Source organism: Crocodylus siamensis, chromosome 4 (genome assembly GCF_052110815.1).
Source record: "Crocodylus siamensis isolate JL-2025a chromosome 4, ASM5211081v1, whole genome shotgun sequence".
In the NCBI taxonomy this organism is placed as follows: domain Eukaryota; kingdom Metazoa; phylum Chordata; order Crocodylia; family Crocodylidae; genus Crocodylus; species Crocodylus siamensis.
Genome location: NC_143398.1, coordinates 112,319,569 through 112,606,601, shown reverse-complemented (window position 1 = coordinate 112,606,601; position 287,033 = coordinate 112,319,569). Strand labels below are relative to the sequence as shown.

The 287,033-nt window shown below is 45.5% G+C and overlaps 5 protein-coding genes across 15 annotated transcripts in view; 3 read left to right on the top strand and 2 right to left on the bottom strand.

The window, feature by feature from the left end:
* The window catches only part of B4GALNT3 (beta-1,4-N-acetyl-galactosaminyltransferase 3), a 120,843-nt gene extending 115,635 nt beyond the window's left edge, over positions 1-5,208 (bottom strand). For all 5 annotated transcript variants that reach the window (XR_016441861.1, XM_090043398.1, XM_090043399.1 and 2 more), the window contains exon 1: positions 5,018-5,208. Coding sequence is in view for 4 of the 5 variants with exons in the window: in XM_090043398.1 (XP_089899524.1) it covers positions 5,018-5,159 (142 nt within the window). In the remaining variant the exon portion in view is untranslated. The remainder of the gene's footprint in view (positions 1-5,017) is intronic.
* Positions 5,209-18,663: 13,455 nt separating this feature from the next.
* On the bottom strand, positions 18,664-40,575 carry CCDC77 (coiled-coil domain containing 77). The gene is made up of 11 exons (XM_090043402.1): positions 39,895-40,575; positions 35,257-35,473; positions 32,798-32,940; positions 31,669-31,765; positions 30,249-30,321; positions 29,891-29,988; positions 25,677-25,825; positions 24,093-24,336; positions 22,980-23,105; positions 22,676-22,828; positions 18,664-19,305 (listed from the first exon to the last, which is right to left on the bottom strand). Exons 1-11 carry the CDS (start codon positions 40,347-40,349, stop codon positions 19,159-19,161), a joined length of 1,902 nt encoding a protein of 633 aa, XP_089899528.1. The 5' UTR covers positions 40,350-40,575; the 3' UTR covers positions 18,664-19,158.
* A 10,475-nt stretch (positions 40,576-51,050) lies between these two features.
* On the top strand, positions 51,051-130,660 carry KDM5A (lysine demethylase 5A). Of its 3 annotated transcripts, none has more exons than XM_090043396.1 (28): positions 51,051-51,749; positions 53,312-53,389; positions 54,438-54,560; positions 57,046-57,216; positions 57,683-57,817; positions 72,683-72,788; positions 73,364-73,452; positions 82,671-82,829; positions 86,224-86,343; positions 86,589-86,747; positions 91,697-91,878; positions 94,688-94,850; positions 98,029-98,148; positions 99,831-100,025; positions 100,137-100,318; positions 100,572-100,696; positions 100,994-101,144; positions 107,809-107,923; positions 108,414-108,769; positions 109,291-109,429; positions 110,423-110,602; positions 112,269-112,430; positions 114,152-114,703; positions 115,411-115,554; positions 119,190-119,349; positions 119,628-119,848; positions 121,980-122,390; positions 128,767-130,660. In XM_090043396.1, exons 1-28 carry the CDS (start codon positions 51,573-51,575, stop codon positions 128,968-128,970), a joined length of 5,079 nt encoding a protein of 1,692 aa, XP_089899522.1. In that variant the 5' UTR covers positions 51,051-51,572; the 3' UTR covers positions 128,971-130,660. The 3 variants fall into 3 exon arrangements, with proteins under 3 accessions (XP_089899522.1, XP_089899521.1, XP_089899523.1); XM_090043395.1 differs by having other exon boundaries at positions 51,052-51,749; positions 107,806-107,923; XM_090043397.1 differs by lacking the exon at positions 57,683-57,817 and having other exon boundaries at positions 51,053-51,749; positions 107,806-107,923.
* Positions 130,661-157,621: 26,961 nt separating this feature from the next.
* On the top strand, positions 157,622-207,713 carry LOC149866352 (sodium- and chloride-dependent GABA transporter 2). Of its 4 annotated transcripts, none has more exons than XM_090043393.1 (15): positions 157,622-157,670; positions 159,269-159,553; positions 165,837-165,971; positions 170,047-170,187; positions 170,706-170,790; positions 173,503-173,635; positions 181,941-182,075; positions 195,317-195,420; positions 199,402-199,526; positions 200,207-200,319; positions 201,071-201,208; positions 204,271-204,373; positions 204,649-204,749; positions 205,346-205,516; positions 207,252-207,713. In XM_090043393.1, exons 2-15 carry the CDS (start codon positions 159,346-159,348, stop codon positions 207,369-207,371), a joined length of 1,812 nt encoding a protein of 603 aa, XP_089899519.1. In that variant the 5' UTR covers positions 157,622-157,670; positions 159,269-159,345; the 3' UTR covers positions 207,372-207,713. The 4 variants fall into 4 exon arrangements, with proteins under 4 accessions (XP_089899519.1, XP_089899517.1, XP_089899520.1 ...); XM_090043391.1 differs by having other exon boundaries at positions 157,642-157,670; positions 158,727-159,553; XM_090043394.1 differs by having other exon boundaries at positions 157,648-157,670; positions 159,325-159,553.
* An 11,348-nt stretch (positions 207,714-219,061) lies between these two features.
* Positions 219,062-274,048, top strand: LOC149866351 (sodium- and chloride-dependent betaine transporter-like). Of its 2 annotated transcripts, none has more exons than XM_090043388.1 (15): positions 219,062-219,241; positions 233,305-233,501; positions 235,893-236,027; positions 236,589-236,729; positions 239,291-239,378; positions 240,991-241,123; positions 243,017-243,151; positions 248,018-248,121; positions 250,174-250,298; positions 250,776-250,888; positions 251,788-251,925; positions 252,701-252,803; positions 260,803-260,903; positions 262,715-262,885; positions 269,619-274,048. In XM_090043388.1, exons 2-15 carry the CDS (start codon positions 233,309-233,311, stop codon positions 269,778-269,780), a joined length of 1,842 nt encoding a protein of 613 aa, XP_089899514.1. In that variant the 5' UTR covers positions 219,062-219,241; positions 233,305-233,308; the 3' UTR covers positions 269,781-274,048. The 2 variants fall into 2 exon arrangements, with proteins under 2 accessions (XP_089899514.1, XP_089899515.1); XM_090043389.1 differs by having other exon boundaries at positions 219,062-219,250.
* The last annotated feature ends 12,985 nt before the right edge of the window (positions 274,049-287,033 follow it).

Genomic DNA, 287,033 nt, shown 5'->3' with positions numbered 1-287,033 from the left:
ATGCTTAAGATTCCTTGGCTAGGTTTGGCCCATTTTGTATGACAATTGCCCTGTCCCAAGACAAAAGAGCTGCCTGTCTTTACTCAGCCTCCTTCCCTGTGCTGTTTGCAGGTCATATGAGGTCCCTTGTTTTTCCTCCCTTGACTGTCAGTGGGTTTATTTAAGGTTCCTAAAAATGCCCATGAGGCTGCAGACAACATAGGTTTCTTTTAGTACTGCCAGAGGGACTTGCATTCCTAATGGTCAGACTTCTCAGCAATAACATACAGGGGCAAGGCTTGGAATAGGAAACATGATGGCAAACAGTTCAGAAATTAACTTATTAACTGAACTGGAATCTAGTATGTGCCTATGGTGACTGCTGATTTAAGGGTTACTCTCAAAGCGGATGGGTTAAGCCTTTCAAGAATGATGAGCTGTGGTCTCTGATGCATTCCCTTCATCTATAAAAATCCCCATCCGACCCAGAGAAAGGTCAAGATCAGCTTGACCAGCTGTTTAGAAGCCAGATCACACAGCATCCTAGGTCTGAATCCTACTGCTCAGGCTCATCTCTCAGTCTCCAACCTTCTGTCTAAGGCAGGTTTGTCAAAAAATATGGCTTGTGGGCCAGATCTGCCCTGCAGAGCTGTATCATCTGGTCTCCAATGCTGCCCATGGGTCTCAGAGTGATCCACAGTTTCCCACTCTTGCCTGGAAAACTACTGAAAAATGCTCTTCAGGTTTTAGAACAACAAACATGGAGGCAGTTGTATCAGCAGGGCTGATCCTGTAACTGCTGGCTGGTGCCTACTTGTGCTTCACAGCAGAGCTTTCCACTTGGGAAAATAGCAAGGCAGAAGATCTTTGAAAAGAAAAAACTGAAAAGCTTTGAAAACTATTCCTTGTGCTTGTCCCTTGTCTCTGGAAAGAGCCATAGCAATGCATTGAAATACAGCTGCCTCTAACCTGGAAGGGTGATAACTTTACTGAGGGCCACGTGCCACACAGCACCTGCTTCATCTCAGGTCCCAGAGCAGCAGAGCGACTGCCTGGATTGGCTGTAGCAGGACTGGGCCACAGGGGGTCACTCCAGGACATGCACTGGATCTGGAACGTGGGCCCGATGTATGGGTCCGGTCTAGCCCATGGCCTGGTCCTGCACCACTCATCCAGCTAGATGGCGTTTGACACCTATGGTCTAAATTGGACATTTAGCCCCACTTCTCCCCCCAGATCCTAATCTGGTATAAACCAACATAGCTCTACTGAGCCAACAGATGCCGATTTCTACGAGCTGAGGGTCTCCTCATTAAACACACATTTGTGCTTAAGTCCATTGAATTTAGTGGAACTACCTGAGATTTCCACTGATGGAAGTAAAACCTGGATCAGTACCTCAATTCCTACACTTTGGCATGTTGTAGCACACAGGATGCTTGACTACTCTCATGTAAAATGTTGTGGGGGAACAAAGCTGAGAAAGAAAATGGGGTGATGCAAGCTTAATTTAATTCACAACAACTCACAAGTGAATTCTTCTTATGGCTGCAGTAGCAGTAAAGCAGCATGGAGGCAAGCCTGCCTCTGGTAGCTCTAGATTGGCTTGAGTGAGTGAGTTCATCTCTCTGGAAAGTGCTTCATGGTTATAAAGAGAACATTAGCTAGAGCTTCAATGTGCAAAATATTTCATAAGCACGTTGTAGAAGATAGTTGAGTACAGAGTGAAGGTTCATGGGAATGGAAATAATGAGCTACTGCAGGCCCCTTCCCAAGCCTAACAATTCTAGGATTCTCTGCCACTGAAGGAAAGTGTCTAAGTTCTCTTGCCTGGAAAACTACTGAAAAATACCCTTTCTGTTTTAAAACAACACGGAAGTAGTTGCATCAACAAGGCTGATTCTGTAACTGCTGGCTGGTGCCTACTTGTGCCTTGCAGCAGAGTTTTCCACTGGGCGAATGGCGAGGCAGGAGATCTGCAAAAAGAGAAAACTGAATAGCTGCAACAACTATTCCTTGTCCTTCAGGTTTCAGAAGTCTCTGGAAAGAGCCATGCCAATGCACTGAAACACAGCTGCTTCTGCCCTGGGAAGGTGATAACTTTACTGAGCTGCAATAGTCAAAGGAAAACAAACACTATTTGTTTTTCATTCCTACTTTTGATTTTTCAAACAAGACAGGATTTTAAAGGTAGCAAGATAGAAGGGTAGGATGGAAGGCCACAGATTAACCTCTTTCCTGCTGAGAGTTTCCAGGCTTCTCCTGCTACTCTAGGAAAATATAACTCAGACCACAAAAGTGTTAAGGGAGGCTGGACTCCAAGAGCACTGCCCATACATAAAGTTGCTCTGCATCCCCCAGTGCTATCTACTTTTCTGAGAGTTTTATACTGTCACCCATCATTGCAGTGTGTCTCGTACCTTCCACACCAAAATCAGTAAAGTCCTTTGTGGACTTCACAGAATCAGATGCTTTTCAGGGTCAAAAGGGAACTTTATAACCTATAATCCTTTTCTTAATATCCTGTTTTGATTGGTAGAGGTTTAGGGGGCTGTCAGTGTTGCAAATGTTATTCTTAAGATGAAGAGGATCTCAGCCTACAAGCAGACTTTTGCCAGAGTCTAGTCCAATTCAGATCTTGAAGAAAATGGGGGGAAACAGAACATGATTTACAGTAAGATGTATTTGTTTACTGTCCCCCTTATCTTCTCCCCTTGCTTCCTCTGATCCCCTGTCCCTTCTCACCCTCTTAATATAAAAGATGTCTTCCCTGCAGCTACAGATCCACACCCCCATCTTACAGCATTATTCCAAAATATCATCCCCCCCAAAATGCTTGTTTTTTTTCCACCTTCACCCCTCAGCTTCTTCACCTTTTGCTTTTTTGTAACCCCTGAACTACTTTGGTACATGATCTGGTACATAGATGGTGAGACTAGAAGAAAGATTAGTAAAAGTTGAGTTACGCTCTCTTTCAATTATTGTAACAAAAAAACAAACAAACCCCAACATCCCACAACCCCTCCAAAGTGATATCACTAGTTGTAAGAGACAGCTGATAACTCCTAAGTCAATAGGGTTAGAGAAATAACTATCATAACTAAGATTAAACTTGTACCATTGTAAAAAAATACTAGTTCAGCCAAGTAAGCTACCTTCTGTTTAAAACCGGACATGGATAATAGGAGATAGAACAGGTGGGCACAATTTAAGATCTGGATCCTGCAATAAGGACCATCCACCAGAGCTCATGATAGAATTGTGACTTAAATTCTTGGATTAGAAACAAAACCCAACCTACTTATTCCTTGACAGGAGGAGTCAAAAGCTTCAGGATGTACCTTTGTCATACAGGGTGCTTAAAGCATTCAAACTTAAACGCTTAAACTGCATTTGAAGTGACATTGTTAAATCAGCTTTAGCCCCAGACCAACTGCTGTATCTGGGGTCAGAAGGAATGGTCAAATGGATACGAACTGTGGGGGTTTTTGCCTTCCTCTGTAGTGGGAGGTATGGCCCTCTACCTAGGGCAGGGACAAGCAATTATTTTGGGTGGAGGGCTGCTTACAGAGTTTTGGCAAGCCATTGAATGCTGCATGACAGGCAGCCCAGGGCAGATAAATATTCATTTTCTAAATTTTTTTAGGGGCCCCTGTAGACCAGATAGAATAGCCTGGCAGGCTGCACCCAGCCCCAGGGCCGCATTTTGCCCACCCCTGACCTAGGAGCTCCTGAGCACATAGTGACAACATTTCATAGAGGCAGGATGCTGGTTCCCTTGCTTTACCTGTGGCAGGTTAAGTTGTTAGGTCTGTATTGTGCCAGGGCTGACTGTAGCCTTATGCAGAGTGCAGATTATGGATTGTGTGGAATGGTTTGGATAGGGCTGCTCCTGCCTCAGCCAGAGGATTGACTAGATCAGTGGTCTCCAAAGTGGGGTGCGCAAGACGATTCATTGGGGTGCGGGAAGAAAATATTAGAACTTCTATTTATATAAATATACATCTATTGGGGGTGCATGCTCAAAAATTTTTTACTGATACAGGTGCACAATCAAAAAAGTTTGGAGACCACTGGACTAGATCAGCATTTCTCAGCCTGTGGGTTGCAACCCAAAAGTGGGCCACAACAATATATGAAAGGATCGCAAACAAGCTTTAAAAAAAATGGATCAACTGACTTTAAAAATGGATTCTCCTTTAAAGGAGAAAAAGGTGGGAAGCTGCAAATTTTCCCTTGCAGGCTGGCAGAGCTTCATCTTGGGGCTCCGTATGCCTTGCACAACCCTCACCGCATGCACTGGGGCACTGGGGGCAGCAGGTCAGGAGTGGGAGGCACTGGGTCAGGACTGGCCATCGATGTTTAGAAGTGGATCTTGGTCCAAAATAGGTTGAGAATGACTGCACTAGATGTCCTCTGGAGGTTCCTGCTAGTCCTTTAGCATTGTATGATTAAATTGCTGCCCCCTGCCCTCCCTTTTTACAATCAGGGGTGGGCAAAACATGGCCCATCTGGCCCATTCTATCCAGCCCGTGGGGCCCCTAAAAAATTTAGAAAATTAATATTTATCTGGCCGCAGCTGACAGTCACGCGGCCCTCGACGGCTTGCCAAAACTCAATAAGCACCCCTCCGCCTGAAATAACTGCCCACCCTGCTTCAGACCATCCCAAACTACTGATAGACTTTTAGGGGCTGGAAGGGACCTGGGAAGATCATGGGGTCCAGCCCCCTGCACCAAGCAGGAAAGACAACTGGGGGGTCGGGTGACCCCGGCAATCTCATCATTCAACCAACCAACCCGCCCCCAAAACTCAGGGAAATGGTTATTTCAACCCACAAGCCTTTCCCGACCAGGTGAAGGCTGAGCCTCCCTGCAAAGACCCCGGGCAGCCGGCGCCAGCTCTCCAGCCCCGTCCCCGCTCCTCCCGGCGCCGCCGCGGGGCGCAGGACGAGGCAGCAGCGGGGCTCCTCCGGCTCGCAGCTCAGTGCCCCGCACCCAGCACGGGGCCGGGCCGGGCGCCCGGGACCAGCACTCACTGCGGTTCAGGGGGTGTCCGCTGCCCTCCGCCGACGCCACGAGCTCCAGGTAGGCGGCCCAGAGCCCCGCCAGCAGCACCCCGCAAGCCAGCAGTAGCCGCGACCGCCTCTTCAGCAGCCTCCCCAGCGGGCGGCTCCGCATGGTGCGGGCTGCGGGGTCCCGCTCCGCCGGCCGCAGCCCGGCTCATGCAGCCGCCCGCACCCGGGGAGGGGACGGGAGAGGACGGCCCGGCCCGCCGCCTTCTCCGGTTACCGGGCTCCGCCCGCCCCGGCCACACCTGCGCGCCCCCGCGCTCCCAGCCTGAGGCGGCGGGGCGGCCGGCGGCCGGCCCGGGGATGTGCCCCCTTCAGCCCGATTGTCAAAAGTCCTCACTCCCCACTGGGGGGGACCTGCGGAAAGCGGGTCACTGCTAAGGGGCACGAGCGTGTTTATGCTGCCTGTCTCGTGCTTAGGGTGAGCTCCTGGGAACTTCCCAAGCTCCGGCGGCTGGTGCCTGAAGTGCTGCAGAGTCTGCTCTGGTCAGTGAGTCTCCTCCAGGCGTCAGGACGTTTGAGAGGCTGCATCAATGAAGGAAAGGTAACCCAGTCCTAGGTGTAATATGCATGTGCACATGCACACACTTCTTTCTTTCTATGCATTCATATGCACACCCACCCGGGGTTTTAGAACACCTATCTAATCTTGCTAGCTAGCTAGCTGGACATGCATGTGCACACATACACAGAATAAGCACATGGAGGTTTTACAACTTCTGTCAGTCTGTCTACATACACAAGTTTGAAAACTATCCACCTATATGCACAGAGACACATACAGGTTTTAGCTATCTAGGCACACACACACACACATTTTAGAAAACTAGCTAGCTATCTGTACACACACGTGCATGCACATGCACAGACATACAGGTTTTACAACTCCCATCTGTCTACACACACATTTGAGAACTATCTATCCATCTACATGTACACACACATACACATTTTAAAACTCCTAGCTAGCTAGCTATCTGTATGTAGGTGTACACACACACACACAGACACAGGTTCCAAAAGCTCTCAGCAGTCAGATTCAGAGCCATGTGGGGAGTTTGTAGCTCTTCCTAGGGCAGACTGGGAAGAAGGGCAGGCCTAGAGTGAATGCAAAGAGGAAAGGTACAGGACTGAAAGTCAAACCACATAACAAATTTTTAGCAGAATTCATGCTGAAATGGTTTCAGCCTCCCTTGGTTCTATGGTGCTTTGTTCAGTCAGCAAGCAAAAGGCTACTGGCTTCTGAGTAAATCTCAAAAATATTTTTTTCTAGCGTTGGGGAACAAGCTTTTACTTAGCCCACCATGCCTATCAGAGCAGTGTCATTTGTATTTGTTTTCCATCAACATGTAAAGGCTCCAAAGACTGTTTCATTGCAGATATGGAACTGGCTTTAGAAATGTGTTCAACTAATACAAGAGAGGTAGTAAACCTAATATGAGAGAGGTCTGTTGCCTAACTACCAGGTGTTAATCTGAAGTCAGGCATTGGATAAATTAAGCCCCCTGCTTACAAAATTATGCTATGCATCCCTGATTTCACCTACAAGGTACAAATCTACCCTGACTTCTGTTCAACTAATCTGGGCATTTCGAGGATTTATAAGGCTCCTAACTTCCTTTAATGACATTCTGCCTGAGTGGGCAGGAGAAACACAGTTGACCCTGCAGTTCACTGTAAACAGAGCAAAGGGGTACTGAGATCATGAGGGTACCAAATTAGATGGTTAAAATCACAGCAAAGCCTTGCATCTACAGCTGCTCAATAAAACAAAAGAGGTGGCTGCTCCCTCTTGTGGTATTTGGCTGCAATGGCATCAAGAGTGAGAGTGGGAAAGACTATTAACCTAGACTACTTTGAAATGTATTTGTCATGTTTTACCATGTTATTTAAATAATAAAATTATATGAGACCCTCTATCAGTATCAATTTCTGAATACAGCTGATGCATTTCTTGCAAGGTAGTACACAAAAATAACATAGCTTCTGTCCTCAGAGAGCTTGCAACTTAAAAAAAGCAGCCAGAGAGAAAAATCCAGAGGACTTAAAAGTTTGAGAGAACTTAAAAAAACCCACTTCTTAAGTGTCTACCTTCAGAGGGTCTCACAAAAGTCTAAAAGCCATTCCCACTCTTTTCGTTATTGGGGTTATTTTTATTTTATTGTGGGTAAGCCAAGCCAAAATGCAAAGTTTTGTGTTTCATTCTGAAGGTGAAAGAGCTTTGAAATAGTTCTAGTCTTCCACGGAAACAAATTCTACTGATGTGGGCAAATTGTTAACGACACTTTCTTGCTTGTGCATCCATGTTGCGAGGCTGATACTCTAATGTTCTTGTGGTAAGTCATCATTGCAGAGACTAAGTGGCCTCTCATGAATTTGGAGGCAATTTTATAGAGGACTTCAAACACTAGGACTGAATCTTTGAACAAAGTCACCCAGTATTAACTAGGGAGCTCAGGGTGATAAATTCTAGGTGGACTATGTTGCTAGGTAGGCAGGTTGCTGAATTCTCAGCTATCTGAATCTTTTCATGATGAAACATTCCCTGGTATAATTATTTATGCTAGAGGTTACAAGTGTAGGTCACTGTGGTGGAGCCTCTTAGCCACTGCAGATGGAAGTGGAATTTTAACAGCCCTTGTTCGCTGGGTGGCTAAGAGCAATAATTACCATGATCAACAGTTTTGATGTTCTTTATCTTGATAATGCAAAGATAGACATCTTAACCAGAGAGGATACTGATTTTTCCATAGTGCATCCTGTCAATTCTCATATTAACACCATCTCTCTTGAGTTTGTCCTTAGCCAGCTGCTCTTCATTCAGGTGCTGATCTTTCCCAGACACTGAGGCCCTTGTTTATCAGCACGAATGACGACAGTTCTGCTGGTATGAATATCAGCTGGGAAAAAGCACCATCTGAACAGTGGAGAAGCGATAGGAATAGAAGTTGCCAGCTTCTCTGCTAGTCAGCTCAGAAACATGAAGTTAGATGCTGGGACTGGAATTAAAACGGTTAATTGTTTTGAGCAAAAATGTAAATGCTGACCAGTTTTCCAAATGTTTTAGTGTGGGCTGCAGAGTCCTTTCTTGAAAGGAGAAAGCTTTCATTATCTGTCAGTTGAACCAGATGGACATTTTTGGTAACGTCCTGATTGTGAACACAGCGTTTGACTTAAGCAGCTTTTAGTACTGTTGACCACTCTATCCTCCACTGCTGCCTCTGTGGTTACACAGACATATGGCTTTTCTCCTGTTATAGTTCTGCATTTCGCTTTCAGATGACTGCTTCTAAGTTTCATAAATACACATTTAAGTCTGTGACAAGATCCCTCCTCTGTGAAATATCAAAAAGCTTAGTTCTCCACTTTTTTACTTTTTTTCTCCATCTTCCCACCCCCAATTTATCTCTGCTGTTTTTACCTTCAATTTTTAATTACCAGCTCTATATTGATGATACCCAACCACCCATAATTTTCACTGGCTTTGTTGACTTCACTCTGCCTACACTTCTGTAGTCTCAAACACAGCTTGTGATGCACCCCCCCAGCTCCCTTAAATCTGTTTATATCAAAGGCAGGTTTTTTTCCCCTGAAAACACTTCTATCTGAAATGGCAAATCCCTCTTAGTTTCCTTCTTGACTCATCAGAATTAGTCTGAGCTACAGAGACATTACCAGTATCGGCAAATATACCTACTGTAGATGCAGCTTATACCAGCAAAAGGAATTTGGTACTGTATGTGAGAGAGTGCTTATGCTAAGCAAGGCCTAGCATTAAAAAAAATGCACTAAAACTCCCAGAATGCTTCAAGGAGGTTGAGGAGTCAGCGATTGACATTCTGGTAATCACTTTCTGACCCTTAGATGAAAATACTGAACTTCTGACCTTTAAACAATGATAAAAATAGCAGACATGCCGCTTACATTGTTAAGAATAGGAAACTGCATGGCTAAACAGCAATGACGAAAAAACAACCGCATATTATGTCAGTTTTGACATTTTAACCCTGCAAAAACCAGCAAAACATATAGATGAATAATGTATTTAGGTTATAGAAAGTTAGCATAAGAAACATAAAGGCCATTAAGAATTAACATAAGAAGCGTAATGATTATAATACAAAGCGTATCACCTGATATTATAATATAGATAAGTTAACTAAATAACCAATAGAAGTAAGAATTAGAAAATGCATATGTATAAGTGTTATCATATATAACTAATAGTAAAGTTATGTTAGATGCCTCAATTCAACCATGGGGACAGTTTTGTATCTTTTGCCTAAAAGAAGATAAGGGACTCCTTTTAAATGAGTTGTTGACCAGTTCTGAGACTACTGAATCAGGCAGCCGCACCTAGCCTCTGGGTTAGAGAGCAAGGGCTTGATTTGGGAACCTCGTGAACCAACAGACCTCCTTTAGTTTATGACTTTGTGAAACAATAAAAGTTTTAAATTGAACAGGTCTGAGCCTGTGCTTAATTCAGTCCTATATAATTCGGCATCGAGCTCCCACACTGTATAGTGAAATGATTTCCTTGAATGACAGAATAAGTCCTATAGCCAAGACTCTTTTACCCATACAAGTTGCCTCTAAGAGATAGTAGAGAGTGCCAGCGTAACTGTCTCAGAGTATGATTCTTGCTAACATAGTTATGACATCAACATTTTGGAGTACAGACCTAGTCTTAAGAGCATGGACTTCCACTGTCAACGTCAGAATTATCCCTGAGCATTAATTCACCTCCTCTTTGCACAACTTACACCTTTAAAATATGGCTATTACCACCTCTGAGACTTGAATTTGGACCACTCTAAATCCAAGTTTACAACATTGCTCATATGTATCATTGTACCTCAGTATTCCTCTTGGAGAAAGCTTTATTTATGTTTTTATTTCCTCAAGTATTACAGTTCTCTTCTTTAAGGTATCTCAAAATCCCCACTGTCAGGACTCCAGCATGTGAAAAAGGAAGCTACTTACCTTTTTATGGAAGATGCATCAAGAACAATTTTCATACCAGTTCTTCTTAAAAAATGTCTATTGGCTCACTCATACCAAGATCTAGGTGTCAATCATCATCCTTGATTACTAGACTCTTCATTGTCCTACTCCATTTTGGACCTTAACATTGCCTCTCAGCCTATCTACAGCCTATTTTTATATTTTTCCAGTTTTGCTTTTGAAACTCCAAGCATCAGGAATTTATTTATTTATTTATTGTTTCTTCCCCCCTTGTAAATTAAACTTAAGACTTGTAAAAGCACTCCAGATTTTCTTTTTTTTGTACCAGTTAATTGTAATGGAAGCTACAAATCCTGACACCTCTCTCTCTTTAAATCTTATTGAGATTTCTTATTCCTGTTTCTTCATTTTCCCCTCTTTTTATTTGCTTTCTGACTAAACACTTTACATTTTAAATTGCTAAAATTTGTTGCATGTGTTTAGATGCCCATTTTTTCTTGAATATTATCTACTACCTTATTGTTTAATTCTGCAAATTATGTTGCAGTCTTTACTAAAGATGCTATTCAAAAATAAAACTGTATGGTATTTTCCCTGTGAAAATGCTGACCAGACTACAATCTGCACATCTAAAGCGGAAGAGAAATGTGATGTTTTACTGGACAACATGTCAGAACACAATAAGTGTTATAACCATAGCCTAAGATGTTTACAGTAAAAGCAAAAGGACCAGACATCTTAATCAATACAGCAGAATTCAATGTCTTGGATAAATATTGTTGGTCAAAAAAAATCAAAGCTTGCTTTAAATTGCACTCTTTCCAATCAATGCAGCCATTGGCGTGTTAAGTAGCGAGGCAGCCTCTTGCTTTATTCTTGAAGCACAGTTGTGTAACAAGCGCCTGCTTTAATTTCCCATTAATAAAATGATTAAGTTATTAATAAGATTGCAATGTGTCCTCATATTTACAGTATTGTGACTGACACAATGTAGCATTCATAGCAGTACACCAAGAGGCCCTGATTGCTCAGGCAAACTTGGTTTTTCATCTTAACTGAAGAGGCGGCTATATACACTGTTTGTAAAAGCAACTTTTCTTCAGGCAGTATGCCAGTCATTACAGTTAAAAAGAAACCAACAGAAGAACCCCTCAGGATTTTAACTGATCTTACTAAAAATCTTTTCTTCTTATCCATTGCTCAAGTTCTCATCTCTTGAGAGCTTTGTCAGCACTCTATATATGAGGAGCCTCCCATGGTAAGGTCTTAACTTCTAATATAAAATCCACCTAGGAAAAAAAATCTTTCCTTTTTTTGAGTAAGGCCATTTACGCATTGCTTATATAGCATAAAGCAGCACAAAAGAATATAATTCCCATGTGTTTTACCTTTGAAAGAACTTCATATCTGTCCCTATACCATGCCCCAATCTATGAAACAGATTCTGATGCAGAATCACAACTACTTTAACATCTTAAAGACCCTATAATTATGGCAGCCTGGCCTGCAGGTGTGTTTTAGGCAGTACCATTTTTTCTAGAAGAAAGAAAACTAAATTACATTTCAAGGTAACCTGGGAATACTACAGCAAAATATTGAAATGCTGTGAAATTTTTTTGTTAAAAAGCCTTATTTCAATTTAACAAAATTTAACAAAACATTTTCAAGTATCTCTTTCGCCTGTGCAATTTGATATATTGTCCTGGCAAGATTCTGGCTGAGCAGAAAAGTATTTAACTCTACTACAAAAGAGTTAAATATATGTTCCTTTGATATAATAAGAAACTATGTACTCCACAACTTATTATAGACAAAGATCTAATGCTACTGGAAGCCCGCAGTTCAGAAGGGGGCCTTGGTCCCAGTCAATTAAGGACATTAAGAGTTCAAGTTCAATTCCATAATCTGTTGAAGTGTTGCTCATGATTACTGGGCTACACAAACTAGTATATTATGGCTCTTGAATACTGGATTGCATACACAAGATCCATCACCATCAAATTTGCAAAGGTATTTCTAATGAAGCATCAATGTAAATTGCAGAATAGACTGGATGCAAGCATTTCTACCACTTAAGCATAGTAATCTTGCTCTGAGTAGGGTTATTTGACATGGCACAGCAGTTCATGTTATTAATAATCAGTGCAACTGCATGAGTTCTAAAAAATTCTTACAAGCTTTGCAACTATAGAAACTTAGAAAAGTAGGGTTGGAAGGGACTTCAGAACATCTAGTCCAACCCCCTGCTCAAAGCAAGACCATCCCCAACTAGATCATCCCAGCCAAGGATTTGTCTAGCTGAGGCTTAAAATCCTCCAAGATGGAGATTCCACCACCTCTCTGGCTAACCTGTTCCAGTGTTTTACTACCCTCCTAGTGACAAAATTTTTCCTAATATCAAACCTAAACTTCCCTTGCTGCAACTTGAGACCATTGCTCCCTGTTCTGTCACTTGCCACCACTGAGAACAGTCTGGCTCAGCAGTTCCCAATCTGTGGTACATGTACCACCAGTGGTACACAGACAACTTGTCAGTGGTATACAGCAGCAGCAGGCGGGAGTGCTCAGGGCAGTCATGCCTGGTGCAGGCACCCAGTGGGATGCAGCTCGCTCCAGCCAGTGCTGCACATCGCAGCGAGGCACAGCCCCTCCTGGGCCATCAGTATTGCCAGTGATACTTGCACGCATGTGAAGCTGTCGCACTTGCCAGGCGTGGGAAGGAAGCCCCGTGCACTGGAGCCAGCTGCCTGGTGCGGGGCATCCGTGGGGGGCTTTCTTCCCATGCCCAGCAAGTGCAGGGAGTGCTGGCAATACATACTGCCTGGCGGAAGAAACACCCCTTGCTGTGATGTGCAGCTGTGGCTGGAGCTGTGCCCTGCCAAGTGCCTTGAGCACCCGCCGTCTGCTGCTGTGCCACACCCTCCTTCACACCCCACAAACCCCACACACCCACACCCTGCCCCCACAACCTGCCACATATATACAACCTCCCGATCTTATGCTCCCTCACACACACAGCCACACCCCTTCACAACCCTCCCCCCACTCCTTACCAAACACACACACCCATACCCCACCTGGTGGTACCTAAGGTTGTTTCATTTTAAATTGGTGGTGCACAACTGTCAGGGTTTGGGAACCTCTGGTCTAGCTCCATCCTCTTTGTAACTCCCCTTCTGGTAGCTGAAGGCTGCTATTAAATCCCCTCCCAGTCTTCTCTTCTCCAGACTAAATAAGATCAGTTCCCTCAGCCTTTCCTAAGAAGTCAAATGCTTAAGCTCCCGAACCACTTTTGTTGCCCTCCACTGGACTCTCTCCAATTTGTCCACATCCTTTTCGTAGTGGTGGCCCCAAAACTGAACACAGTACTCCAGATGTGGCCTCACCAGTGCCAAATAGAGGGGAATAATCATTTCCCTTGACCTGCTTGCAACACACCTACTGATGCAGCCCAGGATGCCATTAGTCTTCTTTGCAACAACGACATACTGTTGGCTTATTTTTAGGGCCCTGAGAAAATTGCAGACGTCTTGTACAACGTTTGTAGCACATGCATGGGTAAAGAGTCATTTTACATGGAATATTTGCGGAACTACCATTGATCTTGGCAAACGGGTCCTGGTATTTCCATGAATATTCTGTGAAAAATGAGAGACTTTACCCATGCACGTGCCACATGTACCATAAGCAGTGGGGGAAAATATTATCTGGGGGGGGCTGAGCTTGGCCTGACCCCTGCCCCTCCCTCCTGCAGGGCCGGCACACTGAACACCACCATGCACTGCAAGACGGTGGTGCCATGGTGCTGCTGCTGTTGCCAGCGGCGACAAAAAGTTTTGGGAGGCTAAACCCCATTAGCCCCCCCCACCCCAACAGTCCCCAAGCCCTGGCCCTCCAAACCCCTTCCCCCTCCCTGCTCCATATACACTTACTTTCATCCAGCTGCCTGGCTGCATCCTGGCCATGCCCTCAGGAGCCGTTTGCAGGCCGGAAGGCTGCAAAAGCCCAGGTGTCTTCTTGCAGACTGGCATGTTGCCAGTCTGCAAAGGGAAACCTGAGGTTTTGCACATTTTTCTGGCACAGGCTCACAACTCTTAAAAAATTGTGGTTTGGGGCTAATTTCATGGTGACCATGACATCGCAATGTTCTTGGGGCCCCATTCATATTCAGCTTATTGTCCACTGTAACCCCCAGGTCCCTTTCAGCAGAGATTTCTTTTGGCCCTATCCTCCAATCTGTCTAGGTCACTCTGAATCCTAGCCCTACCCTCCAGCATATCTACTACTCTTCGTAGCTTGGTGCCATCTGCAAACTTGCTGAGCATGCACTCTATGCCATCTTCCAGGTCACTGATGAAGAAATTGAACAAAAATGGCCCCAGGACTGACCCTGGGGCACTCCACTTGATACCAGCTGCCAACTGGACATCAAGCCATTGATTACTACCCTCTAAGCCCAGTGCTCCAGCCAATTTTCTAACCACCTTACAATCTATTCATTCAGCCCATACTTCCTTAGCTTGCCTGAGAGAATTTTGTGGGAGACAATATTCAAAAGCCTTGCTAAAATCAAGACCAACCACAACCACAGAGCCAGTCATCTTGTCATATAAGGCAATCAGGTTGGTCAGGCATGACTTACCCTTGGTGACTCCATGTTGACTGTTCTTAATCACCTTTTTCTCCACCCAGTGCTAAGAACTTCATGGAATACGTAAGGCCAGATGGACCGTATTTTCTATATTTCACCCATCCATTAACTCAAATAACATGTCTAAATCAATTAGTCAAATAACTTGTCTGGAATCATCTTTTCCAGAAAGGCGGCCAACTTTGGTCTGAAGCACCAAGAGATGGAGAATCTACCACTTCTATTGAACTTACTGTTAAAAAAAAAATTGTTTTTGTTGGGCTTCAGCCTCTTGCTATTAGTTTCCTGTTATGCCCTTCTGTCAGATTAGAGAGTCCTCTAGTACTCAGTGGGCACATCTACACAATGTTTACTGCAGTTGTCCTAATTAGCTCCACAGTAAACATCTTGACATCAACATGTGCGGCCTGATTCCACCACAGAAAATTAATAAACTCTGCAGCAGGCTAGTACTTGTATTTAGTATTTATTTACAAGTAGTAGCCTGCTGCAGAGCTTTTTCATGCATAATAATGCATGTGTGTATGGTGACCTAGCTGGCTGGGGCACAAGGGTGCCTCATTGTGAGGTCTGCCTTTTGTGCCCCAGCCAGCCCCTCCACAGCACATTGAGCCAGGTTGGAGACTGAGGCTTCTCTGACCCAGCTCAATGTACTGCGGTCCCGGGTGCATGTGTAAATGCAATGCCTGGAAGCAGTAAACTCCCACATTAATATCCATGTGTAGATGTGCCCAGTATGAATTTCTGTCTTGATCTTCTGATAACTAAACAGATCAAGCTCTCAAGTCTCTCACTAAGACATTTTCTTCATCACTGAATCATTCAAACTCTTCTCTGTACCCTCTATGGTATTTCAACATCGTTTCTTAAAAATATGTACTTTCTTTGTCTAACCAAAATTGTTTATAGAAGAAAAAGTCACATTTTTACCACAGCATTGCAATAGGATAAGAGTGGGCAATTATTTGGGGTTGACAGCCATTTAAGGGGTTTTGATGAACTGTTGTGGGTAGGGCTGGGATCATGGGGTGGTGACAGTGCACGGCTGGGGCCCAGAGCCTGGGGCAGAGATACGATCCACTCCTGTAATGTCCCTGTGATGGGCACTGGTTCTGAAGGCAGAGACAGGCAGGGAGTGGATCGCAGCTCTGCTCAAGACCCCAGCCCTGCACTGTCACTGTCCCAGGATCCTGGCCCAAGGCCCATCCCTTCAGCCCAGCCAAGTGTGCCCTGCCTGTGGGGGTCCCAGGCCAGCCTCCATGGAGACCCTGCCCACTCAGTCCAGCACCCCTGGTGGGGCAGACAGACCAGGGTGCCCAGACATCTGGGCCAGGGCCAGTAGCTGTACCTATACAGGCAGCAGCAGCAGCAGCCAGAAAAAAAAAACTACTACTGTGGGCACTGGCATGTAGCTTCATTTTGCCTTTTACTGCTGTGAAGCTGAGTCTGGCTGCTGCGCCAGCCTGCTACATGCCCAGGGTGGTGGGACTGGTCGCAGGCACCACAATGCAGGCTGCCCCTCGTGCCTGGGCTGGGTGGGGCTGAGGAACCCTCTGCAGGCCAGATAGAATTTCTTGGTGGACCGAATCTGGTCTAGGGGCTGTATTTTGCCCAGCACTACAATAGGAGCTCATGTTCAGTTGCTTGTCAGTAATGATCCGTAAAATCCTTTTGCAAATCACAGCTTTCCAGGACAGTCCCTCATTCTTTAGGAATGAAAAAAGACAGGCCATACCTAGGTGTATACATTGAAATTCTGCTCTTTTAGAATGCATTTTATATAAATGCTCCCAGGCTACCAAGAAAAACAGATTACTATCTTATCACCTTCTCCTTACACATACCATTTAGTCAATCTTTGTGCCTGTGATAAATTTTATTGGCAGTGATCTTATATTTATTTCCAGACCACTACTTAAAATATTGAATAGCATACATCATGGAACCAGTTCTGCAAAACCTCTTTAGAAACATCCTCAAGCCAATGACTTCCCCTTGACAGATCTCACAAAAGCAGCTGGCAATGGTACAGCAATTGCTTAGGGTCACTGGTGAACTGTAGGCTCCCACCATTGATCTGTTTTGGCAACAGCATGGAGGCAATACTCAAACAGACACGATCCTATGAACTTGTCCAATGTAGGAAAACGAAGCAGAACTTGTTGTGCCTTCTGCCCTTGGAGGTAACCTCCTAAAGTTTATACTTTATATCCTTTTATTTTGTAAACAAAAATGTAATTTGTGCAGTGGGGTGGACTCATAGCTTACTGACAAACTAAAAATACATAAACCTCAGACAGCACATCAGTTTTGTTGTGCAGATGCAGTATCAGACACATCAACAATATCATGCAACTTGTTTTGTAGTAAGCAACGGGGCATTGGCATGTAGCTTCATTTTGTCTTTTACATGACAGTTGTTATTAAGAGAAACGTTTAAAATAATATGTCTGACCAAAATGTGCAGGGCTGATCCACTTGTACTTTGTAGGTATCAGGTAAGGCAGGGTTGGGCAATTATTTGGGCTAGAGGGCCACATAAGGAGTTTTGGTGAGCTGTTGCAGCCTAGGGCAGCAGCATCCCTCTGCCCCATGCTGGGTCAGCACCCAGCCCCCCTCACCCACCCCACAACAGCTCATCAAAATTCCTTGTATGGTAGATTACTAGGCCCGGGAGTGGATCAGTTCTGCCCATCTCTGGCCCTGCGCTATCACTGCCTGGCAATTCCAGCCCTGGCCCCTGGGTCTCCATGGAAACCAGCCCAGGACCCCCACAGGCAGGGCATACTCAGCTGGGCAGATAGGAGAGGATGGGATGAGGCCACAGGCAGGTGGGTTGTGGTATCTGGGAGCAGGATAAGCAGGTGGGGCGAGGGCCGGGATCGTGGGGCAGCAAAAGCGCAGGGCCAGGGCCAGGGGCAGAGCCACAATCAGTTCCCTGCACGCCCCTGCAACAGGCACTGGGTCTGTAGGAAGGGGCATACGGGGACAAGTACTGGACCCCAGCCCCACACTGTCACTGCCTAACAATCCTGGCTCTGGCCCTGCCTGCCCATCCTACTCCCAGACACTGCTCCCCATTTGTCTGCAGCTCCAATCCATCCACCTAGCCAAGCACACCCTGCCCACAGGTGTTCCAGTCTCCATAGAGACCCTGTCCGCCCACTCCGTCTAGCACCTCTGGCCGTGGGTGTGGGGCAGACAGGTTGGGGTGCCCAGGCAGCAAGGCCAGGCCCAGCAGCAGGCAGGAGCCACTGCTGCTGAGGCTGCCAGGAATTGGTTGTGGCAGGACCAGCTGCACACATCATAGCCTTGGCTGCCTGCTGTGGGCTGGATAAAATCCTTTGGCAGGCTGGATCTGGCCCACAGACCATATTTTGCCCACCCGCTACTTCAGGGAACAATGAGCAATTTCTTAACTTGGAGGGGCTGAAACAGAGACAGAGACAAGGCTCAAAAGGGATGCTTTACTGGCTTCCTAGGAAGAGAGAATTTATGGCAGCTGGGATATGCAACATAAGCACCTAATATGTTATTATGTGAAGAGCTTCAGGAAGAACATTAGAACCTATGGCTAGATTCTGATATCCTGATTCACAATTATGCATATTATTGATAATTATGTGTATTATTCACAATTATTCCTACCACAATTCCTACTGACTTCAGGATACACTTGTGAGAAGTTTAGTCAGAGCATTAGAATGTGGCCACAGGGATATCAGAGAAGGTAATTTACAAGGAGTGCAAGAGGTAAGAGTCTTGTGATAAAGAAAATGCATACCAGATGCCTCTTACATACAGCATCAGCCAGGACACACTCTGGCCACTACCTAACCCTAATGAGGATGGCTATGCTTTCTCCCTGCAACAATTCTTAGGTATTAATGAAGTGCTAGTAGCAGATAAGGTTAGATAGGATGGTTGCAGTGGATGAGAAGAAATGAGGTAGCCATGGTATTCAAATATAGGAAAAAAGGGAACCACTACACATGGAAGCTTTCACTCTTAATTTTAATTTAAAAAAATCTAGAAAACATTACAAACTTGATTCTTTGGCAAATAATAATAACAATAATAAAACTTCAGGAGGCTCTTGCGGCTCAAGTCACATACCTCAGAAAGGCATCAACTTGCTGACATCATGTTTGACAAGACGGTATAAAAAATTACAGCAGAAAATTCCAAGGCACTAAAACAACTTTTCATGCTCAAAGTCATCTGTCCATAAGCATGTGTTTTTTGGGGAAAAGGGATGAACTTAAGATAGAACATGTTTATCAGTGATCTCACATCTAGTAGGGAAGGGACAGAGAGCTGGACATGTTAGGAAACATCTCCTCTACCACACTCCGAAATTCGCAGATTTGCTGCTTCTTGTTTGTCATGGGATGCTGGGAAAGAGGTACATGTAGCCTGTTCTTTAAACTCACCTTTATAATGTAGAATCAGTCATGGTCATAATACTACTATGCTGGCTGATATCTCTATATCAACAGATCCGTAGTTCACTCTCCAAGCCGTAGATTTTTGCCTTCAAGTTTCTTAGTTCTCCTTGAATTTTGCGAGTTCGCCTGTTGCCCTGGCGTACCTCATGCAGAATAGCAAGGTCTTGGTCTGGTCCAATATTCAGGGTCACCTAGAGAGAAGAGCGGGTCGATGGAAATACAGCTAGGAAAATTCTTTCTTGGAGTGTAATCTGGGGAGGATTATAAAGCAAACATTCCAGCCATGGCAAGAAAGCACTCAAACCAGCATAGCTAACTGCACTGATAGAAACAAAAGGAGGTGTACCAGGACAGAGAACTGAGAATAGAAGCATTTCTTTAGCATCAGAGAGCGATACAACACCAACTGAGTGAAAGAAGAGTTCACAGAGTATACCCTGTAATGCATCAGTAAACAGGTGGCTTGTTTAAACAAGCCATAGCCAGGATTTATTTTATTTTATTTCACAGGGACTCAAATACAATGCAACTCATTCAACCACAGTGTGATTCTCACTCGTATATAAAAAAACAGGTTTTTATACTGTGTTTATATCTAAATTATAATTATCAGGACAGATGCTTTACTGCTGGTGCTGGAAAATCATAACTTGAAAACTGCACTAGTATTTTTGATTTTGAATGACAATGGTTCAAGATTATACTAGCTGCATCTCCAACTTGTATTTTAAACTGTATAGTCCAGAGACTAGGACAATACAATGAAGCGTCCACCTACCCAAAACAGTTATAAACCTGCTAATATTACAAAAGCCTAAATCTGTCCCTAATGCTTTATTTGCACTCTGACTGGCTGACAAACAGCTACCTGGCCCAACATGGCCGTGGCAGTGGCTGGGGGAGGGAAGGAGCAGACCTCCTCCTCCCCAGGGCCCACTCCTCCCCCACAGCAGCCTCAAGCCTGCTCCTCCTATCCCCAAGCTGGTCCAACACATGGGGGGAGGAGCAGGAGCACTGTGGTGTCGGTGGTGAGGGTGGGGCCGGGGGGGACTGGGCCTGGGTCTGATGCGGGGTTGGGGAGCAAGCCCAAGCTGGGGGAAAAGCCAGCCTGATGTGGTGGGGTGGGGGAAGTGGGCCCAGCCCAACAAGGCAACTGCAGGGGGAGGGGAGGAGGCTCGCTTCACATCAGGCCCTGGCCCACTCCTCCCTTCCCCCTGCCGCTGCAGCAGGGAGTGGAGAGAGCAGACCCAGACCCCAAGCAGCTGGAGGGAAGGGGAGCATGCCCAGACTGGGGGGGGAAGAGGGGGGAGGGAAGGCGTGGCACCATCCCCACCTGCTCCCCTCACCTCCCCCCATCATTCTTGATAGGCAGTTGGCTAGTTTGAATAATAATCTACTTTTGCAAGTTAACCATTATTTTCCTTGTTTTTAACATTTGAGTCACCTGCATGTGTTAATCCAATGTCAGACTGTCCATTCTGTGGAAGACCACCTATGTTGACTTCTGTATTAAGACCTAACTCAGCGCACCAATAGCCCAAACTTGTTCATACTGAAGTTTTGGCATTTAAGGCTAAAAATAGCAATTAGATAATCTAGTCTGAACTTTTTTTATGTCACAGGCAATTAGTTTTCATCCAACTACCCCTTATCTGGATTAATCAAGTCCAAAGACTTTCATTAATCCAAATCATTCTAGTTCTCAAGGGACTGAACTGCGCACCACAGGACAGAAGCTAAGATATCACTATAGCACCTGATGCTCCTACAATGGCAAGGAATTAAGATACGCTCCAGTGTTACCAGCAGACCAACTATGTCCCATGCTGCAAAAGGAAACAAAAAGAAATCCCAAAACAAATCCTGAAGTGCCTGATAAATCTAATCTTGAGAAAAAAGTCTTTCCGATCTCAAATCTGGTGATCTGCAGAACCCCAAGCAAGTACATCAAGCATCAGACCAACTTCTAGAAAAACTGGTCCATACCACCTTAGAGCACTGATCTATGAAGTCTGATGACCAAGCCCAACTGTGGCCAATCACAGGTATTTCTGGAAGGGAAAACCCCAAAACCCAGAATATGTTTATCTAATCCTGTCTCAGTGAAGAGTGGGGTGGAATTAGTCTTCCTAACTTCTCCTGGTGAAAGGCTGAAGCAAGAGACTGCTCAGATCTCTTGCTTCAGCTTTTCACCAGCAGAGGTTAGGCAATCTGTTTTTTTCTGATAAAAATATCCCAAATGCACTGATAAAAAAGTATGCATTTTTCCATTATTAAAATAAAGCACCTCCGGCCCTGGCCCTGCTATTGTCCCTCACTCCCAACCCAGAGCCCCCTGGCCGCAGCCCCCCATTATGCTAGGAAGGGGATGGGTATATGAGGAATAGGGTGGGTTAAGTCTATCCTCATAGACTTACCTGCAAGGAGCTGCAGAAGCAGTTTACCACCACCCTCCCTGGCTGCCATGTGCATGTACAGATGCATGTGGTACCCCTTGCACCCACTACCCCCCAGCCCTAAGGAGCTCTGACAGGCTGCAAGGGGAAACCCACTGTTTCCTAGGTTTTTCATCCTGTGAAGTAGAACATCTGTGTTTTTCTCCTTTAAAGGAGAAAATCCATGTTTTCCCATAGCAAATGGAAAACATGGATCCCTGGTTATTCCCTTAATATAGAGCTACAAGTGTTATGAGGCATACAGGCTATCCTGTCTTCCTCAAATGCCTTTGAAAAAGGGGATGAAGTAAGGGACTCAGATTCACAAATTCCAAAGCCAGAAGGCACTACCAAAACTAGCCCATCCCACTTAAACAGACAATAAAAGTTCTCTCAGATGTTGGATTTAAACACGTCTTTTAAAAAAAAAAAGCTCTTTCATCTTAACAACTCCAAACAATGATTAATCCATTGACCTCCCTTGTTGAATTGTTCTGATGTATAATTAGTCTCACAGCTGGAAAATTATATCTGAATTTTAGAATAGTAATGAATTTATCTTCAACTTTCAGCCACTGGAGATTTTTAGGCCTTCCTGACCACAGATGAAAAGCCCTCCACTATCAGATATATTTTGCAAGGGTAAGCATCTATACAGTGTAACCCAGTCACCTTTCAACTTTTCTTCAGTTGATGGCTAAGCTTTCATTGAACTGAGTTGGAACAAGATCAGTTCCCAGAACTGTTAGGAAAAAAAAAAAAAATCAAACATTTTTGCCACGTTACACACACAAGGGGTGGCAGCTGATATTCAGCTGCCTAACAGCCATATTAGGAGAATTGGCTTGGAAATATCAGATGGAAAGTGTAAGAGAAACATAACTTGGTGCATTAATTACATCAGCTATATAATCATAAGTCCCTAACAATATGGATGCCTAGTAAAAGAGAGAGTGTGTGTGTGTTACAAATTGTAACACTCCACACCAAAAGATAATGGACATCATAAGTTTCTAAAGACTCAATTTAGGAAAAACAGGAATTCCCAACATACTTAGAAACTCAGCCCACACTAGTGTGGGCTAATTACATCTCAGTCCTCTCCCTAACCACAATCAAAGATTACCTTAAAGAGCTGTTTCTCTACATCCTTCAACCTCTGCCGAAGCTGCTTAATGTCATTCTTGAAGCCTTCTACTTCCATGCTACGCCGTTTTTCCAGGGCCTCATATCGTTGTGTCATCAGTTGCAAACGCTTCCCCATTTTTTCTGAGCGTTCCTGAGGGGGGAAAAAAAAAAAAAAGAGTAGGATTTCTAGGATAAGGCATCATGGAGTCTCTCTAACACACACACATGCTGGGGCTCAAACAGCTACCTACACTGGGCTGCAAGCCCATCATACAATTGGCAACAAGTAACAGAGGAATTACCTTGAAGAGCTCTCGGCCAACATCCCCCTCCTCACGAATCCTAGCCAGCTCACCCTCCAAGGTAACACATTGCTCTCGGTACATGCTTGCCAGTCTCTGCTCCTGTATTAACTGCTCCTGCAATGACTAAATCCCAAAAGCAAGGACTAGAATTAATAAATGGTGGAAGCAGGTAGTCAGTACACATAAAACCTTCCTCCCCAAAGAACAAAAGGTGGGACACAAAGGCTATTCCCATAACAAGTAAATAGGAGTACACTGATAGAGATTTTGGGGGCCAATACCAATGGCCGATTTTTAAGGAGGCATATTGGCTGATACCAATCCAATTTCCAATATAGTTGCATGCAGCTGCTAAGTCTCTTTTGGTGGAAGGGGAGGGAAGGGTGTGGGGGGCAGATGAACACCCCACTGTGGTGAGGGAGAAGTGGGGCAGGGCAGGGCGTGGGACGGAGGCGCAGCTCAGCCGGGGGTCATGGGGAAAGAGCCTCTAGCTGCTGCTTGCACCCCAGGAGGGCATGAGGGGACCAGCATGTGTTCCCAGATCTGCATAGGGTGGATGACTAATGGCTGAAAGCATTTTTACTTTTCTGCTTTGCCTTCTTCTAAATTTGAGTTCAATAAACTTCAATAGCCTGTGACTGACAGAAGTCTGCAGTGTGCTTGTCTGACTTGAGTGGCAGAGTAGGTACTTAGACCCATCCTTTTTTTGTTCCCAGGACCTAAGGGACAAGGCACATGATGCGTTCTGCAGTGGAGTTAGGAGTGAGGACCCAGCTGGTGTTAAAATGATAGCTTTTGCATTGCTCATTCAATAAAAGCAGAATTTTGGGTGGCAGTTGTCATTTGAGTGAAGTCTACTGAAGAATCATTATGAAGAGTCCTAACTGTAGAACATTTCATCTCTTAGTTTTGTAAGCTATACAATCTCCTGGAAATCAAATCCTGTTACAGCAAAGCCAGCACAATCAATATATCCCATGAGAGCCTTTCAGTTTTGAAACACAGAACATTCGTTTCTCAGTAAAGAACCAAGTAAAGATATCATCTTAGATACTCTCAAATCACCATTCAGAAATAAGTAGATCTCATTACAGAGGGAATAGCGATTACCTTGATTTCTCCACTCTGTACTTTCTGAATTTCACGATCTGCATGATGAATCAGCTTGATGTCTCTCTCCTTTCTCTCTCTCTCTGGCTCCCTGCTGATGAAAAGCACGTCCCGGCCTTCATCAAGTTTCCTCAATAAACTATCCTTCTCTGCCATCCACGCTTTCTCACTTGCTCGTGAATCAAACTTCAGCTGGAGAAAGTCCCGTGTGCTCTCATAGAGTAGGTTCTGGGTCTTATGGAGTCTTAAAACAGGAATTAAAAAAGAATAATGCACTCCCTCCACCAATATCCTCCTTTGTTCCCCTGTACTCTCATTAGGAGTCAGAATCATAGAATAACAGAAAATTAGGGTTGCAAGGAATCACGTGGTCATCTAGCTCAACCCCCTGCTCAAAGCAGGAGCATTCCCAACTATCTCATCCCAGCCAAGGCTTTGTTTACCTAGGTCTTATAAACCTCCAAGGATGAAGATTCCAGCACCTCTCTGGGTAACGTGTTTTAGTGCCTGTTCCTGGAACCTCCTTTGTAACCACCCTTCCCGTAATTGAAAGCTGTTATTAAATCCCCCTTCAGTCTTCTCTTCTCTAGACTAAATAAGCCTAGTTCCCTCAGCCTCTCCTCAGAAGTCTGTTCACCAGCCCCCTAACCATTTTTGCTGCCCTCTGCTGGATTCTCTCCAATTTGTCCACATCTTTTCTGGAGTTGGAATCCAAAACTTGACACTACTCCAGATGTGGCCTCACCAGTGCCAAATAGAGGGGAATAATCACTTCCTTTGTTTTGCTGGCAACACTTCTACTAATGTAGCCCAGTATGCTGTTAGCTTTCTTGAAAACAGGGGCACACTGTTAGCTCGTATTCAGCCTACTCTACTGTAACCCCCAGGTCCTTTTCTGCAGAGCTGCTGCTTAGCCAGTTGATCACCAGGTTGTACCAGTGCATGGGATTGTTCTGTCCTAAGTACAGGACTTTGCACTTGTCCTTATTGAACTTCCTGAGATTTTTTTTTGGCCTAATCTTCCAATTTGTCTACATTTCTCTGAATGCTAGCCCTACCCTCCAGCATATCTGCTACTCCACCTAGCTTGGTGTCATCTGCAAACTTGCTGAGAGTGCACTCCATCCCATCATCTTCCAGATTGTTGATGAAGACATTGAACAAAACTGCCCCCATGACCAACCCTTGGGACACTCCACTTGATACTGGCTGCCAACCAGACAGTGAGCCATTGATTACTACCCTTTAAGCGCAACAATCCAGCCAGTTTTTTTATCCACCTTACAGTCCATTCATCCAACTCCTTAGTTTGCTTATGAGAATGTTGTGGAACTGTATCAAATAGTTGGTGCAAGCGTGAGCTGAGAAAGGATAGGAATGGTCTCAGGAGTTCTGAGCCAGTTTTAAGAGCCACTTTATCCAGGGATGATGGGATAGTTTAACCTCTAGATTTCTTAGTCCACCTCCACTTACATACCAAGCAACTGACCGAATACTGTGTTTTCTGCCTGCTATATTAAAATAAGGAAATTATTTTAGACAACTTTACTGCCCCAATTAACAAAGTTGTTCTCTTGTACTCACTTATCTGTCAAGCTTTTGATTTTGTCTTGGTCCCTCTGATGCTGAACCTGGGCTTCTTCCATGTGAATCCTCCTATCTTCTAACAATGCATCAAGCTGTTCCTTGGATAACCGGGTCTGCTCTTCCATTTGAGCCTGCAGAGCCTCTACCTGAATGGGCGTGCAAGAAAGGCATTAAGTAAGCTCCTATACCAGACATGCTGCAATCCTTGTGAACACTGTTTAAATACCAGGTAAATATACAAACAAAGAACACTCTCAAGCCCTTAATACCTCGTTAGATACCTCATCCAAGTTCTCACTTATAATTTGATCTTAAAGAGAAGCCTGCTTTGGAACTCTAGTTATTTCTTTAACATATTTCTATGTATCCTTTGTAAGTGATAGACACTTTACAGTCAGTAGGCCAGATTCTTCCTTGCCTGCTATGAGACCTTGGAAGCACATACACTTCAAAGACTACTATTCTGAATACAGTATATTAAAAAAAAAATACATCTATTGCTATAAGTGTTATGTGTTGTTGTGCTCTGGGCTCACTGGGGGTAATTAACACAAGTCCCAGTGGGACACATGTCTGAGAATCTCAAGTCCTGTGGGAAATGCATCCACTGGTTTGTTCTGGCTCCAAGAGGCCAGACAAACAATGAAGGTGATGGGTATAAATAGTCCCAATGTGGGGACACACTAAGAAAGATACAGACTGGAATAAAGAACTGGTAAGCTTGTGGCTCTGCATACCAGGACTTTACAATGCTGATCGTTAATAACTGCTTACTGTAACATGCATGTAGACTGCTTACTGTTTTATTGCATTTTCTTTGATTTGCTTTTGCCCTCCCCCAAAATAAGCTGAATATGCTGAAAGCTGCATGTGACAGATGGATCCAGTCATTAGCCTCTGAAGAAAACAATACAGCAGCTAGTACTAAACTGGTAGAGACAGGACAGTTACCTTGAAATCTTGGTCTTAGGCTAGGAACAGACACTGGATAACCTGTGTCTGTGTTTGTCCTGGAACAAAAACATCCTGGGATTGGTGTGTACACACATCTCCCTTCTAATCAGGATTTAGCGAGCAACTGAATGCCATGCTGCTTTTCTGCCACCGATTCAATGACATAATCCCAAGATAACTGTTCAGATATACTTTGCAACATCTTGGGATAAACTGTTAGTACCTCTTATTTGGTAACCTTTTTTTTTTTTTAGGATTTCTCTCAGGACAGCAGACATGGATGGTTTATCCAGGATAAATGCACTGTCTGTTTGCAGCCTTAAGGGAAAGAGCTACTAGTCTCCCACCCAAGCAACATGATGATTTGAGGCCTGAGGTCAGATCAGGTTGTCCAGGAAGACAAGGGAAATCAAAGATTTAGGTATTCCAAAGCTTTGATCAATGTTTGGCATAGGAAAGGAGATAGTGGAGGGAGGGAAGGGAGAGATTTCAGTCATCTTTGTGCCTCACTAATTTTAGTCTCTCTTGCAATATAGAGCAGTCTTTAATGCTCTGCCCTCACCTCTTGCCTTGGCAACACTACTATTTCATTCTATTCCATACAGAGGCCCTATATTTTAGGAGGGCAAACTTCAACGAGCTAAGGAGGATAGTTGGAGAAGCGCTGAGGTCCTGGAGGGGAGGGGAGCCAGGTGTCCAAGGAGAGTGGTTGCTCCTTAAGGAGACGATCCTCCAAGCCCGAAGAAAGGTAATCCCAATGAGGATCAAAGGGAGCAGGAGAGCACACAAGCCTCCATGGCTCACCAAAAGCATCCGGGAATGTCTCCTTGCTAAAAAGGAGGCTTACACCCAATGGAAAGAAGGGGTCATCACCAGGGAGGACTATTCTGTAGTTGCTCAGGGATGTAGGGGGGTAGTTAGGAAGGCCAAGGCAGAGATGGAACTGGGACTAGCTTCCCAGATTAAGGACAATAAGAAGTCCTTTTTTAAATACATAGGGGGTAAAAAGAAGGTCCCGGGTAATGTGGGGCCCTTGCAGGACGTGTTGGGAAATTTGGTCGTCACACCGGACGGCAAAGCTAACATGTTTAACAATTTCTTTGCCTCCGTCTTCCTAAGTAGGGACCAGAACAGCCACCTCCCTGCTGGGCCCCCCTCAGGCCCCAGGGGAGGCACACCTGCGCCACGGGTTAGCAAGGATTTAGTTAGGGAGCTTCTGAAGGGGTTGGACATATTCAAGTCAGCCGGTCCGGATGATCTCCACCCTAGACTTCTAAAGGAACTGGCCGAGGTCATTGCAAGTCCCCTGGCACGGCTTTATGAGCACTCGTGGTGCTCTGGTGAGGTACCGGAGGACTGGAAGAGGGCCAACATGGTCCCCATCTTCAAAAAAGGCAGGAAGGAAGACCCGGGAAACTATAGGCCGGTTAGTCTTACCTCGATCCTAGGCAAGCTGTTCGAGAAAATTATGCTGGCACACATCCAGGAGGGACCAGCAGGGGACTGCATGCTTAGGGGCAACCAACACGGGTTCATCAGTGGCAGGGCCTGTCAGACCAACCTGGTGGCCTTTTACGATCAGATCACCAGATCATTAGATGCAGGGGTAGCAGTGGATATAGTCTTCCTGGACTTCTGGAAGGCTTTTGACACTGTCTCTCACCCCGTTCTCATTAAGAAACTGGGGGGCTGTGGTGTAGACACCCACACAGTCAAATGGGTTGCCAACTGGCTGGAGGGCCGCACCCAGAGGGTGGTAGTGGACGGGTCCTTCTCAACCTGGAAGGAAGTGGGCAGTGGGGTTCCACAGGGCTCTGTCCTTGGGCCCGCGCTATTCAACATCTTCATCAGTGATTTGGACGAGGGGGTAAAAAGCACCCTGTTCAAATTTGCTGATGACACTAAGATATAGGAGGACGTGGGCACACTGGAAGGATGCAACAGGCTACAATCAGTCCTAGACAGGTTACAAGGGTGGGCAGATGAGAATAGGATGGGTTTCAACACAGACAAGTGCAAGGTGATGCACCTCGGGAGGAACAACCAGCACCATGCCTACAGGTTAGGGAACTCCCCTCTTGTCAGCACAGAGGTGGAAAAGGATCTTGGGGCCATCATTGACTCCAAGATGAACATGGGCCGGCAGTGTGGGGAGGCAGTTAGGAAGGCCAACCGCACCCTGTCATGCATCCACAGATGCATCTCGAGCAGGTCCAAAGAGGTGATCCTCCCCCTCTATGCGGCACTGGTCAGGCCGCAGTTGGAGTACTGCATCCAGTTCTGGGTGCCACACTTCAAGAGGGATGTTGACAGCATGGAGAGGGTCCAGAGGAGGGCCACTCGTATGATCAGGGGACAGCAGGGCAGGCCCTATGAGGAGAGGCTACGGGACCTGAACCTGTTCAGCCTCCAAAAGAGAAGGCTGAGGGGGGATCTTGTGGCCTGTTATAAACTAGTCGGGGGGGACCAGCAGGCATTGGGGGAGTCACTGTTCCCCCAAGCACCACTAGGAGTGACCAGGAATAACGGTCACAAGCTGGCAGAGGGTAGGTTTAGGTTAGATATCAGGAGGCGCTACTTCACGGTCAGGGCGGCTAAGGGTCTGGAACCAACTTCCAAGAGAGGTGGTGCAGGCTCCTACCCTGGGGGTTTTTAAGAGGAGGTTAGATGAACATTTTGCTGGTGTTGTTTGACCCCAGTATTCTTTCCTGCCATGGCAGGGGGTCGGACTCGATCTGGTCAGGTCCCTTCCAACCCTAGAAACTATGAAACTATGACAAAAGTAAATTTTGACTTCTCTGGCATGTTTCACTATATCATGTGCTGTTTATGCTTCACAAAGAGAAGAAGAAATACAGTTTCATGGATTCACAGAAGTTTAGTTTCCAACCACTTTGTTGCTTGAAGTTCTTAAACAAGTACTTAATCCTGAAGTTCTCTGTAGGCCAGACCCATAGCTGATAAAGCCAGTAATCCACTATATGAATTTACATCAGCTAAGACTATGGCCCTAACATAGGATATACATTAACAACAATAGGAATTTTTTTGGGCAGTTTATTGGATCTACTGCTACGATAGGAAGTGTCACTTTAAATCCACTATACAAAGAAACCACAATAGAGTAGGAGTAAGAGGGAAGCAGTACTAAGCAGCAAACAGCAGGCCAGGTTCTAGGCAGACAGTATGTTCAGAATTCATATAAATCGCCATGTATGGGCAGAAGGGGCATCTGTTAATTAGCAAATGCTCCTTACCTGCAGTAAAAGAGTTTGATTGTCTCTGTGATATTTTTCAGGACTTTCTGGTTTCTCACCTTTTGCTGCTGGCTTTGAGGTGCTCCTTTTAGTGCTCGCTGCAAAAAACAAGATTAATTGAGGAAATTGCCCCACTTCTCTCTCTCAAACTATATACAAGACTTTTCCCAGCAGGGAGCATTGGAGAGAATATAATTTGCTAGCCTGAAGGAAAACTGCAGGAAGAGAACACAGCTGCAGTAACCACAGCTTCTTCCAGCAGACTCACAAGAAATATAGAATCACTGGCTTTGGAGAGCTCATAGCTACCAGTGCGCGCATGTATTTAGCCATCTTGCTAGTGTCATTGGTACATTACCTGTTCTGGAAGTATATGCATCATTTCGTTCATGTTGATCTCTGGATTTGAGTGGCCTTTGAGAAACAGTGACCTATGGGAAAACAATCCATAATCTCTTAGCTGAACAATTCTGCTCTTTGCTCTACAAGCCATTGTCATCAAATGCAAATACTAGGGGGCATGGGGAAAGACTTGGAAGAACAGCCATCAGTGCAGCAGGAGCAGAACAAACATATTTGCAGAAAGAAAGCCAGTGTTCAGTGAAAATACCCCCCACTGTACAGTTGCTTGAACTCTGCAGTTTCCATCTCTTCACCAGTTGTGGTTTTTTAAACTACTGGGGTCTGGTCTTGTTTTTGCAGACTGTAATGGGAACAGGATCTAGCCCTTATCAGAAGATGTAGCTTTTATAGGTGGCAGGAAAAGAGCAGGTGTCCTCTTCTCCACTAGCCCTCCTTCCTGCTATAACCGATTGTTAATACTGGTGAGGAAATAAAAGACAAAAACTATCCACCTGATATAGGTACTGTTTCAAAACCAACTGCTATATTGAGTTCCACTCAATGCAAGAACAGGAGGCCACCAGGAAGTTACAGTTATAGCTAACAATGGTTATAGTTCCCTTCATCATGCATCTGTAACTTTGGTTTTGATGCTAGTTAAGCAGTCCCAAAGACACTGTATGTCAGTGAAAAATTGGTATGTGGTGTGTCCCTTTCCCTTTTTGCTATCCTTGGACCCATTACACTGCCTCTGCAAAAGATGAGCACTAACCCACATCAGCAGAATTTCAAGCCTGCTTTAAAGGGACTTCTGCACAACTTGAAAAGTGCAGAAAGACCAGAAGTCAAAAGGGAATCTGGCTCAATGTTTCAAGTCTCACTCTGCACAGAAGACACTATTTTCTTCCCATATTCAACACACTCTTTATTCCCCAAGTCACTGCTCTGACCTTTCTACCCAATAAGAAAGCATGAATGACAGAGAAGGACAGTTTATTGAGGAAGCTTGATGAAGGCTGGGATGTGTTCCCAACAGCCAGGAAGTAGAGAGAGAGAACTATACAAACTTATATACAAAGCCCAGGCCCACTGCTACTTAATCAGCATGGGTAACCAACAAGGAGACATGATTTGCTTCAGGAGGGAAGTATGTGACAAACTTCCTCTCCAGAACTCCTGTCCAGGGAATAAAACCAGAAGCTGGGACCCTGGGTAGGCCTCACTCTTTATCCAACATGCTAGCATCATTTTACTGTATTATGTATTAGACAAATAGTTAGATGTACTGAAACATCCAATTTTCCAGTAACTTTCTCCAGTCCTTTGTTTTTGATTTTGATTCAGGGCTGTCCCTCAATCTATACAACATCTAGGAGATGAAGCCAGAACACCTCCGTAAAACAGATGATAAATAGGACCTCTGTCCACAGCTTTACCTTGTGTGGAGGCTCCTTGTGAAAATAAGTGATTTCTCCTGTGTCTGTTCCCACAAGAGCTAGGAGATGTTGAATCTTTTTTCTGTCTTCCAGCTCCCTAAAATTCAAAGAAAGGGGATCAGTATGAGATACAGCCTCTCCCTCAAGCTGCAGGGAGTCTTATAATCTTTATAAAAGCAGCTCTAATTCTTCAGCCTTTTGCAGCCCAAAAGGCAACACTGTCTTTTAACTAGGCTACCAGATTCAGTTGACATTTACGTACAATGCATTGGAACAAGTCTCCTTTTACTGTTGTAGAAGTGTGGGGGGGAATGGGTGTCCCTTTTCTGTACAATCTAACACTAGTATATAGTAGGATTGGGAGCTGAAAAACCAGAATTCTCACTCCAGGGTGAAGTCAGAAGTTCCTAACAAACTAGTTAAGATGACCCAAATCCAACAGATTTCCCAATGTAGAACAGACTTTATCATATTAAGATGATAGTTTTCCCATGTATTCCAGTTCAAAATAGACTGTAATAGATGTACAAGGTTTTAAGTATCTCCTTGAAGAAATGCTACAGCACTCCCACAAACCACTTACAGTCCCCACCAAGTGAACCAAAAATCTGAATCACTCAGAACTAGGATTAAGAAGAAACTCAGGGAGCTACTACTGAGAGCTAATTTGGTGAAAGATGAGCAATTCAGGCTCAAAAAATAGAGAGGCACAAATAGGAAGGGGTTAGAAAACAGTGGAGGGAGCTCTTAAAAAAAAAAACCCAAAACACTGTCCATTTTGCATTTGCATTTTAAAATGTGAGTTTCTTGCTTTTAAGACTGCATGGAGGGAATACAACCATGGAGAGAATACAAAACAGTTAAACCAAAACCTCCAAGCTGAAGCTGACAACTTCATTTTAAACCTGAACTTTTTTCTACTTGTGTATCTGCTATGTGGACCTATTCTGGTATCAAAATCCTGTAACCATCCAGGACAGCAGATTGAAGGTCTTGCAGTACAGTCACTTAGTGTTCTTACTAGGCTAGTGCTAATGAACAGACCTATAGAAGAACTATACTTTTAAGATGGAGGCTCTAACATGTAGCTATAAAACCTTTTCTGCACATCTCCATTTACCTGACTCACCTGATTTTCAGCCGGTCATTTTCTGAGTAAAGACGTAACACATGTTCCCTCTCCTGGAAGAGGTAAACTTGCATATCGCTCAAAGCCTTCTGCAGCTCTGCAATTTCCTCTTCCCGTTGACGCATCTCCCACTGTAGTTTGTGCTAGTGAGAAAAGAAGAGAGAGAGAGAAGTATGTGAACAATACTCAGCATCTGGCAACAGGAGCGACTTGTGCCAAGCAGAACCTAATACTGTAACAGCTCCTAGCAGGGCTGAATGGTTTTAAAGCAATACCACCAAACTTTGACCAGCCAAGGGTATTACTGCCAGGAGATCTTTCAGCCAGAAACCAAAGGCCCTGGTGATTCCACCACACTTGGATCATCTAGTGCTCTACCTTGATCCAAGTGACGACACATTAATCAAGCTTGAACACCTGACCTATGCTGGAACTGGGGAGGTTTGCAGCTCCAAGTCAGCGGTCAAGTTCTGACAACACTTGAAAGTTTCCAACTTGAATGAACGCGAGGACCTTCCAACTTTGTGTTATACTTAACAAAAAACCCCACAAAAAAACCCCAAAAACCCAAAACAGCTTACCACAGGGTTTAGGGTAGGATATTATTACAAGCTTATGTAGTAATTGGCTTGTCCAATTATCATTTCCCTCAGAGGTCATGTGTATCATGGTGGACAAGTAATCCATGAGAAGAACATTCCAACAGAAGATCAAGGTCAAAGAAGATCCCAATCCTTGTAGTCCATCACGCTAGCATGATTATGGAGTTGGCAATTTCCACAGCCAAATGATACAAGTGACACGGCTAACATCACATTACATCCGTAGCCCAAATAACTAGGTCCACGTTTACAGCTGGGTTGGCTGTGAATGACTCCTGTGAGACTCATATTACCGACTCTGCTACATACCAGTAAAGGGGGGCAGTAATGAAACTTCTCCTAGCTTTTACCCACATGCTGATCTACAGAATATTTTCTGAAGATCTTCAGGGTAGGCAAGATTTAAATCAGTTTCAGACATGGATGATTCATGAATAGCTATAATATTTTCAGATGTGATCAATCCTCTTCCAAACATTTTAATAAGTAAGGATCCTTTCTACTGTATGCAGCTACCTGGCAGCTTTCTGTTTGCTACAATGATGCATCATAAGATGAGAGAACCCTACCTGTTATAAAACGTCTTGTTTAATAAAGTAGGTTTTACTTAGAACTTGTTTACCTTGTTTTGCCAGTACAAGTTCTGGAAGCAGTTAGCATTTCCCACTGTCAAACCACCAGAACATGCGCACACTCATGTACTTCTGGCAGCTCTCCATGGTTCCCTGTAGTAGCCATAATGGCCAAATGCAAAAAACATTCAGGGAATGAACCAGCTGCAGAACGGATAGCAACATCCAGCAGACGGCACAGGCATAGTTACATATGCCTTCAGCCAGCTGCTGGCAGAGCTTTGTTTCATTCAGGAAATAAGGCATAAACCTGTTGGCAAAAGGGAGGTGGGAGTGGACAGGTGGGGGCACAGACAGGGGGAATGGCTTCTGTTATAGAGAAGCTCTGAGTGTAGTAATACTCAAAGTCTGGCTAACAGAACTGGAGCTGTGCTGGAAGAACACTGTAGCTTGGAATAGGTCTTGGAGTATAAGGTTTAGGTCAAAAACCATCCTTTTCATTCTGCTTATTAAGCATTTAGGCCAGTGGTTCTCATTTTTTTTAAATCCAAGGTACCCCAAGTGTTTAGGCCAGTGGTTCTCAGCATTTTTAGATCCAAGGTACCCCTCACTGAACTCAAGGCACCCCTTGGAAAGTGTCTGGGTTTGAAATCTCTGGGTTTATCTTATGAATCATGTTTGCACACATAACAGTGCTTACATTTCATGACACACTGTGGCACCCCTGAATGGTGCCACAGAACACTTGTTGAAAATCGCTGGGTTAGGCACACTGGAGTCCTGGTCCATTCTGGGGGCTGCTGAAGACCACTGCAGTAGTTTATATCCACTCCAACAAAGCTCTTACTCATTTGGGGCAAATGAGTGTCCACATTTCACCAGACTAATGCATAGTGAAAAGCAAGTGGAAATAGTACTGTACATTAAACTCAGGGTTGACAGCTAACATACATACATATATATCATGAAGGCTTTCCACAAGAGTGCAATATATTAAAATAAGGGTACTTTCCCCTATGCACTATAAGACCTGATGGCTCAAAGTTGCTCATTCCTAGGGCCTCAAGATGTAATGATTCCCCTTCAGCTCAGTCCAGCCACATTCCCCAGCAATCTTCAGTATGAGAAGCGTCAGTAATATTAGCTCTTCAACCTCAATACTCTGATGAGAGTATAACCCTTTTTCTGCCAAAAACTGGATGTGTGAGTGTGTTTAAAGGGTCCATGTGTGATGGACTAAATAAAACAGTTCATCACCAGTATGGCATTCTTTATTTTTTTTTACCTGCTCATCATATGTTTCTTTGTATCTCTCCAGCCTTTTCACCAGGTCTTCATGCTCTTCATCAAATTCAGAAATCTTTTTGCGATAGTATTCCAGCAGCTCCCGGGAGGGGCGGAGAAAGGCCAGGCGCTCATTGATGGAAGGGAGTGGAGTAGAATCCCCACAACCTGGACTTGGAGAATTAGTAAATCTGGAGGTGATTCGGGTGGCTGCCAAGCTGGATAAAATGGAAGAACAAACAAAATAAAAATAGTATTACGTTTTATGAATGAATGATGGTTGGCTCTTTCATCATTAAAGTTCACCAGACCCTGCTATAACTGGCCTAATGCAGTGGTGTTCAACTTTTTGGCCCTGTGGAACAAAGGAGCAGCCTGGGGTCGGTTCCCAAGTCAGAGCAAACCCCATGCACTAGGTTCAGGCGTTGGGGGCCCAGCACTACTCCCTCCTTGCCCCTAGCACTGGGATTGAGGTCCAGGGCCTGGCACGTCTCCCTCCCCCTGGGACCCATACTGAAATGGGTCCTGGGGCCCAGCACTGCCCATGCACGCTAGGACTGGGCACTCAATTCAGCATGCAGGGTGCACGACTCCCCAGAATCTGGAAATTTAGTAAGAGGGGAGCCGCACAAACCAGTTCACATGGCACCACAAGCTGGAACTGTCCTGATGGGATAATTTTTCAAACAATATACAAATAATATTTTACAATAGTCAAAAATACAACACCCATAACATTTTGTTTAAATTTTAGTATCACAGTAAACATAGTTAACAGCTTCTGCACCTCAAATAATCTGACTTTCACATTACCAGCAAAATAAAATTTGCAGCATATAAAAAACACACAAAAAAATTAATATGCAACTGCTGACCTACCCACTAGTGGGTAGAGATTTGCCTGCTTGATGGGGGCTAGGGGTATGCCTCCCAGCCCAGTTAGACAGGGTGCCCTACTTGGCAGTTGTGGGGAGCTCTATGAGGAAGGCATCCACAGGAACGGGCCAACCTTGGTGTGGAAAAAGTGTCAGAGATAAAGACAAAAGGAAAAGGGATACTATATACTCAAGTACAAGGTGGAAAGCAACCGTTGGACAGAGTATAAAGCAAAAAAAGGAATCAGATGTGAAAAATATCACAAGTAAACATATCCAATACAACAGTGAAGTTGAGGTAGAGAGAAACAAGCAAAGGTAGTATTTACCTTGCAGATAGCAGCAGCATGACTTATGGGCAACAAACAGGGTATCAGCCCTGGGTGCAGACTAAAATGGGGCATCCTCCCCCCACCCCGACTCCCCCCAGGATTCTTTGTCCCAGCCATGTAGCAGGACAGCTGTAGTTTCCTGTGGCTTTCTGTTGAGTGTTTTCCCTTTTTGGGCCAATTGGGTGCAGCTATCTCCTTGTGGGTTGGCAGCTTGCCCTCCAACAGGAGTCTGTAAAGTCCCCAGGGGTTCTTGCCTACCACGACTTGATGTTAAGGATCATTCTCATTCTCACGTCCTGCCTCTCCTCATTCCCTCGTCAATCGCTTGTTTAATCTTTGTCTTGGGGCTCTGCCTCCCCTACACCAACCAGAGATGATGTTAGGTCTTGGCCGAGGCTACCTCAAAGTCAATCAGCCACAGCTGGGCCTTAGCCCCTATGTTATCTCACTCCCTATTCAGACAGTATACCGCCCTTATTCAAGCCTCATGTTGGCCTGACTCATCGTTGCATGTACCCTGGGATGTCTTCCTTCAGGGTTCACCCCCTCCCCAGGGTTACTCACGGCTTTTAATATTTTTCCCTCTCTCCGCGGGCTCAGCACTGTCCCAGTCTGTTAGCTTCGTCTGAGATCCACAGCTTCACAAGAGGCATGTATCCTGGCTCCTCCGAGCCAGCCTTAGCTGGGCACCCCAGCTCTTGGGGTTGCCACTGCTCGCCCCTGCCAGGGCAATCGCTTACTCCCCAGTGCTCCAGGCTCTCAGGAAACTTCACTTCCAGTCCTCCCTGGATGCTGTCCGGTGGGGATTTTATCCCACTCTGAGGGACGTCCAGCAAATCGACACCAGCACGCGTCCACAAAGTGTGCCCACGCTGGTGCAGGGGAGTGCGTTTGGGCTTTGTCAGTGTTTTGCAGTGGCCATTCTTCCCGCCACTCCTGCGCTGGAGCTGCTTGTCTTTTGGCAGCAACCTCTCCGCCGTGGCACCTTTGATCTTTGGCAACATTCTGTGGCCACTTTTCCCTTGCTTCGGCACTGGAGGTAAGTTTCTGCTCGTGGTGGCATCCCCGCCACAAGAGCCCTAAACCCAGCGGTGTATCTGGGGGGCATGGGGCAAGCAAAATGGTGCTTCCACACCCCCTCTACCCCCCACCCCAGGAGTCTCACAGTGGGCAATCTTACACCCAACAGCACATCTTTAAGGCAGAGGGAGAAAATGAGGCACCTGCTACCCAAGTTGATGCTGCTGCTGTACAGGGATGCTGCTGCTCAAGCTGATGCTGCTACAACAACAGTGGCAGCTGCTTTCAGTGTGACTTCTCTTTCCCTCACCTTGTCCCCCCTCATCTACAATGGTGGGCATATGCCCTCCAGCCCTGTGAACAGAAGTAGCTTGCTACATGTCAGATAGGATGTCCAAATTCTGAAATGTGTTATTATGACTACCAAAGTTCCATTGGCTTGTCATTGTTGCTGGATATAGAAGCAACTAGAAATTTTAAAGCTGTGTTTCATTAGGGACTATATCTTTTTCTTCCAAATGTACAATAATACAATAGACATGCTCTAACTGTGGCTTTATGTGAGGAACAAGCAGAAGCTTCTTTGTTTCAATAATTACCACCTAGATATTGCATTGAGGAACATAGTAATGTTACTTATATCAGCAGGAAAATATGCATATCCCTGTGCATCTAAATTTTGGTATAAACTTGGCTTCATGAGCCAGCCATGAATTTACCTGTATAAGTACCAAATTTACATACATAAGTGTATACATGCAACTGTTCACTGGCCTCAGGCTTCTCTTTTAAAAACTGGCTCATCATTGTATATGTTGAGAAGACAAAAAACTTTTCATGATGTCATCGCTATAAAAACTAAAAATGATAATGCTTAACTAATTTATGCAATTCTTTACTAAACAAATCCATGTGCCAGAAGTTGACTGAAATTCTCCCTTCCAGATGTCCTGCAACTTTGAAGGTGTTAACAAGAAAGTGGATTAGGGTGATCCCGTTAACACAGTCATACAGCTAGAAGGAGCCTCCAGGTCATCTACTCCAGTGTTTCTCAACCGTGGTCACAAGAACGTATGAGAGGGTTGTGAACAAACTTTAAAAATGGATTCTCCTTTAAAGGAGAAAAATGAAGGGAAACTGTGGCTTTTCCCTAGTATGCTAGCAGAGTTTCAGCCTGCAAGGGGCTGCTTGGGGCCCGCCTGTCCTGCACACCCTGGGGGGCCTGGGCAGGAGGTCAAGACTGAGGGGTGCTGGGTCAGGACTGGCCATTGATGTTTACAGATGGGCCTTGGTACAAAAAAGGTTGAGAACCACTGATTGACTCCAACCCTCTGCCTGACACAGGATTATCCCTATCCAAACCATCCCATACAACCATAATCTAAACTGTACATAAGACTAATATACCTGGGCTTCCAAAAAGCCTTGTACAAAGCCCCATATCAAAGGCTCTTAATAAAATTGAGTTGTCACATTAAATATTGGCTTCAAGATAGAAAGCCTTGAGTAGGTGCAAACGGTTGATTTCCAGAATGGAAAAAAGTAAACAGCCGGGCCTCTGCCCTTTCACTTGTTTGACTCTTTTAGCACAAGGAACTTGGAAAGCCCACAACACGTCAACGCCATGGATCCCTGTTTGACATCTCTGGGTTTTTCTTGCGAATCGTGTTTTCCTGCCTGACAGTGCTGGTGCTCCCTAGCACCCTCCCATACCCTGGCAAGGAGCTCAAGGCACCCCAGGGGACTGCAGCAACCAGGCTGACAGTCACAGGGCTAACATTGAGGCCGTCAAGCAGAGAACTCTGCCCAACACCCGCTGCACCCTGAAGATAGCAGAGCCTGTGGACAGGCCGGATGAACGCTGCAGCCCAGCCCTGGAAGTGATGCCTCAGAAGTCCTTACGTAAATTCACCAGACTTGGCACTGACTGTCACTCACACCAGCCTTGCAGCACATGGCAGAGAGGGAAGCCAACCAGTGTTGCCAGGTGTACAGTAATTATTGTATCTGTAGGATCATTTCAACCCTTGTACAATGTACAATAGATAATACTAAAAGTGTTCAAAATGTACAATAATTTTTTAGACAGTTCACTGATGCAGCAAATGCAAACCCTAGTCACTCTCAGGGAGTCTTAACTGACTTTCTGGTTCCCTGCCACCACTTTCTTATAACCTCTTGCCTGGAAATAAAGAAGTGCATCAACTTTGAAGACCCAGGTCTCACTCATTGCAGGCTTACAGTTAGCAATATAAAGTAAATGAGAACTAAGCTTAATTAGCACTCTTTTTTCAGTTTTTTCAGAAAATACGATCGTTTGAGCTTTTAATACGATGTTTTCATATTTAAGAGTTGGCAACGCTGGGGGGAGGTGGGAGCTTGGCATTGGCGGGGCTGCAGAGCCGCACTCACCTCCTGGCGGTGCGGGGGGATCCCGGGGAGGACTCCGCCGTGCTCATCCCGCCGTACCCGGGCCGCCAGGCTGAGCTGGGGTCTTCGGTGGCACAGGAGGGGCCGCTTCCTACAGGGCCCGCGGGGGACAAACCCCGCGGAAACGCGGAAGGCCTCCCCCACTCCCGAGCGCCTGAAGGTGCACTTCGGGTCGACTCCGACCTGGAACCGCCACGCTCAACTGAAAACCTCAACTCTAGCAACGGAGCAAACCGCCACAGACAGCTCCGCCCAATTGCCGCGAGCCTTACATCGCCGGCGAGTTCTCCTGCCCAATCGGCGCTCGCTGCACAGCGCGCCCCAACGCCGCGCCAGCGTCCCTGGGAAATGTAGTTCTCAGGGCCTGGCCCCGAGGCCGGAGCCGTGCGCGGGGGATGCTGCAGGACGCGGGTCGGCGGGAAGTGAACACCTCCCATCGCCACAGAAACGCGCGTTCACACACCAAGGGGGATCCCCTCTCTACTGTGCAGAAATGTTGCGTTTTTCCCCATGGCTGCCTGACCATCTGCATACAACCCAGGCTGCTGCACGAGCTGGGCTACAATCGCGGACGGGCCCCTCCTTGCTCGTGCGCTTTACACCCTCTTTACCAGGGGCAGGGCTAGCTTTGAGACCCGCTATCACGCACACGCACTTTGAACACCGCCCCCCATCTGTCTCTCACCCACTGACTCAATTTACATCTTCCCTGACCTTAAGCGACACGTGCCCCCGGTGGTTGGAGGGCAATACAGCAGTGGGAGCTCAGTGGCAGTAAGCCGGGCAGCTCCCACAGATGCTGCTGGTGCTGTTGGTGGCAGCCAGCAGGGATCGTGGACGGCCCACGGGCACTGCCAAGTGTAGGGGGTGCCCGGCTAGGCTCGGGGGTGTACATGCACCTACGTGCACCCCCTACGCGTTGCCCCTGTTCCTCACCAGCCTTCTTTACTATCCCTTCCATCCAGGAAGAGCAGAGGCCAACTGCAGATGCTTCCTCAGCCAGACAAAGGGTTTTTAAACCAGGAAGCTTGCTAAGAAAAAAAATTCTCTTTAGTTAGTCTAATAAAAGATATCAGATTTACCCAAAGAACCCTGTCTGCCTATAGTTTACAGTAGACACACACACATGCATGCTGTTTGATCTACACACATAGTTTGATCTACGCACGTGCTGTTTGATCTACACAAATGCGCACTGCTTGATCGACACGCACAAGCGTGCACACTTTGTTTGATCTAGACTGGGGGACTCCTGTGGGCTGGATCCAGACCCAATGGTGGTTTTGGATCCAGTAGCAGCAACACACAGGTTAACGCAGTGCCAGGGAATTTGACAGAAGGCCTCAGTCCAACCCTGTATTCCAGAAGCCCTGTGGGGCAGGTGAAATGTCCCTGCAGGCCCAATCTGGCCCATGGCCATGTATTTTACACTCCTGGTATAAATATACCTGTAATACGCAGTTCTAACCCATTATGTTGTAAGTTCAGCAACACCACTCTGGACACTTCTGTGTTGAACTAGTTATTTATTATTATAATTCTCTGGAATCATATTCAGGGTGGTTCTTAACAATTGCCCTAGTATGTATGCAAAACTTATACTTGCTCTGTCTCTGACCTTGACCTTGACCTGGCCCAGTCCTGATTTCATAGATTTCATAGACATTAGGGCTGGAAGGGACCTTGGAAGATCATTGACTCCAGCCCCCTGCCCAAAGGGCAGGAAGTCAGCTGGGGTCATAGGATCCCAGCAAGATAAGCAACCAATTTGCTCTTGAAGGTGTTCAATGTAGGTGCTTGAACCACCTCCGATGGCAGGCTGTTCCAGACCTTGGGGGCTCGGACTGTAAAGAAATTCTTCCTTATGTCCTGCCTGAAACGGTTTTGTAGTAGTTTATGACCGTTCAACCTCGTCATCCCTTGGGGTGCTCTGTTGAACAAATGTTCCCCCAGTTCCTGGTGGTCACCCCTAATAAACTTATAGGTGGCCATCAGATCACCCCTGAGCCTGCGTTTTTCCAGCCCCATGGCTCTCAGCCTGTCATCGTAAGGTCTGCTTTCCTGACCTGTGATCATGCGTGTGGCTCTTCTCTGGACTTTCTCAAGCTTCTCCACATCCTTTTTGAATTGTGGAGCCCAAAACTGGATGCAGTACTCCAGCTGAGGCCTCACCAAGCCTGAGTACAGGGGGAGAAGGACATCCTTGGATTTGTTTGAGAAGCATCTATGGATGCAAGCCAGTGTTTTGCTCGGTTTACTAGCCGCAGCATCACATTGCAGGCTCATGTTCACAGTTGCAGGCTCATGTTCATAATGATGAGTGAGAGGAACCAAGAATATATCTCCCGGCTCCTCCAGGCAGGGAAAATGGAGTCCCCATCCCCTGTGCTGCAAAACTGCTGCAAAACAAACTGAACCCTGCAGTACTGAGCATGAGGGCTTTGGCCTTAAAGGACAGTGCAAGGAAAACACAATAAGACACAACACCCTTTCCCCCTAGGCAGAATAGTCAGCCAACCATTTGGGAGGGCTCTGCTTCCGCTGTGGTCTTTCCATAGAGCCTGACTCAGTGAGGGGTTCAGCAGATGATGGCCCTGTCAGCCTATCTGGAGAATCAACAGCGATGCTTTCTTCCATGGGCAACTGGTGCCTTCTGGCTCTGGGGGGGGCACCAGTGGCCAATCACTGACCCCCGAAGCACTGGTGACAGTGGTGACACATAAGGGGTGCACCGGGGTGCATGTGTACACCCTAAGAGCACCGATGCATGCCTTGACTGGCCACGCTCACAGCTTAGGCAATGGGCAGGGGGGACAGGCGGGAGTGCCGATGCCCCCGCTATAAGCCCCGACCAATTGCTCCAGCCACTCCCAGAAGTGGCCACAGCCACTCCCAGAAGCGGCTACAGTGATTGACCATCCCAGGATCAGTCACAGGGGTTCCCCCGGGTAGCAAGATTGACCATGGTTAGCAGGACTGGTCATGGGGGAGGGGGGCACATGCCCCCCCTGACTAAGGCGGCACCAGTCACCCAGTGCTGGTGGCAAACTGGAAGTGCTGCTGGAAAAAACAGAAGTGCTGCCGGTGATTCTCAGGGAGGGCCCAACCTGGCACTCCCCACTCCCTGGCCAGTGAGGGCAAATTTGGTGGGGGGGGCACGTGCCCCCTTGTGCCTCTTCTACCCATTGCCTATACTTCCTTCTGATGATGATGGAAAAGGGTTTCAGTTGGTGGAAACAGGTAGTCACTTCTCCAATGACTCCATATCTGTCAGTGGTGGACTGGTGCCTGGAGATTGTTCAGCTGTAGGGTTATCAGTAGGAAAACACCCACGCAGCTGGTCCACGTGACATCTCCAAACTTGTCTTTTGCCAATCTGGACTGTATATGATACGAGTCCTGAGATGCTTACAATTTTAAACTGAACCCACTGTGACCCTGTCCCATAGTTATGAGCAAACACAGTCTCTTGTGAAACAAAAAAACGCAAGGTACCAGATGCCAATGCGGAGTCCAACTCTTTTTCTTTCCTTAACTGCGTGTCTCTCACAAGGTCTGGGTTAACATGGTCAAAGCATGTCTTCAGATGACGGCCCATAAGAAGCTCTGATGGGCTGGACTCTGTTGTAGGGCAGGGAATGACATGCTGAGCAAACAGAACTATCTGGCCAGTCTGGTAGGCCAGTCTCCTACAACAGTCCTTTTCAGTGCATCTTTTGTGGTTTACACGGTTCGCTCAGTTTGCCCATTAGCCTGTGGCCTGCGAGGTGCAATGATAACGGTTTGAATGAAGTTGTGGCTGGCAAAGTCTTGGAACTCTGCTGAAGTGAATGTGCTGCTGTTATCAGAAATGATAGTGTCGAGCACCCCATGGGTTGCAAACAGCTGACACAGCTGTTATAGTGGCAGTTGATGTAACAGTTGAGACGATAATCACTTCAACCACAGTTAAGTTCTTACTTTGGAAAGGGCCAGCAAAATCAATGTGGATGAGTGACCAGGGTTCCTTTGCCATTTCTCACAAGAATACTGGTGCCTTCGGTGAATTATGATGTGTTGCTTGACAAATACTGCACTCCCTTACAACCCTCTCTATGTCATTGTCCATACCTGGCCACCATACATAACTTCTAGCCAGTGCTTCCATCCTCACAATGCCTGGGTGCGCTGCATGCAGTGCTGTCAGTAAGATTTAGTGTCTTGCTTCTGGGATTACAACGATTTCCCCACAAGGAACACCCCTTGTGCGCAAACAGCTTGTGCTACTGTGATGAAAGTAGCCTGAATTTCTCAGCCAATTTGTATGCAGGCCATCCCCTCTACACCCAGTTGAGGACACAGGCAAGGATAGGGTATTTTGCAGTCATCCTTTTGATTCGTGATCAGCCTGAAGAGGGGCTTCTGGCATGGATTCCAGTATGAGGACTTCCGCTGGCAGGGGAGTAGCACAATCAGGTATTTGTAATGGTAGGCAGCTCAACGCATCAACATTTGCAAATGTTTTCCTAGGTTGGTACACGAGTGTATAGTCATGCATTTAGCATGATGCTCCTGCGTTGCATATGGGGAGACAAAATAGGAGGAGTTGGTTTGTCCCTATTAAAAATTCCAAGAAGGGGTTTGTGGTCCATTTGGATTTTGAATTTGCAGCCATAAATATAATTGTGAAATGTTATTATTCCTGCAATGAGTGCCAGCACTTCTTTATCAATCTGTGCATAGTTCCTCTTGGTTGAAGTCATTGTGCTTGAGTAAAAAGCAACGGGTGCATCTGTGCCGTCAGGCAATGTGTGGCTGAGGACAGTGCCAACACCAAACGATGAGGTATTACAAGTAATGGACAGTGGCTTCTGCTCATCATAGCGAACAGGGACAGAGTCTGATGTCAGCAACTTCTTGGTGCCCTAGAAAGCTTCTCTGTGCTGGTAAGTCCACTTCCACTGAGCTCCTTTATCCAATAAATGATGAAGGGGCTCTGCTATGATGGCTTTGTCTTTCAAGAAGATGTGATAAAAATTGCGAAGTCCTAGGAAGGCTTGAAGATCCTGTCTGCATTTTGGTATAGGGGCATCATGTATTGCTTTTACCTTGTCTTCAACTGGTGAATGGCAAAAGCATCAATTAGACATCCCAGAAAGCTGATACTGGAAACTCCTCGTTGACAGTTCTCTTTTTACTGATACCTGCTTTATCAAATCTCTGTAAAACTTCTCTGAGTCTCTCACGTTATGGGATTCTGCTTCAGCTGCCAAGGCTTTTTCTTGTGCAGTAGCCAAGGTCAAATGTGGTTCAGAGAGCAGGTGACGTTGGATTGCTTAATCTTGAACCCCACAGATAAGATGGTTGTGAAGCAGGCCATCCAGATCACCAAAATCACAAAATTATTCAAGGCAACGGAGCTCAGCGAGGTAATTTGCTATGCCTTCATTAGCCTTTTGGTCCCATTTAAAAAAATGAAATCTTTGCAGGGTAACAGATGGCCTTGGACAAAAATGTGCCTTTAGCAGGCCAATTAGTTCAGCATAAGACTGTGTTCGGCAAGGCAGGTGCTATGAGGGAATGCACAATGGTAAATATTTTGGCACCACAGACTGTCAGGAGGATCGCATGCTTTTGTTCTGGGTTTTCCACTTTGCTGGCTTCCAAGTAATAGGATAACCTTTGAGCATAAGAGTCCCAAGAAGCCTGCTGTCTAGCATCACATTCTTCTATATGACACAATGTAGCCATTTTAACTAATATCACTAGTAATAGAGAGAAAAAATAAAGAAAAATAACTTCAATCACAAAACACAGCCTGGTCTCAGAGTGATGTCCTCACAATCTAGGGGTGTCTTTTTAGCAAGCAATCCCATCCCCATTGTCAGAAGCTATGTTGTGAGTTCTGCAACAACACTCTGGACACTCTTGTGTTCAACTAAGAGTTATTTATTATTATAACTCTCTGGAATCGTATCCAGGGTGGAGCTTAACAATTGCCATAGTATGTATGCAAAACTTATACTTAACCCAGCCCAGTCCTGGTGAGTGAGAGGAACCAAGAACATAACCCCTGGCTCCTCGAGACAGTGAAAATGGAGTCCCCGGTGCTGCAAAACTAACACAAAACCAGCTGAACTCTGTAGTGCTGCAAATGAAGGCTTTGGCCTTAAAGGAACAGTACAAGGAAAATATAGTAAGGCACAATGTAATCAAAATATGTACACTCTACTTTTATTCAGCATTATGTATACCCTGGTACTTTTTACATGATGTGTATCACTTCATAAATCCAGCATGCTTGGCACCTAGTGTTTGCTGGAAATCTGAAAATTCCAGATTTTTGAATAAGTGAGGCTGGGGCTAGGGAAGGGGCGGAGGAGGGGCATGGTGCAGCTCAGTGGCTACAGGCAGGTGGCATCAGCAGTGAGCAAAGCAGAGGGAAATGTAAGTGGGTGGGAGGTGTGAAGGGTGCAGCTCTTGCTGCTTTATGTACCCTTGGAGGGCTGCGGGCTGTGCCAGTCTCTTCCTGGGGGAAACATGCCCCCAGATCTGCACACTGGATGAGAGCATGCTGCCACTACAGGCTGGGGCCGGGCTCTTCCCTGTGCTTGGGGCAGGCAGCAGATCTCCACTCTGGTAGATCCAGGGGCACATGCCCCCTGGAAAGAGCCTGGTGCAGCTCCCCAGCCTGCAGCCCTCCCCGGGTGCGCATAGCAGCAAGAACCATGCCCCTGCACCCCACACCCTGCACCCTCCACTTTGCTCCCTGCTGCAGCCCTAGGAACGGCTGATGCCACCTGCTTGCAGTGATGGATTTTTGAGAATCCCCAGACTTGGACAGTTTCGTAAGTTTCTACTGAAAATTTCTAAAATAATACTTTTTTTTTTTCCAGCTGGAGACCCTTGTCCAATATTTATTCCATTTTGCTAGGAGGCTGTTTCTTAGGTTGGGGATGCTGTTATGGCAGAGTATATAAACTCAGCCTAGAAACCAGCAGGGAAAGCATTAACTTGCCATGCTAATAGGAAGAAGAACCACACTGCCTTGGCTGTACTATCTGCATGGTAATAGGTTCAGTCCTCTCTGGGGAGTTGATTAATACAATCACTATGATGGGAACTCCTTAGGTACATAACAGCAGGCAGATGGTGGATCATTTACTGTAACTTCATCAGAAAAACAAAAGGCATATGCAAAGGTTGATGCAGTTATAAAAAGCCCAAGGTACAAGTCCTGCATGAGTCCTTTCATATATCATGAGTTATATAGATGTTACTTTTGCATCCCACAATGAGTGTTTACTGTTATTTTACAGTCTTAGTCTAACCATGTCAGATATTAAAACTTTGACTTTCCTGAATGTGTGGGGAAAAAAGTGCCAGTTACTAAATTGTAGGTTTGCTTCTAAATTATTTTCTTAAATGGTTAAAGGCATTCATATTGCTCCTAATCATCCTAACTTACTGAGGAAGCTGTGAGTTTTATCAAATAAATGTCTCAAAATTCCATATCCCATCACCACCCCCTGCCAAACCAGTAACAAAACAAACCTTGAAAAGAAAAAAAAGGGGGGGAGAGGCGGGGATGAACAGAGTGTTTTTATTTTGGCCCAATATTGACCAGAAAGACTGAATCAGAACTGAAGTGTTTCCATGGGATAGGTTATTCCCTCTCTTTCCAGGAAAAGGAAAAGTACAGACAGCTTCAGAAGAGCAGAGAAAACATGTTTAGGACAGGCTAAAAACCTGAAAAACCATAGTCTAGGTTTCAGTTGGCTGGCCCACTACTTATCTGGAGCAGAATATTGAGGAAAGAAGGGAAAAAAAGACCTACAAAAACTGACAAAATGAGACACTTTCTACTGTGCCTATTCTACTTTACTCGGGGGTTTTAAAGTCCTCAGTCCACAAAGAATTGCTCTGCTGCAGTCTTGTCCAGAGTTCTCTAATTCGTCTTATTAATCCAAATATCTTAAAACCAAAACACCCCTGAACAGTGGCAAAGTCTATCAACAAGAGACCAATTCTCAAAACAACAACTCTTCTATTAGGCTGTTTTTAGCATGGACATGATTTTAGACTTGTTTTTAATGTTCCATGGTAATAGTCCATAGGCATTTAATCTATTACAGTATCCCTCCTGGGCATCAGTCATGGAAGAGAGGGAGGGAGGAGTGAAGGTTGGTTCATCTACACATACACCTGGTTCTCAAGAGGCAAGGCAGCTGGGCAGGATCACCTGTTTCTATCTCCCCTCCCCCGCCCCCACGGAGCAATAGGGAAGTTTCTTGAGATGGGAATTATGTTGTTTCACCTTCTAGGCAGAGAGAACTGGTAACGAGCATCAGTGCCCTTTGTACTCCCCACATTCATTAGGCTATGTGACAGTCCTGGAAAAATAACTCCCTGTAAAAATGGTTTAGTCAGTGCAGGTAGCATTGTCTATAATTAAAGTTGCCTTTTAATTTTAAGATTCTGTTTTCAATTGCTTATAACTTTAGTGTTTGAGTTGAAACCATCTGTTCCCTATCTCTAAAGTGGAAAGAACCACCCCCCCCCATGCTCACAGGGGTGTAGTGAAGATAAATTCATTACCATTTGTGAAGCACTCAGATACTTCTGTGGGTTGAGAATAACAAAATATGGAATTAAGTGAGCACTGCAGAAGGCAGGGTAGATTTGGACTAACTGAAGTGTGCACATAGGTCAGAGACTGCATATGGAGTACTACAGGGTAACTGACCAGATCTCTAAGTTCTTTATTTCTCTCACTGCTGATTGCCTGAGAGCTTTAGGTCTTCTCAATTTGATTTCCCTTTAATCTACATACAAGTAAGGTCTACTGTATAAAGTTCTGCTGGGATAACTTTGAACATACTCATACTCAAGGTCCTTTCAAAACAGCAGAATCACCTCTTCTGTCAACAGAACTGCCCCCCATCTGTTGAGTAGGGAAAGTGTTCTGCTGTTACCCAGCCAGTTGGAAGTATGTGTAGACTCTCCTATACCTTCAGCTAGCTGTGGTGGTCCATTTAGCAGCAGGTGCCTTCTCAGAATTGACTTTGCACTCTGGCAGTACAGCTGTGTTGAGCCAGCAGTAATGTGTATATGCAAGTGCTCTTGTTGCTTGCTGGTGACCACTGCCATTTATGACTACAACTTCTGGCAGTAGAAACACTAATATAGACAGTTTATAAGAGAGTAGATAGGTGGTAGGACCCACAATTGGTTCCCTCTTCCTTCAAAATCTGTCTTTTGTGGGCTGAACCAAATCTGTAAGAGGCTGTGAGGGAGGGAGTGTTCAAAGACCTTGTCTTTGTCACCAAGATCAAATGAAGGCCCAGAAGAAAGTGTGGTGGGGCTGCTGGCAGCTCTCCGGCAGAAAGCAATAGCTCAGCATTTAGGGCTAGATTGACATACCTGCCAACAAAACTCACTACATTGGACTGACTCTTCAGTTAACTGGGATAAAACTCGGGACTGGTCAAACCACAGCAAATCAGGAAAGCTGGCATCTACGATTGCAACAACTATTATTCTTTGCCATAAGAAGGCTCTTCCAGGTCACGTAGATGTGGAGCACTGGTAACCTTGTTGAAACGTGCAGGCACTGTGAGTGGCCAGGGGACCAAGGAGAAGTTGAAACAGCCATAAATAGCTGGTTGTGTTTCTGTCTGTCATGAACTAATGTGGCCTTGGGCAACCTATTTAAGAATGCTTTGCCTTAGTTTTTCATTTATAAAGTGGGGTTTTGAGGATCAGTAGCAGCTTGTACATCACTTTTAACATATAAAACACAACACAAATGCCTTAAGATATAGGCATATATTTGGCACGAGCTGCAAACAGAACACATGGCGCTTTTGTCTCTTTTACTTGCATGTGGTCAACTCAAAAACTTCCAGACTTGTAAGAGCCGAGACTTCCTCTGCAGCCAGTCTCCAATTTGCCTTACACTAGTTTCCTGATCATCATTGGCAGCCATGAGTCATGGGAGACCATGGGGATTGAACCCTTGGCAGGGTACCAGGTACCACCACAGCTTCTTAAGTGGCTGAGGAATCTGATGCGTGACAGGCAGACCCTCTGGCAAGTTGCACATACAAACTTGGTTGAGCTTGCACTAGCATGCTGGGTACGATCTTGTCTTCCCAGTCTCGAACACCTCTTCTCAACCTCACTGTTGACCCTCTCCATCTCAAAGTGATGTAGGCCCTGCTTCAGGACAGCTTTCCACTCGAAGTGGTCCAAAGTGACTGATTCCCAGTGTTGGCCATCGGTGTGCAGCTCACTAAGGTTTTTCTTGCAGACATCAGCAAAACAGAGCTTGGGCTGTCCAAGCTGATATTTGCCAGTGGCCACCACACCCAGAGCATGTGCTTGTATGTTTCCTGATAGAGAAAAAGCCTGTTCCTCTCTTGAGGAGCCATGGAATTGAAGCGAACAATCGCAAGCAAATGAAAATACTGCTTGCTGGGATCAGCTTTATGCTTTTAAAGGAAAAGACCTTTCCTTCAATGGCTCTGAGGAGAGCTGGACAGAGAGGTGAGGGAATTGAATGGCCTGCTGAGTGCACAGGAGGCTGTTTGCTGCCTTTATCCCATGCGAGGCTGCACAGAAGCCACAACGAGGACAGTGACAGGGGTCCAGGTGTTGTGGGAAGCCAGGCGGCTCGGGTTACGCGTGCGGGACCAAGCACTGGGCCCTGAGGAGATCAGGGAGGGGCTCAAGCAGAGGCTTGCAAGGGCAGTCTGCACAGGGGCAGTAAGGAAGAGCTGTCAGGGGGCGTGGCCTGAAGGGGCGGAGCTTGTAGTGGCGAGGCTCTGTAGCTGGGGTCTATGAGGAAGTGCCCTCGAGAGTGTGGCCGGGGGGGCGGGGCTTATGGACTCGAGGCTCTATAGGAGGTGGGGGCCTGCGAGTAAGGGGTCTTGGGGCGTGGCCTATGCAAGCAAGGCTCTGTCGTGGGGTCTGTGAGGAAGGTCCCTACAGAGCGTGGCCTGCAGGGGCGGGGCTTATGGACTCCAGGCTCTCGGGGGGTCTGTGAGGAAGGGCCCATGGGTGTGTGGCCCGGGGGGGGTGGGGCTCCGGGAGCGGTCGGTTCTCTTTGCTATAAGTTCGCACAGACAATGGAGTAAATAGCATCTCAGCACGGGAAGTGAATCCCTTCAAATGCTTCACACATTCCTCCGCGCCGGAAGTAGAAAGGACCGTCCTGCCCTTTCACAGAGGTCGCTCTGAGGCAGGGACAGAGAGGTGGGGCAGCTGGCCTGCACTTTGCCTGAGCCTCTGGCACGTGGGGCGGCGGGGAAGGGCGAGTCTGTGTGCGGTGTTGTGGACAGGAACTCTTTTTTTCGCTGTGGCGGAGGCACACTTCAAATCTACTTCCGACGAAGCACCGCAACTGCCCACGCGTCACTTCCGGAGAAGAGAGAGAGAGGAAAAGAAAAAAAAAAAAAAAAAGTCCCGAAGGGGAAACAAAAACAAACGGGAGGAGCTGCTGCCGGCTCCCCTCGACCCAGCCGCCGCGTTCGGCTTCCCCCGCCCCCGAGCCCCGCCGAGGATGCGGCCCGGCTGCCCCCGGCGCTGAGGCCCCGCGGAGAAAGCGCTGCCGCCCCGAGCCGGGCCCCGCGGAGCTGGTGCCGGGGCCCGCCCCCCCACCTCAGCCCCTCGGCGCCGCCATGTCGGGGGGCGGCGGCGGCGGCAGTGGGTCGCGCTACGCGGCGGAGTTCGTGCCGCCGCCCGAGTGTCCCGTCTTCGAGCCCAGCTGGGAGGAGTTCGGCGACCCCCTCGGCTTCATCGGTCGCATCCGCGGCCTGGCGGAGAAGACCGGCATCTGCAAGATCCGGCCCCCCAAGGTACCGGCGGGCCGGGGCCGGGGCCAGTTGTTCGCCCTCCCCCCGGGACAGCGCTTGGGGCATGCGCCCCTCCCCCACCCTCCAACCGCTGGCGGGGGCCGTTGGGCGATCCGTTGGCCGGTGCCGGCGCCCCTCCTCCTCCCCCCCTCCTCCCCAACTGCCGCTGTGGGGGGGGTGGCGTTGGGCCGTCGATTGGCCGGGAGCCCTGGTGCTGTGTGAGGGGTGGGGGGAGATGTTTCCCTCTCCCCGTGCTGCTTTGGCTCAATGCACTTCTTTTAAAAAGCAAACATTTAAATGGGGGCAATGGATGGGCTGAGGATTGGAGCCACCTGCTCCCACAGGAGGACTGGGGCAGAGGTGGGTGGAAGGCCCTTGGGACCCTTCCCCAGACACCCCCAGGTCTTCAGCCCAGGGTGGGAAATAAGAGTAAATCCGAGGTTTAGGTGGCGGAGGGGAGGGAGGAGCAGCAAGGAGGGGGCATGAAGGTAACCAAGACCCAGCGGCTGAGGAGCCATTTTCGCTTCTGCGCTGTGGGTGGCTGCGATCTGCAGAATGGGTTGGGGGGGGGGCAAACCTGACTTCACCTCCACGAGCTGCACTTCCCAAGTGAAGCAGAGACTGTCACTTGTCTGGTCCTCTGAATTCCAGTAAAAGCAGCTTGTGATCTCCAAGCAGCTTGGCCCTTGCATGTTTACTCATGAGTTGCCTCGCAGGGGTGGACAGCCAGGCTCATTTTAAGATTTACTATTAGAACTGAATTAGGTGCCCAACACTAATCTTACCAATCCCTTATTCTTCTCTTGGCAGGTAGAAAGTAAATATTATACAGTTCTGGTTGGGGCCTTTAAGTGCTGCTGCAGTTCAGATAACTTTTATTTTTCCTTCTCTGCCTGAAATATTTGTGCTTGTTTTATTGTAGGGACTGGCAGGTATGCTGTGTATTCTCCTCAGCTATTGCTTAGAAGTATTCAAACTAAATTAGACTTGCTTGGAAGTTAACACCAAGCTTGAGGGGCAGAGCTGACCCTATCCTTATCCCTGTTATAGTGTATTCCTTATTATGTGCCTAGCATAGCTCGCATCTGTATGTATGTCTTATCTCAAATGCTGCAATTTATTTGAAGTTAGCTATTGGTAAGATTTTTTTTTTTTGGAATATCTGTATCTAGAAAATATGGACCTTTTCTAAAAATCCTACAAGGTGGTAGCCCCAGCCTATGTCTGCCTTTGACAATGTGCTCTACATTGTAATACAGTCAAGGTGGTATAAATCTGAATGTTCACCCTTTATTCAACATCTCCATTTTCATAGGCTGTATGGTCAGGTCAGATGACAAGCTTTTATTTAAGTAAGTATGGGGGAAAGCTTATTTATGAAGTTGTTCTGGTTTTAAAAAACAGAAACTTCTGTTGCAGGTCAGAGTGTTCAAAACCCTCAACTTGCTATTTCTGTGATTCACTCTTTGGTAGTTCTTAAATTTTGGGGAGTTTTTTTTGCATTTGTGGAAGAAGTCAAGATTTCTTTTAAGGTGTCAATAACATGTCTGTCTCTCTCTCTTTAGGACTGGCAGCCTCCATTTGCATGTGAAGTACAGAGTTTTCGTTTCACCCCACGAATCCAGCGCTTGAATGAACTGGAGGTGAGCTTTTTCCACTGTTGACACATGTCTGTATTCGTCCACAAAGCAATAGGTTTCCTTGCTTAGGATTTGCATTTTGGCAGGTTTCTGGATGGGAGGCATTCAAAACCCACTGACTACATCAGTGTTTGTAATTGGCATTGGCAGTGTTTGGATAAAATAACTCTCTAAGGCTTTGAGAAAAATCTGGTTTTTATTTTAGTACCCAGAATAACTACACAAGTTTTTTGCACTCAACTGGAAATACGGAAAATGAATGCCAAGTACCATGTTGTGTAGTAAGAGCAGTCAGTGTCTAGCTCTCAGAACTCCACAGGCACTGAATAAATTTATTTTTCTTAACATACTGAAGATCTTGCCCCAAATTGCCTAATACTTAACTGCCATTATAATGTCCTGTAAAACCTGAAATAAGCTAGTGTTGTTTTTTATGGCTGTAGTCACAATAGGTTAATTTGAGTTTAAAAATAAATCACAAGAGCCTTTTTTAAATTAGTGTAAGTCCTGTGATGTCCATGTTTTTCCAAAGAGCTCGTTTTTTTTCTTCACAGTGGCTCATAGAACCTTACTTTTCCAATATCAAAGCAGCATATGAATTTTGGCTTGTAGATGTGCATTTTTTGTGCAAGAAAGACTGCTGTTGGCTTCAGAGATGCTTAAGGAGACCTTCTTATTTACAGTAGCTTATATTGCAATTCATCTCCTAATTAAAAATATTTTTCAGTTCTTGTCCAAAATGCTTATTTTTAGGAGTTTGCATTTTGCATATTTAGGATTTAAAAAAAGAGAGATTGTTTTGGGTAGGAACTTTGTCTTTTTAAGATCTCAACTATAGAAAGCAAAGAACTCTTTCTTTTTTTTTCCAAATTTATGGCAAATTGTTCCTGTTCACATTTCTGCTTCTTGCTGTCTCACACAGCCGAGGAACAGTAAATTATCATATTATGAATTATGTTATAAGATCCTGAATTGTGTAAAGTTTTGTCTCACTTTTGTCTAGGTTTCTTTTATGTTTTACATGCTTCTTTGCTATTTTTCCCTATTTTAGGCAATGACCAGAGTGAAGCTGGACTTCTTGGATCAATTAGCAAAATTTTGGGAACTTCAGGGATCCAATTTAAAAATACCTGTGGTGGAGAGAAAAATCTTGGATCTGTATGGTTTGAGCAAAGTGAGTAATGGGGCTCCAGGTTTTGATGAGGCAAGGGTTTACCTGTTTTATAAGAGGGTGCTTTCTTACTAGAAAGACGGTAAGCAGTATGTTCATGAAAAACAAGGAGGCAAGACACAATATTTTCAGCCAGTAACTGTGAAGAGAGCAGAAAATTTACAAGTATGGTTAGTTATGATTGATTTAATTGCCCGTCATATATCAGGAAAGTTCTCCAAAATAGATGTTATCTGCCAGCTTATTTCTCTATGACTCCCCTAACCTTGTAAGGCAGAGCTGCAGGACATAGTACTTTGCAAGGCTAAGAGCTTATTTACAGTTGATATTTTCTGAATTGGCAATTCCTGAACACCTTATTTGGTATAAGGTTCTGTGTGGACAATCTTAGTCTGGGCCTTATCCTAAGGCCAGATTTGTGCTAGAGACTTGCACTGATTTGTTTATTTATTTTTTATTTTAAACCTTACGGCGGGTGCAGTGTTTTGGCAAAAAGAATGCTTTCAGTGGTACTGTCTACATAAGGAAGGTTTACGAGTAGGCTTAGAGGCAGACAATTTTTTGGTATATGCAAGGGATACAGAAGTGTGCCTCTGACACTGTTGGAACAAAGGACCAGTTTCCAGTTGTTTACCAACATTTACTTATTTCAGATATGATGAAGGTTTAAGAATGCATTGGCAGTCACAGGTGTTAAAGGTTATGCTTTGAAAGACTTTTTCCTGACCGGCCTTATGTGCACTTTGTAGCATATATTGTTGTTGTTGGCTTAGCTTAGTTGACTTTGAAAAACTTTTGAGATTTATTGTCTAGTCAGCCATAGTTTGTTGTGGACTGATGTAGTATATTCTATTTACTGCTACTAGAAATGTTTTAGCCATGAACATGAAATTAGAGGGGGACCTTAGTTCTGCATGAGATAATATTTAAGATGTTTGACTACTTAAAAACATGACTAATATGCTTTTAGATTGCTAAGGTTTTTTAAGTTTAATCATGCAGTTATGTGCTAGGTGTTCTCTTCTCATGGGTATGCTGTGAACTTAAGCAAAGATTTAACTTTTGCTATATATTGATTTCTGTAACTAAGTTGGAAAATAGCTTGTTGTAGTCATGTCAAAACAATAAGCGAGCAAATAAGAGGAAAATGCAGTGTAATTAAAATGTAATTTAACTTTTGTTAACATCTTGGCAGTACAAAGCCATGAACTTGAACTTTTTTTGCTTAAGCAATTACTATATTTTATTGCATATCTTATGCTCCAGAATATAAAAAAGTTGAAAAATTTTTAAAAAATCTTTCTGTGTAGTAAGTAACTAAGTTGCAGTAGATTGGGAAATGAGCCTGCTCATTGTTTTGTTCCCTGTAGATTGCTGTAGGTTTTCGTTTCGTTTTTACCTGTAAGTGGCAGATTCTGCTCTTATTTTTGTTCTTTTTTCCTTTGCATATTATGTGCATTCCAGTTTTCAGCATCTGTTTTTTGGAGAAAGCATATGTGCCACTGCACTTAAACTAGTCAGTTATGCTTCTGGTTCCATTGCAGTGACATGCTACTTGTTGTGTTTGTGTTTTTTGGTAGTCCTTGGAATGTTAGGTGTACAATTCTTGGCTTTTGTGAGGAGGAAAAAGGAACTATTGTGCAGCCAGTTGTGTAAAAGTACTTTGAATTTTTAAGAACAAATTAAACAAAACCATGGATGATCCTGTATGGAGTTTTAAGCTTTTTGGCAATGATTTTTTTTTTTTTTAAAAGGAGAGTAGGAGAAGAAATTTGGTCAGTGTTTCTGAGGAAGCATCTCCAGTGCCACTTTGACTTTCACTTGGTGACAAATGGTCTGTTATTTTTCAAGTTAAATAAAAACTAGTTGTTTGTAGTCAATGACAGTTTACAGTGTAAACTGAAAGACTAAAACCAAAATGCAGTAGTTTCTTTTCTTGTTATATCAGTTGTGCTGCAGTAACAGTCAGTATTTCCTTTCAACTGTAGTCTTTTTTTTCCATTTTTGGCTTCTCGCAGAATTTCTGTGCTCTGTAGAGTCCAGAACTTCCAAGACTTCACTCTACCTGGGATCTGTTAGAATTGGCTCTGCTCCTGACCAGACTTGTTTTTTTTTCATCGTGCTACAGGTTTGGGGAGAGCTGACTCTTAGTTTATTCTGTTAGTGGGTTTGTACAGTTTCCAGCACATCAGAGGTAGTGCTTGTTGAACTCTTCCTGCCTCGGACAATATATACCTTATATTCATGTCTCAGCACTGGGGTTCTAATAAATGTATTAAGTGACTGAAACAGATGAAAGCTTATTTGTTGAAGCTCTGGCTCTGCAAGAAGAAAAATGCCATAATGACAGGACTCTGAGGTACAGAGAACTGTCAAATGTTTCATCTGTTGACTCAGCTCCTGGTTCATATGCAGTGGCAAGAGAACATTAAAAGTCTTAAATAACTTTCTTTTCTTTTTTTCTTTTTTTTAATTAACTTTGTTTCAGATTGTTGCCAGCAAAGGAGGCTTTGATGTGGTCACTAAAGAAAAGAAGTGGTCCAAAGTGGCTAGTCGGCTGGGATACCTGCCAGGAAAAGGCACTGGATCACTACTAAAGTCTCACTATGAACGGATCTTGTACCCTTATGAGCTCTTCCAATCTGGGGTCAGCCTTATGGTGAGATGCTTCGCTTTCAAAATAGAAAGATGGTACCCAGGCTGCACAGGGAATGTTGTCATTATTGTATTGTAACAGTTTAAGGTTCTGAAAACAGTTTCTTTAAGAAAAACAGTACTTATTTGTCTGTGGCATTATGGAATTAGAAGATGTATTGTGACTGAGTGTATCTACTATTTATAGCTATCTCTTTCTAGGTGTGAGATCAGTCCTACTGGGAGGGGAAAAAAGGGAAAGAATGATGTACTTGTTTAGGAAGATGTCTTTATTTCTCTTGGCTAGGCGGCTGTGGCGATTTTGTTTCCTTTATTTCTCACTGCATGGATTAATTTGCACAAATAGCATGTGCAGTACACTGTGACTTCGCTGATAGTCCCATTCCTCAGCAAACAGGATGATTAGCCGATCAGAGAGTTTGATTCCCTGATCAACTAGCCTGGTATCCTTCTGTGCTCTGATCCCTTAGGGTATCCAAAAGCCAAACTTGGACCTTAAGGAAAAAGTGGAAGCTGAGGACCTCAGCTCTGATGCCCAGGCTTCCCCAAAGCAGGGTACAAGAATGAATGTTGCGCTGAAGAGAACCAGACGCGTCAAGTCCCAGGTACCCATGTTGCTTGGCTGCTATAGACAGAGTGCATTTATTCCTTGCACCAGTGCAGTAGCATTGAAAGTGCAACAGCCTTTGTCTGGCTGTGGGAGCCCACTCAAATGCGCCACAAGAAAGTAGTCCTTCCACCTCCTCCCTCAGTTTTTTCTTCTAAAATTCAGAGGTGTGCGTCTCATCAGCCTGGTCCACATATGGAAGTTTCCCTGGCTGAAATGAAAATTCTTTTAAAACTGATTTTAAACTCTTTGAACTTTCACCAGCCTCATGTTGTCTTGTATCCATGAAGCAATTTAAAGGCCTTTGTCTATTCGTATATCAGTCCACATGAAGCTTTAAATTGGGATTTTTAAGCATATGTTTAGTCAAGAAATGCAAGCTTTTGTGTAGACAAGGTTTTACTTGGTGGGGAAAGTGGGGAATTAGGCCTAGTAATCCCAACATTGAGAATTTTTTTCTGAAAAATTCTCAGGTGGAAAGGCTAATGCTGAGTAATTGCTGGCAGCTTCTTTGCAATTCCCCAGCCTTTTCCCTTGAGAATTCTTCTTTTATGTGCATTAAATGTGTTGTTGCCTCTGGAACGTTTAGTTTTCTAATAGGCAGTTTCAGAATTCTGTAAAAGATGCCTAATAACTTTCCCCTCAAGGAAAACATACCATGTCAAATGCCAGTGTATCAGAAAATGAACTTGCAGTCTTGGCTTGACTTCTGCTCTTTTTCTTTCACTGCAGTCCTTTAAAGCAAGTTTTTTCTGCTTCTGATAAGTGAGATGCTCACTGCAAAGAGAGAATTTCCTAGGGTTTTTGGCCCAGGTCCATGTGGCATATTCCAGTGGCTCCTTGCTGGTCAGTCTGTGGGGCATGAGTGAAAGCTGGGTATTTTAGTTAATTAAAAAAGGCATGAAGAAAATAGTAAAAGCTAACTTAACATTCTGCAGTTCTTTTCCTTCCTAATGCTGTTAAAACTTTTCTGTCTTTCAAAGTCCACATCTCAGGTAATTTCATTTTCTCCCCTTTTTGCTGCTTATAAAGGCTAAGAGCACCTTGGTTCATGCAGTCAGAATTGTCTTCATCATATCACTTCCTGAGGCAGACTTGCTAATTTTGCATTATGTAACTATATGCGATCATATCCACCGATGGTCCTAGGCTGTGAAAATTGAAGTTCATTTAATAGGGGTGCACTGATAGGAATTTTTGGGGGGCTGATACGGACAGCTAATTTTTTAACGAGCCATGTTGGCCAATACTGATCTGATTGCCAATATGCAGCTTGGAGAGCAGTATCCAGCTGGTAAGTCTGTTGTAGTGGAAGAGAGGGTGAGGGAAGGGGCTTGTGGGGGTTAGATCTAGGCCCCTTCAGTGAGGGAGGGAGTGGGGCTAGGGCAGGAGTGGATGCTGCCCAGCTGGGGCAGGGCATGGGAAGGAACCATGAGTGGCTGTTCCAGAGCATGTCCCTGCATCTGTGAATGGGGTGAAGGCAGGGTGCTGCTGTGGGCTGGGCTGGGGCTGCACTTGGGGTGGGCGGCAGCAGCACTGGGAGTAAGGCTACGAGGTGGGGATGGGAGCTGCAGCCAGCCTAAAATTCACCATAGCGTCCCCCTTCTGAGTGCTGCCACTGCCTACCCCAAGTGCAGCCCGGCCCAACCACCAGCTGAGGAGTTCAGCACAGCCCCAGCCTGCAGTAGCAGCTTGTCCTCACCCGGTGCACAGTTCCAGGGGTGCATGTAGTGGTGGGAGCCACCCCTGTCCCCGCACCCCCCGAATGAGCTGCTTGTGGTTCTGTCCTGTTCCCTGCCATGCCCTGGCTGGGCAGTGCCTGCCCCAGCCCCACTCCCATTCCCTCCTTCACTGCAGGGGCCTCAGTCTGTCCCCTCTCCCCCTCCCTATTCCACCACAACAGGCTTAGCAGCTGGACCTGGCAGCTCTCCATGCTGCCGGACTGTGCTCCTAGCCACGTGTGAGCTATGTTGTGGCTGCGCATGTGTGCGGGGCAGTTATTGGCCACATCAACCAAAACGAGCTGATTGCCAGTGCTATCAATTTTCCTTATAGGTTCCGATCTGATGTGGGACCGATGTATCGGTGCACCTCTACTCTTTTAGTGATGTTTAGGGTTTGGTCAGTGTTTGTACTGAAGAGTCTGGAGCATTGCAGGAATGTAGAGTTCTTGATCTACTGTAGTGGGTGTTAAGTTATTGTGCCACTTCACTACATTAAGATCTTGTCATTCTGCACAAGAGTTCCCAATTGTTTCTGTGACAGAGTAAGTCTGTCTGGACATGTGTGGCATTACAGGAAGCAGTCTCAGTGAAGCCAGCAGGAACTTGTGGGTGGCAGAACAGAAACAGGTCAGATGCAAAATGCTTGCAAGGGCAGCAGTAAAAGCAGTTAGCTCTTTACTGTAAATAATTATATATACATAATAATGAGTTGTTTGTGCACCATGAACCTCCTCAAAATACCACATGGTACCAGAAGTGGGATGTACACCATGCTGGAGGACCCAGTGAAAGAGGTAACACAGAAATGGCTGCTACAGAGCTTGTGAGACTGCAAGTAACCCTACCACAGCCCTTGAGACTCCAGGGGAGTGCTAAAAATGCCTGGAAAAGGTTCAAACAGCTATTTGAGGTATATATGAAAGCCATGGGGAACAGATAATTGGAAGAAGAGCAAAATATTGCTCTGCTCTTAAATTGCAGGCAATGAAGTGCTGGATGTTTAATGTCAACTGTACAGAAGGGGAAGAGGGGAAATAAGAAAGGCTTGAAGAAATAATGAAAATGTTTTGAAAGTCATTGTGTTCCTAGAAAAAATATTACTTGTAAGAGAGAATTTTCAGATAAGGGCAGAAAAGGAAAGGAAAACAATGGAAGAGTTTGTCACAGCTGGATGAGTCACTGGGTGGTCTCTGTACATTAGACTGACACCCCCTGGTGCAGCTTGGACCCTGTGTAACTCATAAATCCTTGGGTCCAGCCCATATACCTCATGCCAGCCTGGCATGCTGTCTTGAATCTGGCCCATGTGCCGTATGTTTAACACCCCTGGTTTAAGGTATCTGTGAAAGATTGTAATGGAGGGACCATTCCAGTGCTAAGAGAGTGCACCTTGACTCTTAGATACAAAGGTAAAACAACAGAACAGGACTTCATGGTGGTACACGGAGGAAAGCAATTAGTTTTGGGTTGTACACATGTGAAATACTTGGTCTTATTAAGAGAAGAGGATGCATGTATACCATAGAGAGGCTGAAAGGTGCCGCTAAACCAAACTTCAAGGCACTAATTGCGTCATGTGACGGTGTATTTGCAGGGAATGTGTGTGTCCCAGTGACATACAAAATATGGTTAAGAGAAGATGCAGAACCAGTGATACATGCCACAAGAGAAGTCCCATGTGCCTTAAGAAAAAGACTAGAAGAGCTACACAAAATATGGCAGCAAATGGTACTGTTAGGAGAACAGAAGAAACAAGTCAATTCCCTAGTAACTATAGAAGAGAAAGTAGGGGGACTATGACTGTGTTTTAAACCCAAAGAATTTGAGAAAAAATAAAAAGAGAATGCTTTGACTTACCTAGAAGAAGTAAGCTATTGTTAGAGGTGACAAGAAACAAGTTCTTCTGTAAACTGGATGTGTTGGTAGGATTTTGGCAGATTCCTTTGATCCTTAGTAGTTCCAAGAGCTGCAGCTCTCAGCACTTGGAAGGTACTGCTTCCTACTCTTCATAGCCCTTTTGAAGTATGCTGAGCTCTAGAAGTATTTTATTGCAAAAATGAGTCATGCTAGAAGTTCTAGTAGGTGTAAAGGTCTATGTTGGTCACATCATAATCTGGGACAGCAGTGCCACTGAACATAAGGGGGACAGAGAAGAGTATTAGTTATTGCAAGAATTACCAGTGTTAATTTGAGTAAAAATAGTTGTCAGTTTCAGAGAACAAAAATACTGCATTTGGGTGACCACTGGCCTCAAGAGGAATCTTACCTGATGACTCAAAGGTTCTGGTGATACGGAACATGCCAAAACCTGAAGCTAGAAAAGGATGTCAAAGATTGCTAAGACTATTGCATTATGTAAGCAGCTTTATCCCTAACTGTATAACTCGCACAGCTCGCTTAAAGCAACTTTTCCATAAAGGCATTTAATGGGTCTGGATTCTAGAGCATGAAAGTGAATTTAATGATCTAAAATGCATATTGACATTAGCCCCACTGCTACAATTCTTTAACCCATTAAAAGACATCAGACACAGAAGCTTCATAAAATGTGTTGGAAGCAACAATATTATAGCATCATGAAACTGTTTGCCAGTCTCATGTGCATCTGGGGCTATGACAGCTGCAGAAAAAATATATGCACAGATTGAAAAGGAGACCCTTGGCTTAGTTTATGGATGGACAAGACTCCATAACTTACTGTGTGGTTGGAGATTCACTGCAGAAACAGATCATGAAACACTGATTGAAATATTCAGAGAAGCACTTTGAGATGTGCCCCCAAGGATTCAGTGATTACATCTTAAATTACAAAAGCATGATGTGACCCTGGAGTTCCAACCTTGATGCCACTTAGTGATGGCAGACACTTAAAAAAAAATATTACCCCTTATCAAACAATTCACAATCTGATCATCTGGAGCAAATTATAACCATATGTATGAACATGATTTAAAGCATCATTCAGTCTATAGAATCATAGAAAGACAGAATTGGAAGGGACCCCAGGAAGTCATGTAGTCCAACCCCTCTGCTCAAAGCAGGATCATCTCCAACTAAGTCATCTGAGCCAAAGCTTTGTCTAGCCAGGCTCCTTGTTCTGTCATCTGCAACTACTGCAGACAATCTAGCTCCATCCTCTTTTGAACCCTCCTTCAGGTAGTTGAAGGCTGCTGTTAAATCCACCCCCTCCTCGTCTTCTCTTCTCTAGACTAAATAAGCCCAGTTCCCTCAGTTTTTCCTCATAAGTCATGTCCTCCAGCCCCCTCAACATTTCTGTTGCCCTCCACTGGACTCTCCAAATTGCCCACATAGTTTCAGGGCAGGGCATGACTGAATGCAGTACTCTAGATGTGGCCTCACCGGTACTGAATAAATGGGAATAATCGCTTCCCCTGACCTAATGGCAACATGCTTAACAATGCAGCCCAGTATGCTGTTAGCTTTGATGTTAGCCTATGACTGTTCTCAGTGGTGGCAGTTAACAGAACAAGGAGCAACAGTCTCAGGTTGAAGCAAGGGAAGTTTAGGTTAGATATTAGGAAGTTTTCTTACTCGGAGAGTAGTAAAACATTGGAACAGGTTATCTAGAGTGCTGGTAGAAGCTCCATCCTTAGATGTTTTCACAACCTGGCTAGACAAAGCTTTGGCTCAGATGACTTAATTGGGGATAGTCTTCCACGTTTGCTGTAGTTATAGAATCATAGAAAATTAGGGTTGGAAGGGATCTCAGGAGGTCATCTAATCCAACCCCTTGCTCAAAGCAGGACTATTTCCACAGTTAAAAAGGAATAAATGCAAATGTGGGAAGATGCACAGTGGGCAGTTAAAGCTAAGCTAATCCCGGGGGAGTTCTATGTGTAAAATTGCATGGGTGCGTAATTCCCCGGTGCATAATTTAGGCTTTGCTTGCAGGGACCCTGTGTTAGAAGCTGTGAAACTGGCTTCATCATAGCAGCACACAAGTTAACTAGTAGGAGCTTGCACATGAGGCAGCCTGGCAGTTTGAGGGTTGCTAATCCTTCAGCGCCATGTCCTGAGGGGCATTGCTGGACTTGATGATCTTGTGAAGTCTCTTCCAGCCCTAAACTCCTGTGAATCTGTGAGTCACCTCCATCATATACTGTGATCAGAGATGAAGGCCAAATTGTAAAGGAATTCCAGACATCTGCTCAAAATCCCTGGCAATGAGGATGATATGAGTGAAATAGAACCAGGAACACTGGTTGGAACTAATCGGCAAGTTAACCCAGAATCTGCCTGAGAGAGAGAACTTGAAAGTACAGACAAAGATATTGATAAACAGGGCCTGTGATGCAGTAAAGCTGGAAGATTGCCAAAATGTCCAAAGAGATTTTTTGAGACTCATTAGTTTGAGTGTTTATAATAATTGATTTCTTAATGCAGTTACTCTAGTTTGGAATTTTATAAAAAGGGGAGTATGTGACAGAGTGTCCAGGAAGTGTGGCATTCCAGGATACAGCCTGGGTGAGACTAGCAGGAACTTCTAGGTGGCAAAACAGGAATAGGCCAGGCCTTGCAAGGCCACAAAACCTTTGCAAGGGCAATAGTAAAAACTGTTACCTCGTTATTGTAAATAGTCGTATATAATTTTTTTTGTCTGTAATAGAGTTATTTGCATTCCACGGGCTTAATCAATATACCACAGTTCTAGTAAAATAATATTGTTCTTCTGTACCCCCCAACACTATTTTGTAGCAGTTTCTTCATTCCATTTAAGAGGGGAGAATTTCAATGATGAGTGAGTGATCTGTTGTACAATATGCAGTGCTCTTTATTTTTTTTTCTTTACAAAAAATGACACTTATGAATTCTAGTCCCTGGGGAACAGTCCATTCCCTTAATCAGGAGAAATTCAAGTAAATAGGTTTTGACATACAGCAGAGGGCCTTATTGAACTCATTAGACTAGCTGTGGAACTGGGTTTCAGAGCAGAGGCCTGTCTTTCATTCCCCTAGTGAGAACTTCCCCCCCAATGTCCCAAATCAAAGGATTTTACAGAATGTTGCAGACTTCAAAGAAGCACCACCACAGAAATTGAAGCAGAATAATTTCTATCACAGTCAGGCCTCAAGATATGTAAGTCTTCATAGTGTAAAATGAATATTTAGATTTGTACCAGAAGTCAATCGGATACCCTTCGGAGCACAAGTAATAATGCCTCACATGTGAATGTACAGTAACTAAAAGTTAGGGTGTGTGAAGATTCAGGTGCTGATTCAATTCAGAGGAGATTTGGCTTGATTTGGTGGCCAAATCTCCAAATCCAAATCGAATCAGGGGACCAGTAAAAATGTCCAAATCGATTCAAAGCTCTCTGGATCTTCGGAAAAGATTCGGAGAGCTTCAACAATTCCAACAGTCCCCGCCCACTGCAGCAGAGATCTGGAGCTGGACTCCATGCTGGTAAGTAAGGGGTGGGGAGGGGACCATGGGGGGGACCCCTGCCAGGCCCCATCCCTGCCTGCTTCCCCAGCCACACCTCCGACCACTGCCTGCTCCCCAGGTTCCCCCTTCCCCTCCCCCCCATGGCTGCCTTGGCTGTCCCAGCTCCTGGTGTTTTAAAACTAAGCCCAACTCACCAGGTGCTGCTGGGGGGTGGGGGTGATTCCCTGCTGCTCCATGCTGTGTGGGGGGCTCTGCCATGAGCCCCCCAACCCCTTTCTTCCCCCCCCGCCACTCCTTCAACTCCTCCTCCCCCATGGCTGCATTGCTGGGCCCAGCTCTGGCCCTTTAAGAAAATAAAATGAGAAAAACCTCAGGATTCACTGGCTCCTGCAGTGGCCTCTGGTCTCTGGGGGCTCGTGGCAGAGTCTTCCTTGCGGGTTAGTGGGGATTGCCCCCTGCTGGGCAGGAACTGATGAGTTTGGGGATTTTTCTTTTTTTTTTTCTCTCCTTAAAGGGTCGGGAGCTGGGGCAGACAGGGCAGCCATGGGGGAGGCTGGGATAATGAGGGGGGAGGGTTGGGGGGCTTGTGCAGAACCCTGCATGTGGGGGGCAGCAGGATCTCACCCCCCCCCCCCGGGTCCTAGCAGCACCCAGTGAGTCTGGGCTTTTTTTGTTGTCACAGGGCTGGGCAGGGCAGCCATTGCTGGGGCTGGGAGAGGAGGCAGGGGATGGGCCTGGCTGATTCGGAGATTTGGCAGCATCAGAATTTCCAAATTGGATTCAATTGAATTGATTCAGGACTGTGATTTGACTCGCCGAATCGAATCACTGTCCCCTGAATTGACTGAATCCAAATCTGAAGCAAATATTAGCTGCTTTGCACAGGCCTACTGAAAGTCTCTGTATTCTTTCCTGGCTCATGCTCTCGGTTAGGTCTATGTAGGGTGTACTGCAGTAATCCTAAATGCAGGTAGAAGGTATAACCGATACTGGTGGACTGCATCTAAGCAAAGTTTCTAAATAGGAAACAGTTCTTTTTAAAAAAGTGTCCTGAAATAATAAGCTAGCTACAAATGTGAGATCAATGGAAAAGAGTGTGGATCCAGTGACCAAAAGCCTATGAAGTAAACCTAAGAAACTGCTTATAGAATGCACTAGTACAAGAGTGCCATTTTTCAGGAAGTCCTTTTTTTTTTGAGGTATTGGAGGGAAGTTGCCAGAGAAGAAAGAATTACAGTCCTCTAGTTAAAGAAGGCTTGGAAGGCTTTGGATAGTTTAATTAAATTACAACTGACAACAAGTTCCCTGAAATAAAACAGAAGGACAAGAAGGATGCCCTTTTTTGTGAGCAACTAGTCAGGCTCATTTTTCCCTTTACTACTATTGGATATGGTGGGAAAGACAAGCAATTAACAATTTTCAAGAAAAAGAGGATGGTAATGAAGAAGCAGAATTAATACTAGAAAATAAAAATGGTGTTACATATTTTGTGGGGAGAAAAAAAAAGGTTGAGGGAAGGTGGGTCACTCTGAATGAGAGGGACTAAGTTAATTGAAAAACAGTTTAGGTACATTTTCTGTTCAAACTTTTTGGTAAATTAAGTAATTAGGAAAGACCTACTTTTTTTAAAGATCATTATTAGGGTTGGAAGGGACTTTAGGAGGTCATCTAATCCAAGCTCCTGCTCAAAGCAGGACCATCCTCAACTATATCATCCTAGCCTAGGCTTTGTCCAGCTGGGTCTTATAAACCTCCAAGGATGGAGATTCCATAACCTGTCTGAGTAGCTCGTTCCAGTGCTTTTGTTACCTTCTTAGAGAGAGGTTTTTTTTTTTCTGATATCTAACCTAAAGTTCCCTTGCTGCAACTTGAGACCATTGCTCCTTCTATTATCTGCTGCCACTGAGAACAATCAGCTATGTCGTCTCTGTAACCACCCTTCAGATAGCTGGAGGTTGTTATTAAATCCCCTCTCAGTCTTCTTTTTGCTAGACTAAATAATCCCAGTTCCCTCAGCCTCTCTTTTGAAGCCCTGTTCCCCAGGTCCTATCATTTTCATTGCTGTCTGCTGGGCTGGGGATTTTCTCCAGTTGGCCACATCCTTTCTGTAGTGGGGGGCGGGGGGCAAAACCTGGATACAGTACTCCAGATTTTGCCTCACCAGTGCTGTTTAGAGGGGAATAATTACTTCTCTCAATCTGCTGGCAACACTTCTACTAATGCAGCCTTGTATGCTGTTAACTTTCTTGGCAATAAGGGCACACTGTTGGCTTGTATTCATCTTGCTGTCCATTGTAATCCCCAAGTGTAGATCAGGTAGGCGAATGCTTAAAAAGCCAAAACCATCAGGATGCAGCCTGGGCTCCTCAGTGATTTGGATGATAAATTTACCAATCCACTTTTAAATTCTGAAAAATAATGGTAATGAAAAAATCATGATGACATTAAAAAAAAGATGCTATTGAAGGGACACTAACCTCAAATTCTGGAGAGAATTTTTTTAAACACTTTAAAGCAGACCTGGGTAATACATCTGCCCTGAGTTCCCATACAATTTTTTAAGGGTTTTATGTCATTTTCATATTTTGAAAACCTTCCTCTCCTTTTTGCAGTGTAGAAGATTCTTAGAGTAGAATCTAGCTATACATGGAAACAATGATACCTACTATAAAAAAGTGCAGGTAGTTGCATAAAATAATACTGTCCCAGAGGGACAATGAGAGGGGAGTGGGAGACCCCTCTGTTGGCATGGGTCGCAGTAGAGACAACCTGCCACAATGCCAAGAAGAAAAGCCCTGATAACAGGGCAAACTTACTGCCCACAGGCACAGCTGGGCTGAATGAGTCCCAGAGGGGCAGAGTGTCCGTGCAATTCATCAGCTTCTTTTCCCTGCGACTGGGGCTGATGTGCCCTGATGATGTCATCAAGGAACACCATACGGCAGGGATAAAAGCTGGGAACAGGAAGGCAGCAGGGGGACAGCTGTGGGACCACTAAGCCAAATGAAAACCCCGGACATGGCTAAGGACGGGCTGTAGAGGGACCCAGCCAGAGGGTCCAAGGCCTGATTTTAAAGGGCCACACCACCCTGGACGGTGAGGGAGTCAGTCAGGAGGAGAACGCTGAGAGATAGCAAAGCCGGCAAACGTAGGATGTGTGAATGGGAGTGGGCAGAGGCCCCTCCCTGGAATTTTGGTTCTTTAGTTATATTTTAGTTACCTTGAAACTCCTCCCTGCCCCCTTGGCAGATGCCAAGGGTGAGCAAGCCAGGGCCACTCAGAAGAGCCCAATGCAGATAGGCTAGGCACACCAGTGAGGTCATTGGACCGCCTGGGCAAACCTGGGTGGTGGGAAGAAAGACTTGCCAGCACTGAGGGCCAGAGAGGGAGGGGGGGGTACCACAACAAGGCGGATCAGAATCGACCATCATTCGGCTGCACTGATAGGCTGGTGCATGACTAGTGTGTAGTGGAGGTGGAGCCCCAAGAATGATCTCTAGTGTTGATGTCCAGCACGTTCCCCATGAAGGAAGAAAGGCCTACTACTGAACAGAACACCCAAGACGTGGCAGGCCCCCAAGACCAGGGTATTCCCTATGGAGAACGTGACACCGCGTCGCAACAACTGGAGCCATCTGTGTGACATACCCCTAGGGTGTGCTCCAGGGCCTCATGGGAGAGGCTCCATGAAGTTAGGCGGGCACAAGTACAAATGTAATAATTTTTGCTTATAACCTTGGACACTGCCTGTATCAATAGTTACAAAAATATTGTGTGGGGTTCTTTTTTCCCTCAGCTTTATAAAGGTCACCTTATAAGGATAAGGCACTATTTCTGTAGAACCATAATTTGATCATGTTATACTGTTGCCCCATTGTGATTTCTGGGGCCTTATGGGTGGCACGGCCTGTTGGGGATGTAGCCCCTCCCCTCACGACTTTGATGTTAAGTTATCAAGAGAGGGGGGTTCAGTGGAGATCTTTCTGGGGAGGCTTCCTGACAAGGCACTACTCACGATTCTTTGGCATGATGTTCCATGGGGCTCTGCCTCCCCTACACCCTGTCCACTCGCCAGCTGGATAGGTGGTGGTGTGATGGTGGTTTTGGCTTCGCAGGCTTGCCCTTCTGCCTGCTCCAGGTGGGGGACCCACGTTGGAGGGCTCAGTCAACTCTTGTCCCTCTGGTGTTGAGGCCCCAATCTTCTTGCTCTGACACTTTGTTTTTTTTCCTCTCTACTTTTCCTTTTCCTGTTTTCCCTCAGAAGAAATACTCTCCTGGGGAGGAGGGGGATGGGGAGCTGCCTCCTTTCCCCCTGCCTCCTACCTGGGACTTAAATGCCTCCCCAGCTCTGCCTCCGGCAGGGGGCTGAAGTGCTTCCCCTGCTCTGCCTCTGGCAGGGAGCTTGTGGATTTCCCCTGCCATGCTCTCCAGTGCTGCTCCGGCAGTGTCACTCCTCTTCCCTGCAGGAGCCTCAGCACATCTGGTGTGCTGTCCACCTACTCTCTCTCCCTCTGGCTCCTCCCTTGCCTGGGGTCTGTTGGGGCTTTTGTACTGGCCGCTGCGGTTGGTCCAGCTCTTCCCCACGCAGGGAACAACCGATTAAACAGCTGGCATAATAACGCTGGCTCGTGTGGCTGCGGCCACGGTCCGGCTCCTGCGCTGATGGGCCGGCAGCAGGTAAGTTCTCCCCATGGGGGGTCTGTTTCTGGGTTTTGGGACCCGTGGAGCTCTCCTTTGCCCCTTTGAAAGCCTGTGGGGACGTGTCGCCACCACACCCATATGAAGGAAACCCTTGACCCTTCCTCCCCCTCTTATCTCATTTAACAATTTTGGGAGAGTGGAGGAAATAGAAAAGTCTGTTAAACTTGCTTCATTGTAAGCTCTCAAATGTTCTAGGTAGGGATAAGAAGGTTGTGTGCTGGCATGTGCAAAAACACAAGTGTCACCTGAGTTATTAAAATAGAATCTCTTTCTAAAGGTATACAGTGTGTGACAGTAGTGTGTGTAATATGTTGCAGTTATAGCTGTGGTTACCATTCATTTTTGTGCTAGAGTGCTTATTTGATGAAGGTGTTTAGGCACATCACTTTTTGTTATCTCTTGGAGGTGGAAGCAAAGGCATTATTCACAAAGTATTGGAGGGCATTAGTGGCATAGATTATGTGAAAGTGGTTAACTTTTTTTTAAGTTACGCTCACTTAGAAGTATGGTGGAATCAGAAAAGTAGTATGGGTTTATAAGTCTAGTCATAAGCTTGCTTTGTTACAGAATTGCAAAACTAATGCTTGAAGGTATGTTTGTATTTTAATAAAGTCTATAATATTCAAATTCATTTTTCAAGTAGAATTGAAGATCATTTTGGATTACAATAATGGAAGGGGCAGCGTTGCAGGAAGTATTAATAAACCGTAATGTGAAACAGGATTGTACTGGGTTGGGGAATGTAATCTGACACTAGGAAAATCTTTTAAGTTTCATTGTATTTGTTTGCAGTAATCAACTCAGAGTGAGTAAATTGTGTTTAGAAAACAACTTTCAGGTAAAATTAATATTAGCTTTGATTGTAATATGTCAAAATGTTGTTACTTAAGTAACCTAATACAGCAAAATAATTTTTTTGTGTACTTCATAAATGAGTCTTCTGCATAGTGAATATACACACTTTCCCATTATAATTGATCCATTGACTCCTTGCTTTCCTTTTATGAACAAAGAAGGTGAACTGCAAATCCTTAAATGTAGGCAATAAACTTCAAAAAATCAGGACTTAATATCAGGATGGATTTAATAAAAGTGAACTTTTAAAAAAAAGTTCAAGTTGATTGTATCTCTCTACAATGGGAGGAATTGCTGTCACTAGTTGGGACACCAGTACAGTATAAATTATTCATGCAGATGGGAATACAAACAGAAGACAGTTAAATATTCTGTGCTGAATATCAATATGATGCATAGGTAAACAATCCATAAACAAATAATTAAATAGAAGGGAGACATTTGGACAAGAGTACTATTGAAATGAATGATGGTGGCTAGCAAATGAGGCTTAAGTATTCAGTTTATTTTGGCAGCCAGAAAAGCCAGTGATTGAACTGAATACATGACAGTCCTCTTCATAGTTTCATTGCAGCTGTACACAGATCTGTGGGGAACTCCAAAGACTGGATGACAAAGTGCAGGCAGGCTGGACCTGTCCCACAGGCTAGGGGTTGAGTACCCCTGAGTTAGTACTTAATGAACATAACTGCATGGTGTCATGGATTTTTAAAAGCTTTTTAAATAAGTATTTGTTATCTTAATGGACTGACTTTTTTGAACATTTTGCAGGAGTGATGGGTCTTAAGAGGAAGGTCCTGAATGAAAAAAATTCAGTAACAAGTGCCTGAAAAACTTTGCAACATTAGAGAGGCAGTGTGGAAAGTCACAAGGTGGTTGAGAGACTTGGTAGATAAAAGGGGCACCTAGAATCCTGTCACGGTTTTTAGGGTTTTGGCAATGATGCATAAAATAAGGTTGAGGAAGTAGGAGGGGATCAGTGATGGGTCATCATCAGGAATGAATGGGTAAGACCAAGAGGTGCATTGATACATTGTACCGATATCTGATTGGTACTGATCTAAAGAAAATTTACTATATCAGATATTGGCCCAATGGGGCTGATAGTTTGGCTGATAAATGCTTGTACTGTGTGCAGCTGCAATGCAGTGAGGAGCAGAGCTGGCAGCATGCCGAGCTGCCTCCAGCTGTTTAGTCCAGTGTGGTAGGAGGGAGGGGGAGGGAAGGTGCGTGGGACAAGTTGATCGACGCCCCTTGTGGTGAGGGAGGGTCAGGCGCTCCCCAGGTGGGATGGGCATGTGGGGGAGTTGGCTCCTGCTGCTGCGCATGCCCCCTGGATCTGCGCAAGGTGGGTCAGGGTGGGCTGCAACTGGTGCTGCGCAGGGCTCTTGGGGGGGCGGGGGGGGTGGGGCTGGACTCAGAGCAGGCACTGGCAATGCTGGGAGGATGCTGCATACACCCCAGATTTTGTTGCTGCTTTGCTCTTAGTGCCGCTGCTGCCAGCCTGGCTTTTCCCAGTGTGTGGGTGGAGGCAGGTTGTTGAGCCAGAGCAGCACCGAGCAGCTGGCGATGGTGACGCTGGGAGCAGAGCAGCAGCAAAATTCGGGATGGATGCAGCATCTTCCCAGCGCCTCTGCTGCCTGCTCTGAGTCCAGCCCTGCCAAGAAGAGCCCCGCACAGTGCTGGCTGCAGCCTGCCCCGCACAGCTCTGCGGGGCACACTCCTCCCCTGTGCGCTTGCAGGGTTCAAGGAGCAGCAGGAGCTGCCCCCCCTACCCAGCTGCAGTGCCCCCATGCCCCCCTTGCCTGGGCAGTGCCTGCCCCTACCCCCTCCCTCCCCACAGGGGACATTGATCTTCCCTCATGCCCCTTCCACCACACTGGATTTACTAGCTGGAGGCAGCTGTATCGGAAATTGGATTGGTACTGGCCTCAAAAAACTGTATAGATACCCCCCTAGAAAAGCCTAAACAAGATTCCAAGACATTTCATTGACTGAATCTAACTTGTAGTATGCAGATATGCTTATAGATTTTGTACCTATTGATGGTTCACATTGCTAGGGATATGACTGGGGACACGCAAAGAAGGAAGAAGTTTAGAGGTATAAGTAGACGTTGAAGAGAGGAGACCGGAAAGAAAGCTGTTTATACTGACTTGCTATTTTTTTATTTGCAGACAGAGACGGGGGAAATGAGTAGAAATACTGAACTGAAGAAGCTGCAGATCTTTGGAGCTGGACCCAAGATGATGGGATTGGCATTGGGATCAAAAGATAAGGAAGGTAAGTAAGTCTCTGTTGCTGTTGTAAGATGGGAAGGACTAGTTAGTCTGAAACAGTCCTTTGAAACAAACCTCTGCTGTCTCCAGACACAAGTGGGAAGAGATTAAAGTGGGGCAACTGTAACAGGGCAAAGGAAGTTAAAACTTTTTTTTGTTTTTTGAGAAGGATAATGAAACCCAGGATAACTAACTGGTTTTGTAGGATTGTTCCTATGTCTTGATACTGAGTTAGTTCTTTATATGGTTAAACATGAGCATCAACCAGCTGCTGCACAAATTAATTGCAAATGAACTGAATTAGAAAAGTGGTGCATTAATTTTAAGAGCATTCACTTTTGCTGAGCGTGTGGTTTGAGAGTATTGCAATATGTTTCATGGGGTGACTGGATCACTTGTTAAGATCAGCAAGAGATGTTTTACCCTTCCTCAGTTACACAACTTTGGTGCTAATTATCCAGGTGCAACAACCCATTCTTGTTTTTCTTGGAAGCATTGGATAGTCTTTGCTGCTTAGAGGCAGGATATTACATGATCTGTGTGCTATGTTTAATTACATGACACTGTCTTTGCTCCAAGATGAGGTGACTCGAAGACGCAAAGGCACCAGGTCGGAAGCCTTTGGTATGCAGATGAGGCAACGCAAAGGGACGCTCTCTGTCAACTTCGTAAGTTTAATTCCTTTGCTCTTAAGTAGGCAAGCATAGGAAACTCAGCTATTTTACCTTCATGTGCCTTAAATGACTATAGTTGAACACAGAAGTTGCACTTAAGTGCCATTTTTTACACTTGCACGGTATTTTTTTGGTTCAGTTTCCAGTGACATTACTATATTTGCCCCGTGTTTCCCTTTTGATTATGCTCAGAAGTGTCTAGTATGGCCTTACATGGTCTGTGGCAAAATAGGATTGTGTGGGTAGGTTCATTAACTGTGTTAGTGTGGTTGGAAAAAAACTGTGCCTAGGAACTGTTTAATTCAGGTGGAGGAAAAGGTGGAGGAAACCCTGCCCACTTGGTTTGTTGGTTTGTTTGTTTGTTTGTTAAGCTCAGTAACTCAGACCCACACTTAGATCTATCTTGCTTGGAGTTGGCTTCAAACCTTCATCTTCTGCCTTCCAGCAAAGTGCTTTAACTGCCAGCAGTGGGTTAGGCTGGGGGTGGCTGCCTCTGACAAGAGTGCCGCAACTGGCATGGGCAGCATCTGTGTGTAGCAGATCCGGAAGGGGACAGGAAGCAGAAGGCAGAGCAGGAGATCAGGCAGGGAGTACAGGGCAGGGAACAGAGTAGAAAGCAAAGCAACAGGTCAGGCAGGGGAAGGGGTTTGGAATATCACTTAGGGTGGTTATGGGCCTGTGGCACACCTGCCAAAAAGGTTGGTCCTCCCTGGGCCAGACATTGCTTAGAGGACCCTCTTGAAGCTATCCCATTGAACAGCCAAGAGGGGAAGATGTGAAGCCAGGAAAAGAACAAGCCAGAGGGAAGAGCCTTTCAGTAAGAGGCATACCACCCTGGAGTGTAGGGGCCCTGGTTCTGGCTTCTTCTCCAGCCCCTGCTCCCAGTGGCTTTTGCATCTAATAAGCTCTGCAAAAAATGGATAAGCAGTAGTGGCATAGCTTCTGTCCCAGAGGGTGCCGGGGCCAGAACCTGGGGCCCGGTCCTGTGGCATTATGGGAATATTCAGAGGTGTTCTGATCCTGTGCTAAGTGGGAATGCCATGTAAGTACCAAGATAGTATCAATTACAGAAACCAGAGGATTAACTTTCTCTAAAATTGCCATTTTGAGTTTTAACTTCTTATTTTGTAAGCTGTCCAGATAAAACATAAAGGAAAGCTTTCAAGGAACGATATAAAATCTGTATAGCTTTCTGATACTTGAATATAGGAAAACAGGTATCTAGTTGCTTTTATGTTCTTGGAGAACTCAAGGCCTTGTTTTTAACCTGCTGCACTTGGCTCGTATACTACATTGCTGAATAGGGATTTGTACTTCTAACATATTAGAAAAAATAAGGCTTAGAGACTGTTCAAAGCAGCACGCTGAGTATGTAAAATGCATTATTTTTTTTCTTAGCTTCAGAAAATATTTCCAAAGTGTATTGCGACTAATTGAGACTTTAGTCATCGAGGGCAAAAACTGCCTTTAGCAGAAACGCTAGTAATCTTTTAGATGGTAAAATGCCTCCTGGGATAAATTATAAGAGGCACAAACTGCAAATTTGCAACAATAGATGGATGCTTGAAAGCAGACAACCATGCTAGTATGAATAGGCTTGAGCTTGCCTGAATTAAAAAACTAAAAAAACTTGGGTTTCATTGGTACAGTAAAAGCTCTGTTATCTGGCATCCCCCAGGAATTATCATCTTTTTTTCTTTTTTTTTTTTTTACCCATTTCAGTCCTGAAAATGTCACTTTTTTGGATGGTGCTTTTCATGCAGGGCTTCTGCCATGTCAGGTTTTTTTTGTTTTCGTTTTTGTTTTTAAAGTATGACTGACTTTTATTAAGTAACTTGAAGGAAACAGAACATTTTTCCCCATGTTAAAAATAACATTGTGTGTTTGTGGTGGGGGACCCGTTATACTTTTAGAAATTCTTACAACAGAAACACCATGTGTATTTGAATCCAAGGTGAAGAATTTTTCCTTATTCAACACTGGGGGAAAGGGGTGTGGGGAATAGCCTCATCTAGGATTCAAGTGCTGGGTTGTACAAAGGCTGAAGATGCCATTGCCCCTGCTATCGGGTTGGGGCCAAGATGGTTTGTGCGATGAGGGAGACCATGTGGCATGGTGAGAGAGAGTCAGGATGATGAATGGGGGGGAGACTGCATGGCAGAAGTGGAGCTACTGCGACTCTGCCTCTGGCTTCAACTCAGGCCATGGGCCAGAGGTTCTGTTGGCCCCAGGTCTCCAGTTAGGCTGGAGCTGGAGGCAGAGCCGTTGCATAGGGTAAGCAGCGAAAGAGAGGTAGGGAGGAAAGTGATTAGAGGATGTAGAGACAGGTAGCGGGGGGCAGAGGGGATGCCCTCCAACCACCTGCCCCACCCCTTGGCTACAAGTTGCTTGCTGCCCTCAGTTGCTGCTTTCCCCATTGCAGCAGTTGGGGGTGGGGGGTGAATTTAAGATTTCTGTCCAATAATTAGATTCTATATATGGAAAACTGTAACAAATTTATAATTTCCCATGTAGAAATCTAATTATTGGGGTGGGGGGTTGGTCATTTTAACTTGAAATTGTCTTGGATTTCAGTAAATATGGTAGGTAGTTTGAAACACAGCCTAGACATGGTAATCCATGAGAACCATAGTTTCATAGTTTCTAGGGTCGGAAGGGACCTGAGCAGATCATCTAGTCCGACCCCCTGCCATTGCAGGAAAGAATACTGGGGTCAAACGACCCCAGCAAGGTGTGCATCTGACCTCCTCTTAAACACCCCCAGGGTAGAAGCCTGCACCACTTCTCTTGGAAGTTGGTTCCAGACCCTAGCCGCCCTGACCATGAAGTAGCGCCTCCTGATATCTAACCTAAACCTACCCTCTGCCAGCTTGTGACCGTTATTCCTGGTCACTCCTAGTGGTGCTTGGGGGAACAGTGACTCCCCCAATGCCTGCTGATCCCCCCGACTAGTTTATAACAGGCCACAAGATCCCCCCTCAGCCTCCTCTTTTGGAGGATGAACAGGTTCAGGTCCTGTAGCCTCTCCTCATAGGGCCTGCCCTGTTGTCCCCTGATCATACGAGTGGCCCTTCTCTGGACCCTCTTCATGCTGTCGACATCCCTCTTGGAGTACTGCATCCAGTTCTGGGCGCCACACTTCAACTGCAGCCTGACCAGTGCCGCATAGAGGGGGAGAATCACCTCTTTGGACCTGCTCGAGATGCATCTGTGGATGCATGACAAGGTGCGGTTGGCCTTCCTAACTGCCTCTCCACACTGCCGGTGTTATGACATGCTTTGGAGATTTGTTGGCTCCTTTGGAATTGATCGCTTGACCATTTCAATAGATAATATAGTGTTTTAAGTAAGAATGCAAGGCTGAACTGCTAGGAGAGAGCATACTATACTTAAATAGAATGAGATGCTTCAAGTTTGTGACATATTTGAATTGTGTGGTCTGAAAGTGAAATGAAAAGAACTTAATATGCTGGTGTACTCAGTGACTTTTTTTAAACTAGTGACCTGACTAAAGTTTTTGGCCTGCATAATAGAAAGATCCACAGTTTGGGCTGGGGAACAATGGGAGAACTTGGGGTAAGTAATACGATTCAATGTTAGTTTTAAATGGGCTGTCAGATGTAATAGATGAGTATCATGGGCTAGATATCCTCATTTCAAATGTTATTGAGTAGTTATGTGAAATTTTAGAGTAATGATATGAAAACAACTTGACAGTATTTTTAGGAAGAGTCCTTAGTTTAAATGTTAACTTTAGGGCTGTCCTGTCATATCAGGCCTATAGGAAAAGGAAACTTGTGACTTTGGTTGCTTAGTTAGTCCTTGGTCCCTGAGATGCATCCTGGATGGTGGTTTTCTGCTCCTTGGGAAATGACCTTGGGTTGACAGTAGATCAGGATGTGTTCCAGGGCATGGATTTTGACACTTTTACGCTACTACTTGGAATCTTTGTATTTGTGCATTCGTTGCCTAGATTGGGGCAGGCAATTATTTTAGGCAGAGGGTCACTTACTGAGTTTTGGCAAACTGTTGATGGCTGCTTGGGTAGGCCCTCCCCATGGCAGGTGCCCCGCCCCCTGGTCACCATCTTGGGACTGGTAGTCTCACCCATAACCTCTGACCTTTCCCCTGGAAGTACTCCTTTGGGAAAGAGGGTTTGCCATCTTGTGGGGGGGGGGGATGGGGGACCAAATTCCATACTAAAAATCAAACACCCATAATAATACATTTTAATTTAATTTTAAAAATGTTTTTGTCCTGTTTTTTGGGCGTTTGTGTTTTATATTCAGAAGTGATTGCATATGGAAGGTTGTGGGGGGTGTTTGTGTGTGTGGGGGGGGCGGGGTTTGGGAGCCATGTAGTACAGAGTGGCTGGGCAGGAAAGTGGGGAAAGCAGCGGGGGCGGGGAATGGAAGTGAATGGGAGCATGGGGCCTACACCAGTGTCCCAGGGCCAGCACCAGCGGGGCCTAAAGCAGGACAGTAACGACTTGGACAAGGGGGTGAATAGCACCTTGTTCAAATTTGCAGATGACACTAAGATATGGGGGGAGGTGGGCACATTAGAGGGGAGGGACAAGCTGTAATCAGATCTGGACAGGTTACAGAGGTGGGTGGATGAGAATAGGATGGGTTTCAACACTGACAAGTGTAAGGTACTGCACCAGGGGAGGAAGAACCAGCAGCACATATACAGGCTGGGAAACTCCCCTCTTGCCAGCACAGAGGCAGAAAAGGATCTTGGAGTCATTATTGACTCAAAGATGAACAGGGGCCACCAGTGTGGGGATGCAGTCAGTAAGGCTAACGGTACCTTGTCATGCATCCACAGATGCATCACGAGCAGGTCCAAGGAGGTGATCCTCTCCGTCTGTGCGACTTTGGTTAGACCACAGTTGGAGTATTGTGTCCAGTTCTGGGCGCTGCAATTCGGGAGGGATGGTGGACAACATGGAGAGGGTCCCGAGGAGGGCCACTCGCATGATTGGGGCAGCAGGGCAGGTCCTATGAGGATAGGCTATGGGGTCTGCAGCTGTTGAGCCTCCACAAGAGGAGGCTGAGAGGGGATCTGGTGGCCGTCTATAAACTGACCAAAGGAGACCAGCAGGCAATGGGAGAGTCCCTGTTTCTCCGAGCACTACAGGGAGTAACAAGGAACAACAGCCATAAGCTGACGGAGAGCAGATTCAGGCTGCTTATCAGGAGGCACCACTTCACAGGGTGGCTAGGATCTGGAACCAACTTCCAAGGGAAGTGGTGCTTACTCCTGCCCTGGGGGTCTTTAAGAGGGGACTAGATGGACACCTTGCCCCAGCACTCTTTCCTGCCTGTGGCACAGGGTCAGATTTGATGATCTGCTCAGGTCCCTTCTGACCCTACCAACTATGAAACTAGGAATATGGGGCGTGGGCTGGCAGGGATCTGTTGAGCTGGTCTAGGCTACATCAGCAGGGAGAGGGGGGAACTGGCCCAGCTCCGTAAGAGCCCCTGCTGGCTGGGACCCCATGCTCCTGCCCTGCTCTGGGCCCTGCTGGCGCTGGTCCTGGGACAGCAGCACATGTCCCACACCCACCCAGCTGCTGCTGGCTCCTGTTCACTACCAGTACCCCCGCCCCAGCCCCGCCGTACAAGTGGGAAGCCATGCGCAGTCCTGATCCCACCCTCACCTGTGAGGAATCAGCTGGTGCTCAGCATGGGAGAAAAGTGCCTCCCACCTTTGCAGCTTGAGCAGGGCTGTCCTGCCTCTCCACCACATCACCATTGCCCCGTGGGGCAATGGTGGCAACAGAGAGCAGGCACAAGCAGCCCCACATGGGCTCTGAGCAGCTGCAGCACAGGGTGCCAGCCATGGGGAAGGGGAGTGGCCGCTTTTCCCCTGCAGTGAGCACCAGCTCATTCCCTGCCACTGCTGCTAGCCTGGGCCCTGCTCCAGGCTTATCTGTTGGGACTGAGGTATGACAGCAGCAGCCTAGCATGGTGTGGACTCTGGGTGGGTGGCTGCAGCAAACACTGCCCAGTGGCGGCAAGTGGGAGGGGGCGCTTTCCTCCGTGCCAAGCAGCAGCTTCTGGGGAGCAAGCTGGTGCTCAGCACAGGGGGGTGGGAAAAGTGTCCACCTCCTTTTCCCACGGCTGGTGCCCCATGCTGCAGCCACTTAGAGCCCATGTGGGGCTTCCTGTGCCTTCTCTCTGTTGCCATCTCTGCCCCGTGGGGCGACGGTGATGCGGTGGAGAGGCAAGACAGCTTTATGCGGGCTGCGAGCGGCTGTAGCAGGAAGCACCAACCATGAGGTGGGGAGGCCACTTTTCCCCCACACTGAGCACCAGGTCAGGTCATTCCCCATGGGCAAGCTTGGGATTGGGGCTGTGTGCTGCCTCCTGCCCATACCGTGGGGCTGGGGCAGGGGCATTGGGAGTGAATGGGCGCATGGGAGCCAGTGACAGCTGGGTGGGAGTGCAGGGCGGGGCCCAGAGCAGGGTGGCAGGAGTGCAGGGTCCTGGCCAGCAGGGGCTCTATGGAGCTGAGCCAGCTCCCCGCTCTCCCTGCTGGTGCAGCCCAGCCTGGCTGCAGAGACCACTGCCAGCACATGCCCCATGCTCTACTGTCCTGCTTTGGGCCCTGCTAGCGTTGGCCCCAGAACACTGACACAAGCCACACGCTCCTGCTCACTTCCACTCCGCCCCCCCTCCCCCCCCCACCTTCCCGCCCACCCACTGGCTCCTAGCTGCATGGCCAGACCATGGGTCTCAGCAGGAGCTGGCCCAGCCCTGAGGACTGGGGTGATCCTTGTGGTCCTCCACTGCCTCCCCCTGCCCTGCTTCTTAACTGAATTTCCCATGCTGGCGCAGCCACGAACAGCTCTACAGTCCCAGGCCTGAAGTCTGTGGGTGGAGGGGCGTGGGGCTGGGCAGGCCTTTCTGTTGCAGGAGCCTGCTGGAGCTTTGCCTGGGTCCTACTGTCCCTGGCACCTGTCATCTTTGACAGGACCCAGGGGAAGATAAATATTAATTATCTAAATTTTTTAGGGTCCCCTCAGGCCAGATAGAATGGCCTGGTAGGCTGGATGGGATGTATTTTGCCCACCCCTGGCCTAGATTAGTGAAAGAGAAGAGAGAGAGGTTTGTGTCTGTACATTATGGTTGTGCGAAGCTTCACACCCTGATTCAGTTTGGTGGAGATTTGGCCTGATTTGGTGGCTGAATCTCTGAATCTGAACTGAATCAGAAGACCTTTTAATCTCTCTGAATCGAATGGGAACCCTCTGAATTGATTTGGAGAGATTTGGAAAGATTCAGCCATTCGGACACAGACACACAGGTTTAAATGTTTTTTCTATGTACTTCAAGGTAGCAGGTGACTCGTGAATGCTGCAGTGCTGGGGCAGATGCAGCATTCCACAGGAGTGTGGTGGGCTCCCCAGGGTGCTTGGCAGCAGACCCATAAGTGGACCAGAAGAACTGGTCTGATGGGGAGCGTGCTGGAGAGCCCCACCCCTCACCCTTCCAGCTGGGTGATTGGGTTGGGGGTGGGGTGGGTTGGGGGCACCTGGGGTCCCCCCTGTGGCTGATGGCTGAGCCAGCGGGGTGGGGGGGTGGCACTGAGCTCCTGTGGGATGCTCCATCCTCCCCACCATTGCAGCATTCACAAGCTGTGCCTGGTACCTCCTAGGTATGTAGAAAAATCATTTAAAGCTGTGTCTATGGCTGAATCACTAATTTTCTGAATCAGCATCGTATCTTCAGATTCGGATTCAGTTGAATGGAATTGAGACAGTGATCTGAATCAACAAATCCAATCACTGTTCCCGATTTGGGCCGAATCTGAATCAACTATGGCCCGTTCCGCATACCCCTACTGTACACGTAGCATTCTCAGGTTGAAATTTGCTGTGTTGTTCCTGCTGTGGCTTGTTCTTGTCCCTGATTTTGATAACCAATTCAAATGCAGTCACAGTTTGCACTGCTGCAGTGCCTTCTTCTGAGTTAGTTATGGAGGTTCTCTTGTAGTGTCATTCCCCATAGGAATGTACTTAGAGTTAGCCTTCAGCATATAAAGTGGGTAGATCTAAACCTGATGATGTTTAACACTGTGAACTATAAAGTACTCCATCTGTGGAGAAATGATCCACAGCCTACTTATAGGGTTGGTGGTGCTACACTTGCCAGCACCACAGCCTAGGGGTCATGATTGAGCACAAAATGAACATGAGCCACCAGTGCAATTCTGTAGCCAGCGAAACGAACAGCGCTCTGGCATGCAGCAACTGATGCATTACAAGCAAGATGAAGGATGTCATCCTACCGCTCTACTAAGCCTTGGTGAGGCTGTAGCTGGAGTTCTGCATCCAGTTCTGGGCACCACGCTTCAAGAGAGATGTAGAGAAGCTGGTAAAAGTCCAAAGGAGGGCCACACAAATGTTTAGAGGTCTGGAAAGCAGACCATACGAGGAGAGGCTGAAGGACATGGGACTGTTCAGCCTGGAAAAGAGAAGGCTCAGGAGGGACTTGGTGGTAGCCTTTAAGTATATAAGGAATCAACTTCAGGGGCTAGGAGAACATCTGTTCACCAAGGCATCCCAGGGGAAGGCCAGGAATAATGGTCATAAACTTGATACAAGATCGCTTCAGATTAGACATAAGGAAAAACTGCTTTATGGTTCCTGTGTCCAGAGTCTGGAACATACTCCCCATAGAGGTGGTACAGTCACCTTCACTGGAGATCTTTACAAGACAACTACACGCATACCCTGCTGGGGTCATCTGACCCAGCAGTCTTTCCTGCCTTAGAGTGAGGGGGCTGGACCTGATGATCTTGTGAGGTCCCTTCCAGCCCCTAATTTCTATGAATCATTGGGGCCCAGAGAGGGAAGGTCATCGCCAGAATTTAAAATTGACATAAATTAATTGTTGCTTCAAGTTGGTTTCTGCCCTGGTGGTGCTTTATTGGCGTTCTTTTTCCTTCTAGAGCTAGATTGGCTGGGAGTTTTTTCACTCCCCATCATCTTGTGTGGTTTTAGATCACAGACATATTGGTCCTGGGAAGCAGAAGCCTGATGGTGGTTTGTGCATTCTCAGTGGGGTGTAGAGATTGCATAGTGTCCAAGTATCAGATTTCTTCAGTGTGTACTTTGCTATATATATAGTAAGACTTTAGCATGACAGCTGTTGGATGCTAGAGGCTGGTTTTGACTAGGCTCTTTTTTTTTTTTTCTACAGGTTGATCTATACGTTTGCTTGTTTTGTGGCCGAGGAAACAATGAGGACAGACTGCTACTCTGTGATGGTTGTGATGACAGCTACCACACATTTTGCCTGATTCCCCCTTTGCCTGATGTGCCCAAAGGTGACTGGAGGTGCCCAAAGTGTGTTGCTGAGGTACAGTCCCAGACCTACTCATATTTGCCTCATCCTTGAACGATATTGAAGAGAACAGTATACCGTGATATTTCAGCTTTCTTGCTCTTGCCACTGCAGGAAAACGTTTAGCTTTGTGTATATCTGGAGATATTACCACAGTGTGAACTGAATTTGCTGGGTGCCCTCAGCAGTCTTTTTTTTTCCTAATAAAACAAAGCTGCTGTTTCGTACAAGTGTGTCTGCTCCAGAGCGTGGTGCATTCACATGCATGATATCTAAAACTTTGTGGACACATGACCTTTATGAAACCCTGGCATTGACCTTCAGCTATTATAATAAGAAAAAGGCAGACCTGCCAAGTGCCTGGATGGAGATGAATGGGGAAAAGAACAGGGGTGATGCCATAACATGAGTATAATAGACCACTAAATCAGAAAGAGCTGGTGACAAGGCACTACCCCAGCAACCAACAGAAGAGCATCCAAAAGACAGGATCTGGTCACAACAGGGCCTTTTAACTACATGAATATTCACTGAAAAAGTAATCTGTCCAGAAAGTTCTTGAACTTCTATGTTTGAGTGGTAAAGGAAGTAATTTAGAGGGGACTGTATTTTAGAGTTGATTTTGACTAACAGGAAGGAATACCATATTGGCTTGATTTTAAGACTGTTTCCCCCTATTTAACATGGGGGAGGGAGCAGGGGGATAATCCCTCATCTTAGAATTGTATGTGAATGGGGGGTATGCAGCTGCTGTGGCTTTGGCTTCAGCCCCTACCTGGGGTTGGGGCAGTAGCCACAGCTGCTGCCTTCTCCTGCTCCCACACCTTACCATCTCACCCCGACCCAGCAGCCTTGTTCCCCTGACTGCCCCTCCCCGTACAGCTACACTTGCTTCACACTGGCAAACTTCATGCATGCTGCAGCCTGGAACACTGAGCACAGCCCCATCCCATTCCGTAGTAGCAACATGTAGCCTACACAGCTGCTATGGGGTTTGGCTGGGCTTGGGCCACACTTAGTGCTCCAGGCTAGAACAGGGAGCCTGTTGGTGTGCTGTGAAGATAAGGGGAGGAGGGAAGCAGGGAGCAGAGGCTAGCAGGGAAGGAGGGAGAGAGCAGAGAGGGTATAGGGAGGGGTCAAGCAGAGAGGCTAGGAGGAAGGGGGAGCACAGGTTGGGGGGAAGAAGCAAGAGGAGCAGGCACAAGCAAGAGGCAAGCTGTTTGATCCGTCTGCTGCCTGCTCCTCTGCAGCAGTGTGGGGGGAGAGGATTTAAAAGCAACCCTCCAATAATTGGATTCTATACATGGAAAATATAATTTTTCTATGTATAGAATCTCATTATTGGAGGGTCATCTTAAATTCAGAATTATCTTTCAAGTAAATATGAGAGGTTGAGGATCTGTAGATGGAAGGGAGCTTGGGTAAAAGTGATTGCGAAATAACATAATTCCTGATTTTTGAAAGAAGATGTTGAGAGCAGCAGAATAACAGCGGTGAACTTCACGAAGCCAGACTTTAATAGGCAGGGTCTCGGGGGAAGGAATTCCCAGAGGAGAAGGAATTCAGGAGAGCAGGCAGGTTCAAAGAGATGGTATTAAATGCACAACAGCAGACTGTCCCCATGTGGAGGAAAGAGACAGCAGATGAGACCTGTAGAGGTGCATCCAGGAACCTTTAACAACCGTAAAATCAAAAAGGTTTTCTACAAAGTATGTGTCTTCCAAAAGGGGTGGTTAAGGATGAACTTAGGGGAAAAAAAAAAAGCAATTTTCCGAACTGCATTATCTAGAAAGAATATTAAAACAAATTATTAAAGAACTAAAATGTAAGCTCTTAGAAAATAATATGGTAATGAGAAACAGCCAGCATTGGTTTGATGTGATTTTGTTGCTGACAAGTCTGTTTAAATTCCATTTGACAGGGTAACTAGTGTAGTGAGTGGGAGGGGGGCAAGCAGGAGATGTAATGTTGTTTGACTTTGGTAAGGCTTTTGACACAGTTCTACCACATGGTGGTTTATTTATGGTAGTTTCATAAGTAAACTAAGGAAAACAGTATAGAAGCTACTGCAAGATGAATGTGCAGCTGGTGTAAAAAATTATACCCCAGTGATGTTATTAAAGATTTGCTTTCAAACTAGAGAATGGATCAGATGTGATCAGAAGAGGTTTACCCTGGGTTTGGTGCCATTAAGTATTTCTGTTAATAACATGGATGATGAGTTGCCAGCTGGAGTATTGTGTCAAGTTTTGGGTACTACATTTTAGGAAAGATGTAGACAAATTACAAAGACCAGAGGAGTGCAACAAAGATTAAATGGCCATTGAGGAAACATTAATATAATTTGGTTTGGTGGTTTTCTAGATGTGAGAAGTCTGAGGGAAAACTTAATGCCCTCAAATGTGGAAAAGGTGGTTATAAAGAGAACACTGACTGAGGACAGAAAACGAAGCAATTAAATTACAGGAAAGGAAAATCAGACGAGCTGTTAGGACAAACTTGCTATGTCTTAAAAAATTAGAACAGGTTACTGAGAGAGGTTTTGGAACTCTAGACATTAGGAAGCCTTTTGGAATAGGCTAGACTGACATTTGTCAGTGATGATCTAGCTGTTATACTTGCTTCTGCCTTAAAGCAGGGGCTCCCTGGCTGAAGTCCCTTCCTGCCTTACATTCCATACATCCATAAAAATAGCCAGCCTTCAATTTGTCCAGATGCTTGCCAGTTCAGACCTGTTTCTGTACATGTAAATGTAGGGCTCAAGATGTGCTGGCAGAAGCATCATAGAAATAAGCAGGGTGAAGCAGTGAAGATAAGACAAAGTTTCTTGTTGCCCATCCTTTTGGTGTAATACAAGGAAAGAAGTTCCTCTGAAGCTGTGCATGCTAAGTGAACAGCTCATTATTATCTAGATAATGTAAAACTATTTAAAGGCAATTATCTGGTAAAGCCCTCTTCGTTCTTCTCCCCACATACATTTTTCGTCTTGCAGCCAAAGCAGCTGCTGATTTACTAAGATAAAAGCAGTAGTGGGATCTGTGCCAAGTGGCTCTGCTGTAGATGCTTGTCTTAATGCCAGGACCTTGCATAAAATCCTCATAGCTGAAGTGTGGCCTCCCTATCTTCCTTCTCCTCCTTCTCACCGTGCCTATTGTAGCAGGTGTTGAGGTTCAGCCCTTAGGAGTGCAGTGGATCTGCGTGACATTGTTACTGAACACTTGGTTTGGTTTCCCAGTTGTTAATTGCTCAGTTTCCAGTGTGGCAGGAACCATGTTGTCTGGAGAAACCACTTGAAAGCAATAGTTTGTGTTCATTTGGCAGAGAAACATACATTAGTATATTCCAGTAGGAAAAAGTCTGGTTGGCATGATTCACTGCAGTGAGTGATAACTTACATTGCTTCTCCTAGGAATGTAACAAACCACGTGAGGCCTTTGGATTTGAGCAAGCTGTGAGGGAGTACACTCTCCAGAGTTTTGGTGAAATGGCAGATAATTTCAAGTCTGATTACTTCAATATGCCAGTCCATGTGAGTATATCCCAATTTATTGTGATCTCTTATTGGGGAAGAAGATGTATATCATCTGACTGAGTTTCTTTTGGGAATCTCCTGACTTAATTTAAAGGGACACTGTTAATTTGAAAATGGTTAACAGGTGATTTAGCTCGCTGGCATCTGGACACTTCTATTTCATATTCCCTTTGTTTTGCTGGTAGATTTATAGTAGGCTGGGTGAATTGGTTTGCACTTTAATAATACCTTTGTCTTTTTAGATGGTTCCTACTGAGCTGGTAGAGAAGGAGTTCTGGCGACTGGTGAGCAGCATTGAGGAGGATGTCATTGTGGAATATGGAGCTGATATCTCATCCAAGGACTTTGGGAGTGGTTTTCCTGTAAAGGATGGCAGGCGAAAGCTGATGCCAGAGGAGGAGGTATGAATCACTGTGTAATTGACCCTAGACCTTGCACATTAGTTAAATATTTAGGACTGAAAATTATGTGGAATTTTGCAGTCTTGTAAAGAAAAATGATGACAGCTTTTACATGTTTATAACTACTTCTAATGCAAATGTGACCTAGTGGTTAACACAGGGAATTCCTAAGAATTAAGTTTTTCTCCAGATACTGTTGCTTTGACAAACAAATTACTCCTCTGTGTTCCACTCCATGCCTGTTTTATTTTATTTGGTAAGCTCTCCAGTTGTATGTTAACTTCTAAATTGTCCCTGTTCTCATCAACATGTTGTCTGGTTAGAACCTGTTATGGATAGGTCAACGCAAGCTGGCTGCATTTAGATTCTGTCTTCCTTACCTTTGTTCCCATAACGTGCAGCAGAGATGCTAAGCCTGCAGAGTCATGGCTCTGGTCTGTGGGACTCCCCGTGGGTCGGGAAATTTGACAGCAAGGGAGTGGTTGTAATTAACATCACAACCCCTTCCTTGCTGCCAAATTTCCAAGTCCCATGCAGCTGAGTCTAGGCCTGAACCAAATCTGGCCCATGGAGCAAAAAAGTTGGGCACCACTGGCATACAGAAAGTGTCATCTCATCATGAAGAATTGAGATAGAAAAGATGCATTATATACTGTATTTACTTGAGTATAAGATGACCCTGAATATAAGATGATCCCCCAGTATTTAGATTCTGTATATAGAAAATTTATGAAATTGTTAAAATTTTCCAGGTATAGAATCTAATTCAGGGATGGGCAAAATATGGCCCACGGCCAAATTTGGCCTGCAAGGCCATTCTGTCTGGCCTGCAGGGCCCCGAGAAATTTTTTAAAAATTAATATTTATTTGCCTCTGGCTCCAGTCAAGAGTGACAGGAACCAGGGGCATTAGGATCCAGCGGAAGCCAGGACTCTGGAAGAGCAGGGCCTGCCCCGCTCCAGCCCCCCAGCCCAGGACCATGTGGCTGTTCCCGCCCGTGCTGGAGCGGGAAGCTTAGGTAAGAGCGGGTGAAGGAGGCACGCTGGTCCCCATCTGGCCACGGGGCTGGGAGTGAGGGGGCACACAGGAGCCAGTGCCGGCAGGGCCCAGAGTGGGGCAGCTCCCCTCTCCCTGTTGGGGAGCCTGGCTCCATGGAGCCCAGGCAGCTGCACCCTGGGCTCCTGCCAGCACTGGATTAGGGCACTGCCTGGCTGTCGCTGGCTCCCAACCCCCCTGTCTGGCCCCGGGGGCCACTTGGGACTGCTGGGGAGCAGCATGACCCAGTGGGGATGTGGTACAGGGAGGTGGTGGGGAACTTCCATCCCATGCCTGAGGCCTGGAGAAGCAACAGCCTGGATGCCCCCTGTGGGAGGCTCCAGTGGGTGCTGCTGCCCCAAGGGGAAGTCCTGGACCCCCCGCCTTGCAGGGGCCCAGTGGCAGCTCACTTTCTGGCCCCAGGATGGGTGGGGAGGCTGCGCCAGGGGGGGCGTGGAGCTGCAGCTGCTTTTCTGCTCCAGAAGTTCCTGTGACTGCAAGGAGCCCAGGGACACTGGGGAAGCTCCTAGCCAAGCCCAGGGGTCACCTCCCGAGGCTGCTGGGGGTGGCATGACCTGGCAGGATCCTGGCCCAGGGCGTGTGAAGCTTGGAGAGGCCGCAGGAGCTTTCAGAGGGAAAAGCAGCTGTGGCTCTGATCTGGCTCCTGGCTCGGCCTCCTGCCTGTCCTGGGTCTGGGGGGCAAGCTGCTGCCCCAGGGTGGTGGCAGCCAGGCTGTTGCCATCCCAAGCCTCAGGCACAAGACTCAACTTCTGTGCCTCATTCCTGGACTTCCTGTGTCTTGGGCCAAGTGCCGCCACCTGTGGCCTCAGGTGTCCCCCCCTGCACTGCTCCCAGGGCCAGACAGGAGCTTCCCCAGGGCCCCCAGCCTCCTTGAAGCTGTAGGAGCTTCTATAGCAGAAAAACAGCTGCTGCTCTGCTCTGGCTCCTGGCACAGCCTCCCTGCCTGTCCCAGAGCTGGGGGGCAAGCTGCTGTTAGGCCGCTGGGCTCCTGCAGGGTGTGGGGGGGCTGGGCCATCCCCCTGGGGTGGTGGCAACCCCCAGGCTACCTGTGGGGGTGGGGTAGCCAAGCCTTTGCTACCCCAAGCCTCAGGTGCACGATGCAAGTTCTGCATCACCTCCTTGGGCTTCCCATGTTCCGGGCCATTGACTCGTGCCACTCCCAGAACCCTGCCCTCCCCCCCCCCCCCCCCACTGTCCCCCAAGCCTGACAGGCCCTTCCCTGGTAGCCCCCGGTCTCCTGGTGGCAGCAGAAGCTGCCGGAGCGCAAATGCAGCCATGAGGCTTGGGGCAGCAAGTGCCTGGTTGGCTCCCCCCTTGCAACCCTTCCTGCAAACCCACAGCTACACCCTCTTCAAGATAATCACATGTCCCACAAATACCACACACACATGCACACATCCACAGCTCCCCACAAACCCCATACCCCTCACCACCGCTGCACACCCCATACACTATACAAGAGTAAGACTACATTTTGAGCTATTATGCGATCACTTCTACATATAAAGCACGAACACAAAGGTATGATGACAAAAGTATATTTTTTAATTGAATTAAAATATAATATTATGGGTGTTTGATTTTTAGTACATAATTTGTTTTTGTTTTTTTCCCAGTTCTAAGATAGCAAAAACCCTCTTCTCCGAAGGAGTACTTCCAGGGGCAAGCATCAGAGGTTGAGACAGGACTTCCAGTCCCAAGATGGCAATCAGGGGTGGGGCACCTGTTAAGGGGCGGGGTTACCCATGTGGCCTTCTACAGCTTGGCAAAACTTGCTAGGCAGCCCTTCGCCAAAAATAATTGTCCGCCCCAATCTAATTATTGGAGGTTTGCCTTGAATTTGGCCCCCTGTCACTGCTACAGCTGAGAAAATAAATTTGGAGAGGTCAGGTAGCCCCCTTGCCCTCTGCCCCCATTCGCCTCAAACTTCTTTCTCCCTGCAGTGTCTCCCCTCTCCCCACCCCAGTGTCAGATTCTGCTCTCCTTGAGCATGTGGAAGTGAGGGGCTAATGTGAAAACACAGGCTTTGAAATTATAGTGGGCCCCTGTTGTAGAAAGGATGTGGACAAATTGGTGAGATTCCAGCAGAGGGCAATGAAAATAGATGTGGAAGCTGAAGGAACTGGTTATTTAGTCTGAAGAAGAGAAGACTGAGGGGGGATTTGATAGCAGCCTTCAACTACTTGAAGGGGGTTCCAAAAAGACAGAGCTAGACTGTTCTCAATGATGGCAAATGCTAGAACAGGGAATAATGGTCTCAAGTTGCAGCAAGGGAAGTTTAGGTTAGATATTAGGAAAAATTTTCTCACCAGGAGTGTAATAAAACATTGGAACAGGTTATCTAGAGAGGTGGTGGAATCTCCATCCTTGGAGATTTTTAAGGCCTGGCTTGACAGAGCCCTGACTGGAATGATCTGGTTGGGTATTGTACTGGTTTGAGCAGGGGGTTGGACTAGATGACTTCCTGAGGTCCCTTCCAATCCTAATTTGCTGATTCTATGAAATAAACATGCCTGTAGTAATTTCCATATAGGCAAATTACTGTGGGTGCCCATAGACTTAGTTCATCCAAAATTGATGCAGGTTACCCTTTTTTGAAGCTGCTGCAAGTTTTAGCACCACTTTGGCATCTACTTGTGTATAATACAAACTCTGCATGATATTAGCCCAAAGCCCATGATTTAACATATAGTTAATTGGGCTGTGCCCCAGCAAACTCAACAGCATTTCAAGACACAGTGACCCCATAGCTCAACATTACTCGGTATGTGCGTATGCTTTAGACATGCCCCTCTGGAGGGCAGAGGGGGAACGGTGGGGCCTCATGACAGCAGGGGCATAGGAGACCTCCCACTGCCCTGCTTCCTGTAGGTCACAACAATGGAGCCAATGGAGGAGAGGGGGGTGGGGCCAGTGCTGCTGGCCCTACCCCCGTTTCCTGCAATGTGTGAAAATGGAGGTGGGGGCAAGGCCAGTGCCACTGGTCATGCCTCCCATCCCTGCAGGTGGTGGCAATGGAACAGATGGAGAGGTGTTGGACCTGTGGCCCTGTTCCCCACAGGCGGTGACCATGGAGCAAGAGAAGAAACGGGCCCAGATCCAACGTGGAGGGGGGAATGGTGTCGGAGAAGAAGCGGGGGCAGGGCTGGACATGGGCTTTGTCCCCGCATCCTCCACCATGACACCAGGGACACGGGTGGGAGAGGGCCCAGCCCCTCAGTCCCCACTGTCATTGCAGCGCTGTCCTCGCCACGGAGGTTGGGGTGGGCTGCATGGGGCCGGAGGTGGATCCAGTGGAGGGGGCTGGGGCACTTGGAGCCAGACGAGGTGGGAGGGCCCACGGGGCCAGAGGCAGAGCAGTGGCAGCATGGGGCATTGGGTGGTGCAACCCCCCCCCCCCAATCATTCTTAACTAGCAATTGGCTAGTGAATCGTATTGCAGTGAAATGGGCCTTTAAGCTGAAATCATAGGAGAAGGCATAGTAAAACTTGGGTTTCTTGATTTCATTGAAAGCCATACTTCACTTTAGATTCCTTTGTATATCTGTTAGTGTCATTTTCCAGTCACTTTTTTGTGTCAGTGTATTTTGGATAGAGCACAATAATTTGGGTAAGTGGAATCTTAAGCATGTTGGGGTACTGATCTAAAGCAGCGTACACAAAGAGAATTAGGATTTCATTGAAGTAATCAGACCCTAGATCAGCATCTAGTTCTGTTAAGTGCTCGAATGTAAGGAAATATATTCCAGTTTTGAGGCCAGTGCGTGGCAGAATACCAGTCACTGGCTAGTACTGAAATTAATAGGCTGGATCATTTGTTCTGGGGTTACCTTCTCAAGAGGCTTGTTTGCACGTCTTCTGGCTTTTTCATAGCTTTCTCCCTTTTTTGGCAGGAGTATGCACTTTCTGGTTGGAACCTAAATAACATGCCCATTCTGGAACAGTCAGTCCTTGCTCACATCAATGCAGATATCTCTGGCATGAAGGTGCCTTGGCTTTACGTAGGGATGTGTTTCTCATCATTTTGCTGGCACATCGAGGATCACTGGAGCTATTCCATCAATTACCTGCACTGGTATGGACACTTGTGGACTTTTCTCTTGGCCTCCTTCCTTACGCTGCTCTGTTTACTGTTAAGATCTAGTGTAGTTCTATGTAGTAATGCCTGCAGGTATTCTTTCTTACTGATATGCTGTGCAAGTTGTTTATAAGAGCAAAGAACTTAACTGCTATTTTTTTTTTTTTTGCATTTCCCTGAAATGAAACTAGTGATAATAGAAAGTAGGGGGATTGTAGGTATCATTATATAAAGCACCTCAATATCAACCTTCTGGTTGAACATTTAAATAGCTTTCCAATACTGGTGAATATTATGTTCTGAGCAAATCTTTTTTAAGCAAGTGTGCATGTGTACACACATGTTGAGGGGTTTTTCTTGCAAATAATTATATTGGCTTAGCTATAAGATATCCTATTGTGAAAGTTAGAGGTTGGTGTGTCCCTGTTTTGGAATTAAAGGAGGCCTGATTTATGACTTGTCAAGATATCACAGCAGATGTGTCTCTATGTAAGGTATCGATCATGTTTCCAGTGGAGAGAACCTCAAAGTGACTCTTAACTTGGTTTAGGTGGCTGGGTTTTTTTGGGGTTTTTGTTGGTTTGTTTGTTTTGTTTTTTAAAGAAAAAATCACTGTGAGCAAACCACATGCATTGTCATCTTTCCAGTATACAAGGCATAGTCATAAAGGAGCAGTGTATAAGGAAAGCTGCAGCAAGCATTCCCATTCAGAATAAAAAGCCTGTACCTGCCTGTATGCTGGTAAGGACAGCATAAATGTCTTTGCCCTCGGATTATAAGTTTCTGGAGAAGTATGCTGGCTAACAAGATCTGACCTGAGAGCTCAGGGGGAATATTTGGTTAGAATTCAGGTACTGGCTCTTGCATGACATCATTCTGGTAGGTTTTGGTGCCTTCTGGTGAATTAGGGAAAATTGTTCTTGATGGGATTTACTGGCTGTGTCTTACCAGCAGGTGTCACTGAAGTCTTCAGAAAACAAATGGGGTGTTGAAATGAACGCAAATCAGTCTCATGAATACAGTATTTCTTTAGGTTTTGGTTGCCTTCTGAGTACTTTTGTAATGTATTTAGATATAAAATAATGCTTAAGTTCTTGAGTAATAGAAACTTCGTTTTTGACTCATAGCCCAATACAACACATTATTACTAAGACAAACTGGGAAAACTGAGCTTGTTTAGACATCAGAGCAGCAGCTATGTCTTCATAAATGGATTCTATATTAATTCCAGTAAAGAGGAATTTCAAAATGCAATTGACTGCAGAGAGTTTTTTTCCCAAGTGATTTTATTCTCTCATGTTTAACATATTTTTATGACTATATATGTTACCTGTGAGTTAAGCAGCAGTTCAGTCCCAGTCAGCTGCTTTTTCTCCAGTGGCTCAGAATTATGATTTCCAGTAATAGATCATGCATAATAATAAAATGGTTGCTTTCAGCTGCATTGTCTTGTCAGAATTGTGTGGTGCATTTGCCATCTCAGATTCAGTTGTTTTCTTTTCTTCTCTTCCGACTGATTTCTGAGAATGGACTGCTCCAAACCCAGTCTAGTCATAGGGGAGAACTGTTTAATGTCTCTTCTGAGGTATTAGGATTAGCTGTCCAGATAACTGACACAGCTTTATCAGACTTTTCCCTGGAAAAATGGTATTTGGAAACATCACAGTCTGTGTGTAGCATTTAACTTCTCACTTAAGCCTATTATAGCACAATGCCTGCTTGTTATCTGTTAGATATTAGTAGAAAATATAATTATGGAGTATGTTCTAGAGCAAGGATACTTAACCTCTGACTTGCGGGCCAAAAGTGGCCGGTGGAGCCTTGGAATCTGGCATGCGGGACTCCCCATTGACTAGGAAATTTGGTGACAGGAGAACAGTGGCAGTTAATACTGCCATCCATTCCCGATGTCCAAATTCCAAGTCTTGCAGGGCTGGGTGGAGGTGGGCCATGATCCTTCCCCTGCACAGCCAGATCAGAGCCAGGCCATGCCCCTTTCCCTCTAAAGCTGGCTTGGGGTTGGGCTGCACCCACTTATCCCCATGAGGCTGAGCCATGCCCCCTCCCTCCTGCCTGCAGGGCTGGACCATACTTCCCTCTTTCCAGCCAGGTTAGAACTGGGCCACACCCAGCAACAGGACTGGTTCGATGCCAGGCTGCACTTCCACACTGCACATGGGGCCGGCCCGTGCCTAGGCTGACCGTAGGGAGATCCCAGACACCTGGAACTTCCAGGCCTGCTAGCTGCTAGCAAGCTGGGTTGCATCACTCCATACCATTTCTGGGATGCACAGTATAATTCTCAGCCAGTGAGGACTGGCTGCTTAAGTCCGGGACTGTCCTGGCTGAGCTGGGACGGAAGGTCACTCTACTCGTGCCCCCTTTCTTCCACATGGCCAGGTTGGGGCCAGGCCATGCCTCCTTTCTCCCATGGGGGTGGGCCAATCAGGGCTTGATTAGGGCTGGGCTGCCCCCCCTCCTCCCTGCTTCCTCTTCCCCTTCTCTGCACAGTCAGATGAGGCCCTGTCAGATCTGGCCTAAAGAGGGATTGTGCACTGCCCATCTGACCAAAAAGTTTGAGCACCACTGTTCTAGAGTAATTAACTTAATTGTCAAATTAGTGTGCTTCAGTCATGTTATCCAATAAATAATGACCTCTGATTTGAGGATGTTTGTGCCCACTTGCAAAATGTCTTGGTTTGAAGGGGAGCAAAGTGGGTGAAGATTCTGTGGAGCTTACCTGACCGCAGGATGGTTTGCTGACTTTCCTTCAGTGTGCATTACTGTTGATTATATTTTCTGCCAGGGGAGAGCCAAAGACGTGGTATGGGGTGCCCTCTCACGCAGCAGAACAACTAGAGGAGGTGATGAAAGAGTTGGCCCCGGAGCTCTTTGAATCTCAGCCTGATCTCCTGCATCAGCTGGTCACCATCATGAACCCCAATGTGCTAATGGAGCATGGTGTGCCTGTGAGTAGGACAGAAGAACTTTCTCCATATATATTCTACATACACAGTTTTGTGACAGAATTGTTTAATAATGGTTTGGAATGGAACTTAAGAACTCAGCTGGGGGGTACATTCTGCCCTAGCTCATTTAGAGCATGGCTTGCCAACCTGTGACACTCATGCCATAAGTGATGTAGGCTGTGACAATTTGGCTGTGACAGTTTGGTTAATTTGGACCCTGCAGAGGGCAGACATCCCTCTTTGACGTGACACTGAGTTGTAACCTGAGTTGGATACATTCCTGAGGGAGGGGGGAAGCCTGCTCCCTCTGCCTGTGTGACTGGCATCACATACCTGGGTGAGGGGCTTACACTCCCTGTTGTTCTAAGCAATTCTGACCTGACTGGGAGGGTGCTAGAGACCCTGCCAGTCTACCTGGCATCCAGTGATGCATTTCAAATTGATTGGCTGGCAGCTAACGGGTGCTGGTCTCCATTGGACCAGATAAATGAGATCATAAGATCTATATAAGTTAAGGACTGCCCAAGAGGAGGAGCAATAGCCATGATGAAAACAGAGACAGACAGACAGAGAAGCTGGACCATCTGAAGCTTGCTCTCTCTCTTCAAACTCCTGATCAGTGAACTGCCTGCCTCCAGGTGGAATCTCCACCTGCCTCTGGATGATACTCATGAGTAAGCTACCTGAGATCTAACTAGATACATAGCCTGCAGTAACTCAGATGCATGACCCAGCCATGCCAGTTTGCTCTATGGGATTTCTCTGGTATTGCTGTACCCTGTACCCTATTCCAAATCTATTCGTTGTAACTAACAAAGTTATCCTTTTTACCTGTTGTGGGAGACTTACTGGGAGTGGGTCTAGATTATGTCTTGGGGTCCCCTTGGCTTGGCTGACTAAGGGAGACCACTATTTGTGCTTCAGACTGAGGGAAGCCCTCCAAGTTCTTGAAGCGGGTCGAGTACCCTCAAGGGCTACTAGGCCTGTGTTTCCCAGGGCTTGGGGGAGGGAAGGAGCATGGGGGCTGCAGATCAAGGCTCCCTTGGTAAATGAGGGAGTGGGGCTATGATGAGCAGTGCTGCACAGCTGGGGTGCCAAAGCATGATATGGAACCACAAGCAGTTCGTCCAGGAGCGAGGGGGGAGAGAGGCAGGGCAGGGTGCAGCTTGCCACTGTGCATACCCCTGGGAAGGCATGGGGCACACCTGCCTCTGGATCTGTGCTGAGGGCAAGGGCGGGATGCCTACTGTGGGTTTGGGGCCCGGGCTATGCCAGCCTTGTGGGGACTGGGCTGGATCGTCACTTCGGGCAGGTAGCAGCGCTGGGAGGGGGAGCTACAGTGAATTTTGGGGTGGCTGTAGCCCAGCCCTGCCCAAACGCAGTCCCAGCCCAGCCCTTCTGCTGGAAAGAGGCTGGCACAGCTCTGGCCCTGAATGATCAGCCTGCCCTTGCCCCATGCACAGATGCCTCACCTGGCGTGCACACAGTGACGGGATCTGTACTCCCCTACATCCCCTGGGCAAGCTGTCTGCAGCTCTACCCTGCCCGGCCCCAGCTGTGCAGTGCCTGCCCCAGCCCCACTCCCTCCCTCACCATAGGGGCCTCGATTTGCCCCCCCCGCCACATTCCTCCTTTTCCCCCTCAACAGACTTTACTAGCTGGAGACTGCTCTCCAAGCTGCCAGGCTGCATATTGGCAATTGGATATGTATCAGCTGATATGGCTGGTCAGCAGTTGGCCATCAGTATCGGCCCAAAAAATTTTTATTGGTGCACCCCTATATTTAGCCAACTTAATGTAAACAGTGTTGATTAATTACTGCTGTGTTATTAGCAGCTTTGAAATTGACCAGGTCCTGTCAATTTTAGGGCTTTTAATAGTAGACCTCCAAACAGCCTCTTCCCCTTCACCATTTATAGTTAAACAGAGTGCATTTCCATTACAAAATAACAGTGGGGTTAAAAGATGTTATGTACTTACCTGATGTGCAGATGACGGATAGGCATTTTGCTGGTAGGGAAGGAATTGCCTAATATGCATGTAAGTGGAGTGTACTGCACTACATATCATATTTATTTTTGTTCCTGTATTTGGTAACCATTAAAGGATCAAATAGCAAAATTTAGTATCTGGTTAAATACCACTTAACCACTATATTTTGATTCCCACCGTTTGTGGAAATTGACATGCTTGATTTAGATTGGAGGTCCATCTAATTTGGTCTCTGAATCTTGTCAGTCCATAGTGCCTTATGAGAAGTAGTAACAACCCTGACTAGTCAGATTTGAAGTAGCCTATTAAGTGTCAAATTTTTGTTAAGGAGTCGTAACATCAGAAAAAGATATTAAATATCTAATAATAAAAGATTGGCTTAAACCCTGAAGCACAAGGGCTTAATATCTGTTTCAAAAGTGGGGTGCATTATGACAACACGGGAAAGTGTTCCTCTATACAGATGTCAGGTTTCTCTTTGAATTGCATATAAAGCAAAAAATACATAAAAAATGAACGAAATTAAGTTAAATATATGGTGTATTTTTTTCTTTTCAGCTTCCTACTTGATTTTGTTTTAGTCATTTTTGCTCTTTAAATTCTTTGCTATGAAACACTGGTGCAGTGGTTACAATATATTTTTTGTGTTAAAAATTTTCCCTTGAAAGAAAAAAAATGAGAGCATTTCTATTTGTCAAAAATTTTGTAAAAGCTCATATTCATTAACTCCCCATATTTGATGAAACTGTCATTGGTGCTTAAATAACTCTGTCACAGCCAGTTTTTGATAGCCTAAATTGCTTCTCTGACAGTTGTCCCAACATCTCAAAACGCACTATTTCCAGAGGCTTTTAATGTTTGTTATGTTGTGGATCAAGTTATGATCCCTTGCTGATAGTAGAAAAATCTTCCTTTTGGAATCCAGACAGGAAGAATTGCTTGCTGAGACTTTCAGCCTTATATATATACAGCCCTTTTTTATAAGGTTATCAAAGAACCTCTTATTTTTAAAAGGGTAAGCAGTCTTCTAATTTGTCCTAACTTAGCTAATTTCTCTGTTAACTTCTAGAGGTAAGGTTTCACGAACATCTCTTGATAAATTTTTTACCTTTGCTACAAATGTCAGTGATTATTATTTTTTTTCCCCTTCTCCTACCTTACTTTTTGTATTCTTGTTTGTACTTAGGTGTACAGAACCAATCAGTGTGCTGGCGAGTTTGTTGTGACATTTCCTCGTGCCTATCACTCCGGATTTAACCAAGGTTACAACTTCGCTGAGGCTGTGAACTTCTGCACTGCTGACTGGGTCTGTTCTGTGGCATATCTCTGTCATGTCCCTGTTAGCAGCTTAATACAGGAAAGAGTTACTTAGTTTAGATGGGTCATTATCTTGACTATTGAAGCAGTGCCCAGCATAGCTATAGTTAGAGATTAGTCAAGGTTTTTATAACAGAAAGTTAATTTGAGGGGCTTATAATTCAGTCCTTCTAGATGAAAAGTTAAGATTCTAGATGAAAGTTAAGTGCAGTCACCCTTTTAAGCAAGTAACTCAGCATTTGAGACTTGGGTTAGCTTTAGGGTTGCAAAGATTTTTCTTAAACTTTTTGTCCTCTCTGCTTTTATGTGGGGTAATGCTGTTGTATGGTAGAGGTTCAATTTTGATTTTGGTGTCCTTCACTCCTCTCCGTGTCAATCTTTTCAGTTCTTAATTGCATATGTGCTTTTGAAGTCATCTTCTTCACAATGCCCAAACATATCAAGAAACTGACATAAGGGTTACTTCAGTAGTTTAGTGATATTGGTGAATGCTCTACCAGTGACTGTAGGGCTATATTTATAGAGTAAGAATCACGTTCCCATTTTGTGCACACTCTTCCCAAGGTCAGATGACTTTAACTGTTTCCACTACAACTGTTTTAATGTCTTATAAATTGAGACTTATAATTTAGTGGGGTTCCTGGACATTGACTGGAGATGGTCTTTCAAGGATTACAGTATTTTCTAGTCTTGTTTGCCTGTACCAGTCATTCAGCCTGCATATAGCTTTTGGAATAACTGCTGGATTCAGACTAGTAAAATGAGATTCCTTTGCTTAACTCCAGGAATCCACTGGCCAATTCTTATGTATTTATTAAAAAGATGTATAGCTTCCTCTGGACTCTGGAAACCTGCCGTTTGATTATTGTGGTACCGTTATGACTACTATAGTCAACTATCTTCCTGCTGGCACTGTTCTTTAGGATGTATTTTTGAGTATCACCTTTTCCCTACCTCTTGTTAAGGGAAGTAAAGTAGGAAACAGCTTTTTGCAGTGCTTACACTCCCCCCCGCTCCAGTGACGTAAGTTGGGGGTTGGCAGTCTTTCACTAACAGGTGGCCGGATTAACACAATTTGATCCTTAGGAGGGTTGGGCAACAGGTCAACCCCCTGTAGGAATGAATGGGTAGGGATCTCTGAAATTCATACTGGAAGTGCATAGTGCAGCAGCTTCTTTAATTTTGAAGTTTCCCCTGCATGCCCCACCACCACCAATTGGCGGAGGGACCTTACCACAACAGTTTTCGCCTCCCAGCCATCAGGCACAAGTGGTGAGCACGACCCCTCTGCCAATTGGTGGTAGGGGAATGTGCAGCGGAAACTCCAAGATGAAAGAAGTTGCCGTGCTGTGTACTTGCGGCGCAAATTCTGGAAATCCCTGTGAATGGGATTGACCTGTCGTCCTGATTTAAAATAGCTCTATGGGCTGATTGGTTGCTTAGGTGGGACTTAAAGATTTCTGATCAGGTATCTTTCTTTCTGAGACCCTACTACCATCTTGGAGCTCCCCTGGATTCTTTACTGCCCAGTCAGACCTAGCCTGCTTTCCGCCCACCCAAGTCCTCAGAAGCTTCTGCCAGCCTTGAACACCACAGGCGTAAATCTGACCAACTTCTTGCCCTCTGTTAGGTTGCCATCTCTTGACCTAGGTGGTTCTCATCCTTTTCTAGCTTCCCATTGGGCGTCAGTGTGTGAACCATTATCGGCGGCTAAGGCGTCACTGCGTTTTCTCCCATGAGGAGCTGATCTTCAAGATGGCAGCGGATCCAGAGTGTTTGGATGTGGGACTTGCTGCCATGGTTTGCAAAGAAATGACTTTGTTGATAGAGGAAGAGACACGCCTGAGGGAATCTGTTGTACAGATGGTAAATACCATAAATACTCCTTCCTTTCATCCTATTTATGTGATTCGGATTTTATACGAGTTTTGTGAAAGGCAGTTTGCTTGTCGTTACCAAGTGTCACTTTTTTGTTAGGGAGTGTTGATGTCAGAAGAGGAGGTATTTGAACTGGTTCCAGATGACGAACGTCAGTGTACAGCCTGCAGAACTACATGCTTCCTTTCCGCTCTTACTTGCTCTTGTAATCCTGAGAGGCTTGTGTGCCTGTACCATCCCACAGACTTGTGTCCCTGTCCTATGCAGAAGAAATGTCTAAGGTTTGTAAGTCTTCATCTCTCCCATACCATGTCTAAATTGTTGTATGAAGGCCAGTAGCTAAATACAGCTATTGTCCGAGCCAAAAACAATATCTTTAGTCATCTCATGTCCTATTTTTGCCCCTGAAACAGAAAAGTCTGGGTTGATGCAGGGATTTTTTCTTATAAACCTCACGTGGTGGATTCTGAAAAAAAGTTTCCCTTGTCTTATATGAACTTATAACACTCACATATTTTTTCCTTCTATTTCCAGGTACCGTTACCCATTAGAAGACCTTCCTTCTTTGCTGTATGGAGTAAAAGTTAGAGCACAGTCCTATGATACCTGGGTCAGTAGAGTTACAGAGGCTCTGTCTGCCAACCTCAACCACAAGAAAGGTCAGACTTCTATTGTTCATTGTAGGTATTTGCGTAGGGAATCCCAGCCTTCGTTTAGGCCACTTGTGTAGTGAGAATGATACTGGAGTGGGTTAAGGTTGGTATTTTAAGCATATGAGAGGAGGGATGTTCTTGATGAAGGTCAGGGAATCTAAAGTAACTGTCATGCTAGATCGGTATACTACATTGTTGTTCATTTCTTTTCAAGCATATTAGGAACTTGTCTGAGGACTAGTAAGCAGTTTTAAAGGATTTTTTTCCATGTATGGACTATTTATTTATATTTTATTATTGCAGACGTGATTGAGCTGAGAGTGATGTTGGAAGATGCTGAAGACAGGAAGTATCCAGAGAATGATCTCTTCCGTAGGCTCAGAGATGCTGTGAAAGAGGCAGAGACCTGTGCTTCGGTGGCTCAGCTACTTCTAAGCAAAAAACAAAAACACAGGTAAGGTTGAGAGTTTTCAGTTTTGTAAAAGTTAAAATATTGTTTTGTAAAGGTAAAAATAGTTAAAAGTGAAGTTTAATACACTAATGAAACTTTAAGCATTGTGGACTAAGCACACAATGGCAGTGAGTAACAGCTTAAATATACGAAATGAAACATTTAAAAAACTGTTGCTTGGGTTGTAAAATCAAGTGTTTCAATTAAGAAACAACAAATGTTTAGTTTTCCATACAGGCTGAAGTCTTTTTCTTGTGTGTCTATCCTGTGGAGAGAACATGATCTTGAAATTAGACTGCCACTATGCATTCAGGCAAAGACACCAAATTATGATTACATAAGCAGTCTGACATTTAATTTGTACGTGTTTGACTTTGGAACCTAAATATTAATGTAATGTAGTTTTTTTCTCTGCATAATGTTTCAGGCGGGTTTTTTTGGTTTTGTTTTGTTTTGTTAAATCTTTTAAATGAGTAGAGCCAACAGTATTTTAAAATCTACCCTGCCTGAAAGACTGTTATATTTGCTGCTGATGCGCATGACCATATGGTATTTGTAATTCCTTTTCTTTGTGCAGAGACATCTAGTGATGCCTGTTTTAAATTATTTTAAATACAAAGGTCTATGTGAAATGTCTTACTCTCGGGACTAGTCTCTCTCTGTGTCGAAACGAGTTTTATCAAGTACCACTCTAGGAAATAAGATCTTCTGGCTCTTGAGACCTTGTGTTGCTTCAAGCACTCTCAACCTTCTGATCATCCCTCCTTATGTGAGTTTGATCCTACAGCCTGAGCCAAGAAAGAATACTATTTTCCAGATGGTCCTTGGCATGGTTTGTGTCTAAACATTGACAGAGAAGGCCAAGAGTTCCTTATCAAACTTCCTTGAAACATCATTGGTACCATCAGTCTTCAGGGATTGGAAATTATCTTCCATATTAGTTGCACTCTGTGTTCTACACTTCTTGATCCACATCACTCCTCTGTTCAATTCTCATCAGTACTGCATTTTTACAAGGATGTCTGCTGGAACTCTACTAGCAGTATTATTGATCATATGCTGTTTCTGTTTGTTACACCTCCGTGGACCACTGACATTACTTTTACAGCTTCCATAGATGTTACTGTTTTCCTGGAATATAAGTTTTTGTTGTAGTATCTCTCCTTCTTAGATTGTAGTTTCCAGAACTTTTGCCATTTACCAGAGGTAAACATTTCTCTGCTATCCTTTGTAGTTCTAGTAACTACCACTCATACTGTCCAATCTGAGGCCCCACCTGTATCTATACCTTAAGCACTGGCTGTGTTAGAAGAATGTTTTAATCTGCCACATCCTTTTCTCCCTGAGGAGATCTGTGCCTTTTCTGAAAGTGGTTTTCAAGAAGTTGGCTTCATTCCTTGGTCTCTGCTTTTGTGGTACCATTTAACATTCCTCCTTGCATTCTGTTCAGATTTGTATCCAGCCTTTGGATTTTTCTGTTTCAAGCATCTAGTTTGAAATTTGCCTTGGAAGCACTGGGGACTTGTATTCAACTTTGGCTATACACCTGGACTTCAGAAAAGCAGACTTTGACTCCCTCAGGGAGCTGATGGGCAGGATCCCCTGGGACGCTGGTCTGAGGGGGGAAAAGTCAAGGAGAGCTGCTTGTATTTTAAAGAAACCTTACTGAGGGTGCAAGAACAAACCATCCCAGTGTACAGGAAGAATAGCAGATGGGGCAGGTGACCAGCTTGGCTTAGTAGAGATCTCTTTGGTGAGCTTAAACACAAAAAGGAAGTTTACAAGAAGTGGAAGCTTGGATAGATACTTTGGGAGGAGTATAAGGTATTGCTCGGTCATGCAGGGATGAAGTCAGGAAGGCCAGAGCACAACTGGAGTTGCAGCTAGCAAGGGACATGGAGGGCAAGAAGAAGGGTTTCTACAAGTATGTTAGCAACAAGAGGAAGATCAGGGAAAATGTGGGTCCTTTTACTGAATGGGGAAAGCAACCTAGTGACAGGTTATAAGGAAACGTCTAATATTCTCAAAGCCTTTTTTACCTTGATCTTCACAGGCAAGGTCAGCTCCCAGACTACTGTACCAGGCAGCACAGTCTGGGGAGAACATGAAAGCCCTCAGTGGTGAAAGAACAGGTTAGAAACTGTTTAGAAAAGCTGGACGTGTGCAAGTCCATGGGGCCAGATGCAGTGCATCCAGGGTTGCTGAGGAAGTTGGCTGATGTGATTGCAGAGCCACTGGTTATTATTTTTGAAAACTCGTGGTAATCGTGGGAGGTTCTAGACTATTTGAAAAGGGCAAATATAGTGCTCTTCTTTAAGAGAGGAAAAAAGGAGGATTCAGGAAACTATAGAGCAGTCAGCCTTATCTCAGTCCCTGGAAAAAGGAGCAGATCCTCAAAGAATCCATTTCTAAGCACTTGGAGGAGAAGAATGGAATTAGGAACAGTCAGCATGGATTCACCAAGGGCAAGCCATGCCTGACCAACCTGATTGCTTTCTGTGATGAGATGACTGTCTCTGTGTATGCAGGGAAAGCAGTGAACTTGATATACCTTGACTTCAGCAAGGATTTTGATACGTTCTCCCACAGCATTCTTGCGAGCAAGCTGAGGAAGTATGGGTTGGATGAATGGACTGTAAGGCAGATAGAAAGCTGGCTGTATTGTTGGGCTCAACAGGTAGTAATCAGTGGCTCAATGTCTAGCTGGCAGCCAGTATTAAGTGCCCCAGGGATTGGTTCTGGTGTCGGTTTTGTTCAATATCTTCATTAACTATTTGGAAGATGGGATAGATTGTACCTTCAGCAAGTTCACAGATGACATCGTGCTGGGGGGTATAGTATAACAGTGGAGGGTAGGGCTAGAATTTAGAGTGATTGTAGACATAATGGAGGGCTGGGCTGAAAGAAATCTCATGAGGTTCAGCAAGGACAAGTGCACCACTATGCACCACTACAGCCTGGGGACTGACTGGCTAAGCAGCAGCCCTGCAGAGAAGGACCTGAGCGTTACAGTGGATAATAAGATGGATACGAGTCAGCAGTGTGCCCTTGTTGTCAAGAAGGCTAACAGCATACTGGGCTGCATTAGTAGGAGCGTTGCCAGCAGATTGAGGGGAAGTAATTATTATGCTCTATTCTGCACTGGTGAGGCCACATCTGGAGTACTGTGTCCAATGTTGTGTTCCCCCATCCTCCCCTACTATAGAAAGGAGGTGGAAAAGTTGGAGAGAGTCCAGTGGAGAGCAGTGAGAAATGGTTCAGGGGCTAGGGCTTGGGAGGAGAGGCTGGGGGAACTGGGTTTTAATCTGCAGAAGAGAAGACAGAGGGGATTTGATAGTAGCCTTTAGTGACTCAGGAGGTTCCAAAGAAGATGGAGCTAGACCGTTCTCAGTGGTAACAAACGACAGAACAAGGAGCAGTGGTCTCAGGTTGCAGCAGAGGAGGTTTAGGTTGGATATTAGGAAAAACCTTCTCACTAGGAGGGTGGTGAAGCACTGGAACAAGTTACCTAGCGAAGGTGGTGGAATCTCCAACCTTGGATGTTTTTAAGATCCAGCTTGACAGAGCCCTGGCTGGAATGATCTAGTTGTGGATGGTCCTGCTTTGAATAGGGAGTTGGACTAGGTGACCTCCTGATGTCCCTTCTAACCCTAATTTTCTATGATTCTATGATCATCTGGGGTGGTTTAAATCTTCCCTCCCTATCCATCCTTTGTTAGGCTAAATTCACACATTTGCAACAATTAAAGACTGGTCTCTACCCAAATCTTGAATGGTGGTGCTTTACCTGCTGTGATTAATCTTCCATTTGAACCAATGTTCATATTACTTCTCTACTAAAATGATTTGATAGGCATCACATTGTATAGATGCTGAGCAGTATTAACATTTGGGCTGGCCATCCCTTTTTTCTGAACCGTGACTTGGGTCACATCTAAAATTATTACTAAATATGGTTTTGAACTGTCATAAACATTAATTTATTCAATTAAGCTATTCTTCATAAGCCTAATGTCTCTCCTGGGAACAATAAACTCCATGCAGTGGATGTTCTAAAGACCATCATTCTTCTGTTCCAGAACAAAGCCTCTTTGTAAATCACTCTATTTTCCTTTCATAACATGCACCTCAAATAAGACCTGCGTCTTATTTTTGGGAAGGTGGAATGAAGAAAAAATATTGTTCCAGAGTCTTGGCTGCATAGAGCAGAGACAGAGTCTGTTCTTCAGCTCGCTCACCCTCAGCAAGAAACTCAAAGTTGTAGCTGCCGCTGAAGACTGGTCATCAGGGGTGAATCTATGGATTTGAAACACGAAAAAAAACCCAAAAATCCTCTCTAGAGCTGTGAAAAAGGAGGAGAGAGACCAGATGTAGCTAGCTGACAGCAAATTTGCCAGAAGAAAGTTAAGCTTAATTAATAGAACATCAAGACTATTAAAAAGGAGAGAGTCGTTAACACCTGTGAAGTGAGGAGTAGTGAGGCATCAAGTCAATAGACTCCCTCAACTGCCTGAATAGAAATGCCACTGCTGCTGCAGGGTAGTTGGTTTTAAACTTTGGATGGAGAAGGCATCAAAGTGGGGTACTTCCATTCTGGGCATAAAATCAACTTTTCTGCTTATGGTGTATGAACTCCAGTTTTGGAAGTCTAATTTTCGGGGGACATGTGGTGTGTGAATAAGTACCAGACCTACACTGATAGCTTTCCATAAAGAGTCAAAGGAGCTCGCTCTCAGCAACTTACTAAATGGATGATAAACAATGTTAAAATTTTCTGTTTGAATAAACTACCTCCTTCCTCTTGCTTTAAGGCAGGCTTGTCTAATGTACGGCCCGCGGGCCACCATGCAGCCCTCCAAGCTGTTTTGAGGCCCGAGGTGCTGTAACTGGAAATGAAAATAAACACTGTACTTCTGTTTCGAGGGGGTAATGTGATACTGCTTCCTGTGAGGCCTTTGAATATGGCTCACCGGCCCACTGGGTGATAAAAAGTTCATGATTCAGCCCCACATTCAAAAAGGTTGGACACCCCTGCTTTAAGGCATACTGTGTTTAGGCCCTTTTTAATATCACTGGCTTGTCTCAGTGGAGTGTTTCTCTGAAACTTGTAAAAAAGCCATATGTGAAGTTTAATTAATAAATTTACATTTAACTTACCCCATTCTGGCAGCTTCTGTATCAAATGCCTAGTTCAAGGGCTGTTCTCCTGAGACTCCTACTTGAGTGATACCTGCTAGTTATTCACCTGCTGTAGACTTAGTGTGGACAAGTGGGCAAAGAAGGCCAGTGAGATGTATTAGACCACATGCAACTACCTTCATTCTCTGCCGGTGCAGAGTCCTTTTTTGAGTTTCTGTTTTAGGGAAGGCACTTAGAGATAGGTTGGGCTGTTTCTGCTTTTTTTTTTTTTTTTTTTTTTACCCTGTGATGTCAGAGAGACGGCATAGGGTGCATGTCCAGCCCCAACAGACACTGTTGGTAAAAAAAAGTTCTGGGTTTGTGCTTAAGATGTTTTTGTCAATTCCCATACCAGTGCATCTTGAAGAGTTCCAGTTGCTGTAAAGGTAATTTTTCTCCACATCTAGCATTCTCGAGTATTGTTTACAGTAGCTGTTTGAATTAGTTTCCTCTGTAATGTTACATCGTAGTTCAGAGGTGGGCAGTTATTTGGGCTGAGGACCACTTAATGAGTTTTGGTGAGCTGTTGAGGGCTGGGCAGAGGAGTGCCAACCCAGCCTCAGCCCCCAATCATGGCAGTTTACACTGCCCGGCAGAGGGGGCGGGAGAAGGTGTCAGTTGATCCTATCTGGCCCCGTCTGTCCTGTACCCACCACTGGGGATGCCAGACAGAGTGGGCAGGCAGGATCTCCATGGAGACTGTCTTAGGACCCCTGCAGACAGGGCACGTTTGGCTGAGAGGATGGGATGGGGCCGTGGGTGAGCAGGGAGTGGGATCACGATGGGGTGTGGGTGGGGCCATGATCAGGGGTCAGTGACAGCATGAGGCTGGGGCCCAGAGCAGAACTGTGGTAGGTGCTTGGGCAGCAGGGCTGGGTCCAGCGGTGGCAGTGGAGACGGGCAGCAACAGCCAGAGTGAGGGTGAGAACAAGCTGCTGCTGCGGGAGCTGCTGGGAAGCCTAGTCTGGCTGCTACCGCCACGCTGCCCAGCCCCACAGACTGCAACTCCTGGTGTGCCCTAGAGCTACACATGAGGATATGCTGTGCTTTGCACCAGGCAACACCCCCATGGCTGGGTGTGGTAGGACCAGCCATGTGTGTTTATAGCCCGGGCTGCCCCCTGCTTCTGAACTGGGTGGGGCCAAGGGACCTGCCATGGGCCAGATAAAATCACTTAGATCTGGCCCATGGACCATATATTGCCCATCCCTGCTGTAGTTGCTTCAGCAGCTCTAAAATGTGTCTAGGGAAATAACAGATTTTTACTGGCTTTTTTTCCCCCAAAGCAGGCATAATTTGGAGCTTTGTAGTTTCTGAATAAACTGTCTGATGATCCTGTTCTGTTTCTTAGAATGCCAAAGTGACAAGACTTTTTTTTGTAACTTGTTTGTATTTTTATAGTTTTATTGGTTGGGAACTTGCCCCAGTGATTGCTTTCTCACTCTTTTCTCGAATTTTGTCTGCAATTTTCCCTTCACTTGTGTAGCAGACTGAGCCAGGATAGTGGGAGGACTCGGACCAAGCTGACTATGGAAGAACTGAAAGCATTTGTTCAACAGCTATTCAGCCTACCCTGTGTTATCAGCCAAGCCCGACAAGTAAAGGTGCGTTTGGATCTTTTCTTTTTCTTTTTCGTTAGCATAAAAAATGGACCTGGCGAAGCTTTTTGATATAAAAGCTGCAGGGTAATTTTTGCTTCCAGGAGTAGTCCTTTATTGGTAGGGAGGTGGACTGAATGGGCTTTCCTCCTTGAAGAATGTTGCACCCTGGAGAATGAATCATCTGTTTACATAAACTTTCTCTTTTAAGATAATGTTCTAAGGGAAGTTTACAAAGCTCTTTTTGGGGTCATGCTCAGCTACCATAGTCACAGCTGCACCGTAGTCCTGCCTGCCCACTGATGGAGGCTGATGTTCCTAGAGTACATCTTGTACAGGCTTGTTTCCTGCAGCTTTCAATCTTCATGGTTTATAATAGATTAGCTTGTGTGTAGTAGGTGTGAACCCAGATGTGGCTGGTCGTTCTTGGGTTCACAGCTTGAATCTATCATGGCATTTGTTGCTGATTGAGCATGTTTGATGTGTATGATTTCAGAACCTGCTGGATGATGTAGAGGAGTTTCATGAGCGTGCTCAAGAGGCCATGATGGATGAGGTCCCAGACTCTTCCAAGCTGCAAATGTTGATAGATATGGGTTCTGGCCTCTATGTGGAACTTCCTGAACTGCCGCGGCTGAAGCAAGAACTGCAGCAGGCACGTTGGCTGGATGAGGTGAGGTCCACCCTTTCAGACCCCTTGAGGGTCACCCTGGATGTGATGAAGAAGCTGATTGACTCAGGTGTTGGGCTGGCACCACATCATGCTGTAGAAAAGGCCATGGCTGAGCTGCAGGAGCTGCTAACTGTCTCTGAGAGGTGGGAGGAGAAGGCCAAAGTCTGTCTGCAGGCAAGGTAAGTATTCCCTTGGTAACTATTCAGTAACAGTTGGAGGTTCCTTTGAAATGTGTGCCCTGTGTCTTACAAAGGTAGCAGTGAGTAGGGTCTGTGAACATTACCACCAGCTTCCTGCTGCCTGACTTCCTAAAAGTAGTAATCTGAGGTGGTCAGTCAGTTGAAGTGGAGATGGTGCTCCATTCTGGTTGTCAATGACCACAGCAGGAAGGTATGAGAAGTCCCATGGGTATTTTTGTAACCCTTTTTTACTCCAAGTATGTTACCAGCACCAGCTTCCTCAGGGTTGTAACACTGAATTTGAGATTTGATGCATGGTCTGCTAACTAAGATGGTGTGTAGATCATCAGTTTCCTCACTTCTGCTGGCATCAGTGAACAGGCCCCTCCTGATGAGAATAGAGTCGTGGTATACTTTGTTGCAGTCCAGTGATATCAGCTGCACAGACAGCCTTTTGGAATCATGGCTACAGTTGACTAGCACTTTGAGAGAAGGCTAGAATCAGGTTTTTCTCGCTCTAGACCACGTCAAAGCATGATGGCTCTGGAGGGCATTGTGAATGAAGCAAAGAACATCCCAGCTTACCTGCCTAATGTACTGACACTGAAAGAAGCCTTGCATCGGGCTAGAGACTGGACAGCCAAAGTGGAGGCCATTCAGGTAGGGGTAACAACAGGGACTGTAATCTCTTGCTTGCATCTTTTCAGACAGGCATGTGTGCTCTTCACAGACACTGCCCAGGAAAGCCAGAGCAGAAACCTTCTTTTAACTCCTAAACTTGCCAACCCCAGTCTTTGTTTGACCTTTGTACTTCTCTTTCTGGGCTGCTATCTGTTTTCCCCACTGGATTTCTGTTCCAGGCTTTTCCGCTTCTTTTTGTGCATCCCCTTAAGGAACACAAAGGCCAGCATTTCTGCGGGTCTTCTCCCCCTTTCCTGTTACCTTGACAACAACTCTGTCGAGACACACATTTAGGCTCAAAGTTTGTTTTTTCTACTCACTGCATTGGCAGATGCTTAGCTGTGGTGAGACTTGGTGCACCTAGGTCCTTAAGTAATTGAGCTGCTGGAAAGGATTTCATTTTATTTTTTACCATGTATACATAATGTAAGGTGTTGGATTTGACACCACTATAGACTGAGGACCTCTGTCTGTGGAATAGGTACAGGACTATGAGCAAGCATAGTCCAAGTTTCCCTTCTCCAGTACTCTGTGGATATAGCTTGGCATTAGCCCAGGGAAGTCATCTCTAGAGAAAAGGTGAATTTGCAGTTTCTGGACCAGAAATACCATTGGTAATGGTGACTACCTCATGTAGTCTTGCGTGCTGGTAACTGGACTGAGACTAACAGCTCATTTCTTCCGGGCTCCTGACCAGCAGTTGAATACTATGTTTGACTGTTTGAACTGGGAATCCGAAGGCTGAAAGATCTCCAGGCTAGTTTCTTGAGACAGCCATTCACAACAGATTGTCCATTAGCAAATGGGAAGTGTATTGCATATAGAACTAGGTATTGGATATCAGTGAGATGGGAAGAAAGAAAGAACAAAGTGGCACTCAGACTTAAAGGCTATGAAGTTCTGTTTTAGTCAAAGAGGGTATGGTGTTATAATTCACAGTCCCATGGCTCAGAGAACTGTCTTCTACCCCAGAATGGTAGCAATTACGCTTATCTGGAGCAACTGGAAAGCTTGTCTGCAAAAGGCCGCCCAATACCAGTACGTCTTGAGGCACTGCCACAGCTGGAGTCTCAGGTAGCAGCGGCACGTGCCTGGAGAGAGCGCACAGGAAGGACTTTCTTGAAGAAGAACTCAAGCTACACTCTGTTACAGGTGAGCAGCAGGCAGCTTTGTATTGGGTCCAGGGAGCTGATTTGGATGGAGGTATTTGTATTGGGTTCCTCTTCATTATGATAGAATGGCATGTGAGGTTCACTCCTGCAAAGAGGGAGGGAGGTGGCAGGGCCCTCTGTCTCCTTTTGGATACTGAGAACTTCAGCTATTGCTGCTAGGAAGGTGGGGCAAAACTGGTTTGTGGGAAGAAGGGGTTGTGTTACTACATGTATTATGTCTGTCTTTTGCTGCCAGTGTATTTATAGAATTTTTTCATATTATATTTTAGGCCCCTACATGATTTTGTCCCCTTGCTCTGCTTAAGATTTGTTTTTCATACTCATCCTCAGCAGTCTCCCCTTTTTGCAGAACTAGTGTTTTTTTCTTTTAGGGTTGTTAAAAACTTCTGGTGAAGACACATTGGTCTCCTACTATGCCATCTTTCCTTAACATTAGGGGTGTCTATACATATGCTCCTGTGTGTTTGTGTGTGGGGGGGTTGGGCAGTGTTTTAATTAGAGTGACTCCCAGACAGCTGCTCTAATTAAAATTAGAGCACAGGGTCATGTGTATTCAGCATCCTGCATTTCAAAATGGCTGCAGGTATGTTGTAATTAAAGCTCATTTGTCAAGTTTTAGCTAAAGCTCCTCCACCACTATTTTGAAATGCGGGACACTAAACACAGGTGAGGATGAGGCACACTGGAGCATTCTAATTGGAACACTCCAGCAGACTATCAATCAAGTCTGCTTGGACAACATGTTCTAATTAGAACACACTGGGACATGTGCATAGATAGCCTAGGATAGCTTGCTGTTGTGTCTTTTTAATACGGTCTCTTTGAAGCTTTCTGCTGACATGATGTGCAGTGCTTGGGATTTGGTATAAAATTCCTCAAATCCCAATCATACAGCTGCTGGCAGGCCAAACCTGGATGTGAGGCTGCCCCCTAGCCTGATTCCATAGCTGGGGTGGCTATGTCCCTTGGTCCTGGGCATGCTCCATGTCTGATTATCAGAGTTCAGCTGAGTATCAGGGTTGGACACACAGCAGCCCTGGGTTTGAAAACTGCATGCACAGCCCAGCTGAGCTGTATATGCATTTCTAAATGTATGTTCCAGAGCACTAGGAGTCCCAGACTGGTGAGTGTCTCCATACTCTTGAGTTCCCATGCCTCAGGGTTTTACATATCACATGTGCAGCCTTGCTTTTCGGACTCAGGTCTGCCATGTGTCTGACTCTTCATCAGCATTGGCCACAGTGCGGCCTCGGGTCCCAGTTCAAGACTAGAGGCTGCCTTATGCAGGATCCTGGGGATCAAAATCCAGTTGAAAATATCTACAGTACCTGTTTGATTACACTAATATTCCAGGGCTTCAAGCTATTCTACTGGGGGCTGATTTCAGTCTTAGTTTTTTGTGTTTATTCCCTTCCATGTTGCCATTACTTTATAGGTATCAAAGATGTTCATCAGTTTTTCATCTGTTTTACAGCAGGGTCGTAAGAGGGATGAGGTATTTATTTTGCAGTATAATGAGGCTGGTTGTATACATGATACATGTGCTATCATCTGTTCCTCAGCCAACATAGCAGTATGGGTTTGGAATGTTTTTCTTTACATTGTTGTTGTCCTGAGAACCCACATTCTTGTCTTGTCGGTTACAGGTTTTGAGTCCCCGGACTGATATTGGAGTTTATGGAAGCAGTAAGAATAGACGGAAAAGGGTAAAAGAGTTAATGGAGAAGGAAAAAGAGAAAGATCTTGACTTGGAATCTCTGAGTGAACTGGAGGATGGGCTTGAGGAAGCTAGGGACACTGCAACTGTGGTAAGGAGCTATGCTGTGGGGCTGGCATCTCCTAGATTTTAGGAGTTTTTGATCTCAAGGGAAGCCTGTCTGCGTGCTAACTACTTGTAATTTGACAGGAATGGTTTAGCCAGGGATGCTCTTGCCTTAAGGAGGGATTGGGCAAGATGACTTTGAGGTGCTTTCCAGCCTTCCTTTTCTGATTCCATAACTTGATTGTCTGTAAATTCCAGATGCTTAAATATAGTTTGTGGAAGTCTTACTGAAAACTGTTAAGTAAATCTCTGTGAAATAAATGCTTCACAGTAATAACCTGACAGAATATGCAGTTCACACAGCATTGATCTTGGCACTCCAAGGATGTTTTAAATAGGTTTGGATAGTAGAAGGAGGAAGCACATAGTAGATAGTAGAAGGTGTTGCCATGTGTATTTGGCTAAAGAAGATTAATTAGGGGTTTAATGTTTATGTTGCCATCACTTATGAATATAAATGGAAATACCTTAAAAATACCTGGCACCACAAAAAAAAAAGGGGGGGGGCAAGACTGGATTAGATTAGACCTGTCCTGTGCGCCAAATTGAAATATATTGCAGTCAGCTAGTACAACCTCCAGAAATTGCTGTTAAAGAAGCAGACCAATTTACACCAAAACAGTGATGCTGCTGGGTGCCTGTGCAAAACATTTATTAGAAGTACGCAAATTTTCTGTTACTGAACAGCTGCTTGGCTGCTTACGAGTAATTCATGTCCCTGCATTATTGATGTAAGCTACCAGAGCCTGAGCTACCCTGAGCACTGGTAAAGCTGTGTCGTTTATTAAGCATTTTACCCATTCCATCCCTTACACACACATCATTTGAATCACTTGCTGCTGGTGCTTATTTTCCTTTAAAATGGCCAGCTTGTGGGAATGGAGAAAAATTTGTTAAGATCTCTTTAGTGAATTGATGATACCAGGAATTGAAGAAATGGGACTATAGTTATTCTCCAGAGTTATTTTCTACAGGAATGAGGGAAACTGGCACAGTGCTGAAAGCCTGTAGTTACGTTACCTTGCACGTGAACCATCAGACCTCAGGCCCCTTGTGGATTAGATCATGTCTTGAATGAGAAGTGCTAAGAAACACCTAACTGGATGTGTAATGAAGCTATGCCCCATTTAGACATGTATAATATGCCTCTTAGGTTGTGTCAGGAGGAGTCTGCTGTTGGTATGTGTGCGTGCGTGCGTGTGCGAGAGCATTAGGGGATTTTTTACCCTAAACCCGGGATCTGTTTCCTTTTGTTGTGATTAAAGAGTCCATTTCCCTTTATATAGGAATTAACTTGGGTTTTTAAATCAAACTTCAACTTAAGCAGGCACATTCTGTTTTCTGTATTTTATCCATAACTGACATTATGAAATGGATTTTCAACAACTTCTGGGTTAGCGTTTTACCTGAGAGAGGTTTTTATTTTGGTGAGTTTGGAAATGGTCCATGGTAGAGGTTGGTTCCTTTTTAAGTTTGCAAATTGTTTTGGAAACTTTGGGAAAGATAGTACCATAAAAATATTTTTTTTCTTTGCATGAGTGGTGGAATACTGGGGTTCTGAAGAGAAACTTAGAACTTCATTTTTCTTTTGGACTTTGTGCCTGGAAGATTCTTGATTAATTTCATTCTTTTTTCCTCTCTAATAAAACTTTTGAGTCCATTTGTTGTGATAGAGGTACCAGCTATTTTTGTTTCTGTGCTGGGCAGGTGGCTATATTCAGGGAGCGGGAACAGAAGGAGATTGAAGCCATGCATGCCCTCAGGGCAGCTAACCTGGCTAAGATGACCATGGTGGATCGTATTGAAGAAGTGAAGTTCTGCATCTGTCGAAAAACAGCTAGTGGGTTCATGCTGCAATGTGAGCTCTGCAAGGATTGGTTTCACAGTGGCTGTGTGCCACTCCCCAAAACCAGTTCCCAAAAGAAGGGCTCCAGTTGGCAGGCCAAAGAAGTCAAGTTCTTGTGCCCACTCTGCATGCGTTCTCGAAGACCCCGGCTTGAGACCATCCTGTCTCTGCTGGTGTCCCTGCAGAAGCTTCCTGTACGGTTGCCAGAGGGGGAGGCACTACAGTGCCTGACAGAACGTGCCATGGGCTGGCAGGACCGAGCACGGCAGGCTCTGGCTACTGATGAACTGTCTTCTGCTTTGGCCAAGCTTTCTGTGCTCAGCCAGCGTATGGTGGAGCAGGCAGCACGGGAAAAAACGGAGAAAATAATCAGTGCAGAGCTACAGAAGGCAGCAGCTAATCCTGACCTACAGGTAAGCACCTGGGTATCCTACTCCTAGCCTCATTGCTGCGATCCACCAACATTTTATCAGTATGTGAAATGTCTTGTCTGCCTTTGAGCCTCTCAGAAAGAAGCAGTTGCAGACTGAGAATTATGTCAGTTGTCTGTCACTGGTGTAAGTAAATAAGCAAAGGATATCAGAACACTCTGAGGGATTTATAAGGCATCTGTTAGTTACCCTCTGGCAGAAAGTCAGTGACCTGTATGAAGTACATAATTGACCTTAGTCTGGTTTGTTGTGTATATTGGCCCATAGAGTGACTCATAGCCAGGTTAATAATTTCAGAGAGGACTGCAAGTAGTTACTACAGCTTCTATAAATGTCTGCCACATCAGAATTGTTCAGAAGTGTTCATTGATGACATAGTAATGTTGAAGGTGAGGCTTGTGTTGCCATTGATCTTGTGATGACAGTTGGGTGAAAATAAATCTATGGCTGTCCACCTACGAGTTCTCAAAAGGGCTAGAAATATAGGATCCTTCTGGGCATATCATCCCATATTCTCTGCCCAGACCTTTGGGTCATAGCTTTACACAGGCTTTACTTGTGTATGAGCAGGTACCAGTCCTGAGGCTAAAGGATGGCACCAGCCTTTGAAAAGTTCTTTTCTGTATTAGCTAGCCTTGCTGCACTCCCGTAATGCATGTTCCATTTGTGTTCCATTGATTGCCTTGTAGGGCCACTTGACTAGTTTCCAACAATCTGCTTTTAACCGAGTGATAGGGAGTGTTTCCTCATCTCCACGACAGACCCTGGATTATGATGATGAAGAGACAGATTCTGATGAAGACATCAGGGAGACTTATGGCTATGACATAAAGGCAAGTAACCAGCATGGATAACAAACTTTAATAACTCCATGTATAGACCAGCTGTTGTGAAATAACTGTATTTGTAGATGCTTTGGAATAAATATTCATTTATGGAGTTATTGTGGAACAACTATCAACATTAACTTGCCCTCACCATTCCAGAATGATTTTCATATACTGTACCTTAAGGCTTGGCTACCTATCTTGTGGCCTTATGTCTGTGATAAGGCCTGTATATGATTATTTAAACATAAATTGGGGGTATTAAGTGTTACAACAGGATGCATTCACAGTTTCATAATGTGTTATGATTAGAGGAAGGAAACAAAAACATTTTTCCAGGGCTTTAAAAAACGCTTCTCAGGCATGATTTGAGACTACAAGCAAACTTGAGAAGAATGTGCTCTTGGACCATTGTAACTACAACACTTGAACCCCATTCTTTGCTCTGAAGACTTTGTATAACTCCATGGCCTTTTTCATAGATGTTACATACTAGTTGCAGTTTTGATAGAGGGAACTCCTTTTTCAAGCTCCAGTGTAGCAGAAAGAAGGCTTTGACAATTCCATGCTTTGTAAGAAGTTTCTTACTACCTTGACTCTTTTTTCACTTCACTGTTTGTTCTCTTCCCCAGTCCAGCATGTGGAAGAAGTAAAACTTGTTCAGTTTCCACCATGTGTAGAAGTTTGGGATTACAGCTCTGGCTGGTAAATGTTAACTGAATTCCAGGAATTGTTTATCAAAACAAAACAAAACTGCTCTTACTAGCTTTGGAATTTATTTACATTTTTACCAGCAAAGAATGTTTCAAAAGAAAAATGCAAATCTATAAAGACGACTGCATGGTTTTAATGAGACTATTAGAGTACATTTTTAAAACGGTTCTGAGACGTCACTTTACTTTTCATCTCTACACTTACCACATGTGTAACAATGGTTTCTTGGTGTGGCTGGCCACCTTAGGGATGCAGCATTGTATTTCTTCCATGAGACACATTAGAGGTGAGAAAAATAAGGCCCATTAGACACTAGAGGCTACTTTTAAAATGGTAATAAATCTTCTGATTTGAACTTTGCTTTAAGGTAAGTCCTATCTATTTTCTAATAGGTCCTTTTAATTTTTAATTTTTTTTATCTTAATGCATTTTGGTTGCTTAGATGTTAGAAAAACAAACAAACAAAAACCCATGCTTTACTGGAGGAAGCAATACGTTAGTTCAGCCCAGCTCCGCAGCATCTGTATCGATTGAGTGCTTCAGCAGGGCCTTTTTCATCTAAAGGTGATTCAGTCAGCCATTAGATAAAAATGCCAAAAAAGCCTCAGGCACTGAGTCTACACAGACGTTGGGTGAGCCATGTCCAACTAACACGATGCTTTTTTGGTCATGCACTGGCCTTGGTGCAGGAGTGCACTGAGTTTGACTTAAAGCACTTTTTTAAAGATCTGTAAGCAGCCTTTAATTTTAAGCATTTAAGTTACTTTAAGTATTTTCAGATTTTTCACCCTCTTAATATTTGACTCTCTAATTACTGGTAGCAGCTAAAAATATTAGTGTAATAATTTTATAATCTCATATGAAGTGTAGACAAAGGCGTGCTGCTAATCGGAGGTTGGAATTAGTGTGGAGTTTTAAACTGTCATTAAAAATATCTAAATATTTCCAAACTGCCCTATACACTAGAATGAACTATTCATAAGAAGATTTTTCTGCAAGAGATGTGGAGTATCAAGTTGTGTACTCAGAAGAGTGGAATTGCCTGTCAAGCTTTGAGGATTTTGCAGGAGTACAACTTGAATTCTGAAAAATAAAACATTCTGCAATCGCAGGATTTCAGTTTGGTTATTGAGTCTTAGGATTCTGGAACTTTTGACTGTATAGAATTATGCAAATTGACCTAGAAAGGTTTGTTTTATCATACCCTACTTTTCTAGTTTCTCTTGCTATCAAAACTGCTTAATTACTAGTCCTGTAACCTGTTTTGTATGCCCCAGATATTGGAGCTATCACTAATAACCAGATAAACTTTCTGACCATTAAATTTTTACTGGCTTATTGATTGTATATTTTCTTAATTTCATCCCATGTCATTTGGCTTGTTCCCTTGCATCCTTGAATGTTTACAGCTATTAAACAAATATTAGTAGATTTGTTATGTTGTTATGAGCTTCCCTTACTTATTCTTTCTGAACCCTGTCCACTTGGGAGAGGTATAATTTCAAACTGATGTAGAGTCTGAGTTCGGCAGCTGGTTCGTTACTTGTGTCACTTCAATTTCTTCACATTACTTGAAGTCATGAAATAGATTTTCAATTTTAAAAGCCTGAACAGCGAAAGTTCAGTAATTCATTGTTTAATTTCTAGCATCAGAATATACATAAGGTGTCAACTGAGAATACAAGTTCTTTGGTTTCACACTAATAGTTATAATGTGGCTACTTTAGATGTGGCCTGTTTTTCAAAGTCTTGGGACTGGTGACAAGAAATTTTTATGGTATTTCAGGTTTAACAAAATGGCTGGGCCTGGGGGCTTTGTGTTCTAATGAATTTCTTTCTAGCCATAGACAAATGCTAAGTTTGAGAGGCATTGGCAGTGGCATACTGTAAATCAGAATTCTTCTGTAGCGAGGAATGTACATAATCCACAAACCCTAGGCATCTAAAGCAGGGATCTCCAGGGAGTGGCTTTCATTTGACCTGTGAAGTTCACAGGTGGGGACTTAGATTTCTTCCACATCAGTTGAGAGTAGTACTGCATTTACTCACATACTATGCATACCTTCCTCTGTGCCCCCTCTCCTCCATTATCAGCCCTCCAAAATTGGGGTGCATAGTTTAAGCAGGGAAGCTGATTTTTTTCTCCTTTGCTGGAATAGAAGCGTAGATGCTGTGTTCTAGTGGATGCCAAGATGGCTCCCTCTTATCTCTGGCCCCAGCAAGTAGGAGGAACGGTGCCCTGGGTTGACTTTCTCACAGCTGCTAAGGAATTTGTAGTAGTTGAGCACAGTGCTGAGCTGAGTGCCATAGCTGGTACCTGAAGAAGCAGCTGAGCTAGCTCAGGGAAAGTAAGCCACTTCATGCAGTAATACCTTGATGAGGCTTGTGGCCTGGAAACAACACTTGATTCTTTATGGGCACTTGAGTAAAGAACTATTTACAATAAATAAGTAAGTCTTGCTAGCATATGGGTTTGGGGCCTAGCCTTGTTTCTGTCCTGCTACAGCAGGAAGCCCCCTGCTGCCTCACCCAAACTGTATCCTGGGATGTCACACGTACTGGGCGTTCTGTGTTTCCAGGACACGTTCTGTCACACCATCAGCCGTGACTGTGGAAAAATCTTTTTGTGTACATTCTGCTTTCCAAAAACAACGCGTGTGTCTTTTCAGGGCATGTGACATGCTAGCAAATACAGTTTTAAGCAACATTTTGACTTTTTGTGTAGCTGCTGTCACTATCCCGATACTTATGTTAATAGCACCATGTGCTGGTGGTGTTAGTTTCCTTGGCAGGTCACTTCTGAGCAGGTTCTTGGAAGTAGTGTGCTTTTGATCATTTTCCACGAAGATCTGCTTCATAGAGGTAGATACTTAAGTACATAAAGATTATTAAAGCTGGAATTTATTTTCTTGCTTTGCCTTTTTCAGGACAATGTCAGTGTGAAATCTTCCAGCAGCCTGGAACCTAACCTCTTCTGTGATGAGGAGATCCCCATCAAGTCAGAGGAAGTGGTGACACACATGTGGACGGCTCCCTCTTTCTGTGCTGAACATGCATATTCATCTGCTTCTAAAAGCTGTTCACAAGGTATTTCCTTTTCTTTGCACTGGGAGGTGACTGAGAAATGCTTGCCATCTGTACTAGGTTCTGGGAATACAATGTCTACACATGGAGAAGATGGTATTCATTGCATAAAGCACCATACATCAATATTCTATTAACACTTTGCCCATTAACTGTATCAGCGCCCATATTTTCTCTTTTGGGCATCTCTGTCTTAGAGCGTTGCTGGGAAGTAACACGTGGTTTTCCTGTTTCTGGTGTCTTCTTTTTTGTTCTATGTGATTTGCCTTCTGTTTTGAAAGGTTCTAGCACCCCAAGAAAGCAGCCCCGGAAGAGCCCTCTGGTACCTCGCAGTTTGGAACCCCCTGTACTGGAGTTGTCACCTGGAGCTAAGTCCCAATTAGAGGATCTGATGATGGTAGGAGATCTCCTAGAGGTATCGCTGGATGAGACCCAGCACATCTGGCGGATTTTACAGGCCACGCATCCACCTTCAGAGGACAGATTCCTTCATGTCATGGAGGTACACAAAGGCAGACAAAATTTTAGTATAGGAGGAAATTGGATCAATGTATTTTAATTTCCATTTTTTAAACAGATGGAATTTTGGGTGGTTCTTAAGAAGAGCTTGTTCCCTTGATGTTCAGTCTGACTTGGCTAAAGATGCCTCCAGTACAAAAATATTTGCCCTCTCACTGCTGTGTTTCTCTCCTGTGTGCAGTTCCATCATTCTTGTTCAGCTTGCCATTCCTTTGTGAGATGGGTTTGGTGGAGAGATCACTCTACAAACACTGTTTTCATCTATATGCTATATAGCAATAACATTTTTTGCTTGGAATAAAAACACATTAGAAGTAAAAATGGTTTCAAAATAAAAACCAATCCTTACTGCACACAAACACTGCTTTTGAATACAAATATAATTTAGGAATAAACAAGAGAAAGAGCAGTTGAAGTTGCCAGCGCAACTTAAATTCTTGCTCCCTTCTGCCGTATATATTACAGGACTTTTACTGTTATTTCATCATAAAAAGACAGTTATGATCCTTACCTCATTCACCTCACATACTTAATAGAGAAAGAGGTTCTGTTCAGAGTACCTGTGTCTCGTTTGCTGCAAAGTTACATAGTGTGTATGAATGACCTACATGCTTGCTCTCATGGCAAACTCTCATGGTTGAAAGAACTGGACTGGAACCCAGAAAACTTAAGCTTCTAAGTGACCTCAGGCACTTAGACTTCTGCATCTGTTAAATGGGAATAGCAGCAATTTCTTATCTTGCATAGTTATTGAGTATAAAATGAATACCTAAGACAATTAATGAACATCACAGTAAAGTTATAGGCGAGGAGTCCATTTTGGGAGTATGCAGCAAATGAGGAATAGGAACACCAAGCAGGTTGAATAGGAAGAAAGGTATTTTGATCATCCATACTGTACAATTAATAAGTCATGAACCTTGCAGAAAATGTTTTAGTTAAAATTATACATACATACATAAAACATATGCACCAAAGGGCAGGATTAGGGTTGTGTATGCAATCATAAATTTGTCTGTTTCTGATTCGAGTACTTTGTTTTGTATCATTAACATTCTTTTAACTGAATTGTTTTCTTATGGAAATGCTTTGGGGAAAAGTAGCATGAGTGCTAGCGAATTTGTTATACAGATCTTGCAAGTAAAGTGCTTTATACCAAGTGAGTTTTAGCATAACTATTTTGAAGGCTTGTTTGAACAAATTGCTTACTTTAAATGAAAAATATTTAGGTTAGTTTTTTTGGGTTTTTTTTAATTGAACAGAATCTCCTAGTGAATTTGTTAGGCTGAGTAACTGCACTATAAATCAGAGTGCTGTATCTTGCTCCATTGGTTTGAAGCATGCATTCAATCTCTAATGTCATTAAAGTTTAGTGCATAGTTTGACTGCAGTTGCAAGGTTCTTGTGCTTGTTCAAAGGTCATTATTTACTTATGAAGCCTTGGAGTATAAATAGGTAGGGTTTGATGCTCTGAATGTTAACTGCCCTGACATCTTATTTGTTTTAAGTTGTAGTTATGGTGGTGGGTTTTTTAAATAGTACCGAACACAGTGTTTGTCAATGTATAAACCATTCTGATCACACATCAGCATTTCTTGTTCCCCTCATTTTTGAGCACATGGGACATTCTTGAGAGAGAGGACCTTTGTTTTTCATAATTCACCAGTTGATACTTTTATTTTCCAATCAAAGCAATTATTGCAAACAAGAATAATTTGAGATAAGTAATAAGCAGTAACAGATTAACATTTAAATACTAAATCATTTGTCTTCCTACAAATAGCTGTTATAGTAGTGAATAAAAGAAGGGAATCGTATCTACAGCTTATCCAGAACCTTATGATCTTTGTTTTCCATAGGGCAATGTTGACTTTTAACACTTTCTTCTTCTTATCCAGTTAACTTCAATTATTTCCTTACACTGGTTTGTTGAATGCTATAGATGAGCATCTTTTTAAATTAGGGCTTGCCAGTCCACTTTTTTTGACAGGCAGTGTCCTTTCTCTTTAGATAGAGTGGGTACAGTTGTGATTGGAAGATGTCTTAAGTAGATAATGAAAATGTAGCATGTAGAATCCTCAGTTTTAAAATTTCTTGTCATCTTTTTTGTGAAGGATGACAGCCTGGATGAGAAGCCATTAAAAATGAGAGGGAGAGATTCTTCTGAGAGGAAACGAAAACGAAAGCTGGAAAAGGCAGAACAGTTCTTTGGAGAAGTGAAGCAGAAATCTAAAGAGTTGAAGAAACTGGAGAAGCCCAAAAAGAAGAAACTGAAATTAACCATGGACAAGACAAAGGAGTTGAACAAGTTGGCAAAGAAACTAGCCAAGGAAGAGGAGCGGAAGAAAAAAAGAGAGAAGGCAGCTGCAGCAAAAGTAGAGCTAGTAAAGGAGAGCACAGAGAAGAAGAGAGAGAAGAAGGTACTAGATATTCCTTCTAAATATGACTGGTCAGGAGCTGAAGAGTCTGATGATGAGAACGCTGTGTGCGCTGCCCAGAACTGCCAAAGACCCTGCAAGGACAAGGTGAGTTCTAGAATAAATGATTGGGGGAAATAATGAAAATCCCTCTAAGGTTTGTCTGGGAGGTTAGCCAGTTTTGAACAAAAGTGAATTGGGTGGTTAATATATTAGATGCGTTAGTAATGACAGGTAGATGTATGATAATACTGCTTGATCCACATTAGACGATAGGCATCTGTCTTGGGATGGTTTCTGGACAGTGGATCCTGCATTTATACAGAGGCTTAGACTAGATGATTCTTGGGGCTCCCTCTAACCCTTGTACTCTGTAGAATGCAGCTTTGCTGTTCTGAGCCATAACAATTGGAATCTGAACGTTGGTATAACTGTATATTGATCAACTTTAACCCTGTCTTTCTCTAAGCCGGTGTTGCTCAAACTTTTTAGGCTCAGGGCATCCCTTATTGGGTTCAAGACACCCCTCTGTAACTTTTGTGAATTTAGTAGCTACAGTATTTTCAAAAACTATATATTATGGTGCATACCACTTTGGAGTGTGGTTAGGCAGTGAGGGTGGGGAGACATCCAGGCAGGGGCAAGCCTGAACCTATGTTTATCTACTTAAATACCCGCTTATCTCTTCATATCTTGCTGTCTTCTCACACTTCGGGGCACCTAAAGAATCTGGCAGCACCTCAGGGTGCCCCAGCATCCTCGTTCATAATCACTGCTCTAAGCACTTCAGTCTGAGCAGGAGGTGAGAGGGAGGAGCTACTAGGGATGTAAAATCTGGGAATATTTTTTCTTTTTAAATTGCAAAGTTACACCCCGTTCAAGCCCTCTTCCAAATTCTTTGTTGCTGGCATTAGGAAAAGATGCTGATGAACCTCAGAGTGGTTAATTCTTTTTTTTCCCTGTTCCCTGTTTTGAGTGTGTTTCTGAGCAGAAGTCTAAGCTGGATGTACAGTGCTTATAAATGGAAATTAATCTTCCAAAGCTCTTGTATAATAAAGCCAGTGAGCTGTGAGGCTGCAGGTTGAGCAAAGCCACAGGCTGCAGTGTCCCACTTTTCTTGTGGGAGGTAAATCTGCAGTGGTTTTAGAATTGATCCGATTACGACCAAAAAAAAAAAAAATCTCATCCACCTTCAGAGGTCATTTGTGGCCTTGGCAGCTGCTTTTAGCTTAAAGTAACTCGGGGAGATCAGCCTCTTTCAGTTTTCATTTATTTATGTATTTATCTATTAATTAAAGTTTTTTTTTATAGGTGAAAAAACCCTTAATAGCTGCAGTTGAAGTTTTAAGCTATGTATGAATGTGGCGGTCTGGGTAGTATCTCCAAATAGTTTCATAGATTTCAGGAAGATTCTCCTGATTTGGGGAGATTGGGTTGTGTCATTTTTGTTTTGGTAGAACTGAAAGAAAACTCACTGTTGAGAACCTGTAAGAACTAGAGATAGCAAAACCTGGCACCGTGCCATTGAGAGCCATTCTCCATTCATTGGTGGATTTGTAGACTGGATGATCTAATCAGTCTTCCATCTACTTTATAAATGATACTGCAGTGTTTAGTACATTCCATAAAATGTGCTATGTACTGAAAATGCTGCGCTTCCTAGGTAGAGAAAATGTCTGAGTTCACCTCTTTGTAAGGGGCTTGTTTATTAAAATAGATTAATTTGTAAGAATTTTAGGAAATGCTTGATGTTACATGTAGAATCCTAGTCATCATAACTCTCCTTAAAGCTGTGTTTGCCATATGCTTCAGTATGCCCACGTAATAAAACTTTTAAAAACATTCTTGCCCTATGGCTAGAAAATGAGACAGACAGGAATGTAATAGCTGAAGCTGGAGGCATTAATGTCTCTTAGCATATGCAAAAACAGTTTCACTGTAAAGTACAGTCTTCAGCTGACTGTGGCCCCTGGATTTTTTCATTGCTTTGCTTTATATTGCATCTTAATTTAGTTTCCAATGTATAGTCAGTTATTTCTCTTCTTGTAAGATAAAAGTGAAGTTTCAGTAATAATGGCTTTGATCAATACAATGCTATAAAAGGTAGTATTATTTACCCTTCATATCCCAACTTTTATCTATCTCATTCAATTTAAATGTGCGTACTCAGAAAATGTTAGGAATCTTCTGATGCCTTTGAAATTTTGAAAGCTGCTTTGCTAACTTTTTCTGCCACTTTTGTTCTATGGCAAGTTCATTTCATAGTTAAGGGTTTTTCTTTTCCTTGTAACTTCTTCAATAAGCCCATTGGCCATTTGTTGCTTTCTGGACTCCTGGGTGGACAGAGGTTTTTGAAACTAAGTTCATATGCAACCAGATGCAGTAATTGGGTCCCTTTTGTTTTCTGTAGTTTCAGAATTTACCTTTTGCTAGAGATTGATTGAAAAATCCAACCTTTCACTTGTCATTTTTTTTAGTCTTTATGGTTACAAAAATAACCTTCCAAGTGTTAATCTCTGTAGTGGGTCAGTATTTAGTTTAATATTTTATTGACTAAGAGCTTCTGGGTTTGAGTGAGGTGCTGAAACTTTCAGGGAGCCACTGAAGTTGAAGAGTTTGTTGTGGAATTCAGTTCAGTGCTCTTGAAGGGGTTTACCAGCATTTAATTTCCTCTATTTTTGTGCTCTCCGCTTTTTTATAGATGTGCTGGGATGTAAACACATATGTTAAAAAGAGAATGAAAATTAAAACTGCAGAGGAATTAGCTTGGTAGCTGAGAGGAAGCAGGGAAGAAAATCAGCTAAATAAGGTAGCAGGAGTGAGTGAGCTCATCTTTTAGAATTTTGGGGGAGATCAGAAAGTCCACAGTGTGAGCAGGTGGTTGAGTGAGTTTGCGTAAAGCAAGACCATAGGGTTTCTTGAATAAAGAGCAATTTGGGGATGGACATGATATGCACAGGAAGTGGAGGGAACTGAGAGAATCGAAGTAGTATTCTTCTATCTGAAGTTCCCTTGCTGTTCTGCTTCGTATCTTGTTTAGCAGCAGCATTCTGGACCCATGAAGAAAAAAAATTCTCCTGTAGTAGTCATAGGATAGGCTTGCTTTAAGCAGTGTATGTGTAGGGATTCCAGTTGAGGCAGAGCCAACAGGAGCGGGATGAATTCTAGCAGTGTTCCTCGCATTCCAAATCTGTGTATTGCTGACTGAGAGGGGTGTGAAAATCCAGGATTTATTTTGGCTCTGCAAGCAAAGATGAGGTCTGAGGTAGGGAGAGTGGTAGTAAGTAGTCATGGGATCTTGGGCTGTTTTCTAAGCAAGACATTCATTGTCTGGAACTAAACTTGAAGTTTAAAATCTTAACAGGTAAAAATGATTGGAGAAAGGGGTATTGACAAATTGTGAGGTGTAGCTAGATTACCTCAAAATTATCATAATTGGTGTCACTAATAAAGCCTTGAAGGGAGAAGAAGGAAGAGGAAATTGTTAGAGCTGAGCCCCAGTGAAGGTGAGAGGAAGGAAAGGAGCCAAAGCTGTTTCCTCAGATCAAGTGAAGTTGCTATGCTATGTTACTTGACCCTTGCTGGCTTTCAAAGAGCAGCCACTGTTGGTGAAATAGCCTTGCTTAACATAACTCTAGGCAACTTCGGCATTGAAATTATTTAAATTGTTCAGTTTTCTACCTCTTACAGTTAATTCTGAGAAACCTTTATGCAAGACTACTGAGCATAGGGAAGAAACTTATAAGTGAGAAAGGGCCAAGCAGAAGTATTTCAGAGAATGTATTTGATTACTTTGTGTGGGGGAGGGTTGAACTGTGAAGCTTGCTCATTGAATGGGGTGTCAAAATTTGGGCAGAAAGCTGCAGTTAAGATGGGTAGGGCCATGTGCAAGGTAGCACTTTTGTTCTAAGAAGCTGAGGAAAGGGAGTGGTGTTGGGTGAACTAATGTAATGTTGAAGCTTATGTTAAGTTGAAGGGTTGGGAGAGGAGGAGGAGGAAATGGGGTCTTGTTGCTGTTTGTCAATTTGAAAAATGTAGGAAATGTACAAGGAAGGGTCAGTCAAGTAAAAACTCTTTGTTATCTCATGTGGGTGCTATGAGTATCTTGAGCTAGGATAACAGGCTTCAGTAGCAGAGTAGGGTTTTTCTTCAGCAGAAATTCTTTAGTGGCATGAAAGGTAGGGACTAGCATCTGTAGCAGGTGGGGAAGCCCTTTGGTGCTGCACCAAGCAGCGTATTTGCTGGTGGGGAGGGTGAGAGCAAGTATAATGGTGCTCTCCGCCCCCCCCCATATATACTGTTTGGTGTGGTGCTCAGCAGTCTCACTCCTGTGACCTGGCATGAGTAGTACAGAGCTTCCCCTGCTGTGGCAAAGACTCCTGGAGGAAGTGAGGGGGATTCCTCTATCCCTTCTCCCCCCAAGCTTTTGCAGCAGTGTGGGAAGCCCTGCCCCTGCCCAGTAAGGCACCACAAGCACCATATCTTGGGGTAGGAAAGCAGCATTTCATTTGTGCACTCACCCTTACCTCCCCAGATGCATACGTTGGTGGGTTGTAGTGGGGTGCAGTGCTAGACTCTGCCACTCCTGTGGCTGGGCCAGCAGCACAGGGCTTCCACCACTGCTGCAAAGATTCCTTGTTGGGGAGATCCTGGCACCCCCTCCGAATTGGTGAGCAGGGCAGGTGCCCTGCTTGTCTTGCCCTATTTACATTCCTAGTGGGGACTAGTTTAGTCTACAAGCAGCAGAAGATGAGGATTAGCATTCACCAGCAACTTAAAGGTGCAAGTATTGTAACTGAAATAGGGGCCGAAGAAACAAGTGAGGTGGGGAAGAGTAGTAGACAGTATGGCCCAAGTGAATGAGCTGCCCTTAATTCTACTTGTGAAGAACTGATGGCAGAGTTCAGAAGTGAGAACATGAGTCAGAAGACAAATATATACCAAGTTATGCTGCCTGTAGGAACTTTGTAAAACGAAAGGGCAGTTTTCAGTTGATCTCAAGCCTAGTCTCAATTTTCCATATTGAGAACTAAGAACAAGTTGGGGTTTTTTTTCCACATAGCAATACTTTGCATTCACAGTTCTTCAACAGCTGCCAACTGCATCGCCCCTTCTGTGCTTCCTCTTCATATTCACCTGTTGCCTAATTAATCTCCTGTCAAGATGCACAACATAGATTTTTATCTTTGCACCGCTACACTGTAACCATTGGCACACAGTAACTATTTAACCTCTTCTATATTCTCATTTTACCCAGGGCAAATACCTTTTGATCCTGTCACTGAGAAGAGTTGGTTATCCAAATAGAAAAGAAATAGACTTCAGTTTCCATCAGATGCTTAGAAAGTTGAGTTTTTACAGCAAAAGTTGCTGTCTTTTAAAATTTACTGTCAGGTCATAGTTCAAGTGAAATCTGAAGAGGTTTGGGAAAGTTGATAAAATGAAGCCCTCATTCAAGCAGAAATAGAAAACAATCTTATCATAGCTCAAGTGAACTCTGTTAGTACTTTAACTGTGCCTTGCACTTGTTTCAGAACAAAGATTTCTGTTAAGTGCCATTTTGGAGTGATTGGTCACTTGTACAGAACTGAAACTTGGTTTATAAATTCATTTCAGATCCCATCTCTCTTCACCTCTCTATTTGGGAAAGATAAAATTAGAGGGTTTTTTTTTACTTCAAGGTAGGTTTATCAGTTTTCTAAAAGTAAGCATAAAGTCTGTAATTTGTCAACCCCTGCTGGAAGGGAGAATAATTGCAGTAAAGAAAGGAAATACAGTATTTGTATCTATATTTATTCTTTTCCCATTGGCTGGTCATAAATTCTTTCCTTGTGGATTCTAAGCATTTTAGGATTGATTGTTGCGTTGTTACTGTTCCTTCCAAATCAGAAGGATGCCAGCTCATTTACTTGCATTACTACTGCATTTTGCTTTGGGATGGATTTCTGTGCGATGACTATTGTTCCCAGTGTATCTCTGTTTCGTTAAGTACTTATGAAGGCATTGATAGTGTATTTAGTGCCTTCTGCCAGTAGATTTCAAAGCATTATTTCTGAGAACAGTTCTCAGTCTATAGGTCCCCTGTGAGGCAAGTTTTCCTTGGACTTCTAGAATTCCCCATATTAGCTTGTTAGTAGTGCAGAAAGGTTCCTTTATTGGGAACTTTTGAAACAACTCATCTGTGCTGAAGCTTTCTGTTAATTATATAGGTCATATTGAAACCATGTAGCTTCTATGTCTTTAGGACAGCATAGGAAGAATATGAAGTTAATCCAGCTGCAGAAGATTATGACAGGTTTAAGCCTGCCTACTTTTCATGCTTTGCTATCAGCCTAAAACATTCCAAAGATCTGTAATAAACTTTTACATGCTAGTATCTGAGTCTGTACCTTATATTTTTCTTTCTTCTGGTACTGGTTTGGAGAGTTCAGTATAAGTTTTCTCCCTTGCACTATACTATGTGTGTTGATTTTGTTTCTTGCAGGTAGACTGGGTGCAGTGCGATGGTGGCTGTGACGAGTGGTTTCATCAAGTGTGTGTTGGCGTCTCTCCAGAAATGGCTGAGAATGAAGATTACATCTGTATAAACTGTGCAAAGAAACCAATGCAGGGGCCAAGTCGCCCAGTACATGTATCACCACCCCCTTTCTTACTGAGACTCGAGGAGGACCTCAAGGGGACTAGTTAGCAGCTAGCTGGTCTCTGGGATTTGTTGGGAACTGGACCATGAGACCCTACTGAAAGTGGGTGGTTTGAAGCTAATGTAGCCACTGAGCCTCACTTCCAAGGACATACAGCCCTGCAGCAGAAATGGTCCCTTCCTAATAGCTGGCTTCCCCTGTACAATGGTGATGTCAGAGGCACAGTGGTACCAACTCATCTATGCAGACACCACCTTGTTGCACGTTCCAGCCAATGTTTTAACTCAAGTGTTTGCAGCTGTGAGTGTGGTGGATGCCCTCAGAGACTAAACACACATGGCTGTTGGATGGGACACTTTGGTGTGTTAGCAGTGCATTTAGGAAGTGGGGTTGGCCTGGAATTTGTGGGCAGTGGCTAGAGCTTTCAGCCCGACCAGATATCTCCATGGGGGCATATTATCCATGCAGAGCTTTTGGAAGTTACCTTAAGCCAGGTGGCCTCTCATGTTAGCTGAGCCAAGAGGGCAGTGTATGGGGATAATGAACCTGCCTCCATGCCAGGGCAGCTCACACTACACTGTGGGAATGGGAGTGGGTGGATCAATTTGTTAGTTTCTCTTTTGTAGCTAGAGGGCAAAGGAGCTCAAGGTCTCAGATATCAGCACTGGTTCTGTTTACCAAAAAGAAACCTAACCCTACTCCACTAAATATATTCTTTTTTTTCCTGAGGGGCACAGTCAATCTTCCTGTCCTGAGCATGGTCACAAAGCATCAGTTAAGACATCTAGCCATGCCTGAAGTTGGAAAACAGAGCGCTTCCCCATTAAAGGAGTTGCTTCTCCTCTTCTAGGCTTCATTGGTGTCCTGTGCCCCTGTATGTTACAGTTGTCTGACACAGGATGAAGCTGGTGAAGAGATGCAGTAACATAGGATCCAGCTTCTGTGATCTGTACCTAGGGATGGGGAAGAAAGTGGACAACCCACTTACCTCACAGGTTACACTGATGTACTTCTGTGAGAACTTCCATTCACAAGTATTTCCAGTATCACTAGGCTACAGACATGGCCTCGAGTGATATCAGCAAGCAGTCTGCAGATACTGTCCAGAGCACAGATCCTGTGCCTGCTGGCTTTGCTGGATACCAGCCTACAATCAGCAGTAGTTCCTGTTTGAAGTTGTCCCTGGCTTTGCCAGGGGATAGAAGGCTTGGGTTAATCCTGGGTGACAATTGTTTTAGTAAATCCATTTTTAAAAGAGGACTTGTTTTTACTTTTTTCTAAATGTCTCAGACTACTGACTTGTTCTATAAATAGATTATTTTTCTTTGATTTTTTTATACTTACCACTGTTACCAGCAGCACAGAGACAGAGGTTCACAAAGGAAAAACCTGCCCATGGGCTTGGGTTTTTTTTACTCCATTCCTTCCTTGTAGTACAAGGAATTAGCAGTTACCTTCCGCATCCTAGCCAGACCAGCTGCCTGTGTTTAAATAGGTAAATACGTTTCATGTGCTACCTTCGTGTTTGGGTTTGTTCATGTTAGTGGGGCACCTGGGGCCTTGCTGACGCTAGTCTTTGCTGGCTTTATGTATGTGAATGTCTAAAGCCAGCCACTGTGCTGTCTCGCCCCTTTTCCTATTGTGTTTCCATTCTTTTGCAGTTCTAGGAGTGTTGTAAGTAGTGTCCAGTCTTACTAGAAGCTGGGCTGGGATTTAAAAAAATATTGACAAAAATGAGTGTTCTGTCTTGACTCTTCCTTGTCCCTTCTCTTGAACTCTAATATATTAAAGAGGGTTTTTCAGCTGACTCAGATACCAGACAACATTTTCCAGCCAAAAACTGTAACTAGAAAGTCCAACTTGGCATACTTCCGTTACGTTAGTTTCCCCAGATTGTTTGTCTGTGCCCAACACCTGGGAAGCGATGATTAACATGCTTTAAAGGAAGAGACCTGTACTGTTAGCCACAGGAGAAGAGGCTTAGGCACCAGTGGGGAAGGTAGAATGTCAAGAGGCTTGACTATCTACCCAGCGGGTGAGAAATTGACTTACAGTGGTAAGCCATAATTTCAGCTGCTTGCAGATTTAGTTCAGTAACTATATCCAGTAGATGAAATTGTTGCCTGGGAGTAATGTTGAGAGAGCATCTTATTTCCATTTATATACATATATAGCAATCTTTCATGCAACTGGGCACTTGCTGTTATTTGTTTCAAATTTATAAATATTCCTCTTAGCATTCCTTTGATTTTGATAAACCAGTAAGAAAGTCTTACCTTCTTTTACATGTCAAAGGTTAATATATTCTGCCTCTTCTTATTGGAGGCTGTGTTTAGCCTTCTCCTGTGGAGGAGACAGAGGACCCACTGGCTTTAGAGGTGAATGCTTCTGTAAGAAATCTGAAGAATGCAAGAGACTGGAATTCTTTCATAACTCCTAAAATACATAACTTAATGAGGGGAAAAACAGGATTTGAATTTCCTCTTAATTCAGTAATTTGAACAGGCTTTGGCTTTGTGGAGACAGTTCTCTACACACTTTCCTTGTGAAGAGAACCCATAAGGAAATTGTTAACAAATAATAAATGTCCACGGTTCCCTGAATCAAGATGAGAATCCTGGTGCCTTCCAAAGTGTGCAGGGAGCATTGAGGGAAAAGCTACCAGCTAAAGATGCACTATTCAGTCACTCTTAACTATTCCTTACAAAGGGAGAGAACTGGAAACAGCTAAAAGTTGTGGGCAGGTATTGAAATTGGACTGTTTGAATCAATCATCTTCATGTTACCACTTTGAAAGGCTGATATACTTTTTACTTTCTGAGAAGCCTTGCTGACTTTGTTTACTGATGTGCAGTTTCATTTCAAGTAAGCTTTTTCAAAAACAATATAGAGGCCCATAGCTAATTCTACATCTTAATGTGTTATCTTTGTTTAAAAAATAAAACATAACCCCTTTCAAAAGGTGACTGATAGTTTAAGATTCCCACAATCCTGATTTAAATGTTAATACTTTTGGAAAGCTTATAGAAAAAGCAGCAATGATAAAATGCTATTAAAAAGCACAGAACCTTAGTTGCTTAACAGCAAAACTAAAACAAATGAAGCAAAACATATCTTCTTACACTTCCAAAATGTTTCAGATGTGGTGAATCTCAGCTGTAATAACAAGACTTATACATTATGTGCAAAATATATCATCTGGTGTATCCACATTTCTGAATCCATATTGCACTCTGCAAAAGAAGATAATCGTAATTTGTGGAGTTCATCTTCACGAGACTCTCTTTTTCATAAAACCTGAGAGAGAAACATCCACCACCTAGCTACCAGATGGAAGACACTCCCAGAGAGCTTAGCAGGTATTCAAAAAGCATTAGTATTAATGTGGTTAATGAAAGTACCTACTGCTAGCTAAATGGTTATACACGTTGGATGTATACACTTAGGTTTCATCTGGAACTCTAAAACCTCATGCTTCATAGCACAAATTAATTAACTTAGCAGTTTGGAAGTTCTGTGCAAAGGTTATTCCATAATTCCCACCAGAAATTTTTGTACTTTTCTTTATACAGGCTTCAGTGATGGGGAATTGCTTTCCCCATTGCTGAATTATAGCCACATGTAGGCTCCCATAGCAGCTGTTTGATAGCTTATGACAAGACTGCACAGCTGTTCAGGTCAAAAAGTCAAGAATACAGTGTCCTGTTGATACTCAACTTATTTTAGGATTTTTGTATTGAAGTTACTACAGTCTTTTAAGACTATTGGGTTAATAATATATGGACAATGGGTTTGGGTGATAGAAACCAATATTAGTCAGCATTTTTGTTGCAGATCTCATTCAAAAGATGATGCTTTCTCACTCTGCTCATTAGTTTTGTTAACTATAAAGGAATAATTGCTATCTACTAAATTCACAAACAGCTTTTTTGCAGCAGTTTTTCCATGTACGGCCTCAGCATGATTGTTTAGAAAGACCAAGCCAACAGTAAAATATGTAATAGCTTTACCTATTATAACCATTTTAGATAGGTAAACTGATGGAGAATGAACTAGAAAATGTCCAGACCCTTCTTCATATGCACAGTAAGTAGTTACTAGGCAGCTTTCTGCCCTTTGCCCTGTATAATAGAACCAGCCTTCCAAGATAAATGCCAGTTGTGGCTAGGCTAGAGCCATCTCTCTTGTCAGCAGGTGAGTTCTTCAAGGTTACTAGTAAAGGAATGCATAGTAAAAAGAACCTCCAACCCCACCCCAAGTATCAGCAACGTGGAGAACATGCTACTTTTTCTTCCTGCATGTGGGGGTTTAAACTTTAGTTGTCTGTACGTGTTAAAAGGAGGGATGAGAACTTTGTTCATTTTCCATATTGTAAATTATAGATGGATATATTTTTTGAAGTCAGTTTCATAACATTTGATTTGGATACAGAAGTGTCCATGCCCCTGTGACCCATTATAAACAGAATTAAGACCATCTTTAGTTAGAGAGAGAGAGAGATGAAAATGGGAAGGAGCAAGGTCCATCAGATCACACTAACCTGCAGCCACAAGCAATAATGTAAGTAGAAGTGGGTGAACAGGCACAAGCCCCAGGCACTGAATAAGGGGGTGCTGGAATGGATGCAGCTATGGGTTGTGTAGGGTGGGGCTAGGAGCCAGGTCATGATCCAGGGAGGCTCTAGGGTCCTGGTAGCTCTGTGCTGCGTAGGAAAGAGCAGGGGGTGAAAATGGTGGGAAGAGAGGGGCACTGATTTTAGGGGTTTTGCTTCTTTGCTCAGCATGATGATGTTCAATGGCACCTGCTTTTGGGGGGTGGGGGCTATGAAAGGCTTAATTCCTGGCTGGAGGACACCTTCCCCATTGGTACTGGGACCCTAGAGCCCTGAATCTTGACCTTCTGGGTCCTGGATAGCAGCTAAAACCCATAGCTGCCCAGAACCCAAATTCTACCAGATACATGCCTCTGCTTCCTCTTTCCTTCCTAGTTCTCATTCAGGTGCCAAAGGAATCCAGTAAGTCTACCTGAGCCAAACATGATGTTCATCTGGAATACCAACAGTCATATTTTAACAGTACCAGACATGGAGGAGTGAAAAATGGACAAGACAGCTGCAAACTTCATAACTAAAGTTCAGTACAAATTAAAGTTACATGATAAGGGTAATGAAACAAATAGGAATACTTCAGGGAATGGCAGTCTGTTTCTAATTAGACATAAGAAGGGAGGCCCCTAGTTTTGTTTTGTTTTTTTATGAAACAGCCTCTAGTCCACAAAAGCCATTGGTAATCCCAATAAAAATCAACTTCCTTTCTCCGGTGAGAGCTTGTCCATAAACATACTTTCACTCTGGGAGGCATGTGCCCTTCCCCTCCCTCTTCTTCTGTCCTTTCTGATCTTAGTGCATACTTTACCCTTTCTTTTGTATCTGTACCATATGGTGTCTTGCCTCATTCTGTTTGGCCTTTATCTCTAAGAACTTTTGCTCTTGTTTCTGTTTTTCTCTGTCATCATGATTTCTCCTGGAGTCTTTTTTTTTTTTGCCTGTAAGCATCCTGTTTCGTGGAAAACAATCCATTTGAAAGTCTTCCCTTCAGGGCCAGAAGAAAGTGTGAAGCCAGGTTCTGTACAAGTTTGTGTTGGCCTCTGATCCTAGAGCACAAGACTTTACTAGATGCCAGGCTTCTGAGGATACAGCTTCTTGGAAGAGGCCATTGACTTCTTGTGCCAAAGACTTGTGGATTGCAGATCTAGAGGAAGGTCTCCAGCTTCAGGTTCCACAAGGACACCTCCTTTAACATTTCCTTATCCTCATCAGAGATTTAGTGGCCCCATAATAGATACCATTGAACTGCTATAGTGCTTGAACACTAAGGATTACGACACCACAGATAAAAGCCTCGCTAGCTTTTTTCTGACAGGTCTAGTGAAGACAGTTGCTTTGATTTGCTGGACCTTGTCAGGGACTTAAGACTTCTTCAAAGGGTAAGCAGCTGAGTCCAAAGTCTTCTCACAGAGCCCCTACTGTCTGGTTCAGTAACCTTAGAGTTCTTTTCTTGGTCTTCCTGATGTGTGCTTTCTGGTCTTGGATCTCATCTATCAGTGGTAGACCAGCTCCTAACTTACTTGTCTGTTTCTATTTAGCAGGTATCTTCCTGCAATGGTTACACTCTTTTCCCCAGATTTGACTTACAGAATTAGAGACCTGTTCTGGATGAGGATCAGGGGCAGGTAAAATACAGCCTGTGGGCTGGATCTGGCCTGCCAGGCAATTCTATCTGGTCCACGGGTGCCCGCCAGTTGTACGCCACCCAGCCCACACGTCTCACTCCCAGGCTGGTGCATGGAAGGGCCCAGCCCAGTCAGCACACAGGTTCTGGGCAGGGTTCCTGCTGCCACTGCTGCAGCTGCCAGGGAACCTCTTCAGCTTCCCCAGTATCCAGCAGCTCCTCCTTGTCTTCCTGCTACAGCCTGTGCTCTGGGCAGTAGGTAGGGAAGCAGTGGGGGAGGAGGGAGGAGCTGCAGCTGGGCAGGGAGCATGGGGCTGGGGCTGGGACTGGTAGGTGTGCAGAGCCTGCACTGGGGGGGGAGCTTGGGTGGGAACGGTGTGAGGGAAGGGGGAGAGGGAACCCCCCCATGGCACATAATCCCTGCTGTCTGCAGTAGCAGCAGGTGGGGACCTTCAGGGCAGTTGGGGCCCATTCAGGTGCTGCCACTTGGCAGTGTGCAGCTCTGGCCAAAGCTGCATGTGGTAGCAAGGAGTACAGCAAGGCCAGCCTGTCTATTGTGTGGGGCTCCCTGTGGTGCAGGTGCAGATCCTGGCACTTGTGTACCACCATGGGAAGCCCTGCTCAGTGGAGCTGGCTGACTCCACCAGATGTGGTGGGGAGTCCTGCCTACTGCTTCTGTGATGGCAGGGAATGGGGAAGGCAGCTAGCTCCATCGTGTGGGGTTCCCCCAGTGGCACGTGAGTGCTGGGAGCTGACTGTGCACCACAGGGGGCCCCACATGATAGAGGCGGGTCAGCCTGGTTCTGCTCCTTACCTCTATGTGCAGCTCTGGCCAGGGCCTTGCACCTGCATGGACCACGAGCAGCCCGAGGTCCACTAGCAGTGGAGGCTGTGCACCATAGGGGTGAGTGTATGGGAGCATCTCCAAAGCCCCGCCACCCTTCCTCACACCCCACGTATCCACACCCTGCCCCCACAACCCCCCCACACTTGCACACACCCCAAACATAACCTGCACATGCACAGCCAGACCCCCTCACAAACCACATGCACCCACATACACACACCTTGCACAATCCACCATACACACCCACCTCCAACCAGACACCATACACTCCACCACACACAAATTACAAGAGTAAGACTTTATTTTTTTTTGCCTATTATGCAATCACTTACATATATACCACACAAATCATGACAAACATATTTTTTGTAATAAAATGTTACAGTAAATGTTTGAATTTTAGTATACGATTTTTTTTTCTGGTTCAGATGGCAAGGAGTACTTTGGGGGTGCAAGGAGAGGGACTTCTGGTGGCAAAGGTCAGAGTTTAGGGCATGGGACTTCCGGTCCCAAGATGGCAACCAAGGGGCAGAGCAGCTGACAAGGGTCAGAGCTACTCCTGCAGCTCACCAAAACTCATTAAGCGGCCCTCCAGCTAAAACGGTTGCCCACCTGTGATCTATAACCTCTGGTAGTCGGTGGTCCCTTTGTAGACTGGTTGATATGCTGCAATATTCTGTATAGGCAGCGTAGTTGCTCTTCCTAAAAACAAAGCTATCATGGATCCTGCAAAGATAGTTTGGTAGACATCTCTTACCCAACTGTTAGGAAAGTGGACAAGTAATATTGAGTCAGAAGTGCCAAATACTTTTACCTCTATCCTTCCTCTCATTGCTCTATCAAACAAATACAAAGCTCCACTCTAGCCCAAAGGACAAGCAGCCATGATAAATTCATATTCCTCTAGCTTACATATAGGGTGGTATGGGTAGCACCAAACAAATTCTGTAATGGTGTACTTGTGGCATTTTCTGTCCATTGTTGCTGGACTTGACAGATGCTTTTATGTTGCTTATCACCAGAGGACAGTTGAGGACCAGAGCTACTCCCCCAGGTCATAGCTGTGGCCAGTTAGGTGTTCATTCTAGCTTCAGGTATCTGGTTCCCTGAAGGAAGTGTGGAATACTGTACAATAGTAGTGCTCAATCTTTTGGCCAGGCAGGCCAGATCAGGCATCACACTGCCCAGCTTGGCTCCTTGCTGCCTCATGCCACCTTGATTGGTGCTATGTGCTTGACCTAGCATGTAGGTCCATGCTATCTGGTCTGCAGGGTTCCTCCCACCAGTCTAGAAATTTGACAGCAGGGGAACAGCAGTTAGCTGCCACCACTCCCTTACCACCAAATTTTTGGGCCTGTGGAGGGCCCTGCAGGCTGGATGATAATTGCCCCTTAGACCACATCTAGCCTGTGGGCAGGGGGTCAAGCACCCGTGCTATAGAAGACCTTCTTTTTGAAGGAGTGGGTCTCTTCATTCCACAGCTGAAGAGACATTGCACACCCTTAAAGGCTCAGGACATTTTTTCCTTAACACACCAGTTCCTAGGGGAAAGCAGATTTAAGCACTATTCTTAGCAGTCCTTTGCTGTTTTTCTTTCTCTACTTGAGTATTAGCCATAAGAGCTACTGAGGAAATATCAAAGTTTGGGTTTTTTTGGTAAGAATAGGCCCTCTGCCTTGTCCAGTGAACAGAAAAAAGTCTTTGCATTTGGAAGATGGCATTCTTCTGAAACCCAGTCATCCTCTTTCCTCTTTTGGCCAACAATTTGTTTTTGAAGAACAAGTGCCATAGATAACTATGGATGGAAGTGGATTCTAGATACTATTATGGCTGGTTATGCCGTCCAGTTCAGTTTGCTCCCTGTTTGGCATTAGACACAGCTCGTATGAGCTGCCCTGTACTCGCCATCAATCAGGCTCTCCTTGGCACAAGAATGGTTTTAGTTCCTGCTGACCCTCATCTCAACAGTTTAGGTCACTCTGATGACTTCAGTGAGGATTTTTGTCCATGAGGCATCCAGATCATGACAACCAGTGGTGATGCAGGTCTGTTCCTTTCTAGTAAAAAAAAAAAAATATTCAAATCAGGAAAGACTTGACTAGCCACATGTGCTTCATTAAAAGGGCAAGCTTCTGATCTTGTGTCATTCAAGATTTTTTCCTTTGTGAGGTTTCTACTCCACCTATATACTACATTATGCGCTAGAGTTGAAGAATGGTGACTTTTTCCTCAGTCTAGTTAAGGTGGATGCTGCTGCCATCTTTGCCACCCTCTGTTTGGTTGATCTTTCTTTTCCCACCCAGCTGTCCTGATCCATGAAAGCCTAACCAAAGCTTTCCTTCCAGCAACAGACCCTGATCCTTAGTAATATTTTAATGAATGCTTATCTTCCCTAATATGGCTGTCATTACAGCATATGACCATCTGCTTGCAACTCCCACCTCTTTATGAAGATAACCTACTTGATGACTCTCACTTTGGTGAGAAGCCTGAGGAAGGTATCCTTGAGGACTCATTCCATGTTCCACTAAAGTCCATGTCAGCTAGCAAATCAGCCTTTGGGTGTACTTTTCAAAACATAACTGCTCCAGAGCTGAGGCAGCATTGCATATGTTTATCAGAAGAAAGGCTCGTCTCCCTACCTTTGTGTGGAGAGTAGGGCCTAAGCCTTGTAGAAAATGTCTGTAGCGGTTTGCTTCCTCAGCTGAAAGACTGAGAAATGCAGCAATCTCTTTCAGTTCAGACCATCCCATGGTATATGAAATTCTTCAGGTGTGCCATGCAACCATTAAAGTGGATCTGCACTTAGTGGTAGGAGCTCACTCCACCAGAGACCAGGAGACTTCAGTGGCTTCCCTACTTGACATTTGCAAGTTGGCCATCTGGAGCTTCATACATATCATTACCATGCTCTATGCCATTGCAGAAGCCACAGGGGTTATTACTGTATTAGCCAAATGCTCTTACAGTTGTTCATCTAGGATCCTGAGACCTGCCTGCAAGTAACATCAGCAGTTCTTGGGAGTCATCCACGGTGAGACTGTGCATATGGAGAGGTACTTAAAAGAGTGAGAAATCACCAGTAACCAGAGTTCTTTGAGATATGTTGTCCTCTATGCATATTTTGCATTCTGATCTTCCTCTCTTCCTTGGGCGTGTCTGGCACACTTGATTCTAGAAGCGGTAACATTAAAAATAAGCACAGAAGTGTGTATCACACTTGATATTGAAGGAGAAGGCAAAAATCTTTAAGACAGAGTAACTGAGGTGTATGCATACCTGAGAGTGAGATGTGCATATGAACAATACTCCTTAGAGAAATTCAGACACGGGTATCTAATTTTTCCACTTCAAGCTGTTACTCTGCCTCTCTCCTATCCTGAAATGCCTAAGTAAAAAGACAAGCCTTGGAGCAGTGGTCTCTCTCAGTAGCAATAAACGATTTTTAGACACAAGTGGGTTGTTAGCAACTCCTTTTAAATCAATAGTACTCTCCCATTGAATACTTAAGCTGATTTTAGCTCTGGCAGGATTGTTAGGAAACGGAGGTCATCTCTGAAGCAGGTAGGTAGTTGTTTAGGCAAGTGTTGGTTTGCCTTATGAAAGTATTCAGTACAGCAAACGGGTCTCATTCTAGCAAGGTACAGTAAAATCCCTGTTATCCAGCCTTCTGTTAGCCAGAATACTGTATTAACTGCCACTGCACCACCACCACATGCAACCCGCATGCAACCATCCTGTGCTGCTCCCCCCTCGCTCCCCCCCAGTATTTTAGGTATCCAGAATTTTTACATAACCAACACCTAGCATTCCCCACTCATGCCAAATAACAGAGTTTTTACTGTATATCACTTGCCAGGCACACCTATTATATGCATTAGTTTGTTTCCACATTGAGTTTTAACAGCCTCATAAACAGTACGTTGCTGTATTCTTGAAGTGAGAGTCTTGAATCATAGGGCTGGGTTCAATATCCTACCCTCTATCATATATATATAGACACTAAGGCTGTGAGGTCATCCAGCAGTAGCTGGGAATCCCACACTAGTCCCAGGTTTTGGGAAGCAAATGTCAGGGCAGACTCACTGGATGTAAGATGTGTCAGATCCGAGTACTCTTCTCAACCTACTAACTTTATGATAAAGAGATCAAGCTCTAGTCAGTCAGCTACATAAGGTCCCAAACTCTAGACCAGCGTCTCATCAGCACTGATAGTGTCAGAAATTGGGGAGAAAAAAGGCAGAGGATTATCAGCATAATGATACTAATGTATTGTACGTCTCGCTGCTAACTCTGCTGATGGCCATGTACACACTAGAACTCAGGTAGAGAATCTTGGCTCTCACCAATCTCTAGAAGCTGCTGACGGGAGGAATGGAGTCACTAAAGAACAGTACAATTTTCTGCCAGTGGTATCAAAGGCAGCTGTTGTCCTGGTTTAATACCAGGATAAACACTTGTATTGCCTGTTGGCTTGCATCAGGCAGGGACCCAGTCCTGTAGGACAACGGGCAGCATGGTCCCTGCTTACAGAGATGCTCTTCGGAGATTTCCTGCAGTGCATTTCTGTAAGCAGGAAATGCTGGGATTTCCCATTTGTTGAGTTGCACCCTAGGCAGTCTCTGGGGCATGTCTCTAAGTGGGAAACCTTGGCTTTTCCTGTTTAGAGACGCGCCTCAGAAATTCCCTGGGGCATATCTCTGTAAGTGGGGAGCCCAGGCTTTCCCTGCTAATAAAGATCCACCTAAGAGGTTCCAGGGGATCTCTATGGTAACTGCAGTTTTAATTTTTTTTATGGTAGCATAAAGGTGACGTCTGCTTCCACCCTAAGAGAAGTTGGAAACTTTTCCTCCCTAAGTTGAGCAGGCAGCACTAGTCTACTAGTGATATACATGCACATTCTTCGCTGACTAGGGAAGAAGGCAGGCTAGAGTGGAGTTGATGCCCTAGCCCTTGAACTAAGGTTTCCCTCTTGTTGTTGCACTGATGTAGGAGCGGGTTAGAACTAGGATTTCCTAAGCTAAATTCCACTGACTTTTTTTAATGGGCTTTTAACATCTCTTCCGTGAGCTTCTGAAAGCAGACAGATGATGGTGCTAGATAAAGATCAGCTTGCAACACTAATTCTTTTCTAGCATGTATATGTAGGGAATTGTAATTGAAAAAATGGAATGCTAATTCTTTCTCTGACCCCAGCTACTGCTGTGCTTGAAATTTACCTAGCTAATCTAGCCTTCAAAATCAAACTGTACTGGGAAACCGCAGGAAGTGACACAAAGAGTGGAGAACTGGGGAGTTGTATCAGAAATAACACTGGGTGCAGCACAGAACACTTGAATTGTTCCCAAATATCACTGATTGTAAACTGTGGCGCTGACACCAGGGGTGGGAATGAGCACCCAGCCTAGCATGCCTTGCACTGGGTGAGTGGAGGGGGGGTGCTTGCACCCATGCTTAGAGCTTCCAGAGGGTGGATGACCTATGGTGGCTGGAGGTGTTTTCACTTTAATGCTTTCCTTTCTCTCCTAAACACAAGTTCAATAAAGTTCAGTAGCCTGCAATTGACTGAAGTCTACAGTGTATTTACCTGACTCGGGATGCCCTGGGAAAAGTAGGGGGAGTGCTTGGACCCATGCTTTTTAGTTCCCAGTAGCTGTGGGAGTGCATGATGACGGACTATAGTTGAGTAGGAAGGGGAGATGCAGCTTGTTAGAAAAATTGGGATTTATTATTGAACAAGCAGTGTAAGAGAGCTCATTGATTTTAAAAAAAAATGCCAACAAAAGGGAAAGAAAAGGTGGCAAGAGAGTTCTGACTATACTAGAGTGTCCAGTTGCAGCACTGGGGGTGGTGGTGAGGGGTGATGCAGCATGGGATGCCTGGAGGATTGACCTGACCTGTGCCATGGAATGCTTTGTGTCAACATGCAACTGAACAAGTTCAAACTAGTACCTGATTTTCCAGGCACGCTTTTGAACCAACTGGTGGCTTTAACAGATTTATATGCCTGTCTGCTTTGGGTTTAAGCTGGATTTAAACTGTCCGTGTGTTGTGCGTCTCCAGGCACACTGTGTCTAGTCCAAAAAGAGATAAGTATGTGCATATTGTTTCGCTGAGCAAAGCAAGTTTTACAGCCTCGGCAGGTCAGTTTCCTGTGTGAAACAAAAATTGGTGATGTAGTCAGGTGCTTTCTTGGTATAATTTGTTTTACAGCATGAAAACAAGTTCTGTTTCCTTCAGCAGCAGTAGTTACAATCTGTCTGGAGCAAATACTTGAGTTTCCTGTCTTTCTCTGTAGGATTTGCACTCAGCACAAAGAAATCTAAATGCCTGAGCTATTTTTTTGCCTCAGGCTCTGCCTGTTACACCTGGGGAATCTCCTGCTCTGAGACTGCTTCACCTGCCAAAGGCAATGAATGGCAGGTTCCATTTGCTACTTTCCAATTCCAATAGGGGAGCAAAGAAATTGGTCTCTCTCAAACTGTTCCCAAATGAGAGAAGAGAAGCCACTAGAAGTCATCCTCAGCACTGCTCCTTTGTTGTGAGAGGGATAAGGCCACCATTACTGCCCTAGACTACAGACATTCCCAAGCTTGGGCTGGGAGCCTCTCTTCCATTATCTCCCACTTATCCCAGCACATGGACTACAGGAAAAAGCTATCTGAATACTTGACTACTTGAACACCTGTGCTATCAGTGCCAGTGGGGCATACTCTATGCCAAGTGGTGATCAGAAACAGCCAAAGGAGAAAGTGTGCGTGTGGTATATGGGATAGTTCTTTCTCAATTTTGTAATAGCATTGTGAAGTTACACATTACGCTTTGCCCATACTATGGGCACTTAAACATCAAACATTTGTACTTTAACGCTTGTTAACTTAAGTGCCTTTTGAGCATCTTAGTTATGCCACTTCAGGCAAGGGTTAACTCTAGGTTGTGCTACCTAGCTTGTATTAGGACAATTTCAGTTTGCTCCATGAAGATGAAATGAGAAATTTGCAGTCCTTCAGCATCCCAGGATGCACTGCTCCTAGGCCCTTCCTCCTCTCTCTTCCTCCTCCCCACCCCCAACCCAGAACAAGGATAAAGCCCAGGTGTCTTGGCTCCTAGCCATGTCCCTGCTTGCCAGTTGGGCAAAAAACAGCATTAACCTTTCATGTGCAACTGCTCACAGCATATTCTAACTTTAACACCACTTTAGTATTTCATAGATTTGGTATGGTCTAAGGATAACCTGTAACTTCACCCCAGATGGAAGAACCTAATTATCTTTTTTAGCCTAATAGGTTCATCAGTGCTTCTCTTTGGGTATGTAGCTTTCTTTGTTCATGTCATACCAATAAATACCCATTTTTAACTCAGCAGTAAGTTACTCCTTCTAAGGCTTCTAACCCTTGTGTTTCCTTCACAGTGTGCTGAGTTCCTAACCCTGATCCTCCTGAAGTCAATAGGTCCATAATGAGGATTTGAACTGTGGTAAAGGAAAGGACCAAGTTCTGTTCTGTGGTACTGGTATAAATCAGAAGCACTGATTTCAACGGACTAGCTGTTGTAGCCAGTACCGGGGCCACAGAGAGAGAGTTTGTTTTTTGCCGGGCTTCATCAAGAAGGAGGTACTGCAGGAGTATCCCAGGTAAATAGTAAAGTATCAAAGTCTTCAGTCTCTATTGATTTGCCAGATCCAGACTGCTTCATGGAGATAAAATCCTCTCTGCTAGGAGGCCACTATGCTCATAGTGGCAACATTGAGATAATTAGACCCCATGATGTAGATGCAGCTGTGCTGGCAGAAGCATTTCTGCCACCAGAACAACACTAGCAACCCTGAAGGACTACCTGATAGCAGAGCTGCATCCACACCAGTGGTTTTGTTGGCAGAACCGTGCTTGGCTACAGTGGGATGATCTTTGCACACCCCTAGCTGACATACCCGTTTCTATACCTGTGCTAGTAGAATGTTCTAATTAGACAAAGGGGTGGTGAGAAGGAATTACAGTTCTCTTGAAGATGCCAGGGCTTGCAGATTTGATTGACTCAGCATTGCTTACCATTTGCCTCACCCCGTACCAGATTGTGGTTATTGTTGTATGCCATGTGTTGTAAATGGCAACATCCTCCCTCACTGCTGTGCAAATTACACATCAGGGCAGTGGCAAGTATCAAACTGACTTAAGCCATATCTCTAGCAGTCGTTTGAGATTGATAGTGTCATTTGAAATGGGCTGTAGATGCAGCTGGACAGATATTCACAGATTAAGTCCCTTCCATAACAAGGTTTGGGTTTTGTCAGGTAAACATGACTGTGCCATCTAACCAAAGGCAAGTATTTTAATTTATGATTGAAATGAGTCTGTCTCTGAAATCCAGTTACACAGATTAGAGTCCCTGTGAGTTTATCTCAACATCTGAATTCAACATGGAAAAAGGCAAATGGTGATGTAATCATTGGATAACTAATTCCAAGATTTCATGAAACAGAACCTGCCACTAAATACTTGTGCAAACAGAAATCCCCCCACATTTTTCCAGTAAGGGTTTTGTCTCTAGCTGTACCAGTGAGCTGTCTACTCACCATCTCTTCTGCATGTGGCCTTTCTAATGATTCCATTCTGTGGTTTCCTGTCCACAGTGCACCTAGAGCAGGGGTGGGCAAAGTACAGCCCATGGGCCGGATCCAGCCTGCAAGGTCATTCTATCTGGCCCATGGGGCCCCTAAAAAATTTAGACAATGAATATTTGTCTGCCCTTGGTTCCAATAAAAAATGACAGGAACCAGGGGAAGCCTGGCAGGCTCCCACAACAGGAGGGCCCGCCCAGCTAGAAGCCTCAGCAGGGACTTCTGACCTGGGATCATGTGGCTGCCCTGCACCAGAACCTCAGGTAAGTGGGGGGGGAGGGGCAGGGAAGGAGCCTGGGGAAAAGTGGCCTGGGGAAGAGCTCCCCCTTGTCTGCCCCATGGCCAGTGTCCCACACTGCAGCCACTCGTAGCCCTCCTGGGACTGCCTGTACCAGCTCAGGACAGCCCTGCGTGGGCTGAGTGGCTGTAGCAGGGAGCAAAGGCCACTGGGCAGGGGAGGGGCCACTTTTCCCTGTGCTCTGCTTTTCCCCGGGCTCCTTCTCTTCTTCCCAGTGCGGAGAAAAGTGGCCCTTCCCCCACTCCATGGCCAGCACTCCCTGCTGCAGCCACTTGCAGCCCAAGCAGGGCTGTCCTGAGCAGGAACAGGCAGCCCCAGGTGGGCTGTGAGTGGCTGCAGCACTGGGCATGGGGTGGGTAAGGGGCCGCTTTTCCCACCCACCGTGCTCAGCACCAGCTTGTAACCCAGTCCTGTGCCAGCTCTGGGCTCGCCTGTTGGCGACATGCAACTGCGGCCAACCCACTTGCCACGTTGGGCACTGCTTGCCCCTGCTGCCTGCAGGCTGCCCAGCACATGAGCTCCAGGCAGGCAGCAGTCGCAAATGCTGCCTGGCGCGGCAAGCGGGGGGTGGGGGGGCGCAGTTGCTGCTGCTGCATGCAGCCCTGATGGGCAAGCCCAGATCTGAGTGGGGCCCAGGCTGGCAGCCGGGCAGGTTACAAGCTGGTGCTGAGTGCAGGGAAAAGCAGTCCCTTGACCACCCCATGGCCAGTGACCTGCACTGTAGCTACTTGCAGCCTGCATGGGACTGCTTGTGCCTGCTCAGGACAGCCCCACATGGGCTGCGAGTGGCTGCAGCAGGAAACGCCAGCCATGGGGCGGGCAAGGGGCCACTTTTCCCCGTGCTCAGCACCAGCTTCTTCCCTGCTAGCGAGCAGGGGGTCGGGGCTGTGTGCTGCCTCCTGCCTGTACCATAGGGCTGGGGGGGGCACTGGGAGTAAGCAGGTGCAGGAGCCAGTGGGAGCACAGGGTCTGCACCGGTGTCCCGGGGCCGGTGCCAGTGTGGCCCAGAGCAGGGTGGCAGGAGTGCGGGCTCCCAGCCAGCAGGGGCTGTATGGAGCCGGGCCAGCTCCCCCCTCTCCCTGTTGGTGCAGCCTAGCCTAGATGCAGAGACCCCTGCCAGCCTGGCTCTACAGACCCCTGCCAGCCTGCATCCCACTTTGGGCCCCACCGGTGCTGGCCCTGGGACATTGGTTCCAAGATGGTGCCCAGGGGGCGGGGAACCTGTCAAGGGGTGGCGGGGCTGTCCATGCAGCCCTCAACAGCCTGCCAAAACTGGGTAGGTGGCCCTCTACCTGAAATAATTGCCCGTCCCTGACTAGAGTTTCACTGTCAAGTCCCTTGCCAATTGCAGAGGATTGCAGCTTTCCTCTGACACAACCCTAATCCCTGCTGAAGTTCACTTTTCCCATGCTTTGTACTTCCTATTTTTGAGTGATGAGAGCAGGGGAGAGATGCACTTCCTTAAGCTGTTAGGGAGGGACTGCCATGGATTTTACTCCCCAAAAAGGCAGGTATTCAGGAAATGTTGCCTCTAACTCTGAGGAGAGAGAGGTGGTGCCATACTGCACTGCAGCTTGCCACCAGATCAGGAATGACTTATAGACTTAAGGGGAACAAACCTCAACCACAATGTGGAACCTGTTTCTGGCACAGTCCTACCTACCTGTAGAGATGCCAAAGAAATCTGTGCATTTCTCATGCTATGGCAGCACTTTTATATCAAGAGTCTATTAAATCATCTAATTAGCTTTTAAGTTTCAGGCTTTGGTAATGTGTGTGAGGAGAGTTATTGCTTTACCTGCCTCTGTTGCACTCTTCCACATTGGACATTGGACATGTGCATGACAGGCATGTGCAGACCAACTAGACTGTACCTTAGAGAAGATGTATAGCACAGCTTTCCCTCCCCCACCCCCCATGCTTTGGGCTGGAATCAAATGTCCAATCAAAGCAGGAGACAAAATGTTCCTGACAAGAAGCAGCTGGAAGTTGATACTCTCTGTAGGGGTTGTACTGAAACATGAAGGTACCTTGCAGGGATGGAAGCAACAGGACTGCACTTGATAACTCTGCTTTTAACTCTCTGCTGATATTCTGTTGTGTTCTGCTGGTGATCCTAATTTCCAGTTGTCATAGTCTCAGTGCTGGGACCAAAGCCAGTCAAAATTGTGAAACCAAAAAAAAAAAAGTAGTCCTGAAAAAATAGGGAAGGAGACTTGTAAAGCTGGATAAATGTCTTGATAATGTCTGTGTGGGCGCGCACACATTTAATATATGCATGCGCACACACATTTTGGGGGGAATTTGGACCTTTTTTTTAATTGACCTTATGCAAACCTGAATTTTTTTCATTTCCTAATTGTAACTTCTTATTTTTTATGTTGATTTATTCTTTGTCTTATTTTGTCAAGAAAAAAATGACAAAAATACTGGATTTTCTCAAGGAATGGCAATTTAGCTTTCTGGATAGCTGTGTTTACAATAAACCCCCCTGCATTCAAAAGAAACTAATTGAATCAGAAGAAACCCATTTAAAAACAATGCAGTTCTTTGCCTAGTTTTAAATGGAAGACCTAGGTGAATAGGTGTAAACACTGGCTGCTGCTCAGAGTACAAACATGTATCTATTTTGAGCAGCTTCAGAAGCACAGCACATGTTCAAAATGTAGTGTGCTGACAAGCAGGGAGGATACAAATGTAGCAAAACACCTCTAACTTAGCACTGGATAAAACAGTGTTAAAATTATAGTGGTTTTGCTACGTTTGTATCATTACTTGATTGTCTGCCCCTAACAATTAAAATGTAACAGCTGCTGCCTTCCTGAAATGGCTCCAAGTATACATGTGTTAGGCCTGTGCAAAGCAGCTAGTATTCACTTTGGACTTGGATTTGGTTGATTTGGGGGACAGTGATTTGATTCAGTGATTCAAATCACTGTCCCGAGTTGATTCAGCCAAATCTGATTTGGAGATGCGGCCGCTGCCGAATTTCTGAATCAACTAGGCCAGGCCCATCCCCCGTCTGTCCCAGGTCCCGGCACTTGGGAGGGGGGGAAGCCCCGACTCGCCAGGTACTGCCAGGTGGGGGATGATCCTCGCTGCCCCACGCCACATGGGGGGCTCTGGACAAGCTCCCCCTGCTGTCCCAGCCCCTCCCCATGGCTGCCCTGCCTGCCTCAGCTCCAGCCCTTAAAGAAAAACAACAACAAAAAAGCCCCTGGGCTCACCAGTTCCTGCCCAGCAGGGGACAATCCCTGCTGCCCCCCACTGTCCTGTGCTGTGTGGGGGGTTCAGCAGAAGCCCCCTGAAGCCCCAAGGCCCAAGCTGGTGAGTTCAGGGGGGTTTGGGGGTTTGTTTTCTTTAAAGGGCCGGAGCTGGGGTGGATGGGGCAGCCATGGGGGGGAAGCTGAGGGGGCAGGAGGAGGGATCGGGGGGCTTGGAGGGGCTGGAGGAGCAGGCAGGGGATGGTGCCTGGTGAGGGGTCCCCCCATGGTCCCGCCCCCTCCAGCTTCCCCTCCCCTACCACCTACTTACCAGCTCTGAGTTTGGCTCCAGCTCCCTGCTGCAGTGGGAGGGGACTGCCCAAATGGTCGCAGCTTTCTGAATCTATTTGGACTTTTTTTTTATTAGTCCCCTGATTCGATTCAGATTTGGAGATTCGGCCACCAGATTGGGCCATTGAGTCATTCTTTTCTTGGTCCCTTGGCTTTTGAGCAGTCCAGTCCCTCTTGGTCTCCCTTCAGTTCTTCAGTCTTTTACCATATAGGTCACTCTTTTGCCTCTGTGTAAATCCTAATCCCTAAACAGAGCATGAGAGATGGAATGTGGCTCATTATGTTATACGGTCAACTGTCTTCTGCCCCCATCTACAATGGACCCAGGTGCTTTTTGTAAATGCATGCTTATTTCTTAACCAGCCCTTGAACTCTGCTTTATGTAGCAGTGTTATTTCCTGACCCACCCCTTTCCAATAACATACAATGCTTGTATTTGCCGCCTTGGTTTACTGTCAGTACCAGTGGATAATTATTAATTAGCTGAAGCTCTTTTGGTGAAAACTCTTTACATTGTCTAGTAGCCCACTCTAGTTAACAGCACCCAAACCAGTGAACGGGAAGCAGCTGTCCAAGGGTTGCTACTAGAAATCTTGAGAATGATGGGAGCTCACAGCTGTGAAACTATTTCACCCCATGTCTGAAGCTTCTAAGAGCAATCCTGACCATGACTATTGTGAGTCTTGAATACGAGGGGCAATTCAGCTTAATATAGAATATGTAATGCTAGATGTAAATCACAGCAATTGTAAATATAACATGCAACTCTTCCATGTATTGTGCTTACTTACTGCCTGCCTAGTGAACTCCAGTAAGTCTGTGCTCTTATCTACAGTCAGAAACCAGTAGCGTAACTGAGGGGGTCAATTGGAGCACCAGCTCTGGGTGCTACCTTTGGGGTGTGTTGTGGGCATAAAAATGGTCACCACCAGGGTGGCAGCCACCCACGCCGCTGCAATCAGCACAGTAGGAGCTAGTACCGCCTTGTGTATCAGGGGTTGCCCCAGGCACAGTCCTGCCCTTCTACACTTCTGTCAGGATCTGCCATCCGTATACAGTTAGATGCCTTTACACTCTTCCACACTCTAATTTTGATGCTCCAGATATGTAATCACACACTCCAAAACTATGAAGCAGTCCTTTCTGTTCCACACTGGATATAGCCATTCCTAGTGCAGCATATGCTTGTGTGCCCATGCTGCCTACATCCCCACTGCTTTGATCATGCAAGGAATGTTCCCACCAGCATGCCCTGACCTAATGCTACATACAGACTGGGTAGAATTGGATGTATTATCACCTTCTGCTTGATGGAAAAGAGACAACAGATGCATCAATATTTTCAGCAGGCAGAGCAGGTTTCTGATTCTATACCAATATTTCTCAACCTTTTTAGACTCAAGGCACCCCTCCATAACTTTTGTGAATTGAGTAGCACTCCATTTAAAAAACTAACTTACATATTACAGTGCTTGACTAATTGCAGGGACCAAGGGCATAGCCAGGCAGTGACAAGCCTGAGCCTGTACTTATCTGCATATCTTCTCACAACTCATAACACATTTTAAAGGATTGCATGGCACCCCAGGGTGCCCTACCACTGTGCTTGAGAATTGCTGTTCTGTACTCACCATGGTAGTCTGGGTCTGTTTTCCTGCTCATCAGTGAACTCTGACTACTGCAGGAGCTTGGATCTCTCCATATACTGTCTACAAGGCATGGAATTGAACGTACATTAGGACAAACTTGGGCCTTTCCACGCATTTTAGGTTCCTTGTTTGGTAGCACTCCTCTGAGATATTTTATTTCCTTTTGGCCCAGAATGCTGACAGTGCACTTGTATAAAGGCAAATACTTGCAAGTCATTCTGCACCTTGCACTTGAATTAAGCTTCTAGTAATTCTGGTACTGATTTAGCTGCTCCACGCTTTGGAGATTCCTTGAATTATTGTTTGCTGCTTCTGTGGTAGTCTAATAATACTGTAGTCTAATGTCTGTAAACTTAGTTCTGGCTCAAGCAGGAATCACTCATATGCCTATCCTGATTTTTCCCCACTAGGTGGTCTCCAGTCTAATATGGGCCAGTTCTAGCCTGTTGCAAGTACCTGTAGTATGGTAGCTTATTGGTTTTCAGTGTTTTTATCCACTTTATGCACATGTTGGCAGACTTTCTGCTCTTTCTTTCTACAAGCACTTTCACTAAAGCCATTTCAGCCTAAAAATGATGCTAATGGCATATTGGATGTCAGATAGAGAAAATGTGTTTACCCTGGCCTTTAGTTCCTGACAGTTTAGTGCAGGGGTGGGCAAAATGCAGCCCAGGGGCTGGATGCCGCCCACCAGGCCATTCTATCTAGAAAATTAATATTAATCTGCTCTGAGCTGCCTGTCATGCAGCCCTCGATGGCTTGCTGAAAGTCAGTAAGCAGCCCTCCACCCAAAATAATTGCCTGCTCCTGGTTTAGTGCTTATCTTGTTTCTTGGAACTGGGAATCACCTACATTAATTGCAGGATTATGTAGTTCTGCATCTTGTGAAAACAGTTTCTAATGTTTAGGACAGACGTGAAGAGGAGAGGTGGAAGTGCTAGAGTAACCATCTTCATTGTATATATCCTCTACTATATACTGTAGAATATCTGGACGAAGTACAGCTCCGCCTACCTTATTTTAGGAAATCAATGCTCTTTAAAGTTGTTTTGTTTTTGTTAAGTGATTTTAGGAGCACAGGTTTAACTGAAAGTTACTAGGATTTTATGCTACTAAGATACTTTTGGAAATCTCACCTTCTTATAAGAAGCATGCCCTAACTCAGTGGCACCCTACCTTCTGACCCTGCAAGCCAGATGCAGACTGACTACATTAGGGGTGGGCAAGATGTGGCCCGCCAGACCATTCTATTCTGCCTGAAAGACCCCTAAAATTTTTTTTAAATTAATATTTATCTGCCCCTGGCTGCCTGTCCCGCGGCCCTTGATGGCTTGCCAAAACTCAGTAAGCAGCTCTCCTTCCAAAATAATTGCCCAACCTGGGACTACATGCTATTCAGGCTGGATCCTGGGTGGAGTTGGTGTGTGGGCCCAATCCTGTGCACCTGGATCTTGCCTTGTGCTGCCATGATCTGGCATATAGGGCCAGGTTATCTGACCCATGCGGTTCCTCATGTGTCTCGAAATTTCACAGAAGGGGAGTAGCAATTAATGCTGCCAGTGCTCCATCACCACCAAATTACCAGACTTTTGGGAAGCTCTGTGGGCTTGGTGACATGACTCCATGGGCTGGATGTGGCCCACAGGCTAGGAGTTGAACACAGCTGTTCTCGGGTCATCACTGTCTTTTCCAATAAGCAACTCTGTCCTTTTTTGTTTTCTGTCTTTTGCAGAGTTTCATTTGAATGGCTAGCTTTTAATTCCTCATTCTTTTAATGTTGTATAGCCGCTCAGATAGCTGGAGGTTCATGGAGCATTTTACAAAACAAATACTCAAACAATTCCCTTTTCTCTTGCCATCTAATAACAAATGTAAAATAAAGCTGAAGACAGGGCAGGGTGGCACTTTAGAGGCTGACTCAGGCGCAAACTTTCATAGGTGACCGTCTATGTTGTCAGATGCTGTGGAAGGAGTGAAGTGCAATTTGTTAGAGGAGGCTGTGTTGTAAGTAGAATGGAGTGGATCGGTCACCTGGTGTCCCTAGGGCACAACATTTGCTTGCATCTGGTTGGAAAGATGTCTGAGTGTAGCAGAGCAAGTTTCTTGTTCAGATTGATTGCAGGGCATTTCGTTCAGCTGAGTGTGGTATCTATGAATAGAGAAAAGTAGTTAACCCTGTTAGTCTCAAATCTGGCAGTAAGGCAGGGTGGCACCTTAGAGATTAACTGGTTCAGAGATGCATGAGCTTTCATAGGTTATGGATAGCATTTGATGAATTAGGCTGTTGTCTATGCAACTTGCGTCTCTCTGAATCAGCCAGTCTCTAAAGTGCCTCCGTGCCCTGCCTTCTGCCTAACCTTAAACTAATATGGCTAATTACCCTTTTACTAATGTAAAGTAAGATCAGACCTTCTATATACCTACCTATAAACAGCCATGTCATCTTTATCATCAGCCCTGGCTCGCTGACTAGCTGCAAACAATGTGGCAGGGCTCATGTATGTTTGTTCTAATAACTCCGTGTGGGGCTATGGGTGCTCAGCCCTTCTGGAAATCTGACTCTTAATGCTTTTAGAGCCCTTTGATGTCCCTGAGTTATGCTGTTATATAAAGCATTATTCTGACAATTACAGGTGTCATCCAGTAACTGTAATTTTGATAGCTAATGGAATAATGGACTACGTTTTGAAAGAATCTTTGAGTCTCTTAAGGTAAATAGAATGAAGACTACTATATCAGTGTGACAATGTAAAGAGGAGGAGAAAACCTTGCAGCTAAAGTGTTTGTTTGACTAGGAATTTAGCATTCTAGGCTCCATCCCCACCAACCCCAAGCCCTCTGCTGTACACCATTTCCCCTGCTGAGAGAAACTCTGGACCAGACCTGACTAATGTTACTCATTTCATGAAAGACATCCCTGAAAGGCACTTCAGATATTATGCTGACACAGGCAGTATTAGACCCCATATAGAATATAAGGCATTAAGTGATAGGTTTCACAGCAGTCTTGTGAGGCATTCAGTCACAAGGCTCACTCTCCAGTGAAATGCAACTCTCTCTAATGTGGAATGGGGCAGCTCTTTAACACTGCTGAGCAATGTAACAGTGCAAGACAGGAAGTAAAGACTACCTTCGTCACTTGAGGGATTTAAATAGAACAATTACTTCCACTGGATTTTTCTCGGGTATCAGATCTAATGCCAATATTCGTAATGCCAGATACAGTCCAGACCCACTTGTTCATGTCTTTAGGCAAGACTGTCAGCAGCTCAGTACCATGAATGTTGAGGTGAGGGACTGACTCAACAGTCATGAAGAAGAAAAAGCAGTGCCCACTGGACTGTCATTTCTTAGTGCACATGTACTTCTCTGGGTTGTGTGGAGAAAAATGTTCTATGCAATAGCTTGTTCCACTCAAAATGATCTAATGAGAGAGCACAGAAATCAGTCATTTGCTATCACTGTAAGATCTTTACTTTAAATGTCTTTTTTTTTTTAAGATCAGTCCTAAAACCTCTCTCTCTCCCTCTCTCTTTGGTCCTTCTTCCTCCCAGTTTTCTGTGGCCTTTTAAAAATAGTATTGGTATTTTGAGAGGTTTTAACAGTAAATCATTCTCTTGGCATTCTAAGATGCATCTCAGTTTTTCTTCTAGATCCATATTTTCCCAAATTCATTTACCTGCACTATAGAAACCTATTTCTGATTTTTCTCAAGCCTATCTTATGCCTTCTTCCTCTTAAAGACAATTTAAAAATGTTTATCTCAACCAGTTTGATTTCATTCCACTTATTTCCCATAACCTCCACCCCCAAGACCACCTTTGTCCTTATTATGCTGGTTCAAAACTTCTCACTTCCATTTACTACTTTGGCTGGTACATATGAATATAAGCAGTGCCATACTGGGTCAGACTAAGAGTCCATCTAGCCCACTATCCTGTTTCTGACTGGCAGTAGAAGATGCTTTAGAAGAAGAGCATAGGAACACGGTGCATTCCCTTCATACCAACCTGAGCAGCCGCCATCATTGCTTTAGGGATATTATCCCTGGGTGTTCTGTTTAATAGCATTTATGGTCCTGTCATGTATGAATTTGTCTAATCCCCTTTTTGAAGTCCTCTGTTATCTGCTTCTACAACTTTGTGGCAAAGAGTTCCATAAGCAAACTGCATACTGTGTTTAAAAAAAAAAAAAAAAAAAAAAGTACTGGTGTCATCTTTAAACATTTATACTGGGCTCTGTTTTTGCTGATTGCTTATAGTCTTGCTGGGTACAGTAAGATGCATTTTTTTCTAGTATCTTTTGAGTAACTCCTTGCAGAATTATGCAGGCATTGTATTGGCTCCTTCTTTTACAAAGGGAATTGTAACATGTTGCAACTTAGATAAGTGATACTGCACATTTTGCAGCTCTTTTGCAGGTTTGTGGAATTTAATTTTTTTTTACTGTAGCTTGCTCCTTATTTCTTAATTATTGAAAACTTGCTTCCCTTTATGCATCTATGTTCTGTATATTCTTACTTGGCTGAAGTCTAGTTTGTGGCTCAGGCTAGCATCCAGGATTAAGGACAACAAAAAGTCCTTTTTCAAGTACATTGGGAGCAAGAAGAGGGTACCAGGAAATGTAGGGCCCCTGCAAGACGCAAATGGTAATCTTGTGGCTACGCCAGACAAGAAAGCTGATATTTTTAACAGGTTTTTTTTGCCTCTTTTCTTGAACCGGGACTGGGACATCCCACCTATTAGAGGTAGGGACAATCTCAGGGATAGCTCTGTCAGGCCTTCTGTCAGTGCAGATGTAGTTAGGGATCTTCCAGAAGGGCTAGACATTTTTAAATCTGCAGGTCCAGCTGACCTCTACCCAAGGGTGTTGAGTGAGCTGGCAGGGGTCATCGTGGAGCCCTTGGCCCGGCTGTATGAGTATTCATGGTCATCTGGCCAGGGGATTGGAAACTGGCTAATGTGGTCCCAATTTTCAAGAAAGGGAGGAAGGAGGACTCAAGTAACTATAGGCCTGGAAGCCTCACCTCGGTGCTCGGGAAGATCTTGGAGAGAATCATCAAGGAGCACATCTGTGGGGGGCCTGCAGAGAAGATCATGCTCAGGGGCAACCAGCATGAGTTCATCAAAGGCAGGTCCTGCCTGACCAACCTGATTGCCTTTTATAACCAAGTAACTAAATCCTTGGATGGTGTCGCCGTGGATGTAGTCTTTCTAGACTTTAAGAAGGCTTTTGACACTGTCTCTCACCCCATCCTCATCAATAAATTAAGCGACTGTGGCATTGATGCCTGCACAGTTGGATGGGTGGGCGCACCCAGAGAGTAGTGGTGGACGGGTTGTACTTAACCTGATGAGATGTGAGCAGTGGGGTACCCCAGGGCTCAGTCCTCGGGCCTGCACTGTTTAACATCTTCATCAGCGACTTGGACGAGGGGGTGGAAAGCACGCTGTCCAAGTTTGCTGGTGACACTAAGATGTGGGGCGAGGTGGACACACTTGAAGGGAGAGAGAGGCTGCAACTAGATTTAGACAGACTACAAAAGTGGGCAGACAAGGTTAGGATGGGGTTCAACATATATAAATGCAGGGTGCTGCACCTTGGGAGAAGGAATCCATAGCATACATACAGGCTGGGGAGTTCCCCTCTTGAAAGCACAGAGGTGGAAAAGGGATCTTGGAGTCATTATTGACTCCAAAATGAACATGAGCTGCCAATGCCAGACTGCAGCCAGCAAGGCCGGCCATACCTTATTATGCATCCAAAGGTGCATCTCAACCTGGTCCAGAGTGGTGATACTCCCCCTCTATGAGACTTTGGTCAGGCTGCAGTTGGAGTACTGCATCCAGTACTGGGTGCTGCACTTTAAGAAGGATGTGGCCAGCTTGGGGAGGGTTCAGAGGAGGGCCACCCACTTGGTGAGAGGGCAGCAGGACAGGCCCTATGTGGAGAGACTGAGGGACCTGAACCTGTTCAGCCTCAGCAAGAGGAGCCTGAGTGGGGACCTGGTGGCTGCCTACAAACTCATCGGAGGAGATCAACAGCAAATAGGTAGAGCCCGTTTTTCCCCAGCACCACCAGGGGTGATGAGGAACAATGGTAATAAGCTGATGGAGAATAGGTTTAAGTTAGAGATCAGAAGGCAATATTATACAGTTAGGGTGGCCAAAATCTGGAACCAACTTCCCAGGGAAGTGGTCCTCACCCCTACCTTGGGCAAATTCAAGAGGAGGTTGGATGATGACCTGCCTGGGGTCTTGTGAAACCAGCACTCATTCCTGCCCGTGGCAGAGGGTCAGACTAGGTGATCTGTTCAGGTGCCTCCTGACACTAGCTACTGTGAAACTTGTGGTCACCAACTGAACACATCTGTATTGTTCTCAACAATTCCTTCCAGCTGGCTTTTATTCTACCTGAACAATCTTTTCTATATCCTAGTCTTTAATTAAACTTGGGAACTACTTTGGTGTTTTGTTGCTTACACTTGTTACCTAGTGTGCATCTGGGTAGTTAGGTCTGTAATTTTGAGAAAGTCCAGAATTTTTTCTATAATGATTGGTTTCTTCTCTTGCAGGGTGGGTGTGCACATTATGCAAGCTCTAATTTGGCCCTGCTATTTCCCATATCCTTATCCAAAATGTTGATTACTTTTATTTTTCATTTGGATATTAAGGCATAGGAAATATTCCCTGGCAGTTTACCACAATTGTAGATATGTGCTGGTGTTTCTCTTGGGAGAAATCAGTGGCACATGGCCCTTGTCACTGGAAGAGAGATCCAGGATGGAGCTCACTGGATTATTCCTCCCTGCTTTTTGAGAGAAGAACGGGACAGATTTTACTGGTATCTTCTCCCACCTTTTACTGCCATAGTGGTATCCTGCTATTGGGATTCATGATGGTATAATGATGTATGATAGAGACCTAAAAAATTACACAGGAAAAAATTCCCCATCACCAGAAGATAAATCCACGGCAGCAATCACTGAGGTATGTCTCTGTGGGCTATGCTGGTTGTCAATATTCCTACGAAAGTTTTAAAACACTGTAATAGTGACCACAGTGAAAATTTACTGTAAGTTATGATTCTCGTCTTGCCTGTTCCCAGTCCAACTTAAACTTGTCTCTACCGTGGACTTGAGAAACTTGTATGATTTTTATCATTTACTTCCCCTTGAACTGAGGTAGTTTCTAGCACGTACGCGGACAGAAATAGATATGGGGGGGGGGAACAGAAAGAGATGCATCTAGGCAAGTGGGGGAGACTGACAAACCAAGAAAGGTTGCACATGGAGCCAGTAAATCATGCACAAACAAGGAAAACTTAAGTTTCCCATAGACAGGGGAAAGAGCCCCTTTTGCAATGACCATGAAATCAGTCCTGTGTAGGTTGTTGTCCAGCCTGGGGAGGGGGAGGGGGAGGAATGTGGGTTGGGCAAAGTCTAGAATTACACCACTGCAGAATTTTTCTTCCACACTTTAAATAGCCAGTACCTTTCACTACTGCTTTTACATTTCCCTCCGGCCAGATCCCTGACAGCTCATTTCTTAAGGTAACAGCTCAGTTTTTCTTCTTCTTTCTCTTCCCCAGCCCATGTGCTTAGCTTATGGTCAAGAGGTCATGGTTTGCTTTCTGTTGATCTAGTAATTTTCTAGTGTACATAATGTGCACTAGAAATATGTACCTTCTTCCTCCCAGCTCCCCCTACACACACACACACACACACACACACACACACACACACACACACACACACACACACACACACACACACACCCCCCCCCCCCCCAAGCATTGCTGTCAAACTGTCAGGAGTACTTGTTGCTACCCTGCATTGCTTTTCCTCTCCTGAAATAATACTTTTGGGATCGAACCTACTCTCTTCCCATTGTTTTGGGGAGTCTTTTTTGTCACCAGTGCATTTTTCTGCTCTTGGGGAGAGCTGCACATGTGAATGAATGACAGGATTAAACGGGGATTTGAGGCGCTGCCTCAGCAGGTTACAAGTAAGATGGATGGCCAATGGCAGATGTCATGTGCAGGAATATGCCCTCCCTTACTCAAGGGATTCTCAGTAATCCTGGTTTTTTATGTACAGTACATAAAGAAACTACAACTGTCACCCGTTTCTGCAGAAATGGCAGGCTAGTTTTTTGCCCCTTCTTGGGAATGAGCTGGTACAAATATCACACAAACCTTCCACCTTGCAGCAGAACCAGTGTGGTCTGTCTGCACTCCAGCCCATTGCACCCTGCAGTATTTGGAAACACTAGCTGTTGCTTAATTCAGTCATTCTCCCCATCAAGAAGAGACTCTCTCTAGGAAACTTTTGAGGATGCTGAGCAAATAGGGAGGCTCATAGTTATTTTATATCTTCCCTTTTGCTAGCAGAAGCTACTTGATACAATAACATAGGGGGATTGGCTCTGCTAGGATCTACAGGGACTGCTGTCCCAGCCTTTGCTAAGGGGAGTCAGTATAGGGAATGCCTGCAGAGATGGGGGCAACTGTTTTGACAAGGTGAATGCCAGGAGCCTGCCTCAGAGGAGACCTGCTGCATCTTCCCATGGAAAGGTTGCTGTACTGATTTGTTCTTATTCTTTTAAAGGGACCATGTCAACGGGACTGATCCCGTTTCTGCCTGAAAATTCTGTACCTCCTATATTTATCAATAACACCAGTACGATTGTGACTGAAAGGAAAACCTTCCCTGTCCCTAGTTTCAGTTGGCTTGTATAATTCCTTCCCTTGCATAGTCAATTCAGTTAGTTTCTACCTAGCTGAGAGGAGCCTTGTAAATAGCAACCAAGGAGCTGAAAAAGCCCTTAAATATTTTTTAAACATATTCAGAAGAAATTAAAAAAAATTGTTTGTATGGTGCCCAATGGAGCCTCCATCTTTAATGGCCCCTGGCCTAATATGAACTTTGAAGGAATCTAATATTTAAAGGATGTTCCTTCAGAAATTGCAATGTTCCAAAGTGAGTCGTTTTAAAAGGGAAATTAAGTGTGATGGTTTCCCTTCAATCCAAAGCACACCATTGAGACTAAGTAGATGGATGTTCTTAGTGTGTAGGAACTATAAGGAATGAGAGAGGAGTACCTGGCTATGTACGTGTGCACGCGAATCTACTTCTCTCCACTGCTGTAGCCTGAACTGCTAACCTGTTACGTGAAATATTATATAAACACCGTGACAAAAAACAGCAGCACTCCTTTGAAGGTGGGATGGATTACAGAGTCCCTGGTGCAGTTAGCAATGGAGAGACAATACCTGTTCATCGAAACATGGAAAAGAAGGAAGAAGAGGAGAATCGAACGCTGGAACGAGGCCAGTGGAACAACAAGCTGGAATACGTGCTGTCTGTGGCTGGAGAGATCATTGGTCTGGGGAATGTCTGGAGGTTCCCTTACCTCTGCTACAAGAATGGTGGAGGTAAGTGCAGCCCTGGCTTTAGCCGCTAACATTAGGTACTCTCTAGCCATTGTCATACCTCCACTGTTTCTTACGGGTCTAAAGCCACCACCTGCACTTGAGAGATTTATTTCCTAGCTGTACCCAGTGCACTAATTTGAACCTGAGGAGTAAATGAATACAGTTTACACCAAGGCCTGATTCCAGGAGGCATCTCACATGCCCCAAGAAGTGTATTTCCTGGAGTACCAGATACTCTTGTGGCTCTGGGAGTCTCTCTGTTGAGCTGATCCTCACCTTGAGATCTGATTTGCAAAAAAAAATGAAACCAAACCCTGCTTGTGTATCAAGGGCCCTTTTACTGGAGTGGTTTCTAGGTCTGGTTGTACATGCCCCAAAGGCCCATTTACCAGTGGCTGTCACCTAAGAAGGCAGTTTCCTGAAGCTGCCTGGCATGTCTGCATGTTTCCCAGGAGGTCTTACTAGACTAAATCCTCTCGGTGCTGAACACTTCCTGGAGGGTATTTAGCATGCCCACTGGGCTCACACAAATGCTTCCAAGGGATGACGGTCACATGCTCATTATGGATTGCTCCTGTCATTTGTCAGTGGTAAATCTTTTTAAGGGAAGCACCATAAGAATGCAAATTAAGTAAACAAATGTCCACATGGGAGCCAATTTCCCAGCTGTGCCAGGTTCACAGCTAGCTTGTGTGTCACATTAGCTGTGTCTTTGTCGTGCATAGCTGGAGAAAGCATACTCATGCATGTGGAGCACCGTCTGCAGGAGAGCCCTGGATGTGCCAGTACATCTAGAGACTGTAGTGTCATTAAGCCCAGATATATGGTACGAAAGAGCTGAAATGATGTTCAGAGTCTCCTCCTGCTTCTGCCAAGAAATCCAATATTAGAAATCCAATATCACTTCTATTCCTTTGTCAATCTCCTTGCACAACTATCCATATGTGCTGGTGAGAGAAAGCAGGTGTCTTGACTCAGTGGGGTATGTAGGGGTGAGGTGGATTGTGCATTTGCACATGGGAAGGAGAGACTGAGAGCCTTCATTGTGATTTGTAAAACACAGAGCACACAGGTGCAATATGGTTACTATTAACATTAACAGCTAGATGAAGGAGTGAGAGTGGGTGCAACTCAGCAGTAGTATTTCTATGCATCATCTTTGCAGAGAATTCCCCAGTACATTAGGTTGTGTGCGGGTGGACTGTTGTTTCGGGCTTGTGTGTGTCTTTTTAAAACAATTTTTTCTTAAGTGAAAATTGAAATCCCTATGTCCTGTCTCAAGGTTAAAGACCTTTCTCTGTTTTCTGTGGAGCATTTTTGCCAGAGAGTGGAACAGGAAATACTCTGCCTATTTGGGACTGATGATTTATTGCTCGTCAGACTCTGTAAGTTCAGGAGAGCGGGGAAATAGCACCCAGTTGTCAAGTGGCAAAGAAAGTATGCGGTGGGACCCTGCACTGAAGTCTCCTGGGTTTAACTTGGAGCAGTCCCATGGGGCTAATTAAACCACTTTCCCATCTTATCGGCATAGTAAAGAGGATTAGCCAGTTAGCTACTTTTACACTGGCTCTTGTTTTAGTACGTGCTTCTTTTTACCTGGTGGTGGGGAATTTGTTGTTGAAAGGGGATTAGAAAGGAGAATGTTTCTTGTTTTAATTTGGAAAGTTTCTTGGCTGCTAGTTGCCTGGTTTCTGCTTTCATTTGTTGTGCAGTTCCTGTGGACTCCCTATATAGCCCCAGGAGAGATCCAGGGGCAAAGTGGGAACTGCCCATGCTGAAAAGGGAGCAGCAGAGCAGCACCTTCCTGCCTCAGCTGCTGCTTGGATGTTTTAGTGAGCTCAGTGCAAGGCTGTTTTTCAAGTGCTGGAGTCCTATGAGAAAGGGGTGACCTCTAGGTAATGGGGCACACTTGGGAGGCTGCAGAGGAAATTGGTTTGGTCACACAGTTGAGGGTAAAAAAAAAAAAAAAAGAGAGAGATGGACCTCCCTGACTTGAACATGGCTAGGGAGGATCTAGGACCAAAACAACACAAAGTTGAACATCCCCAGCCCATGATGCGTTTGGCACCTGGTATTTCTAACCATCTCTCCTGAAAGCTAGGAAAAGGATGTTTCACGTGACCTTGGCTAGCAGAGCCAAGAGGTGGTTTTCAGAAAGTCTTTCTGGAAAGAAGAGAGGAAGAGAATGTGAATGAAGTTGGGGCCTTCCGAGAAATGTATTTGAAGTGTGTGAATTAGGGCGGCTTGTTCTTTTTCCTTTGTTTTGAGTCATTTCTATGCAGCAAACAATAGTCTTCAATGTTTAGAGTTCAGTCGATGATTCAGGCTGTATATGGGGGTTGGGGGGAAAAAATCCTTCTTTATCACGTGTGCTGAGATTAGTTTCTTTCCTCTGGATGGGGTCAAGCTTGCCCTAAGAAAGTTGGCCTCTCTGATTGAGAAATACTGGGAAGCCCCTGCGTGTGTGCGCACACCTCCCTCTGTGTCTTACCCAGATACACACTGCCCGCTGTTCTTGTTCTCAGACTCTTATTTGTCAGGACATACAGAGAGGTTAGAATTACAGGGATGGACAAGGGAGTTCTTATTTGGGTCAGATGCCTACTGACATCAATAGGCAAAAACTCAGTAAGGACTTTAACATTTGGCCCTGAGGCAGGATGAAAGGAGATTCAAACTGGGAAAATGAGCTAAGACTTGGCGTGCTTTGGAGCTACAGTTAAGGGTCCCTGCTTCATATTACAAAATGGAACCATGTTGTAACTTGGCTCAGGGCACGGGTGTGTCATAACTGGTTTCCCTTACAGTTGTAGTATGGATGGGGCCTAAGGTGCAAAGAGTTGTGAAATGTAGTTGTGGCCCAACAATGTTATGCCACTCTCTTTTTTTGAGTGAGTCTGTGGAGGCAATGCCCCCTCCTCCTACTGTAGGGATACTCATGCGGTAAACCTAGTACCTAGTTAGTCTGAACCATTATTCTATACTGAGGTTTGCAACAGCTTTTTTTTTCTGTGCAGGCAGGAGGCTTGCCTTTGTGATGTTTGGTAAAAGCTGGGCCAAAGTGAAGCTAAGATTCTGCTGGGGCTGCTGTAGCACAGAGTCCTCCTCCTTTGCTATTCAGTATATTTCTAAGAACCCAGTAAAGGGCCCATAAAGGTTTAGTGCTCAACTTTCTGGCACCTCTTACATACATGTTTATATAGTACACATCATGTGCTATCAGGTTACTAAGTGTACCCTCACATTTAAACCCTTTCAAAGTATGAAGTATCCACTAGTGTTCCAAGACAAAATAATATAATGAAGGCTGGTGGCAGGTCAGGTGTGCACATACCACAGTACCTAGGTTGGGAAAATACTAAAGTGTAGTATTTGGCTTTGCTTGAAAAGGAGATGGGGAGCAATAGGAGTGGGGTCCAGATAGCTGTGTGCATAATGACCTAGCCTCCTATCCTCATGTTTTGGGTTTATAATCATAGAATCATGGAAGTAGGGTCGGAAGGGACCTTGTAGATCTTCAAGTCCAACCCCCCCCGCCTGGGCGGGAGAAAAAAGAAAAAAAAATGGACTCAAATGAGTCCAGCCAGGTGGGCATCAAGCTTCTTCTTAAAGATCCCCAGGGTAGGAGCCAGCACCACTTCCCTAGGAAGTTGGTTCCAGCTCCTAGCCGCCCTGACTGTGAAGCAGTTCTTGCAGATGTCTAATCTAAACCTACTCTCTAATAACTTGTGTCCATTGTTCCTTGTCATGCCAGGGGGCGCTAGGGGAAACAGTGTCTCCCCCAAACCCTTCTGGTCCCCCCCAGTGAGTTTATAGACAGTCACCAGGTCCCCCCTCAGCCTCCTCTTGTGAAGGCTGAACAGGTTCAGGTCCCGCAGCCTCTCATTGTAGGGTCTGCCCTGTTGTCCCCGGATCATGCGGGTGGCCCTCCTCTGGACCCTTTCAATGTTGTCCACATCCCTCCTGAAGTGGGGTGCACAGAACTGGACGCAGTACTCCAGCTGTGGCCTGACCAGCGTCGCATAGAGGGGGAGGATCACCTCCCTGGCTCTACTTGAGATGCACCTGTGGATGCACGACAAGGTGCGGTTAGACCTGCCAACCGTGACCTCGCATTGTTGACCCATGTTCATCTTGGAGTCAATAATGACTCCAAAATGCCTTTCTGCCTCCGTGCTCTCTTGTAGTAATGAAGGACAAATTCTGACAGGTCCTTGACTTCACAGAAAGTCTCGAGCTAAGAAGTAATAAGCATCTTCAAGTGCAGCTGGGGTGGAGGTGAGCTTGCCTTAGGAAATGACAGTTGGCACTCGTGTGTGTATATGCATGCGTGTGTGTATGTGAAGTCATTTTCAGTTCCTTCACAATTTGTGTCCCAGAAGAAGTCTGAGAACAGGGTGCCAAGAGAGGAAACCCTTGGGTTTGTTTAGGAACCATTTTTACTAATGATAGAACTAGAAATGCCCAGAGGGATCCTGAAGAAGAGGATGGCATTCAGCTCAGTCTACAAGCAGAGAAAGCCCCAGGCCAGATGGGTATTCTTGTTAGTTCGGAGGTCTCTTTAGATCAATTTGGTAGCTTGCATATAAAGGCGTTTATGTTGACAAAGCTTATTCCAGTATGGGTGATTCCTCTTTCTATACACAAATAAGATACTTCCCATATGTTGATGTAACTCGATCTATCCTAGGGAAGGCTGTATTAGTAGAACTACTCTGTACCCCTTACCAACAAAGATCCGCTATGTGCAGACAAGATTTTAATCACTCCCCACATAGTTGCTAGGTAACAAAATCTGTCCCCAGTGAATATTTATTCAAAAGATGTACTGCTTCTGTCTCAAGCTCAGGGTGTCATCCTGCTCAGATCTGGGTAGGAGAAGCTCTGGAAAAGCCAAAAATATTTCCCTTCTCTTTCCCCTGTTCATGCAGTTGAGTTAAGCTTCTTAATGTCTTATCTTGTGTTCCCAGTTTTCTTCTACACTAATGCTGATATCCTAACGCATTACTACCTACCTTCTTACAGTCAGGTGGAGTCTTGCTGACAAAGGCAGAACTAGACTAGGAAAATTAGTTTTCCGGCCCATAAAGTTATCTTTTTGGGTTGTGCCAGCCCCTCAGAAGCTGCTTCCCCAATACTCTTCCATTTACCAGTGCACTGTTCTCCAACTTATTTGAACTTTGTATATTAGATTCAGGACTGGTTTATAAGGAGGCACTATGATAGGTTATGGCTCATGCATCTAAAAAAAGAAAAGAGAGAGAGAAAGAAAGAGGAAAGTCTGCATTCCTTATCATGCATTGGACTGTGCAATATGGCTAAGCTTATCTTAATGTGGGAAACTTAGTAGTTACATTTCCTTCTATTTTTCAAATATTAATTGATTCTGCACTCATAAAGTTGTGGGTGGGGAGGACAGGACTGGAGATGGGATAGTTCTTGGACCTTTTCCTTAAGTTCAGTCATGCAAGACCCAGTTGTAAATATTACCTTAGCATGGATTTATCATAGGTTTGACCCATGGCTTCTCAAACATGTTTCAGTCCTATTTCACCCCCATTGCAGTTAGTTTTGCCATCACTAAAGCAGGAGCAGGAGCAGGCTGGGCTGCCAATGTTAGTGAAATGCCTTTCCCTACTTCTATTATCCTACTTTTGTTCCTGCCTTTTAAAAGATAGGTGGTAAACTGAAGAAAAACTTAAACTTAAATGGAGTGAATAGGATCAGGCTGAAATGATTATAGATGCTAATATTTTAATAGTGATAAAGGCAGTAAAAATTTGGATTTGACTTTCAAGGAAAAAAATAAGTTGCTTAAAAATCATGTGGGTTTTTTTGCCAGAAATTGAGTGTTCCTTTTAATTTAATTTGAAACACTTAGGTTTCATACTTGTTAGCTTTCTTCTATAGCAACAGTAGCTAGAAGCTTATTGTTCTTTCTTGATAAAATGTAATGCTGAGATTCTTATATAACCACTGGGCTCCAGAAGCTGGAGCTTTTAAGAAAAACCCTGATTATCATGAGACTCATCACTATTCAGACTCTGGTTAAAACTGTGCCAGCAGCAGCTGATTATTGCTGCCAGGGTTTCCATGGCCTGTCTTCTTAGACCCCTGGCATCTGTACCATTTTGTCCCACACTGTTTTTTGAGGTCCATGCTGCCATCAGGTTCTTCCTTGGGACCTCTTCCCCTTCTCAGGGAGATTATTCAGTCCTAAGCCTAAAACAGTCACTAGTCTAACATGATTTTCTTTCCTATGTACAATGCCTGAACCCGCCAGGTGCCTTCTTCATCCCCTACCTCATCTTCCTCTTCACCTGTGGGATTCCAGTGTTTTTCCTGGAGACAGCACTAGGGCAGTATACCAGCCAGGGTGGGGTCACAGCATGGCGGAGGCTTTGCCCTCTCTTTGAAGGTAAGTAGCCCTTGGAAAGCAGACCTTTTGGCTGAGGGAGGGAGGGAGGAGAGGGACATCAGTGCAGGAATCAGGTACTGAGTCTGCAATGTCACCTGCTCTTTCCCTCTTAAAAGTGGCCCAGGTAAAACCCTCCTCACTATAAGCATATCTTGTTTTGTGAAAAATTGTTTGAAAGTGGTTTTGGTGATGCCATGGGGCTGGAATTTGTGTTTGTCCTTTCAAATCAGTTACTTATGCTTCTCATTGGGAATCCTGATGCCTCTCACAACACCCACACATGGTGCTTCAAAGTTAAGGTTGGGTATTTGATCAGTCAAATATAGTTTGGTCAATTGACTGGTCAAATATTGGCCAAAAATTGTAAAAAAAAAAAAAAAAAAAATGCTAGCAGGTCTAAATAATACACAGAAAAAGCCCACACTTTTCATTAAGAAATGTGTCAAAAAATAATTTTAAAAAATCATATTTCTGCCAAGAAAACGACAAAAAGTGTAGGGTTTTTTGTTAATTGGTTTGTTTTTTTGGGGGGGGGGGCGGGGTTGGTAAAACTGCTGTTTTCTTTGACTGGTCAAAAAGTATGCAATTGACAATATTTGACCGGTCGCTTGACCAGTTTGCCAACTCTATTGAAAGTAAAGGATCTAATAATAGTCTCCTGCACTCCTGCCTCACAGCTCCACTATTTAACCACAATGGTGCTGAAAAACTCTCCTGCCTTTCCCACTACTTTGGTCATGCTCATTCCCTCTTATCAAATCATGTCACTGGCTTTTCTTCAACTTCTGCACTGGGTGTGATATCTGGCCATGAAATTTTCCACAGTTAGAATTGTATTTAAATACTTGTATTTAAATAATACATGTCTAACCTTGATTTTTGCAAAGAATCTAAAATGTACGAGCTCTCATTTAAACTGGTGACTACATCATCATCTGAGTTTGCAGAAAGCCTGAAACCTTAGCTCCAAGTGGTGTCACCTACTGCATTCTTCCCAAAGAGTTGTTAACTTTGAAACCCAATTAGGATCTTTTTATTGTAATCTTCCCGTGTTGTGTTCATGCCTCAGTTCCAAACCCATGATTTCTCCCCAGCTACAAAAAGTTTCAATCACTTCAATTATTATCATTATTATTATCAATAATAGTACTACTAATAAAGTCCAGAATATTGAAAAGTAAAGTTTTATTGCAGAGCAATCCTGCTTAATTTTGAACTGAATGTTGGAAGAGATGCTACTTACTTTCATATTTAAAATTCATGAATTAACCTTCATATTCCAGCATACATGAAAGGGCAATGTTCAGACAGTGATGCCGGGCAGTGTAAAAGGCAGGGGAAGTTAGCTGCAGCACTCGCTCAGACTGTCAGAGTACATGGGTCACCTGGTGGGCCTGAACTACTAGTGGTATAAATTTCTGTTTCGTTAGGTGAGCAGGTGACTCTCCAACCAGTTGTGTCAAAACAATCCACATAGCTGTGCAAAGTTCAAGCTCGCAGCCCTTCCTAGGGCTTGGCTTTATTAAACATATCAGTGATAAAATAACACAAAGATTGGTTCACACCTTTCCCTAGGCGTGGCTGTTCCTGGGGTTTCTTCCTCAGGATTGCGCAGTTCACCTACAGATCCTGTTGTACCAGATAACTACTCCTCTCTCCAGGTGCACTAGCAAGTTGCCTGCAGAACCCTTTTGCCAGCAAATAGGCAGTGGTCTTCCCAGCACACACTGGTACTAGAGTAGCTCAGAGCAGTCTATGTAGGATGTTCTCTTGTTCTGAGAGATCACTGGTGAGAATTTTGCTGGGAGATATTTGCAGACAGAGAAGCTCCTACATCATTCCCTAACATGGGTGTCTGATGCCTCTTGAGTCGGCGACCAGGGGGGGTCCCCCGTGGCCGATCTCACTCTCCGTAAAAGCAGCTGCGCTGCTTCCAGAAGTGGCATGGTCCCGCTGGCTAAACAGAGTGTGGCCTGACAGGGGGTGCACCGGCACTTTTGTGGGGGGATGCACGTGCACCCCCGTGTACCCTCTATGCATTGCCCTGTTCCCTAATGTGAGTTCTGAGTGAAATAGCTTGAAGCACACTGTGTGTTAGGGCTGAGCAAAGCTTTGGTCCCTGATTCAAATTGGGCTGAATCTCTGCCGAATCCGTGGCCAAATCTCCAAATCTGAATTGAATCAGAGAACCCTTTAATCTCTCTGAATCGAATCAGAACCCTCCAAATTGATTCAGAGAGATACGGAAAGATTTGGCAATTTGAACATAGACGCAGCTTTAAACGTTTTTCTTCTACATAGCTCTAGGTAGCAGGCGGCTCATGAATGCTGCGATGCTGGGGTTCATGAAGTGTCCCACAGGAGTGCGGGGGGGCTCCCCAGCATACTCAGCAGCAGACCTGGAAGTGCTTCTGGTCCACCTCTGCGTATGCTGGGAGGTGCACGGGGGCCTCCCCCACCCTCACGCTCCCCTGGCTTGGTGACTCATGCCTCCTGGGTCTGGCAGGGGGCACCTGGGGGTCCCACTGTGGCTGATCACTGAGCCGGGTGGGGGCTCAAAGTAAAGAATCTAAGAGTATATTTGCAGACAGAGAAGCTCCTACATCATTCCCTAACATGGGTGTCTGATGCCTCTTGAGTCAGTGACCAGGGGGGAGGGGGTCCTGGAAGTGGACCAGAAGTATTTCCAGTCTGCTTCTGGGTTTGCTGCCGAGCATGTGGAGGGTCCTTGCCCTCCTGTGGGGCGCTCCATGCACCCCAGCATCACAGCATTCACAAGCTGTGCTGGTACCTCAAGGTATATAGAAAAAACTTTTAAAGTTGTGTCTATGTCTAATCGCTGATTCTCTGAATCAGCATCAAACCTTCAGATTCGGATTCGGCCTAATCGAATCAGGGACAGCGAACTAATTGAATCACTGTCCCTGATTCAGGCTGAATCCAAATCCAAATCCGAATCAAATAGGGCCAGCTTTGCACACACCTACCGTGTGTCGCATGGCAGTCCCAGCAGCTGTGTTTGGGTTGAACATGCAGGAGATCCTCATAAAAAGAAAGCCCCTGTGCCTACAGAGCCATTGACATCCAGTGGAATTTTGAATGTTAATCCATAGACGTCATGTCCATAGAGTTTTACATCATAATCCATAAGAGTTCATAATCCATAGAATTCTAATTTTTTGCATGTAATCCATAGACTTGGCTTTTCTCCAAGGCAATTTGCTGGCACATGTTTGTTTCAAGTGCTCATGGAAGTGTAGTTCTTTCTTTCCTCTCCTGTACTTGTTAGTCTTTTAGCAGGCTCAGATCAGTGGCTGTCCACCATTTCCATGGTGGAGCCCTCTCACCTATCTGACTGGAGGCTAGTTAGGATTTCCCTTGCTGTTCTGCTATGTGGGAAGCAGTGCCAGATTATGACATGCTGAAGCCCTAAACAATATCCAGCTTAAGAGGCCCCATATGATAAAAACAATCCATGAAATCCACGCAAATGGATTTTCATGATATTTTAAGATGAATGATTGTTATTTCTGCACAAATTTATGAGCTCAATATGAATAATAACTGTGGAGCTATATATGAATATTTTTGTCATATTTGAATGAAAATGTCCAGGTTTTTCTTTTCTTATTTAGAGGCCCCTCGCACTGAGGCCCTAAGATGTAGTTTAACTATCTTAAGCCTAAATCTGGCACTGGTAGGAAGGCAGGAGTGGTTGTAAAACCCTGATGCCTACAAGAAACTTCTATAAGGTTTCCATCTTACAAGATGAGAGCCTCTCTTTTCCCCCACAAATGCCATGATCAGACAAAACAGGGGGGAGGCATTCTGGATTACACTGGGAAGAGGGTAATGGAAGAATTGATTGCCATGCCAGTGTATAGAGCATGCCATGGACACTTCAAAATAAAGGATGAAAATTAGGAGGAGGTGGGCAATGGAAAGAAAATAGGAGCAGTAGGCAATTTGCAGAGCAAGCAGCAAAAAACAGGACAGTGCAATGCTCTGGCCATGAGGCCTGGCCAGGTCACATTCATCTACTTGTTTATCAATACACAGGACCTTCTTTCTGCAGGAATTGGTTATGCCTCCCAGGTGATCGTCGTACTCTTGAACTTCTATTACATTATTGTCCTGGCCTGGGCTTTATTTTATCTCTTCAGTTCATTCACCATAGATCTTCCCTGGGGCAGCTGTGACCATGAATGGAACACAGGTAACTCTGGATTTCCTCCTCTGTCTCATTTCCCCCCTGGCTACCATCAGCTCTCTGGGAAAAATCTGTTGCTAGCAAATACCATCCAACCTGAGAAATTAGTTCCTCCCTTGCAAGGATGGCTATTAAACAATGATGTCACACAGACTTTCCCTTGCTGTTCCAGCAATGGATCCCACCTGTAAAGATGAGACTTCCCCTTATGGATGGAGGAGGTATTCACTCTAGTTTTATTCAGTCCTTTGCCTTTTTTTGTGCTCTACCTGAGTGATGGGACATTTATATACCTTGGAGGGAAAAGGGGAATTTATAACTTTCTTATGATTCAGTGATAGGTCTCTTCTCCCTAGCAGTGGTGTGCCCTGGAGAAGGACCTTTCTTTCTGAGCATCAGTGAGGACTCCAGAGTCATTGAGTTTTATCTTGCTTGGGGGGAAGAGGGATCTACCTATTTTCCTAGGGATTCTGGTATTCCAGTTGCCTCCATTTACATGTTCTCTCCTTGGGCCTGTCCTGCAGGGAACTGCATGGAATTTCAGAAGACAAACTCTTCTCTAAATGTGACGACTGAAAATGCCACCTCCCCTGTCATTGAATTCTGGGAGTAAGTGAACAACCTATGTTTCCATGATCCCTCTGGGGGTTACCATCCTCCAACAATGACCATCCACTCTGTGATAGCACTTCTTGCCAATGAAAAAATTCCAGGGCTTTCAGAACCAAAGCAGTGACCCCGCAGGCTGTGCAACATATAGGGTAGCTAGTGGGGACAAATGTTTTTTATTATGCTGCTGTTAATCTGGAGTAATTACAGTGGGGATAATAGTTTTCTTCTGGATTTACTGAGGCATCTTGAATTTCTTGCATTTTGAAACAAGGTTTGTTCACAAGGATGAAATCTCACTGATGTCAATGAGGCCACCATGCAGACTTAACTCTTGCTGTCCTTTCTCCCTTCTGTGTTTTTGGGCCTGCTCTATTTGTTTGTTCTCTTTTTCACCTATTTTTCCTTCCCCCTTTTGTTATAATGGTCTTTACCTGATTATTTTTCTCTCCCCACCAATCCCTCCTTCCCATGTCAGAACGAGAGGTTGTTTTACACTTTCAGTTCAAAATCTCTTTAAAACACATTGGGCCAAAATCATCCTTGATGTGAACTGCACCGAGATGATGTAGTTGCACCAATGGAGTGACATTAGCCTCAGGGTACTTTGCCATGTATAGTCATTTGCTTTGCTGTGGATGACCTTCGTAACTGCATCCAAGGCCTGTATAAAAATGCTCAGACTATGGTAACACTGACTTCAGAGCTGGTAATGGGGATATATCACAGGTGATCCATACCACTTTTTATGGGTTTGTTTTGCAAGGTTGGACTTACTCAACTTAAGGTCTCTTGAATGAAAGGCCTTTTAACAAACGGTATGCTGCTGAATGAGAAGAGTAGGGAGGTACCTTTTTGTGTTAGTGCTGGCATATATTATACCCTGGTAGATGGTGAATTTTGTATATGATCTTTCTGTGCTGCTGACAACAAGCAGCATATTTTGCCTCAAGGTAGGTAGTAAGCATGAGCTATCCTGAAGGGAAAATGTAGTTTAGACAAAGACTTTAGTTTTACCCTAAGCTAAACTCACCAAGAATCAATCCAAATGGTGTTAGCTTATCCCATTTCTTATCTTCACTGCCCCCACCCCTTGGGGTAGCTCATGCATGTTAATTAGCCCTATGTAAAAAATACAGATTTTCTTAGTAGTTAAGAGAAAAAAAGGCCTACTGGCTTGTGATCACTTACGAGTCCAACCACCCCTTGGGAAATAGGGATGATTTAGCAGTGTCTTGGCCAACTTTCAGTGGGGGTAAACTTCCTTCTGCCATCATGAGTTTTCCTTGCAGATTTAGATGGACATATTCAATCTCACTTTCAGTCTTAGATCAAGGTATAATCTTGCTCTGTATTGTTGAACAGCTACCTGAGGGAGCCAGGGCCAGATTAATCCCTTAGTAGGCCCTAGGCAAACAAACTTGTGGGTCCCAGGCAGGTTGAGACCCCCCCCGCCCCCCCCCCCCCGGCACTGCCGCCCATGGAGAGCAGGGCTCGGAGTTGCCACTAGGAACCAGCCATGGCTTCAGCAGCAAGGCTGGCAGAGGGGAAAGGAAGGGAAGGGAGGCACATGGGGAGGCAGATTGGTGCCATCACCATGGAGGGAAGAACCAGGATGCCCTGCAGCTCAGGGCCCTAGGCATGTGCCTAGTTTGCCTGTGCGTTAACCTGGCCCTGATGACAACTCCTATTCAGCAGCAAGCCAAATGATTCATATATACACATTCTTGCCTACAAACACAATGGGATCTTTTTGGAGTGGAGGGTGCTTGTAACCCATTACAAACTGTTAATGCACCCAGTCTACTTTTTCCCCCTATTAATGCTTCCCTCTCCACTAACTAGTCTTGCAGCTCCCTGGCCCTCTCTGGGCCTGTGTTTATGCTCCGATTGTCTCCTGTCCCATGCTGTTTTTTCTTGGCTCATTCTTCCTGGGGTTGGTGGCTGAAAGGCTGAAGTTAAAATCAGTGTTTAATCAGTTCTGTGTTACTGCGGCATCCACACATGGGACTGGACATTTCCGTTCTCCCAGCTCCTCTGATCTCTGTGGCCTCTGTCGCAGGATCTGTTCTCACTCTCACAGGAATGCAGGCATTGAGTATGGAGGGGGAAGGCTACCAGTTTGCTTGAAAGACACAAATCTGCATTACACTCTGCTTCTGTGGATCCCTGTAACTCCCTCCGCAGCCTGCAGTAGAACACTCTTAAACTCTGCAGGTGTCCTTTCCCAACATTGAAGGCACCTCAAAAGGTTTGGGAACTCATTATTTGGGTTAAAGTAGGCACAAATTGAGTTCAGAGACCTCTTACAATAGACTACCAGCATACAGGTAGTAGGGAAAAGTTCCTGCACCAAAGAGGTGAGGCAAAGGGTGGGCCAGGGTGTTGGTTGTGGGGAGTGGGAGGGAGGGTAGGCAGGGAGGACCAACAGTGGTAAGCGTTTGGCTTAAGTAGGTCATTGTCAGCTGGAACTAGAATGCAGGCCTTCTGATTTCAAGGCCTCTGCAGGTCCACCAGGCCACTGTCTTCTATGCTGGGTAGCTGAGGAATGTCTATTGGCCTCTCCTGAGGTGCACAGGGTGGAATTGGGGTTTGCTTCTCCCTAAACTGCAAAGGTATTTTATGGTTATTGTTGAGAATTGGCCTAGGCACTGAAGATCTTGTGACTGACCTCTGCAAGACTCAGCATCTATGTGCCTTCTTTCCCTCCAGGAGGAGAGTGTTAAAGATTTCCAATGGCATAGAGCACATGGGGAGCCTGCGCTGGGAGTTGGCACTTTGCCTCCTGCTTGCGTGGATCATTTGCTACTTCTGCATCTGGAAGGGAGTCAAGTCCACAGGCAAGGTGAGTACCTGGCTTTGGCCTGGTTCTCTCCATCAGTCAGAGGTGCTGCAGTGATTTCTGCACCCAGTTCTCTTATGTCTGAAGAGAACTTGTGACCTTCTCTTGAGCTGGCTCAAGAACTTAGGCTCAGCTATTAAGACATCACACACCAGACCCTGGAGCCTGGCTTGCAAGAAATGGAACCTTCCCTGCTGGCTTCCAGCCTCACAAAAGAGGACCCAGTTTCCCCTGATAGCTATCCCATCACACCAACACATCTTGGCACCCCTTCCCTCAGATGCTAGATAAAGGAGCCTTTAAAGGTCTAGAGCCCCTTTGTGCCTCGCATACAAGGTGTCTTCCATTTCCCATTCCAAGACACCTTCCCTGCCTTCATCTAAGAGCATCTCTATATGAGTGCTCCAGTTTTGGAGCAGCCTGATTTGTGGTGCCTGCAAGAACTGATTTTGAAAGAGGACAAACGTGTGTAAGCACTCCCAAAGCCCAGACAAGGGGTATCTGTATCCCAGGTCCTTTAATAAAGGATGGAGAGGACCACAGAAATTGGAAGCAGATGTTACCTGCACCACAGAAGACAAGGTTTTAGTCATGTGTTTATAGGACCTCTTGGCATCATCAGAGAAAAGGTTTAAGTGGCAATTACTGTGGTCAAGTAGTGGGCAGGACAGGAAGGGAGATGGGTAGAATGGGAGTGAAGAAAGATTAACTTCTCTATTTCATAACAAGGGCCACAGCATAATCTCAGCAGCCAAACCCCTTGCACTCTCCTCTGTGGTGATAGAGGTGTCAGTAAATTGTTATAGTCAACTGAGCTGTGTTTCCTTGAGTGCTTTGTTTTGTCTTACTCTTTCCCTTTGGGAAAAAGGGCTATGTGGCTGTCTTGTTTTGTCTTTGTCTTTATGACTCTATCTCATCCTTTCCTTGTCTCCTGGATCTTTCTTGCAGAACATGCTTCTGTCCTTTTCATTTAAGCTCATTTGCTAGGTTCTACTATCCCCTCCTGAAGATATGCCTCTTGAGTGCTCCTGGCCAGCTTTGTTTGGAGTCAGCAAGAGCAGATGGAAGTAAAAAGGTTTTATTAACCAAATGTGTTTTGCAAGTGCGCTTTAAACAAGCCATAAACTATTACATGGCTGTTAATGGTTTTCCTATACTCCGAATGGCCTGAGCACCTGGCAAACCTCACAGAAAAATCAGGTGACTTGAAGAGTTGATGTTTTCTGGTTTTTGCAAAGCAAAATCTGACATAAAACAGGTGAGCTACTTCCTGCTGTGGTTTGGTGGAAGAAGGCAAGGCTTTGAGAGTGCATGGACTATTAGCTGACACACTAAAGCACAACAAATTTACTAATGAATATGCTAAGCCAGAAGCAAACCTAGTTTATACTAGATACAGATTCCATGAGACGATAACTAAAAGAAACAGTGAGAGTGAAAACCTTGGCAGAGTTTTTATCTAGAGAGAAAACTAGTCAATAGAAAGCTTCCTTAGAAATAGACATGTTAGTGCTGATACACTAGCAAAAATCTGGCTGGGGAAGGATTGGCCATTATTCTGGAGTTACTGATTGTCAAGAGAGACAGAGGGAACAGAAATCACTCGTGCTAAAAGCAGCAGCAGCAGCACCATACATCTAAAGACAGATGTTGTACACATAACTAGTGAAAGGAAGAGACGTTAGTACAGACGTTTTTTCTGCAGATGGTTGTCACAGATGGAATCACTTTGCAGAGGCATGTGAATGGAATTCAAAGAAAATGATGGACACTTCTGATCAGCATGTGATACAATCTTTCTGATCCCTGCAAGGTTTAAAGTAAGTAAGATAGTGCTAATAAAGCTCAAGAAATAAAAAGATTGTGTCAGAGCCAAGCAATTTCATAATATCTCATTGGATCCAGATGTTCATACTGTTCATAAGTCTGGCTCGCTTACATTAGAAGACACATTTCTCCACAAACAGACCTTCAGTTTCAATATAGACCCTAATCACCACTGAGCAAAAAGGCTAAAGATAAAGCAAATGCAAACTACAAAGCAGATGTGAAACTTCAGTAATGAAGTCTGAATTATGCACTTTTGAAGCCTTGGGCTACACCATTTTGGAATCGTATCCAGACCTGGAATTTATATAAGTGGTATTATTTTTTTAGGCCCAACTGAGAATACATAATCGGATATTTAGGCAAAACACAGAAATAAATGTAAAGCAGTTATACTGTTTTCATCAGAAGCTTGTTTTAATCTTTTTCAGTCCCTTACATAGAATGAGAGATCAATTATATTCAGTAGTCATCTGCAGCAGGAATTAGATTGCATGGTAAATATAGTCTAATAATTAAGTGACGGAGAGTAGACCATGTTAACTCCCTAAATGTAGAAAAGCCCTGTCTTAAATGAGTGATAAACATCTGCTACTGTTTGAAACTCTCTGTGTGGGGTGTAAGGTCAGAGCATCACACACACTCTCTTGGAAAATTCATTATGAATGACTGCAAATGTTGCTGATCTGGGTTTCTTTACTTGCCCCTATGGCATTATTTGAGTATGAGATGAAATCTGAACGTATGAAGGACACCTAAGCTGCAGGCATCAAGAACAACATTCTTGTAATTCCTCACTTCAAGTGAGGATATAATGCAAACATTTTTGCCCTGTCATATCCTAAAGTGATGCACAGAAAAAAAGTGTGAATCTGGATTTCAAAAAAAGCATGATTTGCATTTCAGTATAAAGCAGTATAGACCCTGCCTTACTGCAGATAGAATGAATCGGTAGCCAGCAAAGCAACTATGGCAGATCATGAAACTGCCTCTTAACCTTACAAAAGCAAAATATAGTCTTCTATAGATGGAAAACAGGATTTTTTCTTAGACTGAGAGCTATTTCTGGAAGAAACCCTCTTTTCACTGGAATCCAGTCCCTGCCCAAGGCTTTTCATTGCTGTTGCAATAAAAATAATTGATAATCCTACTAAAATAAATTAATAAAGTACTTACCTTGATCCCAACAAGGAACTAACTCTACAAGCAGAGGTGGTGCAGCAATGCTCTAGGGAGTTTGGCTGCTATGTTATATATGAAAATCCTTCATGCCACCATAACAAATATCATGTACAAATGAGGAAGCAAGCTATATGAAACTAGATTTGGATGCAAGCACTTTCAACAACATATGTAAAGTACTATAGTTGAATCCAACTCTCAACTGCTTAGACCAGTTTGGAGGAAACCACTTGTTGGACCCCTGTCCATATTACAAGATAAACTCTCCAGCTGCAGAAAGATAATGGTCTTATATATTGCCCAGGAAAATATACATCCTTTATGGACATTGGTATCTGTGCCAACACCAATGTTGGGATCAGTATGCAGGCACATAATCAGGAAATCATGGAAATTAGAGGCAACTGAGAAGGAAGATTAAATAAACGAACGATTTGGAACAAATAACATGGATGTGCAGACACTAGGAAGATTATTTCATGTCCTTGTGTAAGGATGGACTTTTGCTTTTGGATGGCATGTCTTCCCTGTCTGTAAAGGAACAGTTACCATTTAAAGTGGAAAACCTTGTCCTGAAGAGATTAAATCATGAATAGTTACCATGTAACAGTTGCCATCACATTACAACAAAATAGGTGAATGTGAATCCTAACTAAGCACATACACGTGAAAAAATCCAGAGGCCACTTGGTGCATTCTTTTGGCTTAATATACTTCAACAAGTTAAGCAACTTTTTGGAAGACGTTCACTATGGCTTAAAAAGTATATGGAGAAATGCAAGAAAAGCACAGCGCAACACTACGTGAAATGCCAGTAAACCAATGGGAGCCCTTGGGCATAATTTGTTTATGTGGAAACACAGGCTACAGTGTGTCATTGTTATCAAATCCTGTAGTAATTAGCCTGAACAATCCCCAAAGTACCACAGTAATCTCAAAATTGAAGGTTATATTTGCCAAACATGGAATCCCTGAAAGTATTAACTCTGATTTTGGCCGTCAATATTCCTCCAAACAATGCAGCTATTTTACTGAAGTGAAAGATTCCAAACACGTCTGAGTAAATCCATATTATCCATGGGACAAGCATGAGAACAGTAAGAAGTGTTGCATCAAGCAACAGCTAGATACCCCCACCCTGTCTGAGTCTAAGCGTCAGGATGCTTCTGTTAACAGACCCGTATCATTCTGTCCTGCTGAAAATGAGATGCCTTTGTTTCATGTTGCTCTCTACCTAGGAACACCTGCAACGTGAAGCAGCAAGTATAAGACATAGGCTAGTTGCTTGCTCCATGGTTGAATGCTGGTGCTTCAGCACAGGTGAGACAGGATGGTGGCCACTGGAAGTATTTTGCTTTGCAAGAGGCAAATTGTGTAGTAGGAATAAAAACAAACATTAATGCACCTCTAATTTGGTCTAGGTGCCAGAAAACCATTGAGTTCTCCAAACCTGTTCACTCCATCTTTACTGTAATGGAACATAGAGTATCAGAAACTGATAGGCACACCTATCAGAATGGGACTTGTAGGCATTGTTTTTCTACTGACAATCACAAACTGAGCTTCTGTAAGTATTGAATGGATCTATGTTGCCCTCTTGACATTGAGAAGCACCTATATCTATTTGTTTACCTGATATGCCTGACCAGAAAAGCTCAGGGAAATTTTAGACTGCAGGGTTTTAGATAGAACAGCATGATGTAAATGGACTGCTGTCTTAAAGCCTCCAGGCAGCAGAGGTAGGTTCTTTACACCAAAAAGAGCTGTAATGATTATTCCTTCCTTCGAGGTATGATTCACCTCAAACCAATTCTTTGGTGATATTATACTATGAAGGGATGTATTAAGTTGGGCTACTGTTACCTGCACGCATCTCATGGGTTTATTTAGATAATGAGAACATTGGACCACTCCCACCTAGGGAGCTTGCCATGATTAACAGAGTGTTCATTTGAGCCAACACATGAAAACAGGATATTCTGGGGCTGTATCTTCAGCTGAGATAAATCAGTGTAAATGTGTTGAATTCAATAAAGCTGCTCTGACTTATTTTGGCAAAAGGCCTGGCCTGAGGTCTCGCTATACATAATGTGTATATAGACCAGGTGTCTCTCAGGAAGAGGGGGGGGTGCCCAGGGCTCCCATGGGGGGATTAAGGTCACTAAAGCAAGAAGCATGGGGAAGTAGTAAAATCGACCTGGTTGGCCTAGTGGAGACATGGTGGGAGAAACATTTGACTGGGCAGTAGACAGAGAGGGCTATAGGTTGTTTAGAAGAGATAGGAAGGGGAAAAAAGGGGTGGGGGGTTGCACTCTGTGTTAGGGAATAGCATACCAGTTCTACCTTCCAAACGGGACCAGAAGAAGGCTTAACTGAGACCCTGTGGGTCAAACTCCAAGGAGGACGAGGGGAGAGGGATCTGGTGGTAGGGGTTTACTACAGGTCACCACATCAAGAGGAAGAGCTGGATCAGGAATTTTCCAGGCAGCTGGAGGAGGCCATGCGTGCAAAGGATGTTGTGGTCATGGGTGATATGAATTACCCTGACATCAACTGGGAGGAGCAGTCGGCCAGGTCTAGCCACTCACGAAGGTTCCTGACATGCATACAGGACCTACACCTCGTGCAGGAGGTACTCGTCCCCACTAGGGGAAATGCTATACTGGATCTGGTGTTAGCCTCTGAGGATGACCTGGTGGGGGAGGTGCTAGTACAAGGGAGGCTAGGGGACAGTGGTCATGAAATGAACCAGTTTGCCATTCAGAGAAAGGTGGGGAGGGTAACTAGCACAGCGCAAATGCCTGACTTTAGGAAAGCCAACTTCAATGTGCTCAGGGCAGTAGTCAGGGAGGCACTTGGAGCCCAGGGGGTAGCTAGTATGGGGGTCCAGGAAAGGTGGTCCTTCCTCAAGGAGGCTATCCTTAGGGCGCAGCAGGATGCAATTCTTCTGTGCAGGAAGGTGGGAAAAGGGTCCAAGAAATCTTCATGGCTGAGCGTGGATATCCAGGCTGGCCTGAGGACAAAGAAAAAAGCATACTGGCAGTGGAAGCAGGGGACAGGGACAAAGAAGGAGCACACCTCCCTGACCCGAGCTTGTAGCGATTTGGTAAGGGAGGCTAAAGCAGCACTGGATCTTAGATTAGCTTCTGGGATTAAGGATAACAAAAAGTCTTTCTTCAAGTATATAGGTAGCAAGAAGAAGTTTTGGGGCAGGGCAGTTGGTGACGGATGTGTGAGAGAAGGCAGAACTCTTCAACAAGTTCTTTGCCTCTGTGTTCCTGTCTGCTGACAACGGGGTGCTCTCGGGTGACAGCGTAAAGAGGCCCAGGAAGGATGCGAGTCCCCCGACTGTTAGTTCAGACTTAGTTAAGGATTACCTGGAGGGCTTAGATGTATCCAAGTTGGTGGGCCCAGATGACCTTCATCCGCGGGTGCTGAGGGAATTGGCTGGTGTCATTGCGGAGTCATTAGCACCGCTGTTTGAGAATTCCTGGAGCTTGGGCCAAGTCCCTGAGGACTGGAAAAGGGCCAATGTGGTCCCTATTTTCAAGAAGGGGAGGAAAGAAGAGCCTGGCAACTACAGGCCAGTCAGCCTCACTTCTATCCTGGGGAAGGTCTTTGAAAAAATTATCAAGGGCCACATTTGTGAGAGCGCTGCAGGGGAAGTGAGGTTGAGGGGTAACCAACATGGGTTCGTGCAAGGCCGATCCTGCCCGACTAACTTGGGGGGGTCTTGTGGCTGTCTACAACCTTATCAGGGGCCAGCAGCAGGGACTCAGGGAAAGTCTGTTCACCAGGGTCCCCCTTGGAGTCACCAGGAACAATGGCCACAAGCTGAGGGAGGACAGGTTTAGGTTAGATATTAGGAAGAACTACTTCACAGTAAGGGTGGCCGGAGCCTGGAATAGGCTTCCCAGAGAGGTGGTGCTCTCACCTTCCCTGGAAATCTTCAAGAGGAGACTGGATAGGCACCTGGCTGGGGTCTTATGACCCCTGCCACCCCTAGTGCTCCTTCCTGCCCATGCCAGGGGGTCGGACTCGATGATCTGTCTAGGTCCCTTCCAACCCGTTGATTCTACAATACTATATGTCTATGATGTTCCCATGGTGACCTTACTAACCACCCAATAAAAGAGAGTTCCTTCCTCCTGTCCTTTAACCAAGACACTATAATTGAAACCCAAACTTTCCCTTTGCGTCCCACTTACTGACCCTCCTGTCTGATCTGTGTCTTTCTAATGTATTGTTCTATATGAATTTATGGTGGACTCTTACCTTGAACATGCTGTGCAGTTCTGCATCTCAAAAAGGATATATTTAGAACTGGAAAAAGTACAGAGAAGGGCAACAAAAATGATCAGCGATATAGAGCAATTGTCATACCAGAAGAAACTGGCTAGGAATCTTCAGTTTGGAAAGGAGAAGGCTGAGACATAGTGAATAACAGTTCCCTATTCACTTTGTCCACCACCAATACAAAGTCAAGAAGGGTATGGACAAAGTGAATAGGGAATTGTTATTCACCAAGTCCCAGAATACTAGAACTAGGGAGTACCCTCTGAAAATAGTAGACAGGAAACTAACAAGAGAAACTTTATTTTTTAGGCTGTTCCAGAAGGTTTGCTACCTTCTGGAACTCATTGCCACACGAAGTTGTAGAAGCAGATAACATAGACAGATTCAAAAAGAGATTAGACAAATTCATGCATGACAGATCTATTAACAGTTATTAAGCAGAACAGTCAGAGATGTTTCCTTTGGCATCTTTAAACCAGTGACTGTGGGTGCCAGGGATGGTAATTAGTGGGGGGCAGGTCACTAGGTATACCCTGTTCCATGGTGTCCCTCCAAAGCAAGGGTGCTCAAACTCTGGCCTCCAGCACTGTGTCATCTGGCCTGTGGGGAGCCCCCATGGGCCTGCATGCTAGATCAAGTGCATAGGGTAGTGTGGGGTCTGGTCCCAGTGCACAGGAGTTGGGCAGGGGCAGTGTGGGAGCTGCCAGAGTCTGATTCTGGCTGGGTGGGGGCAGTGTGGTGCCCCTGGAAACTGATTTTGGTGCATGGGGGCTGGGTGGGGGCAGTGTAGGGCCCCTGGCATCTGATCTGAAACTGAGCACCAGTGCTCTAAAGCATCTGCTCCTGCCACTATCAGCCTATTGTCTGAGCCAGTATGGCACATCTTATGTTCTCTTGCACTGCCTTTGTGTCCTTGATAGCAATGATCAGCTGGAACCTTAGGGTTCCTGGCTGTTACTGTGAGCTGATCTCTCATACTTGCTCTTTTTTATCTTCCTTCCAGGTGGTATACTTCACTGCTACGTTCCCATACCTTATGCTCGTAGTTCTGCTGATCAGGGGAGTCTCTCTGCCAGGAGCTTTCCAGGGGATCCTGTTCTATCTTTACCCAGACCTCACTCGTCTCAGGGACCCCCAGGTAAGATGGAAGGAGGATAGTATGGTTGAGCTGGGCTATGATGTGTGCATGTCTCTTTCCCATTCATTCCCTTTCTTATCTTCTCATCCCCATTTTCCCTCCTTTCTCTAGTTCTCTTTCTTGTTCTGCTCCAACACTTACGCTTTCTTCTTCATTCTTTTTTCTCTATCTCTTGTTTTTTATTCCTCTATGAACTTAGTCCACACTGATGTTGGTAAGTGTGCTGCTGACATCACCAGCTGACCTCACTGGTCTATTCTGTTCACTCTTCTATTCTTCACTTTCCAGCAGAGTTGCTGAAATCCCAGAGTCCTTTACCTCTGGTATGGCTTTTGGTGGGCTGGGGGCTGATGTGAATGGCAGGTGATGAAGGCTGTAGACACTATCAATAGGGCCTCTCAGCTGTTTGGTGACACTGTTTTCTGGAGAAACTCAGGGTAAAACTCCACCCTTCTCCAAGTGCAGACACAGGGATTGTGAGGCCCCCAGAAACTATGCATTTTATTTTTTTATTTTTTTTTTAAGGGTGTGCTGCCATGACAAATGCCATTAGAGGCCATCAGCTCTTCGTAACCCCTCCTACAGTATGCTGGGGGAGGGTGCTTCTGAACACTGCTGTAATGTCAGTCTACCAAAGCCCCTGATCCCAGTCCCCCTTGTTTTCCTTGCCACCCCCGTCCCTCAGTTAGAAATTCCTGCCAGTTTGACTGAAGGTTCAGTGCCCGACTGCCGTTTTTAATCTCTTCAGGACAAGTTCTTCTACGTTAAATCCTGGCTCCAGCTGAGCTGCTGTACCAGTCTTTGTGAGAAGGTGTCTCCAAAGGAGATTAAAGGGTGCCTGCCTGGAAAATAGGTCAGCAAAACCCCTCGTAACCCTTTTTAACCCTTTCTGGTCCAGCCAAAGCATTTTCTCTTTGCAGTCTGTTGTGTAAAGGCGCAGGGAGGTGTGGCGCGTGCTCTATCCATCTCCTTCAGTGAACCTTCCCGTGCACTGAGAATGCAGCTCTTGGGGATGTGAGGAGCATTATCTAAGTAAAGGACTTGGAGGCAGGATTCCCTTGTTTCAGTTCTTAAAGCCAGAGAAGCTGTAGCTGAACTGAGTTGGTCATTTTGACCAAAACTCTCAAGCCTGGGTGCCCACTGTCAGCTGCCAGCATTTGAGTTTAGGCATCTTGTTAAAAGCAGTTTGGTTTTTATCTAGTCACAAACAGGGGAAGCTAGAGCTGCTCAGCACTTCTGCAAATCACACTTATCCGTGTGCCCAAGGAGGGACTCAGAAGCTTAACTAATAATGCTGCCTTTTGTCTTGCCATTTCTGCATCTGTACAAGGGTGGTGTTGGTACTGACCTCCCTCACTCTAAAACCTCTCAGGACTTGCCTGCATTAGGGAGCTGCTGCTGCTTATGTATAGCTATTACCACAGAGTCTCTTGGCAGAGCCCCCTAGTGGTGATGCAGCATATGGCAACAGAAGTGGTTTTTCTGCCAAATAGGCTCTTCATGCCGGGATGACATTTGCCTTAGCTGGCAAAGCTCTCATCTCTTCGCAGAGATGAGTCCAGACTGAGTGTTTGCCTGCAAAACATTGTAGTATAGAACCTACCTTAGCATGGAATTATTCAAAAGCAGCTAAATGACTTCTCAGTCTATGCTGGAAACCTTTGTCGCTATAGTAAATGTTGGTTAGGTGTGAGGATTTTTTTTTAAATGGCATTTGTATAAGATTCACTTATACTGGCATAAAAGTCCTTTGGCCAAAACAGCTTATTTCACTCAGGGAATTGGTATTACCTGTAGAAGGAAAAGCACATTTCTGCTGATATGAAATGTGTCTGTGCTACTAGCCAAGCCTTTATAGTGTCGTCCAGGCTGTAGAAGCACAGTCTGTACTGAGAGTCAATGACCCCCATCTCTATGAGGTACTACTGAATATCCTAGCTTGGCTACTTATAACTAACTGAACTTCCTTGGTGGAAGCAGTTTGGAAATGCAAAGTAAACCCCCACACAAGACAGCCTCAAAGAACTTAATAAGGCTAGAACCCATAAGGTGGGTTTATTTCCTTAAAATGTCAGATTTAAGAAGTGCTTTGTTTCATGGCTGATCCTTCTCCCTCTTTCTTATAATGCTAGTGAATTGCACAGAAAGTAATCACCTTTTGATTGTTCTTGATCATCCTATAGAATTTTATAGCAATGCCCTGAACTTCTGTTAAACTCTTGAAGACTTTCCCACAGGGGAAGCAATGGGCTCGTTAGCATCTAAAAACTGACACATACCTGGTCCCAAAAGCTCCTCTGCACTAGGATAGTAGGGCAAGATCAGAATTCAAAATGATTTTAACAAATTGGAGAAAGTGTCTGAAACCAACAGGGTGAAATACTCAAAAAAGAGCACGGACCAAAGTGCTCCATTTAGGAAGGAGAAATCAAATGCATTTGTACAAAATGGGTAATGCCTGGGTAAACAGCAGTGCTGTAGGGAGACATGGGGGTTATACTGGGTCACAAATTAACCACACATCAGCAATGCAATCCTGCTGTGATAAAGCAATATTTGTTCTGGGTTCTATTGGTAGAAGCATTGTCTGCAAGACAAAGAATTATATATATAAAGGGCTTAGACTCAGTCTGTCTATTTGTAACACTCTTGGAGCACTCTGATTGGTTGTCTCAGCAGCCAATCCAAGTGTTTACAGAAATAACCAATCAGAGTGCTCTGCACAGACAGATGGTCTGCAGCGTGCTACCATGACAGCAGGAACGGTGGGGATGGCAGAACAAGCTCCATCACTCCTTCCCCCTCTGCTCCTGGGAGGTGGCGGCCACGCAGGTCAGTGGGTGGTGGCGCTCCGTCCCCCTCCCCCCCCCACCCCCCGTCATTCCTGATGGGAAATTGGCTGGTGTAATTATGCCTTCCTGTTTGGCATTGAGGAACCTCAGCTGAAGTACTGTGTCCATTTTTCAGTACCACACTTTAAGGAAGCTGATGATGAAATTAGGGAGTCCAGAGAAGAGCAATCGGAATGATAAAGAACATTAGAAAACCTGACCTATAAGGCAAGGTTGAAGAGATTTGGCCTGTTTAGTCTTGAAGGGGAGGAAGTATAAGAAGCATAGATTTTTCAGTAGATAAAAGGCTGATATAAAGGAGATGGTGACCAGTTTTCTCTTTTTTCCTGGAGGAAGTGCAAGAAGAGGCCTTTACACAATGAACAAAATGAACTTTTCCTTCAGATCTTGCTAGAAGCCCTTCCTGCTCTCTTCTGCTGCCTGGCTCAGATGAATTAGATCTGCCCGCATAAGAGCTAGTTGTTTGTATTACAGCAGTACTAAAAGCTCCTCGTTAGGGCTTGTAGCCCCTTTACGCTGTGCAGATACACAGGAAGACATGGTCATTGACCCAAAGGGCCCAGTCTGAGTCCCAGCTCTGTAGTTACACCCACACAGCTGGACCTGTCTGGTCACACAGTCTCATTGAAGCTGCTGAGGCATTGCATGGTTTTGAGGGGTCAAGTGTTTGCCACCAAATAAAGCGGTTGCAGAACTGGGGCTTAAGTTGGGAAAAGCTGTAACAAGCAAGTATGGCCAACAACAAAAGTAATAAGATCCCAGGGCTATATCATTTAACAACAAACTCAACTCTGAAGGCTGCTTAGCCCACGGACCCTGATCTAGTAAGCACACGCATACCTGAGGAGTTCCATTGATTTCAGTGGCATTACTTTTGCTTAAAAATAAGCACATGCATCTGTGCTGTTCTGGATCTAGTGTACTCAGCAGGTGAGCCCCGTGTGCATTGCTGAATCCCATTTAGCTGCTGGTATAAACTGCTGTCCAGTCCAATTTGTATTTTTTATTATGCGCTGTCTACTTCTCTTATGGCTTTTGTTGCTCAAATTTTTGCCTGTTCTCCTTCATCTCTGCCTTTTAAAAAGGTCTATTTTTCTTCCCCTTCATTCCATTATTTAGTTTTTTCCTATTTCCAGTTTTTTTAACCAGTATTTGTCTCTCGCACCCTACCCCCCCAAAAAATGCTTACTGTAAGCTGCTCAGTTGCCCAAGACCCCATGCTTCATCCTCCCTCAAAACAGTGACTACATTTGTCCTGCAGTTATAGCTCTTTGTTAGCTGTAGTTCCTAGATCAGAGGGGGGTCCCAGACGATGTTATGGGGAACCAGGTCTGGAGGATTAGATGTAGCATGGCGCTGTGGGAATGTGCTGCAGCAGGGGTGCTCAGATTGAAAGGGGCAAGGTTAGGTCTGCGAGGGTGGCCCACCGGGAAGGATCAGACACATTCATAACTTTGTTATTGAAAATGCTTTGGGCAGATGCCACTGCTGGGGAAGAAGGCTGGTCAGGAGTGAGCTACACAACCCCAGTCGACCACTGGGATGATCGAGGAAGGGTAGTGTTCACGTGTCTCAGGGGAATATGACTGACCTACATGGCTAAACACTAGGCCTTATTTCCAGTTTTGGAGAGGAGGGGAAGGGGTAGGTTTAGATTTCCCTGCTGCAGCTGAAGGTCCAGAGAAGCACAAGCATAAGCCCCTCACCCTCACCCGTTGCTGCTTCACTGCTGGGGGGCCTTGATGCTTCACAGCAAGGATGGAGGTTGGTTGGACCTGCTAAATGTTATTTGTTCCCTTTTATTTATTTTCCCCAGCAGGCCTTCAGCTGGCTCTATGTTCTTGCATGGTTTCTTTCACTACCGCTGTTTTCCAGGTCTGAGAAACCTTCTGTGTGTGTGCATTTGTATGTTTTTGTCCTGCAGGGTTGTGTTTGTGTGTGTGCGTGCATGTGCACAGCGGCTGTTTGCTTACATAATGTTCTGCTCCCTACTGTGCAACTCTGTCCCTGACAGTATCTTTGTACACATGACTGCAGGGCTTCCTTGCTTTGCATTAGCAGGGAACTTGTGGGATTACAATAGACTGCTGCTTTTTCCATCCATCCATCCATGGGGGCAGTGACATGCCTACTTGCCTAGTCTGCAGCTGTCCTTGCAGACTATGTGAGCATCTCTTAGATGTCCTGAGCCTTTGCTTGTGCTCTTGCTTTGCATGTCCAGGTTTTCCCTTGTCTCTTTGCAGGGGTGTCATGCAGCAGGTTAATGATGTGAAGGAATGATGCTTCTTCGTATTTCCTGTCTTCTGTGCCCCACGTACTAGATGGTTCAGGCCAGGGTGTCCATTCCAGTGGCCAAAGATCCCTTACTCCTTTTTGTTGTGGGCCTGTAATGGGATGTCTAAGTGGGATGGCCTACAGCTGTGTTTGTCTTGGTGTTTTCTCCTTCCCCTCATTGTGTCTCTTAGGCTTGCCCAGTTTGTGGAACTGGGACCTTGTTTTGCTGGCCAAGTCGCTCAGCCTGTGGCTGTACACCCACGCTGGGTTTGTCCTCAGTGCTGACACTGAAAGAACAATTAGTGAAATCTTTTTAATCCATCAAACAGCAGGATGGGACCAGGCAAAAGGCAGGCTGTAAAACTGCTTCCTGGGCTGTGTAAACAAGGGGCAGGGAGTGAATGCCCCCTACCCCAGCTCTCTCTGCAAGCTGCTGCGCTTTGCAGTGTAAAACTGAAACCTATTTGCTTCCTTGTGGGGTTTAAAGGACAAAGGAATGCTGGCCCTGTTCTGTCAGCTCAGTCGTTTGTGACTTTGCAAAGGTAAAGAGCCCTTGTTGCTCTGTGCACACTGTGCAATGTGTGTACTTTATAATACCCTTGTGATTATGTTTGGCACTTCTGACAGGAAGCGTGGGCTGGAGGGAGGTGTGTGGGGCTGGGAGGGAGGAGCTTCCAAACTCCAAAGCCCTGGTTTTTGCCATTGTGACTTGAGATGCCTATAGCTTGATTTTTCAGAAAAGGAGGGACAGTGATAGCGGTGTCTTTACTCTGCCATTTGTTGTCCTGGTTCACCGGGTAGACAAGATATGAGAAGTAAAGGGAATCCTTTCAAAGGCAATAGTATCTTGTGGCAGCTTCTCTCTCAGCTCCTCTCAACATGATGGTGTTAGAGGGCAGCAATGCGATTCCTCCCAGTTCTGCTCTGACAGCAGTCCAGCTTACATCCCACCCTTCGCTCAGGGTTGTGCCCAAAAGACATACTCCGGCCCTTGGGCTATAAACTCTTTGGGACAAGAACTGTCTTTTTCTATGTGCTGATACAGCTGTAAGCACAAATGGCTCTGCTCATAGGCCCACTCCTACAAGAGATGATGTTAATAATAATTAGCTGAGCACTATGGGCTTTTGGTGTCCCAAATGGAATCCAGAGATCTTGGAAACCCCTCTAGTAAAGTCAGACCTAAGAGACTTGTTCTGTGTTGCCTAGTGAGCAGGGGTCATGTTCCAGCCAGCAGGTAGCACCTCCGAGTACTGTTTATGCCCACTGGCTCCAGTTTCTGATGGCTCTTCCATTGGCTTATGTCCAAGTTAAGTACCTCCTTTGTTTTTAGTGAATAGTGATGTAACCTGGTTTGTGCTCACCTGTTTGGGGAAGGTGACTATCTGCAGCTGTGAAAAGAAGGACAAGTAGATTCCAAGGAAGAAAATGCTATTTGCTCTTTTCCTGCTTTTATATGCTCCCAGTTTTCCCAGGCAGTGAGCAGAAACAAGACCATGTGACCTAAGCTCAGACTTTCTTTCTTGCACTACCAGTCACTTGTGGTATGGTGGCAGCCCAGATTGCTAAGCTTTCTCTATGGCAAGCACTAGGTGCAAACTACTGTCACATACAGGCTGAACTGAGGGTAGGGAAGTTGGTGCTGGGAATGCACCTCCCTTTCCCTGCTCCTGTCTTGGCGAGCTGCACTGCCTCTGACCATGGTCCTCAAAGTACTGGGAGCATCCAGGGGGAAGTGGTGGGAGGAAATTAAGGGAGGATAAGAGCTTTACTTCATGCTTTGGCTGATTATGACCCCTGGTGTTTCCAGGCAAACTTGCTTGAATGCCCCATGTCTCAGGCTAAGTAAATAAGGCAAGTTCATTATTTCAGGAGAAAGGCTGGGGACTTGGGCAAACAGTGAGAATGGTACTAAAACAGCTGAGAAAGGACAGGGGCATGGGAATCACAGCTTCTGGCCAGCCCTTGGCAGGCTCAGAAATATCTATCTTGGAATCTGAAGCAAGAGTAGGATTAACTTTGTGACTAGGGCACAGAATAAAACTGACTAGTCCTTCCTTTCTTGCCACACATAGTGTGACCTTCCACAGGCCAGTTCATGTCTCTGTGCCTCTGTTGTCCCACGTCTTTAAGGGGGACAGTAACAGTTCAGCACCTCATAGCATGACATCCTTATTTTGTGCATTATGTGCAGATTGTAATAACATTCTTTTCTGAAATGGCACCATCCATTATTTGTGAAGTCCTTTGAGATCTTCCAAAGGAAGGTGCTATTTCAGTGCAAAGTATTATTAAATTCCAGGCTATGTAATGAATCAAACAGCTGAGAAAAATAAAGGAACATCCTCTAGCAAGCCATAACCATTCTGGATAATGTCAGCTTAGGCATGGAGGTTCAAGTTAAAAGCAGAGTAGAAGGTTACTTTGGTGGACAGGAACAAATGAAGCATAAAAGAAAATGAATCATGCGTTGAATGTCCTGGATAACCCAAAAAATTGCTACCAAGCATCAAATGATTATCCAGCTCATTGGCATGCTAGAGGAGTCTGATAAACCAGATAAAACTGAACTGCTGTCTTTGGGAATGTTGTTTCTTTTACACTGTTGGTGAAAAAGAGCTCTGTATACTAAAGCAGATCCTCTTAGAGCACAACGTCAGGACCAGCTACTGTAACATTTTTACCTGACAGAGGATTTTTTGTTAGAGGTGAGAGGAATGTTTGGATGGCTGAAAAATATATATTTCCTCCCAGACTGTAGTGCAGAGAAATATGAGAAATAAATTGGAGGTGGAAGGGAAGGGGGGAGAGGGGAAAAAAATTTTTTTTTTAAACAGAGTAGTTAGTCCACATAACCCAATATGAAATGTCATCTAATGGTAGCTCTGGGTTAGGCATGGGGAGGAACCTATCATGATAAATTGAGAAACCTTTGACTTGTCAAGGCGACCTGGAGAACTTGGCCAACACAAGTAAAGGGAAATCAGAGGAACCTATACAATAGAACTTCACAGATAACAAGTATTTTCTTTGAACCAATGGCAGGCTCCCTCAGATCGCCCTTGAAGATCTGCTTTCAACCAGGCAAGAGAAGGGAGTGGAGTCCTCTGACCCAGTTTTTTTGAACTGAAAAATAAGAATGCCTGTAAACATGTTTTCTTAGGGAAGAAAGAAAAATGAACCACTACACAATGGGAGGTGAGTGGTTAGGCAGTAGCATTGATGAAAATAATTTGGAGGTTTTGGTGGATCACAGACTCTCTATGACTCAGTGGTGTCATGCAGTCCCTCCTCCCAAAAACAAAACAAAACAAAACAAAACCCCCACAACAAAACAAAAAACCTAAAACAAAAAAACCCAAGTGCAACTTTAGCCAGCATTAAATGGAATAGAATACATACAACTGAGGGAGGGAATAACACCACCCTAGTCAGTGCTAGTTAAGCCCCAGCTAGTGTACTGTGTACAAATCTGGATGCTGCAGTTTAAGAAGGATGTGGAGAAACTGAAGAGGATGATAAAGGTGGCAGAGATGGTGAAGGATTTGAAATGCAGACTGTATGAGGAAAGGCTGAAAGAACTAGGTGTGTTTAGTTTGGTGAAAAGGAGATTACTTGTCTATCCCATCTGCCAACCCACAAATACATTGTAATAAACACCATTCCTTTGAGTTGAGTGTTAAAAAAAAATACCTTTGTCTTTCCATTCATAATAGATTTTCAATAATCAATCATAGGAGGATTTTGATATACCCTTAAAGTGCAAGGCTGTTGTTGTTTGGGTTGGGTTTTTTTTGTGGGTTTTTTTTTTGTTTTTTTTGTTTTTTTTAAAACCTTCCTATGCCTAGATCTTACTTTTCTGCTGTTTTCAATCCAGTTTTACCTTCTGAATCTCCTGGCCTCACACCTAGGGCCGAAGTACAGACATTCAAAAGACCTGAGCCTGAGTCGATTCAATCTTTGCAGGTCAGTCTAACCTGCGCAGATTGCACTGGCAAGCAAGTGAACAGACATTCACTTTTGATTCTGGAAATGCAGCCATGTGCCTTCAGTGGCTTAGGCCAGAAGCTGGGGGGCACTAGAGCAAGCGCTCCCTTCTCTTCTGCAGTGGCTGGAAGGCTGGAGGGAAGCTAAGGTGAGGGTGGGGCATGGCCAGGCCCTAGCAGGCCTGAGTACGATTGGTGAGGGGTTTAAACCCCCACCCTGGCCTGTAGGGACCCCAGCTGGGGTGTGCCTGGAGGGGGAGGAGGAAGGGATGTGCTAGGCTTTTGGTGGGGGCAGGAAAGGAGCATGGCCAGACCCCAGCGCCCAGCCAGATGCCAGCCCAGTGTGGCCCCCTAAGGCAAAGGGGCAGGGAGGGAGTTCATTTCTCCCTTCTTCCCATGGTACTGCAGCTGGGGTCTGCCTAGCCAGGGAGCAGCAGCCCCTGTTAGGGTCCCTCCCTAGCTGCTGCTCCAGGGGCAGGGGCATGGCCTGACACCTAGCCAGCATGGTCCCCTAAGGTGAAAGGGGCAGGGAGGGGGTTTATTTTGCCCCCTCCCTCCCCTCTCCCTCTGGGGGACTGCAGCCAGTGTCTTCCAACTCCCGCTGATGCCATCACTGCTAACACCTGGCCAGGCAGACCTCGACTTGGGTCCCTTGGTGGGAGAGGGGAGGGAGGGAAAATAAACCCCCTCTCTGCCCCCTTTGCCTCAGGGGGCCATGCCAGGGGCTGGCATCTGACCATCCCCTCGGCCCTGCCACTGGAGCAGTGAGGGTGGGGAGAGACCCTGACAGAGGCAGCAGCCCCTGTCATGGTGTCCTGGGGAGCACAAGCCTCTTCCCGGTGGTGGGGGGCTGCACTGTGGTCAGGAGCAGGGCTGGCAGAGCTGCCACAGCCTGTGTGGCAACAGTGGTTGGGCTCAGAGGGGGGGCCATGGAGGGGCTAAGCCAAAGTTTGGGGTGGACATAGCCTCCCCCCCCCCCCCCCCAGTCCCCTCACTTGCCGTGTGCAGGCTGCAGCAGCTCTGTCCACCCCATCCCTGCCTGCAGTGCAGCCCCCCGCACAACACTGAGAAGAGGCTTGTGCTCCCTGGGACAGCATGACAGGGGCTGATGCCCCTGTCAGGGCCTTTTCCCCCTTGCTGCTCCAGCAGCAGGGGTATGGGCATGGCCAGATGCCAACCCCGGGAAAGACCCTCTGAGGCAAAGCGGGTAGGGAGGGGATTTATTCCTTCTTCCCTCCCCTCTCCCCCAGGTGACCCCAGCTGGGGTCTGTCTGGCCGGGGGCAAGTGGCAGAGGCAGCAGCCAGGGCTGGCAAGACCCTGTCTGCAATCCCCCAGTGGGAGAGGGGTGGGAGGTGGGAATAAATCCCCTCCCTCCTCCCTTCACCTTTGAGGGGCATGGTGGGTCGATGTCTGGCCATGCCCCCACCTCTGCTCCATCTAGGAAGCAGAGGGACCGGGCCAGCCCTGCTCTCTGGAGCAGGGAGCACAGCCCAGCCCAGGGCTGAAAAGCATGCTGGGATGCTGAGGGACTGTGATTTAACTTAAACCAGGAAAGGTCTGGGACAGAAGTTCCATAAATTGGTTTGACCTCAACCAGTTAAGTCTGATGTTACATTCAACCCGGTTTATCTTAAACCAGTTTCTTCCATTTTGAAACTGGGTTATGTGCACTGAACTTTTGTTCTGTTATAGGTTTAAACCAGTTATCTGATCACTTAAACTGGTTTATGTGTAACTTCTGTCCCTAGCCTAAAAGGCTTGCTCCAACCTCCCCCTGGAATCATTGGCAGTCTTTCCATTGGCTTTAATGGAGTTTGGATTGAGAATGCTGGCTGGGTTGCTCACAGAAGAGATGGTCTACAGAAGCATTCAAAACAAAGTTTAGCATAAGGACATTGCCTTTTCTATTATACAGATTTTGCTTTTTTATGATGACTTAAGGGGGGAAGGAACATTTAATGCAGCTGTCTAATGAGGTAGAACAGATTTTTCTCCAGAAAATAACAGAGAAATGATCATGGCATCCCTTATATAATGCACATCGACATGGGAACAAAAGTAGAAAGAAAGACAAAACTAAACCAACAATGACAATTGAATCGAATCTACACTGACACGCATAATAGCCTGGGGGAAAAGAGCACTGGCTGATGAACCAGAAGACTTCTGGGAAAGGAACAATTCAATGGTGGAGGGTGGGGGAGAATAAACATTAGCTGAAACCTTTGCTTTGAACATTCAGCATGAGATTTTTAGCTAGTATTGCTGTTCACCGAACTTGTACCAAAGACATCCTTTTTGCCATCCTTTTTAAGGAGTAACTATGGAGACAGGAGTATTTGGGCCATGTACATGACAAAAGCCAAACCATTACTGGAGGTGTTTCAGTTGTTGTGCCCCAAGACATGTGGCTTTTCTTAGGCTCAGAAATGGGGGTCTGATTCAAAGCCTGATAGAATCTAGCGTAGTCTTCCCATTAACTTCAATGTACACTGATTAGACTGTGAAACCAAGGTTCCTGACCACCTTGTATTCATTTAAATCAGTTGTTTACAACCTTTTTAAACTTGAGGCAGCTTTTGGAAAATGCCAGCTCTGGTTGATTACAGCTAAATAATAATACAATTCTTCTGTTGCAAAGAACTCAAACCTGGTCAATATGGTTTTAAAATGATGAATTCCTATTTGAAATATCTAGATTTATTCTGTGAATGTTGCATGGCATCCTGTGGCATCCTTGAAAAGATCTGAATGGTACCCTGGTTGAGAATCTCTGCTTTAAATATTCCATGGCCTCTCTTGCATCAGGAAGCTGAGATGGTATCTATGGTGTGTGGGCCAAATTATAATTTGGCTAATTATAACCTTCCTAGCAAACTATTCTTTACCCTCCCTCTTCCTCCCCCCCCCCCCCCCCCCCCCCGCATCCCATTATTTTGCAGTGTTTGTAGCAAAGAGACATTTTTTCTCTCTTCTCCCCAGAAGAGGAAACATTTCAATGGTGGTTGGTTGATCTTTTTCTATATAGTTCTTAAACAGCATCAAGAATCTTAATGAGACAAGCAGCATAACATAGAAGGTGTTAGGATTAAAAATGATGGTGGTTGTCTCCTTCCTCACTGAGAACTTCTTTTGTGGATTTTCTCTGCTTAACGCTTTGATGAAGCCTAATAAATAAAAGTGAATAGTATCTGCAATTATGTAAACTAGACTTTGATTGACGTTGGCATTGATTGACATCTGATGTAACTTCCTGAGACCATTTGTACGTGTTCTTGACAATGATGGAGAAGTGTTGTTCCAATGCACCTCATGTCCCCTGAGACAGACTAAAACCTTGGCTTATTTTTTAGCAACATCTTTTATTATAACAGCTTTAATTACTTCTAGCATTTTTTCAATAAAACGAAATTGTGTTGCATCTTAAAATCAAATCTCTGAGCCAAATGATACTATAATGAATTTTATTAAGCACTTTTCTAATGCTTGGGATTGGAACTGCCCAACTGTGTCTTATAGCTTCTAGTCTGATATGTTCTTTGTTGCTATTTGGAGACCTCTGAGAGCCCCAAACCCCTGTAAATTGCATTAAAGGAAAAATTAAGGTTGAAAGTCACAGGTACCTCTGTCTTCACAAGGTCTTGGAAATTCCCTTGTACATGCTGTTAACATGGACTGTGCCCTAGAATTCAAGAGTATCTCTGCCCGCAGCTCTAGATTACAGTGCATCTCAGTATGTTGCTGTACTGTAGACCAGTGGTCTCCAAAGTGGGGTGTGCGCACCCCAGAGGATGCGCAAGACGATCCATTGGGGTGCGGGAAGAAAATATTAGAACTTCTATTTAGATGTATATTTATATAAATATACATATATTGGGGGTGTGCACTCAAAAATTCTTACTGATAGGGGCACGCGATCCAAAAAAGTTTGGAGACCACTGCTGTAGACCATGCTTGTATGCCTGCCCCATTTCACCTTCCAATTTCCCTCACTGTCACTCTCCTTCATGCAGGTTACGTCAGCCTCGGAGCCCAGCTGTGTGTCCTCACATGGTTTTGTAGGTCTGGGTATCTGTACACTGTGCTGGCCTTTTCTACTCCTCACCTCTGTTTGTGTCTCCCTTGCAGGTATGGATGGATGCAGGCACTCAGATCTTCTTTTCTTATGCCATTTGTTTGGGATGCCTTACAGCTTTGGGCAGCTACAACAAATACCATAATAACTGTTACAGGTAACTGGGACACAATTATATTCTTCAAGTAGTCTTTCTCCTTCCTCCTTTCTAAATACTGCTACAGATGATAGACAAAAGTGCTGACGGAGACAACTGACCAGATTAGGTTTGCGAAAAGGCCCCGTGGTCCCTTTATACCTGAGACAAAACAGCACAAATTTTCCAGTAGTTTTACTTAATGCAGTTGCTTTTGCCTCGTGTTTGAAATCAAGTCTGTGGTTAGATATTGGGAGGAACTTTCTGGTTACAAGAGGGTCAAACAATGAAACAGATTAGAGGCTGTGAAAGATCTCATTGAAAATTTTGAAGTGGCAGGTACAAAGACTTTTTGTCTGAGATAGGTTAGACTGGGGTGATTCCCCCTTGAGCAGGGGGACTGGAATAGATGACCTCTTAAGGTCCCTTCCAGCTGTTTTTCTCCAATTCCATGTTCTGTCCCTAGGAAGAACTTCAGAAATTTCCCAGCTATCTCCCAGCTGAGAGGTCCTGCCTCCATGCAACACTTGTTTATATTGTCCAGAGTCCTTTTAAATCTTACTTGGGACAGAATCCTGTTTGATTCCACTAAGCACAAACAGCTTTTTTGGAGGCCTGTGAAGTTGATTTTGATGATAGCAAAATGAAGGGTCGGTAGCATTCCATGAAATGTTTTTCCATGAAATTCAGTCAGTCCATCCTCACCTTGTAATTGTAATTCCCTTTGCTGCTTTGGCCTGGTCCCTCTCACAGCTGACAAGGCACCCACTCCTCCTGTCCAGTAATACCCCTTGACATTCATTTTGGAACTTGCAAATAATAGTATCAAATATATTTCACTCCTAATCTTCATTGCCTTCCTCCTGTTCTGCTCAGTGCTGGGCTACCCTTGAATGGAGACACTCAATCCTGTTAAATTGTACTGAACTGTCAGACTGAAGTGCCCAGGTGGGGAATAATGTTGGAGGAAACTCATTTTCAGTTTAGACGTTTCTGACATTTAGAACCAAAAGTGTCCAATGGTGAAAGACTAGTGCAATAAGCTAAGGAGCTCCAGAGACTTGCCCACTTGCAAGTAAGAAAACTTGTTATTTTGATGCAATATTTATTTGTCAGCAGAGCTGGTTTTAGGAACAAGTAATGAGGGCAATTGCTGTGGGCCCCCCTAAGCTAAGTAAGTGCAAGTCATCTACTGTGGGAGTAAGAAGTGGACAAGACTCGCATCTTGGTCTCAGACTTGTGAGGGCCCTGAGCAAGCACTGGCTTTGTTAGGGCAATCTCCCTATAAATTGCACACAGCAGGAAAAACTGGGACATTGCATTTGCTGTCTAAACAAGTCCCTCCATCTGCCAGAAAAATGTACTCTATAGATTGTGATTTCTTTTGTTTGAATTGTCATTTGTTGTTGTTTTGGCAGGTTTACATAGTGCTTTACAGACAGCTAAAAGATAAAGGCTGTATATCAAGGTCTTTTCCCGTTAGATTAAGATGATGTTTCATTGCTAGTTATGAGGCTCTGGATGCCTGTCCAGTGAGAACTGCACCAGGACATTCTCTCATTTGAGGGGAGAAAAAAGTATGGGAGAGGAAGGAACTGTGGATTTGTGATTTAGGTCTGGGACAGTTTATTAGAAGGTCTGGGCTCTGTTCTGGACCTGTTGCTGATGACCTTCTGGCTGGTTTTGGGCAACTTCATTAATTATCTGTCTCTCTGTTTCCCGACTATAAAATGGAGACCATGACAATGGTCTACCTCATAGTGAGTTTATGTAGGATTTCAGGAGCCTCAACTGCAAGGCACTAAAAAGTAGTAGAATGTGTGGCTGTCCTGCACAAGCGATTTAATCATGTTAGCCGTCAAATATTAATCATTTGCAACTGAACTCTGCAGTTGAATAGCAATGTATTTTTGGTATCCATCCTTCAACTTTTTTGTTCCCCAATTGCAGTCCCTCATCTCAAGAGATCTGCCCTACCTTTTGCAGGCCTGGCTTACATAGTCAAAATGATTAATTTTCCGTCTAGCAAAGGCATATAACAGCATGGGGCACCAGAGAGTCCTATGAGGATCACTATTATTCAGTGTTGTTACTAATCACCTGGAAAAGGGGGCTACATTAGGTGACAGAATTTGCCAGTGAGATAAAGTTATTTAGGTGGGTCAAAACTAATGCAGATCATGGAGAACTGCAGAAAGAATAAACCTCTAACAAATGCATCAATTTGGAAAACACCAGTGTGGGAAAAGTAGGAAAAGTCCTATTTAAAGTAAAGGACAGTGGTGGCACAAGAACAAATGGTACGAGCTAGTATCAAATACATTTAGGTAGGAAATTAGAAGGTTAGAAGGCTGTGGTGTTGGGACATTGAAGGTCTGGAACTGCCTCCCAATAGGAAATCTTGGTGGCACAAAAAGCTGAGCTAGTTTTTGTGAAGGAGTTTGATACAATTATGAAAGGGATGATAGCCTGTGGTTGCCAGGTTACTGGAGTGAACTATATAAATGGTACCTTTCCAGCCTGATGTTCCTACTTAATTAAAATAGGTGATTGGGAAACATTGTGGCAGATGCTGCTCAGTGGTGACAAATGTTAAGTAATGTATGCAAGAAAGACTAATTTAACTATTTCTGCACCCCAGGAATGCTAACCACACCGAAACTTCTCTCCTAGAACAGTTGGGTGCCATTGTGGACAGTTCAATAAAGATATTTATTTGATATGTGTGTGTGTGTGTGGGGGGGTCTAAATAAAGATATTTATTTCATGTTGGGGGGGCATTTAAAAAGCAGATCAAATGTTAGGCTCTTTAAGGAAAAAAGAAAAAGGGAGAGATGGTAATACTGACTGCCCTTACAGAAATCTATAGTATACTTTTTCCCAAAATGGTGTGTTCAGTTCTGGTCCCTACATTTCTAAATGTGTAGCAGAAAGAGGGATCTAAGACAGCCACTGACAATAATTAGACAGAGAGAGAGATTAGAATATGAACAGAAATTTAATATAGATCATCGCTGTTTAGTATAAAGAGGAGACGAATAAAAGATGAGAAGGTAGATGCTAAAAAGAACGCTTTCAAATGAGTGATTTAGAGAAAGTAAATTGGGTGCTCCTATTTATTTTTTCTCCTAATGTATGAACCAGAGGATATCCAATGGCACTAAAGATGCTGAATTTAAAACTGATGTTAAGAAATGTATTGCTGCCTCCCCACACGCATGCACTTCCAAGTGCAAACTTCTAGAACTTGCTGCCATAAGGCTTCATTGGGGCTAAATGGGATGCAAGAAAAAGCACTGGGCTTTGAAGAGGTAACTTTTCTGGGGCCTTCCTATGATGCATCCAGTAATTGCCACAGACGGTTCATGGGTCTGATCCTGCATAGCAATTCCTGCAGGAAGGGGGGAGGCTCCCATGATTAGTACTGACCTGAGATTGGGACCCCCAGGTTCAAGTCCCTTGCTCTGCCACAGATTCACAGTGTGGTTTAGGGCAGGTCACTCTGTCTCTCCATGGGTCAGTTCAGTCTGTCTGCAGTGGGGAGTAATGCCCACCTGATGGGGCGTGGTGTGGACAGATAAGATAGTTAGGACTCCATTGGTACAGTATGATGAGCAGAGAGAAATCAGCGTTGATTATTGAGAGGTCCAGATTTATTTCAAGTCTTGTGACATTGTGGTTGTCACTGTGCGAGATGAGGATGCTGCCTCAACATGTGACAACGCTGCATCATGCTGGGGCCATGCAAATATCCTGTATTTATCCTTACATACATTCACAGGCTCGTGCTGTCCTGACACCTGCACAGAAACTGCTAGTATAGACTAGTACCTGTGTGCATCTCTAGGAGTACACTTTTGTCTCCTTTGCTGCTGTCCCTGGCTGGTACTTATTTTTGATTGCCTTGCTTTTCCCTTCCTCTACTCCCTCCAGTATGCTGATACTTTTCTTTTATTGGCTGGCTGGGCCCCCAGGCTGATGCTCATCTCTTCTCCTTCCCAGGGACTGCATCGCTCTGTGTTTTCTGAACAGTGGCACAAGTTTTGTGGCTGGCTTTGCAATCTTTTCCATCTTGGGCTTTATGGCTGAGGAGCAGGGAGTGCCTATTTCTGAGGTAGCTGAGTCAGGTGAGTAGGTTCTGTGTTCAGGACACAGCGAGGCCAGTCTGCGTCTGTCTGCTCCTGACATTGTGTTCCTTTTCTGCACTATCTCTCCAAGACAAAGGTTCACATAAAGAGCAGAGCAATGTACAGAGTAGTAGATAGGTACCCATTCCCAAACTGCTGGCCCTATAGTAATGAACTCTACCCAACTAGACTTATTGCAACTGCAGGTCCAAATCTCAGCAGAGTCCACTCATCCTCCTGAGGTAGGAAAGAAATGTCTCATAGTGTTTACTGCATGAGGATCTCTTACACACAACCTTAAGAGCTAAAGCCAAGTCTGCCTTGCCTGGATACTAAGGCTCTTTTCAGAGGGTTTTGTTCCATCCCTCAGCTATCATGATGGAATTGAGCCTACTGTGGCTCTTCTCCACTCTCCTTGGTCCTATAGGTGTAGCCTGCTCTTGTTTCTCCCCTCTCTGTCCCTCAGCACTGAAGCCTTGTGGTCACTGGCTGCTAGTGACAGGGAGTGCCTTGTGGAGGGTGAGTATGTACTGTGCAGCTGGATGGACCTGGAGACCAGTTCTGAGCAGTGCTGAGCTGCTATGATGACCTCTTCTTCCCTTTCTTAGAGGCTGCTAGTACAGCTGCTGGCTTTCAGATCTGGCCATCACTACCTGCCATAAATTACCTTCTCTTTTCAGGGCCTGGTCTGGCATTTATTGCTTACCCTCGAGCAGTGGTCATGCTGCCTTTTTCCCCACTCTGGGCCTGCTTTTTCTTCCTGATGGTCGTTTTGCTTGGACTGGATAGTCAGGTAAAGACATCCACACATTTGTCCCTCTTGACTGGCAGATAGACAGTCCCATTGAACTTCGTGATTCATGGCTAGGCTAGTATCTGTCCCCAAGCCTGCTTGTTTAAAACCAGCCTGTTTTTAAAAATATATTTTTGATTGCATGCTCTTTGAGGAAAGGACTGTTTCAGAGCCTGGGCACACAGCACGCTACTGTCATTTGCAATAGCTTTGGACAGCCATGTAAATCACAGCAGGATAAGAAGCAGACTAACCAGCAGCTTAGTCCAGTATTACAGGTTGTAGACTGAAATCTTCCCCTTGCGAATATGCCTGTTTATCTTGTGCAATATCTGCCCTGGAGTGTACATAGGACACAAAACCTCTACAGTGTTGTACAGTATGCTAGTGTGGTTTTATTACTGAGGCTCTCAAGGGTAATTCTACACCAGGTTGGGTGAGCTGCAGCCTGTAGTGCTGTTTCACCAGTACTGTTGCCATGACCTCGAGTCTCCCCATTCCAGATGGCATGGGGAAAGTTTCTTGGCTGTGTAGGAAGGGATCTGGATAGATGTCCTGTAAACTGTACAGCCCCTATGCAGTACCCATAGCTTATTCAAAGATCACAGGATCACAGAGTGTTTGGGGCATTCTCTGGGCTTCAGGTTTTGCAGTACCCATGTGCTGAGAGTGCGGGAATGAAGAGTAGAGGGGCAATGAAGCTGGTGTGATACGAGTGAGCTGATGGGCATGTGAATTCTTCTCTTCCTAGTTTGTCTGTGTGGAGAGCCTGGTGACAGCCCTGGTTGATATGTATCCTAACATCTTCCGGAAGAAAAACCGACGAGAGACCCTCATTCTACTCGTTTCCATCCTTTCATACCTGATAGGACTGATTATGCTTACTGAGGTAGGTTACAGCTCATAATCTGTGCGGTGCTTTTGCCATACCCAATTGAAATTGGAACAGAAAGAGGGCCCTAGGCCCTGTGGGTGGCCTGGGAGCATGTCATTTTTCCTGACTCTCCATGGGTCAGTGCTCAGATGGGAGACCCAAAGAAGGCCAATAGGTGCTGTTAGATGTGTTGTTACTGGGTCAGCAGCAGGGATCCTGGTTTTCTCAGATAAAAGTAGCAAATTCTCCAGTACAAAAAAAAATTGCAAATTGCCAATTCTCTGTGAATATTGAATACAATGTTCAATATTCAACTGAAACACTGTATCAGTTGAATACAGTGTTTTATTGATGTGTATGAAATTTGGAAGCCTACCCGTGCCTCAATTACTCTAATAAAATAAATTCTAAATACCTATATATTTCGGCATTTCATTTTGGGCTTTTCATCATGGAAAATCAGAGTTCTTGCTGCCCCCCTCACTTACCAGGATGTGGGTCTATCTGCAGTTGCCCCCACCTTCCCACTGCTTTGTGGTGCTGAGCAGCCCTGATATGCTGTTGTCCTACACTCCCAAGTCACAGTCCCCACAGCCCTGTTGGTGCCTCTCACTCTCTGTATACCCCCAACTCATTCCCTCCTGGCAGCAGCTTCCCTTGTGCACCAGGATGTGGGGCCAACTGTGGCTGTCCCCACCAACTACTTTGTGGCACTGAGCAGTCGTGATAAGCCAGTGCCCTGCCTATGCCATTGCCCCTCACTCCCAAGCCACAGCCCCTGCCTGCCTGCCCGTCACTTGCATTCTCCCGGCAGCAGCTCCCCTGGGTGTGGGTGTGGGGTTTGTGGTGCGGGGAGGTGTGTGCAGGGTTTGTAGGTCGGTGTGGGCCCCCCTGCCGCAAATTCCACCCCCTACACACATGCTGCACAGTCCCCACTGCTGGTAGCTCAGCAGCAGTAGGCAGCAGGCTTTTGGGGCACTCATGGCTGTGTCAGGCTGAGCCCCTGGTGGCACACAGCTCCAGCTGAGTCCCAGGGCCTGCGTGTGCTGGCATGGAAGCTGGCCCAGCCTGCCAGTGGGCACCTTTGGACCAGGCCAGGTTGGCTTCATGCCAGCTTATGCAGATTGTAGCACTACAGGTGGGAGCCACATGCCATCAGGCTGGGCAGGCTCTGTGCCTGCATGGGTGGCTTCCTGCCGGAGTGCTGGAAGCCCCTCATGGAGGCATGGAGCTGGCCGTAGGGGTTCTAGCACTCCAGTAGGAAGCCACCCATGGAGCCTGCCTGGACTGATAGTGTATGACTCCATGCCTCCATGTGTGGCTCCTGTCTAGCCCGGTAGCACACAGCTCCTGGTCCAAACGCCATTGGGCTGGCTGGCCCTTGACATGGGGCTTTCCACAGATACTTCCCCATTCCCTCAGCCCCCACCCACATGCCCCCACCTTGCCCCCTACCTGCTCTGCTGGCTCTTCCCATAGCCTCACCCCCAGCCCTGCACCTACACCCACAGGGCCCCCTCACCCAGCACTGCTGGTGCCCCCCATCCCTGACCCCAGCCATCCCAGGCCACTGGAGGGGGCCCCAGCTGGCCCTCAGCATGCTGCAAATCCCATTTACCCCAAAGACTCCAGGAGGGAAAGTGAGCCTGAGCCAAGCCCTGGCTGCCTGAGAGTCTCTGTCCCTTCCCCCTTTCCCTCTCCATTGGGACAGGGCTTACGGTCTGCCACCCTTTTTGCAAGAAGCCCTTACATGCTTGCACTCTGCCAGCCTGCAGAGAGCTCTTTGCAAACGTGGAAAATCTGTGGGTATCTCCATTAAAATTAAAAACCCACTTTTTTCTCTGTTAAAAGGAAAAATCTGTAGTTTTTTTCCCATTTTTTCTGAGGGAAATGGGAAAACCTGAATCCCTGATCAGCAGGTACTGCTTTTTCCTCTGAACTCAGTACAAATTGCCAGTGGGCACACTCATGCTGGTGGTGTCAACTTTTGGGTAAGGTTTTAAAGTGGCCTGTAGTGGACTTCTAAGATCCTGGGGTGTCTTCTAACAAAGTGGGGATAGTGATCCACCCAATTCCAACCTAGGCACCTGCAGCTTTCTTCCCCTGTGATACTTTTCAGATATTGCATTTTTCCCTTCCTGTCCTAAACTCTTGGATCCTGCTGCTCTGTGGACATGTAGCCTGGACATCCATCCCACCTTGACTTCAGAGTGAATTGCTAGAAGTTAAGATTCTGGTCACTGTTTTGCAAAGCAAAGCAAGCTGTAGCCCCATCTCAGTTGCAAATTAATTGAGACCTTTTGCCCTCCTACCTGACTAGCTAGCAGTTTGCATTTACAGTGAAATATGGTGGGACTTACTCTGACCTTGTGTACATCAGTGAAATTCTGCTGGTGTACAAGCTGGGATGAACTGGAATCATGCCTGGTTTCCATGTTAGCAGAGGAAAGGGCTATTGTCCAGGGGCTGGTGGTCTTTCTTTGCCTCTTCCTGCATTTCTTTGAGCCTGATTTTGAACAGCTGCCTCTAGCTTTGCACTGGCACTTTTGGGCCTGGAATTCACTATAGCAGTGCCTGCAGATCAAGGAAGGTAAGTACCTGAAGGGCCAAGAGGTGAGCCCATGATGATCAGTGCCTGAGGAATTCATGCGTAGTCTGATGCATATTTGGAGGCTGAGTTTGGAAAATCAGGGACACTAAGCCTTTTTGCCTTTGAGGTGTCTTTCTCTGTCAGACTTATTTTCTCCAGTCTCTCTTAACTAGCCACAGGTGCCCAGATAGACAGTAACTTGCCTTTTTGCTTCTCATGGAAATGAGGGTCTATAGACAGAGCACAAATGGTCTACTGAAAGTGGGATTTTTGAGGCACGTCCCTGGCACTGCTTCATATTTGCAGTATAAGGGGAGTGGCTTTTTCTGCTTGCAGTTGACTGAAATTGTACTGTAAGGGGGCAGAAAGTCACCAAGGACTCTTGGTAGAATGGAGCTGGTTCTTTCTCTGGATAAACCTCTTCACTAGTCCCTGATTTAGATTTCTCTCTCCTTTCTCCATTCCCTACCCCCTTTCCCCTTCCCAGGGCGGGATGTACGTTTTCCAGCTATTTGATTATTATGCTGCCAGTGGCATGTGCCTGCTCTTTGTTGCCATCTTTGAGACGCTCTGTATTGGCTGGGTGTACGGTAAGTGGGAGTTGATGAGTTTTAATGACTTAAAGCCTTCTATCCGGTTCTCTGTGGGGCTGGTCTCTCAATCAGTCCACAGGTCTTCTTGATAAACCTGATACCCTTGCACCCTTCCTTTTATGTGTCCTTGCTTGAGCATCCTGGGATGAAGACGGTGGGAGGTTGTGTCTCACAGCAGTGCCCGGTGGGAGTTGGCTGGACTTGTGCAAGAGAAGCTACCTCTGTTACTGTTGTTCCTTCTATTAATAGGCTACCTTTTCCCTTCCCTTCAGGAGCTGATCGTTTCTATGATAATATTGAAGACATGATTGGCTACCGGCCATGGCCTCTCATCAAGTACTGCTGGTTATTCATCACACCGGCAGTCTGCCTGGTGAGAGCTGGCAGGACACTGGGGGCCAGCCACCAGGGTGCATCTGGGAAGGGTGGAACTGGGTTTTGGCCACTGTGGGAGTGGGGAGACTGGGTTGCTGTTCATAGTGCTTGGGTCCCTGTCTTGGGACTAAGTTAACTAGGTAGTAATTATGGTGTGAAACTGCAGTGGGGGAAGAAGCAAAGATTGTAATATAATGAGCTGTCTCGGGGTGTCTTGTCACAGTATCTGTGAAGGACAACAAGAGCCCTATGACTGTTGACTGCTCCTTTGGGTGAAGTGACCCATGGTTTGGAAATCTGCTTCAGTGTGAATGGACTAAATGATCCCCATGGCAGCTGTATGTGCCTAGGACATGGTTTGGTCATGGAATAGCTGGGAGCAGATTACCAGACAGTAGCTATGACTACTGCTAGGGCAAGCTGGTTGAGATGTAGTGGGCATTTGCTGCTGGGTCAGTGGCAGCACAGCAGGTTTGACTGATACCCCGATTCCTGCTGTCCTTCTAAGGAAGGTAAGGTCCCTAGGGAGGCCATTTTGGTTAGCTAGATTGCTTTCCTCTCCTCCTCTTTTCTTGGCCCCTTTCACCCCAACAGGCAACCTTCCTGTTCTCTTTGATTAAATACACACCACTGACTTACAACAAGAAGTATGTATACCCCTGGTGGGGAGATACATTGGGCTGGCTGCTGGCCCTCTCATCCATGGTGTGCATCCCTCTTTGGATCCTCTACAAGCTTTCCACAATCAAGGGCTCCCTGAGAAAGGTAAGACTGCTGCTTCTGGGTCAGGATACAGGCTGTAGGCTGTATTGGGGCTGCGTGGGACTTGAAAAGCTGCTGGTGTAATGGAATGATTGCCTCACAAAGCAGCCTTGGTGTGGTATTAATAGTATCTTGAATTAATTTACTGAGGCTTAGTCTCTTACTCTGAAGAATGAGCGGCATCATTGAATTCAGGCTGGCTGGAGGGCTATTCAGAGCTGTCTTGCATCCTGTGCCTCTTAGTATTGACTCATCTCTTAAACTGCTGCCAGTACACAGCTCTGTAGAAAGTGGACAGATCCACATCCTTGGGTGGGAGGGACATCTGGCATATAGACACCACAGAGCGCAGGACTGGCTAGGTCACCCAGTGGGACCTCTAGGCTGTGCTTATGCTGTAACAGAGGGCAGCAGTGCCACCACTGGAAGCTTGAAGCCACCTTTGCAATATTTGGGGGCAGTGAAGTACCTGCTCAGCCTCTAGTACCTCTAGTACAAGCTAGAACTAACTTACTGTCCAGTAGTTATGTTGTGGTTCTCATGGCCCAGTGGGGGAAGCAGAGGCCTGCTAGAGCACAGCATGCTTGGACCATGCTGTGAGGTCCCTCACTCCTTCAATGAGGCTCCCTGGGGCTGCAGAGGAGCCTTAGTAGAAAGCATTCGTGTTGGCTATGCTAGAACCATGAGCATTGGGAAATTCCCAAGCTTTTTTGCAAGACTTTCTGCACCCCAGAGCAGTGCATGGGGATAGATTGTAACAGAGGACTGGCTTGGAGTCCCCATGGTCTGCATATCCAGACAGAGGCAACTCTGCTTTCTGCAAGCCTTTCATTGGCAAACTTCTGCTGATGTCAGTGGAAGGCGAGTTATTGCCTGTAGGCTGGTGCTATGTGTGGCTCTGGGATTCCTGCAGCCTTGACCACCAGAGGAATAAGTTTGAGTGCTGCTGCTTGGAAGAGGTGTAGGGGATGATTGGTCCCATGGTCACCTGTTGGTACTGTGCGGAGAATGGATCCCTTGTAAAAAAAACAAACAAACAAACAAACAAAAACAAAAAAACCCAACCAAACAAAAAAACCACCTGGGTTGATGCTTTGGCACTTGCCTGTATTTTGGCTATTCAAAGTCCTGGTCAGGAGCAGGGAAAGGAGCCTTTCCCACTCCGTACCCAGAACTCACACAAGCGCAAGGGTGTTCAGCTGAGGGCGATCTCCAGGGGGTTCCAGCTCTTGTTTAAATTACTGTGTGCAGGTGTGCTGGCCAGGGTAACTCTAGAGCAGGGCTGCTCAACTTTCAACTCATGGGCTGCTTCCGGCTCCCAACGTTTTAACTTGTGGCTCCTGGTTCAGGTGCTGCTTCTGCTGGAGCTGGTCGGATGACTTTGGGGAACCCAGTGCCATGTGGTGCTGTGTGCTGGGTGTGGGGACTTTGGCATGGTGCAATGGGGAGAGGGAGCTCTCAGCACTGTGTGGTGTGGTGGCCAGGGGGGTCTGCATCCCTGGGTGATTCACAAGTTGGACAGTCCTGGTCTAGAACATCCCTGGTAGTTAAAGACAGATGTTCTACAAGAGAGACTTGAGGTGTCATGAGTTATTCAGATCTCAGACTGATTTTTTCCTATGACTACAAAGCTCCTCCTTGCCCCACTGCTGTGTGCTGTCCTTGCTAGAAGGGGGCTGGTGGGGTGGGCAGGACCCTTTCCTGCAGGTCAGTTGACTGTCTGATTTTTGCCTTGCAGAGGTTTCGCCAGTTAATATGCCCAGCTGAGGACCTGTCTTCCAGGCTGGGTGTGGGGCAGCCCCCTCCTTCCACCAGAGCTGGTATCTTAATGCTGACAGAGCTTGGTTCTAACTGCTAGGGCCAGCACAGCCCTGTGGATTGTTGTGTGCACCCCTTCCACCTGTCTGATAACCCAAGGATTCTCCTCTTGCCAAGGGGAGAGGGACTTGTGAGCGAGTCTCCCTTTCCTGGAAGATTTGATGTGCTCAGCAGGGGCTGCCATGGAATGGTCACCAGGGACACTGTGGAGCGAATGATGCACCTTAATTCCTTCCCTGGAGAATGTGTCCCAGAGCCAATTCAAGCCAGGACTGAGCCCTGGAGTGGAGATGGTTGGAGTCTTATAGAGGGGCGTTTTTTCCCATGTGGACTTTGGGGACTTCTCCATTCATTCCATTAAACACTTGTTCTTTCTACTCCAGAGTGGCTCTGACTCTATTTTGTCCATTGCATTCTCTTTACAGGGGACTACCTCCCCGCTCCAGGAGTCCTTGTCACTTAGTGGCTCGTGCTTTTGCCCAGAGCTGCCCTGGGTTTGTTTGGCTAGTGCAACCTCTGTAGGCAGAGGTGCTGGTTGTTTTGATGGCCAAGACCACCTTGGCAATGAGGGGAGTTGCTAGTGTTATTACCCCTTCGCTCCCTTCACTCCCCTCCCAGAACTAGCAAAATATGCCGTACCCTGCCATAGAGGAAGACATTGGGATGGCCCTCAGGGGACCCAAATAAATAAATCCATTTATTGGGCCCCAAATAAATCCAAAGAAAACTGGTAAATACCAAGCAAGTGCTATTCATAACCATACTTCTGAAACTCAAGAGTCCTGTCTGTTGCAAGTCAGGAGTGATGCTTATTGGCAGAGCTGTGTTGTGGGGCCTGAGATGGATGCAATGGGAGGTACATTGGAGCAGGAGCAGGATTTGCTGGCAGAGACTTAGAGAGAGGGATTGATCTTAGGGCTGAAATAACAGGGAGCGTTCACAGGCCAAGGGCTACAATATAAGAACAGACAAGGAAGTCCTTTTGCACAGGACTTAGATGCATGGGTAGAGCTGGGATGCTTCATGCCGAGCTGGATTTACATTAGAGCTGTGCAGGCCCCTAGGACTAGAAGAGCAGTTGGTGACTGGTATGTTGGTAGGTGTGCACAGGAGGCCAGAAGTGAGGGATACTTTGTTGGGCTGTCTAGCACAAGGGAAACCAGGAACCCTGATTAGATGAGATCTATGCAGGGCAAGTTCCTGGATAAATATGCTGGGTGGGTGGTAAACCCTTACATTGTGTTACTTGTCTCCAGAGACCATGTACCCCTTTTGCTTTCTTTTCACAACCTGAAAAGTGCTGGAAACCACAAGGAGTTGACAGACTACTCCAAGGCCCCCAGCTCTCTGGGGACTGTGGGGGAATCCATATTGGTGCTACTTATGATCTATTCTGCCAGTGCTGTTGCTTGGGGATATCTAATGGATGAATAATCATAATTTTCACTGCACGTCCTGTCAGTAGCCACAAGGTGGCCTCACTACTTCAGGGACTGTTGATATTCTAGCAGCAGTTTTAAAAATGTCAGCTCTGTGCATTCGTCACTGAGCAGGCTGACATTATTGGAAGACCGTGAAAGTAACCACATTGTCATCCTGGAAATTGTCTTCCCAACTCCTGAGTGCAAAGAGGAGCTCAGCCCAGCCACTATTAGGTTTCTTATTACCAGCCCCCAGTGCAGTAATGCCCAAAGGAGGTTTTTTTAGGGTTTCATAGATAGATGTTAGGGTCAGAAAGGACCTGTTAGATCATTGAGTCTGACCCCCTGCCCTGGGCAGGAATAAGTGCTGGGTCAGAGGACCCCAGCCAGGTGTCTGTCCAATCTCCTTTTAAATACCTCAAGGAAGGGGACAGCACCACCATATTCTATATTTTGGCAGCCCTCACTGTAAAGAATTTCTTCCCGATATCCAATCTGAATTTGCTCTCTTCCAGTTTGTGGCCATTATTTCTAGTTACCCTGACAGACACCTTGGGGAACATTGTATTTCTTGCTGCCTCCTCCCTGATGAGTTTGTAGGCAGCCACAAGATCACCTCTCAGCCTCCTCTTGCAGAGGCTGAAGAAGTTCAGGTCTCCCAATTGGTCCACACAGGTTTTTTTCTGTAGGCCTTCAACCAGACAAGTGGCCCTTCTCTGAACCCTCTCCAGGCCGTCCACATCCCCGCTGAAGCACGGTGCCCAAAACTGGACACAGTACTCCATCTGCGGCCTGACCAATGCCACATAGAGGTGAAGTATCACCTCCCTAGACCTGTTTGTGATGCACCTACTTATGCAAGAAAGGGTGTGGTTAGCTTTACTTATTATCTCATCACACTGGTGACTTGTGTTCATTTTGGAGTCAACTACAACTCCCAGATCCCTTTCTGCAGTTGTGCTACTTAGAATGGTACCTCCCAGGCTACAGGAGTGTGGATGATTCTTCCTCCCCGGATGCAACACATGACACTTATCCTTGTTAAACTGCATCTTATTCTGTTTGGCCCACTTCCCCAGCCTGTCCAAATCAGCCTGGATTCGCTCCCTGCTGTCTAGTTTGTGTACCTCTCCCCCATAGTTTGGTGTCATCAGCAAACCTGGACAGGGTGCTTTCTACTCCCTTGTCCAAGTCACTAATGAAGATATTGAATAGTATCCCAGGACAGAGCCTTGGGGGACTCCACTGCCTACATTTCTCCAGGTAGAAACCAATCCGTCCACCACCACCCTCTGGGTGCATCCCATAAGCCAATTTTCTACCCACTGGATTGTGTAATAATCTACGTTGCAATTGTTTAATTTATTTATAACAATTGGGTGTGACACACTGTGTCAAAGGCCTTTTTAAAGTCTAAGTAACATCTACCTCTATTCCTTCATCCAAGCAGTGTTCCTCTAGGTGCTCAATGCCCTGTTTATATCTGAGTTGTCTAATAAAAGATATCAGAGTTACGCAAAGAATCTTGTCTGGTTATCTTAATTGATCTGATCAGCCCCCCTGAGTGCCAATCCATTCCTAAAATCTGATGAAGTCGGTTGTTGTCTTATTGTGACAACTCATGTCTGTCTGAACCAGTTAGCTTCTGAGATGCTGCTTTGCCCTACCTTTTGTCTGACTTCAGACTACCACAGTTCACCACTTCTTTTTTCCATAGGGCAAACCTGGCTAGATGTATTCTGGGGGGTTTCTTTGTCTTCAGCCAAAGTATGAGAAATTTGATCACAGCTGGCTGTGGGATATCAGACTGGGTTGAGCAGTGTCCTGAGACAGTACTGAAAATCCTCCTCTTTTAAATGTTATCTTTCTTTTTCATGTTTAGATCTTAATTTCATTGCTCAAGGTCCTACTGAACACCAGAAGGTATTTCCCCTGTATCAGATTGGCAGGGAACTGTTGTGAGGTTTTGCCTACTTCTAATATGGGGTGGGGTTCACCTCTGAGGATCCTCAGAGTGCCTCTTGCCACATCAGTTCTCTGCCCTCTCAAGTCCTGTTCACTGCCCATGGCATGCAACAGTTTAGTCTCCTGAGGACTGAAATATTTTAGTCTATTTCAAGTTATTAAGCCCAAGTGATCAATATAGGGGTATCTGATTATAACTGAATGGCCTTTGATTGACACAGATTCAGCCTGGGTAATCTAATGGTCCTTTTTGGCATGGAACTATGACAAAGTCTAGAGAATTGAACAAATCTGTTGGAAGGATTCTTAGGACTCCACAATATGACAGTACTCTAGCAGCAAGTGCAGGACTGTCTGATACAGCTCCTACATTGCTTCATCCAGAAGAGATGTTCTTCTAACTCATTCACCTGTGGCTGCAGTTACCCCTTTCTAGAGGGGCAGAGTGTGAGGGATGGCCCTTAGAGACTTGGTTTCCTGGGCCCAGAGAATTAGGCTCGATTTCTGCCCCTTGGAATTGTGCATGACACTGGGAAGACTTGGATTCATTCAAGGGTTTTATTTGCATGCGTGGCTTCTGTTGTCATCCCCTGTATTGTGCCATTTAGAGGATCAGCCAAAGGCCCCTGCTGGAAGAGAGGGTCTTGGGGCCAGGCCGCAGATCTAGGAGTCATGAGAAATGGGCTCAGGTCAAGGCTCTGTGTGACCTCTCCTCTTGCAAACCATGTAACCTCTCAGTGCCTCAGTTTCCTCCATCTGTGACATGGGGAGTACACCACCCACCCTGCAATGTGAGGATTCAGGTCTAAAAAGTGTGTTGAAATCTGTGGCAAAGACTCCTAAGGAAAATTCCCAGATAACTGAAAGGGGATGAACTCAAAAGGACCCCATGTGAAATTAATAGTGACCTGTAGTACTTTTACTCTGTAATTCCAGTGGAATCCAATCAAGAATTAAACCATTTCTTTTGGATTTTGTGGAAATCCTGCCAGAGATCTCAACTGTGGAGTTATTGTTGTCTATAAAATCATTCAGGATTGCTCAAAGAAAAAAATCTGCAGAGATTTTAATGTTTCTGTTCATCTCTCTAAGCCTTTTCCTCTGATAAACCGTTGTTTATCATTCACAGTCACCTTCAGGAATGGTTGATGTCTGAAGTCCAGTGAGTTTCATACATGCAGAATGGTAGTCTGCTAAGAGGGTTCCACTTCAGTTTGGTTATCAAACCTTTTTCCAGTGACTCTGATGTCTGAGTAAAACCAAAAAGCCCAAACCCAGTAAACCATGGTATGAGTATGAATCTAAGACACAGTTTTTTTCTTTCTACGATGTCGAGCTTGGAGCACAATGGAGCAGAATCTGTTCTGTGGACCTCTGTGGGATTTTTTTTCACCTTCATCTGAAGTACTGGATGTTGGCCACATCTGAGGATTGGGGTTTTGGATTGGGGACTTACTGGTAAGTAGGGCCTTAGGTTCCTGACTAGGAGATGTAGCTCTTCTGCTCAGGGTCACACCAATAATCAAATTTGGGGTCAGGAAGGAATTCCACCCCCCGCCCCACAGATTAAATTGGCAAGGTGGGTGTGGCTGGGGTTTTCTCTCTCTGTAGTGCAGGGCATGGTTTCTTTCTAGGATCCAGTGAGCATGCATTAAAAAAATTGCTTATCTGCCATTGCAGTGGCATTGGCTGTGCCCTTGTCTCCTGCTTTTATCTGTGGCACATGGCAAGGTGTTTATGGTGTTTCCAGTTTTGTGCCTTATCATTGTGGTGTGCAATGTTTTGGAGTGGACTGTTTTTAGGAATCTTTGGATAAATGGATGTCTACATATGAAAGCACTGGATGCAATGGCCTGGGAGGCCTCTTCCAGTCCCACCTTTCCCTATATTGGTGCAGTTGTTCTGGCAGGGGGTTGAATTTGACATGAGCAAAGTTTTGGGAGTCTCCTTCTGGAAGGGGTCAGTTACTGTCTACAAAGGATGGACTGAAGTTGCACACTTCAGCCTTAAGTCAGGTCACCACTTGGCCCTTGCACACTTCCCTGACTATCCCCCTCCCCCCACAATGCCTACTGGACTAGTGCTTTGCAAACCAGGTGAGTCTTCTTATGCTCCCTGCCACCTTTCACCTTGAGTGCTGCTGGTTGCCAGTGTTGGCAACAACGGGCAGCAAGAAAAGCAGTGGTTGTTGTAAGGTGAAACAGAGTTCTTGGGGGGAGGAGATGCCTCCATTCTGGTGACTTACTTATTGCATGCTGCTAATTCCTTCTGCAGGCCAGTTCACAGCAGATCATGGGCTGGATCCAGCCTGCCAGCTGTAGGTTGTTGACCCCTGCTTTTGAGCATGTTTCCGGTGCTCACTCTGGTCACTTGGGAGCTTTACTGCTACTCATGCCTCCTTCAACTGCAGAAATGTTAATAGTATCTTAGCTGAGAGACATCTGAAGACCTTGAATACTGCACCCTTAAATGACCAATCTGAAAAGTGAATCTAATACTGTACTTCCTTACATGCAACGTGCACTTTTTTTTTGAAAAGCTAGCTGCTGGTGATTGCAGTGTGCATTGTATGTGAGACATATGATACAAGCAGTTTGTGCCCCAGTGGGCAGAAGCAAAAAGTGAAATTTGCACATGATTTTCAGGGAACAAAATAGTCAGCAGGCTGAGCTCCCTAGCTGCTGTTACTCAGCTATCTGCCAGAAGGAAAGGGTTTTTTTTTTTTTCATTCTGCCATTCAAAAGCAACGTGCGTATTTTATGCTGTTGTGTATTGTAGGTGAGAAAATACGGTAGTTTGGGGAAAATGGGGATGAGGCTGGAGACTCAGGTCTCTCCTGCACGTGGGAGAGGTTTACATTAAAATTAGAGGTCTCTGAGACCCCAAACTGGGTCAGTGATCATCAGAAGGAAGTTGGACCTTTCTATATATCTAATCTTAAAAGAAAACCATCCTCTTGTTTTTCGCACACTATAGCATTTGCGTCAGTGTTGCCTGGGGAAGAATTTGGAGTTCTATAACTGGAAGAAGAGATGATGGTGACAGTCTCGCTTTTAAGTAGGAATGTACTCGCAGCCATGCCAGAAATAGAAGCTTAGGTTGTGAGGTCTGCAGAGGAGGCTGCATTTATAACAATATGGAGGATAAAAGGGAGCTGCATACCCTAATCTAGAGCTCTTGAGTGGAGCTCTGCAGTTTGGGATTAGTCTACAACTAGGTTGCATGAGGTGGATTAGTTTAAAAAATGGCTGCCCTCCTTTAGTCTGCTGCCCTCTTTCTGGGGCAGTGGGCATAGCAGTAGAGGGACCCCCCCCCCCGGACAGAGTATAAAGAAGCCATGGTGTTACCACTCCACTTGGTCTCCCTACTTCCCTCTTCCAGCTTCTCTTTCATTCCATGTGTATCTGTCTCTGCAGCATTATGGCCAGCAAAGGTCACAGGCAGCCTCATCTTGCCTAGCTTTTCAGATCCATGTTTCCCTTTGTACCCTTACAGCCTGAGGAGTCCAGGGGGCTGCTGGTCTCCTGACCCTGAGTTCTACAACAAAGTTCATCTACCGACCACTTTGGCATCAGCTCCCTCACTCTTTAGATGGCTAAGTCTCCTCCTTGCTCTTTGGGTCCTCTCTGCAAGTGCCTGAGGAGGGGGGGATTTCAGGACAGATGTAATGTTTGAGAAACCCAGCAGTACTCAGGCAGAAGAGGATAGACCAAGGGGAAGAGGACAGAATGGGAGACACTGCTGTCCTCAGTGCTTTCAGAGGATATACATAAGCTAATACACTTGACAGCTGTCTATAGCCAAGGTTATAGAAGCCAGTGGTTTTGAAACTGGAAGTGCTACCTTTTGTCCTCGACAATAACCACAAAGGCCATGCGGTCACAGTGAGAGAAGCAGCTGAGTGCAACACATTATCAGTGTTGCTATCCCAGGCCTTGAGAAATCAAAACCTGGCTGTTAAGATTATGTTGTTAAAAAGACCACAAAAGCCACTGGGAAGGTTTGAGTTCTTTATCTTTGGCTTCTGGTTTCAGAACCTTTCAGGTACTCTTAGGCCACACACATTCGTTGGGGTTTGGGGGAAAACAGATCACGATAGTGATGCACTTATAGGAGTTGGGAGAGCTGCGTTGCTGTGCAGTCGCACATGCTGTGGCCCTTCAAGGGTCATTGAGCTGATGGGCTGACAGTAGTACCCAAACTCCTGGGAGCTGGTGTGTCCTTGGGGTAGTGCTGCTGGCATCTGTTCCACCCCATCCTTGTGTGTCTGCTGTGCCAGGAAGGGAGTTTCCTGGAACTGCTCAAAGATGATCATTTCAAAGCCATGTCACAACAAAACACAGAAGAAATGAGTGGGGTGGGGGAACCTGAATAACATCACTAAAACTTTGCACCTGCTTAGAGAAGAAAGGGATGAGAAGCAGAGGAGCTCTGCCAGCTGGCAAGAAGTAAATAGAGAAGAGGAAGATTTCTGAGACATAACATGTTGCCATTGTCAGGGCTAGCAGTCAATGGAAAAAGAACAAAAACATCCACAGGCTGAAGAAGCCTGCTACATCTCAGCCTGCCAGGTCAGTATTTGGCCTCTTAGCAGTGCCAAAGTTCATGCCCATGTCTGGTGGGAACCCTGCTTACCTGCCAGGCTGAGAGCAGGAAAGATCCCACCAAGTAGGATACTTCACTGTGACCTGTGCCGGCCTGGTAGCTATGGAGTCGAAAGTCCTCCTTCTCTGAACAAGTACAGTGTGGGCAGTCCTGCTTTTGGTGTCTCATACCACCACCTTTCATGCTTGACCAGGAGGGTACATCACAATTTATGTGCAAGGAGCTGGTGGTAGTACTTAGAGTGCTGGGCTGGGCCCTGGGAAATGGGGTTCAATTCCCAGCTCTGGTTCTGGCCTTTTGAGTGATGTCAGACAAGTTTTCTTCCCCATCTGTAAAATGGGGGTAATTATACGGACATCCTTGTAAAGCACTTTCCAGAGTTACAGATAAACAGTGCTGTACAAAAGCAGGCTATTCTTGTACCAGAGCCATCTACAGAAGGACTATTAAGCTCTCTGCTCCGAGGCATGACACTTCCTTGTACGCAGCCCAAAAGCACATTGGCTATTTTTGTGACCGGGTCTTTATTCAAATTTGCGTCAGATTCTCTTTCTGCTATGGCTGCTAGTTCTCTTTCAGCCAGGACTTGTAAACATCCAGCATGCCCCAATACAGCATGTTGGCATCTCCCTGAAGCCACCAGCTTGAATCTCTTGCTCTCATTTTTTGGTTTTTTTTTTTAAAGAAAAATGAACTCTCCAGCTGTTAGAGTTGTGAAGAAAGCCTCAGCAATGTAAATTGAACATAGGGTGTGCAAGTGGATCTGTGGAGGCACTGGGCCATTTGCTCTGAGAGGTGTGAACTGCCTCTCACAAGCCGTGGAGGTGTTAACTTGGGATGCCCAGTGGTGATAATTTAAATGTCAGCGGTGTTAACTATCCCATTGCTTCTGCAGGAAAGGAGTGGGAGGGTCATGCATCTCTACATCTGACTGTAGGTGCTGCTTCATTTTGGTGCCACAGGTCAGAAACATTTGGGAGCTGACATCACTGATTTTTGTCCTGATCTAAACCCAAAGACTTGGCAGAGCCCTTGGGCCCACTGTGGTCCAGCTGAGGGGCAGCCAAGCTCAAGGAGGCCAGTGGACCCAAGAAGTACACATGGCTGTATACTGAATGACAGCCCAAATCTACCATGAGCTATCTCTTGGCGACTCACCTAGGCAGAGCTTTTAAGAAGGCTTCTCTCACTCCCTCCATTCACCCATGTGTCGGAGCCCCATTGCTAGCATGCCTGCTTCCTCTCTCAGCACTACGCGTATTTTCCACTGGTTTGTATTTACATTCCCACATGAACCTCATTTTTCTCCTTCTTGCCTGTGTTCCTAACTTCTGTGTGGATAGGCCCTTTTGCATTAATCTGCAGTCCTTTACTATCTCCTGCAAATGTCATGTACATATATTTAACTTCCTCTACTACCCACTGTGTGGAGTTGTCTTAGCTGCATAGTGGCTGGAGAAGAGAGAACTTGAATAAAGGGATCTATTTGCTGTCATGTTACTTATCGTTTGCAGGGGTTTCTTGTCTGGAGTCTGTTTTGTTGCATGTCATAAAATGCCTCTGGTCACACACACGCATCCATGGGAGGCTGTTTCCCACAGCATAACACGGCAGCTAGGGAACTGTGACTGGGCTAAATCTTCATGAGGCCTTTCTCATGTTTGGTCTAAAAGTGCATTTTGTATAAGGCAGCAGTTTAACTTTTCTTTTTTACCAAGATGGTAATACACAGTTTGAACAGCTATGCCAGTAGGAGATGCCTTATAGCTATAGCTGGGAGAACCAAACCAACGAACAAATAACAAATCCTGTTCTGCAGAAAAATCTGAAAAAAATCAAATGTTTGTACTGAAGTGGGACAAAAAGGGCTAGTATGCTTGAGCTGAATACTGGATATGGGGCTCTGACACTTTGGCTTGGCATCTGGCGTAACTGGCGGGCATGCTGGGTTTCCATCAATCCCAGGAGTACTCGGGTGAATCCAGAAGGGATACAGCGGTGAGGTTGCACTCCATTTTCAGGTGTAAGTAGACGGGGTGAGGAATGGAGGGGGAGGGGTTTAGCCATTTTCAAACTGAGCTGACTGGGGTGCTGAACAGGGTAGGGAATTCTTACATGACTCAGGGACTTTTTTTTAAAGTCCCTACCTGCTGCTTCCATGGTGTGGTCTGCTTGGCCTGATGGAGGGAGAGAGAGGGAACAGGGAGGAATACTGCACCCTGCACCCCCCCTCTTTAAAAAATCCTGGATCTGCCCATGGGTGTAGTGTAGGCCTCTGTGGGTCCCAGTGCAACTGCTTTTGACTTATAGCAGCTAAACCAACTTTTAGAGCCTGCTACATCAGCCAAGGATATGGTTCAAAAGAAAGGGCCAATCCCTGGCTACAGCTTGGGTGTGTTTCCTGTGTAGGAGGAATGGGAGGGCTGGAAAAGGGCAGTGAGAAGCTTTCATTCAGTCTGGATGGAAAACACTAATGAAGTCACTGGAGCTAGAGCAGCGGAGAATCCGCCAGAGCGACATGCCAGTTGGTACCTGGGTGCATATAACCTGACAAGTCACTCAGCACGGCTTTATAGTCTCTTTGTGAATGCCATCCAGACCTGTTCTGTATCATGCATCTATCAAGAGCCATTCAAAATATTTAGGTGTGACCTGGAGTGCCTGCACACACTTGCACACTGTCTTTGTTTTCTCAAGGACCCAGCCCTGCAAGGAGATGTTTTCCCTGTTGATTCCCAGGGGCTTTTCTCTTCCACCTGTGGTTCCTTCTGGTAATGGGCAATTCAACATATGGTGCAGTCAAAGAATGTGCTAGGAACCCTGTGTGAACTTCTGGCTCCTGATAATGCAAAGTTTAGCTTGGGGTACATGGGCACACGTTTATGGGGAGTGGCTACACTGTTGTTATTCAGGTAATTAGACAAAAGAACATTTTAAAGTCAGAGGAGAAAACCAAATACCAGTGAGCAAACTGGAGGAACTAGTGCATCCCACCCTGTTACTCACCATGTGAACAGCCCAGCTGAAGAGAGATACAAACCTGCTCTAATATGGTGAGAGGTCCAGTTATAATGAGATACCAGAGGGTTCATTTTAACAAAACATTAAGACAAGGGGGAATGCAAGGTGTTTTTATAAAAGAAAACCTGGGGGATGGTCTACCCTGGATGAGAGACCACATCAAGCTAGTGAATGTGGCAAGGAAACTTGTAGTAGTTTACACATTTTAGTGAACTAGAGGAGTGCAGTGGAATAAACATTTCTCCCAGTTCTTGCATTGCATTTTGCCTGTTGGCAGCTGTACGCTTGATCCTTGCTATTATGTTCTGTGCTCCACCACTTAAGCAGGTTTAACATAATCATTCCTGTTGGATGTTGAGGCAATCCATCCCATGTCTCAGGGTGCTCTGAAAGGATTCCACAATTTAAAGAGCTGGGCACACATAGCAGTCAGGTCAGGCCTTATCTGCAGGAACAGAGTTTGCTTCGTTCCAGTGAGTGTGAGGGGATTTGGATTAGTTCCACTGAGTGTTGTAATCCCTGGCTGCAAACTTTTGGCCTCAGTTCTGCCGAGCATGGCTTCTGCTTCATTTTGCCTCTGTCAGGGCCTCATATTACAGTTCAAGGTCTGACAAGAGAAATGTTGTAAGGCAGCTGGAACGAAAGTGCTCACGCTCTCTCTCTCATGCACACACCCCTTTTTCCAATTTCACCTCCCACAAGTGAAGTTGGGAATAATTTGGCATGGAGATCTGGTTGAAGGGGAGGGACAGAAGGAGGAGAGAGACGGGATCTTTTTCTCAACTCTGTCTCTTGCTCCCTGAGTTGTAGGCACCTTGACTTGCTTCCTACATTCACTGGATTCCCTGCCGGTGTCCAGGGCCCGCAGACGGGACTGAACGGCTTGAAGGAGATTCTGGTGAGCTGGGTATGCGTTCTGTCCATGGCCCTGTCTGAGTCTGCGTGTTGTACTGCAAGTGCTTGGGGCTATGGCAAGCGGGGTTGGGGTGGGGGGGTGGGTTCCTGTCATTCATGAAGTGACTCTGGAGTCTTCACAAAGGCTTTTGCAGAGCTGCCCGCTTGGCCTCAGGGGTGCAGGGAGCATTTTGGGAGGAGGGGAAGGGAGAAGCCTCCAGTATAGTAGAAGAAGACAGAGGTGGTGAAATAAATGAATTAGTTTGGAGGGGCCTAGTGGAGGGTCCTATTTCATCAGTGATTTTCTATTGAAGGATCTGGAGATTGAAGACAGGAAGGCTGGGAAAGGAAATAGGCAAGGACGGGGCTTGACAGCAAGGGATGCTGGAGAGACTCAGTGGGCAGCTAGCCAAGGGAATGGTCAGTGACAGCACCTGACAAACTGGGGCTTATCAGCAAAGGGCTGATGTGGGTAGAGAGGAATAGGTACAGGGAGAAAAGGAGGAGGAATTCCTTCTCCTACATCCTTTCCTGCCTAGAGCAGCACCACTTGCAGGCATCCCCCAGTGTGAGTGGGCAGGAGATCCTGGTTGGAGGACAGGGGCAGGGGGAAGCATTGTGAATTCTCTGCTGTGAGTTAGAGGAAGTGACGGGCGTCCAAGTTGCCCTTAACAGAGGCTTTTTCTGTACTACTGTGGATGGTCAGGTTATATACACCCAGGTACCAACTGGCACGTCGCTCTAACGGATTCTCAGCTGCTCTAGCTCCAGTGACTTCATTAGTGTTTTCCATTTATGCCTGCTCTGGTGCTGGTGTGTTTCTGTGCGTGTGTCTCCATGTGTGTGTGCACTGCTCTGTGAAGACAGGGTGATGCAAAAAGGATTGTGTATGAAGATGCCCATGTGCATAGGTCTGTGTGTGTGTATGTGTGCAGCTGATCATACAAATACTATAGAAAAGATATTCTGTGTAATTGCTGGTAATTGTATCCCAATAGAAAAAAAATCCTTGCTTAATTTTTCCAATCGATAACTGTTGACAAATTTGTTAAACCTTGGACTTTAGCATATCAGTCACATAGTGGCCAGATTTCCCACTGGATGCACTTGCTTCCCGCATTCACTGGATTCCCTGTGGCAGGCACAGGCTGCTTCTGCTAAGTGCAGGCTGCAGGGATGCTTGGAGGGAAGTTTGGGCAAATAGCAAAATGTGCTGCTGTCAGCTGGGTTGTGCTAGTCTTTACTTTGTCAGTGAATTTCAGCAGGCATGCTAGAGAATGGAGCTGTTCTCTTGGCTTGAACAAGGCATGCCTCTGGCAGGCCTGGGCTGACTCCTCTCTCTTGCTTGGTCAGTTCTGCCAGTAGTATTCTTTGATATTCCAGTCCTGGGTCCCACACACCTCTACCTACGCTACCCAGTCCTGCCATTGCAATCACAGCTCCATGCGTGTGTTGCCCCTACAGTTCTCTCTTACCTGCCATGAGGGGACTGGATATCTGGAATATCAGTAAATCACATGGGCAGGCCCCTTCCTTGACAGGCCTGTGTCTTAGCAGTGGGGCAAGGTTGGTGCATGTACCATGTGGAGGGATGAAGTGAATGGCAGATTGTTTTGTACTTCTGGAGCTCTCCATAAACATAGCCTGAGACCTCTGGAGTTTTGTCAAAGGCCCTAACAGGAGCATCATGTCAGGACCAAGAAAGCCCCTTTCTCAGTGGCTGTGTTGTATATACACTCCTATGTGTTGAGAGGCCTGATTTTGTGAGCTCTCCTGCTAAACACTGCCTGTAACCTCACTTGCCTGTTGGCCCCTGCACCCTCCACACCTGGGAAAGTTTAACAAGGGGACCTGGTTCTCCCTTTATGTGACAAGTCCTTTCCACATTTATGGGAGTTTTGCTTAACTGGTGCAGTGTACTCCTAGGTTTGGATCTGCCTGTGCGTATCCTGGTATGTGACTTCAAGTGACACCAAAGAGCATTGGCGACGCGTAGGGGGTGCACGCGGGTGCATGTAGACCCCTTGGCTGTGCATCCCCTGGAAACACCAGCCGTGAAACCAGAAGTGCTGGCGGAAGTGCACTTCTGGGTTCGCCAGTTTTTTGCCACTGGTGGTTCTGGGCTCAGCAATTGACTGCTGGGGCACCCCCTGCCAAAGAGCATAATCAAGTGTGAGAGGATCTGGAAGATGCGTATTTAGAGCAGTATGAAACCAGATCCCCGGCTCTGTCTTAATCACCCATTTGGCTTGGATTCAGACACCCCCTGCCTGGAGAGGAGAGACTATGTTGCCTGGGACCTTGCAGAAGGACTGTAGGAGATGGAGGTCTCAGGTTAGAGCTTCTAAAACACTGGCTCTGCTAGCCACCAGTGATCTCCAGGGCTCTGGCCCCTTTTGACCTTTGTACTGGCAATTCTGTTTGCAAAATGGTGGCCACATGAGGCTTTTAAAGCAGAAATGGGTCCCAGCTGTAGAATTCTGATGCAGATTTCAGATGCCCTCGTGTCTGGAGGCATTGGCACTTGAGTTTGGCCCTGTTCCTGTCCTGAGAGAACAGTGACACTAGCCTCCAGCTGAGGTTTAGGAATCCTTGCAGCCCCCTTTTTGGTACTGGCTTTGTTCTGGGGAAGGCAGCTGAATTGATGGGGCTTTTGGTAGAAATCCTTCCCCCTTTGCCAGAGACTATCCTTCCTAACCTGCCCCTGTGAATTTGTCTGGGCTTAGTGGGTGGTGAGTCACTAGCTCTGCATTTAGCTGAGCTTTCTGTGCCTCATCCATAGGTTCTACCTCTCTTTGCTCCTCCACTTCCTGGAGGATGTGTGGGCCCTTTGCATATCTGTTTACTCAGCGTGCACATCTGAGGTACATTAATCTTTTAATCTCTGTGTCATTTACCTGGCTTTATTCTTTCAACCCATCTCAGTGTGCTGTGTTCCAGTGACCCGGCATAGGAGAACAGAAGTCGAGCTTGGTGCAGTTGTGGAACATCTTTTCTGAAGCTGAGAAAAGGAGAGCTTCCATTTAGCAGAGCTGCACCAGCAGATCAAGAGGGGCCTGGCTGAAAAGTGGGGGTTTAGGGCAGATTGCACATGTGCAGAGAGATCCCATTGTAGCGGCATATTCCTTAGCTAGGAGATGCTGAAGGGGTCAGGCCAGGGGCCCGGTTGCTGGAATGTGCAGGGGGCTCAGTGTTTTATGAGAGCAAAGAGAACCAGCCCGTGCGCTTAGCAGAGTTCTTTTACCTTATGTAGATCAAAGAGATTACCGTTGTTTAAATAAAAACAGAGGCTTTAAAACCTGATTCTGATTTCACCTACAGCAGCATAATCTTGCTGATTTCATCAGCTACAGGTGAGTCACTAAATGACAGGAGAAACTGGCCCTAGATACAGAGATCCTCCTATGAACAATGTGTGATATGGTAGAAGCTCCTTCCTACTCTAAAGCCTGAGGATCAATAATTCTAGTCATTCATGTCCTAGGTAGCATATCTGGTGATGCAGAGCCATGTGCTCTTCCCCTACACACTGGCGTAAAGCCGGAGCAACTGCACCAGTTTCTGCACTGTTACTCTGGATTGGCATTGGTGAAAATGAGAGCAGGATCTGGTCCTGTGCCCTCCTTGCTCCTGCCACTGTCCTCCTTGGCTCTCATGGAGCATATGCCTTGAAAATGCCCTGCAGCAGCATGTCACAAGGTAATTACTAGAGGTGTAAAACCTAATTATCTTTTATCAGCTTCAAATTAACACCACTTTAATTTCCAGTGACCTCTTGGAGGACAAGGCAAATAGGTATGTTGAGCATGTGTTCTCTGTCATTTTTTTTTCCTTCTTGCTGCTCTCCTTTGCAAACTAGGAGCTGGTCTGTACATATTTATCATGCTATAGGTATTCTATTCATTTGGAAGCAGATACAGTTAAAGCAGTATATAACCCCTACCAACCACATCATCATCATGGTATTTGATATCATACTGTTCAATAAATCCTTATTAGAACTACATTAGAACAGGGGGAAGCAAGTGGACATGAGAGAATGTGAATAAAAACAAATCCACATTATTTTAATACTCCTTTTAAAGAACTGGTATCTGATGCAGTTATTCCAGTGCATTTGTACTGGTCTAGTTTTTTTTGTACATTTTACAGGTATGACATATATGGATAGATGCACTTTTGGCCCTCATTAAGTGCATCTGTTTCTAAACTGGCATTCTTCTACTTTACCAATCTTTCTCATCAAAGAGGAAACTTCATGCTATCCCATAGGATGCATTAAGCCAGTGGTTCTCAACCTTTTATGTACCAGGACCCATTTGTAAAGATTGATGGCTTGTCCCAACCCGTACTGCCCTGGCAAATGCTGGTGCCTGACCCCGAGTGCACTGCCCTCCCTGCCCTGCCGCAGCCTCCGTGCCTAGACACCTGGCCACCTTCTCCCAATGCCAGCAGGCACCTGTCCCCCACTCCATGTGCATCCACACACACACACACTGTCCCCCTGCCCCAACAGTCCCCAAGCTCTGGCCCTTTCAACCCTTGCTCCCCATACCATTACCTTCATCTGGCTGCTGGGGCTGCTCCCATGGCCCTGCCAGCCTACAAGCATAAATCCATGCTTTCGTACATTTTTCTGGCACTTGTTCATGACCTTTTGAAATATTCTTGTGATCCACTTTTGGATTGTGACCCACAGGTTGAGAAACACTGCGTGAAGTGACCTTTTCTTTTTCCCTTCTGATACTTCCTTCAATATTTTGAATGTTGTGGGCTCTTAAAATGGTCTATACCTGAGTAGGCTGTTTGGCAGCTTGTTGCCTATCCTATGTGGGAGTCAATATTGGACAGCTTGCACTGAGCTTTCAGAAAGTCTTTGAAGCATTTGTATGGTCTACCACAGTTTAATTTACTAGATGTCAACTCACAATAGAGAAGCTGCTTTGGTAAGTGGTTATGTGACATGCTCAACACAAGGCTTTTGTAGGTGCACTTTAATCCTGGCATATGTGCCAATCACCTGTGTCCGCTGAAGTATTGCCATGGGTGGGACGTGGTCTTGTTGTTTCACTGCCATAATTTTTGGAGACCTCCTAGACTTTTATACCAGTTCAGGAACTTTTCAAACACTGTACAGGAACTTTGTTAACCACCACCTCTAGCTCAGGCATGTCAAATTCATCTGGTCAGACCTGTGTCATGGAGGGCTAGATCCGGACCCCCACCTCTGGCAGCAGAGTGAGAAGCAGGACAAGCAGCATCAAGGAGCTCTGGGGGTTAATACAGGGATTTTCACTCCCCCTGATGCTGGCATGTGTCCTCAGTGGGTCTCTATACCCTAGGTTTTGTGGTGGGTCCTGCCTGTGCACACACCGCCCCTAAATTCCTGGGCCATCTGGGAGCCTTGTAGGTCAAATGGCATGATTCTGCAGGCTGGATCAGGCCCATAAGCTGTATGTTTGACACCCATCCCCTAGATCAGTGGCTTTCAACATTTTTCCTACTGGGACCTGTTTGCAAAGGTTCATGGCCAGTCCCAACACACACATCCCTGGCCCAGCCAGTGCATGCCCCACAGTCCTTGGCCCTCCCTGGGCCTTGCTGGTGTCCTTCACTCCTGTCTGGAGGGGCCCCCAGCTGTCCCCATCCCACTGAGGTTGGAGTGCAGTAGTTGTGGAGGCTCTGGCTCACACAGGTAACAGCAGAGCAAGGAGGTCTGTGGCAGCCCCTGTCCTGGGCTGCAGTGGCCATGCTGCACTAGGCAGCCTGGTCACAGCCCCTTCTGCCCCCCGAGCAGCATCTTCTGGCTACCCTGCTCTCATGAGCACCAAGCCCAGCCTTGCAGCTTTCCCTTGCCCCTTTCCCCCGCTGGAAGGGGCAGGCACTCTCCTGCTGCCACTGCTCTGCTGCAGTCTCGGTGCTTTCCCGGGATCAGCGTTTCTCAACCCATGGCTTGTGACCCTCTGAAATCTTCTTGCGGCCCACTTTTGGGTCACGACCCACAGGTTGAGAAATGCTTCCCTAGATGATCCTGTGTTTTCATCTGTCCTCCTGTGGATTCCTTTCCACAGTATCTCACTCCATTGTCAGTGGCCTTTTTGTTTCAGTAACTAAAATGTAATGCAGCATTTCAACTAAAGATGAGCTGCCAGTTTGTAGAATAGCATCAGAACATTTCCCAGGTGGTTCTTTTCCCTTCTTCCCCAAGCCCAACAGCCTATCTACTTGTCAATTCCTTTCCTTTCCGTTGTCTTCATCTTGCTTCTTGTTGCTGCTTGTTTCCATGTTGAGGTTCCAATTCCTTAGGACAGGGCATATCTGTTGTGTGTTTTAATGGTGACTACCATAAAGGGGTCTCATGGTGCTATTCTGAAACAAATAAATAGTAAATGAACTGTGATCCATGTGCCAGCTAGATTTCTTTCCAGTGGAAAGAAGCTTACTCCGAAGCCGTTGTTGTCAGGGGGTGCTTCAAAAGACTCTTTCCAATTAATGTTACCTTGCACTCATCCATCATCCTGTTGCTTAAGGTAATGAGGTAGTCTAATAGAAACAGTTTCTCCTGATATATAGGGGAGTTGAGGCAGCTTAAGCAGTCGGGTAGACAGAGTAGAGGTGGCTCTCAATCTAAGCTGAAACCAATTGCCTGCAGTGTAGATCCTACTCAAAGGACTCTGGTGTGGCAATGATGGCTGGGGACTGAAGGCTGCTGCTCCCATGGTGGGCCTTAGCTGCTGCTGCTGCAGTGCAGGCTCCTCACAATAGCAGCCCCCACAGGGTCTTCCCATGCCTCTAACCTGGTGCCCAGGGTTCATGCCTTGCTTGCTGACCCCTCGTTACACTACTGCCCTACAAGCTGTGTGTCCAGTGCTGATCCCCCATGGCTGCTGCAATTTTATGCTATGACTCCTGTTAAAAGTGGCTGGAAAGAAAATCACTTGATGTGCCTGGGAGCTGACAAGCTGATTGTTGCACACCGAAAGGCTACCTACAGATGCCACCAGAAACCCCACACTAAAGCACCGAGGGTTGAACAGCTGAAAAAGAAGGCATCTCTGAGCATGAGGAAGAAAGGAGGAGAGATGTCCTGTGACTGTAACATAGGTCTAGTGTGTTTCTAAGGAGGATAGAAACTTTGTCAATGTAAGTGGGATGATAGCCTTGGAGTGGAAAGTGCTGCATGAAGAAATCAAAAAACTCCTGAGAATTGTAGTCTCAGAGAAACACTTGGTGTGAGTGTCTCAACACTGGAAGACTGAAGAATGCTCTTCAGGGGGCACTTGCATTCCAAACTGAGATATGCAACATAGCCAAGGCAGGTGGAGATGGGGAAAAGCGGCTTTCAAAGTCAGTTTCTTTAGAGATGGAGGAAGTTTTATCCTTAAAATGATATTTCCTCAGTTGCTGCCTGAGGGGAGGCTTGTTCTAAACTGGAAGCAAGAAACGATCCCAGATCATATCTGACTTATGAGCACATGAGATAAAACTGCAAGAGGGCCACACTTGTGTAGTGTGTGCACATTTTAGAATCAGGCAAAACAGAGGAGGCAAACTCACCAAAGCCAGCCTAAGTAAGGTACTGTACGAGTCTGGCTGATGAAAGAGAGAAGCCAGAACTAACTTAAAACTTGGGCATCTGTTTCACAACTCCAATCTTGGTGGTCACATGCCCATTTGGAAAGTCAGAAGACATAAGAGATGCATGATAAGTCTCTCCTCTTTAACAGGAAAATAAAGCTACAAAGATACCATGCTGTGTCATTTATGCACAAGGCCTTTCATTGCCTGTCTAGATGTTTTCCCTGTCTCGTTATCATTCGGCATCTCAGAGTTGTTAGCATTTGGTCTGGGCAAACAAAGGCATTTGCAAAGTTCCGGTCCAGATTCGAGTGTCTCTGAGGCTCAGAATAGTCTTGTGATTAAGGCTATAGGTTGGGATGTGGGAAGTTTGAGTTAGTTCCTTACTTTACCATCAAATTCCTGTGCATCACCTAGAGCAAGTGACTTGAATTTCCTTGTGCCTCAATTCCCATCTATGAGATGAGGATGGGAATCCTGCCTTTGTGCTTCATCTCTTTAGCTTGTGCAGAGACTGTGTGGGACTGAGGAGAAGAAAGCCTTGATTAACTCTGAGCCTGAAGGCACTACAGTAATACTAATAAATATCAAGCAAAGGCAGTGGGCTTCGTGGTTCTCTTTGGGTCCATTTCAAACACTCCTAAACTGTCTACTGCCAGCATTTTACGTCATCCTTAATAAACCCAGACAAAAGCATCATTCTGCTTGATGATGTGCACTAGACTGTGGAAAACTGGAATGTGGCAAAGTCTGGGACAGATCAAACAAGTTTCATTAAGTATACCTTTTCATTTGACAAGACACAGAATGCTGCTTTCTTTAGATGAGGAGGAGCCTGTGCTGAAAACTCAATGAACTGATTAGCTGGGTGACATGCCTGCTGCAGATTAGGGAGCAGTGAAAGGTGCTTTCCCTCCTTAAAGAAGCTTAGAGAGGATTGGCAAGAGCAAGTTAATCCAGCAGGTGCACAGTCCCACCAGAGGAAACGTCCTGTTGGACCTGGTCCTGGCCACCTGGCCTCCAGGTTCTTGATCACCTGGGCGATAGTGATCATCGCTGGCTGGAATTCACCATCCAGCGCAGGGTGTCAAGGGCCTGCAGCAAGACGGTAGCCCTAGACTTTAGGAGGGCCAACTTCAACAAGTTGAGGAGACTAGTGGGGAGGCGCTAGGGTCTGTGAGGGCAGGGGAATTCAGTGTCCAGGACGAATGGTTGTTCCTTAAGGAAATGATATTCAGGGCCCAGGGGGAGTCCATCCCAACAAGAAGCAAGGGGGGCAAGAGTGCCCGGAAGCCCCCCTGGCTTGCCAAGGGTGTCCGGGAATGCCTGCTTGCCAAAAAGGCGGTGTACACCCAGTGTACAAGGGGGGTGCTATCTCCAAAGAGGAGTATACCTCCTCTGCTTGGGCCTGTAGGGGGGCTGTCAGGAAAGCTAAGGCAGACATAGAGCTGGGACTAGCGTCCAAGATCAAGGATAATAAAAAGTCCTTTTTCAAATACATAGGGAAGACGAAGAAGACACCGGGTAACGTGGGGCCCCTGCAAAGTACTCTGAGCAATCTGGTGGCTGCACCAGAGGAGAAGGCGGAACTCTTTAACCAATTTTTCATGTCCGTTTTCTTGTGCAGGGACCGGGACTTCCCCACTGGGATGCCAGGTGGACTCGAGGGGAACGCCTCCAGACCTCAGGTTGGGGAGGACTGAGTTAGAGAGCTTCTGGAGGGGCTGGACGCATTCAAGTCAGCGGGTCCAGGTGCTCTCCACCCCAAGGTGTTGCGGGAGCTAGCTGGGGTTATTGCAGGGCCCTTGGCACAGCTCTACGAGCACTCGTGGTGCTTGGGCCAGGTGCCAGATGACTGGAAGATAGCTAACATGGCCCCCATCTTCAAAAAAGGGAAGAGGATAACGGGGTAAAATGCAACCTGTTCAAATTCGCTGATGATACCAAAATTTGGGGTGAGGTGAGCACGCTAGTAGGGAGGGAAAGACTGCAACAAGACCTGGACAGGTTACAGGAGTGGCTGACATAAACAAGATGCGTTTCAATACTGACAAGTGCAGGGTGCTGCACTTAAGACAGTAGAAACCAGCACACTTATAGATTGGGAAACTCCCTTCTTGAGAGCACGAAGGCAGAAAGGGATCTTGGAGTCATTGATGACTCCAAGATGAACATGGGCCGACAATGCGAGGTCACGGTTGGTAGGGCTAACCGGATCTTGTCGTGCATCCACAGGTGCATCTCAAGTAGAGCCAGGGAGGTGATCCTTCCCCTCTATGTGACGCTGGTCAGGCCACAGCTGGAGTACTGTGTCCAGTTCTGTGCGCCCCATTTCAGGAGGGATGTGGACAACATTGAAAGGGTCCAGAGGGGGGCCACCCGCATGATCCGGGGACTACAGGGCAGACCCTACAGTGAGAGACTGCAGGACCTGAACCTGTTCAGCCTTCACAAGAGAAGGCTGAGGGGGGACCTGGTGACTGTCTATAAACTCACTGGGGTGGACCAGAAGGGTTTGGGGGAGACACTGTTTCCCCTAGCACCCCCTGGCATGACAAGGAACAATGGACACAAATTATTAGAGAGTAGGTTTAGATCAGACATCCGCAAGAACTGCTTCACAGTTAGGGCGGCTAGGAGCTGGAACCAACTTCCTAGGGAAGTGGTGCTAGCTCCTACCCTGGGGGTCTTTAAGAAGAGGCTTGATGCCTACCTAGCTGGACTCATTTGAGTCCAGTCTTTTTTTCCCTCCCAGGCCGGGGGTCGGGCTTGAAGATCTACAAGGTCCCTTCTGACCTGACTTCTATGATTCTAAGTTGTATCTCAGAGCTGCAATCCAGATTGACAGCTTGGTCAGAGATCTGACTGAAGCGGGCAAAACTGGGTCTGACAGGTTCCCCACCTTAGCCAGCCAGAGGGAAACAAACCCTTATGGTAAGGGTTAAAGGATTTCTTTATGGACCCTTCTGCCTGTGAGCTCTACATGGATGTGAAGATCAAGCCTGTAAATACCCGAATATTTTGGCTGTGATCCAAAGCCTGTGTTTAGACATGTGTTTTAAATATTGTAAATGCTTTTAGCCCTTAGTAGAAGTCTCTAACACTGTGTGCAACTCAGTAGAGTCAGAGTCTCTCCAAGGATTTTTTGCAGCTGAATTGTATGGCAGGATTCTATTAAACCCACCCAAGGTTTTTGTCCTGTTGCTGCAGTCTCCCTTACAAAAGGCCATGTTAACAGCTTTGCCCAGAGACTGATCCTAGCTGTGTTTTTAAGTTGATGGGAGGTTTGCCAGTGAGTTTCAAAGCAAGCGGGATGCATCCTTGTGGCACCTGGCCAGCTGTAGAAGTGAAGGACGTTGTTGCTTCGGGCCCAGCCAATTCTTGTTTGATGTTTACTTCAGTGAAATGTGGTGAAAAGCTGCGTTGTTCCAATTGTGGAGTGTTTTGTGATGAAAGTTAGATAAAAGTTGCTTTCTCCTATGTCATCTTCTTTTTTTCCTCCTCCCTTGGCCTATTTTTTCCAGAGAATTGGCATTTGTTAGACCATTTCATCTGCATTGTGCAACCTATGGAAATGACCAAGGTACAGTAATGATAGCATTCTCCTCTCTACAATACTGTGTCAGCTTTGCCACTTAGCACAAAATCCTGCTTCATTTCCACCCTGGTGTGCCTTATGCTGATAAAAGTGCCCAGGGCATTATTTGTGTTTGTCAAGCTATTGAGTTAACAAGCTGTTAGAACATCACCTGCTCGAATGGGCAGGATTATCCAGCCAAACCCAAAAGACCAGACTTACCCATTTTCACTGTGCACTGTAGACTTGCAGGGGTACTGACAAGCAAAGGATTTACACATGGGCTTTATTTGGCGCAGACGCATAGAGGGTGCTCATTAAAGATGGGCCCTAGCACAGCTGTTGAAGAAATTTGGATACAGATTTGGATCCCATCTTTCTGTCTCAGGCCTGTTTCCAGTGAGTCCAGCTGGAGTGTGGTGTTGCTGCTACTAATGATAATGATTATATCAGGAATCTTGTGATAGTTGATTTTCCTAAAGCTCCAGTTCCTGGAGGGATGTAATTATTTGAGAAGTCTGTGCATGTGTGTGCATGTTTCTAGAGCTCATGGCTATAGAGAATAGTTGAAAGTGTGACCCACATGTGCTGTAAAGACTTAAAACTAGAAGGGAGAAGAACCCAAGGTATATTTGTAACAAAACAAAAACAAACAAAAAACCTCTTTGTGTCTTGATTTAATCTAGTGATTTTTTGTGAGGAGGGGTGGAAAGGAAGGGACATACTTCTGATTTCTGAATACTTGGGGGTGGCAAGCGTAGAACCCCTGAAGTCAAACATCATTGCTCTTGGGAAGTCTGGATTTAGACCATTTATAATCCTATAGCTGGGCCCACCTGTAGCTAAAATTATGAATGATATTTGTTCTGTGGTGTCACAAGTGAGCTTTAGCCATAACTGGATTTTGTTGGGACAGTTTATTAGCTAGTCACACTTTCCATGTGAGCTGCTTGTAGGTGAATCTCTGTGTTTTCCAAGTGGCGTCACTTGCGCTCACTTGAAATTAGGCAGGCGGAAGATCATTCTCCTAGGCAGAATGAAGATGGCACCTTTGGCTCAATCAGTCATGAGTAAGGCTCAACCCTAACCTTACCCACAACTTTTCTGTGACACTTGAAAGTCAGCAGCCAGAGTGAAGGTGTTGATGCTGATTAGGCCTGACCTTGTTTCTGTGAGTTTGGGCTAGGTTCCAGTTTACTAGCCAGCTGTAAGGAGCTTGTCTACACTGGGGAAAGGCACCTTGTTACAGGTGTTCATGAACGTGTTTTAATTAATATGAAGGTATAAATACAATTTAGGACTTAATATGAAAAGGGGATGTCATCTTTACAAACTTGCTATCTGGCTTTGATTAACTCTACTATTTTTTGTTAGACCTCTCTAAGAGCCATACCTGAAAGCTTGTAAAAAAGCATTTTTCCAACTGTTTGAGTTAGTTTAATAAAAGATATCAGATTTACCCAAGGAATTTTGTCTGCCTCTGTTGTTAGACTAACATGGCTACAGCCTATACCCCTGGTATCTTGCTGAATGCACTTTCTAATAGGATGTATTTTCACAGTGTAAATGTGGCCAAAACATAGCTAAACAATATTTTTTTTCTACTAATGTTTTCACTAGTCATTTAATCTATCTGTTTAATATTCTTATATCCAGCCTAACACTAAAGTACCTGAGCATTTCACAAGCATTTACAGGAGTATAGATTTTGTGTGTCTTAAATCTCACGGACATTGTTACCCTGTTTGGTTTGCAGGGGTGGATGCTGGTGTGGAGATTTGTTGCTATGGAAGCAAGCCTAAGTCAAAGAAGTGGGTTTGCATTTTTCTGTGTGTACTATACTTTAATTAGCTGAGTTGGCCAGTGGGGGGTCAAAAACAGGAAATCGGGACTCCTGACTATAAGCCTGGAGGGTTTTCTATATTCATTCAGAATAGGAATCTATCAGAGTCACTGACTGCTGCTGACAGAAACCGATATCATAGGCTCATCAGATAGTAGGAAAGTAGGGCTGTAAGGCCATAAGGCATGATGACCTCATAAGGCCAGCTGGCCCTGTTCAAGGAAGGATCACCCCTGACTAAACCATCCCTATGACATGCCTAACTTGCTTTTGAAAGCTCCCGAGGATGGAGATTCTACAACTTCTCTGGGTAGCCTGTTCCAATGCCCGACCACCCACATAGTCGGGGCATTTTTATTCATAAATTCATAGGTTGTTAGGGGCTGGAAGGTACCTCACAGATCACCGGGTCCAGCCCCTCCACTCTAGGCAGGAAGACAACTGGGGTTAGGTGACCCCAGCGAAGTGACTGTTCAGTCTCCTCTTAAACCTCTAGGGTACGCAATTGCACCACCTCTGGAGGAAGCCTATTGCACAGTCTGGACACCCTGACTGTGAAGGAGTTTTTCCTGGTATTAAGCCTGAAGTAGCCTTCCAGGAGTTTGTATCCATTGGTCCTGGTCTTCCCCAGGGTGCCCTAGTGAACAGTTGTTCACTGAGCTCCTGATGCACTCCTTTGGTGTAGCAGTAAGATGCTATCAAGTCGCCTCTCAACCTTTTCTTCTTTAGGCTAAAGAGGCCCAGGTCCCTCAGCCTTTCCTCGTATGGCTTGCCTTGCAAGTCCCAGATCATATGGGTTGCTCTTTTCTGGACCCTCTTAAGGTTTTCCACATCCTTATTGAAATGCAGTGCCCAGAACTGGATGCAGTACTCCAACTGTGGTCTCACCAGTGCTGAGTCCAGCGGAGTATCAGCTAGTTTACACAATGTAAGAAACAACCTTCTACATGGAGCAGATAACTTTCAAATGGTGTTTCCCTGGAGTAGCTGATATGTGAATGTATCGGTCTGGTGTTCTGTTTCACTTCTCATGCTCTGTTTTTTTGGGGGGTGATCCTCTCTTTTACAGAGCCATGGGGAAGAAAGCAGCAAAGGAGGTTAAGTCCAATGGGGTTATCATGGTGCCTGAACAGCCAGTAAAGGAGCAAATGGAGGAAAGAGGCCAGTGGAGTAACAAAGTAGAATTTGTGTTGTCCGTGGCTGGGGAGATCATTGGCTTGGGCAACGTCTGGAGGTTTCCTTATCTCTGTTACAAAAATGGAGGTGGTAAGTCTGGAAATGTGCACCATATACAAGATGTGAGTGGTAGAGGAGAAAGTTTCATCCATCCATCGATCACTCACTCACTCTTTGATGTGTCTTTTTCATGGACTAGGGAAGGTGTTGTAGGGGTACATGAATCTAGCCCCATAGAGGTGTGTTCAGGTGGGCCATTTTTCAAAGTAGCTGCCAAACTCAGCTTTTTAGTAGAGACCCCTCTGAGTGACCCATCAGAAGTTTTAACATTTTTATGGACAGCCAGAAAGTCAGAAGCTGAGTCAAAACACCTTTGAGGTCTCCTAAAACAGGGGAGAGCTCACTGCTCCTGTCACTTCCCCACAATCACCTCCACCCAACAATTCCTAGGACCTTTTCTTCCTCAACCAGTCCCCTTTGAAAAAAACCTCCTCCTATTCCAACCATACCCCAGCTCCTTCAGATCATAATTGGTCTCCTGAGAGTGAAAGGCTCTGCTGCTTTTAGCTGCTTCAGGGCCTGGTCTCCTCCTCAAACCAACTGGATACCTGCTCCCTCTTCCTGAAATGGCGAAGCAAAACCTTCCTCACAGTACAGGAATATGTCTTATAATGACCTTGACTGGAAAAAAACAAGTATCCATAGAAAAGAGAAAAGGCTCCAGAGTTTCAATGCTGAAGTACCAAGGAAATTTGCCATGTAGGCAAAAATAAATTTTACAGGGCCTCAGGGAAGTATTCTTGGCAGGGTCGGGGAGAGAAGGGCATCACTACCTCTTCCCTAGTCATAGTTCTCTGAATAGCCTATCCATAGCAAGGGGAAACATTTTCCATTCCCCTTCACCTCCCTTTCTTGCATGACTTCCTTAACTCCTTTTCCAATAAAACTGCAATAATACCATTACATGGTTAAAAATTAAATTTTCTAGTACTAATAAAATGAAACAAAGGGGGGATAACTGAGTGTAAGCAGTTTCTTAATGAGCCAAAGTCCAACTTTTTTTTATAAAGGAAAACTAGGAATAAAAAAATATGGCCCAATAATGCAATAAGGGCATACCCGGTCCTCCCATTCTATGAACACATTTCGAGATAAGGTCTACAGTCATAAACACCTCTCCTTGACCTTGGAATGCCTGTTTTCTACCGACCGTGTTACAGAGGCCTGACACTCCATGCTTTTGGGTCTTTCCCATGTGCAGCTCATACACTGACTAGTTTGCTGACTAATAGTCATAGACTTCCCAGATTTCTGTCCCCTAAATTGGTATCGCAGAACTTCTCTGCACTGACCTGATTCAGTGTCCATAGAAATCGATAGAAAATCTCCCATTAACTTAATGGGCTTTGGATCAGCTTCTGAAATGCAAGGAGCTTTTTCTTAATTTAAGCTGATCTTCATGAGACTTTAATGTCTTCTCCTCTAAGGGCTAACCATTGTCAGTAATTCTTTAAATTTTGGCTGAGAGTTGCATAAGAACATGTATATGAGTTGCTACATCAGCAAAAACCCATGGTGCATCTAGAGGAGGAGGAGCAGGGAGCTGATGAAGGAAACCCTAACCCCTCTCTGCTTTACCTGACTGAAGCTTTGAGTCCTCTGCCTCCCTTCTTACTGAGAACCTGTGGCTTGTGTCCCAATTGCCCCCTCTTAGTTATGCTGCTGCATATGACCCCCTGTCAATTGGTTTTGGTTTCAGGTTGTTTTACACTTTTTAAAACCTTTTCCTGGTTAGAAAAGTAGGCAAATTGTTTAAAGAAAATGTCATTTTGAAAAGAAATGTTGAAATTTGGAAAATGTCAAAGCTAAAATCTTTTGACATTTGAATGTCCCCCCCACATTTTAAGGCTAAACTTATTAATCAAATTTGACTTGAATTCATGAATATCACAGTTCCTCTAAAAATATAATTTCTTGGCAAATTTAGTGGTTTTTGAAAAAATATATGCAGGCTTCATCAACTGGAGCTGAGACAGTCCTATTCCTGCTGGGTAAGAAAAGTCATTTTTGTTAGGTATAATAAGAATTCCCCCTACATTTCTCAACTTTGCTCAAACTTACCATGAAGGTTGTAAAAAAAAAAAAAAAGGTCAGCTCTCATTTCCCCCACAGCAATTTTTGCACTTCCAGATCCTGGCCAATACCAGATGCAGAAGTGCTAAAATAGCCTGAGGCAGGTAGTATTTCCAGGGCAAGAAGAAATCTGAGAGCCTGTTCTCTTATAAGCTCTCCATAGCTCTGCAGACCAAAAGGGTCAGTTAGTTTAGACGAGCAGTTATATTATGTGATCAGCCATGTCTAGAGGAAATATTCCACCTCCCTGGTTAGCATATCAAATGGCAGGGGGTGGTGTGGAAATCAGTACAGATTAGTACAGCTTAGTACAGATCCTTTCATTATTAACTGCCTCACTTTCCACAGGTGCTTTCTTCATCCCCTACCTCATTTTCTTGTTTACGTGTGGGATTCCCGTGTTCTTCCTGGAGACTGCTCTGGGGCAGTACACCAGTCAGGGAGGTGTCACTGCCTGGAGGAAGATTTGCCCCATCTTTGAAGGTGAGTCCATTACTGGATATCACTTCCTTTTAAGTCCTTCTTCTCATCTGTCTTCCCTTCCTCTCCTCTCACGCCCTTCCTTTCCATCCTGACTGTTTCCTGCAGTAGCACCCACAAACCAGAAGAACGACGAGTGTCTGTGTGTATCGGGCACTGGACCAACACAGAACAGGACATGGAGTGTAGTGTCCAGTTCAGGGAAGGTGCAGCAGGACAGTGGAGCTAATAAACAGGAAGAACAGGGGAAGAGAGGATGAAGTAAATGCCTCTGAACACTGACACAGGCTAGAAAAATATCATCCACAGGGGGCTAGTTGTAAATTCTCCATGGCTTCATACAGCTCTTTCCCTGCCTGAACCTGATAAGAGGTCCACTGTTTCTTGTTTCACCAAGAATACTCCTCTGAAATGAATGTTTCAGCATTTTCTAGCAAACCAATTAATTTTCCTTGCCTCCTTCACTCCAGTGGGATGGTCCGTGTCACTATTTGAGGGTAAAGACTGATATACTAGGGTCTATTATAAATGATGGCCTAACTCCCCATTAATTTGTCTTCACAGGAATTGGATATGCCTCACAAGTCATCGAATCCTATCTGAATATCTACTACATTGTCATTCTGTCTTGGGCTCTCTTCTACCTGTTCAGCTCCTTTGCGGCCGTGCTACCCTGGTCCAACTGCAATAATCCTTGGAACACAGGTACAGCTCCAGTCAATCTGTGCCTGGGAAGAGGACCAGGGGTTGGGGATTTTCCACAACACATAAAATTGATTTTTTTTCAATTTAAACAAAACTTTGCACAAGACGCATTTGCTTTATGTGGAGAAAATACTTTTTATTTGCAATGTTTAGGGTTACCATATTTCCAGTTCCAAAAAAACACCTATCAAGAGGATAGCATTCCCTACCCACAGCTCTCTGGCTCTGCCAGTGCCCCTCACTCCCACCCTGCAGCCCCCTGCTCCTCCAGCCCTGCCCGAGGGGGCCCCAGGTGCCCCTGTCCTGACTAGGCTGGAGTGCAGCACTCTGATTTGTGCAGGTGGAGTGAGCCTGGCCCTGGCATGGGCAGGAGGGAAGATGAAGGGAGGCCTGTGACACTCCTCACCCTGAGCTGGGACTCCAGTGCCGCACCAGGCGGCTTGGCCGTGCCCCGCCGGGGCAGCTTCTCCCAGCTGGTCGAGCCCTGTGAGCATGGGCACAGAGCTCCCTGCTGCCCCCCTGGTCCCCTTCCCCCACTGGAGGGGTAGGTGTCTTCCTGCCACAGCCCAAGCACCCGGAAACTGTGCTTTCCTCAGTGCCAGCAGGCATCCACCTCCCATCACACACTCATCCCCTGTACACACCCCTGCAACACACGCACGCATGCATGTGCGCCCTGGCCCTCCAACTCCTCCACCCCCAGACTTACCTGCATCCAGCTGCTGGGACTGCTCCCACCACCCTGCCAGACTGCATTGCTGGCCATGTGCTTGTGCAAACAGACATAAGCCTGCTGCCTCCAGTTGCCCTCCCCCTGCTCCCACCAGAAGAGGGGAGCAGAATCCTGGATATTGGTTCAGCTTCCAAAAAACTGCCCAGACTGAGATTGAAGGGTCCAAAAAGAGGACATTTCTGGGAAAACCCAGACATATGGTAACCCTACGATATCTAAACTGAGAAACCGGTTACTTTAATGCTGATATCCTGCTGCAGTTCATCTTTAATATTGTAGTTTGGTTTTCTGATGTTCCCATTCTCCCCAGCTGGTGGGACTCCCAGCTGGATAGCATCTCCTATGCTGCACCTTGGTCTGGGTGTCTCTGCTCACCAGGATGGGAGACTGTGAGGCATAATTGGATGCAAAATCTGACCAGGGAGCTTGGCCCTTGGGGAAAAAACTTGGGGGCATAAGGCACCATTGCTGAATAGGAAGATTTTGAGTTTGGCAGGGAGGGGTTTGTTGGAAAATTAAACTGTTCAGCTGGAGAAGAGACCATTTTCATATCAGCTTTGGTCTGGAGTCTTTGTCATAACTTTCCTCTAGGGCTGACACTGCCTCTTATCTCTTATACTCAAGTACACCTCACACCGGCAAGTGACTCAGTTAGCTTCTATGTATGCTCCCTCAAGAGTTTGTCTTTGTTTTGTCAGTCTGTGTTTACTCAGGCCAGGTCTATGTAGCAGTCAAGTGTGGATGTAACAGTAACTATATCAATTAGTCCAACATAACTGGACTCCCCCCTCCTCTTCAAGGCTCCCTGATAAACATGACCTATTTGGCAAAAGTCCAGTTGTTGTCTGATGCAACTGCTTCAACACAAGGAGCTACTGCAAGTCCAGTTATCCTGGTTAGGGATCACAGCTCCACGTACCCCTGACCAATGTAGCCATGCTGGCAAAAGCTTGCAGAGTAAACCTGGCCTCAGTGCCTGTAATGCCTATTGAGGGTGAAATGGGTTCAGTGTTGGCCTATAGCCTATCTCTTCACAGCCTTTTTGGCCACACTGATCTGGCTCCCTTCCCAGCAGTATGCTAGAAAGCAGAGCTGGAGAGAGCTTTGGCATCTGCTCCATTCCTCTCCTCTTTCACTTGTGTTAGATGATTCATTTCTGACATGTCTGAACATCCCCCTCTCCATATTCAGCCCGCTCACAGCCTTCCCTTGTCTTCCCTACATGTGCAAAAAAAGGGGTCTGATTCCCACCACTTCATGAGCAGGGCTGTAGAAAGGCAGGGAATTTCCTTTCTGACTTGTCTCTCAACATTTTGTAACTGTTCAGCCTAGATAGGCTCTCTGTCTTTCCCCACCCCCCTGTTGTTTAACTTATTGTTTGCTAAATGAATGAAGAGGCACTATTTATTGTCTGCTGCTGCTTCCACCCATTTTAGGAATTTCACATACCATTTGCACTTTGGATCTGTGGGAGTGGGGAGGACGAGGTGTACTTGCAAAGCAGTGGGGGGAGGAAGAGGTGCCTATTTGTTGGGGGGAACCAGGAAAAGAGCGGGGAGGGCAGAGAAGAATGAGATTTAACATCCTGGATAACTGTAGTTGCATTCTACAGCCATCTGGTTTCCATTCAGTAGGGATCTGCCTCTTCCTTCAGCCCTCTAGCTGTTCCCAGGCTGGGATTCTGGGTGAGGGGAGAAAAAGTGACATTTTGTAATAGTGAGTGAAGGATTTGTTTGCAGTTGCAGTGAATGAAGAGGAGGTGGGAGCATCCAGGGTGAGAGGCAAGAGATTTCTGCTGGCTGACAAACTTTCTTTTCTGTTTTGTTAGACCTGTGCGTGGATTTCCTGAATGCCTCTGGTTCGGAGAACTGGACAGCACCAGCCAACGCTACCTCCCCAGTTATTGAATTCTGGGAGTACGTACCCCCATTTATGAACCTGCTTACCTCCAAAGGTCACGGCATTGTTAATACCTGGAATGCTGCCTCTGTTGTAACAGAAAAGATGAGCTAATACCATGTTTCAGATTCAGAACCCAGGCCTATGGCATGTGATGCATCAAAATGCTGTGGGGCACATACAGAAGCAGCTTGACTTGAGTCTATGAAACCCTTAAGCATGTATGTACATGTCCCTCTGCTGACTTGGCAGATACCGTAAAGTATTCCAGATGTGGGTACACAGGCCCTGTACCCATTTTGTCCCTGGTAATACCTAGGGGGCACACAGGCAGTCAGTTCATGTAGAAGTATATCGGTACAGTTTGTTCAGAAGAATAGCTAGAAGAGGGGAGCCAGGGGAGATTCTGAACAGATGCTCTGCAGTAAAGCAGAGAGAGACAAAGCAGCTTATTTTTCTTATTTTAATAAGGCTCCTTGTTCAGTGCCTGAGGAAAACTGCTCTTATTTTGATTCCTCACTGCCAGAGTACGTGCCCATGAATTCCAAGAAATTGCCCCAGGGCAAACAGGCCTATCGCCTAAGAGAAATACTCAGGAGGGAGAAATGCACCAGAGTCCACTGAAGGGCATCATTTTGCACCAGATATTAGAGAGAATGAACATTACGAGACCTAGATACACCTTGCCCCTCCCCATGCCTTATCCAGGGAGCTCTCAGGAAGCTAGAAGCACTATTCTACCCCCCCTGCCTTATCTTGGACAGGTTAGGGTATTATGGACCCAGTGTCAGGGTTGTCAGGGTTGACTAGTTTTATTAATAGATTAGACAGTGGATTTGTATAGGACAATGTGGATAGGGACAATCCTGCTTCTGGCAGGGTGGTGAACTAGACCTCTGAAGGTTCCCTCCAGCCCTGCTTTCTATGATCCATAGCTTTCAAAGTACTTACAAAGGTGACCATGGCAGATGAGTTGGAGAGTTGGGACTTCAGCATGAGGCTGCTGGCTCCCCACCTTGTGCCCTGCTTACTGGGCCCCTCAAGCAGATTCCCCAGATGCCACTAGAATAACCATCTGCAATTTCAGAACAACATTGCCAGCTTCCAAAGGGGCCAGAAGGGTTTTTTGTGTGGTGGGGGAGGAGTTTAGGGGAATCAGACATACTAAGAATAGAATATGGGATGACTGGAGAAACCCAAGTAGCCCAGGGAGTGACTGGGAACCGCTAGTGATATTGAAGAGTAGCAGGGGAGCCTGTAGATTGAAAGAAAGCTGAAAGGATAGAGGTTCTGTGCAAGTTGGCTTCTATACTATATAGTCCCAGGACCTTGAAATTGTAATGGAGCTATCAGCATAGTGGAGGGTTTTAGGGGAGCTGGTAAGCTCAGCCTAACGAGAAGACTTGGTGAAGTACATGGACCGGGCTAACAGGATCCCAGAGAGAAGTGTTACAGAGATGAAGATTGCAGAATGGCTGGGGGTCGTTAGGGATGTGGGAGGGTGCTGGGCAGCCATTTTTATGGGACATGTATGAAAATGTCTGATTTGGGGGGCTATTGGAAAAAGCAGGTTGGAAGAATCAGGTCTTGGACACTAACTTTCCTTTCTCCCCACCCTTGCACCGGCAGAAGACGAGCTTTGGGGCTCACTGATGGTATTCACAATCTGGGTAACCTGCGCTGGGAGCTGGCTCTCTGCCTCCTGCTTGCATGGATCATTTGCTACTTCTGCATCTGGAAGGGAGTCAAGTCCACAGGCAAGGTAAAATCAGACTCTGTCCCCTTTCTTAGCTGCTGCTATATCTCCCCTCAAGCCTAAACCTTTTGTTGTGAGAGAAGAGGAAAAGAGCCAAGGCACACAGAACACGGGACCAAACCAGATCTAAGTGGGTACCACTGCACAGGGCCACACAAACTGAAATCTCAGTTTGGTCCATAGCATGGAAAACAAAGAAAGTAGATCAAACTGAAAGGAGAAGGAGAGTTTAGAAGCAGGAAAGTCCTTTGACTAATGCTACCCACCATGATGAGGGAAGAGGCTCTTGTGCTAGTAGCAATACACAATCACCTAATTCAGTGGGAGTCAGCCTTTTTGGCAGGTGTGCCACGAATTAAGCCCTGCCCCTTCCCCAAGTGCCACTGTGGTTCACTACCACAGTCTGATCTACTGTTCTGCTTTCTGCACCCTGCACTATCTGCTACTGTGCTGCCTGCCACACATGCAGGCTGTCCATGCCATTTGTGGTGCATACTGTATACTGCAGGTTGGCCACCCCTGACCTAGTCATTGATGCTACACCCCCTGTAGTTTGGTGCCTTTTGCAACACTAAACAGTTTCAGTGGCAAAAGTCCACTCACCCTACAGTAATCAACAATGAAGCTGAGTGTATAACCCACTGCAAATAATCTACTCAGGGAATCTATTGCAATTACTTCCTCTTTATATGTAATTACATAATCCACTGCTCTTTCCATGTTACTTTTTTTTGTTTAGCTCAGTGGATTGCTCAGAGTTGGAGTGCTGCTTTGAATGTTTCACATTTGACAATAAAAATTTGGTCTGGGCTGGCACGTTGGGTTGAGTCACAAATCACATGGTATTGTTTCCATTTCTGAACAGGGTGAGCATAATATATCTGATGAGGGGATCAAAGAAGTCTCTGTAGGTTTGATTGGATGCTCTAATCAAAGTCATAGTAGGTGGTGATGGTAGGTTATACATAAGAAGTATTTATCTTATATATTTCCAGTGGAAGTATGACTGTGCTTGAAGGGCAGGTGACCCCTTTATTCCTCAGAGTAACTACTGACTTACTTATACTGTCCTCTCCCAGCACGTACAGCTTCTCCTGGCACTGGTTGAGACAGATTCCAAAACAGGTCCTGTATCAGTCAGACGTGGAATCTCTGTGGCTGTCTCCCAATCTCATACTTATCTTTTTCCTGTTGAGCTCTGACTGGCTTGGATTGTAGTTGGTGAATTGTGGAATCTGCACAACTGCTCATCTTTAACGCAAATTTACTCAGTTGCTCCAGGTTTCAGCTCCCAATTGTTGGTCGCTACCTCCTATTTTGTTTAAAAAAAAACAAACCTGCTCGTAGATGGGGTGTGGTCTATATACATATTTTTAAAAGGATCTTGAAAAATTGTTGAGGATTGAAAAATGATCCAAGGTTCAGGAAACGTGCTTTATGGTGGGAAATGAGAGAAACACAGCCTAACCAAAGAAGATTCATAGGTGATTGGGGTCCTGAGCAACTCCATGGAAAGAATATTTCATCAGCAGTTAAGGGCTCTTTAATTTGGCAGGAAAAGGCATCATGAGATTCAGTGGCTGGAAGCTAAAGCTAGATAAATTCAGACCAGAGCAATAAGGGGCAATTTTTTAACGGTGACAGCAATTAGCCACAGAACAATTAGCAACTTACCCTACGGAGTTTGTAGATTCTCTGTCCCATAAAGTCCACAAATCAAGTTTAGGTATAAGCAGGGAAAAGTAAATGTGATTTTTTTTTTTCAGACCACCATTTGTCAACCTAGTAATCTCAGATGTGTCCGTTAGCTGTAGAGTTAAGGGAATTTTTGCACTGTATAATTCATGTGGTGACAGCATGCCCTTTCAGTCCCTCTCCTTAATATTTCTTTGTTTCCAGGTAGTTTACTTCACTGCCACATTTCCCTACTTGATGCTTATTATCTTGCTTGTTCGAGGGGTCACTCTGCCTGGGGCATTGGAGGGGATCAAGTTCTACTTGAATCCAGATGTTTCCAGGCTTATGGACCCACAGGTGAGTGAATGAACACCCAGTCCTATGAGGTGCATGCAGTCTCAGCAAGGTGGTGATGGGGACAGGAGGTACTAAGCACCTTGTAGGATTGGGTCCTCCTTGATTGCTATCTATATCTAGTTTTAGCTGTCTTCTCCCAAGTGACTGACCAAATACTGGGGTCTCATTAAAAGCATTAGTGGGGGCATCTTGTCTCAGGATACATGTGGATTTTTTTTGTCAACATATTTGAAACAAATGGATCGTTAGGTCAATTCCATTGAAGAACTTGGCAAATACAGACACATCTAGTAAATATTTGGAATGCACCAGATTCCAGTTTTTGCTGAATGTTAAAACGATGAAAGAAAACAGGAGAAATACCTCTCTTCTTTTTTCAGCCTGGCTGGAGCTTCTCAGAGACGTCAGTCTCCTAGTGTGAGAGAGCTGGTGTAGTAGATGGCTATGGGTATGTCTACACTGCTTCCCCAGCTCTGTCCAAAGCATTGCTTTCATACATGCCCACCATGCATGCATCATGCCTCAAAGTGAATCAGACCTGAGGATGCCTCCTTCACACTTGACAACTGAGCCTCTGGGATGTTTGGGGGCAACAATGTGGGGAGCTCTCTGAGCTCCTTCACTGCCTTATTCCTGGGGTTGACATATGCAGTGTGGGAATGGATGGATGTGGTATGGCTGAAAGCAGCACTTCTCCGAAGTTGTAGAGCCAGTGTCTCCATGTCCTGTGTGAGAGTTAATGTGTAGGGACTGCAGTCTGAGCCCTGCTCTTTCTATAATTTTGTAACTCCAAAACAGGCATTGAAGTCAGTTCTTTCCTACAGAGCTGGTGCCCTATAGCTGCTGCTCTGATTTTTAAAAGATCATTAGGCTTCTAGCCTTTATGACTGAACAAAGTCTTGAAAACAGTTGATGTGCCCAGCAGTGTTATATCATCCTGAGGGGATGGCCTTGTAGTCACTGCCCTGGTACTGGTAAAAGCTCAGCCACAGAAACAGGGAGCTCAGTACAGGCTGCAGAACTGGCCTAAAAAGCAGGGTAAATTAACCCTTTCTGAGGTTCTGGCTGCCAAGGCTAGATTGGTACTGGACCCCCGGCTACCTAGTTGGAAGTTGGCTCAGTGGAATGCTAAAGTCACTGCACTGTTCCCAATGCCTCCGTCATCCCAATGAGGTGTCAATCCTGAGGCCTAAAGATGAGCCTGTGAACATCAACACTGCTCATTAATTCACTGCTGATTATTTTAGCAGAACCATGCAACAAATGTGCTTTCCCCTCAATTCCAAACCGCTGCCTGCATCTTCCTAGATGACAAACACCCCAGCTGCTCCTACCTGGCTGCCAAAGCCTCCAGCTTTCTCCTGATGACTTTCAGATGCAATTATGTGCTCTTGATGTGCTAAAAAAAAATTAAAAATGGTGGCTTGCTAAAAACATAGGGGTGGCCTGAAATAAATTGAATGTCATTGTCCAACAATACAGCAGTTCCTGAACAGAATGTTTAGTTCCTGTTCATAATGAATGTATTACTAACCTCTGTTTTTTTTTAAACCCAAATGAAGCTGGCATGAAATTTCCAGTCTGTAGCACTACAGTGCTTTCGGAGCCAGGGGCAGAATTTGGGTCCATCTTGCTAGGTAAAACATGAGGCCTTCTATATGTGGCCTGTGTACAGGCCTGTGATTCTCAACCAGGGTGCTCCAAGGTCTTTTTGAGGATGATGCAGGATGCTATGTAGTATCAGCACTGTTAGGTGTGCACACACTTGCGTGATTCAACAAGATAAACCCAGAGATTTCAAATAGGAATCCATGGTGGCAAAAGCATTCTGATCTGTTGCAGTCTTTCTGAGTTCTTTGCAGAAGAAGAATTGCTATTCTTTTTCTGCACCTAAAAACAAGTGCAAGCTAAGAATTAACATTTTCTGATTGGTGCCTTGCATCTCATGAAGGGTGCCTTGAGTCTAAAAAGGTTGATAACTACTTATATAGGTACCTGGTCACTGTTCATGGTGTCCTGTGACCAGTGGGGTCCCCCAAGGCTCTGTCCTTGGACCCATATTGTTCAACATCTTCATTAATGATGTGGACATTGGAGTCAGAAGCGGACTGGCTAAGTTCGCCAATGACGCCAAACTTTGGGGCAAAGCATCCACATCTGAAGACAGGAGGGCGATCCAGGCTGACCTGGACAGGCTCAGCAAATGGGCGGACGAGAACCTGATGGTGTTTAGCATCAAAAAATGCAAGGTTCTCCACCTTGGGAGGAAAAATCTGCAGCACCCTTATAGGCTCGGCAGTGCTATGCTGGCTAGCAGTATGGATGAAAGAGACTTGGGGGTCATCATTGACCACAAGATGAACATGAGCCTGCAATGCGATGCTGTGGCTAGTAAAACAACCAAAATGCTGGCTTGCATCCATAGATGCTTCTCGAGCAAATCCCAGGACGTCATTCTCACCTTGTACTCGGCCTTGGTGAGGCTGCAGCTGGAGTACTGCATCCAGTTTTGGGCCCCACAATTAAAAAAGGATGTGGAGAAGCTTGAGAGAGTGCAGAGGAGAGCCACGCGCATGATAAGAGGTCAGGAAAACAGACCTTACGACGACAGGCTGAGAGCTATGGGACTCTTTAGCTTGGAAAAGCGCAGGCTCAGGGGTGATCTGACGGCCACCTACAAGTTTATCAGGGGTGACCACCAGGATCTGGGGGAACATTTGTTCACCAGAGCGCCCCAAGGGATGACGAGGTCAAACGGTTATAAACTACTGCAAGACTGTTTCAGGCTGCACATAAAGAAGAATTTCTTTACTGTCTGAGCTCCCAAGGTCTGGAATCTTGCCATTGGAGGTGGTTCAAACACCTACATTGAACACCTTCAAGAGCAAATTGGATGCTTATCTTGCTGGGATCCTATGACCCCAGCTGACTTCCTGCCCTTTGGGCGGGGGGCTGGACTCTGATCTTCTGAGGTCCCTTCCAGCCCTAATATCTATGAAGGCTATGAAATCTATATAGGCATAAATTGGAGAGAGAGCACAGGAGCCCTATCCATCAGGGTGAATTTTAGTAGCTGTGGATAACTGTAAGTATTTGAAAATTTGCCAAACTGCAGCCAGTTGGATGCCTGCTGCTGGATTTTGCTGAGGGGACTGTGAGGATGCTAGCTGGGATTTGTCTCGGAGCCCATTAACCTTATGATAAGGACCATCTGTGGAAGATATGTGCTGCAGTGCTTCTGTGTACGTCATATAGCTCCTTGCATGGTGCTGTGTGAGAGAAGGAACTGTCAAGGCATTAATATGAAGGGCCAGGGTGGGAGGGAAGGGCATGGGAAGGAGTTAGAGGCTGAAAACAGAAATAAAGGGCATCTTACACATGCTCTGGGTGGGGAAAGAGCCTCTTTAATTAGAGTGGCTCTCAAAGCCTTCTTAATTAAAGCGCCCACAGCATTTTATGTATTCAGCGTCCTGCGCTTCCAAATGGTGGTGGGGGCACTTTAACTGAAGCTCATTTGATGAGCTTTAGTTAAAGCTCCCCCACCACCATCTTGAAGTGTGGGGATGCTGAATACTTGAGACGCAGAAGCTGCTGGAGTGCACTAATTAGTATACTTGAGTCTGCTCTGATGTGCTGTAATTACAGCACGTTGGAGCAGCATCCCTGAACATCTACAGATACCAATAATAAACAGATTCGTTACTTTCAGTAGGTGCCAGAATGAAAGGAGAAACTGAGTTAATGAAAACTATGGTGATATTTTAAAATTATAGGAAAATAGGGATGGAAGGCCCAATGAGAGGCCATCTGATCCAACTGGTTGCTCAAGGCAGGGTCACCCTGACTAGTCCAGCTCAGGCAAGCATGTGTTTGTCTAACCCACACTTAAAAACTTCCAGTGACAGAGACTCCATGGTCTCTTTAGGTGATCTGTTCCAGTGCTTAACCACACACAGTGTTAGAAAGCTCCTTCCAGTTTTCCATTTAAATCCCTCTAGTTGGAATCTAAGCCCAGTACTGTGGTACTTGCCCTGTCTCCATGCGAGTCCAGAACACAACAGGTCACCTTCTCTTTAAAACAAGCTTTTTCCTGTATTTGCATCAAATCCCAGAGGTGGTCCCATCTCCTGTTCTCAAATTCTTCCCATCTTTCCTTTCATGTTGTGTTTTCTAGACTTCTAATTAGTCTCATTACTCTTTTCTGGATTCTTTCCAATATGTCCATATCTCCCATGAAGTGTGATGCCCAAACCCAGGATCATTTTTTCTGCTCTCCCCCCAGCCTATCTGTGGTCTTGCATGTGTGGGAAATGAGGCAGCACGATGTTGTGTAAAGGTTTTCCTGGCACTCATTTGGGGGGATTCTTGTAAGGCGTTCATGGTTCTGTGACTCCATACCCATGCCAGTCCCAGACTCTCTGTGAATGGTGTGTATGCCCTTTAGCTTTGAAAAAAAAAAGAGAATGGTGTTTGCACTCAGTGTTGTCCAAGTCATTGCCATCTGCAGTGTGAATGACTTTCAGGGTATGCCCTTGATCAGGCTACTGGGTGAAGGACAGTTTATACAACAAATCTCTGCAGCTTAGAAATTGTTCTCCTTCCTTCCCATTTAAATCCTTACTTCCTGGATCGCTGAGAAAATTCAGTGGAGACAAGAAGGAAACCCTCTCTTTTCCCGAAGAATCTTATACTTGGCTCTAGTCAGCCTGGTCTGCCCAAGTCTGTGTTGCACTTTGTGAGATCTTTCTTTTTGTGCTGGATGGGGATTTCTCTGCTGTAGACAGGACGCTGCCACAAAAGCCGTCATTCTTGGAACCATTTGTTTCATCTGGAACGGCTGGAAATCACTGTCCTTTTCTGTTCCAGGTGTGGATGGATGCAGGCACTCAGATCTTCTTTTCTTATGCCATCTGCCAAGGGTGCCTGACCGCTTTGGGCAGCTACAACAAGTATACTAACAACTGTTACAGGTAAGAGCAGTCTGTGTCTCATATCCAGCCAGAAGTGTAGATAGCAAGCTCAAGCAATGTGCAGTTAAATCCAGGCATGAGCCACCGCAAAAACAGGGACTCACATTGTTTTGCGATACACTTTTGTCAGATTTTTTCAAGCTGAGCAGAGCTTGACAACTGGATGGAAGACTGCTCAGGCAAAAAAAGGTACTGCAAGCAACGGCTTGGGTTTCAGCTTTCAGTCCAAGTCAGACCTGAACCCTAGTGTTAGGGAATGTTGCTGGAGGTGCCATTTTTCACTTAATCTGTGTATTGGAAGATGATAAATCATCCTGGAGACAAAATGGTGGGAGCTCTAGGGATGAGTGCTATTCAGTTCCACAGGTCAGAGGAATTACTGTATTTACTTGATTCTAAGATGAGGTCCCCTCCATTTGACATGGTGTGGCAGGAAAGCCCCTTGTCTTAGAATCATGTACAAGGGCAGGGCTGGGGGGAAGGGAGGAAAGCAGGTGGCTGCTGTGTCTTAGACTTGGGGTCCAGTCCCTACCTGGGGTCAGGACTGTAGCCACAGCCACACGAGTCTGCCCCTCGTATTCCTCACCCTGCCCCCCCCAGCTACTCTGGCACCCTGCCACCTCCCCCCTGAAGTCTTTCCGCCATCTCCTCACCCATGCAGCCTCTACTCCCTTCCCTCTCCCCCAGTCCTGCCCCCCACAACCCTCTTACCTTTCCTCCATGCTGGCTGCAACCTGGGGCACTGAGCCCAGCCTGGCCTGTAGCAGCAGCACACAGCCTGCACAGCTGCCACAGAGGCTGGTAAGGAGGGGAAGGGGGAAGCAGAGGCCAAGGGGAGGGGCAGGAAGGGGCAGGGGGGCACAAGGCTGCAGGGGGGCAGGCACAAGCAGAGGGCAAGCTGCTTGACCTCCCCATATCACTTGCACCCCCAATACCTGTTCTCCTGCAGCGGTGGGGGAATGAATTAAAGATGACGGTCCAGTACTTCAGTTCTATACATGGAAAATTATAACAAATGTATAAATTTTCTATGTGTAGAATGTAATTATTGTGGGGTCATGTTAAATTCAGGGTCATCTTAAATTCAACTAAACAGGGTACTTCAGGTTCAAATTGCTATGGAGGAGAGGGCAGCTTGAGCCACTGCAGCAAATGCTTTGCTAAAACATGGTGATGTTGCTTCTGCTGCACCCAGTACTGTGCCTTAATCCTATCAGAAACAAATAATTAGGCTTGTCTGGCACAATTTGTTCTTTTTCATCCTATGCTTCTAGTTCCCTTTTCTTCTAGGATGTGTGAGCCCAGCTCCAACTCAAGTCAATACAAGTTTTTCTATTCAGTTCTGTGGCCTTTGGAGCAGGCCCCACGTTGCTCAAATGTTCTTTTTCTCTCGATTGTTTTCTTTTATTGTTTTGGGGATATAAGTACCTGATGATGGTTTCCAGAACTATTATACAGTCCCTTTTTTTATTTCAAATTGGCATGACACCTTTTTTATGTCAGCATGTCCTTACCTTCCCATGGCTTTACAAAGGTAATCATTATACATGGATTGTTTTGCTATTTGTGTTGCTTTTGCTAATACTTGTTAGCTGACCATTCTCTTAACTTATCAGACTTGCTGATCAGTACAGATTCAAACTGTTCATAGGTTCTTCTCTCTCTTTTTGGGGAGCATATGCTACTTTTACAAGGCCTTCATTAAAACTCATTCTCTTTCATTTTCCTTGCTCTGTTGTAATACTTTGACTCCTACTGGTTGCATGAGGTTGAGACCTTACTGATTTCATCTGAGCATTCAATTCATAAGGCATGATTGTTGTCCTCTGCCACTTTTACAGCCAAACATAATCCTATAGTTCTTGCATTATCAAGGATCAAGGCAGTAGTCCATTGAATTCAGTTCTGGATGGCCGGACTCTGCAGGATTCAAAGCAGAATGTTAATATAATCAAGTTCATGCATACACTTTGTTCCAGGTAGGAAGCAGTGACTGAAGGTGGTAAAATCTGCAAAGGAAAACAATGTCCTTTCTTGTTTTTCCCCCAACAGGGACTGCTTCATGCTATGTTTTCTGAACAGTGCCACCAGCTTTGTGGCTGGCTTTGCCATTTTCTCTGTGTTGGGCTTCATGGCGCAAGAACAGGGCGTGCCCATTTCAGAAGTGGCAGAGTCAGGTATGTGCAACAGGGCCCGAAGTAACCCATAAGAGTCTGGGTGGGTTTTTTAGGAACTGGCACACTTGATTATTAAACACGGTTATAAAGTTACCAGTGCTGTTGCATAGAACCAGTACTACAACCTCAACAGCCTTTGCTGTTCCCAGTTTATTTGCATTTTTTGTTGGCCTAGAAGTCTTTGGTGCTGTTGTTCAGAAGCACTGCTTCATTCTCTGCCAACCTGAAGTTCCTACTTCCACCACCCACAACAAAAGTTGCATTTCCTACTGTTCTGGACCCCCTGGTTATTTTCTCCAAACCCAGTTAGTCTGTCTGAGTCAGTGAGCTGTATGTTGGTGACACCATCACTGCCTGCTACGTTTTTGGGAGGGGAGATCTTGCTGGGTTGAGTTTTTAAACAGCATGTTGAACTGCTTTGTGTAGTTCGTGTGGATGGTGTGAAACCTCTTACTCATGCAGCTGTCTGGTTGGCAGGTCCTGGCCTAGCATTCATTGCATATCCAAAGGCTGTAACAATGATGCCAGTGTCTCAGCTCTGGTCCTGCCTCTTTTTCCTTATGCTGATCTTCTTGGGACTGGACAGCCAGGTACAGTAAATAACACTCTCCAACCCCTACCTTACTCCAAGGTGTCAAACACATTTGTGAGAGCTTTTCACATCTGTGAAGGTTATAAATCTTGCACTGATGGGAAATGCCTCAGAGCAGTCATACATGCATGTTACTTCAAAATGGTAATACCGTACTTACAACTGGCCAGTACGTCGCATCACTTTGCTGGCATGCTCTCAGTTATTCCTCAATAGTGAACTCTAGCTCCTGTACTGTCCATTCCACATCCTAACAATCAAGGGCTGATCATTAGTCACGCTTGCCTGTGTCCTTCCCACAGAGTCAGCTGGCTAGGGTGAGAAATCATCCTTCCTGCATTAGGTACTTTTATGACACAGTCTATGTTAATCACCAGAAAACCAGGATCATGAGTGTATGTAGATGGCCCACTCCTTATTCTGCATCCTCTTGATTCCAGCTACAACATGTTGCCCCTTCACAGTCAGCTAGCTCCACAGTAGTACTTGCTTACCTGTATTTTTTTTTTCCTCATAGGGATTGCCTCAGTTGTTTCTTCTTGTGTGTTAAAATCCCTTATTTGTTTATGGGATCCATGTATTGTTCCTTTTACTCCTAGAACAGGGAGAATATTGAGGTATGAGGCTTATGACCACGTTAGTAGGTTTCTCTGCTCCAGAGGTGCCCCTATAATAACTTAGCTGCTGTATGTTCTGAGTAACTGCAGGCACCGTTGCTGCAGTATTGTTTGTCAACCCCCGTTGAAGGTTTATTGTTTCTTATCTGAGCAAGTCATACTCCATAGGTATGAAGAAAGAGAAGACACTGCCTGAGGGGGAGAATGAAAGAAGGAAAGAAGATGGGTAGGAAAGGGAGGACATGGGACTGTTGGTTTTCTAACATGAGGTTTTTTTCAGTTTGTCTGTGTTGAGAGCTTGGTGACAGCGATTGTCGACATGTACCCAGAAGTGTTCCGTAGGAAAGGGCGCCGGGAGCTGCTGATCCTGTTCATTGCATTCATATGCTACCTGCTTGGCCTGATGCTGGTCACCGAGGTGAGAAGGGCCATGTGTTTTGGTAGCAGGCAGATATACCAGCCATCAAAAACCATTTAGAGAATACTATATTGGCCTCTCACAACTTTGGAACCTTTGTCACATGCAGAGAAGCGCCTGGATTAAGAATATCCTGAGCTTTGTTAGGATTTGTGTCGGTTCCAGACTTTGTGACCTTAGCTAAAAGATCAAGATCAGCACAGATGGCATCCAGAAAGTGGCTGGGGAGAATAGTTTGTAGTCTGGTTTTAAAAATGAGGACAGCGAACATGATGCTAAGGGTTCTCAAATGATACTGGCATTATGCCTAACAATCCTTTTAGGACAAGGGGGCATGTAGCATGCGAGGTGCAGTGCAGAGTGCTTAAGACATCTGGTTAAAGCTTAAATTTAATTCCTGTATTGGACCTAATTCATGATTGTAGCTGTGTTGACTGCGAGGCAGCTTTTTTATAGGTACCTGATCATTTATGCAGGGGAGTCAAAGGTGGCTGGATGTGATGCTGGCATAGTGTGCCATTGGCTACAGAAACTGATATACCTTAATTTTGTTAACCCTCAGGGCTATGATGTGCAAGTAGACTTTTGAACTTGAATCGTTATGTAGCATGATTTATCTCCTGGTGTAGACAGGTCTAGAGAGAGATCTATTCTCCTGTGTTGTATATGCAGTTTCTCTCCTTCTATTGCTGTACTTGACCCATCTCCATCCTCCTTACTTTCTCTTGCACATTTCCTTTAGCTGATCCCCACATTGTCTTTGTCTGCCTCACAGGGTGGGATGTACATATTTCAGCTATTTGATTATTATGCTGCCAGCGGCACTTGCCTACTGTTCCTGGCCATTTTTGAAGTCATCTGTGTAGGGTGGGTATACGGTAAGTGGAACACAAGGAGCCATACTGCTTGTGGGTGGGGTGGGGTGGAAAATGAAAACACATCTGTCCTGGGGGAGACTCATTCTGCATAACCCCCTCTCTTCTAATCTAATTTATTTATGTGTGGCATTCCTTAACCCCAGTGCACCTTAGGTAGGAAGGATCTTCTCATTTCTTTTCTTAGGATTCTCTACAGAATGGAAGTGAATCCAGCATTTCTGCTCATTCATTCAGAGTCTGTCTCCTGCATGCTGTACGGCTTTGCTAACAGACCTTTCTTTACATTAGAAGAGCATGATTATCCATATAGCAGTACCTGTGGCTGGCATTGCATGGCTGACTTACTGTGATCTCTCTGTATCTCTCTCTCTCAATTTAAGCATCACAATTTATCTAATCTAAAATTATTGGTAAGTGCTTTCATAGGATCATGGGAAAATAGGTCTGGAAGAGACTTCATAAAGTCATCTAGCCCAGTGTTTCTCAATCTATGGGTCTCAACCCATAAGCGGGTTGCAAGAATACACGAAAAGTTCACAGGCCAACTTTAAAAATTGATTACCCTTTAAAGAAGAAAAACATGGGAAGCTATGGCTTTTCCCTTGCAAACTGGCAGAATTCCAGCCTGTGAGGGGTTGCTTGGGGCCCCCCCATGCTTGACGCACACTCCTCTAGCCCACACACTGCAGGGCTGGGGTCTAGGGATGGGGGGCAGCAGGTTGGGACTGAGGGGCACTGAGTTGGGACTGGCCACTGATGTTTACAAATGGGTCCTGGTACAAACAAGGTTGAGAACTGCTGATCTAGTCCATCCCTCTGCTCAAAGCAAGATCATCCCTGACTAAAGCAGTCAAATGTCTGTCTAACCTGCTCTTGAAAATTGCTAGGGTTGGAAATTCTACAACCTCTCTAGGTAGCATGTTCCAATGCCTGACCACCCTCATAGTGAGAGAGGTCTCCCTAATCTCCAATCTCAATTTCCTCTGCTGCAGCTTGAGGTCATTACTAGTAGTTTGGTCTCCCAAGGCCACAATTTATTGGAGACTGATGTCTTACAACTTAGTCTTGCCATGTAATTAAAGCAGATTGGATTTAAATGGACCTTTCCTTTTTATATTTATCTCAAATTTAATCTTTAAAATGGGCCTTTTTAGCTGCATTTAAAACCTGGAATTTTCAAGTTAATTTCATGTTGAAACCCTTTGAAATCTGTGGAAGTCGCAGAGGAACTGAAGTGATTTATATATTATTATACTTGCAAACAATTTTTTAATTACCATAATTTGGGGGAAATGTTTGGTTTCCATCACAGAGAAAATTTGGCTATGTAGTTGTATAGCCATCTTTTTAACAGCAATGATTCATTTTCCTATATAAATGAAACTATATGAATTGATTTTTTTTTCTAGTCATATATCTTTATAGATCCTGTAACTGGTCATTGTGATTATTGTAAGGTTTGAAAGGAACACACACCATTTTGTTAATTGGGAAACTTTAGATACTTTGAGGCATAATAATAAGATATAACCACTGAATAAGATATTACCACTCTACATGCATGGCTCCTGGTCACATCTTTTACAACTGGTTTTGTCAAGAAGTGCTTAGAGGTTGTACATTTCCAGGCAGAGGAAGCTGGCGTCATGCTGTGAACATCCTTATTTCCCTTTGACTCCAGTAAGAGTGGGAGGTGCTCTGCCACTCGTATAGGATGAGGAACATTGGAAATGCCAGACCATGAATTTATTAAGTGCACCCCATACACCTCCTGCCCACCCTGTGCAGTTTGACACATAGTTAGATGGAGGTGGCAGGGAGACTACTTGTTCTTTGTAACTTGTCATACATATAAGGAGCCAGTTGCTGTAGTGATTAGAGACATATTAACACTTCCCAAAGGAGCTACTTTCTTCCCTTTTTAGTAAAACCAGGAATAGATCCAGAATCAGCCAGAGATCAGGCCTTTGGATCTTCATCTGGAGAATTGTTTAAGGCAATGGTGCTCAACCTTCTGGCCTTAAGGGCAGGATGATAGGGCTAGAGCTAAGTTGGATCCAGCATGGAGTCAGTGTGCAGAGGCTGGTTTGCGCACCCCTTGCACTGGATCCAGTCATGAAGTGACCCCATGTTTCATGCTGGCCCCGCATATGGGACCCAGTCATGGCCTGACTCTATGCATGGGCGCTATCTGGCACCTGGGGCTGTGTCATCTGGCCCACAGGGCTCCCCACAGTTCCAGAAATTTGACAGTGGGGGAGTGGTGGCTGCATTCATTGCCATACCTCTGAAAGATGTGGCAATGAATGTTCCCACTGCTCCCCTCCAAAGTACCTGGATACTATAAGGGAGCAAGCACGTGTTCTGTTTATGGAGAGTTTCCATTCATTTGCTCTGTGAGGAGCTTTTCATGGCAATAAAGTTTCCTCCCCCTTGCTGCAAGGCTTCTCAGACATTGTCCTGGCCTGGACTACATTTAAATAGGAAGCAAGTGTGCCTCTTTGGCCCTGCCTCTCCCATCCACAGTCACACATACTGAGTACCTTCCCATCTGTGATCGTGCACCATCTCACTGGCAACTGCTCACACAGGGGAAAAAAATGTTAGCAGAACAGATCATACAATATTAGCAGTCTGTAATGGGACGTAGCAGCTGGAAAGAGAGAAGAGAGCCTTTCCTGTTGGGAGCCATGTCGCTGCTGTGTTCTAGCGTGCATAATTATGTGTTGCGATTATAGCATCTTTACACTCTAATTTGTCTTTGCTGACTTTATTTTGGAGAATTTTGACATTTACTCAGTAGAAAAAGCTGAGTGCACTTGTGGAAGAAATGTGCCTCATGCCAGCTAATGGTTTTCCTCTGCTCCTGACTTGGCAGGACCAAGCCTCTCGCTTGCGCTGTGAACTGTCGCAGCGATATCACCGACGCAAACGCACATTCCAAGCCTCCCTATTCCCAGCAGTGCTGATGCTACCCACTGCTTGGCAGCTTCCTCCTGCTTGTTGCTGTTCCTGGGATCTGAGGATTTCCCATATACGCTTTAGTCCTATGGAAGGATCATGCTGCATCAAACATACTGATTGCATTTGCCAACGGGAAGTGCTAGGATTTTTTTCCCTCCACTTCGGAAAACCTCCTGTAGAAGAAGCTGATGAGTTTTCTGAGCTCTGGGATTTGAAACCTGATGCCAAAGAGTCGCAGTGTGAATGCAGTGGGATTAACTGTTCTAGGAGAGAACTGGCACAGGTTCCTCTTGCTAGAGCAGAGCTGAGACCTGAAGCCATTAGGGCTGCTGTAGATAACCAGAGTTGACATGAGGGGAAACAGTGCCCGAGGTAATTCTGTGGGTGGTCGTATTCTCCAGCCATGTTCTGGCTCTTGTGTTTAAATCAGTCTCTCTCTCTCATGCACTCAATTGGGGAGCAGATGTTAGAAGCTGCAGCTTATATATCTCTAATGGGTCCTAACACACAGCCTTGCACAAATCCTCTGCAAGCCAGCCACTAGAGGGCAATCCCACACTCACTTGTAGGCATGAAAGGGCTCCACTTTGCACAGGTGTAAATGCGATGCATACTCCAGCCCTGCAGGCAACATCTAGCCCATGGAGCTGTTTCATCAGACCTGTGGGGAGACCCATGGGCTTGATGACATGGCCCTGTGCTCTAGATCAGTGGTTTTCAATTTTTTTGGTACCAGGACCCAGTTGTAAACATCAATGGCCAGTCCCTACCCAGTAAATAGTTCAAGTAGAAACCACACACATATTTTGACCCCCAAATACTTATTACACACTACAAGTTAAAGCAGATCAACAGTCTTAATTTTAAAGGCAGAAATCAAAATCAAGAGGAAAACACTAATAGCAATATCAACATGTATATTACTCCCAAGTGACATTCACATTTTTCCATGTTTTCCCATTATTGTTCATGACCTTTTCATATATTCTTGTGCCCCACAGGTTGAGAAACGCTGCTCTAGATCATGCCAGTATGTGGTTGGGCTGATGTGCCAGATTACTTTGCAGCTGGTCCCGGGCACATGGGGTTTCTAATTTAATCTGCAGTCTGGAGGCTAATACTTCTACATTTTTCTTTATCACACACTGAACTGAAATGACTTGTTTCAAAAGTAGCTCAAGAAGTCAGTACCAGGATAGATGAAATTCACTGCAGATGAATGCAAAGCCATGCAAGATGAGAGGAATAATTTCAAATGCACCCACTCACTGATGGGTTCTGAATTAGTATTTTTAACCCCTCAGTGGAGACATATGGATACCAGTATGGTCAGTTCAGTGAGGACATCTGCTCAGGGTGTAGCTGTGACTGAAGCTACATTAAGATAGAAATAACATAACTAATACAACATGGCAGTTCTTGTGTTTTTGTGAACACTGCATTCCAATATGGTGATTTCCTCTCAGGTTAGACTCAATAGAAATGCAAGCATCAGCATCCCGGGTAATATAAGTGAGGCTTGCCCCGCTCTCTGAGCATGTAAGTGTTACTCCATATCATTTTTAGATTCTGTTTAGGTTTGGGCATGTTCTAGTGTAAGAAAGGTTCTGGTTCCAGGGGTGGCTGTGACACCCTCTGGTGACCATGCAACCCCTGGCCTGCTCCAGCTCTACGGTACCCTCCCCTTCTTGCTTGTCTGCCATGCCCTTTTGAAAGGGAGACTTCTTAAGGGTCTTAGAGCCTTCCTCCCAGGTGCTGCTGGTCTCAGTTCTGCCCTTCTTGGGCTAAGTCCACCTTCCTGATCTGTTCATGCCCTGCAGGACACCTGTAGTCTTAAGCCCATTCATGACTTCTGACCTCTTCTACAGCTATGTCCGTGCCTTATAGGTGTTACTGCTCAACCATTCTCCTTTGTTGGGGCCTCCGCCTTTCTGGCCACTGCCATTTTACTCTCGCTGGGCCTTCCACCCTAGGCCCCCTGTGTTGGACCTAGTTTCTGGGCTCCAGCCCTTTTCCCAGTTTGTTTTTGGGCCTCCTGGTCTTGTCTCCACCCTGCTTTGGGCAGTGAACCTACTTTGGCTTTTTCTGGCCCTGTCTTCTTCACCCTGATCTGGATACCAAATCTACTTTGGCTCTGCCTGGGCTCCGTGGCCCCTGTCATTGCCCCTTCTTGGGACCTGGGTCCCTGGCCCTAGTTACTGCCCCTCTTCTCTGTGGGCCCCTGACCCTGGTCTCTTCCCTTCTTGGCCCCAGTTCACTTCCCCTCTGTCTTAGGTGCTGGCCCTCTCCAGTACAGCTACCTTCATCTTGAGCCCAGCCTCAGGCAGGTCTCCAGACCACTGGTGAGCACCTAGTACCTTGCAACGCGGCCCCTCAAGCACCCCGCTGCAGCCTCCACACCCCCCACCCTTAGTCGCATCCAAACCAGTGGTCAAAACTCAAACCAAAACGTAAGCACTCTGGCTGTCAACAAAACACCCAAAACTCCAAGGCTACTGACGGTATAACAAACCTCTTCCCTGCCAATGGATCATATTCCCCTGGTGGCTAGCCTTCAGTGCCTTACGTGCATTCCCAGGGCATGCCACGAGTCAACTGGGCATTCTCTTGCAGCCTTCCAGACTAGGAGCTCTTCTCTTTGCAGCTAGTAGGGCCAGCCTGTCTTTCTAGCTCAGACTCTGGGCTTATAAGATGCCTAAATCCTGGCCCTTCCAGTCAGGTGGCCAGCTGCTGGGCTTTCTCCTTAGGGTCTGATGGCTGGTTTCCATGGCAGCTTGTGACTGTGGCTCTAGTAGTACCCCTGCTGCCCAAGCTAGGCTCTGCCCTACTGTCTTACTGCCTTGCAGCTAGCTTTGCAATAGCTGTTCTAAGCAGAGTTCTCCCGTCCAGACTGCAGGTGCGCCCCTTTACTGAGCCACTCCCAGCCCAGGCAGCAGTGATCCCTCTTGGATCTGGCCTGGATTCTGCTACCTGGGCTCTATCTGCTGCAGTTTCTGTCTTCAGAGAAACAGGAGTTACATCTAGGGACCCACCTGCTCAGGTGGGAACACTTCTGAATGTGACCTGAAGTAGAACTGCAGATACTGAAGGGGATTTTCAGGTTGGAGAGGGAAGTGCTGTATGAGTTTGCATGGCTGCTGATTTTATTTTTGGATCTTAATTATGCACCAAAGTCCACCTAATTCCTTTGATCAATGTCAAATTCAAACATAATATTTGAAGTTGAATATCATCCTCAGTTATAAACTGGGTAGAAATGATAAAGGCTCAAAATCATGATGTCTCAGGGCATACATCTGTCAGTACCTGGGTTTGGTAGGAAACTTTCCTTATATGTTTGCAAAATTAGGTGAATTGCCAATGGGGCTTAATGGTCATTCTGAAATATTCAGAATTGGGCTTCTTAGAAAACAAGATATCAGCATTCATGGCCTAGTGTTCTGTTCCAGTATGGCAACTCCTATATCTGTGGATGTCCAAGATAGAGAGATCTGTCTAATGGGGATCTTTAAAGTCATTCCAGCCAAATATGTAGCTAATCCTTCTAAACACATATGGGGGAGAAAACAGAATGCCTGCTCTCTCCAGTTTCTTATTAGCTTTAAAAAAACGTTGACCGACTGAACTGATGGCTTCTTAAGCCTGATTGCTTTTTCATTTGCTCGTGAAATATAGATCATGCAAACCTCTTATTCAAAGATATACTGAGTCCATTCATGTCAGGTCTCATTGTGTTCCACTAAATCATCCAGTGCCTATGATGAAGGCACAGAAACTGCAGGGCACAGTGTTTTTGCTGGAGGAAACTTGAAAAAGGAAATTGTTACTCTGTATAATTAATGCTATGCGAATGTTGTGGACTTCTCTTTTTTGTGTTCTCCTTGCTTAGTGTTTGGCTTACTTCTATTTCCATAAGAGCTCTCTTCCTAATCTTCTGGAGGTTCCCCTTTTAAATTATATAGCAAAAGTTCATGCTAATCCATTGACTTCAGCCTTGTCGCATCAGGGATGAATTATCAGCTTCATAGCTGTCATGACAATGTGGAAAGGGTATGGAAAGGCTGTGCAATGTAAGAGGCCAGCCTGAGGTCATATTCTTATTTGGCAACTAAAAGCTGTTCAGAAAACTGCTTTTTAAACTTTTCATGGAAAATTTTGACCCTGGCCAAAAAAATGGGGGAGGGGGAATTGAACTTTTTTCCTTAAAATCAAAACCAAAAGAAAACTGTACTTGCGCATGGTACATTGGTGACTAGCGGGAGCTGTAATTTGAGTGCCCCATGTTCCCATTCACTACTTACGTGTTGGACTGCCTGACCAGACATCTTCCTAAATATGTCCATTTCTCATGATACCACAGCACATCATGGGGACCACATGGCTGTAGCATGCCATGAAGATATGGGCTAGCTAGAGGATCCATTGCATAGAGTGAGGTAATCATTGGGCATCCCAGATACAGCTCCCAAGAAGCATTGCAGTAGCTTGGTTTTTAGCAGAAAGTTCTAGTTTCCAGCTATTTTGATTTTAAGTAAGAAAGCAATGATTTCTGGGGAAAGCCGTTCACTGTTTCTAAATGTCAGATAGGCCACTTGACCTGAAAACCCAGATGCCAGTCTGGTTACTAGGGCAGGATTTCTTTTCAATCTTCATTTTTCTCCCTGCAAAGTTATGTATATGCACAATATATAGAACTTCCTCTCACTGACTGTCAAGTGCTTTCAGACCTATGTTCTTATTCTGAGGGGGAGGGTTTCAGTAAGATTAGGGAGTTCTTTTTAAGTCGGAATTTTAAGGGTGGGGTCAAAAGTTAGACATCTTACTTGATATTTAAGTATTTAAATAGGTCATCTGAATATCAAAGATGTTGAGCACCTGGAAGACCAAATTATCCTCTGCTGCAGTGAGTCAGAGTTTTCATTTTTCTGGCAGAAAACAATAGGAGTTAAGTTGGTTTTAACTTACCAGGAATACTTTCTGAAAACTTCTTGCCGCCTCACCTCTCTCTCTCTCCCTCCTCTTTATGATGGTCAAGGTGCTGATCGTTTCTATGATAATATTGAGGACATGATTGGTCACCGGCCATGGCCTCTGATCAAGATATGCTGGCTGGTTTTCACCCCTGGTGTCTGTCTGGTAAGTACACTATCTTTTAATGGCATGGTATATTTCTACAGGGACCCTGGAATTTGAGCAGAAAAGGAAAATTTGTGAGGCATGCTATAATTTCCTAGAATTACTATGGAATAATAGTAGCTTCTTCATAGCTAAGGTTGCTGTTTTCCATTGTAAAGATTTCTTTGGCTTGAAAACTCATTTAGCTAAAAATCGGCATGTTTATTTTAAAAGGCAAAGCAAAATGCATCTTCAAAGTCTGAAGGGAATTGATCAAATTATTCTTGAAGTGCAGACCATTGAAAATTAACCTGCTTGGAGATGTTTGTTTCTGCCTATATTTTTGTTACTCCCTCTAGCTCAAAAATGTCTTGTTACTACCCTTTGCTTTCCATATGATTAAATCTCCTTGAAAGCTCCTCCAGAAACCATCTTTGAGGAAAATATAAGTCAGGAAAGTTATTAAGGCAGTTTTGCTAAACTGATTTTTCAGGCCATATTTATACTGTTGCATTGCCAAGCCCAGGATCTCCTCTGAGGACATAAGCCCTATCTACTCACATGTACTCAACTCCTACAGTTGGGTGGTGTGTATGGCATAGAGGGGTACTATAAGCGAATGTCCTACCACACATCTCTGTTTGCAAGCTCAATGCATTGAGCATCCTCTGGGCAGTTGTTTTAGAACAGTGGTTCTCAATCTTCTGGCTTTGAGTGCATTCCCATATACCAGCCCAATCCTGCATGCCAGATTGGGAGGCGCATCTGTCTGATCTCATGTGCTGGCCTGATTTTTCATGCTGGATCTGGCCATGGGCTGGTCCAGTCCCACGCACCAGCTGGATCCTACACACCAGCTCCGGCAGTGTTTGCTGGCCCACCATAATCTCATAGGCTAGATCTGGCTGTGTGCTAACCTGACCCCATGCACCAGATCCAGCCATAGAGTTGACCCTGTTTACGGTCCCACTGTGGACCAGTGATCTAGCATGCAGGTCCACATCATCTGGCCTGTGTGACTCCCCATGGATCCAGAAATTTGGCAGCAGGCAAGCGGCAAGAAGTACTGCTACATACCACACCCCTACCCCCAAATTTCTGGACCTGTGAGGAATCCTACAGGCTGGATGGCACAGTTCCATAGGCTGGATCTGGCCCAGGGGCTGGAGGTTAAGCACTACAGGTTTAGAAGATCAGCGTCCAGAGTATTTTCAAAAGGGCACCGGGGTGTCCCAGGGTTTTTTCAGCTGCTCAGAACTAGTCAGATCAGAAGCATGACTAAGCCAAAATGCCTGTACCTCCTCACTGCTGTTATGTCTGTTCAGCCTGAACATTGAGCCAACGTACATAGGAGAGGAAGTTTTCTGCAAGTTGTTCAGATCCCTATTGGGAAGGAGGAACTGGAGGGGGCTGAGGATTAGGATACGGGACAGACAAATGGCAGAAGGTGGAAGGCACTGAGATGCGAACCCCTAAGTTCTGGGGAGAGAAGGAGGTGGGGGGGTTGAGGTGTGTGTTGAGCACCTGGTGAGTTTGGGTGAATAGGAAGCAGCAAAATAAGAGAAGTAAAGTTCTGCACCTAAAAATAAATTTGGAAAAACTTGTCTATGAAAACCTGGTTAAGAAATTGGTGAAGGTATGTGAGTGATACCACTGTCCTTACTTTTCATGCCTTTTGCAAAACCTAAGCACTTAGGAAGTAGGGAATGACTGGATAAGTTAATTGTGAATCTGACATTGCCATACTTCTTCGGGACTCTCTCAGTGCCTCTTTCAGACCTATCATTTACCAGTGTGGAATTCTGACTGTGGCTGTCTTTTCCGTTCCCCAGGCAACCTTCCTGTTTTCACTGATCAAGTACACGCCTCTTAAATACAACAATGTCTACGAATACCCTCCATGGGGCTATGCTTTGGGCTGGCTGATGGCTCTCTCTTCCATGATATGTATACCACTCTACGCCATTTTCATCCTCATGAAAACCAAGGGATCATTAAAGCAGGTAAAAGAAGGTTGAAAACTTCTCAGTTCATATTCAGCCTAGGTGAGCTGTGCCTGAGAGGCGGTCAGAGTGCTCTCTCTTACATGAAGTGAATGTGTGGTCTCTATTCAATCTTAGTATGAAACCACTGGTTTTAAAAAAAAATCTGTACAACTGGAACTACTTGAATCTCTTGTTGATGAGCCTAGAAGGCAGGCCGCAGATGAATGGAGGTACGGGGAGTATAGTACCTGCTTGCTCTGGGAGGTGATCTTTGCAGGCCAGACTGCAAATGGTGGCAATGGTGGGAGTGTGGGAGTGAAGTTGGCACTGCCACTGCTCTTGCAGCCCCTCTTTCATAGAGAAAGAAACTATTTCAGTCTTTGAGGCTGTCAGAGCAGTAGTTTGCATCAGCAAGACTATGGCATTCAGACAATTCACCTCATAACACCTTTTTTTAAAGGGCTAGGAATAAATGAGCTGGTTCAGGACAGTCCTGCCCCATGCATCATTGTTTATACCTGTGCAAAGTAGGTGTAAATCAGGAGGGGAAACCTTCTGAGCTAATGTGAAGTGATACCAGGTGCTGGGAAATGAGGAGTTAGGCTCGACTGCTTCAGTATTTTGGAACAGATTGGCAATTCAGCCAGGCATGTGCCAAAGTGGAAATGTTTGCTAGTGTTCATGTCTGCCCTATAGAGATGGGAACACTTATCTCAAGTTATAGCTCTAGGAGCAGCATTGCCCTTAGACAGGGACCCTTGAGGCAAAACCTTGAGGGCAACTATGCACAACAGACTTGTCTACTGGGTGCAGCTGCTGATTTGCTAGCAGAGTTATGGTGACAGGACCCTTTGGGGCAGTGCTTCCCAGACTTCCTCAGCATGATCCCGTTTAGGACACCATTTCCTTAGCATGACCCCATTTCTTCAGCATGGCCCCTTACTCCCAAGCCACAGCCTCCCACCCCTACAGCCCCATCCACTGATGCTGCAGCTGCATTTGGGGTTGCTACCCACAGTTTGGGAACCACTGCCTTAGGGTATAGATGCATGTAACTGTTAGACTGGTATACATGTAGTTTAAATCTGACGTGGATAGACATATAAGTCAGTTAAACTGGTTTAGCAGACTGTGGAATGGTTCAAAGGTGTATCTGGAAAACCTGGTACTGTTTTTGAACTGGTTTATCCTGAGCCAGGTCAGTATGTGTGGAAACTAAGTGTTCTGTGATGTGGGTCTGGTTGGTTCTCCAGGCAATTCTGCATTGCATCACTTCTCCTCTCCCTCACTGATGTTAACTGGCTGCTTTTGTACACAGCCAGCACTCTAAGCCCCCCTTTTTATTTTTAACTTTTGTTGACACTTTTTATCAATGAGCTCCTTTGCACTGCTGATTCAGAAAGCTAGCATTCTAACAACCAGCTTTGTCCTCACTCTACTCCACTGCAACCCCTCATCAGGTTTCATCCCCCAGCCCACAGTCCCTGGGAACCCCAAAACATGGGTTCAGGCAGCCCACAACCCCCACTTTCCCAGGCACCACATGTCAGGCAAACACACTGCAGAGTTCAGTCAAGTGCAGGCTGCTGAACTGTATTGAATATGTATTTAGGAGAGAAGGGAAAGCAGAAAAGTGAAATACTGCCCTTTACAGGTCACTCACCCCCAGGGCTCAAAAAGCATGAGTGCAAGCACTCTTCCCCTTCTGCCCCCCCGCTCCATTCACCCACTGTGAGGCAGGCTGGACTGGGTGCTCATTCCCACCCCTTGGTGTCAGAAACCAAGCCAGAGGGAGAAGAGATGCACTGGGAAGAATTGACCCATGAATGACATCTATGAAAAACCCTAGCAGTGCCAAAAGGAAACACTGTCCAACTAATCTGCCCTAAGCCAGGGACTTTTACCATAGTTGCAAAAGGCGACTTCTACCTGGAATGCCAGGGCACTATACATGTGGACACCTCTGACCTGTGACACATGAATGGGTGGTAAAATTTTGAAGTGGTTTGGTTGTTGCATGTGTTCACCCCTTGAGTTGGAAGTGCAGTGTATGGCAGCTGCAGGGGCTTTTCTGCTGGCTCTGTTATGCCACGTCTGTAAACAGCAGAGGCTCTGACAGCAGAAGCCTTCTTCTGTCAGAGTGGCTGTGCCAGAGGAAGGAGGATTTGCTGGCATAGATATTCTAGGGTAACACTTTGCAATGTAGACTAGGAGAAACAAGCGGATGTCTTGGAAATAAGTTATCTTGCCCTGGGAAGAAATGACTCAGAATTAGAACCACAGTAAAATTCCCTGGGTTAGGGGGCAGATTGGTTGTACCCTGTTTCCTCTTGCGACCATTGGGGTTTTCTGTAGGGTATGTCATTCATGGGTCAGTTCTTTCCAGTGCATCTCTTCCCCCTCTGGCTGTTTGATTCTCTAGCAGAGTGTTGCCATATGGAAGAAGCTATGCAGGAGGCGTCATGAGAATGCTATAGAAGTGGTGAGACCATGTGCAGCACTGGAGAAGAAGCCAGCGTAGAAAATATTTGGAGTAGGAAGGAAAGCAGAGAGAGAAGCCAACCTTTGTGTAGCACAGTGGCTGGAACAAATCTATGGGAGGTTTTAAAAGGAGAGAACTTTTGAACTAGATGTTGGAACAAGTAGGGAAGCAGCTGGATCACTTGTGGCTGGGACTGAATTTGATATGTGTGGGCTTCTTGGGACAAGTGAGCTTCCATTCAGGAGCCCAAATATTAAACCTCTTATTCAGGCCAAATTCCAAGTAACTTCAGAAGCCAGGACTGAATAAGACATAGGGACCCATGGTCATTGGGCAACCCACCAGTCTGGATTGCCCCTTCACTGGTAAAAGCCACAAGAACAGCCCTTGGCAAGTTCTTCCCCTGGTTATTCAGTCAGGGTGGGGTGGAGCTTGTCTTCCTGCAGAATAGTCTGCAGTGCTCGCCACCAGTCAGGGGAAGTGCCCAGGGGTCAACAATGTTTAGGACCTTCTGTGAAGAGGCCAGATTCTCAATCCTACTGTGAATGATACACCTGACTATTGTAATGCAGAACAGTGCTAGCCTAAATGACTGTTGCAGCCTGAGAGAGTCCCATGGTGGTATAGGACTGTCATAGTAGTGCTTGTCATGAATGACCCTTGAATGGGGTCTCTTTACACCATGGCAATTTCTGATACCTTAGGAAGGTCCATTGAAACCATAAGTTGCTGAGCTTGATTTACACTGGTGGGCAGCTAGTGCCAGGATCAGCAGAAGTGAGGATGGTACAAAGATGCCTTTTTTTGTGAACTCCTCCCTAGAACCACGCCAATGCAAGTCAGGTTCACTCCAGGATCAGAGGTGGTTGTGCATCCACACATTGGTCTTTGCCTGTAGGTCCCCACTTTAGTTTTTGTCACTTTAGTCTCCTGTCCGCAGACCAGGCAAAGTCCTGACCAGTCTCCTGGTCTCCTCTCAGTCTCTGCAAGCCTGTGGGTGGGAGGGCATGCAACTTCCCTCCCAGCCCACACACAGCTGCCTTCCCCCTGCCCAGCACCCTCTTCTTCCACCACAGGACTCCTGACCCTGTGAGAACCTCACACAAGGTAATAGGGGTGACAGAGGATGGGGAAATGGTACCAGGGAGGTGATAACTTCCCATTCCACATGGGAGGAACAGTGCCTGTGGGTTACCATCTTGTGTGGATCTTGGGAAATGCTGTCTCTCCCACTGTTGGTTCCAGTTTTAATGACAGCTCAGGCGCGTAGATCCTCAAATGAAGTAAGCAAGGTGGAGTGTCTCTGGGGAGCTGGAGGGGAGTTGCTCAAATCTTGCTGAGGGAGATAAGTGAAGAGAGGTGCCCTGCACTCCTAATGCAGCTAGCAATGGATGAGGCGCAGGATGTCCTTTCCAGCTGTCACTGAGGGGAAGGTGAATTTGTACCCAGGAGGCTCTTATTTACTGCCTAGGAGCTCTAATTTAATAAGAAATGACAGGCTTTGTGGCAGTGCTGATTAATGCCCACCTCAGGTTCATAATGAGGTACAAAGCAGAGCCCCAGACAGAAGAGAGGACATGTAAAGCCTTGAGCCAATGGTGAGGAGAAGAGGGCACAAAAAGCACAGCTGAGGGAAGGGTGGGAGTAGGATTGCAATATAATAAAATAATCTGCCAGGTCCCATACTGATCAGCTACTTGATGTATGGTTTACAGTGGTTGTGAGACAGTATATTTGTAGAGAGGCTCTCATTGTGTGCTGGAGGAGGAATGCAGCCTTTTGGAGCAGGCACAGCCCTGGCAGTCAGGAGACTTGGTGTCTAGTCTTGGCTTTTATCACTGATGACTTCTGGGGTATTAGGAAAATGCTTTAACCCATCTGGCCTCATTTATGTTAGGAAAGGATGTTTTTAAGTTGTGTTACATTAACAGTGTCAGAAAAACTCACTACCTGGGTGTACCCCTTATCCTCATCACCCTCCATAAAAAACACTCTGAATATTTGTGCCTTTTTAAAAAACAACAACATACTGTTTAAATATGATTGCGGCCCCTTTCTTTCACTCTCCATGGAATGAGTACTCCTGGGAATAGCATATTTCAAGTGAATATTGAAAAAATATTAAAAGAAGACACATGTCTGATTGGCAAATGACCCTTCCCACCAATAATCTGATCCTAGAATTACACTTGGACAATCAGGGGATGCAAACATTATTACCTAGCACATCCAATCCAAATAGCTCAAATTCCAAACATAGTACCCTTGCAATGAACTGCTGGCAAATAAGCTATGGGCAAAGAATGATTTCAGACATTACTGGGTGAATAACTCTGAGTAAATTAGGCTAATCGTGATCTGTTGGCAGGCAATTCACAACTGGAGAGAGCATCAAAATTAGTCAGATGAGTTCTAAATGAATTGTTGAGCTCTGCTTGTGACATGGTCTGCAAATGTCTGATCATGTGTGGTGTGTGCCGAGCCAGACAGACTGAGCAAGAAAAAGCCAGAAGTTATGAATAACTGGTGTCTGGTAGAAGAATGTGATGGTGCTCAGGGAGTCCAGGCAAACCATGGAGAAACATTTCTTAGGAGTAGGCCCAACGAGTGCCGGGTCTTGGGACAGTACAGTGTGCAAAGAACTTGACAAGTATAGAGAGGGAAAGATTAAACATTGACAACTTATCCTTCTGAGGAGCTGGTTAGGAGTGTGGTGTGAGGGGACAGTTGTAGTTAGCTTCCTTCTATCCGGTGATCTCAAAGCTCTTCAAAGCCCTTAATGACTGTGGGGTGCGACAATCCCCCTTTTCCTCCCTGGTGACATAAGGAAGCTTTAGGCTAAATGTGCACAACTGATTTCTGGAAGCACAGCTATGCCACTTGAATTTGTGAAGGGTGTGACTGACTGACAGCCGTGCTGATGAACTCCCTAATAGAGACAGTTATACCAGGAAAACTGCCTTTTCCAGTGCAGACTGTTTTGCTCACTGGGGGTGAGGGCTGGATACCAGAGAGGCACAAAGCAAACCTTTGCAGTTTAGCTGTGACTGTATAAGGCAGAGCTGTCCAGCTGGCAGCCTGCAGGCCACATGTGATCCTAAAAGGGTAGCTTACAGTCCCTAGGTTCCCAGTCTGGCCACTGCTCCACCTGCTTCTGGAGTTCCCAGGCTGGGGGAGCTGGAGTCTCTAGACTCCCCCTCCCTTTCCAGTTTCTGCTGCCCGTCTCTGCACCCATTGGGGATGAGCCACAGGAGCATGCTACTGGATGGCTTGGAGGGACCTGGGGACCCCACAGTGCAGGGCAGCAGCACAGGCACAATACAGATGGGGAGTGGGGGAGGCATCTGTAGTGCTTATGGGGAGGACTCCTGTTATGTGGCACGGTGTGGGGGGACCCATGTGGTGTGGTGTGTAGGACATGGGTGTGTTAGTGCAGGGTGGGGGGTATCTGTCATGTTTATGGGGGGGACACACAGCATGGCATGTCATAGAGTCCTGGGGATGTGTGGCCTGCATAGTGTATCCAAGGATGTTGTGGCTCCTACCTGCTCAGAAGCTGGACAGCCCTGGTATAAAGAGTACCTTCCCTTTATGGTACACTAACCTTGCTATGCCAGTTCAGCACTTCTACCATAGATATACCTTTACCAGCCCTGCCCTGCAGATGGGGACAATGGAGTACTAAGACTTTTAGATCCTGATTTAAGAACATTGATATTAGTTGGAGCTGTGGGTGATGAGCCCTTCAGACGGAGCCCTAGAAGTCTGATAAATTCAGAGGAACCACAAACAAATCAGGAGGTCTGACTATTCAGTACCTTAGGAAAAATGGACATTAAGAGAGCTCATCTGAAGCCACAGAAGGGAATTCTGAGTCCTTATGTAGTAATTCATAGATCATCTTCCTCCCATAATTATTTGTCTGATGTACCCTGTGATAAATATGCCCCAGGATGCAAACAAATAGCAATGCTGCAAGCATGGAGGTGAAATAATGATGGCTGAGAACTCTTTAAAGGTCAAAAAGTAAACTAGTTTCTATTTTTATATATATACAGAGAGAGAGAGATTACACACACACACACACACGCACGCACAGTATATGTATAAACAAATAAATTGTGTGTGTACAGAGAGGGATAGGAAGTGGAGAAGAATAGCTCTCTAAATGCCTTTGCCCACAGCAATTGATGTGGATTGGTATTGGGTGTTACTTTGTTTAGCAGCTTAATTAACAAGAGTCTTCTCTGTCTGCTTGTCTTTCCACAGCGGCTAAAACAGCTTACTTCTCCAGCTGAGGACCTGCCACAACCAAAGAAACACTTGGTTGAGTTGCATGAAGCACAGGAGACCTCTCAATCAGGATACAAGAGCTTGTACCCTTCAGCTAAGGAAGTGTTTGTGACTACAGAGATGGGAACCCGCTTTTAAGGCACACAGGAGAAGACAATTTCTTAATCTAGAGTGATTTATCCTTGCATTCCTTAAATGGCCTCTCTTCACACCTAGGGGATGCACTTTTCAATTCTCTTCCTCACACCTGAGACAGGCATTCCAGGTGCAGAGTTAATGACCTTGGGACACCCTTCTCCCTCCCTACTTGACACTTAATTGCACAGACTGGGGGTTCCAGTTCTTTTGGTATCCCCTGCCTTCTGTCCTGGGAAAAAGCAACGTGGCTTTACCAGAGACAATACAGCCTGGCACTGGAAAAGGGAATAGCACGTATAGAAAATGGCAAAAAAATAAAGAAGTTCCAGTGGTGAAAGAGAGCAGAGTTAAAGACAAGTTGAAGCAGTCAAAGGGAAAGGCACGAAATGTGAGGGTGTTAGCGAAGGGAACAAGCTAAATGGTTTGTAAGTATGTATGAAACTAGAGCTGACAAAAGAAAGCGCTCAGGTAGGTCACCAACACACCAGGCAAGGAGAGCCAATAGCATATCATAAGCTCCAATAAAGGAGGCTGCAGTACCAAGTAGCTGTTAGGCTTCTGTTGTCACTTTTAAAGCCTAAGACTGACAGGATGCTTAATATAATCATAGTTACTGAAGAAAGGGACAGAGCTCATGGCAGTCTCGGGATGGAATAGGATGAAGAGCATATAAGTGACTCTCACTTATTCAGATTAACACGGCTCAGTGACAGTTCATTCTGTAGAGGAATATTAAAAACATTAGCGATTCCTTAGGGGATCTTGTGGAGCAGTCCAGGCACAGTTCCAGAGGATGGCGAAGAGTGAACGTGGTATGTCGTGGACAGAAGGCACGCCTGGGATTACACCCTAGGGAGTTTAACTGTGCTTCCCAGCCAGTTTGTAGATGAATGACTGAAGCAGTTAACGGGCCCACTCTGCTACTGCATTGCAGCTTGAGGACAAAGTGACCCCACTACAGAATAGGAGGGGTCTCTACCACTTCTACCCCAATACGTGAGGTATTGTGACATTGGAGACCTGGGCAGGACTTGAGACTAGCTAAGGGAAAATAGGGCAGTAAAGACTAGGCAAGATGAGTTAACCCGAAACAGTGATCACGTCAAACAATGTTTTGTTTATTTAATACATTAGCGCATGAGAAGGTGCCTTAGCCTTGGAGGTATTTCAGTCTGAATAAGTCATTTGTTACAGTTCCACATGGCATTCTCCTATGGAATCTGTGCATTTAAATGGAACCTCCATAAAATTAAATGCCAAACATTATGTAAATGCGTGTCAAGATTTCACTGTTAAAATCACAGAGAAAAAATATGTTATGGTCCCAACAGTTCCCCTCATTCAAGCCAATGGTACCTGTGTTATTTCATGTTTCAGGTCAAATGTTAGCCTATAAAACTAATGTATGCACTTGAACAGAAAGAAATGCACATTCTGAGGGATGGGGACCAGTTTTCCTATGTCTTTCACTTTTGAGTAGGTTTTCACACCTATGCACAGTGGCTGTAAAACAGCAGCACCAATGAAAGAAAGTAGAAAATTCACGTCTCAGATCTGGAAGACTTTGAGGGCATTTATAGATGTGCTCTGGGAGGTGGGGGGGGAAGAAATGGGGGGAGGAAACACTTTATTTAGTGTAGTTCTGGGAGCTGCACTAATTAAAAGTGCCCAGAACATCACGTGTATCAGCGTCCCCACACTGACAAATGGCGGCAGGGCACTTTAAAATAAAGCTTGTTCAACGAACTTTAGTTCGAAGTGCTCTGTTGCCATTTTTTCAGTGCAGGGACACTGATGCACATGATGTTGGAGTCTGCTGGAGCGTGGTAATTACCACACTCCAGCTCTCAATTAATTGAGTCTACTCCAACATGCTGTAATTACAGTGTGTCTGAGCAGCCTCCCTGCATGTGTATAGGAGCCCCTCACGTTGCAGCTGGAGGTTTTACACTTTCTGTGAATATAATGGCTAAATTGACATAGTTACTTTCCATGTAATTGTCTTCCTTTAAAAAAAAAAATACAGGAAAGAAAAAATTCGGATGTAATTAGCACTTGAATGGTACCCATGAAATGTCAACATTCACACCTCCAGGGAAATGAATGGTGGGAAGATGGAGAAATCTGATTGGGGGGGAATTTTTGTCAGAGGCAGGGGATGTAGAGCAGGGGTGGGCATTTATTTTGGGCAGAGGGCCACTTACTGAGTTTTGGCAAGTCATCAAGGGCTGCATGACAGGCAGCCCAGAACAGATTAATATTAATTTTCTAAATTTTTTTAGCCCATGGGCCAGATAGAATGGCTTGATGGGCTGCATTTTGCCCACCCCTGACATAGAGCTACATCACATCTAATTTATTATGTGGCATTGCAATGGACACAGTTTTAGAAATGTCAGAAATCTGCAGATTGCATGGTAGAAAAGGCTTAAAATCAGAAGAGCAACTGCTGTTCTTTATGTTTTTTTTTCTCTTGCCTTTCCTGATGGTTATAGTGATTTGTTTTTTATTTGAGGGAACTATATATGTTTCAGTGAAGTAAATACTTCTTTTAACAATGTTCTGGCTGGCAGTAGCTTAAGTGCAGCAGCAGCCGACAGCCAGTGCAAATGTGTATTGTTGCAAAAAGTGGCAGATCTTAGGTTGCTAAAATTTGAGCGGATGTCTACTGAGCATGCTCAGAGTGCCCATTTACATCATTTTATTTTTTCCCCTCATTATTCCTCTAACTCTCTGCCAGCCAAACACTGGTGCTAGACCTCAATAAAGTTATGCCCAGGTCATTAAAGTGTATGGTTTTAGCTATTTTTTGTTGTAGTCCTGTTTGAAAGAGTGTGGCATTTTAATTCTCACACCTATAATTCAAATGATACAAGGGAAAGGTTGAAACCACCAAGGAAAGGGTGGTTAAGGCACAGGGATGACATTGAAGGTAAAAGTTCAGCGTCAGTCATCCTACATGACTCTGGGCTAGCTGCTAAGCTCCTTTTCCGTAATTAAAAAAAAATATGGCCAGATGGTACTTCTGAGCCTCCCAGAGATGCGAGGGTAAGTTCATTCATGTGTGAGGTGATACTGTGCTGTGGCCAGGGGGCAGTGAATCTTCCTAGATAGGTGGAAAGGATTTTGCTCATTTGAAAAAAACCCATCTTAACTCAGGCTCTGATCTGAGTCTTGTTGGTGTAAATACTGGATTGTACTAAAAGGTATATCCCCTGTGCGGCAAAGATTCTCTTCTGCTTGCCTGTAGTCAGACTTCAGTGCTTCACCAATGCTTGGTGCAGTGCAATTTAATGCAGTCAGAAGGTGAAATCATAGCTGTGTTGAAATCAATGGTAGAACTCCCCCTGACTCCAATTCTGCATTTCACTCAGGTATTTTTTTAATCAGTTTGGAAGAGATCAATAGAATACTAAAACATTTGTGGAAAAGAGAACGAGGTAGGTTGAGCCTAAGGAAAAGACTAAGAAGACACTCAGCAGCTGCTGTGTCTTTTGCTCTTTGTATCACAAAATAATGTGCAGAAAACACGTGGGCCTAGTTGGATACCAAAAAGGCAGGTTTGCTAAATGTGCACAAATGCAAACATAGGCAGACAAGGTTCTTTGGGTAAATGTGATATCTTTTATTAGACCAACTAAATAGTTGGAAAAATTGTTCTTTGCAAGCTTTTGGGTACAAATACCCTTCTTCCTGAAGTACCCTTGTTACCCGAAAGCTCTCAAAGAACAATTTTTCCAACTATTTAGTTTATTAAAAGATATCATATTTACCCAAAGAAGCTTGTCTACCTATGTCCTTAGACCAATATGGCTACAACCAACACCCCCAAATACAAACATGACAGGCCTAGCTACACGCACAGGGTGGCTCTGACTGGTTCTAGGCAGCTTCAATGACACAGAATATTGCGTGTGGCACTTTAATTCTCATATTCTGTTTAAAGAGCTACTACACTGCCATATGCAACCAGTCTGCAAATACACTAAGGGGTTGATGTGAAAAGGAGAGCAATTGATTATTTTGCTTGTCATTGAGGACCGAGCACAGAGTGGTAGGTTAAAACTGGAGCTATCAGAAGGTAGAAGAAAAATTACAGGGTCATTGCTGTCTGTTGCTGCTTGTGGCTAGATAAAAGGCATGTAGTAGGGAAGGTAGAAATTTGCTAACACAATTTTGGCAAAAAGGCCATTTTTTTCCCCTAGTAATGAAAATCATGAAAACATTTCATTTAAAGAACTTTAATAAAAACAAAAACTTGTTCAGTGCCTTCATTCTCCTTTCATTTCTGCCTTTGCAATGGCAAATTGTGAGGGGAAAAAAAGGATGAGAATAAAGGGGGAGGAGGGGGAAGGAAATTGAAAGGAAATGAAAATGTTTTAAGAAACAAACTGATTCTTCAACAACTTCTAAACCAAATGGTTTGCAAATGTTCAGAAAGCTTCCCCTGCTTTGTTTGTTTGTTGAGCAACCTGGTTTCTAACAAATGGGTTAACACGTTGGGTGCAGGCAGAAGTGACAAGTTTTGCCCGATCTCACCACAGAAAGCAGTTTATAGGTGTGACCAAACACAAGTGCACAGCTGCAGACAACTTCAAAAATGGCCAATCCAGTGAAAATCTAGGCCCTTATTGTATGAAGTATCAGATGAAGATGTTCCAAAATGTAGCGTCTTTTGTAACTTGTATCTGCCAGCTCCCAGCCTGTTTCTCTTTTTATAATGGGAAGGGGGGAGGAGAAAGGAGGGAAGGGAGTTTAGTTGGAGGGTTTTGCAGTCCCTGCTAAAAGGTGGGGTGGGTGTATTGGAGCTCCACCCCCCCCCAACCTTCAATTCAACCAACCCACCCTTCAGCACCAGCTGCAGATAGGGTTGCCAACCCTCCAGGATTGTCCTGGAGTCTCCAGGGATTAAGTATAAATCTCCAGGAAACTGCTGAGAGTTACCAGGGAGATAAATGATAGGGCATTCATTAACATAAATATTAAAGGTTGAATCTGATTTGTACAGCAGTCCAGTGAGTTTTTAACATGTAACAGGCATGTGCATTTGCCTTCCTGATGTAAAGTCCATACACCATAACCTGTAACTGATATACACAAGCACATGGGCACATTTATATAGCGTGTCGTGGGTACACTGGCATTCCAGAAACCTCCTAGAATAGATTCAAACAGAGATGGCATCCTTAGCTCGGGAGCCCCAAAATGACCTCCCTCTGCTGCCTTTCCCCCTTCCTGTTCTGAAAACAGTGAGCACTGGCAGACAGTCCTGGTCATTGCTATGGGAACCTGGTTGCAGGCTCCCAGCTGGCAGCTAGATTTCCCTCCCCCTGGTACCAGCAGTGAACTTCTGTTTGGTCTGGGGGTAAGAGTGTAACGCATAACGCTTTGCAAAAATCATTCCGAGTTACAGCTGGGAGCTGCACTTCTATTTGCACATAGTGTGTGTCAGTTTTAGCTAGCATATGAGTTTCATCCTGTTTCTAGAATCTTAGAAGTAACACCCTCTAGTTTGATTTAGTTGGTTTAATAATTGCCAATCTTTCTGTAGGGGCTAGCTGACTGTGGTCTAAACTTGACCACTGTTCCTAGTCAAGTCACATTTGCCATCTGTCACTTTAACATGTGGGGGAGGAGGAACCCTCCAACACAGGGTGTGTTGACGGGGAGTCAAAGTGACTTGACTAGGAACAGTGCTCAAATTTAGGCCCGGATCAGCTAACCCTTTCAGGAACTTTGGCAATTATTAAACCAGCTAAATCCAGGTAGAGGGTGTTACTTCTAAGATTCTGGAAACAGGATGAAATCATATGCCAGCTAAACCTGACATGCATTCAAAAAGTTTTCCTAGTCCAGACAAGACCATGGATGTGTGGGTTGAATCCCTACATGCTGGCATGGAATCAAATAGAGCATAACCGGGAAATCAGAATTTAGAAAATCTCTCTGGACAGTAACTAGGGGTCTCCCAATGGACAGAAACTAGGTGTTCTGCCTTCAGCCTAAAGATACCTTCTCTAGCCTTAACCCAGCTGACCCACCCCACTTTGTTTCATTAGAGTCGCTGAACGAATCAATAATGCAGACATATACTATACTCCAACACCAATGCATCTGACCCTTTGCAGAGAGAGTTCAGCCAGAAGAGTTTGGACAGTTTGGCACTTGTTGAAGAAATATAATTTGGCTAAAAGAGGGGCCACGTTCCTGCTTTGTGCTGTCCCCAGCATCCCAGAATGCAAGACTAGGACATACAGATCTGCAGAAGGGAACGATTTCTCTGAGAAATAAAGCATGCAAGTAAACTGGTAAAGCAGGGAACAGAGTTTAGTGGTCAGAATACAGGCTTGTTGATTAAACTTTCTGGGTTCTGTACCCATAACTTCTTAGGCAGATGTGTGCCTCAGTTTCCCCATTTGTACAGTTGTCCTAGTGACACCTTCCTCATACAAGTGCAGCGAAGGTTAAAAGTTCAAACTCCATGGCCTCCACGCAGGTGAAGAATCTAGGCTGGCAGATCCAAATGAAGGACAAAGACTTAATTTGTCTCCAAGGGTGCCTATATGTGAGTGTGGAGTCTGCTCTGACACACTGGAATTCCAGTGCATCAAAGAGGACTTGATTAACTGAGTCTGCTGGCATGTGGCAGCCTCCTGTGCTTCATGTATCAGCATCCCCATGCTTAAAAATGGCAGTGGGGGCACTTGAACTAAAGTTTATCAAATGAGCAGCTCTCGGAGCCAGTCTAATTAAAGCACCGACTTCCTACCCATGGAGCACATGTAAAAGTGCCCCAGAAGGCCCCTAGGTCCTTTAAGAAATGTTCTGTAGAAGTGCAATGAATTGTTATTTCTGACAGGGAGAACTGACATTGGAAATGACAGATAAGGTTTCTCTCCTCTTTAGTCTTTAGAACTTCAGCAGCCTAGGAAGAAACATGCAATTCCTTGTCCTGGGCACTGAAAGGGACATAACTTGTTTCTCCCTTTTATTGCTGTTTTCTTACCAAAAAGACTTTTGCTGCTGTTTTATGCTTCGTTTGCTGTAGTGCTAGCTGCCAAGGAAGAAGAATTTACCCATGAGATTCGGGAGAACGCAAAAGGAAACGATTCTAACAAAGCCTTTCTTTTAATATCCAAACTATCCTGGGCCCTTTGCTGGTTTGGAGCACAGGACTGTTCTTTATCCCTGACCCACATCCCTTTACTGAAACAGAGGACACTTATTTTTAGAACCGTCTGTTCTGGTTTGTCATGCGTCTGTATGGAAAAGCATGTAGAAAGGAAAGGATTTCCCACAGAGAAATGTATTCAGTGCCCGTGCACATCCAGCCATCGGCTGCTCACTGTCACCTCCTGTTGTAACACGCTGCGAAAGCTGTGACCATGCTAAGAAATGCAATTGGTTTGCTTTCCCTTTTCCTGGGCTCTTAGCACAACAGCTATGGTTTCAGTACTACGTGGCTTTATGCCTAGTACAGGGAGGGCTAGTACCTTGGAGGAGCAAGGGTATTGCCACAGTGGATCAGACCAGTTGTCCATCTATTTCAGTATCATGTCCCTCTGCCAATGGGCAGCTCCAGCTGCTTCAGAGATGATGCATTGCAGTATGTAAGACTGCTGTGTGCCACATCTGAGAGCACGCTCAGTGCTACAAGCAGAGACCAGCAGCAGGCGATTGATTGGATTCTGCAGTTGAGTTCTTGAGCCCCCCGCTTTGTCAGTAGCTGATGCAAGCTAGGAGAGGCCAAAACCCCCCACATCTTGTCATGCTTTCTTGAAGGTGATATTTACCCTCTGCTGCTTAGTTTGTGAGAATTGATGTGCTCACAGCCCAGAATGATACAGCTACTTGTTAAAGAAAACTGCAGCTTCGGTTATTGTTTAGATTGGTAGAGGGTTGTCCTTTCTAATAAATATTGCAAGCCAGCAAGACTAGATTTGTTTCAAGGAATGACACTGTCCAGGGATGGGAAGGGTGTATGTGTGTGTGTGAATATGTCATTCTTATTCTATTTTCTTTAAGTGGATCTACAGTCCTCTTGGGAGGTCAGGATATTCAGACACCGCCTTGAACAAGGTTCACATCACTATTTGTGTATTTGCATGAAGGGGGGGATCAACTGTTTGGGGTTCATGTCTTTTATTGCCAAGCTGTTGAGCATCTCCTGGTAACTGAGGTTGTCTGATGCAGAGATGGCCACTGATGCCAGTACTCACACCACCACGGATGAAAGCAGAGAAGCCTGACAACATCTTCCATTATTTCTTAGCCATCCCTCTTCTTCTTTTCTTCCCTCTCCATATTATTCCTGTTTCAAGATCACAGCAATGGAATGAAAAGCAAATAAATAAAAAAATAATTTCCTCTGCTTTGGGTGAGCCAGGGAAATGGTGTGATTCAGGGGCTGTTTTAATTAGTTTTGTCCATGATGGGAATTTTCTGGAAAGAAGTGTAATGCCGATTGGGGCTGTCCCATATAATGCATTATTGGGAATACATATGCATAGATAGGTATGCAAAAGAGACCACATAGTGGTTCACATGCCATATTACCTCCTCTAATGCTTAAAAGATGGTTCTAATGCTCAAAAGTATTGGGTCTCTTTGCTATAGGCAAGCAAAGTTGTTCTTGTCGCTGCTCTTTGTAATAGTCTTCTTTACTACAGTGATATCTCAGAACCAAGCAAGAATAGAGCCCGCCTGAAGTAGGTGCTGTACAAACACCAACTAGGAGGTACTTTTTGCCTTGAATTCAGAAAAAAAATCACTAAAAGGATAGTATTGTTATATACTTTCTCTTAAAGCCTCTAGAGAGGCAATGCAAAGCAAAAATGACATGAGCGCTGAGCGCACATTTCTGTGCTGAATGCCCCATGCTCCAGATTTCAGGCATATGAATTCACACTAACTAACCTTTTAAAAGAAGTTCTGCCTCTGAAGTTGCCTGGTTGACAGTTTTGGATTCATTAAAGATATCTCCCCCAAATATGCAGAAGTCCCATTGCAAGCTTTGCTATTTGTAGTGTCAAAGAATGATGGAAACTGGGATAGCTTGGGTGGATCTGAAAATATCAAGCTTTCACTGATGGATGGGTATTAAAACAGTTCTGACACTTCTATACTGATGGCTTCCAAAGCCTTATTTATAGGGATATCCAAAAATGACCCTTCTGAAGAGGAATCATGTCTTTTCCAGGAGGTATTACAGGAGTGATTGATAGACTGATGGGAGCTAAACTGAACCTGTATTTACAGTAGTGCTAACAGTTAGGATGCAAAATGCATGACTCAGGACCCCAAGAAAGCATGAGTACTTTTGAAAATAATAGTAAATTTATGATTCTTTTTCTTTGTCTTCTGTACTTTCAGAGTACACTTTTTGGACATTTTCAAGCTTTTTTTACTTGCAACCTTTAGGATTAGAAATGCTTTAGTGAAGGTATCAGCAACTTTTTGAAGTGGTGGGCTGCTTTAACAGAACTGGCTCCAAAGGCAAGCCACTCTTTCTGACCTGGGTGCCAATATTGGCTCCGCTTCCCCTCACTGTGCTGTGCCAACCTGTCACTGCTGCTCCTTGTTGTGCCAGCCTCCCACAGAAGCCCCACATACATCCCCTGCCTTTAAAGTGCCACAGACACCTGGGGTTCATGGGTTGGATTTGACCATTTGCAGAGCTGGATCCAGCCCATGGACTGTAGGTTGCTGACCTCAGCTTTTGTGGAAGCTGAAGTTCTCTTACACTCTTAATACCTGGGGATGAGACAATTATAAGACTAGTGATAATCACATGCTGTGGCAATGCTGCTTATGTTGGCCTTCCCTGATGTATTCCCATGCACAGGGGTACCATATGGTGGCAGACAGGGCCAGACTTTTAAGCGGGGTGGGTCTTTGTGTCTACAAGTGTACATAGATGCCTTATTGGATTTTCAAAGATGGCTGTGCACTGGAGATAGATGATTTTGAAAAGCCCATGAGGTGGCTATCTACATTCTTGGGCATCTAAATATGTGTCCTGAAGTCCTCAAGGACATAAGCCAAGGTGTTCAAGCTGCCACTTCTGCTGGAACGAGCCCTGTTCAACAAGAACCTGCATCAAGCCAAAAAAAGGGGGTGAGGCTGGCCAGGAAGGAGATGTGTGTGGCTGGGTAATGCACTGATTTGGCACAGCCCCTCACCAGGTTTCATCAGTGGAGATCCCATGGATGTGGAGTTATAAACAATGCATTGTTTACAGCAGGAATGCCTGTTGTTTTTCCTCTAGGTTGACTTTTGTATGTGCCTCTTTTTCCCTGTGGTGGATTAGGAATGCAGGGTTAACACCTGATCACTTAATTTTGCATGATCAAGATGGTTTCCTCATCTATGGAATAAATTGGAGCTTCCTCTGGTTTCCCGTGTGTGCCTGCAAGTCAGCAAGTCAGAGGGAGAATTATGCTCATGTATTTTCTGTTTCTTGATTGCGCCAATCTGGTGGACGTGCTGTGACAAAATCCTGGGGAATAAACACTTCATGGTTAGCATTTCAAGTTTAAAAGACTGGAGGCCACAGCTATAAATAGAGGTAGTTTATAACCTGGGTAAAGCTTTCTGAAGCCTCTTCCTTGTGTGGAAGAAAGGGAAGGGTGCGCTATGCACAGTGGTCAGAAACGTCAGCAGCACCTCTGGGTCATTCTGGCAAAACTCCTGCCGACAGGCTGACGTACGACCCATCGAACGACTGCAAAGCAATTTCCAGCTGTCCAATTCTATTGACAGCAACAACTCCCCCACTGGGGATATGAAAACTTATTACTGAAAACAAAAGCTCCGTTTGTGCCAGTGGGTCACATGAGCAAACAAGAGCAGTACTCCAGGCTAGAAAGAATTTTATTCCCCCCTCCTAAACATTTCTTATCTGTCTCTTTCTCCTTAGGTGCACACACAGACAGGTTCTCTCTCTCTGCTAACTTTACCACTAAAGCGTATACAAGCTTTCATCAGCAGAGCACTTTCAAATGTGGCTCAAACTACTGTGGAGTCCAGTAGTTGCTCTTCTAGGCCATCTCAAAGTCTTCTCTTCTTTGCTCATTCACTGACCATCTCCAGAAGGTCCCACTCTTAATAAACATGCAGTTGAAAGCACCAGCCTCTCCAAAGTAACATTTAAAAAATAAAATAGTTTAACCTGTAGGGTTAAAAGACGTGTATGACATTATATATTATACATTAAGATATAGAAAACTTTCTAGGACATCGTTCTCTTGGACAACTACATTTTTTACCATCATGGAAAAAAGCAGCCAACCAAACACACCTTACCACCATAGGCTCAGATGGTATGAAGAGCCACTCTTTTTATGGGTCACATTGAAGCTGGGAAAGTATTATTCCTCCCACCCCCCAAAAAAGATACGGTTCAAAAACTTTAAAGTTAAGGTCAAACCTTACATATTCTCCTATTTCTACATTACCAGTATGTTTGATCTGTGACTGACAGGAGGTTTTGGGTCTGATGTGATACATTTTTATCTCTTTTGCTGCCTCTTTGCTCTTCAAGTTTTTATTTCTAGCCTCTTGATCATAGTATTAAAGAAGGGGGTTGTTGTTCCTCCTGTGTTCCTTCTAATGTTCTCTCCTCCCCTTTGTCCTTCTCACATCTCCTAAACAAGTTTGCTGTTCTCTTCTTTTCATCCACTGTCCCCACCCCCAAGTGCTTCCAAGGTGAGAGTCCAATGGGCAGTTTACATTTTTCACACTATGCCATAGTGCTTATGGCTTTGTCTGTATTTTGAAAGCGGTTTGCTGTTAGAGTTATACCGGAAAATATACATAAACTATGCCAGCAAAACTATTTATTCTCATGCAACAGCCTCTTCTCTAGGGCTTGTATTAGCATAGCTACATTAATAAAACAACTCCCTACCCCATCCCAAACCAATCATGCCCCTACTGACTTGCTAGACTTGGCTGTATCTGTAAAACTTTTAAGTGGAGGCCAGACCTAAAAGTTCAGCTAACTACAGGTCAAATCTACACAGCAAATGTACCAGGCCAGGTTGTCTTCAAAACCAGAGGCATCACATCCATGTCCCTGCAGCTTTGGGTGGGCTAATTAACATGGCTGAATTACAGTTCTGGTTAGCCCACCTGTGATACCATCGGTGCAGACTAAAGTGACAATTTTTGCCTGATCTGGCCCCAGAAATGGGCTACCAAACAGTCCATTAACAGAAAATGGTGTGACCAAACAGAAGTGCATAGCTACAGAACACTTTAAAAGGGCCCGATCATTGCACGAGGGTTCAAATGAACACACTCCAAAGCAGTGCATGTTTTGTAACTTGCCTCTGTGGTGTTCCCAGTCTGTTGCTGTTTTCAGAATGGGAGGATGGAAAGGGAGCAGAGGGAATTTGGTCTGGGGTCTTTTCAGCTGGCGCTGGAGGGTGGGGTGAGTGTATTGGAGCCCCCCCACAAGTGGAGGGGCTCCAATCCACCCCTCCCAGTGCTGGCTGGGGAACCTCAAAACAAACTCCTTCTGCTCCCTTTCCCCCCCCTCCCATTCTGAAAAACAGCATCTGTGGTGGTGGGAGGGGGGAGAGGCATTGCTACAAAGACTGGGCTGCAGGCTTACAACAAGCAGCTGGATTCTCACACTCCTGGACTGAACAGTGAACTTCTGTTGGTTAAGGGGGATCATTGCAACTCATTGTGCTTCCTACAATGCACTATGAATTGCAACATGAAGGGAATTGCTCTTCTGTCTGCGCCCCATGTGCATGCATCTATACTGCTTCTAGTTAGGGAGGAACCTGAACGGAGTAGTGTGTGGCATGCTTGAGGGTCACACTAAATCGCTACTTTGACGTGATGTGGGTTTAATGTGAAAGGTAATTTTTAAAACATAGAATGTGACTTAATTACCAAAGAAGACCATGTGGGTACTTATTTAGGCTTCAACTAGGCCAATGTCCACTCAACTTCAGTCAGTTTGGATCAGGTTCAAAGTAAATTGTAGGAATGTGTAGATGCTATGCTTAGATTGGCCTAACTGTATATATGTTTGGGGCATTTAGATTGGGCGAAAATGGCTGGCCCAATTTAATTTAGTTCACCTAAGGAGGTTCATGGTGTAGATCAGGCTAACCTTTGCCTGATCTAACCAGATGTGTGCATGCATTCAAAGAGCAGCCCTGGGCCTGGAAAAGCCTAGCCACTTGCCCCAGCCCTGTTGATGCACTTTTTCTAACCCCTTCCTCCCTTTGATTGGGCTATGTTTAGCCCACTGACCCCTTCCTTCCCCCTGGATGGACCATACCTTTCGCTGTAGGACATGCCCGCCACCATGGACCTGTGAAAACCCTCCCAGACTTGCCAACTCTGCCCCCCCCAAGTAGACCTGCTATCCCTCACTGATCCTGCCCACCACTCCCCCCCCAATCCAAATGTACTTAGATTGCATTCCTGGTGTGGCTCCCAGCACTGGTGAACATGTGCACAAGCAGGGACTCAATGTATGATCACACAGCTTAAAGCAACCTTTGTGACTGCAGATCTCAGCCCGGGAATGTGTTCAGATGCCCTAAATCTAGTTTTGGCTTAGACACGGTTTTTGCATTAATTAAAATTGGCACAGACCTTTGTGTGGCTGCAGTTAAATTGATATAAAGATGTTCATGTCTTTAATTAAAATTACCAGGGCAAGTCTTGCTGGTAGAAGCACCTTCATATTGATGCATGTGCATGCACACCAGTAGTTGTGCGAATTTAACTCTCACTTCTAAACTGCTTCTAAACCACTCTTAATTGAGACTGAGGGAGTCTGGGCATATGAAAAACTTCCTGCAAAGTAAGAGGATACAGGGATACATCAGTTGCTTCTCACTATGTGTTCATGCTGTTATCCTGTGGTAAGTGGGAAGTGAGTTGTGGTAACTTACTCCTTTCATTGAGGGCTAAACCACTTCACTTTAGTACCCCCTTACCAGGGGTAAAAATGTGCACAACAGCAGTTATTGCAGAGTAACTGATGTGTGGTAAAGCCCAACCCTCTTTGCTCCAGGATAACTTTTTTGTCTGTCCCTGCTCAGTTTTACGGAGAGTGTTGCTGTCATTTAACTAATCCATTGGTGCAAGCTTGTGTAGACCAGACCTAAAACAGTTTCTAACACCTCTTGTGCCAGATAGGTAACCTGTGGGTGAGTACAAGCTACACGTTCATCATTATTCCTGATTCAGAGAAGCTGTGAGTTCACAACTGTCCTGGCTTTTTAGCTCAATCTGTAGCTTCTAATGCTTTCAGCTCTGGAGGGCCCTGGGTAAATCTCCAGTACATTGATCAAATGGCTGCCATCACAATAGCATTATTTGGACTTGTCTGCGCTGCTTCTATGCTGAGTCCAGATGTCCTGCTGAAAATCATGCCCCACTCGCTGCTGCTCAGTAGACCTCAAATCTTGGAAGAGGCAGTAGAGCTGCTTGTGTGTTCTCTCTTTCATTATGTGTCTCTCTTCTTTCTGCTTCTCCCACTTTGTTCTGCTTTGCTTACTCTGCTGGCAATATAGTGAAGGTGATTAAGGACTTCCTATGTCTGAGACAAATAAGCATCAGAGTGAATTGTTCCCATGGGCTCCAACAAGCTGCAGGGGCAAGCTGCATAAATTTTGTATTGAAGTGCAGTAGGTGACTGTAAATAAAAGGGCTGCTGTTGATCTTATTTGACAGCCTGTTTTGGAAGTTCATTGTGGGCCATGGGAGTGTTGCTAGGAATTGGTGTGTTACTGGAAGCAGTAGGCCATACCCCAGGCAAGCACTGCATACATCTTGTCTGAACCAGAATTGAAAAGAATGCTGATAACACAGAGTTAAAGGAAACTAGTGCGAGCATGCAAGTGGAAGGCCCCTAAAGCCAGTACGCATGTCCAAACATGCCCCACACATGGTCAGTATGTAATCTGAGTGAGGTATTTGAATTGGCAAAGCACGCACGCCCAGTCATGCACTAGGCATTATGTAATCTGACTAGAACTTTCCAAAAAGAGAACCGTGTGATTGGCTACCTGGAAAGTATTTAAGCCAGTGCATTTCCACCCAAGGCAGAGACCAGCTCTCTCAGAGACCCGGTTCTCATGACCCCAGAGCTACCTCACAGGCTGGCCACTTGTGATCATCTCCCCGCCACCGCTATCTCCCGGCATACCCTGCCCTCGCATGCTCGACTTCGTTCTGACCAACAACTCATTCGTCTCTGTTATCGATTAGTTCGTTTATAGCTGTCGTTGTAACCAAGCTTGACCTGTGCTGCACTACTGTTACCTGGTAGTGTAAGTAAAAGAAAATAAAAAGTCTTTTGCAACCATACGAGTATCAACCGCCTGACTCCTCGCCGCTAGCCCCCACCTGCTCGATTGTGTCGGCCCAGACCGTGACCAGTCAACTTGGTCGCCATACATCTCTGGTGTCAAGTCAACAGACAGCAATTGCACAAGATGACCTGAGGCAAATATAGGAAGATCCCAGCCAGGTCATGAGGCGCTACAGGCATTTGGGAGCAGGGCTTAAGGATTGGGGGCACAGGTGGTGTTCTCGTTGATCCTCCCAGTCTCGGGCTATGGGCTAAGGAGGGAGAGGAGGATTGAGGTAGTGAACCAAAGACTGCGATGCTGGTGTCATCAGGAAGGCTTCAGCTTCCATGACCACAGCCCACTCTTTGGAGAGAGAGGCAGTGAGCTGCTGGGAAGGGACAGCCTCCACCTCTCTCCGCTGGGGAGGAGGCTCTTGTCAGCCAGACTGGCTGATCTGCTCCACCAGGCTTTAAACTAAGCCTGCCGGGGGATGGGGGGGACTACCACCACTGCTGGCCCACTGAGCAACCCTTGCAAAACCAGCAGGTCAGGGTACTCTAAGGAGTCCACCCCTGCCCCAGCCCTGGAATGATTTGTGGGCAAGGCAAGGGCCCCCATAGGAACATTTGCCTGCATGTACACAAATGCCAGGAGCTTGGGGAACAAACAGTAGGAACTTGTCCTTCTGCTCAACACAAATAATTACGATGTCATAAGGATAATGGAGACCTAGTGGGACTCCACCCATGACTGGGCCACAGGTATAGATGGCTATACCTTGTAAAGGAGAAATTGAGAGAGAGTTACACCCCCTCCCCTTTTATCCAATGTCAAGGAAAGCTATGCATTCCTGCAAGCTGACATTGGTGTCCAGGGTGGACGACTAGAGACCCTCTGGGTTAAAATCCGTGGGGAACATGGCACAGGGGACACAATGGTGGGAGTCTACTACAGACCTCCCACCCAAAGTCAAGAGCTTGTCCAGGAGTTCGCCAAGGCCACACGCTCCCGGTTCATGGTTGTCATGGGAGACTTCAACTACCCGGACATCTCATGGGAAGAGCGTTCAGCCAAATCTAAATGGTTGCAAAGCTTTCCCACATGCTTGGATGAGCTGTATCTGACGCAAGAAGTCTATGGGCCAACAAGAGGCAAAGCCTGCTCGACCTGGTACTGGCAATGGGGGATGACTTTATCAGTGACCTAATGATGGAAGGGAAGCTGGGTTACAGTGACCACGAGCTGATCACCTTCACCATCCTCTATAAAGCTGGCAAGTCAGTCAGCAATACAGAAGTCCTCAACTTCAGAAAAGCTGACTTTGACAAGCTCAGGAAGCTTGTCAGTTAGGCCCGAAGGGACCATGACCCAAAGGAGAGGGGAGTTCAGGAAGAGTGGTTGCTCCTCAAGGGAGCGATCCTCAATGCGCAAGCTAAGTCTATCCCATCTCGGAGGAAAGGCAGTAAAAGGGCATAGTGGCCCCCTTGGCTTTGCAGGGAACTAGCGGACCTCCTGCATCTGAAAAGAAAAGACTACAAAGGACGGAGGATGGGATCCACCTCCAAGGAGGAATATTCCACACTGGTCCAGACCTGCAGGGAGCAAACCAGGAAAGCCAACGCTACGACTGAACTCCAACTGGCTACAAGTATCAAGGACAATAAAAAGTCCTTTTTTAGATACATGGGGAGCCGGAGGAAAAGCAAGGGTAACACTGGACCCCTGCTAAACCTTATGGGTCAACTGACAACTGATGCCCAGGAAAAAGCCAACTTGCTAAATGGATATTTTACATAGGTTTTTCACTGGTCCCATGGGATGCCCCCTGCCCATTACAGGATGGGAAGGCCCATGTGAGGGAGATTCCCTACCCTCCATCAAGGCTGACCTCATGAAGGAACACTTTGAGAGCCTGGACACCTTCAGG

Bases quoted from the DNA above. Each gene is read 5' to 3' on its own strand.
- CCDC77 (XM_090043402.1), bottom strand. From the start codon at position 40,349: ATGGGAGGTGTTCACTTCCCGCCGACCCGCGTCCTGCAGCATCCCCCG. The intron at 30,322-31,668 runs GTAAAGCTGTGG...GTTTTCCCATAG, and splicing joins ACAAGGAGCCTCCACACAAG to GTCACTGTTTCTCAAAGGCC. The intron at 29,989-30,248 runs GTAATGTACCAA...TGTTTTTTGCAG, and splicing joins TGCATATACTTCCAGAACAG to CGAGCACTAAAAGGAGCACC.
- KDM5A (XM_090043395.1), top strand. From the start codon at position 51,573: ATGTCGGGGGGCGGCGGCGGCGGCAGTGGGTCGCGCTACGCGGCGGAG. The intron at 94,851-98,028 runs GTGAGTAGGACA...GTTTGTACTTAG, and splicing joins TAATGGAGCATGGTGTGCCT to GTGTACAGAACCAATCAGTG. The intron at 98,149-99,830 runs GTCTGTTCTGTG...ATCCTTTTCTAG, and splicing joins ACTTCTGCACTGCTGACTGG to CTTCCCATTGGGCGTCAGTG.
- LOC149866352 (XM_090043393.1), top strand. From the start codon at position 159,346: ATGGATTACAGAGTCCCTGGTGCAGTTAGCAATGGAGAGACAATACCT. The intron at 182,076-195,316 runs GTAAGATGGAAG...TCTCCCTTGCAG, and splicing joins CTCGTCTCAGGGACCCCCAG to GTATGGATGGATGCAGGCAC. The intron at 199,527-200,206 runs GTGAGTAGGTTC...TTCTCTTTTCAG, and splicing joins TTCTGAGGTAGCTGAGTCAG to GGCCTGGTCTGGCATTTATT.
- LOC149866351 (XM_090043388.1), top strand. From the start codon at position 233,309: ATGGGGAAGAAAGCAGCAAAGGAGGTTAAGTCCAATGGGGTTATCATG. The intron at 236,028-236,588 runs GTGAGTCCATTA...TTGTCTTCACAG, and splicing joins GATTTGCCCCATCTTTGAAG to GAATTGGATATGCCTCACAA. The intron at 243,152-248,017 runs GTGAGTGAATGA...TTTCTGTTCCAG, and splicing joins CCAGGCTTATGGACCCACAG to GTGTGGATGGATGCAGGCAC.